This window comes from Macaca nemestrina, chromosome 8 (assembly GCF_043159975.1).
Source record: "Macaca nemestrina isolate mMacNem1 chromosome 8, mMacNem.hap1, whole genome shotgun sequence".
NCBI lineage: Eukaryota > Metazoa > Chordata > Mammalia > Primates > Cercopithecidae > Macaca > Macaca nemestrina.
In genome coordinates, this window is record NC_092132.1 from 1,158,718 (window position 1) to 1,431,709 (window position 272,992).

The 272,992-nt window shown below is 58.1% G+C and overlaps 9 protein-coding genes and 2 long non-coding RNA genes across 46 annotated transcripts; 6 read left to right on the forward strand and 5 right to left on the reverse strand.

Moving 5' to 3' along the window:
* Nucleotides 1–7,032: 7,032 nt before the first annotated feature.
* LOC105488481 (glycosylphosphatidylinositol anchor attachment 1) lies at nt 7,033–10,655 on the reverse strand. The gene is given in 13 exon segments (XM_011752604.3): nt 7,033–7,371; nt 7,510–7,680; nt 7,772–7,962; nt 8,113–8,208; nt 8,376–8,529; nt 8,642–8,838; nt 8,921–9,070; nt 9,072–9,118; nt 9,212–9,313; nt 9,391–9,538; nt 9,744–9,855; nt 9,941–10,120; nt 10,442–10,655. Coding segments are annotated over 13 exon segments (1,866 nt in total). The 5' UTR covers nt 10,516–10,655; the 3' UTR covers nt 7,033–7,127.
* A 415-nt stretch (nt 10,656–11,070) lies between these two features.
* Nucleotides 11,071–15,911, reverse strand: LOC105488480 (exosome component 4). Its single transcript, XM_011752602.3, has 3 exons — nt 15,623–15,911; nt 14,379–14,585; nt 11,071–14,287 (listed from the first exon to the last, which is right to left on the reverse strand). The coding sequence occupies exons 1-3, from the start codon at nt 15,791–15,793 to the stop codon at nt 13,928–13,930; spliced, it is 738 nt and encodes a 245-aa protein (XP_011750904.1). The 5' UTR covers nt 15,794–15,911; the 3' UTR covers nt 11,071–13,927.
* A 13,690-nt stretch (nt 15,912–29,601) lies between these two features.
* On the forward strand, nt 29,602–42,505 carry LOC105488477 (5-oxoprolinase, ATP-hydrolysing). Of its 2 annotated transcripts, none has more exons than XM_011752589.3 (27): nt 29,602–29,871; nt 33,410–33,624; nt 33,696–33,887; nt 34,413–34,512; nt 34,596–34,719; nt 34,800–34,995; nt 35,343–35,508; nt 35,599–35,737; nt 35,814–35,881; nt 36,024–36,289; nt 36,417–36,529; nt 36,620–36,790; nt 36,976–37,113; nt 37,208–37,346; nt 37,472–37,584; nt 37,791–37,942; nt 38,553–38,713; nt 38,895–38,996; nt 39,073–39,247; nt 40,411–40,595; nt 40,675–40,821; nt 40,903–41,037; nt 41,200–41,349; nt 41,471–41,628; nt 41,720–41,880; nt 41,970–42,067; nt 42,299–42,505. In XM_011752589.3, the coding sequence occupies exons 1-27, from the start codon at nt 29,637–29,639 to the stop codon at nt 42,443–42,445; spliced, it is 4,146 nt and encodes a 1,381-aa protein (XP_011750891.2). In that variant the 5' UTR covers nt 29,602–29,636; the 3' UTR covers nt 42,446–42,505. The 2 variants fall into 2 exon arrangements, with proteins under 2 accessions (XP_011750891.2, XP_024650721.2); XM_024794953.2 differs by lacking the exon at nt 29,602–29,871 and adding an exon at nt 32,755–32,865.
* A 58-nt stretch (nt 42,506–42,563) lies between these two features.
* On the reverse strand, nt 42,564–45,259 carry LOC105488478 (sphingomyelin phosphodiesterase 5). Of its 5 annotated transcripts, none has more exons than XM_071067624.1 (4): nt 43,820–45,259; nt 42,946–43,733; nt 42,728–42,863; nt 42,564–42,657 (listed from the first exon to the last, which is right to left on the reverse strand). In XM_071067624.1, exons 1-2 carry the CDS (start codon nt 44,240–44,242, stop codon nt 43,392–43,394), a joined length of 765 nt encoding a protein of 254 aa, XP_070923725.1. In that variant the 5' UTR covers nt 44,243–45,259; the 3' UTR covers nt 42,564–42,657; nt 42,728–42,863; nt 42,946–43,391. The 5 variants fall into 5 exon arrangements, with proteins under 5 accessions (XP_070923725.1, XP_070923727.1, XP_070923726.1 ...); XM_071067626.1 differs by having other exon boundaries at nt 42,634–42,863; nt 42,946–43,421; nt 43,661–43,733; XM_071067625.1 differs by having other exon boundaries at nt 42,634–42,863; nt 42,946–43,421; nt 43,648–43,733.
* Nucleotides 45,260–46,687: 1,428 nt separating this feature from the next.
* Nucleotides 46,688–85,354, reverse strand: LOC105488474 (spermatogenesis and centriole associated 1). 4 transcript variants are annotated; one of them, XM_071067620.1, is made up of 6 exons: nt 84,819–84,944; nt 82,553–82,670; nt 52,459–53,013; nt 51,802–52,341; nt 51,538–51,677; nt 46,688–47,095 (listed from the first exon to the last, which is right to left on the reverse strand). In XM_071067620.1, the coding sequence occupies exons 3-6, from the start codon at nt 52,949–52,951 to the stop codon at nt 46,766–46,768; spliced, it is 1,503 nt and encodes a 500-aa protein (XP_070923721.1). In that variant the 5' UTR covers nt 52,952–53,013; nt 82,553–82,670; nt 84,819–84,944; the 3' UTR covers nt 46,688–46,765. The 4 variants fall into 4 exon arrangements, with proteins under 4 accessions (XP_070923721.1, XP_011750889.2, XP_070923722.1 ...); XM_011752587.3 differs by lacking the exon at nt 82,553–82,670 and having other exon boundaries at nt 84,819–85,346; XM_071067621.1 differs by lacking the exons at nt 46,688–47,095; nt 82,553–82,670 and adding an exon at nt 50,738–50,915 and having other exon boundaries at nt 84,819–85,354.
* On the forward strand, nt 84,878–104,003 carry LOC105488475 (uncharacterized). Its single transcript, XR_011606620.1, has 4 exons — nt 84,878–85,015; nt 89,791–89,957; nt 91,007–91,289; nt 103,414–104,003. It is a non-coding gene; the product is annotated as an uncharacterized lncRNA (long non-coding RNA).
* Nucleotides 104,004–106,903: 2,900 nt separating this feature from the next.
* On the reverse strand, nt 106,904–110,278 carry LOC105488476 (glutamate ionotropic receptor NMDA type subunit associated protein 1). The gene is made up of 7 exons (XM_011752588.3): nt 110,122–110,278; nt 108,699–109,101; nt 108,497–108,609; nt 108,223–108,423; nt 107,936–108,064; nt 107,701–107,844; nt 106,904–107,618 (listed from the first exon to the last, which is right to left on the reverse strand). The coding sequence occupies exons 2-7, from the start codon at nt 109,075–109,077 to the stop codon at nt 107,469–107,471; spliced, it is 1,116 nt and encodes a 371-aa protein (XP_011750890.1). The 5' UTR covers nt 109,078–109,101; nt 110,122–110,278; the 3' UTR covers nt 106,904–107,468.
* Nucleotides 110,279–113,180: 2,902 nt separating this feature from the next.
* On the forward strand, nt 113,181–122,433 carry LOC105488473 (poly(ADP-ribose) polymerase family member 10). Of its 3 annotated transcripts, XM_011752582.3 has the most exons (12): nt 113,181–113,278; nt 114,615–114,692; nt 114,817–114,995; nt 115,075–115,329; nt 115,401–115,637; nt 115,721–116,505; nt 116,615–116,836; nt 116,942–117,038; nt 117,235–117,870; nt 117,971–118,104; nt 121,474–121,648; nt 121,725–122,433. In XM_011752582.3, exons 3-12 carry the CDS (start codon nt 114,824–114,826, stop codon nt 122,069–122,071), a joined length of 3,060 nt encoding a protein of 1,019 aa, XP_011750884.2. In that variant the 5' UTR covers nt 113,181–113,278; nt 114,615–114,692; nt 114,817–114,823; the 3' UTR covers nt 122,072–122,433. The 3 variants fall into 3 exon arrangements, with proteins under 3 accessions (XP_011750884.2, XP_011750886.2, XP_011750888.2); XM_011752584.3 differs by lacking the exon at nt 121,474–121,648 and having other exon boundaries at nt 121,725–121,978; XM_011752586.2 differs by lacking the exons at nt 121,474–121,648; nt 121,725–122,433 and adding an exon at nt 118,590–118,778.
* Nucleotides 122,434–122,701: 268 nt separating this feature from the next.
* On the forward strand, nt 122,702–184,947 carry LOC105488470 (plectin). 26 transcript variants are annotated; one of them, XM_011752555.3, is made up of 35 exons: nt 122,702–122,856; nt 124,176–124,374; nt 161,750–161,811; nt 162,027–162,041; nt 162,203–162,292; nt 162,666–162,701; nt 163,198–163,275; nt 163,367–163,459; nt 164,422–164,588; nt 165,121–165,236; nt 165,317–165,423; nt 165,515–165,634; nt 165,714–165,809; nt 166,002–166,129; nt 166,354–166,447; nt 167,167–167,321; nt 167,407–167,725; nt 167,807–167,884; nt 167,958–168,119; nt 168,284–168,388; nt 168,515–168,610; nt 168,882–169,007; nt 169,834–169,986; nt 170,072–170,226; nt 170,308–170,434; nt 170,541–170,724; nt 170,799–170,956; nt 171,089–171,267; nt 172,092–172,230; nt 172,318–172,674; nt 172,749–172,832; nt 173,000–173,104; nt 173,193–173,291; nt 174,181–177,561; nt 177,670–184,947. In XM_011752555.3, the coding sequence occupies exons 2-35, from the start codon at nt 124,182–124,184 to the stop codon at nt 183,886–183,888; spliced, it is 13,776 nt and encodes a 4,591-aa protein (XP_011750857.2). In that variant the 5' UTR covers nt 122,702–122,856; nt 124,176–124,181; the 3' UTR covers nt 183,889–184,947. The 26 variants fall into 26 exon arrangements, with proteins under 26 accessions (XP_011750857.2, XP_070923718.1, XP_070923719.1 ...); XM_011752564.3 differs by lacking the exons at nt 122,702–122,856; nt 124,176–124,374 and adding an exon at nt 126,070–126,218; XM_011752549.3 differs by lacking the exons at nt 122,702–122,856; nt 124,176–124,374 and adding an exon at nt 149,563–150,262.
* A 43,087-nt stretch (nt 184,948–228,034) lies between these two features.
* Nucleotides 228,035–260,089, forward strand: LOC105488469 (epiplakin 1). The gene is made up of 3 exons (XM_071067627.1): nt 228,035–228,045; nt 233,423–245,698; nt 252,035–260,089. Exons 2-3 carry the CDS (start codon nt 233,468–233,470, stop codon nt 259,703–259,705), a joined length of 19,902 nt encoding a protein of 6,633 aa, XP_070923728.1. The 5' UTR covers nt 228,035–228,045; nt 233,423–233,467; the 3' UTR covers nt 259,706–260,089.
* Nucleotides 260,090–268,611: 8,522 nt separating this feature from the next.
* On the forward strand, nt 268,612–270,278 carry LOC139355629 (uncharacterized). The gene is made up of 2 exons (XR_011606418.1): nt 268,612–268,961; nt 269,895–270,278. It is a non-coding gene; the product is annotated as an uncharacterized lncRNA (long non-coding RNA).
* Nucleotides 270,279–272,992: the final 2,714 nt, after the last annotated feature.

Consider the following 272,992-nt stretch of genomic DNA (forward strand, 5'->3'; position numbering starts at 1 on the left):
TCTCTACTAAAATTAGCCAGGTGTGGTGGCACATGCTTGTAATCCCAGCTACTCCGGAGGCTGAGGCAGGAGAAGCGCTTGAACCCAGGAGGCCAAGCAAGTGGTGAGCAGAGATGGCGCCATTGCACTCCAGCCTGGCGACAAGAACGAAACTGTCTCAAGAAAAAATAAAATAAAATAAAAATTAAAAACTAGTTGTGAGTGAAAATGGAGAAGGACCCCTAAAAAATGTGTCCACCCCTCACCCAATAACAGCAAGAAAAACATAGCAAAAATGATCAGAATCAACTTTTACAGAGCTATGGAAATTAATCAAAGGCTTTCATCATCCCAGGGGGTGTTATTCAATTAAACAGGTGACTATCAGTAAGAACAGTGGCCTTTAAGGGCTGTAGCTTTCCCTGCCTGGTTCAACCCTGTCCTCCAGCTCTGTGGTAATCTTGGAAATAAGAAGCCACATTTCCTAGTTAATGTGGGAGCAAAATGCCCTCATTTGTATAGAACCTCAGTTATTGAACGTGTCTGATGGCTCCCTGGAAGAATCCTATCACATCAACTCAGGGCTTGCCCAGTGCCAGCTGCCTGAGGTGATGGGTAACAGTTGCCACAAACAATAGACTAAACAAAAAGCTAAAAAGGAAGAGCAAGGGAATGAGATGTCCACAGGAGCTTTGAAAAGCCCAAAACATTTTTGGGAATACAAGTCATACACACACGGAGGACTATGGATGTGCTCGGGAGAGGCCTGAAAAGGCCCTAAACTTTCACCTCTGGCTGACCTTGAGGCTCTATACAAAGGGAAGTCTGAGGAAGAGAAATTTAAAAAAAGAAAGAAATACGAACTGGGCCTCAGAGACCTGTGGAACACTATTAAGCGTACCAACATGTGCATAATTTCAGTCCCAGGAGTAGACTAGACAGAGAAAGGAGTAAGAATACTTAAAAAAAAAATAGGCCGGGCGCGGTGGCTCAAGCCTGTAATCCCAGCACTTTGGGAGGCCGAGACGGGCGGATCACGAGGTCAGGAGATCGAGACCATCCTGGCTGACACAATGAAACCCCGTCTCCACTAAAAATACAAAAAAAATTAGCCGGGCGTGGTGGCGGCGCCTGTAGTCCCAGCTACTCGGGAGGCTGAGGCAGGAGAATGGCGGGAACCCGGGAGGCGGAGCTTGCAGTGAGCCGAGATCGCGCCACTGCACTCCAGCCTGGGCGACAGAGCGAGACTCCGCCTCAAAAAAAAAAAAATTAAAAAAAAAAAAAATAATAATGGCCAAGGCTGGGCGCGGTGGCTCATGCCTGTAATCCCAGCACTTCGGGAGGCCGAGGCAGGCAGATCACCTGAGTCTGAGAGTTCAAAACCAGTCTGACCAACATGAAGAAACCTCCACTCCACTAAAAATATAAAATTAGCCAGGCATGGTGGTGCATACCTGTAATCCCAGCTACTTGGGAAGCTGAGGGAGGAGAATTGCTTGAACCTGGGAGGTGGAGGTTGCAGTGAGCCAAGATTGCACCATTGCACTCCAGCCTGGGCAACAAGAGCGAAACTCTGTCTCAAAAAAAGAAAATAAGGCCAAAAACGTGCCAGATTTCATGAAAAACATGAATCTGCACATCTAGTTTTTTTGTTCAACAAACACTAAGTAGAATAAACTAAAGGAGACATATAACAAATTGTTGAAAGACAACGAATCTTGAAAGCATCAAGAGAGAAGTGACTCATCACATAAAAATTATTGGCTGGGCGCAGTGGCTCACTCCTCTAATCTTAGCACTTTGGGAGGCCGAGGCAGGCAGATCACCTGAGGTCTGGAGTTCAAGACCAGACTGGCCAATATGGCAAAACCCCATCTCTACTAAAAACACACAAAAAATTAGCCAGGCATGGTGGCACAAACCTATAATCCCAGCTACTCCAGAGGCTGAGGCAGGAGAATCGCTTGAACCCGGGAGGCAAAGGTTGCAGTGAGCCGAGATTGTGCCATTGCTCTCCAGCCTGGGCGACAAGAGTGAAACTCCTTCTCAGAAAAAAAAATAATAACAAATACAAAAGAAAGAAAGAAAAAGAATTCTCAACAAAATTAACAAAAGATTTCTCCTCTCAAACCATGGAGGCTTGCTGGGTGAAGTGGCTAATGCCAGTAATCCCAAGCACGTTGGGAGGCCAAAGCAGGCGGATCACCTGAGGTCAGGAGTTTGAGAACAGTCTGGCTAAAATGGTGAAACAGTTGGAAGACTTATATCTCCCAATTTCAAAACTTGATTATTGTAGGTTTATAGTAAAGTAAATTTTAGTACTGATAGAAGGATAGGCATATAGATCAATGGAATAGAATTGACAGTCCACAAATAAAGTCTGTGACTATACATCTATGGTCATTTGATTTTTTTAACGAGGGAACTGAGACCAATGGAGAAAGTCTCTCCAACAAACGGTTCTGGGACAATTGGATATTCAAATGCAAACAGGGCCGGGCATGCTGGCTGATGCCTATAATCCCAGCACTTTGGGACACCAAGGCAGGTAGATTGCTTGTGCCCAGACCAGCCTGGGCAAAATGGCAAAACACTGTCTTAAAAAAAAAAAAAAAAAGCCAAGGGTGGTGCACACCTGTGGTCCCAGCTACTCAGGTGGGTGAGGTGGGAGCATCACCTGAGCCTGGGGAGGTCAAAGCTGCAATGAGCTGTGATCATGCCACTGCACTCCAGCCTAGGCAACAGAGTTGAGACCCTATCTCAAAACAAACAAAACGGCCAGGCATGGTGGCTCATGCCTGTAATCCCAGCACTTTGGGAGGTCGAGGCAGCTGGATCACCTGAGGTCAGGGGTTCAAAACCAGTCTGACCAACATGAAGAAACCTCGACTCCACTAAAAATACAAAATTAGCCAGGTGTGGTGGCGCATGCCTGTAATCCCAGCACTTTGGGAGGCCAAAGTGGGCAGATCACCTGAGGTCGAGAGTTCGAAACCAGACTGACCAACATGGAGAAACCCCATCTCTACTAAAAATACAAAATTAGCTGGGCGTGGTGATGCATGCCTGTAATCCCAGTTATTCGGGAGGCTGAGGCAGGAGAATCGCTTGAACCTGGGAGGCAGAGGTTGCAGTAAGCCACGATCGAGCCACTGCACTACAGTCTGGGCAACAAGAGTGAAACTCCGTCTCAAAAAACAAAACAAAACAAACAAAAAGCCAACAATGATTTGCAAAACAAATGCCAATGAATGAAGTTGGCTCCTTTACCTCACATTTATACACCATTTACAAGAACTGAAAAATAATCAAAGATCTAAGTTTAAGACCTAAAACCAGAAAATTCTCAGAATAAAACATAGGCAGGCCAGGCGCGGTGGCTCATGCCTGTAATCCTAGCACTTTGGGAGGCCGAGGTGTGTGGATCACTAAGTAGGAGTTCGAGACCAGCCTGGCCAACATGTGAAACCCTGTCTCTACTAAAAATACAAGAATTAGCTGAGCGTGGTGTCACATGCCTACAATCCCAGCTACTCGGGAGGCTGAAGCAGGAGAATCACTTGAACCTGGCAGGTGGAGGTTGCAGTGAGCCGAGATCACACCACTGCACCCCAGCCTGGACAACAAGAGTAAAACTCTGTCTCAAAAAAAAGAATATACACCAATTGCCAATAATAACGTGAAAAGATGCTTTAGTTTCATTAATCATTAGGTAAATGCAAATCAATATGAAAATGCAATGCCACTTCACACCCACTAGGATGGCTGTAATCTACAAGATGGACACTAGCAGGGGTGGGGGTGGTGGCTCACACCTGTAATCCCAGCACTTTGGGAGTTCAAGACGGGTGGATCACCTGAGGTCGGGAGTTTGAGACCAGCCTGACCAACATGGAGAAACCCCATTTCTACTAAAAATACAAAATTAGCCGGGCATGGTGGTGCATGCCTGGAATCCCAGCTACTCAGGAGGCTGAGACAGGAGAATCGCTTGAACCTGTGAGGCGGAGGTTGTGGTGAGCCGAGATCACGTCATTGCAGTCCAGCCTGGGTGACAAGAACAAAACTCCATCTCAAAAAAAAAAAAAAAAAGATGGACACTAGCAAGTGTTGGTAAGAACGTGGACATTGGAAGAAGCCAAAATATTTGTAAAAATATAAAATGATTAGTGGGGCATGGTGGTACACGCCTGTAATCCCAGCTACTCGGGAGGCTGTAGAAATTTAAAAGTTTCCTCTTCAAAAGTTCCCTTGTTAAAAAATAAATTATAAGTGTTTCTTTTAAAGACTTTCTTCAAGCCACCTTGCTTTGTGCTAATAACTCTTTGTTAAGCCCTATCCTATGTAGCTGTTTGATATAGAGGGATAAAGACATTCTATGTCCTTGTATTTTAACCAAGATACTTGGGTGTTAAACATGCTCCCAGGCACATGGTACATTCTATGTCCTTGTACTTTAACCAAGATGTTTGTGCTGGATGTGCTCACAGGCACGTCCCGGCTTGCGGTCTATGCTCCTTCCTTCCTTATTTGGGAGTATTATTACTTTTCTAAGTCCTTTAGTAAGCAACTTCCTCTTTTCCTCTGTTCTCCATTGCTTTTACTTATTTAAAAAAGTTTTAAGCTGTTAGCCCATCGGGTTCAGTTTAGATTGTGAGGTCTGGCTCCAACCAGCGGAGACAGGACAGAGTAGCAGAGACAAGCTGCCTAAGAGATAAAAATTGCTTCCCTCCTTTATTCAGGTATGTTGTCACCCTTGTTCCATCTGCAAGAAGCACCCTTTCTGCAGAAAGTAAAATTGAGTTGCTGAGAGAACTTTTTGTCCAAATGCTGATCTTTCCTTATGGTACCAGGGAACAAGCATTCTGCTTCTAAACAAACATTTCACATAGAACAGAGGCTAAGCCTGGGGAATCACTTGAACTTGGGAGGTGGAGGTTGCAGTGAGCTGAGATCTCACCATAGCACCCAGCCTGGGCTACAGTGAGACTCTGTCAAAAAAAAAAAAAAAAAAAAATCAGGGAGGGAGAAACATGGAGGCTGAGCCCATGTCATTACTGAAAAATCAGAACAGAAATCCTGCCTTCCTAACAAAGCCGCTCCCATGGTTCCCTTTCAACGCTCGCATAGGCAGGGAGGATTCTGCACAAACCACTCAGAACACAAGCGAGGTATCCTTTAGCTCTTCCCCCCACGTATGTATTTTCATGATTTGTGCTTTAAGTGACTGCCAAAGTCCTGTTAAAAAAACAATTGAGGCTGCCAGGTATGGTGGCTCATGCCTATAATCCCAGTACTTTGGGAGGCCTAGGTGGGTGGATCATCTGAGGTCAGGAGTTTGAGACCAGCCTGGACAACATGGTGAAACCCCATCTCTACTAAAAATACAGTATTAGCCAGGCGTGGTGGTGCGCCTCTGTAATCCCACTACTTGGGAGGCTGAGGCAGGAGAATTGCTAGAACCAGGGAGGTAGACGTTGCAGTGAACCGAGATTGCACCACTGTACTCCAGCCTGGGCTACAGTGCAAGACTCCATCTCAAAAACAACACAATTGAGGTCAAAGCCCAGCTAAAATGCCTGGAGGGTGACTTTGTATCAGATGTCATCTTACAAAGAGAACAGGAGACCACAACAGAGATTTCTTCTTGGAAAATAGGAGACTGACAGATGAATCTCCCTTGCTGATTTAGCAGACGAGGCCCCTGTGATGCCCACCTAGGAGGTGTTCCTAGGGCTACTGAGAGGCGGGTGAAACCAGCCAGGCTTGGGCGGGAACTGCAGGCATCCACCCAACCTCAGAGGTATTCGCTGGAGAAAGTGACTAGAGGCTCCAATCTCTGGGACAGGGGGCTGAAGACAGGCAAGTTAATCATGAGGCTACCAGTCACAGTGTGGTTCCTGATACCCCCCATCCCCACTGAGCCTCAAACAATGCTGGACACAGAGAACATAAGGCCACCCAGCAGGCGTGCGCTTCCTCTACAGAAAGTCTAGAAACTGCCTAGGTGCTCACCCTGGGAGCCCTCTGCCTGTTCCGCAACTGTGGAGCCCCATGAATAGACTAAACCCCAACACCAGGGGCCTCATGTCAAGGGGAACCTCCCGCAGGAAGACATGCCCCAGTGAAGAGGCAGTGGCCTAGAGTGGGGCACAGGGAGGGCACTCTCCTCGGGACCTCCCAGACAACAGGCCATTTGGGGACATTGTACTGAAAGGACCCAGGCCCTCAGTTGATTCTAAGATGCTGTGGCTTCTGCAGCCAGCACGGCTGATTCCCAAGGCCCGTGCATGGTTGTGTGTGACTGTGGCACCTTTGCCTTCCTGTGACCAGAGGGCTCTCTAGTCGCAGCACCAAGGTCTCTGACATGGCCCTGGCATCACCAGAAGGCCACAGGTTTTTCCTTTCTTTCAGAACAGACGGTGGTCTTCCCAGTTCCTTTCAGAGTCCTGGTACGACAGCCTACTTCTCTCCTTGCTGGCCCATCAGTGCCCTCTCCCGTGGGGCTCTTGTCCCCATGCCCCACCTGCTCCACTGTGTTGCCTGCCCGGCCCCTCGTGGGCATCTCACCTGGGCTGACTCAACTCCGAGGAAGCCAGGCCGGGTGCTCCTCCCTGCTCCATCCCAATCCCACACCAAGGCGCTGGCCTTCCCTGGGCCCCTGCCATGCCTCCTCTGCAGGGCTCCAGCTCCAGCCTCTTAGTCCTAGCAGTAAAGATGGTGTCAGGTGGTTTCTGGGTGCCTCAGCTCCTGTCAGGCCCTCAAACCATGGCCATGGTGTATTCTCCTTCCCAGCACCACTCCTGGCACAGTACCACACAGCAATGCACACAGCCCTCCGAGCCTGCATGGCACCCTCCAGGGCTGAGAGTGCACCTGAGGCTCACCTCCCAGGGCTGATGCAGCAGCAGAGCCCTAGCTGGCAGGAATGCTAACCAGTAAGTGGACTACAGCAGCCCTTGCCAGGGAGGAGGTGAGGGAATGCCAAACCCTGCAGGCAGAGGCTTCTCGCCCCCATGCCCTGGGGCCCTACATGGACAGGGGGCCAGGAGCTCAAATAGCTGCTGAAACAGACACTCGTTTATTTCCCCGGAAGGAGGCAGCATGGGGTCCTTGGGGAGTCTCTGTCCAGCTCAGACAGGCAGCTCTCACTTCCAGAAGAGCACATTCCAGAAAAGTAGCCAGCAGGGGTAGAGGCCCAGAGACAGCAGTGGGAAGAGCAGGGCACCGTAGGTGTGGTGCTCCAGCACACCCTGGGCCAGCGCTGCCAGGAAGAGCTGCCAGCCCTCGGCCAGTGACAGTGGCGCCTCCTGAAGCTCCCGCCACAGGAACAGGCTGCCAAGGAGCGTGGCTGCTGGGCTTGTCAGCACCAGCAGGGCAGCATAGAGAGTCCTGGGTGGAGAAGCAACATCAGGGTAGGCTCCATGGTGGGGGCATGGACACCAAGTTGGGGGAAAGGGCTACTGAATGAGGGTACAGTCTGTGATGAGGGCACAGGCGTTGGGGGAAGTGGGGCTGATCCATACATACCGGGGCCCATGAGGCTTGGCAAGCGCAGCGGCGGGCACCATGGTGGTGGCCAGCAGGAAGCCCAGTGAGAAGTTGGTGAGCGCGATGCAGCCCAGCTGCAGTGCTAGGTAGATCAGGGCTACCAGCTTCAGTGCCATCCAGCCCCTGTCTGGGGCCTGTGTGCTTACCACCCTGCAAGACAAAGGGCTCAGAGACAACCCACAGACTGTCTGCATGTCCAGGGGACCTCTAACCCCACCCCCCAGCCAGCCCAGCCTCTCACCGGTGTGTGTTGTGGGGCAGGGCCAGGCCAGCCGCATAAATCGCCAGCAGCGTCAGCACCACAGCCTCAGCCTCTGCCACTGGGAAGTACTGGGTGGCCACGTGTTGGCCCAGCACTGGCAGGACATAGAGGGCCAGTCCCATGGCCTGCGAGATCAGCAGAGGTGCCACGAGCGAGGCCAGCCCCACACCCTGCAGGGTACACAGGCTCTTGGAGATGGGCCCTGGGGCCAGGGGATCCCCAAAGACCACCACCATCCCACCAGCTGAGGCTAAGTTGCAACACTAAACACCAGTCAGACCCTGGAAGCCCACTCCAACAACAGAAGGGGATGCCATCACCTGTGATGGGGGAAGGGGGACACTGGGGCCAGGGGCCCCCCCGGGCTCCTCAAGGCCCACTTCGGCCTCATGCAGCTGCATCCACAGTTCCAGAGCGTAGCCCAATCAAGGACCCCAACAAGAGGTGTAATGGGATCTGCCCAGAGGGGGACCCAGGGCTTACCCCTGTACCCCACCCCCCATCAGAATGGAACACTCTCCCCAGCCTAGAGTTGAGGAGACTGGAGGCTGGTCACAAGTAGATGGCAAGGGGCAGAGGATATCTTGAGACCAAGGACCAGGAGCAAGAAGCCGGCAGCGGGCATGTAGAGGCCGATGGAGACGAAGCGGGAGAGGGCGGGGAGCAAGTAGAGGAAGAAGGACTGGTGTAGGCGCTCCAGGAGGTGGTTGAGCTTGCGGAACATGCCCTCCAAAGCCCTGTCAGGTGTGGGGCAGGTTCATGGCTGGCCACAGCCACCAGGCCATCCCCCACTCCGCCCCAGCTGGACATCATCCTGGGCATGGAAAGGGGGGACCAGAGACTACTTACTTGCCCACTGCCACCAGGTCATACTTGTACTGGCGGAAGCTATTGATGCCCCGCAGGGTTAGGGCCTCCACACGGTAGCGCAGGAAGAGGCCATGGGAGCCGTGGGGGCGGCCGGAGGCCTGCCGCAGAACCATGAGCAGCAGTGTCTGCAGGCCCTGCAGCGGTCCATCCAATGACGTCCAGTCCTGAGGCTGTAGCTTTAGAGGTGCAGGACAGGATGAGACAGGCCCTCCCACAGACCCTGTGCCCTTCAGCCCTCAGGCAGGCAGGCAGCCCCACCTTGCCCTGAAGCGTGCACAACAGGCCCCCTTTCTGGCAGAAGGTCTGGAAGAGATTGAGCAGGTCAAGGTTGGGCAGCTGCCCGTTGAGCCCCTCCACAGCCACATCGAGGCTGGTGACCACATCACTGCTCAGCTCCAGCGCCACGGCCAGCCTGAATGGCCCCAGCTCGGCCCTGCAGGGGTGACGACTGCATGCCTGTAGAAGCAAGTGAATGAACGCTGATGGGGGATCTGGTGAGGGCAGTGAACCTGAGAGGCAGACCAAAGCATGCAGGACAAGAGAACCTACCAGTGACATTGACATCGTGGTAGGCTTCAAGCCAAGCCTCAGTGCCCAGAAGGTCGTGTTCTGTTACCAGGAAGATGATATCTTTGGCCCAGTAAATCTGCCCTGGAGACCAGAAGCAGGATCAGCAAGGTCTGGGGCACTGACCAAACCCCTCCATGGCCAGCAACCCTGAGCCTCACCCCGGAAGTGGGCAGCCAGTGCCAGCAGCAGCCCCACAGCCTGGCTGTTGGTAGAGTCTGAGCCACAGGGCACGGTGAGCACAAGCGACTCCGTGCTGGCAGCACGAGGGGCCCGCAGGATGCCGTATACGTTGGTGCCTGACACCATCTGTATGCAATATGGGGGGGGGGGACCTCAGTGTAACTGTGGTAGGGCGCTGAAGCCCCCCCTTTTCTAGCCCTCCAATGCCCACCAGGGATTTCCCCTCCCACTGAGCTTCCTGGCCCCATGACACCCGCCAACGTGATACCCAGCCCAGACCCCTCCCTCCAAGGTGCTTTCTGGGCCCAGGCACACCCCACTCCCCCAGTACATAGCGCTCGTGGGTCTCATCTGGGAAGGGCAGTTTCCGGGAGAAACTCTGCGTGTAGACCTCCAGCCCTACTGACCGCATCGTCCGTTCAAGCCAGGCCACTGGTAGAGCCCTGCAAACACGATGGGAGCCTATGAGCAGAGCTCCCCGGCCTTAGCCACCACTGCTCGCCCCATACGCCCTGCTCTGCCGCTCACCCCGACTTCTTGCGGTGGGCAGCGAAGTCCCGTGCAAAAGCCCGGGCACGGTCTCCGCCCGCAAACTGCTCCTCCACCATGGTGGAGCCCATGGCGTTCTCCGACATGTAAGTGCGCTGGGTCAGCGGCGGGAAAACCAGCGCCAAGAACCAGGCGATGCCCGCCACGTAGCTCAGCACGCTGTGAGAGAGGACGGAGGGGCACCGGAGCGTCAGCGGGTCCTGAGACGCCGACCCGAGGCCACAGCCTCCGCACCCGGGGTCGATCGCGCGGGTCTGAGACCTAAACCCGGAGTCCTGGCATCGGGACGCCGGACCGGAGGGCTGAGCCTGGGCCTGATACCCTCAGTGCTTCCAGAGGGCAGCAGCGGAAGGGCGCGAGCAGCCGGAGGGGAGCGAGCAGCCGGAGCGGCCCCGGCCCTCGATGGGCACCGCGCAAGGGCCGCCGCCAGCGCGAGTTCCAGGGCTTTCGGGTCCCCGCCTCCCCGGGCCCTGTTCTCACCACAGCGGCGCGTTGAGGCGCAGCACGAGGCGGGCGAGCGCGCGCCGGCGAACGGGGTCCGACAGGAGGCCCATGGCGGGGCAGGGCGGCGCGGCGACGGACCCTCTGCGGTCTCCGGACCCTCTGCCGCCTCCAACTACCGCCGCGGTGCCCGCAGGCTGCTCCTGTCAGACCCGTGGACCGCGCTCGCCCGCACTTCCGGTCCCAGCGGCGCCCGCGACGGCGCGCATGTCCGGAGCACAGGACGCGCCCCCAACACCCCGAACTGCCGGGGCGCGCAAGCCCAGACAGCGGCTGGCTGCAGGGTGGGCGGTGCTGGTGAAGCCGGAAGGACGCGAGCGGGTTGGGGAGTCCGCTAGGCGCTGCCCCCAGGAGAGTCGGACCCGCAGTGCACCGCCCCGGAGGGAGGCAGGTAGCCCTACAGTCGGAGGAGAGCAGAGAAGATGCCCGACAGCAGGCCGAGCTGGTCGGGGCAGCGAGATATCGCCCACTGGAAGGCCCGCAGGAGTCAGAGGTGATGAGCCGGGCAGTATCGCGGGAAACCCACCCCCGATATTCGACGTGGGTCTTTTTCTATTTTCCCTAAGTGGGGCTGGTCTGAGAAATAAAGGGAAAGAGTACAAAAGAGAGAAATTTTAAAGCTGGGTGTCCGGGGGAGACATCACATGTCGGCAGGTTCCGTGATGCCCCCCAGCCATAAAACCAGCAAGTTTTTATTAGCAATTTTCAAAAGGGAGGGAGTGTACGAATAGGGTGTGGGTCACAGAGATCACATGCTTCAAGGGTGACAAAAGATCACAAAGCAGAAGGCCATGGCGAAACTAGAATCACTAATGAATTTCCATGTCCGGCTGTGCACGCATTGCCAGGGTTCAAGAGCAGAGAACCGGTCTGACTAGAATTCTCCAGGCTGGAACTTCCTAATCCTAGCAAGCCTGGGGGCGCTGCAGGAGACTAGGGCACTTCATCCCCATCTACATCTGCATAAGGCAGACACCCCCAGAGCGGCCATTTCAGAGGCCTCCCCTAGGAAAGCATTCTTTTCCCCCAGGGCTGTTAATTATTAATATTCCTTACTGGGGAAAGAATTCAGCGATACTTCTCTTACCCGTTTTCAGTAACAAGAGAAATATGGCTCTGTCCTGCCTGGCCCACAGGCAGCCAGACTTTAAGGTTATCTCCCTTGTTCCCCAAGATCGCTGTTACCCTGTTCTTTTTTCAAGGTGCCCAGATTTCATATTGTTTAAACACGCATTAAACGAACAATCTGTGCAGTTAACGCAATCATCACAGGGTCATGAGCTGATATACATCCTCAGCTTATGAAGATGATGGGATTAAGAGATTAAAGACAGGCATAGGAAATCACAAGAGTATTGATTGGGGAAGGGATAAATGTCCATGAAATCTTTTTTTTTTTTGAGACGGAGTCTCACTCTGTCGCCCAGGCTGGAGTGCAGTGGCGCAATCTCAGCTCACTGCAAGCTCCGCCTCCTGGGTTTACGCCATTCTCCTGCCTCAGCCTCCCGAGTAGCTGGGACTACAGGCACCCGCCACCTCGCCCGGCTAGTTTTTGTATTTTTTTTAAGTAGAGACGGGGTTTCACCGTGTTAGCCAGGATGGTCTCGCTCTCCTGACCTCGTGATCCACCCGTCTTGGTCTCCCAAAGTGCTGGGATTACAGGCTTGAGCCACCGCGCCTGGCCGTCCATGAAATCTTTACAATTTATGTTCTGTCATGGCTTTAGCGGGTACCTCTGTTCGGGGTCCCTGACTTCCCACAACAGGGCAGGTGGGTGGAAAGCCGGCGGCGGTCAGAGAATGGATGCCAAGCGATACTGTCAATGACTCAGGACGTCCCAGTGGAGTCACAGCATGAGCCCAGCACCAAGGTTTTCTGAGTCAGATGACCGCAGAGATGCTGATAGCACTACTGGCCAAAATGGGCTTCACTAGAGCTGGGGTGTGTGCAGTATAAAGTAGGGGAGCATACTGTCCCTGTCCAGGCCAAGAGATCCTTGGAATATTAGGGGAGCAGCAGCCCCAGGGTCCACACTGCAGGAGCTGGTAGTCAGGGCTCCGGCAGGTCTGTGGGCCAGAGGTGAATGAAGGGGTAGTTTGCTCAAGAAGAGGATGCACTTTGGGAAGGTGAGGTGGGAGGATCCTTTGAGACCAGCCTGGACAACAAAATGAGACCCAGTCTCTACACACAAAAAAATTCTTTTTAAATTAGCCAGGTAGGTGGGACATGCCTGTAGTCTTAGTTCAGGAGGCCAAAGTGGGAGGATCACTTGAGCCTAGGAGATTGAGACTGCAGTGAGCTGTGATCACACCACTGCACTCCAGCCTGAGCAGAGCAAGACTATGTCTCAACAAATAAATAGTGGTGGGCAGAGAGAAGGGTCAAAACTGAAGACTCCATGTGAGAACAATTTTTTTTTTTTTTTTTTTTTTGAGACAGAGTCTTGCTGTCATCCAGGCTGGAGTGCAGTGGTGCTATCTTGGCTAACTGTGACCTTCATCTCTGGCTCAAGTGATTCTCCTGCCCCAGCCTCCCTAGTAGCTGGGACTACAAGTACCTGCCACCACACTAATTTTTGTATTAGTAGAGATGGGGTTTCACCATGTTGGCCAGGCTGGTCTCGAACTCCTGACCTCAAGTGATCCATGAGAACAGGTAATTTTTGTACTTTTATTTTTTTTAGATGGAGTCTTGCTCTGTCGCCTAGGCTGCAGTGCAGTGGCACGATCTCGGCTCACTGCAACCTCCGCCTCCCTGGTTCAAGAGATTCTCCTGCCTCAGCCTCCTGAGTAACTCAGATTACAGGCATGTGCCACCACCCCCAGCTAATTTTGTATTTTTCGTAGAGACGGGGTTTCACCATGTTGGCCAGGATGGTCTCAAATTCCTGACCTGAAGCAATCCGCCTGCCTCAGCCTCTCAAAGTTCTGGGATTACAGGTGTGAGCCACCATGCCTGGCTGTTGTATTTTTTAGAGCCCAAGGTAAGCAGCAGGAAAAGCCCAAGGGGCTCCAGGCCATAGTCCAGAGGCCATGGAACATGGCCCCCACATCTCTAGGTTGGGTACTCAGAGCCAGCTGAGTTCTCCCTCAGCCCTTTGCTCAGGGCCCCGGATGTGCCAGAGTAAGGGTAACAGATTCCTCAGTCCAATGACCTGGCTCATCTTGCCAGGCCCTGCCTCCTGCTCAGCTGCCTTGAGTCCTTACTGGGACATGTTGCTTTTTCCACCCAGGACCTCCCCCACAGCAACCCCCTAATCCACTGTTCTCTTCAGGGTTTGAATTAGGCTACACAGAGATAGGCAGTTCATGTGTGGGCGAGGGGCCCTGGTCATCCCCAGGAGCCAGCACCAGACCAGGCTCTGCCAGGCTTCACATGGCTCTGAAGTGCTGTTGGGTGATTAACGTACAGTGAGGGTTGTGTGGGCAGAGGAGGGTTTTATTCTGGACATGGGTGGCTGGGCGGTCAGTCCCCCAGCAAGATAGAGGCCTCACGCACATGCTGCCTGACCACTCTGTCCAAGAGGGTGTGCACATCTCGAGCAGCCTGGGCAGCAGCCTCCAACACCCGCTCCAGGTGGTCCTCGTGCAGCCGGGCATCCATCTCAAGCAGCGCAATCTGTCCTGAGGCTGGCAGCAGGGCCAGGGCCAGCTGGGGGCCACCAGCTGCTTCCTCCACATGGCTGAGGTCCGCCAGGGCTGTGCCGTCCACAAAGCCAGCTGAGCACGCACACACAAAGTCTCTCATGGGTATCCCAGCATCCAGCACTGCCAGTGTGGCTGCATTCACACAAGCTGCATAGGTCCCACCATCTGCCTGTAGCACCTGCAGGGACCCCAGGGTGTGAGTCTATCAGACTCTCTCCCCAACCCCATCACACCCACCCCTCCCTGGACTGACGCTGCAGCCGGCTCACCTGCACATAGATATCAATCTGGGAACGTGGGTGCAGCTGTGTGAGGATGGCTGCCTCGAAAGTCTGGCGGAGCTGCAGGCCCATCTCACAGGACTTCCGGTCCCCATGTGGCCGTCGCTTGCGCTCACCTGTGCTGAAGGTCGCTGAACTATACTGACAGTTCACTAGGGCCCTGTCCGGCAGGGCTCGAGCCCGGGAACCCCGGATCTGGAAGAGGACGGACACATGAGCCAGGCCCACTCCTTCCAGCTCACACGCCACTGTCCTCTGTGGGTCTGCCTCTCCCTCCACTTTCAATGCCTCAGCAAGGGGCAACTACATTACCTCCAAAACAAAGCCCCCTGTTTTGCACTCTCTGTCTTGCATGTGTTGCCCTCTGGCATCTTTTAATTGGCTTCCTTGTGCCCATCCTTGCCCCATTCCCTGCCAACCCAAGTTTACAAACATCAAGGCTGATTCTGTCTCACCTTCACACTCAAATCCTAATTACCTTACAAAGGTTTCACATTACATATGAAATAAAATCCCAAATCATTTCCCTGGTCTACAAAACCCTAATTCCTCACCTCCCCGGGAACTCTCAACCTTATTTAGAGTTATCCCCTCTTTCCCCACCAGCAGTCTTTCTGTTATGCATAAGTGCCTTGCTTGTTTTCACCACCGTGGTCTTCGCCCTCCTGGTTCCCTCCGCCTGGAAAGCAGAGCTCCTACCCTCATGCGCTAAACAAACACTCTTTCAATACCTTCACTGGCCAGGCACAGTTACAGCGCTGGAAACACAGCAATGAAACCAGAGAGTTTTATGTAGTTTCTGTCCTTAGGAAGCTTATGTTCTAGCGAGGAAACAGGGGAAAATGCTTAAGCAAAATAGGCATTTGAGATTGTAGATGCACAAAAGACAAGGGTTTATTGTAGGGAGAGAAGTACCGCGTGGATAAAGCCGTCTGGGAAGGAGTGACGTCGGAGTAGAGCTGAGAGGAGAGGGAGCGAGTGGGGGAGTGCCTGGCACGTTGAAGAGCCGCAAAGAGGAGGGAGAGCGCAGGCACAGAGACCGATGAGAAAGGCAGGACCACCGCGCAGCACACTAAAGACTTGCGTTTACTCCGAGTGAGACGCAGTGCTGAGCATCGGCTGTGTAGACTGAGGCGCGCCGGCCGCACCTCTCAAGTCCCCGAACCTGTGCTCAGCCCGGCTGCCCCGCAGATCCCGCGGTCACGCGATTCCCATCCCGCACGCCCACTCGCCTCGTGCGGGCCGTAGACCACCGCCAGCGCCTTGGTGTTGCCCTGCTCGATGTAGGCCGAGCCGTCAGCCTGCGCGAACACGCCCATCCGAGCCTGGATCTTGCGCAGCTCCCCGGCGCGCCGACCGTCCACCCGGTAGCCCTGGTCCGACAAGAGCTCCAGCCCCGCCATGCTGCCCGGCCGCCAGCTCCGCTCTCTGCCTAGTTCTCTGATTCGCGGGAGAACTACAGCGCCCTGCGGCTCCGACCTCCCCGAATCTACGGGTTCCGGCGGTCCGCTATCACTTCCGGTTCCGGGGAGCTACAGCTCCCCGCGGTCCCGACCTCCCTGGATCTACGGTTTCCGGCGGTCCGCTGTCACTTCCGGTCCCGGGGAACTGCAGTTCCTCGCGGCACCGACCTCCCTGGATCTACGGTTTCTGGCGGTTCGGCTTCACTTCTGTCTCCGGGGAACTGCGGTGGCGCTGTCGGGGAAGCAGCGGTTGAGCCCGCAGCCGTTCCCGGAGCTGTGCCACGGGTGCCAGGAGGTGGGCGCCCGCCGAAGGAGAAATTCCCGTCACGCCCTCGGGACCAGTGGTGCCTACATTCAGCCCTTCCCCTCGCCCCAAGTGTGGAAGTGGAAGGATGAACCCAGTGGGTTGCGACACTGACAGGAGAAGGCATTGAGCGGTCCTAGAAAAGTGACCAGGCTGGTGTCCCAGGATGGTCCACACCTGGCACCTCTCCAGTCCTCTCATGCCCTCCCTTTACACCGAGCTTCCACACTGCAGTCGAGTGGGCCTCCCTTTTCCTTTTGAGGTTGCAGATTTCCTCATCCTTTCCAGAGAGGGGTTGTGTGTCTGTTTATCTCTTGCCACTTAACCTCAGCGGCTTCAAATAGCAATCATTCTATTATTATGTCCTGCAGTCTTGGGTTATCTAGGCTCAGCTAGGTAGTTTGCACGTAGGCTCTCTCCTACAGTTGCTGCCAGATGGTGGCTGGGGCTGGAGCCATCCTAAAGCTTTCTCTTTCACATCTTTGGTGGCTGATGCTGGTGGCTGGCCAGGACCTCATCTGTGGCTGTCAGGCAGCACACCTACCTGTGGCTTCTCCATGCTTCCTTGCAATATGGCAGCTGGGTTCCAAGGGTAGCCTTCCAGGACAATGAGATGGACAACATGTGCATGATATTTTTAGAACCTAGCCTCAGAAGTCACATAGTGTCCCTCCTGCCAGACTTTGTGGGTCAAGGCAGTCAGACACATCTACCCAGGCTTAAGGGATGGGGACAGGGACCCCACCCTTCAGTGGGAGGAGTGTCAATATTAGACTGTAGGAACAGCAGGTGGGCTGGGGAAATGCAGTCTGCTGCAGGGGCCCAAGTTCAGCATCCCCTTAGAGGTGGTTATGCTCTCCTGAAAGACTGAGAGGCATGAGAATGAGTGAGCAAGCCACAGCCCTGCTGCTGCAGCTGGTATGAGGCCATGATAGGCCACTATCCTCTGCCACTGGCCACCACCGATTCCCCACCCTTGGCTCTGCAGCCAGACACTGCGTACTGTGGAGCAGCCCAGGCCCTTCTCCCCTTGCAGTCTGAGCTCTTCCTGTCCCTGTTCTTACTGGGTCATTTTGTTTGTTTGTTTTGTTTTTTTGAGATGGAGTCTCACTCTGTCACCCAGGCTGGAGTGCTGTGGCACAGTATCAGCGCACTGCTCCCTCCACCTCCTGGGTCCAAGTGATTCTTGTATCTCAGCCTCCCAAGTAGCTGGGAAGCTGGGATTACAGGCACCTGCCACTATGCCTGGGGAAGGTTTTTGGTTTTTTTTTTTTTTTTTGGAGACGGAGTCTCACTGTCACCCAGGCTGGAGTGCAGAGGCACGATCTCAGCTCACTGCAACCTCCAGCTCCTGGGTTCAAGCGATTCTCCTACCTCAGCCTCCCAAGTAGCTGGGATTACAGGCATGCGCCACCATGCCCTGCTTTTTTTTTGTAGTTTTAGTAGAGATGGGGTTTCACCATGTTGACCAGGCTGGTCTTGAACTCCTGACCTCAGGTGATCCACCTGCCTCGGCCTCCTGCCACTGCACCTGGCCATTACTGGGTCGTTGTTTCGACTGTCCACTGACAGTCCTTGCCACATGCAGGAAGACTAGACATCCAGGGAGCTCTGTGGACTGCCCACCCTAGTTGTGTAGCAGTGACCATAGCAACTCAGGAAAATGAGGACGATGTTGGTATTCAGCCTAAGTAGCCCAAAGTAGGCCAGTGATAGCTGCTACTTCAAGATCAGCGGAACCTTTGCTGTGTTCCCTGGTGGAAGTATTCACCTTCAGGAACTAGGCCTCCAACCTGGCAGCATTCCAGGTTTAGGATTATGGGGCCACTGCTACCTCACACTTTTGGTTCTCTGATCCTCGTACTCCAGCTTTAGGGTACACACATGGGTCGATTCAAATTTTGGAGGCCTAAAGCTTATACAAATTCAGGGGCCGTGAGGAGTATCCTCAAGATCCCTCCGGAATAATCAATTTGCTAGAAGGACTCACTATAGACTCATGGCTAAGATTATTACACAGAGAAGATAATAAGTCTGAATCAGCAAAGAGAAAAGGTGCATGGGATGAATTCCACAGGAAATCAGGCGTGAGCTGGCCAAGTGCTCTCCTGGTGGACTCCACAGGAAGAAGCTGGAGCTGTGTGTGTGAAATGCTGTCTGCCAGGGAAGCTTCTTAGACACTCAGCACCCTGGGGTTTTATGGAGGGAAGGTTACATACACAGTCTGTGCCAAGCATGTGCCCAAATTCCAGACCCCCAGAAGCAACACAGGCGTTCAGCATGAGCCATGTTTGTACAAACAGTCTAGGCACAGTGAGACACGCTTTCCAGAGAATGGAGGGAACCATCCCAAAACCCAAATTCCCAGACACCAACTCTTCAAGCTTGCCTGTGAAGAAGAGCTTCTCAGGCCTGCCGTTAACTCGTCTACGCAGTCTTCTTTTGAAACATAAGACAAAATTATATATCCAAAACTAAGTGAATAGTGAGAAAAGAAGCCCCAACACAAACATTTTAAAAGTTGACAAATACTACAAACATCACAAAATGCAGAAAACCTACAGGTTTCCCCTACATTTCTTTGATGCATTCTCTGATGCTCTGTTAAGATTACAACACTTTTTTTTTTTTTTTCTTTTTTTTTTTTTTTTGAGACGGAGTCTCGCTCTGTCGCCCAGGCTGGAGTGCAGTGGCGCGATCTCGGCTCACTGCAAGCTCCGCCTCCTGGGTTTACGCCATTCTCCTGCCTCAGCCTCCTGAGTAGCTGGGACTACAGGCGCCCGCCACCGCGCCCGGCTAATTTTTTGTATTTTTAGTAGAGACGGGGTTTCACCGTGGTCTCGATCTCCTGACCTTGTGATCCGCCCGCCTCGGCCTCCCAAAGTGCTGAGATTACAGGCGTGAGCCACCGCGCCCGGCCTTTTTTTTTTTTTTTTGAGACGGAGTCTTGCTCTGTTCCCCAGGCTGGAGTGCAGTGGCACGATCTCGGCTCACTGCAAGCTCCGCCTCCGGGGTTCACACCATTCTCCTGCCTCAGCCTCCCAAGTAGCTGGGACTATAGGCACCCTTCACCACGCCTGGCTAATTTTTTTATTTTTATTTTTAGTAGAGACGGGGTTTCACCGTGTTAGCCAGGGTGGTCTCAGTCTCCTGACCTCATGATCTGCCCGCCTCGGCCTCCCAAAGTGCTGGGATTACAGGCTTGAGCCACCATGCCCGGACGACAACACTTTTTATAATGTAACCTCCTATATGTAGAAAGAAGGTGGCAGATGCGGTGACTCGCGCCTGTAATCCCAACACTTTTGGGAGGCAGAGGCAGGTGGATCCCTTCAGTCTAGGAGTTCAAGATCAGCCTGGACAACATGGCAAAACCCCATCTCTACAAAAAATACAAAAAATTAGCTGGACATGGTGGTGCATACCTGTGGTCCCAGCTACTTGGGAGGCTGAGGTGGGAGGATCACTTCAGCTGGGGAGGTCAAGGCTGCAGTAAGCTGTGGTCCTACCACTGCACTCCAGCCTGGGCAACAGAATGAGATGCTGTCAAAACAAAAAACAAATAAACAAAAACCAAGAAAGAAAATGATTTAGTTTCTCCTCTCACATGTTTGATCAAAATTTAATTTTATTACTTATAGTTAAGTTGCTTTCAGGTAAAAGCTCCTTTGGGTAATATGTACATTTTTAGAATTGTCATTAAATTTGAGGAAATCGCTTATCAAATTTTTTCCACATGTGAGCCATAACATTTCAGGTGTTGGCTGGGTGAGGTAGCTCATGCCTGTAATCCCAACACTCTGGGAAACTGAGGCAGGAGGATCGCTTGAGGCCAGGTGTCCGAGACCAGCCTGGGCAGCATAGTGATACACTATCTCTACAAAAAAAAAAAAAAAAAATTAAAAATTAGCTGGGCATGGTGGCACACGCCTGTAGTTCCAGCTACTTGAGAGACTGAGACGGGAGGTTGGCCTGAGCCAAGGGAGTTCAAAGCTGCTGTGAGCTATGATCGCTCCACTGCACTCCTGCCCGTACCACAGAGTGAGGCTCTGTCTCAAAAAACAAACAAAAAAACCCAGAACCCTCCCCCCAAATAAAAATGAATTTGAGTTTGGGTTTTCTTGCTTGTGACTACTCTTAGATCCTCTTTGAGTTGACACTTGGCCAGTGTCATCAGCTTGTTGTGTTAACATGGAGCCGAGGGAGATGGGTGTTTCTGGAAGCCATTTCTACACCAGAATGAGTAGCGACAGCATAACTGTATCAGGAAGTGACTGTTCCCACCAAGCCCAAGCAAAACGTACCCTCAACTCAGCCTCCCAGGAGCTGGACCCCACACCGCCCCCTTCCAGCTCTGTGCAGCAGGGGAGGGGGTAACTGATGGCAGGTTGCAGGGGGAAGAGACAGTTTTAGCTGGTTGTGGTTAAAATATCTCACTTTTACAAATTTTATGAAATATATGACTTGACTCTGTAAATAGTTTGCTGGGGCCCAAGCTGGGAAGGGGCTGTGGGACTGAGGATCCTGGAACGGATTCCCGAGATTCCTAGTGAACCTGTTTCTCGAGCTCCAACTCCTTAGGGCAGCACAGGCGCATCCCAGCAGAAGTGCCCCGCCCTGGAAGGGGCTGACATCCAGCTGGCAGCGGGGCAGGGCCTTCAGCAGACTGTGCCACTATTCTGTTGGGCCGAGAAGGGTTTGAGAGACCAGTGAGTCCCAGGGATGTGAGCTCATTGCCACACAGTAGGCACTAAGGTGGGTTGTTAGGATTTTTTTTTTTTTGAGATACAGTCTCACTCTGTCGCCCAGGCTAGAGTGCAACGGCGCGATCTGGGATCACTGCAACCTCCGCCTCCTGTGTTCAAGCGATTCTCATGTCTCAGCCTCCTGAGTATCTGGGATTACAGGCGCATGCCACCGTGCCTGGCTAATTTTTGTATTTTTAGTAGAGACAGGATTTCACCATGTGGACCAGGCTGGCCTCAAACTCCTGACCTAGTGATCTGCCTGCCTTGGCCTCCCAAAGTGGTAGGATTACAGGCGTGAGCCACTGCAGTGCGCCGGTCGTTAGTATTTAGCATGGTCCAGTGGGAGGTAAGCTTGGGATAGAGGTGGAGGAGCTACAGGCAGGAAGAGCAAAGTTGGTTCAGAGTAGGTGTCGGTTCTGGGAAGAACAAATCGCTGCTCCTCCAGGGGAGGGGCCTGAGGTCTTTGTTGTTGTTGTTGTTTTTTGAGACCCAGTCTCATTCTGTTGCTCACGCTGGAGTGCAGTGGCGCGATCTCAACTCACTGCAACCTTCACCTCCTGGGTTCAACCAATTCTCCTGCCTCAGCTTCCCAAGTAGCTGGGATTACAGGTGCCCACCACCATGCCTGGCTAATTTTTGTATTTTTTAGTAGAGATGGGGTTTCACCATGCAGGCCAAGCTGGTCTCCTGACCTCAGGTGACCCGCCTGCCTCGGCCTCCCAAAGTGCTGGGATTACAGGCATGACCCACCGCGTCCGGCCCAAATTTATTTTATTTTTTAATTTTTTTGAGACAACATCTCACTCTGTTGCCCAGGCTGGAGTGCAGTGGCTCGATCTTGGCTCTCTGCAGCCTCGACCTCCTGGGCTTAAGAAATCCTCCCACATCAGCCTCCCTGGTAGCTGGGATTACAGGTGCCTGCCGCCACCCCCAGATACTTTTTTTGTGTTTTTTTGCAGAGATGGGATCTCGTTATGTTGCCCAGGCTGGCCCTGAACCTCTAGGCTCAAGTGATCCTCCCGCCTTGGCCTCCTAAAGTGCTGGGATCGCAGGCATGAGCCACTGCACCCAACCAATATGTACAATATGTATGCATCAATAAAAAATATAAAGAATCCCACTATTCTCTTTCTTTGTCTCATCATTTTTGTAGAAAATTGGACACTTTAGGCTGGGTGAGGTGGCTCATGCCTGTAATCCCAACACTTTAGGAGGCTGAGGCGGGAGGTCAGGAGTTCGAGACCAGCCTGGTCAACATGGTGAAATCCTGTCTCTACTGAAAATACAAAAAATTAGCCACGTGTGGTGGCACGCACCTGTAATCCTAGGCGCGTGCCTGTAATCCCAGCTACTTGGGAGGCTGAGGCGGAAGAAGCACTGGAACCCAGGAGGCGGAGGTTGCACAGTGAGCCAAGATCGCGCCACTGCACTCCAGCCTGGGAGACAGAGCGAGACGCCTTCTCAAAAAAAACAAAAAAAAAAAGAAAAGAAAAAAAACTGGATACTTTAGAGCGTATATCACATCAACTCTGGGTTAGGATTGGCCAATGGCCCTTGTGATTTTGCTCCTGGTTTTTCATGTTGTTTAGTGGCTCACCTGGGCCAGTTCCATGTGTCTGTTTCCCCCACAGTGTGTAGCTTCTAATATTTCTGCTCAGCTCCCCGCTCCTCCTTATTTTTAAGAACTTCTGGCTTCCTAGAAATCACGCCTGGGTCAGCCTAGTTTAGCGCTCACCACCAATTGGTCAAAGGTTGTGTTGAACCTCCCCAAGCCAACGAGGCTCCTGTAGGTCCCCCAATTTCTCTGAAAAAAAATTTTTTTTCGAGACGGAATTTTGCTGCTGTTGCCCAGGCTGGAGCGCAATGGCGCGACCTCAGCTTGCTGCACCTTCTGCCTCCCAGGTTCAAAGGATTCTCCTGCCTCAGCCTCCCGAGTAGCTGAGATTGCAGGCATGCGCCATGCCCAGCTAATTTTTTGTATTTTTTTTTTTTTTGAGATGGAGTCTCGCTCTGTTGCCCAGGCTGGAGTGCAGTGGCCGGATCTCAGCTCACTGCAAGCTCCGCCTCCCGGGTTTACGCCATTCTCCTGCCTCAATCTCCCAAGTAGCTGGGACTACAGGCACCGCCACCTCGCCTGGCTAGTTTTCTGTATTTTTTTTTTTTAGTAGAGACGGGGTTTCACCGTCTTAGCCAGGATGGTCTCGATATCCTGACCTCGTGATCTGCCCGTCTCGGCCTCCCAAAGTGCTGGGATTACAGGCTTGAGCCACCGCGCCCGGCCCATGTTTTGTATTTTTAATAGAGAGGTGGTTTCACCATTTTGGTGAGGCTGATCTTGAACTCCTGACCTCAGGTGATCCACCCGCCTCAACCTCCCAAAGTGCTGAGATTACAGGCATGAGCTACACACCCAGTCCCAATTTTTTTTTTTTTTTTGAGGTGGAGTCTCACTCTGTTGCCCAGGCTGGAGTGCAGTAGTGTGATCTTGGCTCACTGCAACCTCCACCTCCTGGGTTCAAGCAATTCTCCTGCCTCAGCCTCCCAAGTAGCTGGGATTACAGGCACCCGCCACCATACATGGCTCAATTTTTCATTTTTAGTACAGACAGGGTTTCTCCATGTTGACCAGGCTGGTCTTGAACTCCTGACCTCAAGTGATCCACCCACTTCAGCCTCCCAAAGTGCTAAGATTATAGGCGTGAGTCACTGCGCCCAACCTTCTCCCAATTTCTTTCTGTGTCCTGACCAAAAAATCAGAGGTCCTTGACCATTTTGTGACTCATCAGCCACAGGTTTTTTCCAGCAGGTTTGAACCCACACTGGGACCTTGAACATTCCCAGGCACTAATAAAGGTATCTGGGTTTACAAGAAAGAAACTGGCCTGGCCCTGAGCCAAATGCTTTAAACCCACACAGAAACTCCATACCCCGGCCCCCTTGCTGCGGGTACACCCGGGCAGAACACCCCTTTTCTCTCGCTGTCTGTTTCAAGGACTGCTGCCGCTCTCTGTCCCTGAGTTCCCCTCATTAATGCTCTGGACTAGTCACCCTGGCGTTTAGTGCTTCTTCCTTTGGAATCCCAGTAGGCTCCATCTTGTGACAGTTCGGGGCACTCCCTTGGGGGAACTCCCATGCTGCTGCGTTTGGGGTGACTCCAGCCTGGGGTTCGGTGGGATGAAGCAGCTCCGTCCTTTGCTGATGGATGTGTATGTGGTTGGAAAGTTTTCCAGCCTGCTCTGCATTCAGCAAGTGTGATGGGCTAAATAACGACCTGAAGATACTCAGGTCCGAATCACTGAAGCCTAAGAATGTACCTCATTTGGCACAAAAGACTTTGCAGATGTGATGAAGTGAAGGAGCCTGAGATGGGGAGGTGATCCTGGGTGACCCAGGTGGGTCCCTATAGGAGGGAAATGGAGGGAGATTTGACTACAGGAGAAGAGAAGGCTGTGGGATCACCTGGATAGAGATCAGAGTGATGCGGCTGCAAGCCAAGGAGTGCCGGCTGACACCAGGAGCTGGAAGAGGCAAGGCACATGCTTTCCTCTGGAACCTCCAGAAGGAACCATTCGTGTAAAAGCCTTGATTTGAGCTCTATAAGACTCATCTTGGACTTTCGGTCTCCAGGACTGTAAGCTAGTAAGTTTCTGTTGTTTTAAATCTGCAAGTTTGTGGTGATTTGTGAGGGCAGCAGTAGACAGCCAGCACGCCCAACCACTCAGCCTGGGTGCAGCCTGGCACCCAGGTGCAGCGGCTTCTGGACACCCAGGGGTGAATGCAGTATCTGCAGGGTCCTTTCTTTGTCGTCTCTGTCCCTGGTTTTCAGCTACACTCCAGGCCGGCCTGCCATTTCATTTGCTGCTGTCAGCTTTTTCCTACTTGCTTTGCACTGAGCTTCCCACAGCCTGCCATGCACCTTAGGCACGAGTTTCCCACACTGTGCTTCCTAAGGAAGGCGGCCCCATGCAGCTACCAGCCCTGCTACCGCCTCTCACTGGGGCAGCATCTGTGGACCTGGGGTAGGGCGTGGTGGCCTCTGCTTCTCCCAGAGTGAGACCCCTGTGCTGCGGCAGGTGTTGGGGGATGGGAGGCCTCGTCTTCTCTGCGTGTCCCTCCCTGTGTGGTGCCTCTGCCTTGCAGCCAGGAGCCGGGAGGAAGGAACCCTTGTTCTCAGCTGCACCTCCTGGAGTAGAGCTTTTATGACAGGGAGCCAGGGATCAGCGGGGAGCAGGCTGAGCTCAAGCCCCACAGAGTCCCCCTGTTCTGACCAAGGCTTAGTAGATCTTCTTGAATAAATGCTTCTTGCTTTGCTGTATGTCCCTTGGTCAGTTTCCAAGGCGAGAGGGCTGCACAGCCCGCTGGGCGTCCTGCCCTGTGTGGGGTCCCAGGTGGAGGCCTGGAGCACACAGAGTGTCTCTTCCCCACCCTCTTCCTGCACAGGCCAGTCAGATTCCAGAGCATGAGAACTGGACTTGCCTCCCAAGGGCCAGGGCAGCGTGTCCATCTAAAGCGGCAGCATGGTGGTGGTGTCAACTGAAGAATGGCGAGGTTCATACATTTGGAAAGGAGAGCTTTATTTCTCATAAAGGGTTGCAGCCTGCAGGGCGGCCATTCTGACCAGCAGGGAAGTATAACCTCCAGTGAGAAGTCAAAAACAGACACTTCATGGGAGGGGCAAGGGGAACAGGAATTTATGCTGAAGGGAGTGGCCAAATATACATATTCAATGAGCTGTAAGAGGAGTCATGAATATTTATGAAAGGGGAGCACACAAACGCACAATTGAGCTTCACACCTCCCCATGGGACTCATGTTCAAAAAATGGTGGCATTATCATGATCTGAGGGTGGGGTTTTCAGGTTTCCAGCATCAAATGGTGCAGCAGAGGACACAAAACCCCTCCCTGTGCTTCCTCCATAGCCACAGAGCCACTCCATGGCCAGTGGTCTCTATCAGGAAGGAATGCAGGCTGGCAGATCGTTTCGGCAGGTTGAACCTCCGCCACCCAGGTTCAAGCGATTCTCCTGCCTCAGCCTCCCAAGTAGCTGGGATCACAGGCATCTGCCACCACACCCGGATAATTTATGTATTTAGTAGAGATGGGGTTTCACCACGTTAGTCAGGCTAGTCTCAAACTCCTGACCTCAGGTGATCCATCCACCTCAGCCTCCCAAAGTGCTGGGATTATGGTGTGCGCCACCGCACCCGGCCAGCACATTTTCTCTCTTTGTTCATCTGGAACTGTCTTTATTTCACTTTCATTTTCAAAAGTGGTTTTCCTAAATACAGGATTCTTGCTCGACCGTGTTTTTCTGACTTTGAGTACGCCGTCCTATTGTCTTCTGGTCTCTGCCGCTGCTTCTGAGGAGTCAGGTGTTAATCTTATTTAGGGTTCTCTTATATGTGATGAATCATTTTTTTATCTTGTTACTTTCAAAACTTTATCTTTGTCTTTGCTTTCCAGTATTTTTACCACGATATGTGAGCTCCCGGAACCTGCCCACATTCCTTGCCATGAGACTCCTCCAGCAGTGGAGACTCTGCCCTGGGTGGAATCTCTTTCATGCTTTGAGTTTTTTCCACTGGAAAGAGACCTGTCCTTTGAAAGGATCACCTGATTCGGTTAGGCTCACCCAAGACCATCTCCTTTATCCCCCAGCAGTGTCAAGCGACATAACCTAATCATGGCAGTAAAGTCCATCTTATTCACAGTCCTGGGGATGATGCAGGGCACGTACAGCAGGAAATCCTGGAAACCTTCTGATAATTCTGCCTATCACGCTCTACCCTCTGGCTTTCAGAGTGTGTGAGTTGAAAGTTGACACTCTGAGCCTCTCATTCTTTTTTTTTTTTTTTTTTTTTTTTGAGACAGAGTCTCACTCTTGTTGCGGAGGCTGGAGTGCAGTGATGCGATCTTGGCTCACCACAACCTCCGCTTCCCAGGTTCAAGCAATTCTTCTGCCTCAGCCTTCCGAGTAACTGGGATTACAGGCATGCACCCCCACGCCCAGCTAATTTTGTATTTTTAATAGAGACAGGGTTTCTCCTTGTTGGTCAGGCTGGTCTCAAACTCCCAACCACAGGTGATCCACCCGCCTCAGCTTCCCAAAGTGCTGGGATTACAGGCATGAGCCACCACGCCCAGCCAAGCCTCTCATTCTTTTGGGGTAGAATCTCTCCAACTATCAGAAATACTCTACTCGGGGCTGGGCTTGGTGGCTCACACTTGTAATCCCAGCACTTTGGGAGGCCGAGGTGGGTGGATCACCTGAGGTCATGAGTTTGAAAACAGCCTGGCCGAAAGGGTGAAACCTTGTCTCTACTAAAAATACAAAAAAATTAGCCAGGCGTGGTGGTACACACCTGTAGTCCTAGCTACTTGGGAGGCTGAGGCAGGAGAATTGCTCGAACCCGGGAGTCGGAGGTTGCGGTGAGCCGAGATGGCGCCACTGCACTCCAGCCTGGGTGACAGAGTGAGACTCTGTCTCAAAAAAAAAAAAAAGAAAAAAAAAGAAAAACTCTACTTTGGCCAGGTGTGGTGACTCACACCTGTAATTCCAGCACTTTGGGAGAACAAGGCAGGAGGATAACTTGAGGCCAGGAGTTTAAGGCCAGCCTGGGCAACATAGTGAGAGCCCGGGCTGGGCACAGTGGCTCATGCCTGTAATCTCAGCACTTTGGAAGGCCGAGGTGGAGGGATCACGAAGTCAGGAGATTGAGACCATCCTGGCTAACACGGTGAAATCCTGTCTCTACTAAAAATACAAAAAAAAAAACTAGCTGGGTTTGATGGCGGGTGCCTGTAGTCCCAGCTACTCCGGAGGCTGAGGCAAGAGAATGGCGTGAACCCGGGAGGCGGAGCTTACGTGAGCTGAGATCGCGCCACTGCCCTCCAGTCCGGGAGACAGAGCAAGAGTACGTGTCAAAACAAACAAACAAACAAACAAACATAGTGAGACCCTGTTTCTACCAAACAAACAAACAAATAAACCTAGCCAGGCATGGTGGTGCATGCATCTGTGGTTCCAGCTACTTAGGAGGCTGAGGTGGGAGGATGACTTGACCCTGGGAGGTCAAGGCTTCAATGAGCTATGGTTGCACCACTGCACTCCAGCCTGAGTGACAGAGTGAGACCCTATCTCAAAAAAAAAAAAAAAAAAAAAAGTAAATAAAATAAAAAAAGAAAAATACTCTACTCCATTTTTTTTCTTAATTATAGGAATTATTTTATTTTATTTTATTTTATTTGAGACAGAGTCTCGTTCTGTTGCACAGGCTGGAGTGCAGTGGCGTGATCTCAGCTTACTGCAACCTCTGCCTCCCGGGTTCAAGCGATTCTCCTGCCTCAGCCTCCCAAGTAGCTGGGATTACAGGTGCCGCCATCACACCTGGCTAATTTTTGTATTTTTTTAGTAGAGACGGGGTTTCACCATGTTGGCCAGGTTGGTCTCGAACTCCTGACCTCAGGTGATCTGCCCGCCTCAGCTTCCCTAAGTGCCAGGATTACAGGTGTGAGCCAACACGCCTGGCCAATAATTACTTAAATTGTCATGATTTCTGTTGGGATTCAGTACAGTTGCCCCCAGTCTCCTGGAGTAGTAGTCTCAGGGGTGCTGCCCCCACTCGCAAAGGTGAGGGGCCCTGCGATGGCTTCACTCAAGGAGCCACAGGGAAGGGAGCATGAGAATCCCAGGAGAGTCTACAAATCAGCAAGTGGAAACTAGACCCATCAAACAAGCAAAAGAGAAAAATGATGTAAACTACGTAATAATCATAAGGTAAGAAAAAGCCAGAAAACCAAAGTAACCGTGCAGAGGTGTCCCTTTAAAGACAGATTGGATAGAAGAAGAAAGTCCTTCATATGATCTAAAATGCAAGCCTACTGTCACCATTGAGGGTGGCTCCCCTGTCCCTGGGGAGGTCTGTCTTTAGGTCCTGGTCCTCAGCCTCTGGTGGGCTACCTGCCCCATCCCCTTCCTTGAGGTTATGGCCCAGATGTGGTGCCTCCTCCAGGGCACCTGCCTGCTTGCTGCGACCTCCATGTGACAATACCAGGGCCCTCTCCCCCCAGAAACAGGCCCAGCCTCCCTTGTGGCAGCTCCAGCACTGCCTGGTGCATCCCTTTGCCTTCAGCCCCCTCCTATGCTCTCCTAGTGTGTTCTCAGCTGGCTCTGCCCCTGTAGCCCTGACCTGCCCTGGTTGCTGCTGTCCAGCTCCTGCTGTTGCTGGGCCCCATCCTGCAGGGCAGCCACACACCCACCTTTCTCGATCCCTTCAGATGCTGTGCCAACCGTGACTGCCCAGATACCATACCCAGTTGCCTTGACCCATGTCCTGGCATGGCCAGGCCTGCAGGCTGTGACTGGTGGCCAGTGGGCAGTCAGATGGGTGAGTGCAGAGGCTTGAATCCCATATCCCTTCTCCCACAACACACTTGGGCTTGGCTGGCCCAAAGAAGCGTCCATCTTCTAGGAGGAGGATTCCTGCAGGGAGCCAGAGACTTGGGACAGTTCTGGGCACCCACTGGTCATTTGGCCCGTAGGGGACCGGAGGTCAGAGGTCAGGCCAACCCTGCCACGGGGGTGATCAGAACTGCTGGGTCCTGACCCTGAAGGCCTGGAATGTGGCTGAAGCCTGGGGGCAGGGGCAGCCGCTGACCTCACAATGGCAGGGTCTATTGTCCTTGGCTGGCCCGCTGGCCCCCGCCAGCTGCCGCCCCTGGCTGCCAGGCATGTCCCTCCTCAGCAGCTATGAGGGCCTGCGGCAGGAGATCCAGCGGCTGGCACAGGAGAACGAAGAGCTGCGGCGGCTGGTGCAGCTCATCCAGGAGAACCAGGAGCTGAAGCTGGTGCTCAGGAACCGTAGCAGCAGCCTGGGCTTCTGCAGCTCCGGGTTCCTGGCTGAGGTGGCTGCCAGTCCCCGGCCGCTCAGGCGGAGAACAATCAAATTCAAGAATGCTGAGAGAGGTGGGCTGTACCGGGGCCCCAAGACTCTGTGGAGCTGGGCAAACCTGCTGGGTGCTGCGGGGCATCTAGAGCAAAGCCATGGGGCTCTTTCAGGACGTGCAGCAGGGAGAAGGTGCCAGGTCTGGGAAAGTGACCTCTGAGCAGAGCCTGAGCGGGCAAGGGAGCTGCAAGGCTAGGGCGTGGCTTTCCAGGCCCGGGGAACAGCCTGTGCCAGGCCCTGAGGTGGGTGCAAGTTGGCTGTGCCTGAAGCTGTCAGAGCCGCCGCAGTGGCAGACTCTTCTCCCAGCCCTCTGTTCTTCGGTGGTGGGGACAGTCACAGCCCTGGGGGAACATGATGGAAGCCTGGCCCGGGGTGCAGGTGTGAGAAGTAGCGGCTCTGTGTTCTGAAGGTGGACGTAACAGGACGTCTGGCAGATTGGGTGTGGGGATGAGAATGGGGCCGGGTGCAGGAGCTGCTGCTGGAGTGGGCCAGTGGTAGGTGGCCTGGGGCCTGGTTTTGGGACGTGTCTGGCCATGCAGTCAGAGGCGCCACTAGAGACTAGGGGCCAGGCCATCCTGCAGGCCTGGAGCTGCCTCTGGTCGCCGTGGAGGGGCTGCATGGCATTGCCAAGGGGAAGCTGGGACCCACCAACATCGAGGGACAGAGATAAAGGCCCAGTGGGGCAGGAGGCAGGTGGGGGTGGGGGTGGGGGCAGGCAGGTGGGGCAGCCAGGGGAGGCCTGAGCCTAGGGTGGGTGGGAGTTGGCCTTCGTTGGTCTGCCCCTGAGATGTGCAGTGGAGTGGGGTCAGGAGAGCCCCAGATGCAGGCAGAGGTGGGAGGTGGACACCTGGAGGTGCACAGCAGTGGGGTTCCCCTGGGGAGCATGGGGACAGGCCCTTAGAGGGTGCATCTGTGAGTGGATAGCACAGGCCCCTAGAGTGAACAGAGGGGCGAGGGGGTGGCTGGGGATGGTGGTGGGCAGTGAGAGAGTCTGGGGTCTGCAGCATAGGCCTGGCGGGCAACCTGCGTGCATACAGGGTGGCAGATGGTGGGGGCGTGGGTGGGTGGGGTGTGGGAATCTCTCCTGATAGATCCTGGGCTGAGAGGCTGTGCTGGGGACAGGTGGAAACCAGAAGGCAGGGCAGTCCCACAGGAGTATGGGCTGGCTGGGGCGAGGCTGTGTGGCTGGTGGGGAGGGTCCTGGGCTGAAGTGGGGTTGCTGACCAGAGCTGCTTCCCAGGGACTGCTCAGAGCAGGCAGGTGGGGCTCCTGCACGTGGGCATGGCATGATCATCTGGGGCCTCAGCTGGGCCTCAGGATGGGGAAGGCACTAGGAGATCTGTGGGCATGGGGTCTGGGGGTGACATCACAGCGGGCACCCGCCACTCAGAGGGCAGTCATCTGGACATGAGCAGCAGCCCATCCACGGGGAGGGGGTCCTGAGTGCCTGATCCTGGGCCCCATCCCTGTCTATGGGGAGCTGGAGTCCACGGCCCTTGGCACAAATGTGAGAGGAAAGGGGTCCCAATCCAGACCCCAAAGAGGGTTCTTGCATTTCTTGAAAGAAAGAATTCAGGGCGAGTGCCTACAGTGAAAGCACGTTTATTAAGAAAGTAGAGGAATAAAGAATGGCTACTCCATGGACAGCAGCCCTGAGGGCTGCTGGTTGCCCTCTTTTCTTTGAGACGGAGTCTCGCTCTGTTGCCAGGCTGGAGTACGGTGGAGTACTGCAAGCTCCACCTCCCAGGTTCAAGCGATTCTCCTGCCTTAGCCTCTTGAGTAGCTGGGATTACAGGCGTGTGCCACCACACCCGGCTAATTTTTGTATTTTTAGTAGAGACGGGTTTCACCATGTTGGCCAGGATGGTGTTGAGCTACTGACCCTGTGATCTGCACACTTCAGCCTCCCAAAGTGCTGGGATTACAGGCACGAGGATGATATGCTAAACGAGGGGTGGATTATTAGTGCCTCCCCTTTCTAGACCATATAGGGTAACTTCCTGCCGTTGCTGTGGCCCTTGTAAACTGTCATGGCGCTGGGGGGAGTGTAGGATGATGGTTTTGGTGGGTTTGGCCAGCTTCTTTACTGCAACCTGTTTTATCAGATACAGGTTTTTTGTTGTTGTTGTTTTTTGTTTTTGAGACGGAGTCTCGCCCCTCGCTCTGTTGCCCAGGCTGGAGTGCAGTTGCACGATCTGTGCTCACTGCAGCCTCTGCCTCCCAGGTTCCAGCGATTCTCCTGCCTCAGCCTCCCAGTAGCTGAGATTACAGGCACATGCCATATGCCCGACTAATTTTTGTATTTTTAGTAGAGACGGGGTTTCAACCATGTTGGCCAGGCTGGGAGATACAGGTTTTTATGACCTGTATCTTGTGCTGACCTCCTATCTCATCCTGTGACTCAGAATGCATTAATCGTCTGGGAATGCAGCCCAGTAGGTTTCCCCCTCATTTTATCCAGCTCCTATTCAAGATGGAGTTGCTCTGGTTCACACGCCTCTGACACAAGGAGGGCTGGAGGGGAGGGAGACCCGGTGAAGAGGGCCAGAGATACCGCACAGGAGGGGCCCGCGGGGCCGGGAGCGGGGCTGGTAGAGAAAGCCGCAGGGCCTCCTTCCCTTTCCTGTCTGTGCTTCAATGCCCCCTCACACGGGGAACGACGTCCGCCAGTGGGAAGCCCTGCTGTGGCCCGGGCTGCCAGCTCCCCTTGCCCGGGACACCTGGAGGTGGGATCCCGGGGCGCCCACGCTCGGCGAGCCCAGGCCCGGCGCTGGAGCCCCGAGGGCCGCAGAGCCAAGGTGCCCTTGAGCCGGCGCGGGAGGCCTGGGAAGGCGCAGGGCGAGGACAGAGGCGCGGGGGGCGGACCGGGCCTGACGCAACCGCGAGTGCCGGGACCAGTGGCGCGGGGGGCGGGCCCCGCAGGCTCCTCCCCGAGGCGAGGCTGGTGCGGGCAGGGCCGCTGGGAGCGCAGCCAGAGCCGACCGCGAGCGACCGAGCCGGAGCCGAGCGCCCAGGTGGGACCTGCGCAGGGCGGCCTCCCCTTCTCAGCCCCTTCCCCGCTGCCTCCCGGGCCGCTACTCACGCGTCCCCGCCTCGGGCCGCCCTGTCGGTGCTCAGGCTCCGTCCAGTCCCCGGGCCCACCTGGCTTGGGCCGAAGGTCGAGCAAAGAGGGAAGTGGGGTCCCCCGGCCAGCTCGCCCCAAACGCCCTCCCCGCACTCCCGTGCCTCTTTCGTGCTGAGGGACCCCCCTCCGAGGGCTCCAGGGTCCAGCGTCGCCCCCACCTCCCGTGCCTGCTCCACTGCCTGGGTTTCAGCCCAATCCAGGGCCCAGAGAAGCGCGATGCGGGGCATGGGGGCATCAGGCCCTTGACCCCCGGCCAGGGTCTCGCTGGGGCCCAGGCTGCCCTCGGAGCTGGGCCTGCTGCTCTGGCTCTGCCCAGAGTCGTGCCCGTGGGTCTCTCCCTCAGGAACCCCCCGCACGCGCAGGGCAGGGCTGGGGAACCTCTAGTCCCACTCGCAGGTGAGCCCGGACTGACCGCCTCTGTCTACTTTTTCCAGGGCTACCAGCTGAAGAGCTCCTGTGGGATCCCAGCCCCACCACCATGGGCAGCCCTGAGGGCCGCTTCCACTTTGCCATCGACCGTGGGGGTACCTTCACAGACGTCTTTGCCCAGTGCCCAGGGGGGCAGGTGCGGGTCTTAAAACTGCTCTCAGAAGACCCTGCCAACTATGCAGATGCACCAACCGAAGGGATCCGCCGCATTCTGGAGCAGGTGGGCCAGGCCGGAGCGGGTGGACAGGGACCCCACGGCCAGAAACACCACACTGACCACGTGGTCCCCAGGAGGCCGGCATGCTCCTGCCCCGGGACCGGCCGCTGGACTCCAGTCATATCGCCAGCATCCGCATGGGCACCACAGTGGCCACCAATGCACTGCTGGAGCGGAAGGGGGAACGGGTGGCGCTGCTGGTGACACGTGGCTTCCGAGACCTGCTGCACATTGGCACCCAAGCCCGCGGGGACCTCTTTGACCTGGTGAGCTCCTTGCTGGCTGGGGACCAGGGTGTGTGGCATCCACCCCCCAGGGATGCCTTGACCCTGTGGGGAGAGCAGTTGTTGGATTAGTGATGGCTCATAGGCACCAGCTGACAAAGAAAGAGGAAGCTCCAGGAATTCTCAGTGGGACCCCAAGTTCCCCTAGCCCTTGGAGTGGGCACAGGATGCCCTGTTCCTGCCTGCCGCCATGCCCGCCCTGGACGCTGGCGTGGGGCCACCCAAGCTAGCCCTGTTCAGGCAGGGGAGGGTGGAACCTCTGCACCTACTGCTGCATTTCCGGAAGAAGCTGCCTCCGTGGGGGTGGAACAGTTGGCTGCACTCAGCTGCCTAGGGGGTGGAGAGCTGCCCCCTGGGTGAGCCTTGCTGGGGCTGCCAGGTATGACTCTCCTGAGCCTGCCAACCTGCCTGTTGGGACATAACCACTCGCCTGTACCACACACCCACGCGGGACCCTGGCATGCACCCCTGGGCCTGGGCCTTTTCTGAGCCTCTGCCTGCCCCCAGACTGTGCCCATGCCCGAGGTGCTGTATGAAGAGGTGCTGGAGGTGGACGAACGCGTGGTGCTGCACCGTGGAGAGGCAGGCACCGGGACGCCTGTCAAGGGTGTGTGTGCTGTCGCTGGTGTGGGAGCTGGGGCCGGAGGGTCCTGCTGGCCTGTGACGGGGCCTCCTGGGCTTTTCTGGCAGGCCGCACGGGGGACCTGCTGGACGTGCAGCAGCCTGTGGACCTGGGGACCCTGCGTGGAAAGCTGGAGGGGCTGCTGTCTCGAGGCATCCGCAGCCTGGCCGTGGTGCTCATGCATTCGTACACGTGAGTGAGGTGGGCTGTGGGCCGCGGGAGCAGGTGCTGGGCCTGGTGGGAGACGAGGTGCCACTGGGTTTTTGTCATAGGTGGGCCCAGCACGAGCAGCAGGTGGGTGCGCTGGCCCGGGAGCTGGGCTTCTCGCACGTGTCACTGTCCTCGGAGGCCATGCCCATGGTGCGCATCGTCCCTCGGGGGCACACGGCCTGTGCCGATGCCTACCTCACACCCGCCATCCAACGCTACGTCCAGGGCTTCCGCCGTGGCTTCCAGGGCCAACTTAAGGTGAGGCCATGAGGCCCCTCCACCACCCACGCCTGGGCCTGGGCCTGGGCCTCGGCCTGCCCAGCCCATCATGGCCCACCTGCTGCCGGCTCACAGCCCCTCGTGGCGCACCTGCTGCCCGCTCATAGCCCCTTGTGGCGCACCTGCTGCCCGCTCACCTCATGGCCCACCTGCTGCCCGCACACAGCCCCTTGTGGCGCACCTGCTGCCCGCTCACAGCCCCTTGTGGCGCACCTGCTGCCCGCTCACAGCCCCTTGTGGCGCACCTGCTGCCCGCTCACAGCCCCTTGTGGCGCACCTGCTGCCCGCTCACAGCCCCTTGTGGCGCACCTGCTGCCCGCTCACAGGACGTGCAGGTGTTGTTCATGCGCTCTGATGGCGGCCTGGCGCCCATGGACGCCTTCGGCGGCTCCCGTGCTGTGCTCTCGGGCCCGGCCGGCGGTGTGGTGGGCTACTCAGCGACCACGTACCAGCAGGAGGGTGGCCAGCCTGTCATCGGCTTTGACATGGGAGGTATGAGGGCTGAGGGCTGGGGTCTCGGGGAGGCCCCGCTGCTGGGCCCCTGGGTCTTTAAGCGACCCACCAGCACCCCACCCCTGTCAGGCACGTCCACGGATGTGAGCCGCTACGCTGGGGAGTTCGAGCATGTCTTTGAGGCCACCACAGCTGGCGTCACCCTTCAGGCCCCGCAGCTGGACATCAACACCGTGGCGGCGGGAGGGGGTTCCCGCCTCTTCTTCAGGTCAGCTCTCCTGCTTCCCAGGCCAGGACCCCAGCCCTGTCTGCCTCCTCACGTCCAACCCCAGCCCTTCCCCTAGGTCTGGCCTCTTTGTGGTTGGGCCCGAGTCAGCAGGAGCCCACCCGGGACCCGCCTGCTACCGCAAAGGTAAGAGTCAGGATCTGCCTGGCCTGGCCTTGCCCTCCGCTTGCTGCCCCAGGCCCAGCCCCTCCCATCAGCCCTATCCCTGCCGCCTGCTCCTGCTCCGCTGCCTCCAGCCCCCAAGCCCCACATCCTGTCCACCTCCCAGGGGGCCCCGTGACAGTGACGGATGCTAATCTGGTCCTGGGTCGCCTGCTGCCTGCCTCCTTCCCTTGCATTTTTGGGCCGGGAGAGGACCAACCACTTTCCCCCGAGGCCTCCCGCAAAGCCCTGGAGGCTGTGGCCACTGAGGTCAACAGCTTCCTGACCAACGGGCCCTGCCCGGCCTCCCCGCTGAGCCTGGAGGAGGTAGCCATGGGGTTTGTGCGCGTGGCCAACGAGGCCATGTGCCGGCCCATCCGTGCACTCACGCAGGTACGCCCACCTCTGCTCTCCCGCCTGTCCTGCCCCCAGCCCTGCTCCCTGCCCCACGCCTCCTGCTCAGGCCGGGGACTGGATGGGGTAGGGTAGGAGAGCCCACTGACCCCTTCTGTCTCCCTAGGCAAGAGGCCATGACCCCTCAGCCCATGTGCTGGCCTGCTTTGGGGGAGCTGGTGGGCAGCATGCATGTGCCATTGCCCGGGCCCTGGGCATGGACACCGTGCACATCCACAGGTGGGCCTAGGTGTGGGTGCACGGAGATGCGTGTGATCTGCACTGGCTTGGGAGGTGGCCCCCCTATTGCCACGCTGCCCATCCCTGCAGGCACAGTGGGTTGCTGTCGGCCCTGGGGCTGGCCCTGGCTGACGTGGTGCACGAGGCACAGGAGCCCTGCTCCCTGCTCTACGCGCCTGAGACCTTCGTGCAGCTGGACCAGAGGCTGAGCCGCCTGGAGGAGCAGTGTGTGGACGCCCTGCAGGCCCAGGGCTTCCCCAGGTGGGCTCCCAGGGTGCCCTGGACAGAGGGCTTACGTTGTCCCCCTTGGTGGGTTTTCTGCCTGATGACTTCCCAGGTGGTCCCGGGGTGCGCGAGAAACAGAACAGGTGTCCTTGCCGGGCGCTGGGTGGGGTGGGGGGCAGGGCAGGGGGTTTGGTGTGAGTGTCCCCAACCACCTGCTGCAGGTCCCAGATCAGCACTGAGAGCTTCCTGCACCTGCGCTACCGGGGCACCGACTGTGCCCTGATGGTGTCTGCCCACCAGCACCCAGCCACAGCCCGCTCGCCCCGTGCGGGGGACTTCGGGGCAGCCTTCGTGGAGCGGTACGTGAGTTTGCCAACTCCGGATCCCTGGCAAAGGGCCTTCCTGTCTGGCCACCTCACGTTGACTACTCCTTGGGCCCCGTGGGGAGTGCAGGTACATGAGGGAGTTTGGCTTTGTCATCCCTGAGCGGCCAGTGGTCGTGGACGATGTGCGAGTGAGGGGCACTGGCCGCAGTGGTCTTCGCCTCGAGGATGCCCCCAAAGCCCAGACCGGGCCTCCCCGGGTGGACAAGGTTGGTGGTCCTGCCCGTACCAGCCTGACAGCACCCATGGGGCACTGGGATGGGGACCAAGCCCTGTGAGAGGCATCGGGGAGGGTGCTGGGCCCGGGTGCTGCACTCACCCACACTCTCTGCAGATGACCCAGTGCTACTTTGAGGGGGGCTACCAGGAGACCCCTGTGTACCTGCTGGGAGAGCTGGGCTATGGGCACAAGCTCCATGGGCCCTGCCTCATCATCGACAGTAACAGGTGGGCTGAGGTCCAACCAGGGTGGAGGATATGGAGGGGTCAACCATGGGGCCCCTGGTGCAGGGTTCTCTGGCCCAAGGCTGCAGGGGCCTGCAGGACTCTATCCTACCATCGTTGGGGTGTCCCCTGGCCTGGGGCTGTGGCATCTCTGGTTGGAGGGGTGTTGTCTGGCTCCATGCAGACCCTCTGTGCCCTCTGCTCCCTAGCACCATCCTGGTGGAGCCAGGTTGCCAGGCAGAGGTGACCGAGACAGGGGACATCCGCATCTCTGTGGGGGCCGAAGTCCCTGGCACAATGGGCACCCAACTGGACCCTATCCAGCTGTCCATCTTCTCACACCGCTTCATGAGCATTGCTGGTGAGTGGCCGTGGCCAGGTTCCCTTTTGCCTGGCTCCCTGTGGGATGAGGCGCCGGCTGTGTCATGGGGTGGCTGGCAGGGCTGTGCCCAAAGGGAGAGGCAGAAGCAGGACCCCCTGGTGACGGGGCGGGCAGTGTGGCTGCAGCACTGGCATGGTGCAGTTGGCCATGAGAACAAGCCTTGGGCAAGGAGGACACCTTCCCCCTCTTACCTGCAGCCATGTGATCCGGGGAGTGAACTTCTAGCTAAGGATGAGATACTGAGGGCAGCACAGGGAACCCATCTGTGCAGGGTCAGGCCAGCGGCTTGCTGGGAGCCCAGGGGTCAAGAGCCTAGGAACCAGGTTCTTGCTGTGCCAGGCAGGGTGGGAGGGTCGAGGAGTGGCACTGGGTTCTTGCTGGGGGCTCCAGGCGGGACTGGGGAGGAAGGTGGTGTCCTTTACATAGGCTAAGACATGTGGCCAAGTGGGCACACGGTCACCTTGGTCTTCCCCAGGAAAAAGCTGCTGGGTTCTGGGTTTGAGCCCCGGTGGTTCCTGTTCCTTCCTTTCCTGGGGCCATGCTGTGGGTGGATGGGGCCAGCAGGCATCTGGTCACTTTGTGCTCCCAGAGCAGATGGGCCGCATCCTGCAGCGCACAGCCATCTCCACCAACATCAAGGAGCGCCTCGACTTCTCCTGTGCTCTCTTTGGGCCCGATGGGGGGCTGGTGTCCAATGCCCCCCACATCCCTGTGCACCTGGGTGCCATGCAGGAGACGGTGCAGTTCCAGGTGCGGTGGACCCTCCCCCGCCTTCCTACCCCTCCCTCACCTCGCCCTCCCACCCCTCCCTCGCCTCACCCTTCCACCCCTCCCTCGCCTCACCCTTCCATCCCCCTCCCTCACCCTCCATCCCACCCCACTCTGGCCCCTGCTCCACTGTGCCCACTCTACACCCATTTCCTGGTTTCAGATCCAGCACCTGGGGGCTGATCTCCACCCTGGCGACGTGCTACTGAGCAACCATCCCAGTGCCGGGGGTAGCCACCTGCCAGACCTGACTGTTATCACACCGGTGAGGGGTGCTGCCCACCTGCCTCTGCTGGGGCAGGGGTGGCCGATGTAGCTGACCGTGGCTTTCCACCCGCTAGGTGTTTTGGCCGGGTCAGACGCGGCCTGTTTTCTATGTGGCCAGCCGAGGGCACCATGCAGACATTGGCGGCATCACACCAGGCTCCATGCCCCCCCACTCCACCACGCTGCAACAGGAGGGTGCCGTCTTTCTGTCCTTCAAACTCGTCCAGGGGGGTGTCTTCCAAGAGGAGGGTGAGTGGGGTGGGGTGGGGTGGGGTGGGCCTTCTGCATTCTGGGACACATGGCCACTGCTGGCAAGCAGGCCTAGCTGGACCGTGGGATGCAGCCCATAGACCCAGGCCTGCCTTGAGGCTGGGAGGAGATAGGTGGTTACCGCAAAGGGCAACTGCAGATCGGATCCCAGGAGCTGAGAGGAATGCAGCCTGGGCCCAGGAAGGCCTCCTGAGGGGTAGTTTTGTGGGTGGAGAGTTAGCCAAGACGTGGAGGGTCAGGGTGCTGGAGGGAGAGAAGCCTGTTTCAAGGTGGGCGGCTGCTTGTGTGTGCAGTCATACTGGGTGGAGTCTGCAGAGAAACAGCAGGGCAGGGGCAGGGGCAGGGCCCAAAGGCCCCTGTAGTGTTTTCTGGGCCTAGGTCTGAGTCACTGGGTGGTGGGTGGCCGTGAAGGGCTTTCAGCTGGTCCTGCACTAATCTCCCACTGTGCCCACGTGCAGAGAGGATGCGGGGCCTGAGAGTGGCCTGGAGGCTGGGGGACAAGAGTGGGGGCAGCTGCAGTTGCCCTGGATGATGCTGAGTCTTGGGCTGAGTGGAGGGTGAGGGTGGGGGGTGGGGGACTGTTTTGGATGTGGAAGGAAGTGGGTATTTGGAGGGATTTGGGAGAGGGGGCCGGGGTCAAGTTTGGGCAGCTGGAGGTGGAGGCCCTGGCACTGAGCAGTGGCAGGAAAGGTGGGATGGAGGCTGCAGCGGTGCCTGTGGTGGGGGTGGGGGTAGGAAGGCAGGGAAAACAAGTCCTGGTCTGAGGCTGCAGGTCTGGGAGCCCAGGGGAAGTGGCATGGCCGGGGTGGAGGGTGGGTGTAATGGAACCACAGGCTGTTCTGGTGTTGAGGACACAAATAGAGTGGCCCATTTCCGGCTGCTGCCTTGATCAGTGTGAGCTGGGGGCAGGGGGTGTGGACCACAGAGGGACATGTGCAGGCACACTGCAGAGGGCCCTGTGGCTGCCTCAGAGAGGACCCTGAGCCAGGCTCAAGGGCAGGAGCTTTCCTGAGGTGGGGAGCAGTCCCAGGCCAGACCTCACTGCTTTCTAGGGGCCAGAGACCTTGTCTGGATTTGGGAAACCTGGGTTGGGGGTGCAGACAGGGTTGGCCAGGGGCTCAGTGATGACACTGTCCATCCAGCGGTGACTGAGGCCCTGCGGGCGCCAGGCAAGGTCCCCAACTGTAGCGGAACCAGAAACCTGCACGACAACCTGTCGGACCTCCGTGCCCAGGTGGCAGCCAACCAGAAGGGCATCCAGCTGGTGGGGGAGCTCATTGGGCAGTACGGCCTGGACGTGGTGCAGGCCTACATGGGCCATATTCAGGTGGGCCTGGGCACAGGAGTGTGGGCAGCAGGGCCATCCTGCAGGTGGCCTGGCTGCCACTGATCTTGCTCCCTGCCAGGCGAACGCTGAGCTGGCCGTGCGCGACATGTTGCGTGCCTTTGGAACCTCCCGGCAGGCCCGGGGCCTGCCCCTGGAGGTGTCCTCGGAAGACCACATGGACGACGGTTCCCCTATCCGCCTTCGCGTTCAGATCAACCTGAGTCAGGTGGGCCGCAGGGATGGCGCTTCTGGGCGGCAGGGGCATGGCGCAGCTGCTGACTGCCTCTCTCTTCCCTCCGGTGCGCAGGGCAGCGCTGTGTTTGACTTCAGCGGCACTGGGCCGGAGGTGTTCGGTAATCTCAACGCACCGCGGGCCATAACCCTGTCCGCCCTCATCTACTGCCTGCGCTGTCTGGTGGGCCGCGACATCCCGCTCAACCAGGTTCGCAGGGGTGTGTGAGCGAGGGCGGGCCCCAGCCCGAGGTCACCCTGAGTGCGCCTCCGGGCCCAGCCACGGACTGACCCCATGGGTGTTGGGGCGCGGAGGTGCTATTTCTCTTGGAGCCCACCCCAAGAGCCCCTGAGAGCCGCCCTCCCCGCACAGGGCTGCCTGGCGCCAGTGCGCGTAGTGATTCCCCAAGGCTCCATCCTGGACCCGTCGCCCGAGGCGGCCGTGGTGGGCGGCAACGTGCTCACGTCGCAGCGCGTGGTGGATGTCATCCTGGGGGCCTTTGGGGCCTGCGCCGCCTCCCAGGTGCGGGGGCGGGGTGAGCGCGGTCGGGGGCGGGCCGGGTGGGCAGGCTGGAGTAGGAGTGGGCGGGCGAGGCGGGGACGCCCCGCCCCAGCCCAGCGCAGCGACCGAGTGCTCTCGCCAGGGCTGCATGAACAACGTGACGCTGGGCAACGCCCACATGGGCTACTACGAGACGGTGGCAGGCGGCGCGGGCGCGGGTCCCAGCTGGCATGGGCGCAGCGGCGTGCACAGCCATATGACCAACACGCGCATCACCGACCCTGAAATCCTGGAGAGCCGGTGAGCTGCGTGCGCGAAGCCTGGGGGCGCAACCGGGTGGGAGCCGGGGCTCGGCCACACTAAGTCTTCGCCCTTGTCCTCGCCCTCACAGGTACCCGGTCATCCTGCGCCGCTTCGAGCTGCGGCGGGGCTCGGGGGGCAGAGGCCGCTTCCGGGGCGGCGACGGTGTCACCCGCGAGCTGGTCTTTCGCGAGGAGGCGCTGCTGTCAGTGCTGACCGAGCGCCGCGCCTTCCGGCCCTACGGGCTCCACGGTGAGCGGGTCCCCAGCCCTCGCGGCCCTCCCTGCCCCCGCCCCCGCCCCCGCCGCGGGTCCCTCTGGACTCCTCGCCTCCCTCCGCAGGGGGCGAGCCCGGTGCCCGCGGCCTAAACCTGCTGATACGCAAAAACGGCCGGACGGTGAATCTGGGCGGCAAGACGTCGGTGACCGTGTACCCTGGGGTAAGGGCCATGGCCTGTCCTGTCCCTCTCCTCTCCCGGCCCCATCCCACAGACGGGGAACAGTTGCAGACATGACCAGAGGCCGAGTTTAATCTGGCCCGCGAAGGAAAGGGGGCGCGTACCAGGCCTCTGTGGTACCTGGGGGTGGGTGATGGATGCTGCCCTGTGGGGAGGGAACTGTGCAGGTGACAGGGAGGGGCCACTGCGCTGAGCCTGTATCCCCCCCAACAGGATGTGTTCTGTCTCCACACGCCCGGCGGCGGTGGCTATGGGGACCCAGAGGACCCCGCCCCACCGCCGGGGTCACCCCCGCAAGCACCGGCCTTTCCCGAGCACGGCAGCGTCTATGAGTACCGCCGTGCCCAGGAGGCCGTGTGAAGGTCCTGCAATAAAGATGCCTTAAGTCACCCGGTTCTGGGGACGCAGCTACGGCGCCTAGTTCGTGCTCCGAGTCGTGTCTGTGCGCGCCGGCTGCACGCCTGTCATCTGTGCCTGCCTTAGGAGGACACCCAGACTCGGAGCTGCAGGTTCACTACCAGGTGGTCCGTGACCCCCCCCAGGGCGGTACTGAACGTCACCTGCTCCACCTCCTAGGGGCGGGAATCAGGTTGAGGGTCGTCCCAGCGCCGCAGGCCCAGCCACCCGGGCCCTGGCACTCACTGGGCTCAGCAGGCCCCCAGGAACTCCGCAGTACGTGATGTAGTCCAGGTGCTGACCCCTCCAGGGCTTAGCTCGGCGGCTTCTGCCGGGAGGGCCGGCCAGGTAGAGGTGGCGCCCTTTCTCCTGCTCCAGGGTCCTGGAAGGGGGCGGTGTCACCAAGGCCAGGGCCCCTTTGCGCGCTTCAGGCGGGCAGTGCCTACCTCCAGGTGGCCACTCACCGCCTCAGCATCTCGGGGGAGGAGGCCACGGAGTGGTGGAGCACGGAGCTGCGCAGTGCGGTCCCTGGGGGATCTGGGGGAGGGAGGCATCAGCCAGAGCCTCGGCCGACAGCGCTCCCCAGGTCCACTCCCCGCTCTGGTGCCCTCCCCCCAAGCACGATACCCAGGGCCCAGGGCCCAGGGCTGCTCTTGGCGCGTGCGCATCCGGCAGGGGTCCTGGAAGCGGCAGAAGAGCTTGTGCTGCTGCTGCAGCGCAGAGAGAGGCTGGAGCGCGGTGGGCGGGGCCGGGCCTCCTGGCTCCGCCCCTGCCTCCCTGCCCTCCCCTCCTGCTGGACCTTTCGAGAAGTTATCGAAGTTTAGGTCGCCCAGGAGCACGCGTAAAGCCACGACCCCTCCACTTTGTTCGCTCTCGGCCTCAAACTTCTCGGCTCAGTCCAGCAGCAGCGTCAGCTGTTTGCTGCCCAAGGGCCCGTCCTCTGTGCGGGGAAGGGGGGTGGGGTCGGCTCGGCTCCAGATTCGGACCCGCATCTTGGACAGTCAGCTCCCGGCTCCCCAGTTCCTGATCTGTGAGCCCGACAGGCACCTCTCAGGAATTCCCATGCCTGGGGCAGTGAACATAGCGCGGGAGGTGGGGGCGGGGTGCAGACGAATGTAGGGATCAGTAGCCGCCACGGAGAGGCGGGACCTGTTCTGAGGACCCACCCGCAGGGCTCACCAGCCAGTGCTTGCAAGTGCGTGCAGTGCAGGAATCCCACGATGTGGCGCCCGTCCAGGCTGCCCAGCTGCGCCTGCAACACCACGGACGGCCCCAGCTTCCCTCGCCTTCTTGGCCGAACCCCGCCCCCTCTGTGCTCTGGGCGGGGTAGGCCAGTACCTGTGTGGACAGTAGTCCCTTGGAGGCCAGCGTGTCCTCGCCACGCGCGTGGGGGAAGCAACGGAAGGTGGCGCACAGCAGCGGGTAGCGCGAGGCCAGCAGCAGCCCGCTGTCCAGTAGCTTGAGGTGCGGCCCGGTCTGTAGGCCAAGTGTGCCCACGTCGTACAGCACCGGGCCCAGGTTGGGCGTCAGGCGATTCACCAAGTGACGAGCTGCGCGCAAATCGAATACCTCCTGCAGACACACAACGTCCAGACCCGCGGGCAGCGAGGCCACCAGCGTCCCACGCGGCGCCCTGGGCCACAGCTGGCTGCAGTCCGTAGCCCTATAGAGCGCGGCGCCTATGGCCTCAGCCGGTCGCTGGCTGTGCGGCAGGTTGCTGAAGCGCGACAGCCTGTCCAGGAGCAGGCACAGATTGGCCATGAGGAAGATGAAGCAGCCCCGGGTTCGGCAGGCGGGCGCCAGAGCGCGGGCGGCGCCCAGCCCAGCGGAGGGGGCAGTAGCAGAAGGGGCGGCGCCAAACCTGCAGCGCCAGCCAGAGTGGCAGGCGGGTCAGCGCCAAGGGCAGGCCGACCACCACCAGCAGCAGCAGCGCCACGAGGCCGCTCGCCGCCCTTCTCAGCCATCCCAGGCTGATCGGGCTCGCCGTTGGTGCACAGCAGCCCAGCAGCTGGTCCAGGGCCCAGTAGGCCGGGGAGAGCAGCTCCTGGGCCAAGCCGTGGAGTGCGTGCAAAGCCGGGTGCGGGAAGGGTGAGGGCCGCAGGGCGTCAGTCGCCCGGGGCCAGTTGGGCGGGGATTGCATGGTACACCTAACTCTTCGGCCGCGGGGCGCCGGGGAGACTCATTGGCTTCCAGAGGACAAGCTGACTTGTCGGTGCATCAGCGCGAGCTGCAGGGGAGTCACAGGGGTGAAGGCCGCGTGGCACAGCGTGTGCGCAAAGCCTGTGAGGTGCTGACCCAGCGAGCCTGGCGGAGGCGCGGGCGTTGGCAGAGGGGCGCTTCAGAAAGAAAACCCGAAAGGGACCTGATCTCAAATCCCCACCCTGGATCCTCCTTGCCCCGCCCTATACACCCGCGAAGGTCACACAGGGAACCTGTGAGGTCCGCCCAACGCAAGCGGGATCGGGATGCAGCCTGCGGCAAGTGGAGGACGACCGTTCTTGAGTGCGGGCTGCGCAGGGCTGGTGAGGAGCAAACAGTGTGCTCTGCCCCCGGCTCCCCTGTACCCACCCCCACGCAGGTCAGCATGGAATAAGTCGCGCACTCCGGCTGCCCAGACGGCAGAATCCACCCCACCCGCTAAGCGTGTCTCTGCGGCCCGGTGGTGTCGGGCGCCTGAGTTCAAAGACCTGACACCTGAGGAGGGATGGACTCCCGCCTAGCGCCCCACAAAGTCCCCCAAAAGGCCAGCCCGCAGTGGTGATGGCCCTGTGGCCCTACCCCATGGAGCTTCCAATCTAAGGAGAGGGACTGTTGGTTCTGCCCTGCGCGTAGCTCTGCTGCTGCACGCGAGCCAGACGGAAGCGTTTCCCCATTCTCCCCATTCGTGGAGCGCTCTGGCATACCCTCAGGAGCTCCCAGGACAGGATGGCTGGTAGCTCCCAGGCTCTGCTCGCCTCCCACCTTTCTAATTGGGCCTGTGAACCAGCACACACTCTCCCGGTCAGCTGGGTGCAAGCGTCTCTTAAATAGCCCTGGGAGTTGGCAGGGAGGTGGAGAGGCTTCTGGCAGAGCTCTTCCCTGCCCTTCCCAGGGACGAAGAGGCTGGGTGTCTGGCTGGATTCCCTGGAAGCCTGGGAGTGGGGAGGGCAGAGGCAGGAAGCTCAGCAGCCCAGGCATCCTCGGAGGGCCTGGCACACCCTGCATACCCGCTCCTTCCCTGGACTCCTTACTGGTTGCTGAAAGATTCCCATTGGAACTCAGACCTTGTGGGTCCACTGTTGCCTCGTGCTATCCTCTCTGTCTGGCAAGCACTGGTGCCCCAGGACCCTCCTCAGTTGGGGTTTTGATCTCCCTCCCATTGCAGCCAGCCTCCTTGCCTTCCTGCCTGCAGACTTGCTCCTGTCTCACCCTGTGGTGTGGGCCCCTCTGCGCTTTCCTACACTGCGCTTCTCCCCTCCCATGTCTTCCTCCCCAGGGACTTCCCATCCTGGCCGGTTCCCTCAGCTTCCTGCACTCTCCACAAGCCCTTCCCAGCACCCCATCTGCCCTTAGTGCACTGTGGGAGGCCCCTGGCCTGCCCCCAAATCCTGCTTGTGCTCCTCAGCTCCTGCAGCAGGTGGCGTCTGCCCTTGCCAGCTCTGAATCCCTCTCAAAGTCTCCAGGACCTGTGGGATGGCCTTGGGTGTCTTGGGAAGGGGCCGCCACTTCGCTGGGCTGCCCCATGCCCAGGTTGGGGTAAGGATGCTTTCTCCTGGCTCTTCTCCCTTGAATGTCCTCTTGTCCTCAAGGCCTGGGAGACTGCCCCCCTCCACCCCTCACCCAGCCCCGGCCTAGTATGGAGGCAGGGATCCCACACCCACATCCTTGTCTCCTCCCACCTCTGCCAGCTCCGTGCCCCTCACCACTGTGGCAGGCACAGAGCCACAGCCCTTCCCTCCCCGCTCCACCCCTTCCTGGTTCCTACCCTTCCCCATCCAGGTCCCAGGAGCTCCCACTGCTCTCAGTGCCATGGGAGGGGAGCCTGGGGGCCTTCAGACCAACCCCTCGCAGACCACTGCTGAGCCTTGGCCTCTCGGGCTCTCGCAGAGGGTCCAGGATGGGCATTGACCTCCAGGGCAGGCAGGGCTGAAGGGGCACGGTGCAGGGGCCTGGTGAGCCACCTCAGAGGAGGCAGCACCACCCAGGAGTGCTGGCACAGGCCCAGCGACCAGCGTCTGTGGGAAGCTTTAATGGCTGTGCAGAAGACTGTGGGGTTGAGTGAGCCTGGACCTCCCAGCTCCAGCGTCACCAGATGAACATGGGCTTGCCGTCGTCATGCGCCAGCTGGTTGAGGCAGGAGAGCAGCAGCAGTGCATCGGTGAGCATGCTAGGGTGCACGGTCTCCACTAGCACGCGCTGCAGGAAGTCCACAGTGTAGGTGCCGCCCTCGGACGCCGCCAGCTCCGGGCGCTCTCGCAGGATGCCATAGGCGTTCACCAGCTGTTCGGTCAGTGCAGGGTGCACCCGCCCGTTGTAGCCCAGACTCTGCAGCCTGTTCATGATGCTCACGTAACGCTGTGTGAGCATCTGGCACAGCTCCTCGTCCAGCTTGTGGTCACTGGGGTTCAGGGAGGCCTGCGGGGAGAGCGGCCATCAGGGACCCTCCTTTGCCACACCTCCACACACAGGCAGGTAAGGGGAAGACCGAGGGGCACGTGAGGCTGCGAGACGGCCAGGATCCGAGGGGTGTGCGGTGGGGAGGTTCTGCGAGGGACCTCAAGGGTTTAGGACAGGGAAGCCCAGTGGGCAGAGCCGGACAGAGAGGTCTTCAAGGCCTGATCCGGGCGGGGCAGGTGGCTCCCAAAGCTCCCCAGTGGGGCCTCATCCACAGGGTGAAAGAGGATGCCCCAACCCTGTCGTCTGCTCCACCCACCACCAGGGATTGCAGTTGGGCTGAGGCCTCCAGGGACTGAGGACAGGGGCTGTGGCTAGGCATCTGGAGGCACACAGGGTCCCCTGACCCAGGGATCTGGAGTCTTTCCCAGGCCTCCTCCTGGCTCCCTGCTCTGCTCCCTCTCAGCGTCTGAAGGCCCCTCTTTCCTTACCCTGGCCTCCATCCTCAACACCCTCTAGCCTGCACACCCCCTAGGGAACTCCCTTTCTTCCCCCAGCACTGAACTGACAACCCCAGCCAAGTGTTGGCCCCAACACTGAGGGGCCTGTCTCCTTCACCTGCCTCCTCCTGGGCCTGGAAACCAGCACATCTGGGTCAGTTTCCACTCACTTCCTCATGCCCTGTGTCCTCCCACCAGCCAGGCAGTGACTGGGTCCCACCCTAAGGCCTGTAATCATGAAGGCAGCCCCTCCCACCCCGCCTGCCACTGCCCCCTGGATGTGTGACCTGGGCAGTTGTGGAAAGCCCAGTGCCCAGCTCAATGCTCTGTTGGCACCATCCTGAAATTCTAAGTTTTGAATTATTTTCATTTTGCACTGGGCCCTGCCAATGTTGCAGCCTGTCTCAGGTGCAGCTGCCCCCGCCTCCAGGCTTGGCCCTGCCCGCTCTCTGCACAGGCCCACAGAGCCATGGGTCTGAAGTGGAGCTGGGTGGGCTAGCCCCTGCCTGAGCTCCTCGTATAGTTTCCACTGCTCCAACACTTGGGGGAGGGCCACCCTCCAGTGTCCCCCAATCTGTCCCTGCACCTCTCTTCCAGTTACGTCCTACTGTGTCCCAGATGCCTGACGTGGTGGTCCCCAACCTGCTGGGAACACTCTTGCCCAGACAAGCTGTTCAGGCACCACCCCTTGGGGAAGGCTCCCAGGCTGGTGGTCGTGTGTGCAGGGTACCAGGCTTGGGGCTGGACTTAGGACTGGGCCCAGTTAATGTGACGCCAACCTCTGCTAAGTGCTCCCAGAGCCTGCGCTCAGCACCCCTGTTGCCTGGGACGTGCCTGGGATGCGCCCGTCTCTCCCCAGCGGGAGGTTCTTGGCCCCTGAGCCTTCTAGGCAAATGAGCAATATGCACAGTTGTGGGAGCAGGAAGACACCATCGAGGTTCAGAACAGGAGTCAGGGCCCGCGGACAGCCATGTTTAACGGCTGCTTCTGCACCACCCTGGGCCTGAGCCTCAGTTTTGCTGCTGGGATGTGAAGGAAATCATGGTGCCACCTGCAGGAGTGTTCTGAGGGTTACAGGCAGCGGCCCCGGTGAGCACTGAGCACCAGGTCACGCGGGGGCCCCCACCCCGGGGAATGGCAGTGCCCTCACATCTCACAGTGCAGCGAGTTGTGTCTTGTTGTTGTTTTGAGACGGAGTCTTGCTCTGTCGCCCAGGGTGGAGTGCAGTGGTTCGATCTCGGCTCGCTGCAACCTCCGCCTCCCGGGTTCAAGGGATTCTTCTGCCTCAGCCTCCTAAGTAGCTGGGATTACAGGCGCATGCCACCACGCCCGGCTAATGTTTTAGTATTTTTAGTAGAGACGGGGTTGCGTGAGTTGGCCAGGGTGGTCTCAAACTCCTGACTTCAGGTGATCTGCCCGCCTCGGCTTCCTACAGTGCTGGGATGACAGGCGTGAGCCACCACACCTGGCTGAGGTGTGTCAGTTGTGTCTTATAAATATCACCCTGTCTTAAAAATATTCCTTCAAGGCCAGGCATGGTGGCTCACACCTGGCCACAGCTCAAGCCTCAGTTTGGGAGGCTGAGGCAAGAAAATTGCTTGAACTTGGGAGACGGAGGTTGCAGTGAGCCAAGGTTGGGCCTCTGCACTCTAGCCTGGGTGACACAGCAAGACTCTGTCTCAAAAAAAAAAAAAAAAAAAAAAAAATTTAAGGCTGGGCTCATGCCTGTAATCCCAGCACTTTGGGAGGCAGAGGCAGGCGGATCACTTGAGGCAGGGAGTTTGAGACCAGCCTGGCCAACACGGCAAAACCCCATCTCTACCAAAAAAATACACAAAAATTAGCCAGGTATGGTGGCGGGTGCCTGTAATCCCAGCTACTTGAGAGGCTGAGGCAGGAGAATTGCTTGAACCCAGGAGGTGGAGGCTGCAGAGAGCTGAGATTGTACCACTGCACTCCAGCCTGGGTGACAGGATCAAGACTCTATCTCAAAAATAAATAAATAAATAAAAATTAAAAAAAAATAAACAAATTAGCCAGGTGTGTTGGTGCACGCCTGTAGTCCCAGTTAGCAGGGCGGCTGAGATGGGAGGGCCACTTGAATGAACCATGGTTATGCCACTGCACTCCAGCCTGGGCGACAGAGTGAGACCCCATCTTAAAAAAAAGTTGCGGCTGGGCGCGGTGGCTCAAGCCTGTAATCCCAGCACTTTGGGAGGCTGAGACGGGCGGATGACGAGGTCAGGAGATCGAGACCATCCTGGCTAACACGGTGAAACCCCGTCTCTACTAAAAAGTACAAAAAAACTAGCCGGGCGTGGTGGCGGGCGCCTGTAGTCCCAGTTACTTGAGAGGCTGAGGCAGGAGAATGGCGTGAACCCGGGAGTTGGAGCTTGCAGTGAGCTGAGATCCGGCCACTGCACTCCAGCCTGGGCGACAGAGCGAGACTCCGTCTCAAAAAAAAAAAAAAAAAAAAAGTTGCAGTAGGGAAAGGCTGTGAAGAAGTCCTCTTGCACGCAGGCCTGTAACAGGATTTATCACAAAAACTTCCTCAAGAGTGCAGGATTCCAAGACACTGCTTGCTCAAGGCCACTCGCTTAACAGTGGCCTTCACCAATGAACAAGGCCACTGCAGTGAGCTTCTGTGACTTCTAAACTTGGTTTCAAGGCAGCTTACATGGACGTCTCTGTCTTTAAAAGCTTCCCTTTTGGGGCCGGGCGCGGTGGCTCACGCCTGTCATCCCCGCACTTCGGGAGGCTGAGGCGGGCGGATCACCTGAGGTCGGGAGTTTGAGACCAGCCTGGCCAACATGGAGAAAACCTGTCTCTACTAAAACTACAAAAAAGTTAGCCGGGCGTGGTGGTGCGTGCCTGTAATCCCAACTACTTGGGAGGCTGAGGCAGGAGAATTGCTTGAACCTGGGAGGCAGAGGTTGTAGTGATCCAAGATCTCACCATTACACTGCAGCCTGGGTGACAAGAGCGAAGCACCATCTCCAACAACAACAACAACAAAACAACAATATATATATATGTATGTTAGCTGGGTGTGGTGGTGTAAACCTGGGGTCACCAGCTACTTGGGAGGCTTGAACCCTTACGAGTTCATGCTTGCAGTGAGCTAGGATCACGCCACTGTTCTTCAGCCTGGGCTGTCTTGAAAGAAGAGGCTGGGGCAGCGGAATCGTTTGAACTGAGAGGCAGAGGTTGCAGTGAGCTGGGTACATACACTATTGTGTACTCTTTTTTTTTTTCAGGTGGAGTCTTGGTTTGTTGCCCAGGCTAGAGTGTAATGGCGCAATCTCAGCTCACCCTGGGCAGGTGACAGAGCGAGAGTCCATCTGAAAACAAAAAACACGAACAAACAAAAACCTCCACACACAAAACTAACCAAAGGATGCTTTAACCAGAGGCAAAGATCAAACCTGGACCCACGGGGCTCACAGTAGCTCCTGCTCAGGCTACACAGAGGCCTGCAATCCACAGATAATCACAGCTGGAGAGAAAAAGCGGCCGGGAGTGCAGCTGGGCTGTTTTCTCAAGAGAAGCCCGAGTGGTAAGTAGCGATGCAGCTGCCCTCCCTGCCCGGCAGGCGCACACCCCCAATCCAGCTTCCCCGTGCCTTCTACAGCCTGCCACACGCGTGGCACAGACGCACACTCGGGCGTGTTGGCAAAGCATCATTCTCCACGTGTGTCCACAGAGGAGGCCATCCTGGTGGCAAAGGGCAAGAGCCGCCCGACCTTGCTGAAACCCCCCACCTCGCCTTCCTCCGAGGAGACCTTGGGCTCCCACTGCCAGACGCCCCAACACCCGCCGGCCGGTGTTGCACTGAGCAGTCAGCTTCCTCTATCCCAGGGACTCCTCAGGTCATGGCACGTTTGGCCTGGCCAGAATGCAGGGTCCCCATAGCCCCTCATGGGCCAGCCTGCCCCCTGTCCCTGCAGGCCCCTGGCCACACACCTGGATGATCTTCTCCGGGATGTTGGAGACAGTGAAGCCGTAGAGCCGCACGCGCTCTGGGAAGATGCTGGACAGGATCCTTCGGTCCAGCTGGAAGGCGATCTCACCCACCAGCCTCTCCCAGGCCAGCTGCTTCGACTCTGGGGACACAGGGTCTCATCAGCCCAGGTGAGAGGGTGAGAGGGACTGGGGTCAGCAGCCCAGGCAGGCGGCAGGGAGAGGGCCTGGGGGCCCGACCCGCATGGAGCCCGCAGTGTCACTGACCTCGGGCGCTCTCGGGGAACTTGCTCGTCTTGCGGTGGGCCAGCTTCCGTTCCACCTCCATCATGCTCTTCCTCGATGGTTCCGTGGCGCGTGGACCCCGAGAGTCATTGACTGAAGCCGGGGAGGATGATGTACGAGGTGGGGAGTGGGGGTTGTGTGGAGGAGAGTGGGGGGCAGGCAGGTTCCGGGTTGGGGAATTGTGCATTCGGGAAGGGGGATGGGGGGCACCCTGGGTGATGTGGGTGGTGCTTGAGGGGGTGTAGCTGGTGGCAACCTGGGGGGTGAGGGCGGGGGCAGAGGCAAAGACAGTGACTGTGGGGGAGGTAGTGGGGGAGCTGGGGACAGATGCAGGGACCACTTGTTCCTGGGTGGCACTGGGCTGAGTCTGTGTGTCTGAAGTGTTGAAGGAGAAGGCCGTCTCAGGAGCAGGTGTGCCCATGGCTCTGACGGGGGTGGAGGTCTGGAGGGGTGTGCCTGCAAACACCGTGCTGAGAGGCTCTGGGTCCTGGGTCGACCGGGGGGGCTCAGTGGAGAGTGGGACTAGTGATGTGGAGGGGACAGAAATGAAAGGAGGGGTATTAGAGTGAGGTGGGAGGGCTCTGCCCCGCCCACTCTGCCCCGCCCACTCTGCCACCCACCACCCAGCACACCCGTTACCTTTGGTGGTGACAGCAGGTACCATGCAAGCTGGGGAGTGGGGCCCAGAGGGGCCTCTGTGGAGGGGCTCAGCCAGCCGCAGCCTTGGGGCCTCTGGCAGGACCTGGTTGCCCATGGGGTTGGCCAGCAGGTTCTGAGAGACCCCTAGTGGGGTGGCAGTGGAGCTGAGGAGGGGGCTGCTCAGAGAGACGGCCACCGTGCCCGTCACGGGGGCTATCAGGGGGCTGCTCTGGGACACGGCCACAGGGCCTGCCAGGGGGCTGCTGGGAGTCAGGGGGCCAGTGGAGGGCAGGCCCAGGGAACTGGCCAGTGTGCCCGTTGGGGGCCCCGCCACGGGGCTGGTCAGGAAGCCGGTGAGGGGGCTGCTCTGTGACAGGGGTGCTGGGCCGGACAGCAGCGTGTTGAGGGTGCCTGTCAGGGGGCTCATGAGTGAGCCCGGCATGGTGCTGGGCTGCAAGCTGGTTAGCATCTCGGCCAGGGGTGTCAAGGCCATGATCCCCACTTCTTCCAGGACTGGTTCATTTGCCACTGCTGGGGACGGGGGCAGGAAGACACCTGGGAACACAGAGAAAGCACTGAGGCTCTAGGGGAGCCCCTCCAGACCAAGGGGAGGGTGGTCGCAGGCTCTCCCTCTGTGGTAGGGCCTGGCCACGGTGCCCATCTGTCCCCGATGAGCTGACTGGTCTGACCTGGCCTCTCCGAGCCTCACTTCTTAGGCAGGCCAGGGTGGTGGCCTCTCTGCCTCTGTGGGGAGTCTGTGCCTGCTTAGAGGAGCCTGGGAGTGGTTCCCCAGGGCCTCATCTCCAGCCCTGATTTTTGTGTCAGTTCTCCCAGGCTCACTTCTCGGACCGCTTGCCCACTGCCCCCAGCCATGGGGACGTCCCACTGCCCTTTCCTCAACCATGCCCACCCCTTGCCCAGCAGAGGGTCTCCAAGCAGCTGGACTCTCAGGTCACCAAGTTGGCCCCTCTGTTTTTTGGTGGAGAGAAGAGGGCCCAGGCCTCCTGACCACTATCTTTGTGATGGGGAATAAGCCCCACCAGGTGGGGGCTCCTCAGGGGGTCAGTGCTGCAATGGGCAGAGCCTCACGTGGCCCAGCACCCATGCATGGTCCCTGCCCTGTGGAGCTTGCTGTGGCCTGAACAGGGATGCAGGTCAGAGCTGGTCACACACCCCGGTCCTAGACATTGCTTTATGCGCTCTTCCTGCCCCCGGAGCCTGCCCTCCTTGGTCCTGGAGGAGTGCTCCTTTTACTGGCCACAGTTTTGGGGAGAAGCCCCCGATCCCCTGGGGGTGCAGCTGCTGGCAGGAGTGGTGGGAGTGCAGAGAAGGTTTTTGTGAGTATGCAATTTCATTGAAAACTTCCACTTTTGTTGTTATAAAAGCAGTACATGCTTATTATAGAGAAAGAATGGAAATACAGAAAAAAAGATGAAAAACCACAGATAGTTCCATCATCCCACGGTTAGTCTCTATTGAGGAGCCGCGTGTTGCCTTGGAGACCTTCTCCACCGTGTGTATATAGATCAGGAGTTGGCAAGCATTCTCTGTGGAGGTCCAGAGGTAAATACTTCCACCTTTCCCAGCTGTATGGTCCCCGTTGCAACCGCTAAAGCCTGCCGTTGCCTTGAGAAGGCAGCCACAGGCAACCCAGAGGTGAATGAGGGAGGATGTATAGCAATAAACCTTTATAGATGAACACTACATTTTGGATTTCATGTGTCACGTAATAGTAGTTTTATTTTAACCATTTAAAAATGTACAGTTCAATCACTTGTGCCCAGGAGTTCCAGACCGGCCTGCTCAACGTGGAGAGACCCTGTCTCTACAAAAAATACAAAAATTAGCCAGGCGTGGTGGCATGAACCTGTAGTCCCAGCTACTTGGGAGGCTGAGGTGGAAGGATCATTTTAGCCCAGGAGGTTGAGGCTGCAGTGAGCCATGATTGCACCATGATCACACCACTGAACTCCAACCTGGGCGGCAGAGTGAGACCCCCATCTCAATATAATCATTTTAAAAAAGTAAAATTCATGTTTTTTTTTTTTGTTTGTTTTTTGTTTTTTTTTTTTTGAGACGGAGTCTGGCTCTGTTGCCCAGGCTGGAGTGCAGTGGCATAGTTTCGGCTCACTGCAACCTCCGCCTCCTGGGTTCAAGCGATTCTCCTGCCCCAGCCTCCCGAGTAGCTACAGGTGCATGCCACCACGCCGAGCTAATTTTTGTGTTTTTAGTAGAGATGGGTTTCACCATGTTGGCCAGGATGATCTCGATCTCTTGACCTCGTGATCTGCCTGCCTCGGCCTCCCAAAGTGCTGGAATTATAGGCATGAGCCACTGCGCCCAGCCGTAAAATTCATTCTTTTTTTTTTTTTTTGAGACGGAGTCTCGCTCTGTCGCCCAGGCTGGAGTGCAGTGGCGTGATCTTGGCTCACTGCAAGCTCTGCCTCCTGGGTTTACGCCATTCTCCTGCCTCAGCCTCCCGAGTAACTGGGACTACAGGCGTCTGCCACCTCGCCCGGCTAATTTTTTTTCTCTTTGTATTTTTTAGTAGAGACAGGGTTTCACTGTGTTAGCCAGGATGGTCTCGATCTCCTGACCTCATGATCTGCCTGTCTCAGCCTCCCAAAGTGCTGGGATTACAGGCTTGTTACCGCGCCCGGCCGTAAAATTCATTCTTAACAGGTTGTGTGCAAAGGTAGTAGTGGCATAGATCACATGCCCTTTTGTACCTTGCCTCTTTTCACGGGACACACACTGCGGCAGCTCCGGCATCGTGATTCTTTGAGAATGACACTATTGTAGCTGCAGAGGCCTCATCTTACGGACATGCTATTTTTTTACTGAGCCTATCCCAATGGTTGGGTGTTTAAATTGATTCCTGTGTTCCCTGATGACAAAAACCCTATTATGTAAGTCTTTATGATTGATTTTTTTTCCTGAAAATAGACATTTTAGAGGCTTCCTCGAAAGAGTGCTAATGTTCCCCAGGAAGTCTCTGGGTGCACTGCCCCTGTCTCTTCTGTCGCTAATCCTCTGTGATGTGTGGTGAGATGTTCTGCCACTTTATTTGCCTTTTGAATTCTAAGTTCTGGGCCGGGTGTGGTGGTTCATGCCTGTAATCCTAGCACTTTGGGAGGCCAAGATGGGCGGATCGCTTGAGCTCAGGAGTTTGAGACCAGCCTGGGCAACATGGTGAAACTCCGTCTCTACAAAAAATCCAAAAATTAGCCGGGTATGGTGGCATATGCCTGTAGTCCCAGCTACTTGGGAGGCTGAGGTGGGAGGATCACCTGATCCCAGGAGGTCAGGGCTGTGGTGAGCCGTGATCGTGCTACTGCACTTCAGTCTGGGTGATGTCATGAGATCCTGTCTCATAAAAACCGAAAAACTTCTAAGTTCCGTTTTCCAAACAAATAAATCAAAATTGCACAATCCAATCAACTGCTCTTTTACTTATGTATTTATTTTTATTTTTAGAGATGGGAATCTAATTCTGTGGCCCAAGCTGGTCTCAAACTCCTCAAGCAATCCTTCTGCCTCAGCTTCCTAAAGCGATGGGATTATAGTTGTCAGTCACCACTCCCAGCCTGGTCTTTTATGATTTCTTGTTTTGACTTTTTAGAAAGTTTTGTTTTAGGACCCAGGAGACAATAAAGCTTATGGGCCAAAGGCAAGCAGTTCATGCAGAGGACAGACTTGAAGGAGAGGGAGCACAGGGTGGGGCAGATGGAGGGATGGGCTGCATGTGTTGAGGTGGAGGATGGAGCTCAGAGTGGGGCTGTCTGTCCTGCTTGGCCTCCATTTCCTTAGGAGAGCCCAGGGTCTGGGCAATGTGGGAAAGGACCACTTTGGGGCAACATGTCCAGGATGGCCGGGGAGAGGCAGTCAGGGGCCACTGTCTCTGCACGGCCAGGGCAGCCTAAGGAGCACCAGTGGTCCCAATGTTTGAAGCAGCCAGGTCAGGCGAGAAGACAGGACAAATGCTTCCTCTTGTCGCCTGCTCTGGGAAGATGACCGCTGTGGAGGGACCGGCTGGTCAGGGCTGAGAGGGAGCACAGCACTGGACAGGCCATGGCCTCGTCCCCAGAGGGAAATGACCCAGTGTTTTTCGACCAAGTTGGATTCCAGGCAGACCATCACATAGCACACAGAAGGTAGCCAAAGGAGCAATCCACAGAAAGTCTAACACCAAAATGTATAAAGCAGAAGCCACGGGACTCCCAGGAGGTGCTGGAGAGGTCGCTTTGTCAAGGTCCAGGACAGAAGGAACAATGGCGCAGGCACAGATGGTGGAATTACAAAGCCAGTCTACTATCTAATGTGCTGCTGCACACTGAGAGGGTGGTGTGGCTGCTGTGAGCTGGATGCTATTGGTACCCTCTGCCCCTCACCCAAATACAGTAAGTGCTACCCGCTTTCTTCGCATGCTGCCTCATCCGGCCAGGAACAGGGACTCCAGGGAAGGCCAAGTACAAATCAGAGACAGAAGCACGTGGACAGGGTTGATAAGGGGAGGGCAGGCGGGCCTGGGGAGGAGAGCCTGTGAGAGCAGGGGGTAGATGCCAGGCCTCAGAAAGACCCATCCTGTTTGTCTGTTAATGGCAAAACCTGGCACAACTGGCCGGGAGCGGTGGCTCACGCCTGTAATCCCAGCACTTTGGGAGGCCGAGGCGGGCGGATCACGAGGTCAGGAGATGGAGACCATCCTGGTTAACATGGTGAAACCCCGCCTCTACTAAAAATACAAAAAATTAGCTGAGAGTGGTGGCGGGTGCCTGTAGTCCCAGCTACTCAGGAGGCTGAGGCAGGAGAATGGCGTGAACCCGGGAGGCGGAGGTTGCAGTGAGCTGAGATTGTGGCATTGCACTCTAGCGTGGTGACAGAGCGAGGCTCCATGTAAAAATAAATAAATAAATAAATAAATAAATAAATAAATAAATAAATAAATAAAAGCTGAGAGTTGCATTCTCCACTCTGAAAAAGAGGTGGGTAAATACTCCCCATGTGTCTGGTGATGTCCTTTAAGGGGTGTATGTGAATATCAAGTTAATTTTTTTCTTTATATTTTCGTGTACTTTCCAAAATCTTCACAATATGAGTGTGTATTTTAAAAAACACACTTTATGAAAAAAAGTGTTTTCTAAAAAAAAAAAAAAAAAAGTACATTTCTGCCTGGTTTTGTCTTGAGACCAGGAGGGGCCACAGCCCTGCTCACACTTAGCAAACAAAGCTAGGCCCTTACGGGCAAGGCTGGTTCCGGGGTGGCCCAGCCTCACATGGAGAGGGATCTGTGCTTCCTTCCCAGGCTGTGCCATGGAGGCCCCTGCATGCCCAGTCCTCTTTGTGGCACCTTTGGCTTCCCTGTCCTCCAGCACTCACTCTACAAAGTGCGCCTCCCCAGGAGACCTCCTGCGTTCCCTGGCCAATGCTGGGCCTTTGTGGTCAACTGGGCAGAGCCCTGTAAATAGGCCAACTGCAGAGGAGGGACGGGGAGAACTCAGATTGATAGAAGTAAAGGTTAGGCCCTGAAAAACAAGGGATTTTCAAATCCAAATGACCTGGCTGCATCCCACCAGCACAAATGCAACCTCAGCTCTTTCAGGTAGAGCAGAGTGCCCATAGGACCACCTCCCCATCAGGATTCCTTGTCCTCTCCTTCCTTTTCAGATGGGATTTGCTTGCCAGTGCTGAATAGTGATGTGGCCGCCTCTCCCAGGGCCCTGTGCCTCTGCTGGTGGTGATACCCAACATATTTCAGCATGGACTGAGAAAATCCAATGTTAGCATAAAACCAAAGCCCAGATGAGGCACTGAAGATGCAAAGTCACTGAGGCCAGTGCATGCCACCCACACCAGTCCACAGGGCCCATCACATCTGCTTTCACTGCCCATGAGTAAGGATGTGTGTGCTGCGTTTGTCTTTCCCTTTGGACTCAAACTAGTCAGACAGGTAGCAACTGAAAATGGAGGATTAGAGAGCTCCACAATTTCAGCCTTCCACCAAAGCTATGGTTAAGCTGGCAAAAATGATCAGAGTAAACTTTTTTGGGGTCTCCAGAATCTAATAAAAATCTTACAATAACTAGGGGAATGCTTAATGAAGAAGCTATTCAATTTTGGGAAGAAAACATTGACATTTTAACTTTTCTTTCTTTTTTTTTTTGTGAGATGGAGTCTCACTCCTGTTGCCCAGGCTGGAGTGCAACAGCACTATCTTGGCTCACTGCAACCTCTGCCTCCTGAGTTCAAGCGATTCTCCAGTGTCAGCCTCCCAAATAGCTGGGATTACAGGTGTGTGCCACCATGCCCAGCTAACTTTCTTGTATTTTTAGTAGAGATGGAGTTTCACCATGTTGGCCAGGCTGATTGCTCTTGTTGATATCAAACAAAATAGACTTTAAATCAAAACTTGTTACAAAAGGCAAAGAAGAACATTACATATTAATAAAAGGTTCAGTACAATAAAATGTAACAATATTAACATTCATGCACTTAATAACGGATCTGCAAAATGTATAAAGGAGAAATTGATAGAATCAAAGTCAGAAATAGACAGTTCTACAATAATATTTGGAGACCCCACTTTCGGTAGTGGATAGAACTAGACAGAAGATCAGTAAGGAAATAGAGAACTCAAACCTTTCTACAAACCAACTAGCCCCAATGGACATATACAAAACATTTCCATCCAACAACAGTAGAATATACATTCTTCTCAAGTGCACATGAAACATTCTCCAGGATGGATCACAAAAAAAGGTCTCAATATGTTTTAAAATATTGAAATCATATAAAGTATCTTCTCTGACCTTAAGAATGAGACTAGAAATCAATAACAGATGGAAATCTGTAAAATTCACAACTGTGGAAATTAAACAACACACTTTATTTTTATTTTTATTTTTTTTGAGACGAAGTTTTGCTCTTGTTGCCCAGGCTGGAGTGCAACGGTGTGCTCTCAGCTCACTGCAACCTCCACCTCCCAGGTTCAAGCGATTCTCCTGCCTCAGCCTCTTGAGTAGCTGGGATTACAGGCATGCACCACCACACCCGGCTAACTTTTTTGTATTTTTAGTAGAGACGGGGTTTCTCTGTGTTGGTTGGGCTGGTCTTGAACTCCCGACCTCAGGTGATCTGCCTGCCTAGGCCACCCAAAGTGCTGGGATTATAGGTGTGAGCCACTGCGCCTGGCCAATACACTCTTAAATAACCAATAGCTCAAATCATAAGATAAGTTAGAAAATACTTTGATACGAGTGAAAATGAAAACACAGCATGGTCAGGTGTGGTGGCTCACACCTGTAATCCTAGCACTGGAGGAGGCCGAGGTGGGTGGATCACTTGAGGTTAGGAGTTTGAGGCCAGCCTGGCCAACATGGTGAAAACCTGTCTCTACCAAAAATACAAACATTGGCCGAGCACACCTGTGGTCCCAGAGACTCGGGAGGCTGAGGCGGGAGGATCACTTGAGTCTGGGAGTGTGTGGTTACAGTGAGCAGTGATTGCACCACTGTACTCCAGCCTGGGTGACAGAGCAAGACTCTGACTCAAAAAAAAAAAAAATCAATTGTATTTGTATACACTTGCAATAAACAATCTAATAATTACATCGAAAAAATAACTGACAAGCATCAAAAAGAATAAATTAGGAATAAACTTAACAAAATAAATATAAAACTTACCCCCTGCAAACTATAAACAGTGTTGAAAGACATTAAAGAATAAATAAATGGGAAAACAACCCATTTTCATAGATTAGAAGACAATTGTAAAGAGAGCAATAATTCCTGAATTGATATGCAGATTTAGTGCCATCCCTCTCAGAATCCAAGCTGACCACTTTGTAGAAATTGACAAGTTTATCCTAAAATTTACATGGAGTTATAAGGGACCCAGAATGGCCAAACTGAGATTGAAAAAGTTGGCCAGGCACGGTGGCTCACGCCTGTAATCCCAGCACTTTGGGAGGCTGAGACAGGTGGATCACGAGGTCAGGAGATTGAGACCATCCTGGCTAACAGGGTGAAACCCTGTCTCTACTAAACATACAAAAAATTAGCCAGGAGTGGCGGCAGGTGCCTGCAGTCCCAGCTACTTGGGAGGCTGAGGCAGGAGAATGGCGTGAACCCAGGAGGCGGAGCTTGCAGTGAGCCAAGATGCGCCACTGCACTCCAGCTTAGGCAACAGTGCAAGACTCCATCTCAAAAAAAATAAATAAATAAAAATAAAAATAAAAAGCTGGAGGATTCCTGTATTTCAAAACTCATTACAAAGCTAAGTAATCTTAGTGGCACTGGCGTAAGGACAGACATATAGATCAATGAGATAGCCTGGGAGTCCAGAAATAAACGGAGTCTCCCTCTGTCACCCAGGCTGGAGTGCAGTGGTGCGATCTCTGCTCACTGCAGCCTCTGCCTCCCAGGTTCAAGTGATTCTCCTGCCTCAGCCTCCCGAGTAGCTGGGATTACAGGCACATACCACCACACTTGTCAGATTTTTGTATTTTTATTAGAGATGGGGTTTCAACATGTTGCCCAGGCTGGTCTCAGAACTCCTGACCTCAAGTGATCTGCCCACCTTGGCCTCCCAAAGTGCTGAGATTACAGGCATGAGCTACTGTGCCTGACCCTGTACCAACTGATTTTTGGCAAGTGTGTAAAGACAATTCAATGGGAGAAAATCATTTAAAAAAAATTTTTTTTAGTTCCGGGGTACATGTGCAGGATGTGCAGGTTTGTTACGTAGGTACGTGTGTGCCACTGTGGTTTGCTGCACCTATCAACACATCACCTAAGTATTAAGCCCAGCATACATTAGCTATTTTTCCTGATGCTCTCCCTCCCCCAACCCCTCCAACAGGCCACAGTGTGTGATGCTCCCCTCCCCGTGTCCACGCGTTCTCATTGTTCAGCTCCCATTTATGAGTGAGAACATGCAGTGTTTGGCTTTCCTCTCCCTGGGTTAGTTTGCTGAGGATAATGGCTTCCAGCTCCATCCATGTCCCTGCAAAGGACATGATCTTGTCCCTTTTTATGGCATAGTATTCCAAGGTATGTATGTACCACATTTTCCTTATCCAGTCTATCATTGGTGGGCATTTGGGTTGATTCCATGTCTTTGCTATTGTGAATAGTGCTGCAATGAATATACACATGCATGCATTCTTCATAATAGAATGATTTATATTCCTTTGGGTATATACCCAGTAATGGGATTGCTGGGCCAAATGGTATTTCTGGTTCTAGGTCTTTGATGAATTGTCACATTCCCTTCCACAATAGTTGAACTAGTTTACATTCCCGCCAACGGTGTAAGTGTTCCTATTTCTCCACAGCCTTGTCAGCATCTGTTGTTTCTTGACTTTTTAAAAATTGCCATTATGACTGGTATGAGATGGTATCTCATTGTGGTTTTGATTTTCATTTCTCTAATAATCAATGATGATGAGCTTTTTTTCATATGTTCATTGGCTGCTTAAATGTCGTCTTTTGAGAAGTGTCTGTTCATGTCCTTTGCCCACTTTTTGATGTTTTTTTTTTTCTTGTAAATTTGTTTAAGTTCCTTGTAGACTCTGGATGTTAGACCTTTGTCAGATGGATAGGTTGCAAAAATTTTTTCCCATTCTATAGGTTGTCTCTGCTCTGACGATAGTTTCTTTTGCTGTGCAGAAACTCTTTAGTTTAATTAGATCTCATTTGTCAATTTTTGCTTTTGCTGCAATTGCTTTTGAAGTTTCTGTCATAAAATCTTTTGCGGCCGGGCGCGGTGGCTCAAGCCTGTAATCCCAGCACTTTGGGAGGCCGAGTCGGGCGGATCACGAGGTCAGGAGATCGAGAACATCCTGGCTAACACGGTGAAACCCCGTCTCTACTAAAAATACAAAAAACTAGCCGGGCGAGGTGGCGGGCGCCTGTAGTCCCAGCTACTCGGGAGGCTGAGGCAGGAGAATGGCGTAAACCCGGGGGGCGGAGCTTGCAGTGAGCTGAGATCCGGCCACTGCACTCCAGCCTGGGCGACAGAGCGAGACTCCGTCTCAAAAAAAAAAAAAAAAAAAAAATCTTTTGCCTGTGCCTATGTCCTGAATGGTATTGCCTAGATTTTCTTCTAGAGTTTTTATAGTTTTGGGTTTTACATTTAAGTATTTAATCCATCTTGAGTTATTTTTTCTATAAGGTTTAAGGCGTCCAGTTTCAATTGAAAAAAAATCTTTTTTTTTTTTTTTTTTTTTTTTTTTTTAATGGAGTCTGGCTCTGTCACCCAGGCTGGAGTGCAGTGGCACCATCTTGGCTCACTGCAAGCTCTGCCTCCCAGGTTCAAGTGATTCTCCTGCCTTAGCCTCCTGAGTAGCTGGGATTGTAGTTGTGCACCACCATGCCCGGTTAATTCACTGCGTTTATATGATTATTTAATTACTTTAGTAGAGATGGGGTTTCACCATGTTGGCCAGGCTGGTCTCGAACTCCTGACCTCAAGTGATCCGCCTGTCTTGGCCTCCCAAATTTCTGGGATTATAGGCATGACCTACTGTGCCTGGCCTGAGAAAATAATCTTTTTAACAAATGGCACTGGGATAACTGGATATCCATGTTACAAAAGAATGATGTCAGACCGCTACTTCACACCATATACAAAAGTTAAATCAGAATGGAGTAAAGGCCTAAATGTAAGAGCTAAAACCATAGACTAATATAGAATAAATTATATTAGAATAGAATAAAACTTGGGGTGAATCTGCATGACCTCAGATTTGGCAGTGGATTCTGAGCTATAACACCTAAAGCACGAATAACAAGAGAAACAATAGATAAATTGGACTTCATCAAAATCAGAAGCTTTTATGTTTCAAAAGACATTAGTAAGAAGGTGAAAAGACAACCTAAACAATTGGCAAAAATATTTACAAGTGATATATTTGAGGAGGGACTATATCCAGTATATATAAAGCATCCTACAAGTCAACAGTAAGAAGACAGCCCGATTAAAAAATGGGCAATGGTCTGCACAGGATGGCTCGTGCCTAAAATCCCAGCACTTTGGGAGGCCAAGGTGGCAGGATCACTTGAGTCCAGGAGTTTAAGACAAACCTGGGCAACATGAGACCTTGTCTCTATTTTTATATAGAAATTAAAAAATAGGCTGGGCGCGGTGGCTTACACCTGTAATCCCAGTGCCTTGGGAGGCCGAGGCAGACAGATCATGGGGTCAGGAGATCGAGACCACCCTGGCTAACATAGTGAAACCCTGTCTCTACTAAAAAAAAAAAAAAAAAAAATTAGCCAACTGTGGTGGTGGGTGCCTGTAGTCTCAGCTATTTGGGAGGTTAAGGCAGGAGAATGGTGTGAACCCAGGAGCCTGAGCTTGAAGTGAGCTGAGATCGCGCCACTGCACTCTCCAGCCTGTGCGACAGAGCGAGACTCCGTCTCAAAAAAAAAAAAAAAAAAAAAAAAAAGAAAAAGAAAAATGAAAAAAGAAATTAAAAAATAAAAATGGGAAGTGGATCTAAATGGATATTTCTCAAAGATATACAAATGGCCAATAAGCACACCTAAAGAAGCTCAACATCATTAGTCATCAGGGAAATACAAATCAAAACTGCATTGTAATATCACTTCACACCCACTAGGATGGTTATAATTTTAAAAAATCAGATAACACGTATTAGCAAGAATTTGGAGAAATTGGGACCCTCATACGTTTCTGGGGGGAATGTGAAATGGTGCAGCGGCTTCGAAAAACAATCTGGCAGTTCCTTAAACGTTGAACATAGAGTTACCATATGACCCAGTAATTCTACTCCTACATATATCTAAGAGAAATGAAAACATGGCTGCACAAAATCTGTACATGAATGTTCATAGCGGCATTATTCATAATAACCAAAAGGAGGAAATAACCCAAATGTCCACCAACTAATGAATGAGTAAACAAAGTGTAGTAGAGCCGTACACTGGAATAGTATTCAGCCATAAAAGCAAAACAAAACAAAAAACCCTAACTGTAACCAGGAGTACTGAGAACCTTGAAAACATTATGCTTAGTGAAAGAAGTCAGTCACAAAATACCACGTACATGATTCCATGCTTATGAAATGTTGAGAATAGGCAAATTCATACAAACAGAAAGTAGATTAGTGGTTGCTTAGAGCTGGAAAGGGGGTGGTGAAAGGGTAGGGGTGTGATAGCTAAAAGGGATGAGGTTTCTTTTTGGGGTGATGAAAGTATTCTAAAATTGATTGTGGTAATGTTTGTACATACCTGTGAATATACTAAAAACCACTGAATTATGCACTTTAAGTGGGTGAATTGTATGGTATATGAACTATATCTCAGTGAAGTTGTCATTTAAAAAAGATTCATTGGGGTTACAGGCATTTATTGTGGCAGAAAAGGCACATTTGTGGTTCAGGGGCCAATCTAGTGCACACCTGGGAGGCATTACAGGCTCTGCAGGCACAGACCATGAGGAGTATGTCCCCTGCTCACACTGGGATGACCTCAGTCTACAACCCATCAGAATCACTGACGAGATCTCAGCAGCTGCCGTGCCCATGTCCCTGGTCAGGAGACAGGATGCCTTTGGGTGCATGACTGCAGGATGCCATGGGCGGAGGGAGAGTCCTCAGCTAACAGACACCCACTATTAGCTTGTGTTAAAGAGATTTCAGTCCCATCGCTTGATATTCCAATGCAAAGAGATTTCAGTCCCATTGCGTGATTTTCCGATGCGATATGCACAAATGATTTCTTTTTTTTTTTTTTTTAAGACGGAGTCTCGCTCTGTCGCCCAGACTGGAGTGCAGTGGCCGGATCTCAGCTCACTGCAAGCTCCGCCTCCCGGGTTTACGCCATTCTCCTGCCTCAGCCTCCCGAGTAGCCGGGACCACAGGCGCCCGCCACTTCGCCCGGCTAGTTTTTTGTATTTTTTAGTAGAGACGGGGTTTCACCGTGTTCGCCAGGATGGTCTCGATCTCCTGACCTCGTGATCCACCCATCTCGGCCTCCCAAAGTGCTGGGATTACAGGCTTGAGCCACCGCGCCCGGCCGGGGAGAGGGTTCTTAGGGGAGATGGTCCTGAGGTGGGAGGATCCTGAAAGGAAAGTGTCCTCAGGGAAGAGATTCCTCAGGAAAGAGGGTCCTGAGGGAAGAGGGTGTTGAAGGGAGAGGGTAGGTCTTGAGGGGATAGGGTCCTGAGGGAAGGAGGGTTTTCAGGGAAGAAGGTCGTCAGGGAAGAGGGTCCTCAAGGAAAAGGGTCCTGAGAGAAAAGGTTCCTGAGAGGAGAGAGTCTTGAGAGGACAGAGTCATAAGGGGGAAGGTCCTGAGGGGACAGGTTCTTCAGGAGAGAGGGTTCTGAGGAAGAGCGTCCTTAGGGAAAGGGTTCTGAGGGAAGAGAGTTTTGAGGGGAGAGGGTCCTGAGGGAAGGGGGTCTTGAGGGGAGAGGATCCTGAGGGGGGTCCTGAGGGGAGTTTTGAGGGGAGAGGGTCCTGAAGGAAGAGGATCCAGAGGGAAAAGGGTCCTGAGGGAGGAGGATCCAGAGGGAAGAGGGTCCTGAAGGAAGAGGGTCCTGAGGGAAGGGGATCCTTTGGGGAGGGGGTCCTGAAAGAAGAGGGATCTGAAAGAAGGCAGTCCTGGGGGAGGAAGGTTATGTGGGAAGAGGGTCTTGAGGGAGACGGTCCTCAGGGGAGCGAGTAGGTCATGAGGGAGAGTGTCTGGAGGGGAGAATGTCCTGAGGATAGAGAGTCCTGAGGGAAGACAGTCCTAAGGGGAGAGGGTCCTAAGGGGACAGGGTCCTGAGGAGAGATGGTCCAGAGGTGGGATGGTCCTATGAAGAGAGGGTCCGGAGGGGAGAGGGTCCTAAGGGTACCGGCTCCTCAGAGAAGAGGGTTCTGAGGGAAGGTGGTCCTGAGGGGAGAGGAGAGGGTTCTGAGGGAAAAGGGTCCTTAGGATAGACAGTCCTGAGGCGAGAGGATCCTCCTGGAGGAAGGTCTTGAGGGAAGAGGGTCTTGAGAGAGGAAGCTTTTTAGGGAACAGGGTCCTCAGGGAAGAGGGTTCTGAGAGAAGAGGTTCCTGAGGGGAGAGAGTCTTGAAGACAGAGGGTCCTGAGGGTGAAGGTCCTAAGGTGGGAGGTTCTACAGGGAAGAGAGTGGGTCGTGAGGGGAGAGGGTCCAGAGGAGAGAGGGTCCTGAGGGAAGAAGGTCCTGAGAGAAGATGGTTCTGAGGGGAGAGGGTCCTCAGGGAAGAGGGTCCTGAGGGGAGAGGGTTCTGAGGGGAGAGGTTCCTCAGGGAAGATAATCCTGTGGGAAGGCTGTCCTGAGGGGAGAGGGTTCTGAGGGGAGAGGGTCCTTAGGGTAGAGGGTTCTGAGGGAAGAGGGTCCTAAGGAAAGGCAGTCATGAAGGGAGAGGGTCCTGAGGGGAGAGAGTCCTCAGGGAAGAAGGTCCTGAGGGAAGAGGATCCTGAGGGGGGAGGGTTTTTAGGGAACAGGATTCTCAGGGAAGAGGATTCTGAGAGAAGAGGTTCCTGAGGGGAGAGGGTCTTGAAGAGACAGGGTCCTGAGGGCGAAGTTCCTGAGGGGAGAGGTTCTACAGAGGAGAGAGTGGGTCGTGAGGGGAGAGGGTCCGGAGGGGAGAGGGTCCTAAGGCAAGAGAGTCCTAAGGGAAGAGGGTCCTGAGGAGAGATGGTCCTGAGGTGGGATGGTCCTGAGGGGAGAAGGTCCTCAGGGAAGACCTTAGGTCCTGAGGAAAGAGGGTCCTGAGAGAAGGGGGTCCTGAGGGAAGAGGGTCTTGCGGGGAGAGGGTCCTGAGGGACAGGAGTCCTGAGGGAAGAGGGTCCTGAGGAGAGAAGATCCTTAGGGGAGAGGGACCTGAGGTGGGAGGGTTCTGAGTGGAGAGGGTCCTCAGGGACGAGGTCCCTCAGGGAAGAGGGTCCTCAGGGATGAGGTCCCTCAGGGAAGAGGGTCCTCAGGGATGAGGTCCCTCAGGGAAGAGGGTCCTGAGGGAAGAGGGTTTTCAGGGAAGAGGGTTCTGAGGGAATAGGGTAGGTGGTGAGGGGAAAGGATCCTGCATAGAGAATGTCCTCAGGGAAGAGGGTCGCGAGGGGAGAGGGTCATGAGAGAGGAGGGTACTGAGGGGATATGGTCCTGAGGAGAGAGGGTCCTCAAGGAAGAAGGTCCTTAGAAAAGTGGGTCCTGAAGGGGGAGGGTTTTCAGAGAAGAGGGTCCTCAGGGAAGAGGGTCCTTAGGGAAAGGGTTCTGTGGGAAGAGGGTCCTGAGGGGAGAGGTTCCTCAGGGAAGATAGTCCTGAGGAGAGAGGGTCCTGAGAGGAGAAGGTCCTTAGGGGAGAGAAACCTGAAGTGGGAGAGTCTTGAGGGGAAAGTCTTCTCAGGGAAGAGTTTCCTTAGGAAAGAGGGTCCTGAGGGAAGAGGATTCTGAGGGGGGAGGGTTTTCAGGGAAGAGGGTCCTGAGAGAAGAGCTTCCTGAGGGGAGAGGATCTTGAGGGGGAAGATCCTAGGGGGTGAGGTTCTTCCAGGCAGAGGGTCCTGAGGGGAGAGGGTTTTGAGGTAAGAGGGTCCTTAGACAAAAGTTCTGAGGGAAGAGAGTTTTGAGGGCAGAGGGTCCTGAGGGCAGAGGGACCTGAGGGAAGGGGGTCCTGAGGGAAGACGGTCCTGAGGGGAGAGGGTCCTGAGGGAAGGCGGTCTTGAGGGGAGAGGGTTCTAAGGGGAGAGAGTCCTGATGGGGAAAGTCCTGAGGAGAGAGGATACCGAAGGAAGAGAGTCCTGAGGGAGAGAATTCTCAGGGTAGAAAGTGGGTCATGAGGGGATAGGGTCCGGAGGTGGGAGGGTCATGAGAGGAGAGGGTCCTCAGGGACAACGTTCCTCAGGGAAGAGGGTGTTGAGGGAAGAGGGCTTTCAGAGGGAGAGGGTCCTGAGGGGAGAGGTTCCTCAGGGAAGATAGTCCTGAGGGAAGGTGGTCCTGAGGAGAGAGGGTCCTTAGGGGAGAGGGACCTGAGGTGGGAGGGTCTTGAGGGGAAAGGCTCCTCAGGGAAGACGTTCCTCAGGAAAGAGGGTCCTGAGGGAAGAGGGTCCTGAGGGGGAAGGGTTTTCAGGGAATAGGTTGGTGAGAGAAGAGCTTCCTGAGGGGAGAGCGTCTTGAGGGGGAAGGTCCTGGGGGCTGAGGTTCTTCTGGGCAGAGGGTCCTGAGGGGAGAGGGTTCTGAGGTAAGAAGGTCCTTAGAAAAAACGTCCTGAGGGAAGAGAGTTTTGAAGGGAGAGGGTCCTGAGGGGAGAGAGACCTAGGGGAAGGGGGTCCTGAGAAAATGCAGTCGTGAATGGAGAGGGTCCGGAGAGGAGAGGGTCCTCAGGGATGAAGATCCTGAGGGCAGAGGGTCCTGAGAGGGGAGGGTTTTTAGGGAACAGGGCCCTCAGGGAAGAGGGTTCTCAGAGAAGAGGTTCCTGAGGAGAGAGGGTCTTGAAGAGAGAGGGTCCTGAGGATAAAGGTCCTGAGGGGAGAGGTTCTACAGAGGAGAGAGTGGGTCATGAGGGGAGAGGGTCTGGAGGGGAGAGTGTCCTGAGGGAAGAGGGTCCTAAGGGAAGAGGGCCCTGAGGGGGAGGGTCCTGAGGAGAGATGGTCCTGAGGTGGGATGGTCCTGAGGGGAGAAGATCCTCAGGGAAGAGGTCCTGAGGGAAGAGGGTAGGTCCTGAGGGGAGAGGGTCGGTCCTGAGGGGAGAGGGTCCTCAGGGGAGAGGGTGGGTCCTGAGGAAAGAGAGTCCTGAGAGAAGGGAGTCCTGAGGGAAGAGGGTACTGCGGGGAGAGGGTCCTGAGGGGAGAGGGTCCTGAGGGAAAGGAGTTCTGAGGGAAGAGGGTCCTGAGGAGAGAGGATCCTTAGGGGACAGGGACCTGAGGTGGGAGGGTCCTGAGGGGAGAGGGTCCTCAGGGACAAGGTCCCTCAGAGAAGAGCGTCCTTAGGGAAGAGGTTTTCAGGGAAGAGGGTCCTGAGGAAATAGGGTAGGTGGTGAGGGGAAAGGATCCTGCATAGAGAGTGTCCTCAGGGAAGAGGTCCTCTCCCCTCAGGACCCTCCCCCTGAGGACCCTCTTCTCTGAAAACCCTCCCCCCTCAGGACCCTCTTTTCTAAGGACCTTCTTCCCTGAGGACTATACCTCTCCCTGAGGGGAGAGGGTCCCGAGGGGAGAGGGTCCTCAGAGAACATAGTCCTGAGGGAAGGCAGTTCTGAGGAGAGAGGGTCCTGAAAGGAGAGGGTCCTTAGGGGAGAGAAACCTGAAGTTGGAGGGTCTTGAGGGGAAAGTCTCCTCAGGGAACAGTTTCCTCAGGAAAGAGGTCCTGAGGGAAGAGGGTCCTGAGGGGGAAGGGTTTTCAGGGAAGAGGGTCCTGAGAGAAGAACTTCCTGAGGGGAGAGGGTCTTGAGGGGGAAGGTCCTGGGGGTGAGGTTCTTCCGGGCAGAGGGTCCTGAGGGGAGAGGGTTCTGAGGTAAGAGGGTCCTTAGACAAAAGTTCTGAGGGAAGAGAGTTTTGAGGGCAGAGGGTCCTGAGGGCAGAGGGACCTGAGGGAAAGGGGTCCTGAGGGAAGACAGTCCTGAGGGGAGAGGATCTGAGGGAAGGCAGTCTTGAGGGGAGAGGGTTCTAAGGGGAGAGAGTCCTCATGGGGAAGGTCCTGAGGAGAGAGGAGACTGAAGGAAAAGAGTCCTGAGGGAGAGAATTCTCAGGGTAGAAAGAGGGTCCGGAGGGGAGAGGGTCATGAGGGGAGAGGGTCCTGCGGAGAGAGGGTCCTCAGGGAAGAGGGACCTGAGGTGGGAGGGTCCTGAGGGGAGAGCGTCCTCAGGGACAAAGTTCCTCAGGGAAGAGGGTCCTGAGGGAAGAGGGTTTTCAGAGGGGAGAGAGTCCTGAGGGGAGAGGTTCCTCAGGGAAGATAGTCCTGAGGGAAGGCGGTCCTGAGAAGAGAGGGTCCTTAGGGGAGAGGGACCTGAGGTGGGAGGGTCTTGAGGGGAAACGCTCCTCAGGAAAGAGGGTCCTGAGGGGGAAGGATTTTCAGGGAATAGGTTAGTGAGAGAAGAGCTTCCTGAGGGGAGAGGGTCTTGAGGGGGAAGGTCCTGGGGGGTGAGGTTCTTCCGGGCAGGGGGTCCTCAGAAGCGAGGGTTCTGAGGTAAGAGGGTCCTTAGAAGAAAAGTTCTGAGGGAAGAGAGTTTTGAGGGGAGAGGGTCCTGAGGAAGAGGGACCTGAGGGAAGGCGGTCTTGAGGGGAGAGGGTTCTAAGTGGAGAGGGTCCTGATGGGGAAGGTCCTGAGGAGAGAGGATACTGAAGGAAGAGTCCTGAGGGAGAGAATCATCAGGGGAGAAAGTGGGTCATGAGGTGAGAGGGTCCAGAGGCGAGAGGGTCCTGAGAGAGGATCCTTAGGGAACAGGGGCCTGAGGTGGGAGGGTCCTGAGAGGAGAGGGTGCTCAGGGATGAAGTTCCTCAGGGAAGAGAGTCCTGAGGGAAGAGGGTTTTCAGGGAAGAGGGTCCTGAGGGAATAGGGTAGGTCGTGAGGGGAAAGAGTTCTGCATAGAGCGTGTCCTTAGGGAAGAGGGCCACGAGGGGAGAGGGTCACAAGAGAGGAGGGTACTGAGGGGATATGGTCCTGAGAGGGTCCTCAGGGAAGAAGGTCCTTAGAAAAGAGGGTCCTGAGCGGGGAGGGTTTTCAGAGAAGAGGGTCCTCAGGGAAGAGGGTCCTTAGGGAAAGGGTTCTGAGGGAAGAGGGTCCTGAGGGGAGAGGGTCCTGAGGGGAGAGGTTTCTCAGGGAAGATAGTCCTGAGGGAAGGCGGTCCTGGGCAGAGAGGGTCCTGAGAGGAGAGGATCCTTAGGGGAGAGAAACCTGAAGTGGGAGGGTCTTGAGGGGAAAGGCTCCCCAGGGAAGAGGTTCCTCAGGAAAGAGGGTCCTGAGGGAAGAAGGTCCTCAGGGTAGAAGGTCCTGAGGGAAGATGATTCTGCGGGGGGAGGGTTTTCAGGGAAAAAGGTCCTGAGAGAAGAGCTTCCTGAGGATAGAGGGTCTTGAGGGGGAAGGTATTGGGGTGAGGTTCTTTGGGGCAGAGGGTCCTGAGGGGAGAGGATTCTGAGGTAAGAGGTCCTAGAAAAAAAGTTCTTAGGGAAGAGAGTTTTGAGGGCAGAGGGCCCTGAGGGAAGAGGGACCTGAGGGAAGGGGGTCCTGAAGGAAGAGGGTTCTGAGGGGAGAGGGTCCTGAGGGACGGTGGTCTTGAGGAGAGAGAGTTCTAAGTGGAGAAGGTCCTGATGGGGAAGGTCTTGAGGGGAGAGGATACTGAAGGGAGAGGGTCCTGAGGGAGAGAATTCTCAGGGGAGAAAGTGGGTTATGAGGGGAGAGGGTCCAGAGGGGAGAGGGTCATGAGGGAAAGGGTTCTGAGGGAAGAGGGTTTTGAGGGGAGTGGGTCCTGACAAAAGAGGGTTCTGAGAGAAGAGGTTCCTGAGGGAAGTGAGTCTTGAGGAGAGAGGGTCCCGAGGGTGAAGGTCTTGAGGGGAGAGGTTCTACCATGGACAGAGGGGGTTGTTGGGGGGAGAGGGTCCAGAGAAGAGAAGGTCCTGAGGGAAGAGGGTCCTGAAGGAAGAGGGTTCTGAGGGGAGAGGGTCCTGAGGGAAGAGGGTCCTTAGGGAAAGGGTTCTGAAGGAAGAGGGTATTGAGGCGAGCAGGTCTTGAGGGAACAGTGTTCTGAGAGAAGAGGGCTCTGAGGGGAGAAGGTCCTGAGGGAAGGTGGTCCTGAGGGGTGAGGGATCTGAGGGGAGGGGGTAGGTCCTGAGAGGAGAGGGTTCAGAGAGGAGAGAATCCTAAGGGGAGAGGGTCCTTAGGGGAGAGGGACCTGAGGTGGGAGGGTCCTGAGGGGAAAGACTCCTCAGGGAAGAGGTTCCTCAGGAAAGAGGGTCCTGAAGGAAGAGGGTCCTCAGGGAACAGGGTCCTGAGGGGAGGGGATCCCGAGGGGAGAGGGTCCTGAGGGAAGAGGATTATGAGGGAAGAAGGTCCTGAGGGAAGAGGGTTCTGAGGGAAGAGAGTTTTGAGGGAAGAGGGTCTGGAGGGAAGAGGGTCCTGAGGGAAGAGAGTTCTGAAGGGAGATGGTTCTGAGGGAAGAGGGTTCTGAGGGGAGAGGGTTCTCAGGGAAGAGGGTCCTGAGGGAAGAGTGTCCTTAGGGAAAGGGTTCTGAGGGAAGATGGTTTTGAGGGGAGCAGGTCCTGAGGAAAGAGGGTCCTGAGAGAAGAGGATTCTGAGGGGAGAGGGTCCTAAGGGAAGGTGGTCCTGAAGGGAGAGGGAGAGGGTAGGTCCTGAGGGGAGAAGGTCCAGAGGGGAGAGGGTCCTTAGGGGAGAGGGTCCTGAGGTGGGAGGGTCCTGAGGGGAAAGACTCTTCAGGGAAGAGGTTCCTCAGGAAAGTGGGTCCTGAAGGAAGAGGGTCCTCATGGAAGAGGGTCCTGAGGGGAGAGGATCCTGAGGGGGGAGGGTTTTCAGGGAAGAGGGTCCTGAGGGAAGAGGGTTATGAGGGAAGAAGGTCCTGAGGGAAGAGGGTCCTGAGGGAAAGGGTTCTGAGGGGAGATGGTCCTGAGGGGAGGGGTTCCTGAGGGGAGAGGGGTCTGAGAGAAGGCAGTCTTGAGGGAAGAGGGTTATGAGGGAAGAGCGTCCTGAGAAAAAAGGGTCTTGATGGAAGGCGGTCCTGCGGGAAGAGGGCTGTGAGGGGAGAGGGTCCTGAAAGGGAAGGTCCTGAGGGGAGAGGATATTGTAGGAAGAGGGGGGTCCTGAGGGGGGAGGGTTTTCAGGGAAGAAGTTCCTGAGGGGAGAGGGTCTTGAGGGAAGTGGGTCCTGAGGGCAAAGGTCCTGAGGGAAGAGGTTCTTCAGGTGAGAGGATCCTGAGAGAAGTGGGTCCTTAGGGAAAGGTTTATGAGGGAAGAGGGTTTTGAGGGGAGAGGATCCTGAGGGATGAGAGTCCTGAGGGAAGAGGGTTCTATGGGAAGAGGTTCCTGAGGGAAGAAGGGAGGGTCTTGAGGGAAGAGGGTCCTTTTGGGAGAGGGTCCTTTGGGGAGAGGGACCTGAGGTGGGAGGGTCCTGAATGGAAAGAGTCCTCAGGGAAGAGGTTCCTCAAGAAAAAGGGTCCTGAGGGAAGAGGGTTCTGAAGGGAGAGGGACCTGAGGAAAGGGGGTCCTGAGGGAAGAGGGTCCTGAGGGGAGAGGGTCCTGAGGGAAGGCAGTCTTGAGGGGAGAGAGTTCTAAGGGGAGAGGGTTCTGATGGAGAATGTCCTGAGGGGAGAGGATACTGAAGGAAGAGGGTCCTGAGGGAGAGAATCCTCAGGGGAGAAAGTGGGTCAAGAGGGGAGAGGGTCCTGAGGGAAGAGTCCTGAGGGAAGGGAGTCCTTTGGGGATGGGATCCTGATGGAAGAGGGTTCTGAGAGAAGAGGTTCCTGAGGGGAATGGGTCTTGAGGAGAGAGGGTCCTGAGGGTGAAGGTCCTGAGGGGAGAGGTTCTACAGGGGAGAGAGGGGGTCGTGGGGGGAGAGGGTCCAGAGAAGAGAAGGTCCTGAGGGAAGGGCGTCCTGAGGGAAGAAGGTCCTGAGGGGAGAGGGTCCTGAGGGAAGGTGGTCTTGAGGGGAGAGAGTTCTGATGGAGAAGGTCCTGAGGGAGAGGATACTGAAGGAAGAGGGTCTTGAGGGAGAGAACCCTCAGGGGAGAAAGTGGGTCATGAGGGGAGAGGATCCGGAGGGGAGAGGGTCATGAGAGGAGAGGGTCTTGAGGGAAGAGTCCTGAGGGAAGGGAGTCCTTTGGGGAGGGGATACTGAAGGAAGAGGGTTCTGAGAGAAGAGGTTCCTTAGGGTAATGGGTCTTGAGGAGAGAGAGTCCTGAGGGTGAAGGTCCTGAGGGGAGAGATTCTACAGGGGAGAGAGGGGGTTGTAGGGGGAGAGGGTCCAAAGAGGAGAAGGTCCTGAGGGAAGAGGGTCCTTGGAAAGGGTCCTGAGAGAAGAGGGTTTTGAGGGGAGAGGGTCCTAAGGGAAGGCGGTCCTGAGGGGAGAGGGTCCAGAAAGGAGAGGGTCCTAAGGGGAGAGGGTCCTTAGGGGAGAGGGACCTGAGGTGGGAGGGTCCTAAGGGGAAAGACTTCAGGGAAGAGGTTCCTCAGGAAAGTGGGTCCTGAAGGAAGAGGGTCCTCATGGAAGAGGGTCCTGAGGGGAGAGGATCTTGAGGGGGAAGAGTTTTCAGGGAAGAGGGTCCTGAGAGAAGAACTTACTGAGGGGAGAGGGTCTTGAAGGGGAAGGTGCTGGGGGGTGAGGTTCTTTGGGGCAAAGAGTCCTGAGGGAAGGAGGTCCTGAGGGAGAAGTGTGAAGGGTAGAGGGTCCTGAGGTGAAATGGTCCTATGGGGAGAGGGTCCTTAGGGGAGAGGGACCAGGGTTGGGAGGGGAAAAGATCCTCAGGGAACAGGTTTCTCAGGAAAGAAGGTTTCCCTCCCTTTCCTGAGGGAAGAGAGTCCTAAGGGAACAGGGTCCTGACAGAGAGAATAGGTTGTGAGGGGAGAGGGTCCTGAGGGGAGAGGGTCCTCAGGAAACAGGGTCCTGAGGGAATGAGGGTCCTGAGGGGATAGGGTACTCAGGGAAGGGTGTCCTGAGGGAAGAGGGTCCTGAAGGAAGAGGGGTGTGAAGGGAGAGGGTCCTGAGGGAAGGGGTTTCTGAGGGAAGAGAGTCCTGAGGGAACACGGTCCTTAGGGAAAGGGTTCTGAGGGAAGAGGGTTTTGAGGGGAGAGGGTCCTGAGGGAAGGTGGTCCTGAGGGGAGAGGGTTCTGAGGGGAGAGGGTAGGTCTTGAGGGTAGAGGGTCTGGAGAGGAGAGGGTCCTAATGGGAGAGGGTCCTTAGGGGAGAGGGACCGGAGGTGGGAGGGTCCTGAGGGGAAAGACTCCTCAGGGAAGAGGCTCCTCAGGAAAGAGGGTCCTGAAGGAAGAGGGTCCTCAGGGAAGAGGATCCTGAGGGGAGAGGATCCTGAGCGGGGAGGGTTTTCAGGAAGAGGGTCCTGAGGGAAGAGGGTCCTGAGGGGAGAGGATCCTGAGGGGGAAGGTACTGGGGGTGAGGTTCTTTGGGGCAGAGAGTCCTGAGGGAAGGGGGTCCTGAGGGAAGAGAAGTGTGAAGGGAGAGGGTCCTGAGGTGAAATGGTCCTGAGGGGAGAGGTTCCTTAGGGGAGAGGGACCAGAGTTGGGAGGGTCCTGAGGGGAAAAGATCCTCAGGGAACAGGTTTCTCAGGAAAGGTTTCCCTCCCTTTCCTGAGGGAAGAGGGTCCTCAGGGAAGAGGGTCCTGATGGAGAGGGTCCTCAGGGAACAGGGTCTTGAGGGAAGAGGGTCCTGATGGGGGAGGATACTCAGGGAACAGGGTCTTGCGGGAAGAGGGTCCTGAGAGAAGAGGGGTGTGAGGGGAGAGGGTCCTGGGGGGTGAAGGTCCTGAGGGGAGAGGATACTGAAGGAAAAGGGTCTTGAGGGAAGGGGTTCCTGAAGGAAGAGGGTCCTGAGGGGAGAGAGTCCTGAGGGAAGAATGTCCTGAGGAAGGCGATCCTGAGAGAAGAGCATTCTGAGGGGAGAGGGTCCTAAGGGGGAAGGTCCTGAGGGGAGAGGGTAGGTCCTGAGGGGAGAGGGTCCTTAGGGGAGATGGACCTGAGGCGGGAGGGTCCTGAGGGGAAATGGTCCTCATGGAAGAGGTTCCTTAGAAAGAGGGTCCTGAGGGAAGAGAGTCCTGAGGGAAGAGGGTTCTGAGGGTAGATGATAGGTCCTGAGGAGAGAAGGTCCTTAAGGGGAGAGAGACCTGAGGTGGGAGGGTCCTGAAGGGAGAGTACACTCAGAGAAGAGGGTCCTGAAGGAAGAGGGTTCTGAGGGAAGAGGGTTCTGAGGGGAGAGGGTCCTGAGGGGAGAGGGTCCTGAGGGGAGGGGGTCCTGGGGCAGAGGGTCCTCAGGAGAAAATACCCTGAGGGAAGAGAGTCCTGAGGGGGGAAGGTTTTCAGGGAAGAAGGTTGTCAGGGGAGAGGATCCTGAGGGAGAAGGTACTGAGGGTAGAGATACTTAAGGGGAGAGGTTCCTAAGGGGAAAGGGTTCTGAGGGAAGAGGGTTTTGATGGGAGAGGGTCCTGAAGGAAAGGGGTCCTATGGGCAGTGGGTCCTGAGGGAAGAGGCTCCTGAGGGAAGGGGTTCCTGAGGGAAGAGGATCTTGAGGGAAGAGGGGTGTGAGGGGAGAGGGTCCTGCGGGGGAAGGTCCTGAGGGGAGAGGGTCCTGATGTGAGGGGTTCCTCAGAGAAGAGAGTCCTGAGGGAAGAGTGTCCTACAGGAAGGTGGTCCTGAGGGAAGAGCATTCTGAGGGGAGAGGGTACTGAGGGGAGAGGGTTATCAGGGAAGAGCGTCCTGAGGGAAGGTAGTCCTCAGGGGAAAGGGTTCTGAGGGGAGAGAGTCCTGAGGGGAAAGGTCCTGAGGGGAGAAGATTCCAAGGGAAGAGAGTACTGAGGCGAGAGGTTCTTCAGCAGAGAGGGTCCTCAGGGAAGAGTGTCCTGAGGGAACAGCGTCCTGAGGGTAGATGATCCTGAGGGAAGTGGGTCCTGAGCGGGGAGGGTCCTGAGAGGGGAAGGCTGTGTCCTGAGTAGGGAGGGACAGATCTTGAGTGGGAACGTGTTTCTTGTGGGGTAGAGTCTTGTGGGGAATTGACGGGTCCTGAGGGGCTGGACGCATCTGTGGAGCTTGCAGGTCCTGAAATCAAGGCAGGTTCTGGTGTGTGGGAAGCTGTGGCATGGGGGCCGGCGTTAGTGCTGGGAGGCCCTCCGGAACTAAGGGAAGGCTGCCCCCTGCCGGAGGAAACCTGCTGCAGCCCCTGGGGGAGGCAGTGGGAGAGCAGGACGAGGTGGCCTTAAGGGGAGAGGGTTCTCAGGTAGGTATATGGGCTCAGGTGAGGGAGGGATGGTGAGGGCTGGGATGGGGAGGATGCTGGTGGCTAGAGCAGGCCCTCAGTCCTCCTTTTTTGACTGCCTGTCCCATGCTGACGGCTGTCCCACCCGTCACCTGACCTCTGTGTGGAGGAGCCAGATCTGACCAGTGGGGGCAGGAGCCGGTTTTCAGTGCAGTTACTGTTTTAGTGTTTTGGGCCCCCATCTTGGCCCTCATTTCTTGTCTCCCCAGCTACTCCAACAGCCATATCTCCCTGCAAGTCCCTGAGCCCTCAGGAGCAGGAGGCCCTGCAGTCTGAATGCTGTCCTGGCTGCATCTCCCACCTGCCCTGTGCACGGAGCCAAGTCTGAAGCTCTTGGTGCCTGTTTTGTCCTGGTGAAGTTAATTCGGCCAGCGGCCAACCTTTTCTGATTTCCTGCCTCTTCAGATTACCCACACTGACCACACAGTTGTACCTTCTGTCTTGGTCAGAGATCGCTCCTGGCCACCTGGTCTCTGAGCCTCTCCAGATCTCTACTCAAAGGCCTCTTTATTTTCTCTCCATCTGATTGCACTCTTGGTTTTGGCTGCCCTCTCAGCCAGAGCAGCTTTTATGTCCCTGAACTCTTGCTGAGCCATCCTCAGCAGTGCCTGGTTGCCTCCCCCATGCCGGCCCTCAGGCTGCCAAATGCTGCTGGAGAAGGCAGGAGATTGATGGCTGCTGCATTTGCAAATCCCAGAGATGGTTGCGCCATTCAGTCAGACCCTCCAAGTTCTCTCAGTTCCTTCCCCCTCCCCTTTTTTTTTTGAGACAGAGTCTCGCTTTGTCGCCCAGGCTGGAGTGCAGTGGCACGATCTCGGCTCACTGCAAGCTCTGCCTCCTGGGTTCATGCCATTCTCCTGCCTCAGCCTCCTGAGTAGCCTGGACCACAGGCACCTGCTACCACGCCCAGCTAATTTTTTTTTTTTTTTTTTGTATTTTTAGTAGAGACGGAGTTTCACTGTGTTAGCCAGGATGGTCTTGAACTCCTGACCTCAGGTGATTCGCTCGGCTCGGCCTCCCAAAGTGTTGGGACTACAGACATGAGCCACCGTGCCCAGCCCCCCATTATTAGTCTATTTCAGACCTTCCCTGCTCCATCCTTGCTCTCAGAGAAGAACATTTGAACAGAGAAAATTGAAGCCATAGGTCTGGAGTTCCTTCAGCTTCCCACCACCTGGCATGCACACTCATGCTCTCCTTCCTCCTTCCCTTCCAGGACAGTGGAAGAGACTCTCTTCCTTCAGTCAAGAGCACCCCCCACCCCATAACGTATCCTTTTTGTCTTGCGTATTTTCCAACAGTCTCTCCTGGCCTCTTCCTTCCACATATAAACAAACTCAGGTCTCTGCCACCTTGAAAAGAAGTTCTGGACCCCATGCCCTCCCAGCTACTGCCCTCTCCCTGTCCACTCCCCTCACCCCAAGGTCAAACTTCTTGAATTAAGTATCTCCATCATCTTTTCTCTCCATTTTCTTGCTGACTTTTCACCTCACCCTGGTCGGTCATTCCACCTATGATGGTTGAAATCACTCTAACCAAGGTCATGAATGCCAGTGTCATGAATTGTCCACTAAATGCTATGGATATTTTTAGTACTTTTATTGCTTGACCTCTTGCTGACACTGTCCTTTACCTTGCTGAAACTGTCCCCTTTGAAGCTGTCTCTTGGCTTTTGTGACATTCTGCTTTTGAAGTTTCCCTTGCCTCTCTGCATGCTCCTTTGCCAGCTCCTCTACCTGTCCTCAGTTAGGATCTGTCCTTCAGCCTCTTACTGTGCACTCTCTTCCCAGATGGCCTCACCCCCTACCTCAGCTTGAATTATCAGTAACTCTTGAATCTTTTCTCTCTAGACCTGACTTCTCCAAACTTCAGGCTCATAGTGCTACTGCTTCTGGCCACTCCACGTGGATGTTGTGTGGACATCTTAAAATCATTTTGTCCCAAATGCAACTCATTTTCTTCCTCCAAAACTGCCTTTCCCAGGCTCACCTCTAACATTTGCAGGGCTGTGGTCAAGAGCATTTATGTCAAGAGCATAAATGAAAGCCCATTTACCAAATGTCAGAGTAGTTAAAAGTTACTACTCAGGCTAACTGTTAAACTACTTTCTGTTTTCTTTTTCTTTCTTTTTTTTTTTTTTTTGAGACAGAGTCTCGCTCTGTCACCCAGGCTGGAGTGCAGTGGCACAATCTCAGCTCACTGCAAGCTCCGCCTCCCGGGTTTACGCCATTCTCCTGCCTCAGCCTCCCGAGTAGCTGGGACTACAGGCGCCCACCACCTCGCCCGGCTAGTTTTTTGTACTTTTTAGTAGAGACGGGGTTTCACCGTATTAGCCAGGATGGTCTCGATCTCCTGACCTCGTGATCTGCCCGTCTCGGCCTCCCAAAGTGCTGGGATTACAGGCTTGAGCCACCGCGCCTGGCTACTTTCTGTTTTCTTAACCTGACAAATAAACCTTTGTAACAACCTGGAAGGTCAGATTTGAATTTGAAATTCTTGTACTCTCTGGAGTTTTGTGCCAGGATGTGGTAGATTGGAGAGAGCTGGTCCCCTGGCCCTGCCCTTCTGCACCCCTTCGCTTCCCATCTGAGCTCTGTCCTGCACTGAGAGGAGCCTGGTGCACATGCTTATAAACACCCACAGCCCACCAGACCAAGCCCTGTTCATACCTCCCAAGCTGTTTCCTCCTGTGTTCCTCCTAAATGGGGTTGGGCCAGGTCTCTGGACCAGGGGGATTTCAGAGGCAGGGCTGTGCACAGAGCATAAGGGAGAAGGGTAGACCCAGAAAGAGGAATTGAAGGCCGAGTTCATGAGGGCAAATCAAGAATAAGAACCCGACTCTATGAAGGAGGCCAGTCACAGGGAATGGCCAAGAAGAACAGGCAGGGTGAGGAAGTGGCCAGAGAAAGATTCTCCAAGGCAACTGTAGAGATCTGCCTTGGCTGGGACAACAGATACATTCTGGATGCTCTCTTTGTCATCCCTCACATCCAAGCAGTTAGGCTTTCCATTTTCTTATTAAATAATGTGAATGGATTTCTCTCTACCTGTAGCTCATGCTGTCATCTCCCACCTGGATGACTGCAACAGCCTCAGTCTAATCCATCTCCCTGTCTCAGTCTACTCTACTCTCCCTCCAATCCATTTTCCCCGTAGCATCTGGGATAACATTTCTGAAGCACAAACATGATTATTCTCTGTTAGAAACCACCAGTTTCGGCTGGGCATGGTGGCTCATCCCTGTAATCCCAGCACTTTGGGAGGCCAAGACGGGCAGGTCACCTGAAGTCAGGAGTTTGAGGCCAGCCTGACCAATATGGAGAAACCTCATCTCTACTAAAAAAATACAAAATTAGCCAGGTGTGGTGGTGCATGCCTGTAGTCCCAGCTACTCGGGAGGCTGAGGCAGGAGAATTGCTTGAACTAGGGAGGTGGAGGTTGCAGTGAGCCGAGATTGCGCCATTACACTCCAGCCTGGGCAACAAGAGTGAAACTCCGAAACTCTGTCTCAAAAAAAAAAAGAAAGAAAAGAAAAGAAAAAAAAAAAAAAGAGACCACCAGTGTCTTCTTAGTGCCTTTAGGAGCAAGTCCAAGCTCCTCAGCATGTCATTTGCCGTCCTTGGTGATCTGACCCCTCTGGCTGCATTGTTCACCTCTCCCTGGCCCCTGTCACACATGAACACACCACACACACACACCATATATACTCACATAATCAGACACATGCCAACATACACTCAAACACCCACATAACACATACATACCACATACACTCTTACATACATTCACACACACAGCAACTCACAAACACACACACAGCCATATGCACACATTCACTCACAAATCACACACTGTCAACGCAGACACACCATATCCTCTCACACACACATGCACTTTTTTTTTAGTCGAAGTCTTGCTCTTATTGCACAGGCTGGAGTGCTGTGGCGCAATTTAGGCTCACTGCAACCTCCACCTCCCAGGTACAAGCGATTCTCCTGCCTCAGCCTCCCAAGTAGCTGGGATTACAGGCACCTGCCACCATGTCCAGCTAATCTTCCTTCCTTCCTTCCTTCCTTCCTTCCTTCCTTCCTTCCTTCCTTCCTTTTTCTTTCTTTCTTTTCTTTTTCTTTCTTTCTTTCTTTCCCTTCCTTCCTTCTTTTCTTTCTTTCTTTTCTGTCTTTCCTTTCTCTCCTTTCTCTCCTTTCTCTCCTTTCCTTCTTTCCTTCTTTCTTTCTTTCTTTCTTTTTTTCTTTTTTGAGACAGAGCCTCAAAAGTCTCCAGCCCAGGCTGGAGTGCAGCGGCATGATCTCTGCTCACTGCAAGCTCTGCCTCCCGGGTTCATGCCATTCTTGCCATTCTCCCGCTTCAGCCTCCCGAGTAGCTAGGACTACAGGCGTCCCCACCACACCCGGCTAATTTTGTTTTTGTATTTTTAGTAGAGACGGGTTTTCACCGTGTAAGCTAGGATGGTCTCGATCTCCTGACCTCGTGAGCCCCCCACCTCAGCCTCCCAAAGTGCCGGAATTACAGGCGTGAGCCACTGCGCCCCGCCCATTTTTTCTTTTTTCTTTTTTTTCTTTTTTTTGAGACAGAGTCTCACTCAATTGCCCAGGCTGGAGTGCAGTGGCACAGTCTTGGCTCACTGCAACCTCTGCCTTGCGAGCTCAAGCCATTCTCCTGCCTCAGCCTCCCGAGTAGATGGGATTACAGGCGTGTGCCAACACACCTGGCTGATTTTTGTATTTTTAGTAGAGATGGGGTTTTACCATGTTGGCCAGGCTGGTCTTGAACTCCTGACCTCAGGTGATCCGCCCATCTTAGCCTCCCAAAGTGCTGGCATTACAGGCGTGAGCCACTGTGCCCAGCCCACATTTTCCTTCTTTTCATTTTTATTTTATATGTTTTATTTTTAAAAAATTTTAAATATTTGGAAATTACATTTAATTTTCTTTTTACAGTACTGCTCCCTGTGCTAGGCGCGGTGGCTCATGTCTGTAATCTCAACACTTTGGGAGGCCGAGGTGGGCAGATTACCTGAGGTCAGAAGTTTGAGACCAGCGTGGCCAACATGGTGAAACTCCATCTCTACTAAAAAAAAAAAAACAGAAAACAAAAAAAGAAAAATTAGCCGGGTGTACTGGCACGTACCTGTAATCTCAGCTACTCAGGAGGCTGAGGCAGGAGAATCGTTTTAACCCAGGAAGCAGAGGTTGCGGTGAGCTGAGATTGTGCCACTGCACTCCAGCCTGATTGACAGAGCAAGACTCTGTCTCAAAAAAAAAAAAAAAAAATTAAATATTTAAAAATTAGATTTAATTTTCTTTTTACAGCACTGCTCCTTGTGAACAAGGCTAACTCCTAGGCAGTATGCCCAGAGTCAGCATCATGCACATTTTCCTATACACATTCATACACACTCATTCACACACCCACACCACACACTCCATACTTACACTACAGAGTATGTGTGGTGCATAAGTGTGTACCACACATACTCTCATACCACATTCACACACATATACCCACATTACACACACACACATGGGTCGGGGCTTTAATTGCACATCTGTTTCTCATTCCTGCAATCCCTGGGGCCAGGCATTTGTATGAGTAACTTCTACTTGTGGCATGCTCCTTTCCCCTTCACAACCAGTTGGCTGGGCTCACCTCCTCCAGGAAGCTTTTCCTCACCCTCAAAACTTGACCTTTGGGGAGGTGGAAGATCTGAAGTGGTCCAAGGATTCCCTTAAGAATGAAAGCTGGGAGGAGAGGGCTTGCTTGGTTAGCCTAGGAGTACGAAACCAGAGTCTAGCTTCTTAAACAGGAAAATTTTATTTCCTTCCTTCCTTCCTTCCTTCCTTCCTTCCTTCCTTCCTTCCTTCCTTCCTTCCTTCTTTCCTTCTTTCCTTCTTCTTCTTTCTTCCTCCTCCTTCTCCTTCTCCTCCTTCTCCTTCTTCTCCTTCTTCTTCTTCTTCCCCTTTTCCCCTTCCTCGTCTTCTTCTTCTTCTCCTCCTTCTCCTCTCCTTCCTTCCTTCCTTCCTTCCTTCCTTCCTTCCTTCCTTCCTTCCTTCTTTCCTTCCTTCCTTCCTTCCTTCCTTCCTTCCTTCCTTCCTTCCTTCCTTCCTTCCTTCCTTCCTCCCTCTTTCTTCTTTCTTTCTTTTGAAATTTCACTCTTTTGGCCCAGGATATAGTGCAATGGCACCACCTCGGCTCACTGCAACCTCTACCTCCCGGTTCAAGGGATTCTCTTGTCTCAGCCTCCCGAGTAGCTGGGACCACAGGTGTGTGCCACCATACCTGGCTAACTTTTTGTATTTTTAGTAGAGATGGTATTTCACTATGTTGGCCAGGCTGGTCTCAAACTCTTGACCTCAGGTGATCCACCCACCTTGGCCTCCCAAAGTGCTGGGATTCCTGGGTGAGCCACTGCACTCAGCCTATTATTAGTTTTTGAGATAGAGTCTCGCCCTGTCAACTAGGCTGGAGTGCAGTGGTGTGATCTTGGCTCACTGCAAACTCCATCTCTCAGGTTCAAGTGATTCTCCTGCCTCAGCCTCCTGAGTAGCTGGGATTATAGGCGTGAACCACCAGGTCCAGAAAATTTTTGTGTTTTTAGTAGAGACGGGGTTTCGCCATGTTGGCCAGGTTGATCTCAAACTCCTGACCTCAGGTGATCTGCTTGCCTCGGCTTCCCAAAGTGCTGGGATTATAGGCGTGAGCCACCGCACCTGGACCCATGTGTATGATTTTTTTTACCCTGTCTGTTGTCTCTGTGTCACTAGAGGTGTAACATTTAAAACGAGGTGTCTGTGTGCTCGTGATCAGCGTGGGGGAACTGGAGACCAGTCCTATGCCACAGTCAGGTTGTATGGCAGGGAACTCAGTGGGTAGGGAGCAGGGAATTAAGACAGGAGGGGAGTGAGCACAAGCCTGAAGGGCTTTACCCTCTGGAAACACCCAAGTTAACCAGCATGTCTAGTTTGGAGTGAGTCAAGTTCCAGTGACTCACTGAGCCTGCAGGATCTGTAGGGGATCTTGACTTCTAGTGGAGTGTTGAAGCTGTGCTGTGGGTAGGCTGGTTGAGGGTGGAGGGACAGGTCCTGGACCCACAGCCTGGGAGCAGCCTCCACTAAGATGAGCCAGGGGTGTGGACAAGATGGCTTGGGAATTCAGAAAGAGGGGCACGGAGGAGAGCTATCGATCTCAGATGCCATGTGAAGGTGAAGGATGCAGCACCCAGGAAGCTGCTTGTGACCGTTCTAGAGCAGTGGTGCCAGGGTTCATTGCCAAGCTGCAGAGGAGCAAGGAGGAGGGCATTCCCTCCACGACCTCCTGAGACCTCAGCACACCGAGTCTGTCCTCTCTGGTGCATACCCGCTTCCCTCCCCACTCTCATGGGACCAAGGCCCCTTACCATTGCTCTGGCGTGAGGGAAGGCCTGCTGTTGCCTCACCAAGCCCAGTCGTGAACCCGCTGATGCCGAGCCCGCCTGCCTGAGTCTTGATCGCTGACTTGAGCTCGTGATTCTCCCGAATGAGCCGCACCAGCTTCTTCAGTTCCTCATTTTCCCGCACCAGCCTCTCTATCTGATGCCGAAGCCCCTCATAATTGGTGAGTAGAGACATGCCCTGGGGCAGTGGGAAGGGTGCGGCCTACGGGAGGGCACTGCACCTGGAGGCTGCCCAGGGCCCCGGGCCTTGCCCGGGCTGAAGGAGGGTGCAGAGTCTGCAAGGCTGGCCCAGCGGGCCCTGGGTATTGTGAGGTCAGAGGCTGTGCCCTCCTCCTTGCCCTCTCTGCTCTAACACACTCAGCTCTCCATGCCACCAGGCCTATGCACAGGCCTTGCCCTGGCCTGGAATGTCCTGACCTTTTCTCTCTGGCCAACTTCACCCTCACGGTGCCTCTTCTGTGAAACTTCCTCTCCCCCACCGCAAGTTAATTGCTGCCCGCTGGGTTTCCCCAGCAGATGTGTCCTGCGTCATAGCACTTCCCCCGGTTCCAGTTCCGTGCTAGTTCCTTAACGCTGTCCACTGGCTTTACAGTAAGGTCAGGGATTGTAACACGTTCCTGGAAACCCCAGTGTCCAGCAGAGGGCTTGGCACAAGGTTTGTAGGTAACCAGTAAATATTTGTTGAACGAAAACCCACCACTCCACCTTCCTGGCCAGAATGCCCCTTCCTTGTGATCTTGAACATGCCTGGGTTTGACCTCTCAGCCTTCTCCTGGGATGCTGTGTCTTGAAGGCCTGGACACTTGCCCATGATTGCTTCTGACCCAGGTGCTCAGAGTCTCTATCTTACTGCTGGTCCAGGAGCTCTCTACAACTTGGAGTTTCCGTTTCTGGTGACTCAGCGTTCTCTATTCAAAATCTCCCATCGGTGCCTTCTCTGTACTTGGATCGCTATTCCTCAGCTCCTTGAATTTTCCTGACTTTAGTCCTTCAAGAAACCAAGACTGTATCCCTCACTTGGCTCTAAGAACTCAGGACTCAGTCCTCATCATGCTACCCTTCTCTTAGAGCTATCTGCAGATAACTCTACGGTCCTGATCTTGAGTACTGAGTGAGGCCGTGTCCTAGTGGCCTCCACTGGCTCTGTGGCTGTTCTACCTCAAACCTCTTTTTAGGGCAGGGAGAGGATAGCAAAGTCCAGGTACAGGCCAGAGGGCAGACTCCTGGTAGAATGTGGGAAAGAGGAAGGGGAAGAAGGTCAGCCAGGGCTGGGATCAGTCTGAGTTGAGCATTCTACCTGGACCTCACAATGGGGGGCCTACCCCTACCCTTCCTCTAATGCTTCAGACTGTAATCCTGGCTCAGTCACTCTGGCCCCAGGGACCAGAGTCCCCAAGAACCAGAGTTGAGGTCTCTTCAGTCATCCCTCTAACTTTATAGAGTGTATCTGTTGGGTTTTCCTTCAACATGTGAAAATTAGCTCATCATGGTCTTATTTCACTGTTGGCCTCTTGGGTTGATGCTGTCTGTGATGGTTACATTTTATGTGTCAATGTTGCTAGGCTATAGTGTCCAGGTGTTTGGTCAAAATGTAGCCTAGACATTGCTGTGAAGCTATCATATATCTAGACATTGCTGTGAAGCTATTATGTTGACTTTAAGTAAAGGAGATTACCTTCAGTCATTTGGGTGGGCCTCATCCATTCAGTTGAATCACTTTTTAAAAATTTATTTTTTTAATTTTGAAATTTGTGTATTTATTTCTTTACTTATTGATTTACTTTTTTTGAGGCAAGGTCTCAGTCTGTTGCCTAGGCTGCAATGCAGTGTCACCATCATAGCTCACTGCAGCCTCGACCTCCTATGATCAAGCGATCCTCCTGCCTCAGCCTCCCAAGTAGCTGAGACTACAGGTGTGTGCGACCACACTCAGCTAATTTTTATTTAAAACATTTTTTTGTAGAGATGGGGTCTTACCACATTGGCCAGGCAGGCCTCAAACTCTTGGGCTTAAGCAATCCTCCTGCCTCAGCCTCCCAAAGTGCTGGAATTACAGGTGTGAGCTACTGTGCCTGGCAGAAGAACTTAAGAGTGAAAAAAACCTGAAGTTTTCTGGAAAAGAAGGAATTCTGCCTGAAGATTGTAGCATAGAAATCCTGCCTGAGTTTCCAGCCTGCCTTACAGATTTTGGACTTGCCAGCCCCCACAATTATGTGACCAAGCCCTTAAAATAAATCTCCTAATATAACAGAACTCTGACTGATGCACCATCTCTATTTCCTTTTGTATATGCCAGTGTTGTCACCGACTGTGGCAGGCATCGTGTTAGGAATTGGGGGTTCAGTGCTAGTCATAGCAGGCATTGTCCCCACCTTATTGACTTTACCAGCTAGTGGGGAGTGGCTATGAATTGAATGATCATGTATAAATGCTGAGTTTACCCTGTGATAAATGCTGCCTGGGAGAGGCACTGGTGCTGGGAGAGGGTACAGCAGGTGGGCCAGATCCAGTCGGGTAGTGTGCTTCACCAAAGAAACCAAAAGTGTGGTGGAGCAGAGAATGAGCAGGGTGGGTGTATGTGCTGGGGAGGGATGGAGGGCCCAGGTCGGGACAGGGCCTGTGGCTATGATCTTGATTGATCTTTAAGGAGGGGCATGTGGGAACAGATTGGAGGGAAGAAGCTACTGAGTGGCACACAGTAAGGAGGCCACTGCAGTCATCCAAACAAGCAGTGAGGGTGGCTGGTTCACAGGTGGTGCTGTGGAGGTGGAGACAGTTGGCAGAGCTGAGAAATGTTTAGTGGTACTGCATGGGCTGGTCTTGGAGTTGGCCTGGATGTGGGGATATAGGCGAGAATGAGGGCAGGATGGCCGTGCAGTTTCTGGCATGAGTGGTGGAGCCTCTGATTATAACAACCCAGTTGGAAGGAAAACCAAGTTTAGAGTGAATATTCGGAGTCAGGTTTGGATGTGCTGCGGAGATCAGGATGTTAAGGAGATGTGCCAGGAGGCAGGGGGTTACTGCTCCAGGTCCCAGAGGAGAACCGACTGTGTGGGCTGGAAAGATACACGTTAGAGGTATCAGCTCCTAGATGGCAACTGGATCCATATGAGCGGATGAGGTTGCCCAGGAATTGGGAACAAATGAGAGAGAATAAGCCTTCGGCCCACAGTGCCTAGCAGAGCCAGGACAAAGCTGCAGAGGACATAGAGCAGAAGTGTCCATAGCGACAGGAAAACTGGAGAAGGCTGAGCTGCAGAGGCCACAGGCAGAGGATATTTCAAGGTTATGTGAAGCAGCAGTGGTGTCTAGTGAGGCTGAGAGGTCAGATGAAACGAAGACTGAAAAAAAAGTGTGCATCAGCTTTAGGGACTTGAAAGTCATTGGTGATGCATCAAGGGCTGTTTGGGGAAGTGGTTTGGCCAAGCCCAGATTCACAAGTCTGAAAAGTGAGTGGGAGGGTAAGGTGGAGACAGTGCACACATAGCCCTTCCCAGTGGTTTGGTTGTACGGAGACGTGCAGGCAGAGCTGCAGGCAGGTTCCTCCTTCACTGTTCTCTTCCTCCTCTTGTAGCCTGGTGCCAGGGAAGACTGTGGCCCACCATGCCTCTGTTGCTTCCAGCCCCTCCTTGGAGTCACAGTGCACAGTAGAGGCCCTCAGAAGACCTCCAGGGTCTCCCAGAATGTTAGGCTGCAGCCTCCTGCTCTTTTCTTTGAATTAACCTCCGCCAGGCTTCCTCTTCTCCCCTTACTCTTATTTCCTCTTCATTCGAATTTTCGTTTTCTTTTTGTTATGTTGTATATACAAAGTGTCCTTTGGTATCCAAGTCTATTGGGTTTGAGTTTCGTATAAAGAGTACCACAGGTTTGGGAGTGAGGTCCATCCAGAAATGTATCCACATCCATTTGGATGATATGTCTGGGGCTGGCGTCTTGGGAGTGAGAGACACTGGGCCCTCTATGATGCTCTCAGTCCTGCCCTTCTGAGCTCTTGGACAGAGTCACTTGGGAACAGACCTAGTTCCTGGCTGCAGGGAGGCTGGGCCCGCAGGAGTGACAGGAACCTCCTGGGGTGCACTCGGGGTTTGCGCTCCTCACGGCCCGCCCGTTAGGGGCTCATTGTGAACAAACTTCCAGTGTTGTCCCACTTGCTTTTGCTGAGTCAGATCTCCTCCTTCCTGTCCTGGGTCACTGGCTTGCACAGTTTGTCCCCATTCAAATTTGCTTCATTTGATTCCGCTCAGCATTTCAGCTTGGCAAGGCCTTCAGGGATCTTTGCTCCTTTCTTGGCTTGAAATTCTCTGCGTGTTTAGCAAGTTTCCTTCTGAAGCCGTCTTTTCAAGGCATAAAGTTGCCAAAGAACGGGGGCCTGTAGCCGGGAGCCCTCTGTTCCATCCACCTGACAGGCCCTAACGTGCTGCCTCCGTGCTGGGTGTGCTGAGAGGCACCTCCTGGGAAGCAGCCATCCGCTACATGTCCGAGCAGCACTGGCCACGTGAACATTTCAATCCTGCCTGCTGTGGCCATTTTGAACCTCCGGGTCTGCCTGTTGCTGACGAGGAGCTGCCGGGAGGAGCTGTCCAGTCCGTGCTCCCACAGATTCAGTTGGCATTTGACTGCCAGTGCCCTCCGGGACGTCGGCAGTGACTCCTCTCCATTGCTCTCCTACACTTCAGATGATGCAAGGGCCATGGCTGACATTATTGAGTGCTTGTTGTATACCAGGCACTGTTGTGACAGGCGTAACAAGCCCCCGAGGCAGGTAGTACCATCCAGCGGGCAGGGCCACTGAGGCATGGCCATGTCAAGTGCCTGGGCTCTCCCATGGGCCCTGGGTCTTTCAACATTTTCCCAGCTGTCAGGGTCAGGGCTTGGTGCAGGCAGCCTAGTCTTGCACTTGCTCTTCTCGCCTCTAGTCTCACCTCTTTTGCTTCAGCCTCTCTCTGCACAGCTGCCAAAAGTGGGGGGTGTGTCTTTCTGCCACCCCACTGGAGCTAGGCTCTGCCCAGAGGACGGACTTAGAGTGATGTCTCAGGAGAGGACAAGGGCCACAGCAAACTCTGCTCTGCATCCCAGAGCCCAAAGCACAGGCCCTGGCACATGGTAGGTACTCAACAAATATATGAATGCATTTTTATTCAACCTTTTTCTTCTTTCTAAAAGAATTGCACCATGAAGCTGGAGAAGCTGCTGTATACCAGCAGTTGAAACAGACAGTATAATAACTGGCTTCTGAGTGTCTGAGGACATGCCCTTGGGTTTCTGAGGAAACCAATATCCCTTTGATGAGTCTGGAGGGCCCTGGGGAGGCAGACAGTCCCCAGGAGAGGAGGGAGAGCTGCTGGTCTACCTGGGGTCCTGCCAGCCAGGAGCTGGGAAGAGCGGCCTCAGAGGAACGTCTCCTGAGGTCTTGGCTAGAAGTAGAGACTTTTGGTAATATGAACTTGGTCGTCAGCCCCAGGGGTCATCCAGGTACCCCTCATGAAAGGCTCAGGGACTAAAGGCCAGGGGCAGAGACCGGGAGGGCTTCGTCAGGCGCTTTGGAGCCTTGCTAACTTCTCTGTATTGTTGGTTCCTTTCTGCTGTTTACACAGCATTATTTGGATGGCAGCAAACAGCGTTTGGTGGGGCAGAGCAGCGGGTGGCATTCAGGCTAGGGGCTGAAGACCAGGAAGGGTGGAATGAAGAGCAGGTGGACACCAAGGCCTGCTGGAGGTGTGTGGTTGGGCTTCCAGGCCCTCAGACTCCGGAAACGACCATGGACTTGGCAGCTTAAACAATAAACGTTGATTTTTCACGGTTCTAGAGGCTGGGAAGTCTAAGGTCAAGGTGCATGCAGACCTGTTGACTGGTGAGGACCCTTTCCTGGTGTGCAGATGTCTGCATTCTCGTGTCCTCACGTGGTGGAGTGGAGAGAGGAAGCAAGCTCTCAGTGATCTTTCTGTGAGGCTACACCCTCATGACCTAATCACCTCCTAATGCCATCATGTTGGGGATTAGGATTTTAACACATGCATTTTGAGGGGGGACACAAACATTTAGTCCATAGCAGACTCCAGAGTCCCAACTTCAGACCTATGTTACCCCCTGACCCCAAACTTTGGTTAATTCCTACTCTTCCTTCAGACCTCAGCTTGTGTGTTGCCCCTCAGGGCCCCCAAAGTCTCCATCAGTCCTCATCAGAACGGTGCCCACCCTTCAGCTGTAGCGTAGAGGAACCAGAAGCACCACTTCCCAGCTTCCTCGCTGTGGGCCTGGGGCAGGCCCCCAACCTCTCTGTGCCTGTTTCTTCATCCATCCAGTGGGGATACCTTCCCTCCTCCTGCTGTCATTGTGAGTGTAAGATGCGGTGATGCGTGGAAGACAGCGAAGGCAACCACTGGCAGAGTAAAGCTCAACACACCGTCCCATCAACCCATAGATCTTGAAAACCTGGTAGGTGCCAGGCATATCGTGGGTCCCACAGGACACAGCGGGGAACAGCCAGACATGTGGCAGCCGTTGCTCTCTTTCTGGCTCTGTTTATATTGCCAGGAAATGCCCAGGGCAGCCAGGCTGGAAGTTGATTGGGGCACTGAGGAGCACTGGGGTTAGGGGGCCCTAGGATCTGACAGGCCGGAATAAGGGTCCCCACTCTTCAGTTGGTGTTGAGCACCATCTCTTACCAGTGCGGGGAGCACAGCAAAGGCTCTGGAGCTGGCATTCCAGAGGACAGTGGGCACTTGGAAGATGGTCAGTGTGGTGGCCTGTGCTCTGTGCGGAAGGTGGAGGAGGGGACGGGGGCAAGAGCGGAGGGGGCTGTCTGATACGGAGTGGTCGAGAGGCCTCCTTGACAAGGTGCTGCTTGGGAGCAGACCTGAAAGAAAGCAGGGAATGAGAAGCGGCAAAGCCTTCCAGGCGGAGGGGACAGCCAGTGCAGAGGCCCTGGGGTGGGTGGCAGGCTTGGTGTGTATTTGAAGACCGTCAAGGAGGCCAATGAGATGGAGGGGAATGAGCCACTGTGGGGAGGGGATGGCCGGGCCAGAGAAGCATGGGATGGGGTCTGTAGGCTGAGATGAGCGTCTTGGATTTTATATTCAGTGACATGGAAAGGCTATGAGGGTTTCTAGGGAGTAGGAGGAGCTACCCTCTTTCAAAGAACTGTCCTAATTTTTTTTTTTTTTTTTTTTTTTTTTGAGACGGAGTCTCGCTCTGCCGCCCAGGCTGGAGTGCAGTGGCCGGATCTCAGCTCACTGCAAGCTCCGCCTCCCGGGTTCACGCCATTCTCCTGCCTCAGCCTCCCGAGTAGCTGGGACTACAGGCGCCCGCCACCTCACCCGGCTAGTTTTTTGTATTTTTTAGTAGAGACGGGGTTTCACCGTGTTAGCCAGGATGGTCTCGATCTCCTGACCTTGTGATCTGCCCGTCTCGGCCTCCCAAAGTGCTGGGATTACAGGCGTGAGCCACCGCGCCCGGCCGAACTGTCCTAATTTTTAACAACCAGTTCATACGATTATGACTGACAAGTCCTGGGGCTGCAGGGTAGTAGCCTCTGTTAGGTGGCTCCAGTCGACTACCAGCACTTCTGTAGGTGCTCAGTAAATCTCTGTGGAGCAAACACAAGTGGCCTGCCTGGGCCTGCCTGCTTCCCTTGCTCTGAGGCCTCAGGGTAAAGTCCAGGCCTCCTTGCTTGCTCCTCTCACTTCCTGTATCTCCATCCACCTTCAGCAGCTCACCTCGGATTTGTGGATGCTGTTCCCTCTCTTGGTAGCTTTTTTTTTTAGACTGAGTCTTGCTCTGTCACCCAGGCTGCAGTGCAGTGGTGTGATCTCGGCTCGCTGCAACCTCTGCCTCCAGGCTCAAGTGATTCTCGTGCCTCAGCCTCCTGGGTAGCTGGGATTACAGGCGCCTGCCACCATGCCTGGCTAATGTTTGTATTCTTAGAAGAGACGGGGTTTCGCCGTGCTTGCCAGGCTGGTCTCGAACTCCTGACCTCAAGTGATCTGCCCACCTCGGCCTCCCAAAGTTCTGGGATTACAGGCATGAGCCCCTGTGCCCAGCGTCTTGGTAGCTTTTCAACCATGCCCATTCCATTCACCCCAGGAGCTGGCCCTGCTCCCAGTCTGTGCCTCGCTCCTGCTCTGGGACACTGGGTCTGACTTGGTGCCTCTGTCCCACCCTTGCTGGACCCCACAGCTGAGCGCCGACCTGTGAGGCACCATCTCTCAGATTAGTCTGTTCCTGAGTGGAGAGTGAGTTGGTCCTCTCCCCAGCCCTCAGCTCAACTGAGTCCACATAGACTCTAAAAAAGGAATTTTCATCAGCAATCTCTGTGAACACAGGGAAGGTGACAGAGGGGCTTGTTTAGGCCCCAGCCTGGGGACTGGTGTTTAAATCCAGCCCAGTCTTCCACTGGCTGCGTGGAGTTGGCAGTGTGAGGTGCCGGCAGGTGGGGCTACTTCACTTGTGGCATGGGGGCAATGGCACCTATGCTCAGTTTGTCCTGAGCGTCAGAGGACATCTGGTAGGCGCTGAGGCCAGTGAATGCCTGGTCATGATTTAATTTTTGTAAAACTAAAACTGTCCCCATTAAACAATAATTCCTGCTTTCCCCTCCCCGCAGTCCTGGCCCCCACCATTCTACTTTCTGTCTCTTAAGACTTAAGGGGGGACCCTATGCAGATTTTTTCCTTTTTTTTTCGGAGACAGGGCCTCGACCTCCTGGGCTCAAGTGATCCTGCCGCATCAGCCTCCTGAGGACTGCAGGCAAGCACTATCATACCCAGCTAATATTTTATTTTTATTTTTTGTGGAGACAGGGTTTCATTTTATTGCCCGGGCTGATCTTGAACTCCTGGCCTCAAGCGATCCTCCTGCCTTGGCTTCCCAAAGTGCTGGGATTACAAGCATGAACCACCACGCCGGCCTTTGTGGTGGTTGTTGTTGCCCAAGCTGGAGTGCAGTGGTGCAATCCCGGCTCACTGCAGCCTCGGCCTCCCAGGCACACGTGATCTTCCTGCCTCAGCCTCCTGAGTAGCTGGGACTATGGGCATGTGTCACCACACCCAACTAATTCAAAAAAAAATTTTTTTTTTTTTTTTTGTAGAGATGGGGCCTTACTATGTTGCCCAGGCTGGTTTTGAACTCCTGGGCTCAAGCTATCCTCCTGTCTTGGCCTCCCAAAGTGCTGACATTATAGGTGTGAGCCACTGTGCCGGCCCCATGCAGATTTCTGTTGCTCTTTTTTTATGTATAGTTGCCTCCTTTCCAGAACTCTGTCGTGGAACTATGTTCAGCTTCTTCAGCTTCCCCAACCTTTGATTTTTTTCTCAGGGAGATGCCACTGCTTTGCCTGGGACTGTTTTCTGTCACATGGCCTGAAATGTGCCTCTAGGCAGAAAGCCAGGATGATCACAGTGCTCCTATCTCAGGGTCACAGTCCTGTGCTGCCTGTTGCAGCACAGGACAGTTTTACAAGATGTTTGCATAATTTCTGAAAATCATTGTTTCATAACTTTTTTTTTGAGACAGAGTTTCGCTCTGTTACCCAGGCTGGAGTGCAGCGGCGCAATCTCAATCTTGGCTCACTGCAACCTCCTCCTCCCAGGTTCAAGCAATTCTGATGCCTCAGCCTCGAAAGTAGCTGGGATTACAGGCATGCACCACCATGCCCGGTTAATTTTTGTATTTTTGGTAGAGACAAGGTTTCACCTTCTTGGCCAGGCTAATCTCAAACTCCTGACCTCAAGCGATCCACCCGCCTTGGCCTTTCAAAGTGCTAGAATTACAGGCATGAGCCACCGTGCCCAGCTGTTTCATAACATTTTTTAGTTGTTTGTAGTAGAGTATGCCTGTAAATCCTAGTTCTCTCTTAGTCCTTTGTGGCTGGAAGTCTCCATATTTATTTAAAAAATTGATTGTCCTGCATTGGTTTGTAGGAATTCTTTCTTTTTTTTTTTTTTTGAGATGGAGTCTCGCTCTGTCGCCCAGGCTAGAGTGCAGTGGCCGGATCTCAGCTCACTGCAAGCTCCGCCTCCCAGGCTTAGGCCATTCTCCTGCCTCAGCCTCCCGAGTAGCTGGGACTACAGGTGCCCGCCACCTCACCCGGCTAGTTTTTTGTATTTTTTTTAGTAGAGACGGGGTTTCACCGTGTTAGCCAGGATGGTCTCGATCTCCTGACCTCGTGATCCGCCCGTCTCGGCCTCCCAAAGTGCTGGGCTTACAGGCTTGAGCCACCACGCCCGGCCAGGAATTCTTTTTACATTTTGATGGAAATCCATTGTCTGTTGCATGTATTATGAATATCTCTCCCAGTTTTTAACTTGTTTTCTCAATTTAATTAATTTATTTTTGAGATGGGCTCTAGCTATATTCCCTAGGCAGGTCTCAAACTCCTGGACTCAAGTGATCCTCCTACCTTGGCCTCCCTTATTTTTATTTTTCAATTTTATCTTTTGATGAACAGAAGTTCTTAATTTGAATAATGTTGAATGTTTTTGTAATTAGTGCTCTTGTGTGTCTCAAGACAGAAGTCGTAAAGTTTTGCTTTTGAGATTTATATTCTTCATCCAACAATGGTGGATTTTTATTTTGAAATAGTTACCCAGTTTCATCTTTAAAATGGGTGTGGTTCTATTGTTAGCTTTTCTGTTACATTCCTTTTTTTTTTTCTTTTGGTCTATTCTTGCATTAATACCACACTGTTTTGTTATTTTTTATAATATGTCCTGATATCAGGGCTAGCCCTCATCTAGAATCTTCTTCAGAAGAAGTGTCCTGAGTATTTGTGTATTCCTGTTCTTTTACTTTCCTGTGTCAATTTTAGAATCAGCTTATTGGGATCTTTTTCTGTTTTGGAGATCTTTTTCTTTTTTGGAGATCTTTTTCTCCAAAAAAAGATCTGGGATCTTTTTCTTTTTTGGAGATAGGGTCTCACTATGTTACCCAGGCTTTTCTCAAACTCCTGGGCTGAAGCAATCCTTCTACCTCAGCTTGCTGAGTAGCTGATACTGCAAGCATATACCACTGTGCCTGGCCTATTGTGATTTTTATTGGACTTACGTTGAATAAAGATCAACTGGTATGAGATTTGCTTTTAAAATTAAGATGCCTCTATTTAAAACTTTTTATTATGGAAAATTTCAAACCTATTGAAAAGTAGAGAAAATAGCCTGAAGGACTCACATGTATTCATCACCCAGCTTGTACAATTATCAGCATTTTGTCAATCTTGCTTCATTTATCTCCCTCTTGCCTTTTTTTCCCTAGAGTATTTTAAAGCAAATCCAAGACACTTTATTGTTTTATGAGTATTTCAGTATGTATCTCCAAGAGTAAGAACTTTGATATTTAACATAACAACGACATTATTATCCCTAACAAAATCAACACTGAGAATCGACACACACACTTGTGTATATATATTTAGAGATGGGATCTTGCTATGTTTTCCAGGCTGGTCTCCAACTCCTAGGCTCAAGCAATCCTCCTGACAAAGTGTTGGAATTATAGGCACGAGCCACTGTGCCCAGACTTTTCTTTTCTTCTCTTCTCTTCTCAAGATGAAGTTTTATTCTTGTTGCCAAGGCTGGTGTACAATGGTATGACCTCAGCTCACTGCTACCTCTACCTCCTGGGTTGAAGCGATTCTCCCACCTTAGCCTCCCGAGTAGCTGTGATTACAGGTGTGCGCCACCACATCTGGCTAGTTTTGTATTTTTAGTAGAGGCGGGGTTTCACCATGTTGGCCAGGCTGGTCTTGAACTCCCGACCTCAAGTGATCCGCCTCCCTCAGCCTCCCAAAGTGTTGGGATTACAGGCGTGAGCCACCACGCCCAGCCTGTATTTTGAATTAAATTTATATTTTAAAAACTAAGGTTCGGCCAGGCCCTGTGGCTCATGCCTGTAATCCCAGGTACTTGAGAGGCTGAGGGTCTCTGAGGTAGGAGCGTCGCTGGATTCCAAAGGTCCAAGCTGCATGAGCCATGACCATACCTCTGCACTCCAGCCTGGGCAATAGAGTGAGACTATCTAAAAAATAAAAACTAGAAATTAAGGTTCTGTGAATGGTAAATTGTCATACTTTTTAAAATTTAAAAAACCTATGGGTGGTAGATTCTTTTAGACTTTGATTATCTTAAAATGCTTTTATTTCATTCTTCTTAAATAGTAGTTTGCTGAGTAGTTTCAATAGAGTTCTGGATTGAAAATTATTCTCTGCCCCCAGCCCAACCCCTCTGCATTTTGAAGATATTATTCCATGGCCTCTCAGCATTTATTGTTTTTGTTTTGTTTTGTTTTGTTTTAGACAGGGTCTCCCTCTGTCACTTAGGCTGGTGTGCAGTGGTGCAATCACTGCTCACCCCAGCCTCGACCTCCCAGGCTCAAGCAATCCTCCCACCTCGGCCTCCTGAGTAACTGGGACCACAGGCTTGTGCCACCACTCCCGGATAATTTTTTTTTTTTTTTTTTGGTAGAGATCAGGGTCTCACCATGTTGCCCAGGCTGGTCTTGAACTCCTGAGCTCAAGCAATCCCTAAGCCTCAGCCTCCCAAAGTGCTGGGATTACCAGCATGATCCACCGTGCTCAGCCCAGCATTTATTGTTGTTAATGAGTCTGTCAGTCTAATCGACCTTCCTTTGTAACTTGCCATTTCTTTCTGGGATTTTCCCTCTTTCCCCCACATACATAATGAGGTTATTGTTCTTTTGCAAAGTTTTTATTGGCACATATATAGAAAAGTGCACAAATCACAAATGTCGGTCTATGAATTTTCCATATTCTTGCTTTAGAGGATTACCTACACGAGTCATTTCTCCACTCCACAGCTGAAAGATTTTTGGGTTGTTTCCAGTTTTTGCCTGTTACAAATAGAGCAGCTATGAACGTTTGTTTTGTTGTGTTTTGTTTTTGTTGTTGTTATTGTTTTTCAGATGGAGTTTCGCTCTTGTTGCCCAGGCTGGAGTGCAATGGCACGATCTTGGCTCACTGCAACCTCTGCATCCCGGGTTCAGGTGATTCTCCTACCTCAGCCTCCCGAGTAGCTGGGATTACAGGCGTGCACCATCACGCCTGGCTGATTTTTTTTGTATTTTTAGTAGAGATGGGGTTTCTCCATGTTGGTAAGGCTGGTCTCAAACTCCTGACCTCAGGTGACCTGCCTGCCTCGGCCTCCCAAAGTGCTGAGATTACGGGCGTGAACCACCACATCTGGCCTAGCTATGAACATTTTTACACAGATCTTTTGTTAACACCTGTTTGCATTTTGGTGGGGGATACACACCTCAAAGTGAAATTGCTGGGTCATAAACTATGTATATATTCAGCTTTAATTGATATTGCCAAAGAATTTTCCCTAATCAATTTACATTTCACCAGCAGCATATAAGAGATCTTGACTGGGTGTGTTCGACTCACTGCAACCTATGCCTCTCGGGTTCAAGCGACTCTCCTGCTTCAGCCTCCCGAGTATCTGGGACTACAGGTGCAAGCCACCACACCCAGCTATTTTTTGTATTTTTAGTAGAAATGGGGTTTCACCATGTTGGTCTCACTGGTCTTGAACTCCTGACCTCAAGTGATCCGCCCACCTCTGCCTCCCAAAGTGCTGGGATTATAGGGTGAGCCACTGCACCTGGCTGGGCTAACTTATCTTTTTGATTTTTAAAAGAATTTATTTTTTGTAGAGATGAGGTCTCACCGCATTGCACAGGCTGGTCTCGAACTCCTGGGCTCAAGCGATCCTGTCTTGGCCTGGTATTACAATCACCTGGGATTATAGGTGTGAGCCACCATGCCTGGCTGATTGGCTAATGTTTTGCTTGGAATTTTTACATATATGTTTATGGAGATATTGGCTTGTAAATTTCCTTCCTTTTAATGAGCTTGTCAGAATTTGGTATCCGTGTATCAGTGTTACACTAGGTGTATTAGTTTATTGTTTTTTTTTTTTTTGAGCTGGAGTCTAGCTCTGTCGCCCAGGCTGGAGTGCAGTGGCGCGATCTTAGCTCACTGCAAGCTCCGCCTCCCGGGTTCTAGGTGTATTAGTTTATTAGCATTGGTAAAGTCCATAAACAGAATAGCTTAAACAGCAATATTTGTTCTTCACAGTTCTGGAGGCTAGAAGTCTAAGATCAAGGTGTCTGTAGGGCCTTGCTCCCTCAGAAGGTGCTAGGGAAGGATCTCTTCCAGTCCTCTCTCCTTGCTTCTGGTAGTTCCTTGCCTTGTGGCAACACACCCCAGTCTCCACACGGCATTTTCCCTGCGTGTGCGTCTGTGGTCAGATTTCCCCATTTTATAAGGGCATCGGTTATGTTGGATTAGGGAGCCACCCTATTGCAGTCGACTTCATCTTAACCAATTACATCTGCAACAACCTTATTTCCAAATGAGGTCACATTCGGAGGTACTGGGGTTTAGGACTTCAGCATATTAATTTGGTGGGGGCACCATTTACCTCACAATGCTGGGCTCGTAAAATGAGTTGGCGAGTTTTATGAGATGAGCATCACCTTCTTTTTATGTAAGTCTTGGTAGGTTATGGGTTGATGTCTTACCGTTTTAGAACCATTTCAAGCGTTATGTATTCGACATTACTTCTTCCCCATTCTTTCTACTCCTTCTCAGACTCTAATTACGGGTATTTGTGACCCTCCTCCCCACATTCTCTCATACTGTGTTCTCTATCCATTCTCTTTCTTCTCTTCGTGAGTTTTAGGATATTTTCTATCAACCTGTCTTCCAGTTCACCAATAGTTCACTTCTGACTTGTCTAATTTGCTTAAACCTATCTCTTGAACTTTTGGTTTCAGTTAACTGTGTTTTTCTATCAAAGAAGCTCAATTTAAGCCGGTGCAGTGACTCACACCCATAATCCCAGCACTTTGGGAGACCTCATCTCTATCCAAAATAAAAATTTTAAAAAAGAAGCTCAATTTGAGTTGGGATGTGGTAATCCCATCACTTCAGGAGGTCGAGGCAAGAGGATTGCTTGAGGCCAGGACTTTGAGACCAACAATGGGCAACAGAGTGAGACCCCCGTCTCCACAAAAAATAAAAATAAAAAATTAGGCTGAGCATGGTGGCTCACACCTGTAATCCCAACACTTTGGGAGGCTGAGGTGGGTGGACCACTTGAGCTCAGCAGTTCAACACCAGCCTGGACAACATGGTGAAACCCCATCTTTACAAAAAATACAAAAAATTAGCCAGGGGTGGTGGTGCAAGCCTGTGGTTCCAGGTACTTGGGAAGCTGAGGTGGGAGGATCCACTTGTGCCTGGGAAGCAGAGGTTGCAGTGAGCCGAGATTGTGCCACTGCACTCCAGCCTGGGCGAAAGACTGAGACCCCATCTCAAAAAGAAAAAAAAAATTAGCCAGGTGTGGTAGTGATCGCCTGTGGTCCTAGCTACTTGGGAGGTTGAGGCGGAAGGATCTTGAGTCCAAGCTGTTGAGGCTGCAGTGAGAAACAAAAGAGAAGAGAAGAGACAGGAAAGGAAAGAGGGAGGGAGGGAGGGAAGGAGGGAAGAAAGGAAGGAAGGAAAGAAGGAAGGAAGGAAGGAAGGAAAAGACAGAAAATAATTAAAGAAAAGCTCGATTTGATTCTTTTTTTTTTTTTTTAAACAGGGTCTCACTCTGTCACCCAGGCTAGAGTACAGAGGTGTGATCATGACTGACTGCAGCCTCAAACTCCCTAGCTCAGGTGATCCTCCCGCCTTAGTCTCCCGAGTAGCTGGGACTACAGGCACAAACGACCATGCCTGGCAAATTTTTGTATTTTTTTTTTTGAGACGGAGTCTCGCTCTGTCGCCCAGGCTGGGGTGCAGTGGCCGGATCTCAGCTCACTGCAAGCTCCGCCTCCTGGGTTTACGCCATTCTCCTGCCTCAGCCTCCCGAGTAGCTGGGACTACAGGCGCCTGCCACCTCGCCCAGCTAGTTTTTTGTATTTTTTAGTAGAGACGGGGTTTCACCGTGTTAGCCAGGATGGTCTCGATCTCCTGACCTCGTGATCCACCCGTCTCGGATCACTTTGGGAAAGTGCTGGGATTACAGGCTTGAGCCACCGCACCCAGCCTTGATTCTTTTTATAAAATCCAATTGTCTAGGGAAATTCTCCACATTTTCTTTCACTTTTCTCCATTTCCATGTGTATTTTTCTTATCCACCATATTTATTTAAAGTCCTTATTTGCTATCTTTAATTTTTGAGTCGCCTCTAGGTCTGTTTCTGTTGTCTTATTTTTCCTATTGGTTTTCAGTCATAGGGTCCTTTTTTTTTTGAAAGGCCTAGTAATTTTTAACTGAATGACAGGTGTTATCTATAAAAAAATTGCAGAGGTCGTGGATAATACATTTTTCCAGAAAGCATTTGCCTTGTCTGACTACCTTCGACCATTAGAGGCACAGCTGAGCGGAGTCTGGGTTGTGGTTTTGCTGAAGCTCTGTCTGGTTCACATCTGCCCCTGGGCCAAGCCCTCTAGGTTTCTACCTGAGAGCCTGGGGTCTCGCCAGTGATCCTTCGCTGGGTGGGTCCTGAATGAGAATCCCTGTCTCCTGAGTGCAACAGCTGTGAATCACACAGCTGCAACTCTTTCCTCACAGTCGAGGGCTCTCTCTTTACATCTGCTTATTACATTCCTGCTCAGCTACGTATATTTAAGTGTTTTAGAATATTTTGTCTTGGCTGGGCGTAGTGGCTCATGTCTGTAATCCCAGCACTTTGGGAGGCCAAGTTGGAGGATCGCTTGAACCCAGGAGTTTGAGAGCAGCCTGGGCAATATAGTGAGACCCTGTTTCTACAAAAATAAAAATAAAATTAGCCAGGCATGCTGGTGGGCACATATAGTCCCAGCTACTTGGGGGACTGAGGTAGGAAGATTGCTTGAGTCTGGGAGGTTGAGGTGCAGTGGCCCATGATCTGTGTCCCAGTCTGGGTGACAGAGTAAGACCCTGTCTCAAAAAAACGAAAAAAAAAAAAAATTTTGTGTAGCAAATTTTATGTGTTAAGAGTGGGAGTTGGAAAGACACATGCACACGTATGTTTATTGCGGCACTATTCACAATAGCAAAGACTTGGAATCAACCCAAATGTCCATCAGTGACAGACTGGATTAAGAAAATGTGGCACATATACACCATGGAATACTATGCAGCCATAAAAAAGGATGAGTTTGTGTCCTTTGTAGGGACATGGATGCAGATGGAAACCATCATTCGTAGCAAACTATCACAAGAACAGAAAACCAAACACCGCATGTTCTCACTCATAGGTGGAAACTGAACAATGAGATCACTTGGACTCGGGAAGGGGAACATCACACACCGGGGCCTATCATGGGGAGGGGGGAGGGGGGAGGGATTGCATTGGGAGTTATACCTGATGTAAATGACGAGTTGATGGGTGCTGATGAGTTGATGGGTGCAGCACAGCAACATGGCACAAGTATACATATGTAACAAACCTGCACGTTATCCACATGTACCCTAGAACTTAAAGTATAATAATAATTAAAAAAAAAAAAAATTCATGCAAAAAAAAAAAAAAAAAAAGAGTGGGAGTTGGTTGCTTCAGTTACTGCTGGGAAAAAAAAGAGTGGGAGTTGGGATCTCAGGTCCCAACTCTTGGGACTCAGTTCAGTCCACCATCTTGGCTGGAAGTTCTCCGAAGAGAACTTCAGAGAAGTGAAGGAGTTTAAACGGGGCAATGGCATAATTTGATTGTTCATGAAAAAGATCCCTTTGTGGTGCTGAGGACAGATTAAGGGCTGCTATAGAGGTGATCATGGCCTTGCCTTCAGAGAAGGGCATAAAGTTGAGAGGTGATCAGAAGATAGAACCAGCAATGGCCAAGGGTCATGATAGCAGTTGGGGTAGAGAGGAAGATTTTGAGCTTGGTACTCGAGTCCTCCCAGGAAGCTGTGGATACCAGTGAAAAGCTGGCCAGAGTGGGAGGCAGGAGTTGCACGAGAGCCTCGGGTTTGGAAATTGCAGTGACAGGGCCGGAGATGTGGATGACAGAGTGAAGCGGGTCCAGAGGGCGGAGGGCCCGCAGAGAGAAGAGGCACTCTCCACCAGTGAAGAGATGGGAGTTGAGAAGTTGGGGGTGGTATTTGCATTTTGGGCATTCTGAAAAGTCTCCAGTGTGTCCTACGAGCCTTAGACAAAGCAGACATTTGGGAGACATTTGTAGAGTGTCTTGGTGCCAGCATGAGCCAAGCCATCCTGCTTCCTGGTAAGCAGCATCTGGGCCCTGGCGGAGGAGGGGCCACCTTGAGAGCCTACAGGGCTGGGACCAAGTCCCCCAGGAGTCCCTCCCCTCCCCGCTCCCACTGCCCCTAAGTCCGGGTCTCCCTGCCTGCACCATCACCATAGTCCTCACTGATCTTCCTGCGTCTACTTAAACCATTTCAAGGATGATCACTGCCTACAAAATACAGTTCAGACTTTTGAGCTTTTTACTTACAGCCTCGACTGGCCTCCTCAGCCCCTGCGACTCTCCTATGAGTCCTCTCCTTCTTCTACCTGCTTCCCCAAATGTGCCTCCTGCATTCCCTGGGCTTTAATGCTGCTCTCTGCACTCCTCAGATGCTGACGCTGCGCCAAGGTCCAGCAGAGAACGGCGTCCTCTGTGCCTGGTGAGGGCAGTGAGCATTCGTGCTGTGAAAAGGTCATTCCTTCCTTTCATGTTCGACGCCTGTGGTGTGCCAGGCCCTGGACTAGGTGCTAGGCTGGATGTTAAAACTCACAGGGCACAGTCCCTGTTCTGAAGGTGCTTCCAATCCGGAGGTGCCAAACAGTGGCCCCGGTTAGCCAGAGGCAGTGGAATGGGGTTCCCGTGCCGTTTTCACCTGAGCTGGGGTCCACAGCTGGCTCCGACTGTCTGTCAGGGTTTCAGCTGGCACCGTTGACTGACGGCGTTGCTTTGCAGGGTGGGGAATGGGGTGGAGACTTGAACATTTTGTTCCATAGATGTCTGTGTTGTTTAATCTTGAAATCAAGTGTGGGTTTAATATTTGCTTATGTACATAACTGTTTTTTGATTGAAAAATAAATTCTTTTATCTAGGTCTCTTTTTGACTTTCATATAGTCAGTGACCTGTGTCAGCGCTCCTTGTGAACCCCCCGGGACAGGCCCATGCTTGAACAAGCCTGTGGCTGCTCATCGTGGGGGAGCGTCCACACCCTGGGGCGTCGTGTTAAGAGGGTGCTGGAAAGGACTTCTTACAGGATTCGGCTTGAGTAATCTGGGGGAGGGTTTAGGGAAGCAGGAGTTTGCTCTGGATTGGTGCTGTCAGGAAGCAGGCATCATTCTGCAATTGGGAGTCTCAATGCATCGTATTTGGAAGGAGGACAGACTAGAACCAGGCCAGAGCTGTCAGCCGTGAAGAGGCAGCAGCCACTCAGACTGTCCCGGACAGGGCACTGCTTGCCCTTTTTACAGCTTGGACAGTGCCCATGTTTTGTCTGTGTTCAGACGTGATGACAGAGGGGTCCTGCTTTTGTATTGATTCATGATGGTGACAGAGTAGTCTGCAGTTGCTGTTCTATGAAATTTTAACCAGGAGACACTGAGGGCTCTATCTGTGAGTGCCAGGCCGCTCCTAGCAACACCGAGGCCTCTATCTGTGAACGCCAGGCCGCTCCTAGCAACACTGAGGCCTAGAAGATAGGACCAGATCAGCTCCCAGGTGTCAGCGACTGGTCTTCTTTCTACCTGAAGAATCAGTGTGGTGGCCTCACAGTTACTACAGGTGCGTTCAGCCTCATGACTCCATGTGAACACCCCCTGCCGATTCATCTGCCCGGACACATCACCAGGTACTTGGACTCCTCATTTCACTCCATGGCTGGGACACAGCAGATAGCAGACCTCTCAGTTGCCAGACACATCCCAATGGCCTTCGGCTGCGCCCAGCCTGGCTTAATTGGTGCCTCCCGATGCTTCTGGAGGCATCTGTGTTCCCAGCTCCTCTCTGGCATGTCTCAGCATCTTGTGGCCCACTTCACCTGTTCACAGCCCCCATGGCTTCCCCTGTACAGTCACCTGTTCACAGCCCCCATGGCTTCCCCTGTACAGTCACCTGTTCACAGCCCCCATGGCTTCCCCTGTACAGTCACCTGTTCACAGCCCCCATGGCTTCCCCTGTACAGTCACCTGTTCACAGCCCCCATGGCTTCCCCTGTACAGTCACCTGTTCACAGCCCCCATGGCTTCCCCTGTACAGTCACCTGTTCACAGCCCCCATGGCTTCCCCTGTACAGTCTCTTGCCAGACTCTTCCTAAACACAAACCCAGCTGTGGCCCCTGCCCGAGTGCCCTACACCTGCAGGATAGGCCCAAGCCCTCCTGTGTTCAGCCCTGCCCTTCTCTCTGGTGGTGGGGGTCTTTGCTGTAGATCCTCCGGCCCCCTGGCCCTGCCCCATTCCCCAGGGACCCTCACTAAAGCCTCTCCCTCTCAGCCCGGAGTTTGTGTCTGTCTCGAACTCCTCAAGAAAACACTGTCCTGCCACATTTCACTTGGCAGTTATTCCTGAGACCACCCCCTGCCCCTGCACTGACGTTCTTGTTAGCCACATAAACACTTTACTCTACTCTTTCGTATAAAATCTTGAGGGGTCTGGGATATAGAACTAGGCGGGTTCTTTCTCCTCCTCAGCATGCTGGAGCACAGGCGGGCACCTAGAGGAGGAACTGTACCTGCTCAGGAAACGGCTGGAAGGGGAAGTGGGGGAAGGGGGAGCCGTGTGGCCCACTTGCTGTTCAGCATGTGATTAGCCGCTGCAGAGGGCAATGTGGACTCCAGGAAGTGGCCGCGTGGCTGGGAAGGCAGCGTGTCCCCCCACGCTGTAGGGGGCTGCAGCAGGGAGCACACTGACTCAGGTTGTGCAGGGTCAGGGCCCTGGGCTGAGAGGCAAGGGGACAGCAGGAGGGCAGCTGGAGCCACCAGTGGACAGATGGCAGGGGCCGTGTACCAGGCTAAGGAGCGTGGACTTCATCCTGAGGGCACCACTGAGGGTTTTAGGAAGTGGGTAGTGCAATGGACGAGATAGATGTTTCAGAAACACACCGCTAGGGTCCTGGTGGAGGGTGGGGCAGGCAAGGCGGCCAGGTGAGGCAGGGGAAGTTGGGAGGGTGAGGGAAGCGGGGCAGCCCTGCTCTGGCTTGGAGATAATGCAGGAGGAGGTTTCAGGAAGGATGAGCCAAGCCCTGGGCAGCCCACAGCTGTGGTGGCCACGGATATCAGGGTGGCGCCGGCTTCGTACATGGAGGTGCTAAGGGGACTGACTGGGTGGTGGGGAGGGGCCTTGAGAGATCCTCAGGCCTCGCTGCATGGAGAGCCTCAAGGCTGCAGTGGGAATGTCCAAGTCCAAAGTTGCCTCTTGGCCTGGAGCCGCGGGGTGTGAGAGCTCAGCACGGCTCACACGCAGCCAGGTCCCACGCAGTGGAGGGATCCCCTGCAGAAGTAGCAGGCATCACAGGGCAGGAAACGCAGTACAGGCTGGGGCTGAGGGCTCCAAAAGACCGGGCCTGGGCAAGCCAACGGGCCCAAATGGCTGAGCCCTCAGTCTCTGTCCAGCTTTTGGACGGGACCTCCGGCCTGCGTTTCTCATGGGGAGGCTGGAGAGAGGCAGGGACCTCTGTGTGAGGCAGGCCTGGGCAGAATATCAGGGTGCCCACACAGATGGACTGCACAGAGCCGGGGAGGCCCAGGGAGCACCCGAGGAGCATGGCAGGCTGCCCTGGGGCAGGCCAGTGACCTGTGCCGCTGGCCCAGGCGACAGAAGAGTGAGAGGGCTACACCGTGCCATCTCCAGGGAGCACCTGGTAGACACAGCCAGCCCACTTACCATCAGGGTACCCCAGCACAGGCTGAGCTCACTCTGAGCACCCCAGGGCCTCTGTCCATCAGTCAGGAACTCAACACACACCTTACGTAGTTGCGTGTGGGCAGAGGCTTGGCACTGTGTTAACCTCCACCTTCATTTCTGGTCCTGTGTCCCCATCAGCAGGGAAGGCCTGGAGCCCCTCCCGACTTCATGTTGAAAGTGGCAGGGAGAAGAGTGACCAAGGGAAGGCAGAGAGCAAATCCCATTTATTGGAATTTCACTGACAGCAGATTGAGAGGAAGGCTGCCCCCTCCCCTGAAACATGCCGTCCTCTCTGCCCTCAGGGCTCAGCACAGGGATAAGACCCCACTCCGCATGTCCCCAGAGGGCAGCACTCCAGGGTGGGGGGGAGGGGTGCTCTACGCCAGGCTGGGGAGCTGGGACAGGAGGGAAGACGTGCACCCTCACCTCTTGGCTCAATCCCTCTCCCCGGGACCTGGTGCTGCCCCCAGTCCCTGGGGTGGGCTGGCAGACAGGGCTCATGCAACAATGAGTAGACAGGAGGTGGCACAGAAACGTGGCCTTGTTGCCCCTTGGCGGGGCGGGAGGACTAAAGGGGCCATGCTGTGGCCACAGGGGGTCCAAACGGAAGTATCTGCAGTGTACATATGGGAGGGTTGGAGAGGGGCGTCCTCTGCCCCAGGCTGTGCCTGGGGACAAGAGAGAGGGGAAGGACAGCTGGCACTGCCGTGCCAGGGGCAGGGTCCAGGCCAGCCATGCCACCTGAGCGGGCACAGAGAGCTGGAGCTGGGCTACTCCTTGGCGCGGCCAATGATGGTGAGGATGTACAGGAAGATGTTGATGATGTCTGTGTACAGGTTCAGCGCGGCAAACACGTACTCTTCCGGGCTCAGGGACAGCTGCTTGTTCCCCAACAGCAGCTGGGTGTCCACTGCCAGGAACTGGAGGTGACAGCACAGTGGTGTTGAGGGACAAGCCTGCCCGCCCAGCGTCCAGCCCCGGCCAAGGCCGCCCCTCACTCACGCAGGTGAAGAGCAGAGCGCCCAGCGAGGCGTACACGATCTCCAGGATGCGGTTCCGGATGAAGATGCAGAGGATGGCGAAGATGAAGAGCACCACCATGCTCACCAGGAGCACACCCATGCACGAGGTGAAGTCGTAGCGGGTCTGCAGGCGGGGGAGGAACGGGCCATGGGGCTGGGCCTGGGAAAGCTGCTCGGCCCCTGCGGCCACAGCCCAGCCATGGGAGGCCCCTCACCTGCATGGAGAAGATGACGACCGTGAAGCAGACGGCTGTGGTGATGCCCACGGCCATGATGACTGCCTCGGTGTTGTAGAAGCTGGCGATCATCCCCACCATGTACGACAGGCTGGCGGTCAGGACCGACTGTGGGTGGGAGACACACGCTGGCCTTGGGTGTGTGCCACCCCCGCCCGCCCCTGCCTCATGAGCACAAGGAGAACCAGGGTGACCAGGCCCGGAAGAGTGGGCGTGTGGGACTGCATGGCCAGACCCGGGCCCAGAAGCTCAGGTTTGGGGGTTACCAGTGCAACAAGGTTCCAGGGGTGCTTTCGCCGGAAGTCCCCACAACAGCTGAGGACGATGAGGGAGATGAAGAAGACAGCATAGGAGACATAGTAGGTCCAGACGTTCTCCCGGACAAAGCCCTTCACCTCCCCAACAAAAGTGAACACAGACACCGTGGACAGGGTCACCGACAGCTGCAGGGTCAGCACCAGGAACACCTGGGAAAGGAGCCGCTCAGAGTCATCCGCTGGGCGCCACACCCCCCACCTCCTCCGAGATGCCCCCACCCACCTTGCGGATGAAGGCCTGTCGGATGCTCTTGTCATCCCAGTCGGTGGCAGGGAAGTCCTGGTTGTCATAGTAGGATGGGGGACCCTCCTCCTGGTAGTTTCCATGCTGGGGTGCTGAGGAGCAGACAGGCTGGGTCAGCGCCACTCACGAGCACCTCCCCCTGCCCTCCCCGCCACCCCACCCCTCCCTTCCTGAGACTCACAGTCAGGGTCTTGTCCTGGGAAGGCCTGTGGCTGTCCATAGGGGTTGGGGGGAAAGGGGCTCTGGGGATATGGCCCCTGGGGGTAGCCCCCTTGGGGGTAGGGGCCCTGTGGGTAGCCCTCTTGTGGGTAGGGGCCCTGTGGGTAGGCCCCTTGGGGGTAGGGGCCCTGTGGGTAGCCCCCTTGGGGGTAGGGGCTGGGGCCATGGGGGTACCCTGGCTGACCGTAGGGTGAGGGCTGGAAAGGGGGCTGCGGGTAAGGGGCCCCAGGGTAGGGAGGCTGAGCATAGGGGGGCATGGGTGGCTGGGGCCCCCCCGGATATCCAGGGTTGGGGGGAGGATAGTTGTCCCCAGACACCAAAAAACTCTTTTCATGGGACATGGCCTCGGGTTCGGCGGTCCGCCCCTAGAGCAGGCAAACAAAAAACAGTGGAACAGTTGGCTTGCGCGACAGTGTCAGGACCCAGCCCTGCGCAACTCCACCTGCTTCTCGGAACCCAGGGGGAAGAAAGGGAAGACCGTGACCTTTGCCACGGGCTGTGCGGAGCCCCAGAGCCTGGGCCTGGAGAAGCGCGTGGGAACCTGACCGGACCGGCGCCGTGGGGCCTTCCCAGGACTCTAGGCCGCCTTTAGGGTGGGGGAGGGGCCGGGCGAGGGGACAACCACCAGCCTCGGGATTTGGGGCTTGGTTGTTTATCACAAGCAACCGGAGGCCTGCACCGCTGCCGGCGTCTCCCGGGTGGGAGCTCAGCGCGTGGGGGCTGGGGTCTGGTCGGGGACGTGTGGGGTGTGCCCGGACCCTCCCCTCCGCATCCCGCCCCTTAAGCAGCTTTAAGGGGCCGGAGCCGGCGGCTATTTCTATCCTAGGAAATCCCCGGGCCATCTGTGACCAACAAGGGCCCGAGCCCCCCCACCCCCCCGAAGCCAACAACAGGGCCCAACGGCCCCGGGCTCCGGGTGGGGGGATCAGGCCTCGATCGGCTGCCGGTGCCTGCCAGTGGGATACGCCGGGAACAGCGGGGTGCGGGGGTGTGTGGGGGATGGAAGCGACCACGGAGCGTGCGGGGAACAAAGCGGGCGTGGGGCGAGGCGGGTAGGGGCTGCGGCCGTGGCACTGACACCGAGGGCGGATGGGCCCTCCGCGGGCCGGGGGCGCACAGGGTCATGGGTCCAGCAGTCGCCGCAGCGCGCCGCCCCCTCCCTCCGGCTCCAGGCCGCCGCGGCTCCCCGCCCCCACCACCGCCGCCACCTCTGGCCGGGAGCAGCCGCGTGCCCCGGCGGGGCCAACTGACCGACCCGAGGCGGCCACGCTCGGATGCGCAGGACCCGCGTGGGGGTGGGGGCGGGGGCGGGGGCGGGGGCGGGGGCGGCCGGCCGCACGGCGCAGCGGGTCGGACGCGCTCCTGGGCTCTGGCCGGGGACTCACCGGTGGCGGGGCGCCGCAGGCCGGTGAGCACGGTGTCCGCTGCGCGGCCGCGCGGTGATGGCCGGTGCGCCCGCACCCGCACCCGCACCCGCTCCCGCTCGGCGGCCGCTCGGCTGGGCCTGCGCCTGCGGCTGGGAAGACGCAGCGGGGCCTTGTGACGGGGCGGGGTAGGGGGCGGGGCCGGGCGAGCTCGGGGATGGGCGGGGCGGGGCAGGGCGGGCGGGGCTTCCGCGGACCCCACCCACTGCGCCCCCGTGCTTGTTCCTTTTGGCTCTGGCTGGAGGCCCGCGCCCCTCACTGCCTGCCGAGGGCTGGGGTCGGGCGGTGGGCGCTGAAGACCCCTGGAGGCAGAAGTGTGGTCTGGCCAATTTGGCTGGCCGTTCGGTAGTTAAGAAATTTATTCCTAAATGCGGGATTTGCTGAAGCTGCCCGGGACTGACCATCCGTTCTCTGCCTTAAAACACAACGTTCACTTCTTTTCATCCAGGTCTATCCCAAATCAAGAAGCCTAATCGTTTAGTTCCCAAATTGAGGCCTCATGGTTTAATTGCCCCGTTTTCTCTATCAGCCCAAACTCGGCCAGGCCTGCTACTAGAGACCTTTTTTTTTTTTTTTTAAATTCTTGTGGATACATAGGTGTATGTTTATGGGCCACAAGGGACGTTTTGATATAGGCATGCATAATAACCACATCAAGGTAAATGGGGTATCCATCAGCTCAAGCATTTGTCCTTCGTGTTACAAACAATCCGGTTATACTCTTGGAGTTGTTTTAAAATGTACAATTAAATTATTTTTGATTACAGTCACCCTGTTGTACTAGCAAATACGATGTCTTATTTTCCCACTAGAGACCCTGAAGGCTCACTTGTCTGCCTGACGTCCTCACAAGCTGCGAGGGGCTGAGGCTTGAGGATACAGCAGGACTGGAGGCCAGGCCGCCTCCCTGCTTGGCTCCCAAGTCCTTTTGGGGGAACAGTGACTGGCACAGGCAGGGTGCATCCTGCTGCCAGCCTTCCCACCCAGGGCCCGGACCCCACCTGCCCTTCTGCCCTTGGAGGGCTGGCCGCTCCCAGACCGCTCTGAGTCCTGCACCTATGGTGCACTGGTGCAATGTTTAGCAACCAGACCTAGTGAGGGGAAGCCTGGGGTGCATTTTTTTGCACGTGCCCATGGTGTTATTACTCCACCAGGGCTGGTTTCAAGTTACCCCCAGCTGAGCAACCAGTCCACAGGAATTCCTGAAACTGTACCAGTCTGCTTGTGGTGTGAGTGGTGCCTGTGCCCTCTGCAGCCAGGGTCGGCATAATGGGTAACCTGTGATGAGTTCCATTAGAGGAAACGTGGGAAAAGCAGGGATGGATTTACCTTTGTAGAAGCAGAAGCTCACAAAATTTGAGAGACCTTTAAGAAAAATAAAATGCCGGCCGGGCGCGGGGGCTCACGTCTGTGATCCCAGCACAGTGGGAGGCTGAGGCGGGCGGATCACAAGGTCAGGAGATCCAGATCATCCTGGCTAACCCGGTGAACCCCTGTCTCTACTAAAAATACAAAAAAAAAAAAAAAAAAAATAGCTGGGTGTGGTGGTGTGCACCTGTAATCCCAGCTACTGAGAAGGCTGAGGCAGAAGAATTGCTTGAACCTGGGTGGCAGAGGTTACAGTGAGCTGAGATCGTGCTACTGCACTCCAGCCTGCGTGACAGAGTGTGACTCTGTCTCAAAAAATAAATAAATGAATAAATAAATAAATAAATAATAGCCGGGTATGGTAGCGCACGCCGGTAATCCCAACACTTTGGGAGGCTGAGGCAGGTGGATCATCTGAGGTCAGGAATTCGAGACCAGTCTGCCCAATAGGGTGAAACCCTGTCTCTACTAAAAATACAAAAATTAGCTGGGCATGGTGTTGTGTGCCTGTAATCCTGGCTACTTGGGAGGCTGAGGCAGGAGAATCCCTTGAACCAGGGAGGCAGAGTTTCAATGAGCTGAGATCACACCATTGCACTCCAGCCTGGACACAGAGGGAGATCCCGTCTCAAAGAAAATAAACACTTTTTTTTAAAATTTTGAGACGGAGTCTTGCTCTGTCATCTAGGCTGGAGTACAGTGGCTTGATCTCGGCTCACTGCAAACTCCGCCTCCCGGGTTCATGCCATTCTCCTGCCTCAGCCTCCCAAGTAGCTGGGACTGCAGGTGTCCACCACCACGCCCGGGTAATTTTTTGTATTTTTAGTAGAGACAGGGTTTCACCGCGTTAGCCAGAATGGTCTTGATATCCTGACCTCGTGATCCGCCTGCCTCGGCCTCCCAAAGTGCTAGGATTACAGGCGTGATCCACTACGCCTGGCCAAAAATAAATAAATTTTAAAAAATTAAATAAATAAAGTAAAATGCTGAGTACAAAGTTGAGTAAAGGGCTTCAGGAGGGGTCGTGTAGGCAGAGTCCCTAAGTGTCTTTAGATTTATGTTAAATCTGCCTTAAAAACAGAGTAAGGGGCTGGGCACAGTGGCTTGTGCCTGTAATCCTAGCACTTTGGGAGGCCAAGGTGGGTGGACCACCTGAGGTCAGGAGTTCGAGAGCAGCCTGGTTAACATGGTGAAACCCCAAATTAGCCGGGCATGGTGGCACACATTTGTTTTCCCAGCTACTCAGGAGGCTGAGGCAGGAGAATCACTTGAACCCAGTGGGTGGAGGTTGCTGTGAGCCGAGATCACGCCACTTAACTCCAGCCTGGGTGAAAGGGTGAAACTCCGTCTCGGGAAAAAAAAAAGAAAGGCAGAGTAAGGGAGATCATGCCAGAGGGGTGGCCATGGGGGTTTGTGGGGAAGGCCAAGTAGAGGAAAGGGCCAGTCCCAGGCCACTGAGGCAGGAGTGGCCTGTAGCTCTGCAGGAAGAGCTGAGAACCTGGAGCCCTCTGAGCATCAGGGTGTGCAGGGGGCATGGGGCCAGAGAAGGGACTGAGGTCTGGTCAGGTGCAGCTGGGCAGGTCCTCAAAAGGACTTTGGAGTTTTTGTTTTGTTTTGTTTTGTTTTAGACAGAGTCTCACTCTATCACCTAGGTTGGAGTGCAATGTCATGATCTCAGCTCACTGCAACCTCTGCCTCCCAGGTTCAAGCGATTCTCCTGACTCAGCCTCCCAAGTAGCTGAGATTACAGGTACCTGCAACCATGCCTGGCTAATGTTTTCATTTTTAGTAGAGACAGGGTTTTACTTTGTTGGCCAGGCTGATCTCAAACTCCTGACCTCGTGATCCAGCCGCTTCAGCCTCCCAAAGTGCTGGGATTACAGGCGTGAGCCACTGCGCCCAGCCCCCAGCACTTTGGTTTTTACTGTTGCTGATGCTCGGAGCTATGTAGCAGCTGCTGGTGTCACTTTACAAGGCCCACCCTGACCCCTCTGTTGAGGACCCACCATGGGAGTGGCAGGCAGACAGAGACTAGTTAAGAGGTGAGCTTAGCTACCTAGCGAGAGATTCTGGAGGCTGGGACCAGGGTCGGGGCAGCAGAGGTGCGGCATGTGCAGGGCTGGGAGCGAAGGCTGGCCAGGGTCCTCAGCTCCCTGGAGGGAGGAGCAGCAGGGGTGGGGCTGGGTTTTGGTGGGCTGAGGGGTGAGTGGGAAGTAGGAGACGGAGAGCAGTAGTAGCCACAGCTCTTTGAAAGGCTGGAAACAAATGGAGCTTGGGTGATGTCGGGGATTTGTGGCGAGTGGGATTGTGGATTCTGAAGGCACTTCCCAGGTTTGAGGCCTGGTGCTGCTGTGGGCCTGTCTGCACCTCTGTTTCCCTTTCTGTGGTGAGGATTAGTGGCAGCAAAGAATGCAGTGAGGCCATCACCCTGTCACCTTCTGGGGTTATTTGTGACGATGCCAATGATGGTGTGAGATGGGGAGGTGCAGGCAGGACAGAAAGCTGCAGGAATGGGCGGGCAGGACCCAAGGCGGGAGGAAGGCTGTGCTGCAATGCACGCTCTTGGAGACCAAGGGTGGGGAGCTGCCTATGCTCAGCAGCTGGCAGGTGTGAGGGACCAGGAGCAGGGTTGAGAAGGTTGCTGGAGGCATTGAAGGCCAGCCTTGGCCAGGGGCGGACCTGAAGACCCAGCACTTGTCATGCAGAGGGTGTCATGGACACAGAGGCTTGGAGATCCTGAGTGAGGGGCAGTGACTCAGGCCCCTGGGTGGGTTTAGTGGGGAAGGTGATTGGCCATTTTCGGACCATGGAGGCCAGGGGAGTGGAGGGCCACCAGAGGACACTCCTGTCTACCCTGCCAGCCAGGGGCTGGAGTGGGCCAGATGGGGCCAGTGGACTGGACTGGGCTGGCTGGAGTGTCCTGAGGGGTCCAGCCTGGCCAACACCTCCTGGTCATCTGGGGGTTGAGGCTGCAGCAGGAGAGGAAGCTTCTGAGCCCCAGTAACCAGGCCTCAGCGCCCGGGGCCCAGCTGCTCCCTCCCTCCTTCCGTCTTTCAGTTTCACTTTTGTTTTCCTGCTCCCTGCAGAGTTAGGCTTGCTGAGGGGCAGGCGCAGGAGTCCTGGCTGAGCTCATGACCTGAGGCTGCCGAGCGGCAGCAGGGAGTGTAAGTACCGTGTGTGGGGCCACCCATAACGGGTGAGTATTGAGGGCACCCCTCGGAGGGGCCTGGGGAGGGGTAGGAGGGGTGGAGTGGGCTGTTTCCCTACCCACCCGATGCCCCATCCCAGGGTTGCAATGGCGGAGGCAGAGGCAGGGGTGGCAGTGGAGGTCCGTGGACTGCCTCCTGCCGTGCCCGACGAGCTGCTCACACTCTACTTTGAAAACCGCCGACGCTCTGGAGGGGGGCCTGTGTTGAGCTGGCAGAGACTGGGCTGCGGGGGCATCCTCACCTTCAGAGAGCCTGCAGGTGAGAGGACTGGCTGAAGGGGCAGCCTGGGTGCCTTGACGTTCTGATGCCTGACGTCCTGCCCTGCCACTGCCCACAGACGCCGAGAGGGTCTTGGCCCAGGCAGATCACGAACTACATGGTGCCCAGCTGAGCCTGCGGCCAGCTCCACCACGAGCCCCTGCACGCCTGCTGCTCCAAGGACTGCCCCCTGGCACCGCACCCCAGCGTCTGGAGCAGCATGTCCAGGCCCTGCTGCGTGCCTCGGGGCTCCCAGTACAGCCCTGCTGTGCCTTGGCCAGCCCCCGGCCGGACCGGGCTCTGGTCCAGTTGCCCAAGCCCCTTTCTGAGGCAGGTGAGAGGCGGGTTGGGGTTGAGGGGCTGGCTAGGGGAGGTTCCCTGAGCTGACCTGCACATTCCCCACAGATGTCCGTGTCCTGGAGGAGCAGGCCCAGAATCTGGGCCTGGAGGGGTCCTCGGTGTCCCTGGCCCGGGTGCCCCAGGCCCGAGCAGTGCGTGTGGTGGGGGTCGGCGCCTCTGTGGACCTGCTGCTGCTGGAGCTGTACCTGGAGAATGAGCGCCGCAGTGGTGGGGGGCCCCTGGAGGACCTGCGATGCCTGCCGGGGCCCCTGGGCACTGTTGCCTCCTTCCAACAGTGGCAAGGTGAGGGGGGCTGGGCAGACCCAGCGGACCCTCCCTCTCCTACAGAAATCTGACAGGTTTTCTGTCCTTTCCCTTCCTCCAAGTGGCGGAACGAGTGTTGCAGCAGGAGCACCAGCTGCAGGGCTCAGAGCTGAGCCTTGTCCCCCACTACGACGTCCTGGAGCCTGAGGAGCTGGCTGAGAACACCAGTGGAGGGGACCACCCATCCACCCTGGGGCCTAGGGCTACCAAGCATGCTATCCTGAGGACTGGAGGGCTGGTGACGGCTCTGCAGGGTGCAGGGACTGTGACAATGGGCTCTGACGAGGAACCAGGGCAGTTAGGGTCCTCTCTGAGGACTGGTCCCATGGTGCAAGGTACAGGGACTATGACGACGGGCTCTGGCGAGGAATCAGGGCAGTCAGAGGCCTCTCTGAGGACTGGTCCCATGGGGTCTCTGGGACAGGCAGAGCCAGTCGGCTCAATGCCCATGGGGTCTCTCGAACATGAGGGGCTGGTAAGCCTGAGGCCTGTGGGGTTGCAGGAACAGGAGGGGCCCATGAGCGTGGGGCCTGTGGGGTCTACAGGCCCAGTGGAGATCTCTAAGGGGTTGCTAGGGCAGGAGGGCCTGGTGGAAATTGCCATGGACTCACCAGGGCAAGAAGGGCTGGTGGGTCCCATGGAGATCGCCATGGGGTGTCTGGAGAAGGCCGGGCCTGTGAGCCCAGGACACGTGAAGCTGGCGGGGCAGGAAGGCCTGGCGGAGATGGTGCTGCTGATGGAGCCAGGGGCGATGCGCTTCCTGCAGATCTATCATGAGGACCTTCTTGCGGGCCTGGGAGACGTCGCTCTCTTCCCACTTGAAGGACCGGATGTGACTGGCTTTCGGGTGAGTGGCCCCTCAGGACTCCTCACCTTCGGCCCCCTCCTCCTACTGACTCAGAATACCTCTTCTGTGCTCTAAACCTGCAAACTCCACCTCTGCCATGGCCCTGCAGCTCTGTGGAGGCCAGACTTCCTGCCAGGCGGCCGAGGAGTTTCTGCGGAGCCTGCTGGGCAGCATTAGCTGCCATGTGTTGCGCCTGGAGCACCCGGGCAGCGCCAGGTTTCTCCTGGGCCCAGAAGGGCAGCGCCTTCTCCAGGGGCTGGAGGCTCAGTTCCAGTGTGTCTTTGGGACAGAGCGCCTGGCCACAGCCACCTTGGACACAGGCCTTGAAGAGGTAGAGATGGAGTCCCACCCCTGCCCTCCGCTTTCTCACGCCTCTGCCCCAGACCTCCTCTGCCCTTGCCCAGAGGCTAGTGGTCCTGACGTCCTCTCCCTACAGGTGGACCCTACCGAGGCCCTCCCAGTGCTCCCTGGTGATGCCCACACCCTGTGGCCCCCAGACAGTACAAGTAGTGACCAGGAGGACGTGAGCCTAGGTAGGACTTCCTGGGAGCCCTCAGCACATCCTGTGGCCCTCACTTGACCCCACCCCCTGCCCTGCTCTGTCCTCCCATCTGTCTACTGACCCATCTTAGGCCCACCGTGTACCCCAAAAACTTGCTTCCCATCTTTCACCCATTCCAACTCCTCCTGGGCCCAGCCCCTGACCCAGTGGCCTCTCCCTGCCTCCAGAGGAGGTCCGAGAACTGCTGGCCACCCTGGAGGGCCTAGACCTAGACGGGGAGGACTGGCTGCCTCTGGAGCTGGAGGAGGAAGGGCCTCAGGAGCAGCCAGAGGAGGAGGCGACCCCAGGGCATGAGGAGGAGGAGCCTGTGATCCTGGCACCCAGGCGGCTGGAGGAGGAGGCCGCTCTGCAGCTGGCCCTCCACCGGTCGCTGGAGCCTCAGGGTCAGGCGGCTGAGCAGGAGGAGTCTGCTGCCCTGCGCCAAGCCCTAGCCCTCTCCCTGCTGGAGCAGCCCCCGTTGGAGGCAGAAGAGCCTCCAGATGCGGGGACTGATGGGAAGGCCCAGCTGGTGGTGCACTCGGCCTTTGAGCAGGATGTGGAGGAGCTGGACCGGGCACTCAGGGCTGCCTTGGAGGTCCACCTCCGGGAGGAGACAGTGGGGCCCTGGCGCCGCACACTGCCTGCAGAGCTGCGTGCCCGCCTGGAGCGGCGCCACGGTGTGAATGTTGCCCTGCGCGGTGACTGCACCATCATCCGTGGCTTCGGGGCCCATCCTGCCCGTGCTGCCCGCCACTTGGTGGCACTTCTGGCTGGCCCCTGGGATCAGAGTTTGGCCTTTCCCTTGGCAGCTTCAGGCCCTACCTGTGAGTCTACATCCTGGACTGAGGGATGGTGGGGTGGGCTGGTTAGCAGGGGCTAGTGCCCCAGGCATGGCTCTGACCTCCCCTTTTCCCCACGCATCAGTGGCGGAGCAGACGCTGAAGGGGCCCTGGAACAAGCTGGAGCATCTGGCAGAGAGCACCGGGGAATTCCGAGAGGTGGTGCAGGCCTTCTACGACACCCTGGACGCTGCCCACAGCAGCATCCGCATCGTTCGCGTGAGTCCATGCCCTGTCTCTCTGGCCCCATGGCGTCCTGGGCTCTTGCACCATCAGCACCTTGCCAAGTCTGTGGCCTGTCCCTCTTGCCTACATCAAGGTCAGCTGACCAGGAGCTGACAGGCTCCCAGCCCTGTTCTCTGCCCAGAGGGCGTTCCCAAAGTGGGGAGGGACAGCCCTGTTCTCTGCCCAGAGGGCGTTCCCAAAGTGGGGAGGGACAGCCCTGTTCTCTGCCCAGAGGGCGTTCCCAAAGTGGGGAGGGAAACAGGAGGGAACAGAGTGGGGGTCTTGGGATCTGATAGGCCTGAATGAGGGTCCCCACTCTGCCGCTCATGACTGGGTCACCAGGGACTATGGGACCACTGCCAGGCCTCAGTTTCCTTATTTGGAGCATGGGCGGTGACGCCCTCTTGTGGCTATTGTGAGGATTATTCGTTTCACAAATGCATCCCTTGTGCTGTTCGGGTGCTCTTCTGCCTCCACAGAAAGGCCCAGGCTCGCTGTGGTCACTGTGCTGATAACACTTCGTGGGGCACTCTCAACTCTTGATGCTCAAAGTTGTGCGTGGGGCCAGCAGCATCACCCTCCACCAGGAGCTGGTCAGAAATGCAGAAAGAACCTCTGGTTGTCCTCAGACCTGACCACCACCATCACCACCAACACCACCAACACCAACATCATCACAACATCGCCATGACCCTCACTACCATCACCATAATCACCATCACCATGACCCTCACCACTCACTGTCATCACCACCACCATCACCATCACCATCACCATCACCACCACCATAGCCACCATCGTCACCATCACCACCATTAGCATCACCACTATCACTGTCAGCTTCACCAACACACCTTCACCACTCACCACCACCAGCATCACCACCACCCAGACGCACTGAGCTCATATCCTGGTGGTTTTGTTAATTATATGTACTTGGTTCTTCCGGTGAGCACCTTTATGACTTTAACTGGTACACTTGAATATTTTTTTTCACTTGACAGCTTTAGAGATTGTTTCTTGCCTTCCTGCAAGAAGGTAAGATGGAGGAGAATGGGCCTCGCTTCTCTCTCTTTTGCCTCCTTCCTCACCTTCCATCTCAATTTGGTCAGTTACATTATTTTTATTATGTAGTAAAGGTTTCTGTAACTATCACAAAGCCTCCATGCTTGGACCATAGGTTGGTAGACGTACTATAATAATGAAAAAATATTTACCATTGAGCCATAGAAAGAGAAATGAAATCCTGGTTATTAAAACTGTGTTCTGTGAAAAAGGTATTCTAGAATTCAAGGCTAATGGCCGTTGTTTTTTTGACTTTATTTTTTCTGGGTCATGCTTGACCACTGGGTTACTCAGTCCCCACTTGTCACATTTTGGCACAGATTCTTTTGTTTAGTGGGAGTATCTCCTTGAGTGGATGGCAAACATATTTGACTTTTAAATTTATGTATATGTGAACATATATATAAACATATACATTTATATAAACATACACATTTATATATATATATGATTTTCTTTAAGACAGTGTCTTTCTCTGTTGCCCAGGCTAGTGTGCAGTGGTACAATCTCGGCTAACTGCAACCTCCGCCTCCTGGGTTCAAGTGATTCTGCCTCAGCCTTCCAGGCAGCTGGGATTATAGGCACACACCACCACACCCAGCTACTTTTTGTATTTTTAGTAGAGATGGGTTTTGCTTTTTTGTTTTTTTTTTTTTTTTTGAGATGGAGTCTCACTCTGTCGCCCAGGCTGGAGTACAGTGGCACGATCTCAGCTCACTGCAAGTTCTGCCTCCCGGGTTCATGCCATTCTCCTGCCTCAGCCTCCTGAGTAGCTGGGACTACAGGGGCCCGCCACTACACCTGGCTTATTTTTTGTATTTTTAGTAGAGACGGGGTTTCACTGTGTTAGCCAGGATGATCTGGATCTCGTGACCTCGTGATCTGCCCACCTTGGCATTCCAAAGTGCTGGGATTACAGGCGTGAGCCACTGCACCCGGCCGAGATGGGGTTTTGCCATGTTGGTCAGGCTGGTCTCGAACTCCTGACCTCAAGTGATCCACCTGCCTTGGCCTCCCAAAGTGCTGCGATTACAGGCATGAGCCACTGCGCCTGGCCGACTTTTAAATTTACGTTGCCCTTTACAATTGGAGGTATTTTGCAACTGTAATTTGATGTTGGTATAAACTTCCATGTTCTCGTGTGTCCTAATATGCCCTTATTTGTCCTCATTCTTCATTAATAGTTTGGCGGAATATAGTGCTCAGGTTCAAAATATGTTTTGCCTCAGATATTTGAAGACATTGCTGCTTTTTTTCCTTCTTAAAAAATATTTTTCTTGGAAAGTTAAAAAATATCCCCCCATGGTTTCTTAGCATCTGGTGTCTGCAGTGAGAGACCCAATGTGAGAAGGCGAGATTTCTTCCCATTTGCATATTGAGCTCGGGGTGTGTGTGTGTGTGAACTTGCAGGGTTTTCTTTCACTCTGAGGGTTGAGGTTTCCTGGCAGGTGGGTGCCCCTGGCAGGGGTGTGTCTTTCCTCACTGTCCTTCTTGGCATTTCACAGATCTTGTGTATCTGAAGATGTTCCTTTAGCTCAGGGAAGCCATCTTCCCTGTGTGCACTGGAGCTCCGGCCAGTGGAGCTCATGCCCCTTCACCTGCTCCCTCGGAGTTCCTTTCTCTTCCATTAGCTCCGCACCCTGCGTCAGTTCCTGAACTCCATCTAGAACACTAGCTGGGGCTTTAGTTTGAACCACTTCCTCATTTGGCTCACCCCGCTGGAGTGAGCTCAGCGTCCCTTTCTGAACGTAGGAGCACTCTGGTTTTCAGACTAGTTCCTTTTCATGGCAGCTAGTCTTGTTTAATGGACATAGTGTTCTTTTGCAACCCTGTGAAAAAAACTATTTAGAATTTCTTTAAAAGTGTTTCCCAGGGCTGACTGTCGGGTTGGTCACCTGAGGCCTTCTCTCCCATCTGGGTCTTTCAGCACTGAGAGGTCTGTGGGCAGCTCCCGGTGCTGGAGTCAGGTCCTGCAGGCAGCATAGGGCCGTGGCTCAGCTCTTCTCTGCAGAGGCCTCGGTGTGAGTGGGTGGGGTTTGCCCACCTGTAGACCTCCACGGGAGGGGGGAGGGGGGCATCAGACTCCCCTGGAGGGGTCAGTCTCCCCAGAGGCCCTCTGAAGTCACTTGTCTCATGGAGGTGCTACTGTCTGCTGCTGGACAGAGCATGATGGAGGCTACAAGGGCTCCCTCAAACCCTCCAACAGAGGGCTCCTGGTTGCCGGGCTCAGTTCTGCCCTGGGTGGGCCCCAGGGCGGAGGAAGGGTGTTTAATCCTGGCCTGGGCCATCCCCCCGCAGGTAGAGCGGGTGTCGCACCCGCTGCTGCAGCAGCAGTATGAGCTGTACCGGGAGCGCCTGCTGCAGCGATGCGAGCGGCGCCCGGTGGAGCAGGTGCTGTACCATGGCACGACAGCGCCGGCAGTGCCTGACATCTGCGCCCACGGCTTCAACCGCAGCTTCTGCGGCCGCAACGGTGAGGCCTGAGCCCGGCAGGCGCGGGGGCTTTGCGCACCCTGACCACCCTGACCTTGCCCTGTCCCGCCCTGCAGCCACGGTCTACGGGAAGGGCGTGTATTTCGCCAAGCGCGCCTCCCTGTCGGTGCAGGACCGCTACTCGCCCCCCAACGCCGATGGCCACAAGGCGGTGTTCGTGGCACGAGTGCTGACCGGCGACTACGGGCAGGGCCGCCGCGGTCTGCGGGCGCCCCCTCTGCGGGGCCCAGGCCACGTGCTCCTGCGCTACGACAGCGCGGTGGACTGCATCTGCCAGCCCAGCATCTTCGTCATCTTCCACGACACCCAGGCGCTGCCCACCCACCTCATCACCTGCGAGCACATGCCCCAGGCTTCCCCCGACGACCCCTCTGGGCTCCGGGGCCACTCCCCAGACACTTAACCGAAGGGGCCACCTTCTGGCCTCCTGCTTCCCAGGCTCCTGGCTCCGCACAGCCTGATGCCCCCCCGCCCCCAACTGTGGCCGCCTGAGCTGCGGAATCCAGAAGGCGGTGTGGAGTTGGGGGTCAGCAGCGGCCGAGGGGGGCTGGGCTGGGTCCCCGCCTGGGCCGACCCCACCACCAGGGGTCAGCAGAGCCCGGGAGGCGACGCCGCCCGCCCGCCGCGCCCAGACCTCGCCTGAATCGGCTCTGTTGTTTGAATAAACGTGAACGTGAACCCAAGCGGAAGGGCCCCGGGAACTCCGACTGCGACCTCTGTTTGGGGACTGGGGACCTCCGCGGCCCAGGGGCGGGGTCTGCAGCTCCCGAGGAGGCGTCGGGGTGCGGGGCGGGGCCCGGAGCGCACCGGGGCCAGCGCACTGCGTTCCTGTGTCGCGCACGCTGGCGCAGACAGCGTCTCCTTGCCGACCGGCCCGCCCCGTGCAGCCGGGACTCAGGTGTGCGCCGCGCCCTGGCCGAGTCTCCCCGCTGCCCTGGCCGAGTCGTCCCGCGCGGGCACCGGCCCCGCCGCTCCCGTGATCTCGCGCAGACACGGGCGCGCCGCGCAGACACGGGCGCCCGATCTCGCGGGCAGCGTTCGCTCGCGCTCCTCCGGGCCCGCGCGGTGCAGCTCTGGGTGGGGGCCGGGGCGGGGCTCGGGGTTCGCCCCGCCTGCGCCGCCTCCGCCGTTCTCCCGGCCCCAGCAGTCTGGCTGCGGCGGCAGAGCTGAAGCGAGCGGAGCCACCAGGCACGTAAGACCACGGCCAGGATGGAGAGGCGCGCCGCGTGCGGGCGTTGCGGGGTGGGGGTCGGGGGGGGGTCTCCGGCCGCAGGCCACACGGAACTGGGGGCTGCGTCGCGCCCCCTCCTGCCCTCGATCGAGAGGACAGGATCTCCCTGCGCGCTCGAGACTGCGGAACTGGACGGGCGGTGCCCGGGGTGTGGGCAGGAAAGGCTGCTGGGGAGGCGCGGCTGACCGCAGGGCTCTGGGCCGGGGACTGCAACCAGGGCGGCCCGTGGAGGAGCCAGTGGGGGCGGGGCGCGGCGGGCCCCTGCTCGGTGTCCGCTGTCTCCTCCCTAGCCCTTGGCCTGAGGGCGGAGGCACAGAGCCCACATTGTGCCCCCACACCAGCCCACCCTCGCCGAGACAGAGTCCCATTCACCTCTCGCACGCCAGTGCTCTTGGGGACGGGGGCTGGGAAGTGTGCGCGCGTGGGTATGCGTGCGCCCTGGTTGCGTCCGCCGTGCAGGTGTACGCGCCCCCACGGTGGGCTGCTGGAGCGGCCGCCTGGGCTCCCTCCCGGCCTCGCCGCAGCAGAGCTCCGGCGGCCCACGCCGCTGCGGCTGTAGCTATTTATAGGCCTTCGCTGCGGAGATGGAGGTGGGACTGCGGGCTGAGGTGGGGTGGCGTGATGGGGAGTCCTAGAGGTCAAGACAGCTTGGAGGCGGACTGCTGGTGTCCAGGGAAGGGCTTGGGTGTCCTTCCCTGATGACCTGGGGAGTGGTGGGGGCAGTGGTCAGCGTTCCTTGATGGCCTCGCCTGCCTACGATTAGAGGGTTAGAGGCGGGTCCAGTTGGGGATGGAGGCAGTGGAGGCCCGCATCTGAGTGAAGGTAGTCGCCTTTCGCCTTCCACTGGACAGGGTGGAAGGTGGTCTGTCCTGTGCCGGTTGAGCCCCTGGGTGACAGAGTAGGAGGTTGTGGGTGACTAAGAGAGGAGAGTGGCACTCAATGTGCGGGAGTGGGGGTGGCCAGGGTGGTCAGTGTCCTGGTGATAGACTGGAGGGTGAGGCCAGTGGCTGGGGGGGGGTCACTGCGTGGGTGTCTGAGGAATGGGCGGGAGGGGGCGAGGCAGTCATGGATGGAGAGAGGGTAAGTGCCTGGGGCCAGAGCGTGGGGGTCAGTATGTGGGTACAGCAGGGTGCAGGAGGGGTGTGGGTGCCAGTGTCCAGGCGAGAGGGTGAGTGGGGCGGGGTCAGTGTCTAGATTAAGAAGGTGGTGGGTGGGTCGGCGTGCAGAGTCCACTCCTGAACAGGCAGAGGTGTGACCCCTCCTGCTTCCCCTCCAGGAGGCCATGTCGGGTGAGGACGCTGAGGTCCGGGCAGTCCCCGAAGATGTCTCCAATGGAAGCAGTGGCTCGCCCAGCCCCGGGGACACACTGCCCTGGAACCTTGGGAAAACGCAGCGGAGCCGGCGCAGCGGGGGTGGCGCTGGGAGCAACGGGAGTGTGCTGGACCCTGCGGAGCGGGCGGTCATTCGCATCGCAGGTAACTGCGCAGGGCCTTGCCTGTGCACCGCCTTAGCACACGCAGGTTGACTGAGTTCCCGCTGCGTGCTAGGCGCTGGAGCTGGGACTGGATGGGGGAGGCCCGGGGGGATCTGCGGGTCAGGGAGGGCCTCGCGCATCCCAGGTGAGTGCAGGCGGCGCAGCGCCACCTGCTGGGCCGGCCCAGGCGGTTCATGAGACCTGGGGTTGGGCTTCTTGCTGCGGCGTCCATCATTGACTTTAAAACGGTCCAGTGCCCAGATGCAACAAGGATAATATTTTGGGCTCCTGGGGCAGAGCTGCCCACAAGGCCCTCGGTCTTGGCTGCCACCATGGGGGCCAGGTGGGCATGTACAGGAGCAGTGTATAGGGAGGGGACGCCTGGTTGTCTGGAGCCCCAGCCTCTTCCTGAGCTAGGATCCGGCCTTGCTTTCCAGTAGCTCCCCATCCAGGGAGGGGACACCTGGTTGTCTGGAGCCCCAGCCTCCAGGATGGGAAGCACCTGCGAGAGGCCTGGGGAAGGGGTAGGGCAGGAGGGAAGTGGGTGACCTAGAGCTGGAGGCCATGGGCAGGGTGTGCTAGGAGAGGGAGGAGCCGTAGCTCTCTAGGCTTCAGCTGGAGAGTCCTGACCTGTTCCAGCCGGAGGGAAGGGAGGCCCCTGCGGGAGGCCAGGAGAGGGCTGCAAGGCCAGGTGCTGAGCCCTAGGGGGATGTTGCAGGCGACAGGAATCGGGGCTGGTGGGAGCAGGAAAGAGGGAAGGAGAGGGTCACCGCTCTGGACCCAGCCCCAGCCCTAGGGTCTGGTTCGACCTGCATGACCTTCAGGGCCTTTCACAGCACACGCGGACTTTAAAGAAAGAAGTCACTTTCTTCCCACTTGAAAGGGAATCACTTGTGTCGTTCCCACGCCTGGGCTTTCCTCGGCATCACCTTTACAGTTGTGGAGGAGTGTGGGGGGTCCTGAGGCCCTGGCTGACTGTGGTGGCCTTTGGTACTCACTGCAAAGGCTGTGCCCGCAGCAAGCACCTTCCGTGCGCCGGGGCTCTGCGTCCTCTGACGGTTTCCTTAGGACCTCTGACGGATTCCTGGAAGCGGGACTTGCAGTTACAGGACATGTGGCATTAAGCTTGGAGAAAACACGGCCAGGGGCATCCCAGACACGGTGGCCGACATTGGTGAAGGCGGGGAGAGCTGGAGCTTTGCCAATCTGATGGGTGGAAAGAGCTGTTTTAATTATCACCGAGCATTTTTTCCTTCTGTGAATGGGCTATTCCAGTCCTTGTATGTGGACTTAATTTTTCTTGTGTGTGGTGTTTTAAGGGTTCTTTATACCGACTCAGTCGTCTCCAGTGTTGCAATGGGAAAGTTCTCAGCTGCACACGCGAAGCGAGGTGGGGGGCGGGCAGGGGCGCATCTCGGAGGCAGTAAGGTCGCCGGCCCGGCGGGGAACAGACAGGTCGGGGCCGCCTCTGGGCAGGGGCCACCCGAGGACTCCGGGTGTCGGCGGCCGCGACCCGGGCGGGAACGGGAAGGGGTGTGCGTGCGGGACTCGGAACTCGCGGAACCGGCCCGCCGGGAGGCGCCCAGACGCGGCTCCCTCTGTCCGGCCGCGGCGGCCCCGGCCCCGCCCCGCCCGTGGGGCATCCTGGGTGCGGGGGCGGGGCGGGGGCGGCCTCTTTAAGCGGCGCGCGCGGCCGCGGGGACAGAGTGGCCGCCGGGTGCTGGAGGCTCCGCTGCGCCCCGCGCCCCGCGCCCGCCGGCATGGCCGCTCTGCTGACGCCTGGCCCGCAGCCCGACGAGCAGGACTTCATCCAGGCCTACGAGGAGGTGCGCGAGAAGTACAAAGGTACGACCCCCCGCCCCGCTGCCGGGCCGGCCGCTCCTGACAGCCCAGCCGCCCAGCACCTTGTTGTCCACGGTGGCGGTCCGATCGCCGGCCCGAGCGTGGCCACTCCGCCGGCCTCGTCCGCCTGGATCGCCCCCCACGGCCGCCAGTGCCTAGGGAAGGGACGGGCGCGCTCCGCTGAGCCCCCGCGGCCATGCCCTTAATAGGGCATCGCGCGGCCCGGGTGGGTGGGGTGGGTCTCGGGCGGGTGGGGGCGCTCAGGGCTTGTCGGGGTCGGCTGTCTGGGCCAGGATCCGGTGTCTGTGGCCAGCAGACACATGGGTCGAGGCTGAACCATCCCCTGCCCCTCCTTTGGGACACCTCTGCATGGGACAGGGGAGGCCGTGCCGCCTGGCAATGGGTCACATAGTTGCCGGCTCTCCTCACCTCCCTAAACTGGTGAGGGCCTGGGCTGCCACCCTTCCTTGGCAGGGCACCCCCTACACACCCCTTCTCTGTTCCCTAGGGGACAGCTGTGGGCTAGGGGTCATGGTGGCCCCTCCTTCCTCACTAGGGGAGCATCAGAGTGGCCTGCCCACCTGTTTGGTGCCTCCTGTTTGGTGCCTCGGCAGACCCCCTTGCCCTAGTCCACGCTCACAGGGAGCCCCTGGACCTGCCCAGGCCTTGGCACCCGCCTGCCATTCTTGCAACCCAGCTGCCTGGCTCGGCCTGGGTCGCCCAGCTCCAGGCGGTTGTGGACACAGCATTGGCTCTCCGCCTGCAGAGGCTTAGGGGCAAGGGACTGAGCTGCTGGGGAAGGTCGTGGTGGGGGCCCCAGGCGGAACCGATCAGAGCAGGCTCCAGCTCCACGTGGCTGGTTTTGCTGGCTCTGCCCCCAAGGGCAGCTCAGGGAAAAAGGTTCTGCTGGGGCCCCGTGGTGCCGCTCTCCACCACAGCCTTGCCCAGCTGGGTAGGTTTCATGGTGCCCTGAACTCATCTCCTTCAGGCGTCCTCCATGGACGGCTCTGGGGCAGGGTGGATGTGCTGCTGTGGTTCTCTTTGACAGTGCTGTGCCCAGCCCCTTTGCCTGTGTGACTAGTTCATCTGAGCGAGGGGAGACACTCCTGCACCCCTGGGGAGGCCTTGAGGGGGCGGTCTGTTGCTCATGCTGTGTATGGCCAGCCCTGCCTTGGAGGGAGCACCCAGAAGGTGCTGGGGTGTAGGGCAGGGAAGCAGCCGCCCACCTGGCTCCAGCCCTCCTGGCAAGCCCCAAGACAGCTGTTTCTGAGCTGACCTGTTCAAAGTGCGGGACCTGTGCAGAATGGTTTCCTCCTGGAGTTCTTGGTCTGGTCGGGTTGCTGGGCTGCCTAGGGTGCCCTAGCCTGTTCGGGGCATTGTGCTGAGGCTTTCCTGGCCCCAGGGATGTCTTTTCTTTACCTCCTGGGGTGGGGGCTACTTCTGATTCATCCAGGGGTGAGCCAGACAGATGGCTGGAGGTTGCTGAAATCCCATCTCAGGGCCCTCCCTCCCAAGCTCAGCTCCTCTGAAGGCCAGGATTGGTGTTGGACACACTTGCAGTCTTGGCCCATTGTCTGCCTTCTGGGCTTGGTTGTGGAGGCTGGTGAGGGGCAGGGGGTGCTGGGGTGCCTGCCTGAAGTGGAGTCGTCATGTGATCGTGCAGCTGCCCGCATGTGTGTGGCACTGGCCTGAGAGTGGCTAAACAGCAAGGCAGGTGCCGAGGCTCCTTGAGCCCACCAGGCACCCCAAGTCCCCTTAGCTCCTGGCTTGCGACAAGGGGACGGGAGGGGCTGGGCTGGTACTTGTGTCTGGGAGCCACGGGCCAAGGCTTAGGAGGGCGTGCAGGAGTTCAGAGGTGGCCCGTGTGCCCTACACCTCTCCAGGCCTGACCTCTATGAGCCCGTTGGACCTGCTAGAGGGCAGGAGCCTTGGCCCTTCCCGTCCCTGGGGTGGAGGGACTGCGAGAGGGCACGGCCCCCTTTGCCACCCAACCCGTGACAGCGAGGCAGACCCAAGTCCCTCCATGGTAAGCAGCTGCGGGCCCGTTCTGGGCCCAGCTCAGCATTTGGTGGTTCTGAGGAGGCAGGGAGGCCAGGCCTGCACCCAGGGACCCCTGCCCAGCTGATCCCTGCACTGAGGAGGTACCCTGGCTTAGGCCTCCCGGCCTCCTCCCCTCTGTGGCATTGCCCCGGTTCCACCTCACTCTGCCCTCTCACAGAGACAGCTCCCTGTCTGACCCTCACTCTGGTGACCTTCACCCCCACCCCACAACATCTCAGACCCTCCCCTGGACACGTCATTCCCTGGCTGTCCCCTGGAAATCCCCGGTCTTCCCTGTACAGTCAGTCGGCCACTGCTCCGCCCAGAACAACTTCCTGTCTGCCTGAGCCCCTCAACCACCCCCCCTTCTCCCTGTCCCCCATCCAGGGCAGATTCCTCTGGGGCTGAGGCTACTGCAGCCTGTGGTGGGAGAGCTCTGGGCGCCCTGTGGGAGAGGCCTCCATGCTGAGGGCTGTGGGCTGGTGACTTAGACAGTCAGCCCAGCTGCCAGTAAGTGTCCAGTCGCCCGGCCCCCCAAGCCTGGCCTGTGACAGCTCATAGAGGCTGGGCTGTCCTGCCATCCCATGGGAGCCTGGAGAGAGACCTGGGGTGGGTGAGGCAGGGCGGGGACAGTTCTAAGGGAGAGTCGTGGTGATGCAGGTGAGTGGAGGTGAGGCGGTCAGTGAAGAAAGAAGGAGGGTCAGGGCATGAATGCAGGCCGGGGAGTGGGGCTTAGGGCTGCTGTGAGGTGGTCCTGGAGGGGCAGCAGGGGTGAGAAGGAGGCTGGGGTGAGTACTGTTGGTGAGTGCATGGGGTTGGTGTGGGGCAGGGGCCAGGGGTGGGAGGCCTGCATTGGTCTGGGGGAAAAATGGGCCTGGAGAGGGGCTGGGTGTGTTCAGTGCCCACAGAGCATGTGCCCAGCCTGTGGCCTGCACTCTCTTCAGGACCCCTCGCCAGCCCCGGGCCTGCCCAGTGCCATTGTGCCTGGCCCCCTCATGTGTCCCCACTCTCCCCTGTCCTGGACTCTGAGCTTGGTTATCTGTGTCCCTGGCACTGGCCCCAGGCCCTCAGCCAGCACTGCAGGGTGTTTGCACGGGTGAGTGGGTGATGGCGTAGGGCGTCGTCTGCAGTGGTTGGTGCTCAGCTGGCAGAGGGCAGGCTGGAGGTTATTTGGGGCTCACTGGAGAGGAATTTTTGTCGGTGTTTACTGTCAAAAGTAAAACGCTCCAAAAAAAAAAAAAAAAGAAGAAGAAGAAAATCAAACAGGGTGGAAGTATACGAAGAAAAATGATGAGACCCAGGCTCCCGGCTGGGGCGACGGCTGCGCGGGAGAGGGCGGGAGAGAACACGCGGATTTGGCCGCCCCTCCACAGGGAGCTCAGACTGAGATTTCCTCTGGAGCCAATGGCTTTTCATGTCAGTACCGATTAGGTTGACCTTATGCTGATTATTAGTATTTTTTAATAGCTTTATTGAGAGGTCATTCACATGCCATAACATTCACCCATTCGAAGTGTCCAATTCAGTGGTTTTAGTAGATTGGGAGTTGGGTAGCTGTCAATTCCAGGACATTTTGTCACCTAGCCCCTGGCAACACTGCTCTCCTTTCAGTGGTTATGGATTGGCCCGTACTGGCCTGTACTGGCCCTGGGTCTGACCTCTTCGACTTGCCGGGACACTCTCAGGGCTGCTCACGTCACTGCGCCATCAGCACCTCACCCGCCCCGCGCTGGAGTCAGTTCTGTGGCGTGGAAGTGCCCACTTTTACTTACGCGTTTATCAGTTGATGGATAGTGGGCTGGCTGTTATGAGTAAGGCTGCCATGGACGTTTGCATACACGTTTTTGGGTGGTCGTATGTTTTTTATTTCTGTTGGGTAGATACCTAGGAGTGGAATTGCTCAGCTGTGTGGTAATTCTATATTTAACCATTTGAAGAACTGCCAGATGGCTTCCTAAAGTGGGCGCCCCATTCCTCATTCCCACTAACAGCCAGGTGCGAGGTTTCCAATTTCCTCACATCCTCACCAACACTTGTTATTATCTGACTCTTTGATTGCAGACATCTAATCCTAGTGGGTGTCGAGTGGAATCTCATTGTGGTTTGATTTGCATTTCCTGATGGCTAATGACGTTGAGCACTTTGATGTGATTGTTGGTCATTTTTTATATCTTTTGAGAAATGTGTATTTAAATCCTTTGTCCATTTTAGAATTTGCCTTTTGGTATTATTGAGTTGTAAGTGTTCTTTATATATTCTAGATCCCAGTCCCTTATCAGAAATATGATTTGCAAACATTTTCTGTTTCTATGGTTTGCCTTTTTATTTGCTTGCTGGTGTCTTTTTTTTTTTTTTTTTTTTTTTTGAGACAGAGTTTTGCTCTGTCACCCAGGCTGGAGTAGGTTCAAGTGACTCTTGTGCCTCAGGCTCCCGAGTAGCTGGGACTACAGGCGTCTGCCACCATACCTGGCTAATTTTTGTATTTTTAGTAGAGATGGAGTTTCGCCATATTGGCCAGGCTGGTCTCAAACTCCTGGCCTCAGCCTCCACAATGCTGGGATTACAGTGTGAGCCACCTCACCTGGCTGATTGTGTCCTTTGAAGCACGTCTGTTTTAATTATTATGACTCCAGTATCTATTTTTTTCCTTGGTTGCTTGTGCTTTTGGTGTCATATTTAGGAAGCCATTGTCTAACCCAAGTCATGAAACTTTACACCAATGTTTTCTTTTTTTTTTTTTTTTTTTTGAGATGAAGTTTTGCTCTGTCACCCAGGCTGGACTGCAGTGGCACGATCTCAGGTCATTGCAACCTCCGCCTCCTGGGTTCAAGCAATTCTCCTGCCTCTGCCTCTCGAGTAGCTGGGATTACAGGTGTGTGCCACCACACCCGGCTAATTTTTGTATTTTTAGTAGGGATAGGGTTTCCCCATGTTGGCCAGGCTGGTCTTGAACTCCTGACCTCAAGTGAGCCACCTGCCTCAGCCTCAGTGCTGGGATTCCAGGTATGAGCCACCGTGCCTGGCCTGAATTCTTTGATTATTAATTAAGCTGAGCACATCTCCTAGACTTGTTGACCATTTGCACCTTTTCTTTTGTGAATTGCCTATTCAAAAGCATTGTTGGCCAGGCCGGTCTTAAACTCCTATGTTCACATGGAAATGGAATGCAGCCCTGTTTCTGGCTTTTATGACTTGCCATCAGGCTGTCAGGGCTGCTCACGTGAGCATAGGAGTTTGAGACCAGTCTGGGCAACATAGTGAGACCCCGTCTCTAAAAAAAAAAAGAAAGCCTCCTAGGTTCAAGGGATCCTTCTGCCTTGGCCTCCCAAAGTACTGGGATTACAGGGCGAGCTGCTGCCCGGCTACTACACCTTTTTACATCAGGGACCTTAGCATCTGTGGATTTTGGTGTCCATGGGGAGTCTAGAACCCATCCCTCGCTGATTCTGAGAGACGATTGTATTCGCTTAAACTTGGAAGTTGCTTGTGATCAGCACTATCTCATGGAACAGAACTTTTCAGCTCCTTGAAAGTTCCCGCTGTGTCCCCAGTAGCTGGTCACACTGTGGATGGGTCTCACACCATGCATCTATTTTTGTTTAATTCTGTCTGTGGTTTCTTTAGCCGTATCAATTTTTAACATTCACCAGTCTCTTCTGATTTCTGGATTTTATGCTATGCTTAAAATGGCTTTCTTTTGTAAAAACATCTGCCAAGAACTGCCTCCAGCACTGGTGCATTTTTTTAAACATCTCTGTCGTTAATCTTTGTGGAATTTGCTTGGGGCTGAGGCCGAGATGTTCAAGGAGACTCGATGTCATGCTTGGTGTCACGCTCATAGGGTCTGGCTGTGGGCTTGTGGGTTAACAGGGACGATTGTAAACATCTCCCCTTCTGCCAATCCAGCTTCCTGACACAGGGGCTGTGCATTGCTGCACTTCTGTACCCCCAAGCCGAGCCGAGCCCTGTCCTGTGGCAGCTGTGGCTTGAAACAAGCATTGGGTGGGAGAGATAGGTGGACTTGGAGCTGGCTGGACCCCTGCAAGATCCTGGTCTGGTGCCTCCCAAGGAGCGGCTGAGGAGACCCGGGTGGTGGCTGTGGAGGTGGAGAGCAGCCTGGGGTGGAGAGGATGTGCCTGCGGCAGAGAGGGCGGAAGAGCCGGCGCTTAGCCTTGGGTGCATAAAATCAGAGATGCCTGTGAGATAGGAATGCCTGTGCAGACACTGAGGTGCAGGAAATGCCGGGCTGAGGTGGGGAGGCCGGGCTGGGAGGCCATCACTAGGGCAGGCCTCAGGCCAGAGCTCTGAGCCTGGGGTCCTCCAGAGCTTAGGGGCCTATGAGAACAGGCAGTCGGGAAGCAGAGCCGTGGGCAGCCGTGCAGCAGAGCCATGGGGGCCTGCTGGCTCTGCGAAGCGGGGAGGAGCGTGAGGAAGCAGGGCCACGTCGGGAGCAGGGTGAGGCCTGGATGGTGCTGGGACCAGGTGATGAGGGGTGTTGGGGACCTCAGCGGGACTGCTTGGGGTGTCTTCGGATTGGAGGTGCTGGGGGCATGTGGGAAGTGCTCAGGAGGCCATGCTGGTGCCAGGCTATGGTGGGTCCAACAGGGTGGCAGGGAGGGAGAACCCTCTCCAGGACAGAGTGGTGACATGGAGGCCAGGCCACAGCAGGGCACAGCCTCAGCTGGACACTGGCCCGAGTTCCCTGGGGAAGAAGTTCCCTGGGCCTTGGCCTGAGGGACCTGCATGGCCATAGGGGGCATGGGCATCTCCTGGCCCAGGGTGAGTACTGAGTGGTTGCTCACATTTACCCAGCCACACATCGTCATTGGCCAGTCGAGACTGCTGCTTGCCACTGAGGGCCCTGGAGATTTTCCCTGGGTTGTGCTGTTGGGAAGGTGTGGGCAGTGGTGCCCTGTGGCCTCAGTTTCCCCAGTGAAGCCCAAGAGGAGCTGGCAGCAGAAGGGCCAGGGGCCAGGTACCTCAAGAAGGGACTGGAGGAGGCTGGGAAGGGTGATGCTGGTGGGGCCAGGTGCCCAGATCTCCCACCATTGGGTCATGGTTGATGCCCACAGACCCACAGTGGGTAGGGAGACGCAGGGCTGGGAGAGCGGGGACTGTGAGTCATGAGGTCAGGAACCCAAAATGGGGCATGGGCCGGGTCATCTGTAGGGGCAGTGGCCTGGCATGATGGCAGACCAGGCGGAAGGGGAGTTGGGAACACGCATTCAGATGGTGGAAGCAGGGAGCCAGCTGGGAAGACAGGATCCTGTAGGACTTGGGACATCAGCCTGCAGGGCCTGCTCTCCTTCCTCCCTCTCTTCCTCTGCTCTTTGGAGGTTTGGGTCCTGGTTAGCTGCAGAAGAGTCCTCCCAGCCGGTGGGCAGCTCTTGGCAGGACTGTTGCTGCCGCTTCCCGGAGGCAGAGGGGACCCAAGACCAGGAATGGGATGCGGATCACTTTGTGTCCCTGTGTGACTCCCGGGGTGGGGGCAGACCCAGGGCCAGGGCTGCAGGAAAGGAAGGCCCCAGGATGGCAGCAGGGTGGCTGGTCTGAGTCTGGGTGCTCTTGGGCAGGCTGGTGTGTCAGGCGGGCTAGGGCCAAGCGGGACAGTGAGGGTACGGAAGGCCATCCACAGGGACACACCAGGGCAGATGGGGGGTGGGGGTGGGTGGGGGAGTGGGTTGGGTCAGGGCTGAAAGTGCGGGTCTGCAGGTGCAGCAGAAAGTGGTATCTGCAGTCAGGGTCTCTGGATGTGGCTTTTATGATTTTTATTCTGCTCTGTTTTTCAAATGAATGTGTCTTTTGACCTTTTGAAAGTGCATCTCTTTCTCTTCTTTCTTTCTAATTGAGTGGCTACCTGGGAAGCTAACAGAGCAGGCACAGGATAGGCCTAAGAGACACAGCTGGATGCCACTGTCGTGACGGCCACAAGAATGCATGGTCGTTTACAGAATACAAATACCCCCAAAGAAGGTGCCCTGTTTTAGGTTCCTGTGGCTGCTGTCAAACGTGCCCACAAACTGGGTGGCCTAAAGCAACAGAAATGTATTCTCTTACAGTTCTGGAGGCCACACGTCCAAAATCAAGATGTTGGCAGGGCCACGCTCCCTCGGAGGCTCCAGGGTGGACTCTGTTCCTGGCCTCTCCAGCTCCTGGTGGCCATTGGTGCCTGGGCTCGTGGCCGCATCACTCCAGTGTCGGCCTCCATCCTCACGTGGCCCTCTCCCTGTGGCTTCTCTTCCATCTCTTATAAGACACTTGGCTTTGGCTTTAGGCCCCCCCACTGGGTAATCTAGGACGATCTCATCTCAAGATCCTTGTCTTAATTCCACCTGCAAAGACCCTTTTTCCAAATAAGATACCATTTATGGGTTCCAGGGAATTGTTCATAGACATATCTTTTGGGGACCTCCATTCAACCCGCTACAGTCTATCCTCTGGCCCCTCAAAATTTATATCTGCCCCACTTCCAAAATAAATGTTTCTTATCCCAACATGCCCCAAAGTCTCAACCTATTGTAGCATCAACTCTAAGTCTAAAATTCCATCAGCCCAGCCAGGCGCAGTGGCTCACGCCTGTAATCCCAGCCCTTTGGGAGGCCTGTGGGTGGATCACTTGAGATCAGGAGACCAGCCTGGCCAACATGGTGAAGCCTTGTCTCTACTAAAAATGCAAAAATCAGCCAGGCGTGGTGGTGCACACCTATAATCCCAGCTACTCAGGTGTATAAGGCACGAGACTGGCTTGAACCCAAGAGGCAGAGGTTGCAGTGAGCCAAGACTGCACCAATGCACTCCAGCCTGGGTGACAGAGCAAGACTCAATCTCAAAAAATAAACAAATAAATAAAAATTAACCAGGTGTGGTGGTGCATGGCTGTAGTCCCAGCTGCTCAGGAGGTAGAGGTAGGAGGATGCTTAACCCTGGAGGCTGAACCCAGGTGACAGAATGAGACCCTATCTTAAAAAAAAAAAAAACAAAAAAAAAAACAAGAAGAACAACATTTAATCAGCTCAGAAGTCTCAAATATGATCACTGAAGTTGTGTCTAAATCAGGTGTTGGTGAGGCTCTGGGTAGGATCCAGATGGGGGCAAAATTTTTCTCCATCTTTTTACTTATAAAACTAGAAAGCAAGTTTTATGCCTCCAAACTGCAATGTTGGACTACGCATAGACTAGGCATCGCCATTCCCAAAGGGAGAAATATAAAGGCATAAAGGGGTTGCCAGTCCCAAGCAAGTCTGAAATCCAGCAGGGCGAATTCCATGGGGTTTCAAGGCCTGGGAATGCCCCTCTGTGGCTCAGTGCCCCCCGCCCCCCACACCTGCAGCTCTGCCAGCCTCTGCCTCTAGGCCTAAGGCTCTGACCTTGGAGTCGTTCTTCCTTTTTCTCGAAGGACAGCACATGTTTGCAGCTGCCTGGGTCTGTCATCCTGCTTCTTGCCTGTAGACTCAGAAGCCCAATACCTTCCTTCATTTCATCCTGTCTCTGTCCCCTTCAATCCAAGCAGGCAGTATTTCTGCTGGTACAACATTCTCATAAACCTTCTGGGTCTCCCCAGTATGTCACAGGGAGTCAGGCCATTAGAGAGAAGGGTTCACTTGGATCCTCCCTGGATCATCTCGTCTCTGTTCCTGGCTTCTGTTGAGATGAGTGAATGGACCCATGAATCACACACCTCATCTCTGCAGAGATGGCTTTCTCTGCAGGACACACTTTCCTAACAGGGAACCTCCCAACATTAGCATCTCTTGCAATCTAAATAGGCTGCAGATATCCCAAATCACCCATGCTGGTTCCTTTTTGCTTAACAGTTCCTTCCTCAATTTATCTCTTTCTTTTTTAAAATTTTTTAATTTTTTATTTTATTTTTATTTTTATTTTTATTTTTATTTTTTATTTTTATTTATTTATTTTTTTTTGAGACGGAGTCTAGCTCTGTCGCCCAGGCTGGAGTGCAGTGGCCAGATCTCAGCTCACTGCAAGCTCCGCCTCCCAGGTTTACGCCATTCTCCTGGCTCAGCCTCCCGAGTAGCTGGGACTACAGGCGCCTGCCACCTCGCCCGGCTAGTTTTTTGTATTTTTTAGTAGAGACAGGGTTTCACCGTGTTAACCAGGATGGTCTCGATCTGCTGACCTTGTGATCCGCCCGTCTCGGCCTCCCAAAGTGCTAGGATTACAGGCTTGAGCCACCATGCCCGGCCTAATTTTTTATTTTTTGAGAGGAGTCTCGCTCTGTCGCCCAGGCTGGAGTGCAGTGGCGTGATCTCCGCTCACTGAAAGCTCCGCCCCCCGGGTTCACGCCATTCTCCTGCCTCAGCCTCCTGTGTAGCTGGGAATACAGGGGCTGCCACCACGCCCAGCTAGTTTTTTTTTTTGTATTTTTAGTAGAGACGGGGTTTCACCGTGTTAGCCAGGATGGTCTCGATCTCCTGACCTCGTGATCTGCCCGTCTCGGCCTCCCAAAGTGCTGGGATTACAGGCGTGAGCCACTGCTCCTGGCCCAATTTATCTCTTTCTTCCTGTACTTTACCATAAGCAGCAAGAAGAAGCCAAGCCACACCTTCTACACTTTGCTTGGAAATCTTTTCAGCTAAATATCCAAGTTCATTGCTTACGAGTTCTGTTGAGCCGACAGTGAACACAATTCGGCAAAGTCTCGCTTCAGTGTAAGAAGCACCTTTCCTCCACTTTCCTCGTTGCCTTCTAAGGCCTCACCACAAGCACCTTTAATGCCCGTATTTCTACCAACAGTCTGGTCAGACAGGCTAGGCTTTTTCTACTGTGTGCCTCAAGATGTCCCGGCTTCTGTTTATTACCCAATTCCAAAGCCACAACCACATTTTCAGATATTTGTCACTGTAGCACCCTGCTCCTGCTCACTGTCTGTTGATTTCCTGTGATTCCCACGGGGAAGAACCACAAGCAAAGCACTCTGAAACAATAGAAATTTATCTTTTGACTGTTCCGGAGGCCAAAATCAAAAACCCAGTGTCAGCAGGTCGGCGCTTTCTCCGAAGGCACCGGGAAGAGCCTAGGAAGGGCTGCCTGCCTCTTCCAACTCCACTGCCTCTTGACCTGTGGCTGGGTCATGCCAGTCCCTGCCTCTGTGTCTCTCCTCATCTAAGGACACTTGTTTTTGGATCTAGGGCCCAGGTAATCCAAGATGATCTCATCTCAAGATCCTTTATTTAATTATACCTGCAGAGACCCTGTTTCCAAATAAGGCCACATTTATGAGCTCCAGGGACATGGACATAGATTTTTTGTGGCCACCATGGAACCCACCCAGCCATCCTTCAGTAGTTGGTTAATGTAGAACTTACATGTTTTTGTTCCATAGTCATTGTTTTAAAAAGTGTGCACAGTGGGCTGGGCGTGGTGGCACGTGCCTGTAATCCCAGCACTTTGGGAGCCTGAGGTGGGAGGATCTTTTGAGCGCAGAATGTCAACACTGCAGTGAGCCTGGGCTACAGAGCAAGACCCTGTCTCAAAAAAAGTAAAAAAAATAAAAAAGCACGCACAGTGTATTTTAGTATGTGTTAATTTACCTGTAATTTCATGATTTAATGTTATGAAGTATTTTAGACATATGTAACTTCTTTTACTTAGTGATACAGCTTGGGCGTCTCTCTGTGACTTTAATTTACAATACAGCATTCCCCTGTATGGCAACCATATCATATTTAACCAATCGATCCTTTATCATAGGACATTGAGCTTAATTTTGGATTTTTGTATTAGAAATGGCTACAGTGAACAGTGTTGTAGCTGGGTCATCGTGCATCTCTATGGCTGTTGTTAAAAATGGAATTTCTGGCCAGGTGCAGTGGGTCACACCTGTAATCCCAGCACTTTGGGAGGCCAAGTTGGGCAGATTACGAGGTCAGGAGTATGAGACCAGCCTGACCAACATGGTGAAACCGCGTCTCTCCTAAAAATACAAAAATTAGCAGGGTGTGGTGGCGAGCGCCTGTAATCCTTGCTACGCAGGAGGCTGAGACAGGAGAATCACTTGAACCTGGGAGGTGGAGGTTGCGGCGAGCTGAGCGCCATTGCACTCCAGCCTGGGTGACAGGGCAAGACTCCGTCTCAAAAAAAAAAAAAGGAGGCCGGGCGCCGTGGCTCACGCCTGTAATCCCAGCACTTTGGGAGGCCGAGGCGGGCAGATCACAAGGTCAGGAGATCGAGACCATCCTGCTCGACACAGTGAAACCCCGTCTCTGCTAAAAATACAAAAAATTAGCCGGGCATGGTGGCGGGCGCCTGTAGTCTCATCTACTCGGGAGGCTGAGACAGAATGGCGTGAACCCGGGAGACGGAGCTTGCAGTGAGCCGAGATCGCGCCACTGCACTCCAGCCTGGGCAATGAGCAAGACTCCATCTCAAAAAAAAACAAAAAAAAAAGGAATTTCTGGGTTAAGGGCTTTTCAAAATTTAAGCTTTAATTTACACCAAGATACCATTTTTTACCTTTCGTATTGGCAAAAATCGCAAATCTGGATCTAGGTTCTGTTGGTGAAGCTGTGGGAACCAGGCCAGAGAAAGCGTCTGTCAGAGCCGCAAATGCAGTGTGTGTCCGAACAGAAGACGGGCACTGGCCTGCGTGTGCTCGGAGGCTGGGCCCGCACATGCCACTCTGCATGGCCAGACGTGGGCACGGTCCCCGTGCAGAGCAGGAGGCCTCCAGCGTGGGGTGGGTGGGAAAGCAGGGGCAGAATGGTGCCCAGAAGATTTCACCGTTTGTGTTAAAAAAGAGAAAACCAAGAATCACATGGTATTTGCTTGATTTTCTGTAAAGAAATTCTGGAGAAACAAACAGGAAACCGCTAACAGTGATTTTCACACAGTGTGTGTGTGTGGTGGGGGGAGACAGAGAGAAGGGGGGGAGCGAGCCGCTAACAGTGATTTTCACAGTGTGTGTGGGGGGGGTGGGGGAGACAGAGAGAAGGGGGGAGCGAGACTTGCCTCTCTCTGCCCTCAGTGTTTGAGTCACGTGAATATTTTCTTTCCAACACGATTTTTATTTTATTTTTTTAAAGTTTAGTGAAGGGAAGAATGTAAACTGTTATAAGTTCTTTTTTTTTTCTTGAGACAGAGTCTTGCTCTATCACCCAGGCTGGAGTGCAGTGTTGCAATCTTGGATCACCTTACCTCTGCCTCCTGGGTTCAAGCGATTCTCCTGCCTCAGCCTCCTGAGTAGCTGGGATTACAGGCGCCCGCCACCACACCTGGCTAATTTTTGTATTTTTAGTAGAGATGGGGTTTCGCCATGTTGGCCAGACTGGTCTCGAACTTCTGACCTCAGGTGATCTGCCCGCCTCAGCCTCCCAAAGTGCTGAATTACAGGCATGAGCCATTGGGCCCAGCCTAAGTTTGTATTTTATTTATTATTATTATTATTATTATTATTTGAGACAGAGTTTCGCTCTTGTTGCCCAGCAGGCTGGAGTACAATGGCGCAATCTCGTCTCACTGCAACCTCCACTCTCCGAGTTTAGGCGATTCTACTGCCTCAGCCTCCCAAGTAGCTGGGATTACAGGCATGCAACACCACGCACTGCTAATTTTGTATTTTTAGTAGAGACAGGGTTTCTCCATGTTGGTCAGGCTGGTCTCGAACTCCCAGCTTCAGGTGATCTGCCCGCCTCGGCCTCCCAAAGTGCTGGGATTATAGGCATGAGCCACAGCACCTGGCCAGTTCTTTTTTTTTTTTTTTTTTTTTTTTTTTTGAGACGGAGTCTCGCTCTGTCGCCAGGGCTGGAGCGCAGTGGCCGGATCTCAGCTCACTGCAAGCTCCGCCTCCCGGGTTTACGCCATTCTCCTGCCTCAGCCTCCTGTGTAGCTGGGACTACAGGCGCCCGCCACCTCGCCCGGCTAGTTTTTTGTATTTTTTTAGTAGAGACGGGGTTTCACCGTGTTCGCCAGGATGGTCTCGATCTGCTGACCTCGTGATCCGCCCGTCTCGGCCTCCCAAAGTGCTGGGATTACAGGCTTGAGCCACCGCGCCCGGCCCCTTTTTTATTTTTTTTGAGATGGAGTCTTATTCTGTCGCCCAGGCTGGAGTGTAGTGGCACAATCTCAGCTCAATGCAACCTCCACTTCTCCTGTCTCAGCCTCCTGAGTAGCTGGGACTACAGGCGTGAGCCACCACCCCTGGCTAATTTTTGTATTTTTAGTAGGTATGGGTTTTTGCCGTGTTTGCCAATCTGGTCTCAAACTCCTGGGCTCAAGTAATCTGCCTGCGTCAGCCTCCCACAGTGCTGGGATTACAGGCATGAGCCACTGCACGAGGTTTCAGACACAATTTTTAAACAATTTCTAAGTTGCTGGCTGGGTATTGCAGTCCTTTCTCTAAGGGTCATCCCCCCAGCAGTGCCCAAGTGGGCAGACTCCTCCCGCCTGCCCAGCACCCAGTGTTGGAGCTTCAGACAAGCCACGTGGCCTCGCTGTCTGATGGGGACTTGTGTAATGAGTCTCCTGGCAGAGCCAGTGGGAGGGTGAGCAGAACTGCGGCCGAATCAGGTTAGCGCAGCGTCTGCCATCTGGGACCTCTGCATCCCGGACCCCGAGCCTGGTCCTGGAGCCATCCTGGAGCCGGGGCGTTCCCTGCATCAGCTCTGACTGATCATCAGTTGTCTTATTCCAGAGTGTTTTGTGCTGATGAAGAGTTTTTTTCCTGCTGTATTTTCCTAACTTGTTATTGCTGGCCTAAAGAAATCGCTCGGGTCTTTTAACTGCGTTTGAAGCCAGCCTCTCAATGAACTCTCTCTGAGCTCCAGTAAATGGTGAGTTGAGTTGTTTCAGGTGCCAAGAGGAGCAGTGCTGACTTGGGTAAATGCTGTCCCATGTCCTGGCACTGGACCAAGAGCTGCGCCTGCACCGTTGGCATTCACCCTCACATGCCCTCCCCTCAGCAGCCTCGCCTGGCTCTGGGAGGGTGCCCCGCTGTGCTACGAGGGGCATTTATTCTCATGTTAACAATGCAGAGAGCATCATCCCTTGTTATAAATGCTGGTTTTTATCAAATGAGCTGTCAGAATTTTTGAGTCAATATACAGGTTTTCTCCTTTAATCTACTAGTGAAGTCAACGATATTAGCAGAGTTCTGGGAAAGTGCAGCCCATCCTTGAACTCCAGGAATTCATTTCTTCTCTTGCTCCACGTCTCCTGTGGTAACACCCTCGTATCCAGTGCTGGGTGAGGCAGCCGCCCCAGGGGCACACAGGCGTCTCAGTGTTGGGGGGCTGAGAGGGAGGGAAGGGGAGCCACCAAGGATCAGGCGAGAAGCCTCTCAGCAGAGGCCTGGCAAGGTCCACCCTGCTGCAGCGGAGCAGGTGCCCGTGTGAGGATGGCCTCGGGAGGGCAGCGGCAGGGCTGTGGTGGGACCTGCTTGTGCTTGGAGAGCGCTGGCTGCTGTGTGCCCAGTGCGTGGAGGTGAGGACAACAGGGGAGGCTACCACTTTCTTTGAGATGAAAAGGTGGTGGCCAGGCCAGGGTGTGGTGGCGACAGTGGGCACAGGACAGGTTTGAGAGACATTTGGGTAGGACAGGCCCCCTAATGGATGGGTCATGTGGGTGGGACCCAGGACCTTCCCCCCAAATTGGTCTCCAGCAGACCCGTGGTATTGAGATACTCCTGTACTGGGCTGCAGGGGAGGGAGGAGAAGGATGTGGCTTGGAGAGGTAACCTCTGTGCCTCCTGGGTCCCTCACTGGGACTCCCAGGAGCCCTGGTGGGCATCCAGTCCCGCAGTGGTGGCCCTGGACCCCAGAAATCCTGCAGGCTGACTGAGCTGGCACTGAGCCCCATCCTGCACGGGGTGGCCTCCAGACGTGGAGGGCTCTCCTCCCACCTCAGCCCCACAGCATGTGCAGGGGCAGGAGCCTGGGGCAGGTGAGGTGGCTCCTGCAGGTCTGCCTCAGGCTCAGGCGGGGAGCAGAGCACGGGTCTGTGCGTCCGGAGGGCTCGGTGTGTGCGGGATGTATCTATGGCAGGATTTCACTGGGCCTGGTCTCCCTGCGGCTATTGTAGGGGACCCCAGAGGGAAGTGTCTGCCTGTCGCAGGTCACCTCTGCATGGGATCACCAGGTCACAGCCCACTGGCCTGCTCCACCACCACCAGAGAGCCCCAGCAGGGCAGGCTGCCATGGGGCTAGGGACTGGGTGGGTGGGTGGGTGTGAAGATGGGGCGGGGAGCAAAGTGGAGGGCGGGCAGGGTGGTGGTGGGCAGGGCCTCAGGAGAGGGCCCATCCCCTGCGCAGGTATGGTGTGGGAGACAGGGTTGGAGCCCCTTCTTTGGCCTGGGCCTGTGGCCAGGGCAGCCAGGGTCTCAGGGGACTGGTGAAGAGGGGGTTGCTCTGTGCCCAGACAGAGGGGTTGGGAAGAAGGGAGGGCTTATCTGTGGTGTCTGGGCTCAACTTTGCTTCTGGGGTCCCCAGTGGTGTGGGGATTTTGCAGAGAGCTTCGAGAGAATTTGGCTTTGCCCAGGGTGTGAGACTTGGCCAGGAGGCCTGATGGCACCCCAGCTGGGCATGGGGGCATGGGGGCCGTGCTGGGTTGACCAGCAGAGCAGAAGGTAGAGGTAAGGGTTTTCCGGCGGCACTGGTGCTGGTGAGTCCGACTCCAGCCTGGAGGCCCCTCCAGTTCACTGGCCTGGACACACAGACCTACGTGCTTTTCCGGCAAGACTCCTTTGTGATCCATGAATTGGTGGCGGGGCCAGAGCCATGAGGTCTCCTGGGCAGTGGCCGGGGCTTTGCTTCCCACGCTCCAGAGCTGTGTCATCGGGGCGCCCAGCTTCCTCTATCCCGGCTCCCTTTCCTCCCTGCTGCCTAAATCTCTTGCTCTCAGGCCCTTCGCTGCCAGCCTGGGACCTGCCTGTCCTGTTGAAATCCCTGGCTGTAGCCCTGTCTCCAGGCGCCCCCCTCCTGGCTACAGCCACCTCCACATTCATGGGGGTTGCCTGGACTTGTTTTCTCTACATCAAGGCCTTGGTGCATGTGGCCCCTCTTCCTGTGCTGGCTGCCTGCGGCCTGTCTCCACATAGCTGTCCCTCCCTCTGGGAAGCCTGTGCCGGGAAGGAACCACAGAACTGACTAACGTGCTGCTGGCTGAGCCTTTCCCAGGGTCATCGTGGCTGCCCCCACTTCCGAGGCTGCACCACGTAGCCACCGTTCCAGCCTGCCTGGGCTGGGCAGTCTCAGGCCCCTTCCCAGAACCTTGCAGCTGCTGCAGCTTGTCTATAAGCCTCTGGCTGCAGGTGACCACAGGTGACTATGGTGGCCACTCATAGGTGGGCAGCTTGACTTCAGGGGGCAAGTTAAAGGCAGAGTCGGTGTGTGAAAACCTGTGTGTTCCTTCTCTGAACAGCTGTGTGCCCTCACCTTCTCATTAGCTTAAAACCATGATCCTATTTTTTTGTTTGTTTTTGAGTCGATCTTGCTGTCTCCCAGACAGGAACGCAGTGGTGCAATCATGGCTCACTGCAGCCTTGGGTGGGCTGGTTCAAGCTATCCTTCTGTCTGAGCGTCCCAAAGAGCTGGGACCACAGGCACAGGCCACCATGTCAGGCTAGTTTTTTAGTTTTTTGCAGAGACAGTGTCTTGCTATGTTGCCCAGACTGGTCCTGAATTCCTGGGATCAAGTGATCCTCCCGTCTCAGCCTCTGAAAGTGCTGGGCCACCACACCTAGCCAATCTTACACCATTCAATTGTATGCATTTTAATCTTTAAAAAAAAAAAGTCTTCCGGGCTGGGCATAGTGGCTCATGCCTGTAATCCTAGCACTTTGGGAGCTCAAGATAGGTGGATCACCTGAGGTCGGGAGTTCGAGATCAGCCTGACCAACATGGCGAGACCCTGTCTCAACTGAAAATACAAAAATTAGCCCGGCGTGGTGGCGCACATCTGTAGTCCCAGCTACAGAGGCTGAGATAGGAGAATCACTTGAACCCAGGAGGCGGAGGTTGCAGCGAGCCAAGATCACGCCATTGCACTCCAGCCTGGGTGACAGAGCAAGACTCCGCCTCAATTTAAAAAAAAAAAAAAAAAGCCGGGCGCAGTGGCTCACGCCTGTAATCCCAGCACTTTGGGAGGCTGAGACGGGCGGATCACGAGGTCAGGAGATCAAGACCATCCTGGCAAACATGGTGAAACCCCGTCTCTACTAAAAATACAAAAAAATTAGTCGGGCGTGGTGGCGGGCGCCTGTAGTCCCAGCTTCTCAGGAGGCTGAGGCAGGAGAATGGCATGAACCCGGGAGGTGATGGAGCTTGCAGTGAGCGGAGATCGCGCCACTGTACTCCAGCCTGGGCGACAGAGCAAGACTCCGTCTCAAAAAAAAAAAAAAAATCTGCCTAGGCTGAGGAAAATTTTTATGCATTAAATTGAAAAAATTGATCTGGCCGGGCAGTGTGGCTCACACTTGTAATCCCAGCACTGGGAGGTGGGAAGATTGCTTGAGCCCAGGAGTTTGAGACCAGCCTGGGCAACAGAGAGACAAACTGTATAAAAAATCAAAAGATGAACTGGGAGTGGTGGTGCACGCCTGTAGTCCCAACTACTCAGAAAGCCGAGGTGGGAGCATTGCTTGAGCCCAGGAGGTCCAGGCTGCTGTGAGCCGTGATTGAGCCACTGCACTCCAGCCTGGGTGACAGAGTGAGACCTTGTCTCAAACAAAACAAAACAAAACAAAACAAAACAGCATTTTTTTTTTAACGTATGAACTTTTTAGGTCTGTTTATAAATATCTGTCACTTTCAGCTGAGGTTTAATAAGGAAGTACGATTCAGTTGCAGGCCAAATTTAGGTTCATCCAGATATAGCTTAGTAAAACCTAACTGGGAATTTAGCAGTGGCGCGATCTTGGCTCATGGCAACCTCAGCCTCCTGGGTTCGACCAGTTCTTGTGCCTCAGCCTCCCTAGTAGCTGGGACTACAGGCGTGCGACACCATGCCTGGCTGCTTTTTTGTGTGTATTTTTAGTAGAGATGGGGTTTTGCTATGTTGGCCAGACTGGTCTCAAACTCCTGACCTTAAGCAATCCACCTGCCTCGGTCTCCCAAAGTGCTGGGATTTTCCAGGTATGAGCCCCCGTGCCCGGCCTGGAATTCTGTGTTAATTCTTCACTTCACCATTTCCCCTAAGTTTGGAACTGGTGTTTCCTGAGACTCCCCACGCCCCACCTGGCTGAGTCCCAGGGAGGGCAGGGATGGGTGGGGGACGAGAGACCCCAGAACTGCTGGGTCTGCAGTGCGGCTGGGGCTTCTGGCCTGTTAGCTTGTACCCCTGGGAGCTGCCAGCCTCGCTCCCGGGTCATGGTCACATCCTCCACGCCAGCCCCAACCTGGCGCACAGTGGGTCTGTTTGCAGGACGGGAGGGACTTGTGGGTGAAGGCAGAGGAAAGGCCTGGCTGGAGACAGGCAGGCTGGTCACTTCTATCTTGTGGAGGCCATCCTACCCCACACTACCAGCATGGACTAGGGTGGAGCACAGTCCTGGGGCCAGTGTTGAAGGGGTGCCCTGGTGTGGGCAGGGCCCAGGCATTCCTCCGTGCCTCCCTGCAGCGCAGTGAGGCAGAGCTGACCTCACCCTGCCAGTGCAACCTGCTCCCCTAGGCCTGGGTAGTGACACACAGCTACTCCTGCTGGCTGAGGAGGCTGACCCGATTAACCATAGGGGTGGCTGGATCTGAGCAGCTGTGGAGGGTCCCTGGTGGTCGTGGCAGGGTGGGTGTGGGATGGAGCCACAGTGTCATCCTCACAGGAGTGGAGATGCTGGTGAGTGGGCAGACTTGGGGGGTGGGGGGCGCAGCCAGGAGGACCTGTGGGGCATCCTGAGGCTGGCTGGGAGAGGCAGAGGCCAGGGTGCAGGTCGGACCTGTCATCTTGGGAGCCAGTGTAGGAGGTGCCTGACCCAGGGCTGCACAGAGGTGAGACGGCCCGGGGAAGGGGCACACTGCTGGGGCTGAGGAGGTGGGAGGTGGCCGCCCAGGGTCTGGGGGCTTGATCTCAGCAGCCTGCCAGCCCAGGCCCTGGAGTTGGGCTGGCTGAGGAGGTCACTGGGAGATCTGGATGGGTGGGTATCTCCTGCAGGGCATGGGTGGCGGCTTCGAGGCCCTCCCACCTGTGTCCCACAGGCAGTTCTAAGCATGGCTCGTTGCAGTGGACGCGGGGGGCTGTGGGATGGGCCGGGGCCGTCTGAGCGCTCCTGGATCCGGCCTGGTGACCTGGCAGTCTGGCTGGGGTTAGCAGGGTCTTGTGCCCCAGAACTGCGGGCTGGGAGGGAGGGGTGCGCGGTGCGGCCGGCCGGGAGCATGCGCCCAGGGCGGCCCTGTCCGGCGCATTGATCAGCTGAAGCCCCGCCCCTGGCCGGCAGGCCCTGCCCCAGACCTCCGGGCTCCTCCCCCGGCTGCGGCGCTGGCCTGGGCAGTGCGGTGCGGGGCTGGACTCTGCTTGGCGGTGGCACAGCCGCCCTCAGCCCCGGCGCAGACATGGACCCCTCGCGAGCCATTCAGCACGAGATCAGCTCCCTCAAAGGTGCGGTCCCGGGGCCAGGCCCGAGCCGGGGGGCGCGGACCACACAGTGACCTCTGGCTGGTGCAGCCCACGCAGGGTGGCGGGCAGGGTCTGCCATCCCTGGGGCGACACTGTGGGTCGCTGAGCCGGAGCCGCAGGAGACCCCAGACCCTGTCCCTCCGGGCTCCACCTGATTCGGGGTCCTACTGGGCTGGCTCCCGCGGCTCCGCAGCCCTGCAGGAGCGTCGGGGGCGGGGTGGCTGCTGCAGCGGCGGCGGCGGCGGGGCGGGGACAGGGAGCCGGTGGGAGCTCAGCCTTCACAGCAGGGTCAGCCTCTTCCACCCCGCCCGAGTTTGCCGCCCACAACCTGGCGTCCAAGGGGCAGGGCAGGGCTGTGGGGACCACTGTGAAGAGGCGCCGGGCCGGCTGGCCCTGAGCAAGTCCACACTGCAGCTCTTTGTCTTGGGGTGGGGTGGGGGGGCTGGGGGCTGCCCAGGAGCCCTGACTGGTTGCTCTGGAAACCTGAAGGGGCCTGGAGTGGGGGGAGAGGGGCCGCCCAGTCGCACACCCTGGCCCTCCCCGTGCTGAATCAGCTACCGCTTCGGTTCCCACAGGGTGGGGGCGGGGGGCAGTAGCTTCCGCCCGGGGGTCGGGGGGACGCCTGGACCCTGGCGCAGGGGGGTGTGTGCTTCGGGGGGTGTGTGCTGCAGGAGGTGTGTGCTGCAAGGCGGGGTGGGGGTGGCGCATGCCGCAGGGGGGGCGTGTGCGGAGCTGGCAGGGTGGGCCGGGAACATTCTGCTCCGGGCTCCTCCCTGCGGCTTCCCTTCCCGCCTGCAGGCCCCTAGCTGGTGGGAGGGAGGGGATTCCCACCGAGCCCCGCCCCCTCTCTCTGCTGGAGGAAGCTACCGCCCTCTCCTGCCCCGAGCTGGCTTGGGGGAGGCGGGCTGGTCGGGTGGCGGCTCAGTGGGGGTCAGTCCCGGCTCCCCTGCAGGCCTGTGTAGGAGAGAACCTAGGTCCACGTGCTTTTAAGGAGCCTTGGGGTCATTTTGGGACAGTGTGGGTATCGTGCGTTAATTTGGTGGGGCTCTTGGAGATTTGGTGGGGATTAGGTTAGGGAATCATGCCAGGAAGATGCGGTGGGCCTGCCGGGAGTGCAGGAGGTCAGTGTGTGGGGGGCGCTGAGGGACTGGCCAAAAGGGTAGGGACTGCTTTGGGCACTGGGCTGGGCAGGCTTGGACCCAGCTGGTGGTGTTCCCAAAGCCACAGCCCTGGTGGGTGGAGGGTCCGCAGGTGCTGGTGGTCCGAGGGGCGTGGCCTCTGCGGTCCCTACATCCTCCTTGAGCCTCACCTTCTGAGGCTGGCCTTTTCCTGCCTGGGGCTGGCTTCAGAGAGAGGGAGAGCCATGCCGCAACGAGCTGGCCCTGCCGGAGGGCTGTGGGAACAGCGGCTGTGCCTTCAGAGTTTCCCCGCCACCACGTCTCTGTGCACGCAGGCGTGCGCGTGCGTGTGTGTGCGCGTGTGTGTCTGTGTTTGGAGCCTGCACCTGGCGCCATGGAGACGGCCCCATAAACCCGCCCCCACAAGCTGCTTGTTGGCCGCCTGCCGGTTGCTGGCCAGCGCCTCCCACCTCGGGATCCCCCCTCTCCCTCCCTCCCCCCCACTGCCCTATTTATAATCAGTTCCCGGGTTTGCTGTGCTTGGTGGGAAGGGGTGTGTCCGCTCAGGGCGAGCAGCGGTCCGGTGGGGGTTCATGGAGTACAGCGTGGGACGGTGGGAGTGTTGGGTGTGGTGCCCATGCCTGGACCCTCAGTGCCCGCGGCAGCAGGGGGTGGGGGCATGATGGGTGTGGCTGGGCCAGGCCTGCAGGGCCTCACAGGGCAGTTTCCTCTTCCCTTCCCTTGGGCCCTGGCCGTCTTCTGGCCTGGCATTCTTCCACCCTGCAGCCATCCATCTGGCCCACAGACGGGCACTTGGGCTGCCCAGGGTGGGCATCTGTGGGCCGTAGGGACTCGGTGACTTTCTCTGTGGCAGCATCTGGGAGTCTCTGGCCTCCAACAGCTGGGTTGGAGGCGGGGGTGAATAGAGGCCCCTCTGAGCCCCATAGCTGGTGCTCTGCTCACAGGGCTGTGGGCTTGGAGAGGCCACCCCTAATCTGGCCTGGAGTGGGAAGTGTTAACTTGGGTGGCCACCGCCTCCAAGCCTGGTGTGTGGAGGTGGGGGCTCTGTCCGTTTGCCTGCCTGATGGACAGCAGCAGCGGCTCCTGCAGCCCGCCCGTCCTTGTGCTGTGGCAGCTGCCCCCAGCCGCTCCCCTCAGACTTCCTCCCTCAAGACCCCAGCTTCTTCCCCAGGCCCTAGTCCTCTCCGCTCAAGCCTCACGTCCCTCCAGGCCTGGCAGCCCAGCACCCCCCTTCAGATCCTTGTGAAGCCGGGACACCAGACCCACATCCCTGCCGAGGACCCCTCCTGCCCTCAGCCCCCCTGCCTGCCCTGCCACCCTCTTCTTTAGACTGTTGGTCTGTATCCGCCCCCACTCGCCCCAGCACAGTCTTAGGGACCTTGAAGGATGTGTTTAGAAACTGATGTCATTTCTGACGTTGGAGCCGCGGGGCCTGGTGGGGGGAAAGGGGCAGCTGTGGGGATGGCCGCTGCCTCTTGAGGTGCCCCCTACTCTACAAGGGCCCCGTCGGCTGTGGGTGGGAGGGGCCGCCCGTGCTGCTGAGTCAGAGGGGGCCGGCCCGGCATCCTGGAGGAGGGCGGGCAGCCGGCAGTGCCGCCGGGATTGCGAGCCGCACAGCCGGGAGCCCGCGCCCTCACGCTCAGCACCCCAGCCTGCCTGCCTGCCTGCCCTGCCGCTGCCCGCTGTCACACCCTGTAGCGCGAGAGCCTCTCTCGGTGCCCTGGGCCTTCTCGTGGTGCCCTGCCTGCTGCCTTCGCCCCTGCGCTGCCTGCCCGGCTCCAGCAGCCATGGTGGCCGGCATGCTCATGCCACGGGACCAGCTGCGGGCCATCTATGAGGTGCTCTTCCGCGAGGGCGTGATGGTGGCCAAGAAGGACCGGCGGCCCCGCAGCTGGCACCCCCATGTGCCCGGCGTCACCAACCTGCAGGTCATGCGTGCCATGGCATCCCTGCGGGCACGGGGCCTGGTCCGTGAGACCTTTGCTTGGTGCCACTTTTACTGGTACCTCACCAATGAAGGCATTGCCCACCTCCGCCAGTACCTGCACCTGCCACCGGAGATCGTGCCCGCCTCTCTGCAGCGCGTGCGCCGCCCTGTCGCCATGGTGATGCCCGCACGCCGCACCCCCCACGTGCAGGCTGTGCAGGGTCCCCTGGGCTCCCCACCCAAGCGGGGGCCACTGCCGGTGGAGGAGCAGCGGGTCTACCGTCGGAAGGAGCTTGAGGAGGTGTCACCTGAGACCCCTGTGGTGCCTGCTACCACCCAGGGGACCCTGGCCAGGCCAGGCCCGGAGCCTGCCCCAGCCACAGGTCAGCTGCACCCTGACCCCAATCATGAGGGGTGGAAAGTGGGGGTCTGGTTTGTCGGGTCTTGGGCCTGGGCCTGGGCTGGAGTGGTTGCAGTGGTCGGCCGGCTTGTGGAGCATTGCTCACACCAGCAGGTGGCCCCCCCGCCCGAGGGGGGGGTGTGCTTGCTGATGGACCCACATGGCCCCTCCTCCTCGGCTGGCTGGGGACCTTGGGGTGTGTAGGCCAAGGAGGAGCCTGTGGCTGATGCCAGTGCCTCCCCAGGCACACCCTGGGGCGCCCCCTCCCCTCTCTCCAACACTGCCCTTGCCTTCACCCCCTACGCCGCCTCTGCTGTCCCAGTGACCTGTCTGCCCCGAGGCTCCTTGGCACCGAGGTGGGGGTGTGCGAGGAGGTGCTGGCGCTGGTTGGGTGTGGCCCTCCTCCAGCACGTGGCCCGGCTGCCTCCCCTGCCACAGTGGTTGATGGGTCAGGCTTGGTGTTGCACAGAGTGCCCAGTGTGACCAGTAACTGAGTGCTTGGCCAGCTTGGGCTTGGTGGTGGCTGGGGATGGCTCTGGGTGGGATGGGGAGAAGCGCAGGGTCCAGGCAGGAGGCTCCTCTGGCACAGCAGAGGCCGCGGGGCTGGGGTGTGGTGTGTGCTGGCCCAGCCTGGGGCCTAGATAGGCCCTTCCTGGTATGAACCAGGTCCCACAGGACAGGACGGGTCCTGTCGTCCCAGAGGCTTCCAGAGACCCTTTGCTCTGCCCCTTCTCTGTGGCCTCCCTCTGTCCACAAGCACCTGTACCAGCAGGACCCAGGTGGGCAGATGTGTCCCCTGCAGCCCAAGGCTCACACACGCAGTGGAACACTCTGCCCTCCATGGTGGCTCAGGATGGCCCGATCCCCCAGCTTGAGGCCAGCCTGGCCCCACCTCCCTCTTTGGGCCTGGCACCTGGGGAGCAGCTTGCTGTCTCAGGCTGAAGAAGGGGGCCTAGAGTGGGGCTCTCAGGGTGGCCAGGAGTTTGCCACGGGTGTCGGGGAGGGGGCCCAGGGGAGGCCCAAGTTTGGGGCACAGCTCCCTGTATGGGGGGCTGGGCGGAGCCCTGGTGCTGGCTGGCCTGGGGTGAGTTGGACTTGTTAGGGGCTTGCCTTGGGCCCATCTGGGAGGATCAGTGAGGCTGTGGGGTGGAGGCTGGGCTCCCCTCCTGGCTGTCTCTGAGGCCTCGGACAGGTTGTGCGGCCTCTCTAGCTCCTCGCTAAATGGACGACATGTCTCCGACAGGAGGCATGAGACAAAAGACCCAGCCCATGTGGCCTTCCTGCTGGCCTCTCCCACCCGGCACCCCTGCCCACCTACTCCCTGGTCATTTGGCAGCCCAGCCTCCTCATGCTCAACTCCTGGGTGTGGTGACTGGGAGCCCCTCCCCTCTTTTTTCTCCTTCCTTGTCCGTGGCTGGGCTGGGCCTGCAGGGCAGGCAGCTGGCGGCAGGGCCAAGGAGGAGGGGTGCTGGGTGTGGCTGCAGCAGGCAGAGTGGAGGGCACCCCTCCCCGATGGAGGTGACTCAGTCCCCCTGAAGCCACAGCCGCCAGCGGCAGCTCAGAGTTTCCAACAGGAAGCGAGCCACAGCTCCGGATGAGTCAGGGCCAGCAGGCTCAGACCCCTCTCTCCCCTGGACCTCACGGGCTGAGCTTGGGGATGGGAAGGAGGAGGCTCGGATGTGGAGTGTGGCAGAGGGCCAGGGCTGGGCCTCAGGCAGTGGCAGCGGTCATGATGGCCCTGCATACAGCCCGTGGCAGTTCTGATGATACTTGAGACCATGGACTTCTCGGGGTTTTTTTAAGTGATCAAGCAGTGAGCTACCCTGCCCTTCCCCACCGCACAGCCGCTCTGTGGGTCGGCAGAAGGGCAAGGTCAGAGCTCGTGGGCCAACTGTGCAGGTCCACGATGGCCCTGTTGGATGGGCTGCCCCTCTCCATCCAGCCCTGGCTAGGGAGCGCCAGCTATACCCCTGAGGTGAGGCCCCTGCCCTCCCTGTGCCCTGGTGGTCTGCTTATCCCTGGGTGTGGCCCCTTGGGGCCTGCTGGCAGCACATCTGTGTGGGAAGCCATCTGCCCACCTGCTTGCATAGCCATGCACAGGCCAGGGCCAGACCCAGACGGAGCCCCTGCCCCAGGGGGCTCCAGATGTGTGGGGTGAACTGGGTGAGGAGAGAGTGATGGGGAGGTGGCTTCAGAAGCAATCAGGGAGGGCTCTGAGGAGGTGCCTGCCCTGCCAGGAGCAGCCTGGAGAGAGGGACAGAGGGAGGCCGGAAGGCCGGAGGGACTCATGGGAAGGCCCTGGGCCTGTGGCAGAGAGTTTCAGTTGCTTGGTGTGGTGGGAAGCTGTAGGAGTGTGTTTTTATATGTGAGTTTCATGTACGTTTCATTTTTATTTTATTTATTGTTTCGAGATGGAGTCCCACTCTGTTGCCCAGGCTGGAGCGCAGTAGCGCAATCTTGGCTCACTGCAACCTCTGCCTCCCGGGTTGAAGCGATTCTCATGTCTCAGCCTCCTGAGTAGCTGGGATTACAGGCGTGAGCCACCACGCCCGGCTAAGTTTTGTTTTATTTTTTTTAGTAGAGACGGGTTTTCGCCATGTTGGCCAGGCTAGTCTCGAACTCCTGACCTCAGGTGATCCGCCCGCCTCAGCCTCCCAAAGTGCTGAGATTACAGCTACCACCCAGTCCTAATTTACCTTGCAAATAGCGATGCTTTGCCTGGCTCAAAATTCTGAAGGAACCGAGGATTGTGTGGAGGAGATGCCAGCTGAGCGCTGTCCATGCACCAGCAACGGGCAGGGGCCAGGCAGCCACCACCATGGCGAGCACTGTCCACACACAGCACCTAGAGCTGCTTCTCACAGCAAAGGGCAGGGGCCGGGTAGCCGCCACCACTTCCGCTGTACACGGAGGACACGCCTGTGCCTTCAGCCTCCCTCCTGGACCCTCTGTGGCCCTGCGTCAAGGAGGGCGCCTGGAAGTGGCCTGGCTGCCTTGCCCTTCTTCACGGCCACAGGGTGCCCGGGTGGAGGTGGACTGTGGCCCGGCCAGCTCTCCACAGGGCTCACTGGCTTTGCCGAGTCGCCTGTTTACAGGATTTCTGTAGATCGCCCGCAGGCTTCTAAGGGGAGTTATGGTGGGCTTTGATTTGCACTTCACTGGTCAGCGAGCATCTGGGTGGAGAGGTATGGAGAGGGGAGGCAGGTGTCACCATCACCCCTGGACACGATGCCTGGGGCTGTGCTGGTTGGGGAGGACTCAGGTGGAGGAAGAGACCACCTTTGGGGCTGAGGAACGTGAGTCTCAAGGAGTGGGATGGGGTGGGCAGTTTGGGGCTCTGCTCCCGCCTGGCTCATGAAATACCACTGGGCACATGGATGCCTGGAATGTGGGTAGGAGGGTGGGAGGGCAGGGCTGGGCTGGTGGGGCCTGCAGCGGGGAGGGGAGGCTATAGGGTGGGGTCTGCTGGGCGGGGCAGGAACAGCAGGGAATACCCATGGGCTGGGGCCAGAGGGCTCTCCGGGATCGCAGGCAGGCCAGTCCCCGCACCCCCAGGCAGGTCTGCCGGGCTGGTCTGACCCGTCAGTCTGCCGGGCTTCAGCTCCGCTCACTGACTAAGGGGTGGCTGCGAGGAGGAGCTGCTGCTACCAGGGCATGAGTGGGCCCTCCCTCTGCCTCCCACCCCTTCCCTCCTTCCTGCCTCGCCTTCCTCCCTGCCGGCTCTCGGAGCAGCCTGGCCTGTGCGGCAGCCATGGACAGGTACAGCATGGAGGAGCTGATTCAGCTGGGCCAAGGTAGGGCAGGCAGAGCTGGGGGCTGTGGGAGGCAGAGGATGGGGAGCCAGGGACCAAGGCCTCCGGCTATGCAGGGCCACAAGGGGGCCGGGGCCGCCCCTGGCAGACCTGTCTCCCTGTTGCCCACAGTTCTGTGCCGCCAGACGCCAGAATCTGGGATGCAGGGATAGGCACGGCCCCCGCTTGGAGCTGCCCCAGGGGTGTGTGTGATGTGTGTCCCGGAAGCACAGGCCCGGCCGGGCCTCTGTGGAGTGGTAGAAGAACTGCCCGCTGCCAGCCTGGGGCACTCCTGCCTCCAGGAGCTGGTTCTCACCCAGGCTGTTGAGTCAGGCTCCTCTGGGGCTTCCCCAGCCTGTGACGGGGAGTGGGCTGAAACGTCCAGCCTGTCAGCCCCTGCCTACTGCTGGCCAGATGCCGGCCTGGGCTCAGCTGGGAGTTGGGCCGTCTCTGGCATGCCTTTGGGGCAGCGGGTATCCCTGACCCTCAGGGCTGTCGGGGCCCGCCCAACCCCTGGCCACCCAGAGCGGGCCACTGCAGGCATTTCCATCTGCCACACGTTTTTGAGGTGTGGGGCTGGAGAGCAGGAGGCTGGGGTGGGCCCGGCCCTCTTGTCCCTGGGCTTCCCAGCATGGACCGGGGTGTCCTGCCTAGTGGCCCGGGGCCAGGCTGGTTCACTGTGTCTTGCTGTGGGCTGAAGTGACTACGGTGGAGGCCACCTGGGCTCAGATGGCAGCGTGCAGGACGGCGGGCGGCGCCTCAGGCTCCTGGTCTGTATGACGCATTCCTGGTATAGGACTTCACAGGTTTTGCTGAGGGTTCCATGTGGTGCCAGGAACGACGCTGTGGGATGGGGTAGACCATCAGCGTGCATTCTGCTGGGCCTGAGGGGTGTGTCCAGCAGACGGGGGTTCCAGGGAGAGGAGCGGGACTGTGCATGCCCCACATCCTGTCTCCCCGGCTGCACTGGGATCTGATCTGCATAGGATATACTATGGGCCTGCCTGTGGCCAGGCCCCCTGACCCAGGCCTTCCACAGAGCAGGGCTTTGGGGCTCCTGGGTGGAGCCAGGCCAGTCTTCTGCTGTGGCCCAGGAGAGGCGTCTCCATCCCAGATTCCTGGGACCCCAGGAGAGGCTGTGCTGTGGGGCAGGCGCTGGCCTGGGTGGCCTGAGCCCTGATTTCGGGCTGCCTGGGTATCTGGCCCGTGCGTGACCTTGGGGCGGCTGTCCTGGCCACCGGTGGGGCCAGGTGCTGCGTTGAGTGACCTGCGCAGGGCCCTCTGGGAGAATGGGCAGCCTCTTCTCTTGGCCCTTGTGGCCTTTCCAAGAGTACCCCCTGGGTGGGCAGGGCAGGTGGGTGGGGACTGCACCTCCTCCTGCAGGGACGTGAGCCGGCGCCCCCCTGCGCCTTGCTGTATTATATTAGAACCCCCTGTGGGAGCTGGGGGACCGAGGTGTCGGGTGGCATCTCCCAGCCAGACCCGACTGCAGCGGGGCCTGGGTGCCCTCGCGCTGCACGTCATGTTCTAAGTCTGGGTGGTGACGGTCCTCGCGCGCCCTCCTCAGATATTTATATCCCCTGGGTCCCTGCCCACCGCTCCCCTCCCCCACAAGCTGCTGCTGACAGCGGCACGGCCGTGCCCTCCTCCCACCCGACGCTGCCGCTGGTGGCTTGTGCCTCCTCCGAGGGGCCTGTGACCTCCCACACCCCTGGCCCGCTCCGTCTGCCCTGTGGGCTCCTGCCACCGTCCCCGATGAAGATCGTGCCCGGTAGGTGGGCAGCCCTTGAAAGCCTTGTGAAATCCTGGCCCCTTGCTGGGGACAGGAGCCAGAGGGCTGGGGCTGAGGCTGGAGGCCAGGGGCTCTGTCCCTTGCCCTGCACGCAGCCTGCCTCATGCGCCCTCACCTAAACCCCCTCACCCCCAATCTGCAGTCTCACTCTGGGGGCGTTGGGGCTGGTGAGGGGGGCGAAGGTGAGGGAGTGCGGTGGGATCAGCTGCAGGCTTGGGTTGGGGGCTCTGGCATCCCTCCATGCCGGCCGGCTCTCCCCAGGGGGCAGCCTTGGAGGCGGCGTGGGCTGCTCAGGCCCCTCTTCTGGTGGGGACAGCAGGGGGAGGCTGGGAGGGAGGGAGGGTGTGTGCCGAGGCCGCGGGCAGTGCTGGGGGGCTGCAGCTTGGCCATGCGTGCGGCTGGCCCCTCCTCCCAGCGGGTGTGGCCACGGGGACGCAGGGGTTAAGGCCAGCTAACCTTGAGCGTCAGTAGCTCTGCGCAGGGACAGCTGAGCCGGCCGGGTGGGGAGCGAGGGTGGGGAGGTGCCGAGGGCTGGACCGGCGCAGGGAGGAGGAGAGAAGGCGGGCGGGAGCTGTCTCGGGGCTGCCGCCGCGTATGGGGCGGTCCTGCAGGCAGGGCAGGCTCCGTCCGGGCGCTCCCCCTCGCTCACCCTGCATGCCGGGAGGGGGCCTGTCTAGCCTGGAGCAGCCGGTTCCCAGTGCAGGAAGGGCAGCCCTGGAGGTTCTGTGTGGTGGCCATGGAGCCCTCAGGCAGCCTGTTTCCCTCCCTGGTGGTTGTGGGCCATGTTGTCACCCTGGCCGCTGTGTGGCACTGGCGCAGGGGACGTCGGTGGGCACAGGACGAGCAAGGTAAGCCCGGCTGGTGGCTGCCAGGGACTCGGGGCGGGGCAGAGGGGCCGCCTGCCTCCCGCCCCTTCATTCCCTGTGCCCTCCTCTTCCTGTTTCCAAGCTGCATGTCAGTGAAAGCAGTGTTGCCCCCCGCCCCACCCTGCAGTGTAGACCCTGACCCTGCTGCAGTCCCAGGGCGGGGCAGGCTCTGCGGCGGCCCTCAGCCTGCAGCCTGTACTGGGAAGGAGGGTGGAAGGGGAGGCTGGCAGGGCAGGAGCCTGTGGCAGCTGCCGTGGCAGGGACAAGTGGGGCAGGTGCCTGTCCGGCCATCACTGAGGTAGAGGTGGCTCCCTGCCCACAGAGCAGGGGGTGGAGCCGCACACAGGTGAGGCAGGTGCCCTCATGCCCTCAGGCCCCACAGGGGGTGGGGGCAGCCAGGCTGTGCCCTGCCCTCCCTGCTCAAAGTCACCAGCTCCTGGGCTGTGGTCCCAGGTAGCAGCTGTGCCCAGCACAGGATGGGGTGGGGCTGGAGTGAATGGAGCCTGGGGCGGGGCCCTGGGGATTGGGCAGCTTCAAGCATGGGCTTCTGGCCAGAGGGACTGCCTATCGGGGACCTGGCCGGCTGGACCTCTCCTGCAGTGAGGGCGCTGCCTGGCTCAGCTCCTCTGCTGGATCCCCAAACTTGAGATGACTCAAGATGGGGCTTCTAGGCGTGGACTGGGGACGCTCGGAGCTGCCAGGGACTCAGCTGCCAGGATGGGACTTGGGCTGAGGGCTTCTTCCCCATCCATGTTTTTGGCCGGGAACCAGACACTGTCCCTCCCTCCCCATCTCGGCCCACGATTGTCCCCCTCGGCCACGGTCCTGGCTCACAGGATGCCTCTACTCCCCAGATGTGGTTCAGCCCCTCGGTTCTGCCCCTAGCGTTGTCTGCCCACCACCTGGCCCCCTGCCCTGCCTTCCTCCCTGGGCCCCACAGTGCCATCCTGCTGGGAGGCCCCTCCCATGCCGCGGCAGTCCCGGGGCAGCCTCCCAGCCCGACCCGTGGGTTGGGGCGCGGCTTCCTGGCTGCGCTGGGCGGGGCTGTGCGCCAGGGCAGGTTCTTTGGGTCTGGGCCTCGCCCCCGCAGTGGGCGGATTGTGGGGGGAGGTGGAAGAGGTGGAGAGCCAAGCCGGCGCCCTCGCAGCGTGGGCTGGAAGCAGAGGCGCAGCCGCGGTCCAGCTCCCCGCACTGTCCGGGGGTCGAACCGGGGCTCAGGCCGCGACCGGCATGTCGGGGGCGGGGGGCGCCTTTGCCTCGCCGAGGGAGGTCTTGCTGGAGCGGCCGTGCTGGCTGGACGGGGGCTGCGAGCGGGCCCGCAGGGGCTACCTCTACCGGCAGCTGTGCTGCGTAGGTGGGTGCGGTGGCGTGGCCGGTGGCACCGAAGGGGCCACTGTCGCCCTCACCTAGTGGGGCTTGGTCTCTGCTGGGAACCGCCGCCCGGCCTGGGATGGGGGTGGTGCCCTGGCCAGGTGCAGCCTTGCCCCCTGAGCTCCGGAAACACCTGGGGAGGAAGGCGGGGTGATGTTCCCCTACCCCCATTTGTTTGTCTCTAGAGAAGGGGCTGGAGGGGGCGGGGCTGGCGTACTCCCAGCTGCTTCACGTCAGCCTGGGCTTTGGCCCGGGTTTCCAGGACACGGGGGAGGGAGGAGGTGCTGAAGGCGGGGCTCCGGGCCTTCTGTGGACTTGCTGCAGTCCTGGGCCAGTGGGATTCCCCTCCCAGTCTTGGGGTTTCCGTCCTAGGACTGTCTCCACTAGCTGCGGGACCTCAGCCATAGCATCCACACCTATAAAACGGGGGGCGATACTCCTCAGAGGGCCATGGCAGTGCCTGTCGTGAGGGACCCTGGGCTGGCGGCCGAGGGTCAGCTGCCCTGGACAGCACAGGTGCCAGGCAGGTGTGCAGAGGCACCTGAGCTGGGGGTGTTCTGGGTACATCCCAGGTGGGAGAGCCAGCTGAGCCGCAGCTGTAGAGGGTGGGTGTGGCTTGGCTGGGTAGGGCAGTGGGGAGGGGGTGCGGTTGGTTTTAGGGTCAGAATAGGAGGAATGGGGCATCCATGGTAGGGATCAAAGGGGCAGGCTGGGCTGGGAGGGAGGGGAGGTGATGAGGAGGGAAGAGCTCAGAGCAAAGAGGTGCCCAGAGGCAGGAAGTGGGGAAGGGGAACTCGAGCCAGGCTTGGGAGGTGGAGGCCCCTGACTGAGCCCCCAGCACACCCAGCCCCAGCCCTGCCCTGCCCCAGCCCTTCTCCCCACCCTGCCCCTTCCCTTCCCTGAGCCCCTGCCCCATTCCTGTCCCTGGCCCGGCCCAGGGCGGCATCTTTGGAGGCCTGTTAGTGGCAGGGAGAAGGCTGGAACAGGGGCCTGACTAGGGTGGGGCCCACGTGAGTCCTGGACCTTGGCCCCAGCTCCCGGTTTCCAGCTGTCCTGGACTCCCTGTGCCCACCTCCCTGGCTGTTCCGGGATCTCACGCTGTGCCCCTCAGCAGAGTGGCAGCCGCGTTCCCGCAGGCAGGAGCCACCTGGTCACGGCCAGGACCCCAGAGCCCCACGCCCAGCAGGCGCGGTGCTTGGCCTCAGGAGAGCTGCTGGGCCCCGGGCTTCTGAAGAGGCAAACAGTGTTTCCAGAGGCTTTGCACCCGGGGACGGGTGGCAGAGGTGTGAGGTGCGGGGTGCCCTCGGGCACACGACCGGAGGCACTGACCAGTACGGGGTCAGGTTTTGGTTTGGGGGCTTCTGTGACTCCTGAGGTCCTGGAGGCTGCTGGGCCAGACAGGCAGAGCAAGAGGGTCACCCCGAATCTCACGCCAGGCTCAGAGTCGACGCGTGGAGACCAAGGGGTGTCTTTGTGGGGCGGGGTGTAAGACGTGGCAGAGCCCTGGGGACTGACTGTGCCCCTTGGCGTGGGGTGGGGGCTTCCTCACCTCTGAGGGGTTCTGGCACCCCCTCACGGCCTCACGGGCAGTAGGAATGGGGTGGGGTGAGCTCTTCCCAGAACCAAGGGCTGAGTGCAGCTCCCAGCTGGACCGAGTCTGCCTGATGTACGGCTGGAACATTCTTGTGGTTGGGGCAGCGCATTCTTTCCTATGGTGGTCGGGTGGGCTGGCCAGGCCCAGAAGCTGGCCAGAGGCAGCTCCGCCCCAGACCCCAGGGAGCCAGAGACCTCAACCAGCGCAGGCCCTTTGCCCTTTGCCCTTTATAGCAGGAGGCTGCTTCCCTTGGGCCCCACCCAGCTGCAAACAGCACCCCCCACCCTGGGGTCGCCCAGGTCCTGCCTCAGGTGTGGCTTCCCATCCATGAGTCACAGGCCTGGGCCCCCTCCCCATCCCTGACTCACTGGCAGGGCCCCTCCTGGGGCTTCCCGATGCTCCATCCCCCCACGAGGCCCAGCCTCCGTGAGTCAGCCCTCAGCTACGAGCCTCCGGCCTAAGGTGTTCTCCTGGGCCAGGGTGGGCTCTGCAGGTGGGTGCTGCTCCAGGATGTGCCAGATGGGCAGCTTGGGAGGGGCTAGGCCTGCCGTGGGACCCCACTGGCCCCGGAGCAGTAGCCTGGCCTGGGGCAGGGCAGGCACCATGGGGTAGGGTGTGCTCCCCACTTCATGCAGGTCTGTGAGGAAGTGTGACTGGGGGGCTGCAAGAGCTGATGGGCAGCAGGCCCCCTCCCCTAGCCACGTGTCAGCGGCTTCCCGAGTCCTCCCCGGCAGGGTGGGTGGGCAGAGGCTGAAGTAGGGCCTGGCCCGGGCCTGGAGGGAGCTCCAAAGAGAGGCGTGGCCTCAGCCCCTCCCACTGGGGGAGCCCTTCAGTCTGTTGGGGGGGTCCTTCTGGGTGGCCGTGGGGATGGCCTGTGTTCCTTTGTGGTCCTGGCAGCATCTGGTGTGCAGTGAAGTGCCAGCTCCCCCTGTGTCCCCAGGTCCCCCTAGGGGACTGCATTGGGCAGGATGGGTGAGGAAACCCCGGTTTCCTGTTTCTGGCTGGCCGAGGGCGTGTCTGTGGGGGAGGGGGCTCCTTGCTCCTTCCCGCCGGGACACTCCCCTCCCTGGCGGCCTGGGCGGGGTGGGGCCTCGGGGGCGGGCCTGCCTCGCCGGGGAGTACAGCAGGCAGGGAGTGGCCACATCGACTGGGGCTCTGAGCTGAGCCTGTGCTCCTGTGCCGAGTGAGCGTCTCGTGGGGCCGCCAGCCTTCAGCTGCCTGTGTGCCACGCGGGGCTGCCCGGAGCACTGTGCTGAGGCTGAGCATCTGGGCGACGAAGGTGTGGGGGCAGCATGTCTCAGCACCAGCTCCGCGTGCCGGAGCCCCAGGGCCTGGGCCGAAAGAGAACCAGCTCGGAGGACAACCTGTACCTGGCTGTGCTCAGGGCCTCTGAGGGCAAGAAAGGTAGCAGGGCTCCCCTTGGGCACCTCCGCCAGGCAGGGCGGGCCCCTGTGGGAGGAAGGCCCACATCCTGTGGCAGGAAGCCTTGGCACCGGGTGGGGGGCTAGTCTCGGAGATGGGGGTCGGGGGACAGCCATCCCCACCCAACACAGAGTGGGCCAACAGGAGCCCGCAAGGCCGATGGGGGCCTCTGAGCATCAGGTGTCAGGCCTGGACGGGCGAGGAACTCTGCACTCTGGGGAAGGTTTGCTGCTCTGTCAGCACCACAACAGCTTCCCTTCCAACACCCCAGCGGGCCCTGGCCCTGGCTCTGCCACACCCCTGCTTGGGTCTCAGTCTGTAGGGGGCGGCGGGTGTGCAGGACGGGACATGTGTGCCCTGGGCTCAGGGTGCGGTCCAGGACCCTCCCATTTCCTCGGGGGAAGAGTCGGGTGGGGTGGTGCACCTGGCGGCGCCTGGGCCCCTGGCACCTGGGTCTCTGCTGTCCTGGCTGGGCTGTGGGTGAGGGCGCCTGGGTCTCTGTGTGATCTGAGGGAGGCTTTGGGGCTCCCCAGGCGGGACCTGGCCAGCCAGGCTGCCGTGTCTGTATGGTGGTCACCGGAGGGCCCCCGGGGCTTCTCCCAGGCCCCAGGTAAACTGGTCTTGTCTCCCCCAGATGAGCGGGATCGTGTGCAGAAGAAAACCTTCACCAAGTGGGTCAACAAGCACCTCATCAAGGTTGGTGGTGCATGCTCGTGCGTGTCACAGGGGCCGAGGCTGCCGGAGCCACCGAGGGAGGGTGGCCCCCGCCGCCTACGGCTGTCCCCATGCTGCCTGTGCACTCACCTTTCATCTCTGAAACCTGTTATTTTCTGTCCTTTTTCTTCCCTACGCCTGCTCCTGTCTCTCTCTTCCTCCTCTTCCTTCTGGTTTTTCCTGGTCTCTCCTTGCAGCACTGGAGGGCAGAGGTAGGTGCCTCCGCGGGGCAGGGGTGTGTTCTGTGGGCTCCTGGGGGACTCAGCCCCCGCCTCCTTCCCTCTGGTACTGGCACCCACTCGGTGGATCAGCCTCCCAGGGACTGTTGGTGGCTCTGGGGGACTGGCCACCTCAGCTGCTGCTGTCCCCACAGGCCCAGAGGCACATCAGTGACTTGTATGAAGACCTCCGAGATGGCCACAACCTCATTTCCCTGCTAGAGGTCCTCTCGGGGGACAGCCTGGTACGTGTGCCCCTGCCCCTTCCGGGCCCTGCCTGCCCCCACCTGGAGACCTCTGCCTGCCTTCCCTCCTTGGGGCCTCTTCGGCCGCCCACTCTACTGAGAATCCAGCTTAGCCCTTCTTGCCGTCTCCCTGGGGGCAGCCTGGCCTCATCCCTGGCAGTGCCTCCCGCCCAGGCTGCTGGGCATCACAGCCGAGGGCCTGGCCTGGGAGTGGCCGCAACCCTCGGACCTCGGCTGCTCTGGGCCTTGCTGCCCTCCACATCGGGGCCCTGACACAGTAACCTCACGCTCTGCTCTGCTTTGGTTTCTCTGCTGCTTGGACTCTGAACCTTGACTTCTGCCCTTTACCCTTTGCCCTGCTCTGGCTGGGCAGCCGAGGGAGCGGGACGTAAGCAGGAGCTCACGCCTGGTGAGTGGCTGTGCCTGCTGGCCGCAGCGGCACGGGAGCTCCCCAAGACCATGGAGCCCAGCTTTCTGGGGCTGGCGGCCCATCGGCCGACCCCTGCCTGGCTCTTGGGCGGGCAGGTGGTTGGGTGTCAAGCTGCCTGTCCACCGTGCTGTCCAGAGCTGGCCTGGGACCCACCAGCAGCTGCTGTGGCTGCCGCCGCCGGGCAGGAGGACCCCCCTTAGTGCCACTGCCCTCCACATGAGGCTTCCTGGCTGTGTCTCCTCCCACCCCTTCCTTCCTTCCCTCAGTCTGGATCGCTGGACTTCCCGAGCCCTGGTGGGCCTGGCCCGGCCCCTGGGCCGGTGGCCTCCCTTTCCCTGCGGGGGAGGGTGAACCTGGGATGAGAGGGGCTGCTGCCCCCGGGGAAGACCCTTGGCTCGGTCGCTGCGGTGCTTAGGGGGTGTTGAGGGTGGGGCCTGGGAGCTGCACTGTGGGTGCTGACTGATCCCCCCCACAGCCCCGGGAGAAGGGGAGAATGCGTTTCCACAAGCTGCAGAACGTCCAGATTGCCCTGGACTACCTCCGGCACCGCCAGGTAAGGCTGCCCACCCGGCCCTGGGCCCAGCCAACCCCTCACCAAGCCAGCCCTGCCCTGTGGGCCGTGACCGAGAGCCCCTCGCTCACAGGTGAAGCTGGTGAACATCAGGAACGATGACATTGCCGACGGCAACCCCAAGCTGACCCTTGGCCTCATCTGGACAATCATTCTGCACTTCCAGGTAGAACGGCTGCCCCCAGGACCCCCACCCCCTGCAGGAGTTTGCGGAGTAGCCTGGGCTCCTTGGCTGGCGGGCTGATCCGCTTTCTGGCTGGGTGTGGCCCGGGAGGTGGCTGGCACCATAGGTATGGTGGTGCCTGGGTGCCTTCCTGCCAGCCACAGCCCTGGACTGGATCTGTGGCCTGAGGGTACAGGCCTCTCTCTGAGGCCACCTATCCGTGCCCTCTGGCCCCGGCTGGGCAGGGCCTGGAGCCTCCCTATGGAGGAATGCGGGCCCTGGTGCCTGCCCTGGGCAAGCTTCTGCAGCAGCGCAGGCTGAGTCACCCGCTGCTTGTCCTGGCTGCACAGGAAACCACAAATCTGAGAGCTGAGCAGGCAGAGCCTGGTGCTGGCACGGCAGCTGAGTCACACAGGCTGGCAGGACGACAGGCAGCTAGGGGTGGGTGGGCAGAACCTGGCCTGAGCGTGCCACTGAGTGCAAAGCCAGGCTGCCAGAGGCCCCACCTGCCAGCCCGAAACCAGGGATGGAGCTTGAGCCCCAGCCTTTTCCAGGCCTGGGGGTTCTGGGCCAGGTTTAGGGGTATACTTATGGGCTCCTTTTATGCCCGCTGTCCTTCCACTCTGCTCCATCCCAGCCCCTGGAGGTGCAGGGTGCAGCCCAGCCTCCCCAGTTAGGGGAGTGGGCACCTGCTGTGTGGTGGCAGTGAGGGTTGGGGGTTCTGAGCTGTGTGGTGGTAGATGCCACCGGCTGGAGTGGCTGGACTTGTGGCCCCGAGGCATGGCCAGTCCCAGCAGCTTCCAAACAGGGAAAGGCCCCGGGGCCCAGTGCTGCCCTGGCTAGCTTGGTGGCCCCACACACTCCCCTGGGTGCCGAGCTGCCCCTGCCCCTGTGCATGTGGCTGTGGGCACAGGGCAAGCCTGACAGCTGTGGCTGAGCTGTGGCCTCCTATCCGCTGTGGGCAGATCTCAGACATCCAGGTGAGCGGGCAGTCGGAGGATATGACGGCCAAGGAGAAGCTGCTGCTGTGGTCACAGCGCATGGTGGAAGGGTACCAGGGCCTGCGATGTGACAACTTCACCTCCAGCTGGAGAGACGGCCGCCTCTTCAACGCCATCATCCACCGTCACAAGTACTTGGCCCCGGGGGCAGGGGGCTGGGGGCTGGGGGCACCCCCACAGTGCCTCCGCTAGGCAACTTCAGACACGTCGGGGCAGGGAGGAGGGCAGGAGGAACAGGGATGAGTGCCAGCTGGCCACCTCAGGGTGGGGGAGTTCAGGGCCCGGCCCTACCCTGGTGCCCTTCAGAAGCACCACCGCTTCCTCGAGGCTGGAGGGCCTGCAGGCTGCTGGTTCTCACAGCCAGGAGCATGTGCCCGCTGTGGACGCCTCCGGAGGGGCCTGGTGGGCAGGGTGGCTGCAGGGAGCCTCAGCTGCCTGGCACTCTCCGCTCTGCACAGTCCTCTGTGCTGTGCCCTGGGCTCCTGGGCATGGGGGTGGCAGGGCGCTTTCAGCTCTGCCCGTGTGGCAACGCACCTTTCAGGGTGAGTGTGGGGCGGGGTCCACGGTTGCTGGGATGTGTGAGGAGCAAGCCTGTGTGCCCGCCTGTGTGGTGTGGCCACTGGTCTTGTCCCACCCACCTGACCAGCCACCTGCTTGTCCCAGGCCCATGCTCATCGACATGAACAAGGTGTACCGGCAGACCAACCTGGAGAACCTGGACCAGGCTTTCTCTGTGGCGGAGCGGGACCTGGGAGTGACACGGCTCCTGGACCCTGAGGGTATGTCTGCGTGGCCCTCCTCCCTGCCCCTTCCCCTGCTGCCTGCCCCAGAGCCCCCGCTGAGCTGCCCTTCCCTGCAGATGTGGACGTCCCTCAGCCCGACGAGAAGTCCATCATCACCTACGTCTCGTCGCTGTATGACGCCATGCCCCGTGTGCCAGACGTGCAGGATGGGGTGAGGGCCAACGTGAGTGGGGGGCCTGGAGGGCAGGGGGCTTGGGCCTGGATGCACCGATGGCCCCTGACAGCCATCTGTGCCTGCCTGTGCCTGCCCGCAGGAGCTGCAGCTGCGCTGGCAGGAGTACCGGGAGCTGGTGCTGCTGCTGCTGCAGTGGATACGACACCACACCGCTGCCTTTGAGGAACGCAGGTTCCCCTCCAGCTTCGAGGAGATTGAGGTGGGCCTGCCGTGTGGGGTGGGGTCCTGGGCCTGCCCTGAGGGCTGGGCATGGCTGCCGACACCCTCATCCCCGGCAGATCCTGTGGTCTCAGTTCTTGAAGTTTAAGGAGATGGAGCTTCCAGCCAAGGAGGCCGACAAGAACCGGTCCAAGGGCATCTACCAATCCCTGGAGGTGAGTGGGACCACCGGAGGGGTGGGTGGTGTCCTGGACCACCAGTGGTGTCCTAGAGGCTCTTCCAGAGCCCGACCTGGCCCTGCCTTTGGGACCAGGGCTCTCCCGGGTCTGGTGGGCTGGGGTCTGAGGGCCCAGCGGCCCATCCCCTGCCCCCAGCATATAGGGCCTGAGCTTGGCCCCTGTCCACAGGGAGCGGTGCAAGCAGGCCAGCTCAAGGTGCCCCCTGGCTACCACCCGCTGGACGTGGAGAAAGAGTGGGGCAAGCTGCACGTGGCCATCCTGGAGCGGGAGAAGCAGCTCCGCAGCGAGTTTGAGAGGTGGGTGGGGCCCTGTGGTGGCAGGGGAACCACCCGAGGGTGAGTCACTGCCTGGGGAGGAAACCCCCGCCCGCCCGCCCCCAGCGGGGGAACCCGAGCTCCCACTGGCCTTAGGACAGTGGGCCACAGGCAGGGAGGCCAGAGCAGGAGGCGAGCTACAGTCCTGTGCCCAGGGCTGTGCCGGACCCGGCCAACGCAGCCCCTTCCCCGCGCTTCTGCCGCAGGCTGGAGTGTCTTCAGCGCATCGTGACCAAGCTGCAGATGGAGGCGGGGCTGTGTGAGGAGCAGCTGAACCAGGCCGACACCCTGCTGCAGTCGGTGAGGGGTGTGGGGCTGGCAGCACGGGAGGGAGGCCAGAGGAGCCTGCCCCGCCCTGCAGCCGGAAAGCCGGGGGGGGGGCTGTCTGCCTGGGCTCCTGGGGCAGGGGCAGGGGCGGGGCATGCGGTGGGGAGTCCAGCCCTGAGCTCCTCCCTCTGCAGCCAACTCTCACAATGCAGCCAACTCTCACAGTGCAGCCAACTCTCACAGTGCAGCCAACTCTCACAGCCTGCTTTGGGCAGAGTTGGTTTCTGGTCACCGGCAGAACCCAGGGGTGGCTGCCTTGCCCCCATCAGGCCCCCTCCCCTACAGCGGTTTACGTTAGGGGCGGGGTGAGAGGAGGGGTGAGGGGAGGGGTGAGGGGAGGGGGTGAGGGGAGGGCCCAACCCACGCTGCTTGCCCAGGAGGACAGGGCCACACAGCATTACAGGAGGAGTTACGTGGGGTGGGTAATGGAGGATGAGGCCCAGGACCCCACGGACATGGTCATGGGGGTATCGGTTCTTGGACTGGGCAGAATTACTCTGGACTTGGTCCCAATCCCCCAGAAGGCCGGCAGGAAGATGTGTGAGGTGGGCAGGGAGGGAAGGGGAAGGATGGGGACGGGGGCAGGGCCCACTGAGGCTGAGGAAGTGGGTGAGGGTGGCCGTCTTGGCCGGGGCCCCAGTGAGGTCAGAGGGGGATCAGCTGTGCTCCGAGTCACGACAACGACCTTGCAGGATGTCCGGCTGCTGGCCGCAGGCAAAGTGCCGCAGCGGGCAGGGGAGGTGGAACGGGACCTGGACAAAGCGGATAGCATGATCCGGCTGCTATTCAATGACGTGCAGACCCTCAAGGATGGACGGCACCCGCAGGGCGAGCAGATGTACCGCAGGTGGGCCCCGCCCTGCCCTCCCTGATGCCCAGGTCCACACAGCCCCAGGCCTGCCAACACCTACCTGAGTCCTCTGCTGCCCCAGGGTATACCGTCTGCACGAGCGCCTGGTAGCCATCCGCACCGAGTACAACCTCCGGCTGAAGGCAGGCGTGGCGGCCCCTGCAACCCAGGTGACCCAGGTGACTCTGCAGAGTGTGCAGAGGCGCCCTGAGCTGGAGGACTCCACTCTGCGCTACCTGCAGGACCTGCTGGCGTGGGTAGAGGAGAACCAGCACCGTGTGGATGGCGCTGAGTGGGGTGTGGACCTGCCCAGCGTGGAGGCGCAGCTGGGCAGCCACCGAGGCCTGCACCAGTCCATCGAAGAATTCCGGGCCAAGATTGAGCGGGCACGGAGTGATGAGGTGGGTGGCACTGAGCGATGGGCAGCGGAGGGGGTGGGCCGGGCCCAGCCACTGCAGGCCTCACCATCTCATCTGTTGCAGGGCCAGCTCTCCCCTGCCACCCGGGGTGCCTACCGTGACTGCCTGGGTCGGCTGGACCTGCAGTACGCCAAGCTGCTGGTGAGTAGGGGCAGGGCCAGCTGGGGGAGGTGGGTAGTCCACGGCCTGCTGACACGCATCCTCCTGCCCACAGAATTCCTCCAAGGCCCGCCTTAGGTCCCTGGAGAGCTTACACAGCTTTGTGGCAGCCGCCACTAAGGAGCTAATGTGGCTAAATGAAAAGGAGGAGGAGGAGGTGGGCTTCGACTGGAGCGACCGCAACACCAACATGACCGCCAAGAAGGAGAGCTACTCGGTGAGGGGTGGCCCAGTGCCCCTGAACCCCACAGTCCCCTCCCCGCTGTGCCCTGGCTGTCCCCTGTAGTCAGAGACCAGTGGGGGCCCTGGGTCGAGTTTGCTGGGAGCTTGGCAAAGCTGGATGTGGCCGGCCAGCCCTGAGACCCTTTGCCCTGGTGCCAGGCCCTGATGCGGGAGCTGGAGCTGAAGGAGAAGAAGATCAAGGAGCTCCAGAGTGCTGGGGACCGGCTGCTGCGGGAGGACCACCCGGCCCGGCCCACGGTGGAGGTGGGGCTGAGGGAGCCACCCAGGGCTCCCTGGGCAGGGGCGGGGCTGCAGAGGGGGCCATGCTGGGCCCCCAGGTGGGGCAGGGCAGGGCAGGGCAGGGACTGACAAGGACCTGCTGCCCTGTAGTCCTTCCAGGCGGCCCTGCAGACGCAGTGGAGCTGGATGTTGCAGCTGTGCTGCTGCATCGAGGCACACCTGAAGGAGAACGCTGCCTACTTTCAGGTGAGAACTGGAGCTCCCCTCCCCACTGTGGCTCAGTGGCGCCTTGGAGGAGCCCCTGGACCCCCTCAGCAGCTCCAATCAGGAACCCTCCTGTCTGTTGCCAGCTGCTACCTGCAGCCTGACCGGGGCCTTAGACAGGGATGCTCCCCAGGCCTCCTGGGGGCTTTGCCACTCCGTCCTCAGTGCCCCCGTCTTGGGCCTGCCCTGGGAGAGCTGTGGGCTAGGGCTCTGGTCCCAGGTAGCCTGGCGTGACCCCCTCCCACTGCCCCAGTTCTTCTCAGACGTGCGGGAGGCCGAGGGGCAGTTGCAGAAGCTGCAGGAGGCGCTGCGTAGGAAGTACAGCTGTGATCGCTCCGCCACCGTCACCCGGCTGGAGGACCTGCTGCAGGATGCCCAGGTGAGGGAAGGGGTGTGCAGGGGCGTGTTGGGAGAGGCTGGCCTGGAGTCTGGGCTGCATGGATACCCTGGAGACTGGGGCGGGGGGAGCAACTGGAGGGGCCAGCAGGGGTTGGGAGGCGCCATGGGGGGTGTAGAGGTCAGCTGACGGGGGAATGAGGCAGGGTGTGGGGAGCCAAGAGGCAGCCGGTCTGAGCCGGGCCACCCCCATCTCCACAGCCACAGAGCTAGTAGAAGCCTGAAGTCAGCAGCTATTGCCAGCCCTTGTACTGTAGAAGGGGCACCAGCTGTTTGGCCTGAGATCTGGAGTGGGCAGAGTGGAGCTGGGCTTCGTGCTCTGGGGGCAGGAGTGGGATCACCCAGGAGGGTGGGGGCACAGTGGGGAGTGACAGGGAAAAGGGATTGGAGGCTGGAATGGCCTCTGAGATCGGCAGGGCTGGGCCTGGGGAGAGCCAGCAGCTCCCAGGTACATCCTACAGCCTGGCCTCCGCAGAGGGGTGGGATGGGAGGAGGCAGTGACCTTCTGCAGCCCGCAGGGGAGGGGCAAGGGGCGAGGGCATTGTAGGGGTCAGAGCGTAGCTGCGGACATGGTGGGTGAGCTGGGGTGAGAGGAGGGTGCCCTATCTGGGTTGGGAAGGAGCGAGGGCGCATGGGTCTGCTTTGGGGCCAACCCCCAGGGCCCGTCCCAGCTACACATCCTGCTTTCAAGTGCCGCCAGCCCGGGAGCATCAGGAGGGCCCCACAGGCCTGGTCCAGGGTCTGGGGGTGCCTGGGGCAGGCCTGTGGGTCTCCATGGCCGTTGTCTAGATGCTGCCCCTCCCCCACAGGACGAAAAGGAACAGCTGAACGAGTACAAGGGGCACCTCTCGGGCCTGGCCAAGCGGGCCAAGGCCATCGTGCAGCTGAAGCCCCGCCACCCAGCCCACCCCGTGCGGAGCCGCCTGCCCCTGCTGGCCGTGTGCGACTATAAGCAGGTGGAGGTGAGGGCAGGCCCAGGCTCCACCAGGGGGCGTGACCAGGCAGGGCACGGTGTGGCCGTGTCCTCACCAACTCTACCCATTCCAGGTAACCGTGCACAAGGGTGACGAGTGCCAGCTGGTGGGCCCTGCGCAGCCGTCCCACTGGAAGGTGCTCAGCAGCTCCGGCAGCGAGGCCGCCGTGCCCTCCGTGTGCTTCCTGGTGCCCCCGCCCAACCAGGAGGCCCAGGAGGCTGTCACCAGGTGGATGGCAGGGGCTCAGCAGGTGGGGGGTGGACGGCGGGTGGGACGCTGGTGATGCTGACTGTAGGCCTGACCTGCCAGGCTGGAGGCCCAGCACCAGGCCCTGGTCACGCTGTGGCACCAGTTGCACGTGGACATGAAGAGCCTTCTGGCCTGGCAGAGCCTTCGCCGTGACGTGCAGCTCATCCGCTCCTGGTCCCTGGCCACGGTACACCTGCCCCCCAGCCAGGGGCTCTCTGGGTGGGAGGAGGGGAGGGGCATTCTGCAGGGCACAACCGCCTCGCCCGGCACTTAGCCCCACATGCTTCCCCCAGTTCCGCACCCTGAAGCCAGAGGAGCAGCGCCAAGCCCTGCACAGCCTGGAGCTGCACTACCAGGCCTTCCTGCGGGACAGCCAGGACGCAGGCGGCTTTGGGCCCGAGGACCGGCTGATGGCCGAGCGCGAGTACGGCTCCTGCAGCCACCACTACCAGCAGCTACTGCAGAGCCTGGAGCAGGGTAGGGCATGGCAGGGCTGGGGTGGTTGGGCTGGTGCGAGGTGGGCAGTGGAGTGACCCGGATGTGTTCCCCAGGTGCACAGGAAGAGTCTCGCTGCCAGCGCTGCATCTCTGAGCTCAAAGACATCCGGCTGCAGCTGGAGGCCTGTGAGACGCGCACCGTGCACCGCCTGCGGCTGCCGCTGGACAAAGAGCCGGCCCGGGAGTGTGCGCAGCGCATCGCTGAGCAGCAGGCAGGGGTTGTCCCCACCCTGTCCAGTCCCATCCCTCTCCCCAGCCCTCTCCCCACCCTCCCTCCTTCGGCCCTCAAGGGGCGCTGTGTGCTGCGCCCGGTGGTAAGTGCATTCCCACTCCTGTCTTTGCAGAAGGCGCAGGCGGAGGTGGAGGGACTGGGTAAAGGGGTCGCCCGGCTCTCCGCCGAGGCCGAGAAGGTCCTGGCCCTGCCAGAGCCATCACCTGCGGCCCCCACACTGCGCTCGGAGCTGGAGCTGACGCTGGGCAAGCTGGAGCAGGTCCGCAGCCTGTCTGCCATCTACCTGGAGAAGTGAGTGCACCTGGCCACAGGCGAGGCGCTCGGGTGGGCTGGGAGGTGCTGGCCAGGAGGTGGGAGGCCCAGGCTGGGGGTGGCGGCCGCAGAGGTGGTGAGAAGAGTTCAGGGCTGCGTGCTCTTCTACAGTGGTGGCCGGGGGACTTCCTGGTGATGAGATTTGGGTGTGGGGAAGAGAGAGTGGAGCTGGGTGGTGGCTGCTGAGTGAGGTGGGGAGGCTGTGGATCTACTTTCAGTAGCGTAGTTAAGGAATTCTGCACCCTGCCTCTTGTCTGTCCTGTTCCTGGCCTGGACTTAACGGCCTCTGGCATTTATTTCCGATGGGTTATGTCATAGTCTTTTCCTGTGTTGCAAACCACATGTCCAGCCCCTATCTACTCTTCCCAAAACCAATACAGTGATAGGGCCGCCACTGTCTGTCACAGGGTGCCATTTCCACCCTAGTGTCCCCTTTACCCGGTCTTGGGCTGCAAGGGCTGAGAACTATGCTTTCAGGCCCTGTGGGCACCAGGACACCGCTGTCATCCAGCCAGTGGGCTCTTCCTGTCTCAGGGCCTTGGGGTCTGCCGTTCCTGGCTGGCACACCCCCTCTTCCCTCTTCAGGCTGGGGCCTGAGTGTCCTTGTGTTGCAGAGGCTCCCAGTTTCCTTCTCCCCAAGTCTGTTCTCCCTGAAGCAAGCCTGTGACCACAGGGTCAGCCAACCCCCAGGGTTGGGTCTGGGCTTGGCAGGCAGCACCTTGGGTCGCTGTGGCTCGGGTTCCATCCCCTTGGGCTGTTGCTCGAGCCCCATGTCCTGGCCCTGAGCCGTGCTTTCCCACCAGGCTCAAGACCATCAGCCTGGTGATCCACAGCACGCAGGGAGCCGAGGAGGTGCTCAGGGCCCACGAGGAGCAGCTCAAAGAGGCCCAGGCCGTGCCGGCCACCCTCCCGGAGCTCGAGGCCACCAAGGCCTCTCTGAAGGTACTGTTTCCGGGCTTGGACCTCACAGTGGGGTGGGGGTACAGCGGGCCCAGCTGAAACTGCACACGCCCCTCCTGTCCCCAACAGAAGCTGCGGTCCCAGGCTGAGGCACAGCAGCCCGTGTTCGACGCCCTGCGGGATGAGCTGCGGGGGGCGCAGGAGGTGGGGGAGAGACTGCAGCAGCGGCACGGGGAGCGGGACGTGGAGGTGGAGCGCTGGCGGGAGCGGGTCGCCCAGCTGCTTGAGCGCTGGCAGGCTGTGTTGGTCCAGACCGATGTGCGGCAGCGTGAGCTCGAGCAACTGGGCCGCCAGCTGCGTTACTACCGCGAGAGCGCAGACCCCCTGGGCGCCTGGCTGCAGGATGCCAGGCAGCGGCAGGAGCAGATTCAGGCCGTGCCTCTGGCCAACAGCCAGGCTGTGCGGGAGCAGCTGCGGCAGGAGAAGGTGGGCCTGGGTCAGTGGGGACGGGGCGGCTGGGCGTGCCCTGCGGCCGCTGCTCTAACTGCACCGTCCCCCAGGCCCTTCTGGAGGAGATCGAGCGCCATGGCGAGAAGGTCGAGGAGTGCCAGAGGTTTGCGAAACAGTACATCAACGCCATCAAGGTAAGGCCCCGCCGCCTGCGCCAGGCCCCAAGTCCGGGACTGTTGCCGGGGCAGCGGGCTTTCCCTGAGCCTGGGCCATGCCAGGGAAAGCCTGTGTGAGGGTTTGGGGGCTGGGCAGGGGTCACCAGAGGGCAGAGCTGGTGGCTGACCACAGTGCATTCCCACAGGACTATGAACTCCAGCTGGTCACATACAAGGCGCAGCTTGAGCCGGTGGCCTCCCCGGCCAAGAAGCCGAAGGTCCAGTCCGGATCGGAGAGTGTCATCCAGGAGGTAGGGCGGGGCTGAGCCTAGCCGGACGAAGAGCTGGCGGGCCTCGAGTTGTGGCTCTTGCAGGGCTAACCCTGGCTGTATCCCACAGTATGTGGACCTGCGTACGCGCTACAGTGAGCTGACCACACTCACGAGCCAGTACATCAAGTTCATCAGCGAGACTCTGCGTCGCATGGAGGAGGAGGAGGTACAGCCCAGTGGGCAGAGGCTGGGCGGAGGGGTCTATCTCACCACCTGTTGCGGCCCACGCACAGCCAGAGGAGCTGCCTGAGGCCACTTCTCGTGGCCCTCCCCACTCTCCCCGCTGGCGCTGCCAGCACCCTCTGCCCCCAGCTCAGCCTGCCCCACCTGTGGCCTGCCCCCTGGCCTGGCGCGGCTACACTGCTCCCCCACAGTGGCTGGCGCCGCCTCTCCTCCCTCGTGAGCGTCCCCTCTGCAGTCCTCTCTGCAGCCTCCTGTGTGCTCTACCTTGGCGTTCTGCGTTGGCCTCTCCGCTCAACCCTTTGCTGCCAGAAGTCGGGGGTGTTGGGTTGTGGGGCTAGGGAGGGGTCTTCCAAGGCACCCACCTGTCGGCTTCTCCTTTCTGCGTGGCCCTGAATCCTCTTCCGAGCTGGCTCGGGTCTGCCCTGCTGTCTCCACGCTGGCCGCCTCGCCTCACCCCACCCCACCCAGGCTTCCCACCCTGGTTGGGGAGAGGGGTCCAGTGGTGGGAGCCAGGCCCCTGGTGTCCAGCAGAGCTCAGGCAGGGCTGCGTGCTGGGCGTGGCTCGCAGGTTCCGAGCTCGTGCTTTGCTCTCTCTCTCCCCGTCCGTCTCCGTCGCCTGTCTGCGGGAAGAGGGGAGGACGCCTGGGCCTCCTTCCCCAGGCTGGTGAGCACAGTGGGGCCGGCTGCGATCGCTGCCCGAGTGCCCTGGGCGGGTGCACGCTGTCTCCTCCGCCGGGCTGGGGCCTCTGTCTTCCCCGACCCCTGCTCCGCGCTGTCTTAGTGAACTGTGCTGGTGCGTGCCCTGTGAGCGCTGGTGCCTGCCCGTGTTCACACTCTCTCTGCTTCTCTTCTTCTCTCTGCTGTGGCCGCAGAGGCTGGCTGAGCAGCAGCGGGCAGAGGAGCGCGAGCGGCTGGCCGAGGTGGAGGCTGCGCTGGAGAAGCAGCGGCAGCTGGCCGAGGCGCACGCCCAGGCAAAGGCACAGGCGGAGCGGGAGGCGAAGGAGCTGCAGCAGCGCATGCAGGAGGAGGTGGTGCGGCGGGAGGAGGCGGCAGTGGATGCGCAGCAGCAGAAGCGCAGCATCCAGGAGGAGCTGCAGCAGCTGCGGCAGAGCTCGGAGGCAGAGATCCAGGCCAAGGCCCGGCAGGCAGAGGCAGCGGAGCGCAGCCGGCTGCGCATTGAGGAGGAGATCCGCGTGGTGCGCCTGCAGCTGGAGGCCACTGAGCGCCAGCGTGGTGGGGCCGAGGGGGAGCTGCAGGCCCTGCGTGCACGGGCGGAGGAGGCGGAGGCACAAAAGCGGCAGGCACAGGAGGAGGCCGAGCGCTTGCGGAGGCAGGTGCAGGACGAGAGCCAGCGTAAGCGGCAAGCGGAGGCGGAGCTGGCCCTGCGCGTGAAGGCCGAGGCCGAGGCAGCGCGCGAGAAGCAGCGGGCCCTGCAGGCCCTGGAGGAACTGCGGCTGCAGGCGGAGGAGGCGGAGCGGCGGCTGCGGCAGGCCGAGGTGGAGCGGGCACGGCAGGTACAGGTGGCCCTGGAGACGGCTCAGCGCAGCGCAGAGGTGGAGCTGCAGAGCAAACGTGCCTCCTTCGCGGAGAAGACGGCACAGCTGGAGCGCTCCCTGCAGGAGGAACACGTGGCGGTGGCGCAGCTGCGGGAGGAGGCTGAGCGGCGGGCACAGCAGCAGGCCGAGGCCGAGCGCGCGCGTGAGGAGGCGGAGCGGGAGCTGGAGCGCTGGCAGCTCAAGGCCAATGAGGCGCTACGGCTACGGCTGCAGGCGGAGGAGGTGGCGCAGCAGAAGAGCCTGGCACAGGCTGAGGCCGAGAAGCAGAAGGAGGAGGCGGAGCGCGAGGCACGGCGGCGCGGCAAGGCGGAGGAGCAGGCCGTGCGGCAGCGGGAGCTGGCTGAACAAGAGCTGGAGAAGCAGCGGCAGCTGGCGGAAGGCACCGCGCAGCAGCGCCTGGCCGCGGAGCAGGAGTTGATCCGGCTGCGGGCCGAGACGGAGCAGGGGGAGCAGCAGCGGCAGCTGCTGGAGGAGGAGCTGGCCCGGCTACAGCGTGAGGCGGCGGCGGCCACGCAGAAACGCCAGGAGCTGGAAGCCGAGCTGGCCAAGGTGCGGGCCGAAATGGAGGTGCTGCTGGCCAGCAAGGCGAGGGCCGAGGAGGAGTCACGTTCCACCAGCGAGAAGTCCAAGCAGAGGTTGGAGGCCGAGGCCGGCCGGTTCCGCGAGCTGGCCGAGGAGGCCGCCCGCCTGCGTGCCCTGGCGGAAGAGGCCAAGCGGCAGCGGCAGCTGGCCGAGGAAGACGCAGCACGGCAGCGGGCCGAGGCGGAGCGGGTCCTTGCGGAGAAGTTGGCCGCCATCAGCGAGGCCACGCGGCTCAAGACGGAGGCAGAGATCGCGCTCAAGGAGAAGGAGGCAGAGAATGAGCGCCTGCGGCGGCTGGCGGAGGACGAGGCCTTCCAGCGGCGGCGGCTGGAGGAGCAGGCGGCGCAACACAAGGCTGATATTGAGGAGCGCCTGGCCCAGCTGCGCAAGGCGTCGGACAGCGAGCTGGAGCGGCAGAAGGGGCTGGTGGAGGACACGCTGCGGCAGCGGCGGCAGGTGGAGGAGGAGATCCTGGCGCTGAAGGCGAGCTTCGAGAAGGCGGCCGCTGGCAAGGCGGAGCTGGAGCTGGAGCTGGGGCGTATCCGCAGCAATGCGGAGGACACACTGCGCAGCAAGGAGCAGGCCGAGCTGGAGGCTGCCAGGCAGCGGCAGCTGGCGGCAGAGGAGGAGCAGCGGCGCCGTGAGGCTGAGGAGCGCGTGCAGAAGAGCCTGGCGGCCGAGGAAGAGGCTGCACGGCAGCGGAAGGCGGCGTTGGAGGAAGTTGAGCGACTGAAAGCCAAGGTGGAGGAGGCGCGGCGGCTGCGGGAGCGAGCAGAGCAGGAGTCGGCGCGGCAGCTGCAGCTGGCCCAGGAGGCTGCCCAGAAGCGGCTGCAGGCAGAAGAGAAGGCGCACGCCTTCGCGGTGCAGCAGAAGGAGCAGGAGCTGCAGCAGACGCTGCAGCAGGAGCAGAGCGTGCTGGACCGGCTACGCAGCGAGGCAGAGGCTGCCCGGCGGGCGGCTGAGGAGGCGGAGGAGGCCCGGGTGCAGGCGGAGCGTGAGGCGGCACAGTCCCGGCGGCAGGTGGAAGAGGCCGAGCGGCTGAAGCAGTCGGCAGAGGAGCAGGCACAGGCCCGGGCTCAGGCGCAGGCGGCTGCAGAGAAGCTGCGCAAGGAAGCCGAACAAGAGGCAGCACGACGGGCACAGGCGGAGCAGGCGGCCCTGCGGCAGAAGCAGGCAGCTGATGCAGAGATGGAGAAGCATAAGAAGTTCGCAGAACAGACGCTGCGGCAGAAGGCGCAGGTGGAGCAGGAGTTGACCACACTGCGGCTGCAGCTGGAGGAGACCGACCACCAGAAGAACCTGCTGGACGAGGAGCTGCAGCGGCTGAAGGCGGAGGCAACAGAGGCCGCACGCCAGCGTAGCCAGGTGGAGGAGGAACTCTTCTCAGTGCGCGTGCAGATGGAGGAGCTGAGCAAGCTCAAGGCACGCATCGAGGCTGAGAACCGTGCACTCATCTTGCGCGACAAGGACAATACGCAGCGCTTCCTGCAGGAGGAGGCTGAGAAGATGAAGCAGGTGGCGGAGGAGGCCGCGCGGCTGAGCGTGGCAGCTCAGGAGGCTGCGCGACTGCGGCAGCTGGCAGAGGAGGACCTGGCACAGCAGCGAGCCTTGGCAGAGAAGATGCTCAAGGAGAAGATGCAGGCAGTGCAGGAGGCTACGCGGCTCAAGGCTGAGGCAGAGCTGCTGCAGCAGCAAAAGGAGCTTGCACAGGAGCAGGCTCGGCGGCTGCAGGAGGACAAGGAGCAGATGGCGCAGCAGCTGGCGGAGGAGACGCAGGGCTTCCAGCGGACACTGGAGGCCGAGCGGCAGCGGCAGCTGGAGATGAGTGCTGAGGCTGAGCGCCTCAAGCTGCGTATGGCTGAGATGAGCCGCGCCCAGGCCCGCGCTGAGGAGGATGCCCAGCGCTTCCGGAAGCAGGCAGAGGAGATCGGTGAGAAGCTGCACCGCACAGAGCTTGCTACGCAGGAGAAGGTGACGCTGGTGCAGACACTGGAGATCCAGCGACAGCAGAGTGACCACGATGCTGAGCGCCTGCGGGAGGCCATTGCTGAGCTGGAGCGTGAGAAGGAGAAGCTCCAACAGGAGGCCAAACTGCTGCAGCTCAAGTCTGAGGAGGTACCGCCCCCTCTCCATGCGACAGGCGGGTGGGCCTGGGGATCTGCTTCGGTGGGTGGTGGGTGCTCCCGGGCTGGCGGTCCCTGATCACACCCTCTTCTTCTGCAGATGCAGACGGTGCAGCAGGAACAACTGCTGCAGGAGACGCAGGCCCTGCAGCAGAGCTTCCTCTCTGAGAAGGACAGCCTGCTACAGAGGGAGCGCTTCATCGAGCAGGAGAAGGCCAAGCTGGAGCAGCTCTTCCAGGACGAGGTGGCCAAGGCACAGCAGCTGCGTGAGGAGCAGCAGCGGCAGCAGCAACAGATGGAGCAGGAACGGCAGCGGCTGGTGGCCAGCATGGAGGAGGCCCGGCGGCGGCAGCATGAGGCCGAGGAGGGCGTGCGGCGCAAGCAGGAGGAGCTGCAGCAGCTGGAGCGGCAGCGGCGGCAGCAGGAGGAGCTGCTGGCTGAGGAGAACCAGAGGCTGCGTGAGCAGCTGCAGCGCCTGGAGGAGGAGCACCGGGCCGCACTTGCGCACTCAGAGGAGGTCACTGCCTCTCAGGTGGCCGCCACAAAGACCCTGCCCAACGGCCGGGATGCACTTGATGGCCCCGCGACAGAGGCAGAGCCGGAGCACAGCTTCGATGGCCTGCGGCAGAAGGTGCCAGCCCAGAGGCTGCAGGAGGCCGGCATCCTGAGTGCGGAGGAGCTACAGCGGCTGGCACAGGGCCACACCACAGTGGACGAGCTTGCGCGGCGGGAAGATGTACGCCACTACCTGCAGGGCCACAGCAGTATCGCAGGGCTGTTGCTGAAGCCCACCAATGAGAAGCTGAGTGTTTACACCGCCCTGCAGAGGCAGCTGCTGAGCCCTGGCACGGCCCTCATCCTGCTGGAGGCTCAGGCGGCCTCAGGCTTCCTGCTGGACCCGGTGCGGAACCGACGGCTGACTGTCAATGAGGCTGTGAAGGAGGGCGTGGTGGGCCCTGAGCTGCACCACAAGCTGCTGTCGGCCGAGCGCGCCGTCACTGGCTACAAGGACCCCTACACCGGGCAGCAGATCTCCCTCTTCCAAGCCATGCAGAAGGGCCTCATCGTCCGGGAGCACGGCATCCGCCTGCTGGAGGCCCAGATCGCCACGGGCGGCGTCATCGACCCCGTGCACAGCCACCGCGTGCCCGTGGACGTGGCCTACCGGCGCGGCTACTTCGACGAGGAGATGAACCGCGTCCTGGCGGACCCCAGCGACGACACCAAGGGCTTCTTCGACCCCAACACGCACGAGAACCTCACGTACCTGCAGCTGCTGGAGCGCTGCGTGGAGGACCCCGAGACGGGCCTGCGCCTTCTGCCGCTCACGGATAAGGCGGCCAAGGGCAGGGAGCTGGTCTACACCGACTCCGAGGCCCGGGACGTCTTTGAGAAGGCCACTGTGTCCGCGCCGTTCGGCAAGTTCCAGGGCAAGACGGTGACCATCTGGGAAATCATCAACTCGGAATACTTCACAGCGGAGCAGCGGCGGGACCTGCTGCGGCAGTTCCGCACGGGCCGGATCACGGTGGAGAAGATCATCAAGATCATCATCACGGTGGTGGAGGAGCAGGAGCAGAAGGGCCAGCTCTGCTTCGAGGGCCTGCGCAGCCTGGTGCCAGCCGCCGAGCTGCTGGAGAGCAGGGTCATCGACCGCGAGCTCTACCACCAGCTGCAACAAGGTGAGCGCTCTGTGCGAGAGGTGGCCGAGGTGGACGCTGTGCGGCGGGCCCTCCGGGGTGCCAACGTCATCGCAGGCGTGTGGCTGGAGGAGGCAGGGCAGAAGCTGAGCGTCTACGACGCCCTGAAGAAAGACCTGCTGCCGTCCGACGTGGCTGTGGCCCTGTTGGAAGCCCAGGCTGGCACCGGGCACATCATCGACCCCTCCACCAGCGCCCGGCTGACCGTGGACGAGGCAGTGCGCGCCGGCCTGGTGGGCCCCGAGTTTCATGAGAAGCTGCTGTCAGCCGAGAAGGCTGTGACGGGATACAGGGACCCCTACACGGGGCAGAGTGTCTCGCTGTTCCAGGCCCTGAAGAAGGGCCTCATTCCCCGGGAGCAGGGCCTGCGCCTGTTGGACGCCCAGTTGTCCACGGGCGGTGTCGTGGACCCCAGCAAGAGCCACCGCGTGCCCCTGGATGTTGCCTGCGCCCGAGGCTTCCTGGACGAGGAGACCAGCAGGGCCCTGTCAGCACCAAGGGCTGACGCCAAGGCCTACTGTGACCCCAGCACAGGGGAGCCGGTCACCTACAGCGAGCTCCAGCAGCGGTGCCGGCCCGACCAGCTGACTGGGCTGAGCCTGCTGCCGCTCTCAGAGAAGGCTGCTCGGGCCCGGCAGGAGGAGCTCTACTCAGAGCTGCAGGCCCGTGAGACCTTCGAGAAGACCCCGGTTGACGTCCCCGTGGGCGGCTTCAAGGGCAGGACGGTGACAGTGTGGGAGCTCATCAGCTCTGAGTACTTCACCGCAGAGCAGCGGCAGGAGCTGCTGCGTCAATTCCGCACCGGCAAGGTCACCGTGGAGAAGGTCATCAAGATCCTCATCACCATCGTGGAGGAGGTGGAGACCCTGCGGCAGGAGAGGCTGTCCTTCAGCGGCCTCCGTGCCCCTGTGCCAGCCAGCGAGCTCCTGGCTTCCAGGGTCCTCAGCAGAGCCCAGTTTGAGCAGCTCAAGGACGGCAAGACGACGGTCAAGGACCTTTCGGAGCTGGACTCCGTGCGGACGCTGCTGCAGGGCAGTGGCTGCCTCGCCGGCATCTACCTGGAGGACACCAAGGAGAAGGTGTCCATCTACGAGGCCATGCGCCGGGGCCTGCTGAGACCCAGCACCGCTGCGCTCCTGCTGGAGGCGCAGGCGGCCACTGGCTTCCTGGTGGACCCCGTGCGGAACCAGCGCCTGTATGTCCACGAGGCCGTGAAGGCAGGCGTGGTGGGCCCCGAGCTTCATGAGCAGCTGCTGTCGGCCGAGAAGGCTGTCACCGGCTACAGAGACCCCTACTCAGGCAGTACCATCTCCCTCTTCCAGGCCATGCAGAAGGGCCTGGTCCTCCGGCAGCATGGCATCCGCCTGCTGGAGGCCCAGATCGCCACGGGTGGCATCATCGACCCCGTGCACAGCCACCGCGTGCCCGTGGACGTGGCCTACCAGCGTGGCTACTTCAACGAGGAGATGAACCGCGTCTTGGCGGACCCCAGCGACGACACCAAGGGCTTCTTCGACCCCAACACGCACGAGAACCTCACATATAGGCAGCTGCTGGAGCGCTGCGTGGAGGACCCTGAGACGGGCCTGCGCCTCCTGCCATTGAAAGGGGCGGAGAAGGCTGAGGTGGTGGAGACCACACAGGTGTACACTGAGGAGGAGACACGAAGGGCATTTGAAGAGACGCAGATTGACATTCCTGGCGGCGGCAGCCACGGCGGCTCCACCATGTCCCTGTGGGAGGTGATGCAGTCGGACCTGATCCCCGAGGAGCAGCGGGCCCAGCTGATGGCTGACTTTCAGGCCGGCCGGGTGACCAAGGAACGCATGATCATCATCATCATTGAGATCATTGAGAAGACGGAGATCATCCGCCAGCAGGGTCTGGCCTCCTACGACTACGTGCGTCGCCGCCTCACGGCTGAGGACCTCTACGAGGCTCGGATCATCTCCCTCGAGACCTACAACCTGCTCCGGGAGGGCACCAGGAGCCTCCGTGAGGCCCTCGAGGCGGAGTCCGCCTGGCGCTACCTCTATGGCACAGGCTGCGTGGCCGGCGTCTACTTGCCCGGCTCCAGGCAGACACTGAGCATCTACCAGGCCCTCAAGAAAGGGCTGCTGAGTGCCGAGGTGGCCCGCCTGCTGCTGGAGGCACAGGCAGCCACGGGCTTCCTGCTGGATCCAGTGAAGGGGCAGCGGCTGACTGTGGATGAGGCTGTGCGGAAGGGCCTGGTGGGGCCCGAGCTGCACGACCGCCTGCTCTCGGCTGAGCGGGCGGTCACCGGCTACCGCGACCCCTACACTGAGCAGACCATCTCGCTCTTCCAGGCCATGAAGAAGGAGCTGATCCCTACTGAGGAGGCCCTGCGGCTGCTGGATGCCCAGCTGGCCACCGGCGGCATCGTGGACCCCCGCCTGGGCTTCCACCTTCCACTGGAGGTGGCTTACCAGCGCGGCTACCTCAACAAGGACACGCACGACCAGCTCTCCGAGCCCAGCGAGGTGCGCAGCTACGTGGACCCGTCCACCGACGAGCGCCTCAGCTACACGCAGCTGCTCAGACGGTGTCGCCGTGACGATGGCACTGGCCAGCTGCTCCTGCCGCTGTCGGACGCTCGCAAGCTGACCTTCCGTGGCCTGCGGAAGCAGATCACCGTGGAGGAGCTGGTGCGCTCGCAGGTCATGGACGAGGCCACGGCGCTGCAGCTGCGGGAGGGCCTGACCTCCATCGAGGAGGTCACCAAGAACTTACAGAAGTTCCTGGAAGGCACCAGCTGCATCGCCGGCGTCTTCGTGGACGCCACCAAGGAACGGCTCTCGGTGTACCAGGCCATGAAGAAGGGCATCATCCGCCCCGGCACGGCCTTTGAGCTTCTAGAGGCACAGGCGGCCACCGGGTACGTCATCGACCCCATCAAGGGACTGAAGCTGACGGTGGAGGAGGCTGTGCGTATGGGCATCGTGGGCCCCGAGTTCAAGGACAAGCTGCTGTCGGCCGAGCGAGCCGTCACCGGGTACAAGGACCCCTACTCTGGGAAGCTCATCTCCCTCTTCCAGGCCATGAAGAAGGGCCTGATCCTGAAGGACCACGGCATCCGCCTGCTGGAGGCCCAGATCGCCACGGGTGGCATCATCGACCCCGAGGAGAGCCACCGGCTGCCCGTGGAGGTGGCCTACAAGCGTGGCCTCTTCGACGAGGAGATGAACGAGATCCTGACCGACCCCTCGGACGACACCAAGGGCTTCTTTGACCCCAACACGGAGGAGAATCTCACCTACCTGCAGCTGATGGAGCGTTGTATCACCGACCCCCAGACGGGCCTGTGCCTCCTGCCGCTGAAGGAGAAGAAGCGGGAGCGGAAGACGTCCTCCAAGTCCTCCGTGCGCAAGCGCCGAGTGGTCATCGTGGACCCCGAGACGGGCAAGGAGATGTCCGTGTACGAGGCCTACCGCAAGGGCCTCATTGACCACCAGACGTACCTGGAGCTGTCCGAGCAGGAGTGCGAGTGGGAGGAGATCACCATCTCCTCCTCGGACGGCGTAGTTAAGTCCATGATCATCGACCGCCGCTCCGGCCGCCAATACGACATTGACGACGCCATCGCCAAGAACCTCATCGACCGCTCGGCACTGGACCAGTACCGCGCCGGCACGCTCTCCATCACCGAGTTCGCCGACATGCTCTCGGGCAATGCCAGCGGCTTCCGGTCCCGTTCCTCCTCCGTGGGATCCTCCTCCTCCTACCCCATCAGCCCCGCCGTCTCCAGGACCCAGCTGGCCTCCTGGTCAGACCCCACTGAGGAGACGGGCCCCGTGGCTGGCATCCTGGACACGGAGACGCTGGAGAAGGTGTCCATCACCGAGGCCATGCACCGCAACCTGGTGGATAACATCACAGGGCAGCGACTGCTGGAGGCACAGGCCTGCACCGGGGGCATCATCGACCCCAGCACCGGTGAGCGCTTCCCTGTCACCGACGCTGTCAACAAGGGCCTGGTGGACAAGATCATGGTGGACCGCATCAATCTGGCCCAGAAGGCCTTCTGCGGCTTTGAGGACCCACGCACCAAGACCAAGATGTCGGCCGCCCAGGCCCTGAAGAAGGGCTGGCTCTACTACGAGGCCGGCCAGCGCTTCCTGGAGGTGCAGTACCTGACCGGTGGCCTGATTGAGCCCGACACGCCGGGCCGCGTGCCCTTGGACGAGGCCCTGCAGCGCGGCACGGTGGATGCCCGCACTGCTCAGAAGCTGCGTGACGTGGGCGCCTACTCCAAGTACCTCACCTGCCCTAAGACCAAGCTCAAGATCTCCTACAAGGACGCGCTGGACCGCAGCATGGTGGAGGAGGGCACAGGGCTGCGGCTGCTGGAGGCTGCCGCGCAGTCCAGCAAGGGCTACTACAGCCCCTACAGCGTCAGCGGCTCCGGCTCCACCGCCGGCTCCCGCACCGGCTCCCGCACCGGCTCCCGGGCCGGCTCCCGCCGTGGCAGCTTTGACGCCACTGGCTCTGGCTTCTCCATGACCTTCTCTTCGTCCTCCTACTCCTCCTCGGGCTACGGCCGCCGCTACGCCTCAGGGTCCTTGGCCTCCGTGGGGGGCCCTGAGTCCGCCGTGGCCTGAGCCTGCCTGCGCCCACCCCGCTCTGCATGCGGCCCAGCCCGGCTCCCACCGAGGCACTGGGGTCGTTTTCAACGCTTAAAGGTGTCTTCCTCCCAAGTGGTGCCTAAAGTTTAACCAAAAAGACCAGACTAATATATTAATATATATCTGCTGTCCAGACAGCCTGTATCTTGGGGGACAGGGCTGGCCCAGCCCTGCTGGCCGTCTCACCCCCTCGGGTCTCCCCACTCCCCTCTACCTGCCACTCATACAGCCAGGTGCCTTGGAGGGTCCCACGCTGGGCCCCAGCCCACCCTCCTGTCCCCAGGGTTGCCCGTCTGCCTGTCCTAGCTGCACAGGGCAGGTGGGCTCAGCCCCGTCAGTAGAGGGCCCTCAGCCTCTCAGGGCTGGAGCCCTGGGCTGGCGTTTCTGCCCTGGTGTTTCTAGCACTGGCCTGCACAGTAGGCCTTGCTGGGGATGGGGAGCCCCATCGGCCTCTCTCCCAGTCTACCCAGAGAAGCCCCTTCCCCATGGGAAGATGAGGCCCTCGGGCCCAGCCCCCACAGTGCTGTCTGATCTGTGCTTTCCAGCTCACCCCCCACACTCACTCCTGAGACCTCTGGCCTCCGGCATCAGCCTCCAGCCTCTGTTCCCCTAGTAAGTGCCTTCCATGTCGGCCTCTAACCCCAGGCCCTGAGGACCCAGACCCGGTGGGGAGATGTACGTTCCAGCTGGCATGGCTGGGAGCTGCAGACCTGCCCTGGTGGGTCCAGGGGCCCCTTCAGCTTGTGGACCCCACCCTGGGGTGCTGCCTGCCCGTCTCTCTCCCAGGGAGCCCCAGCCCTCTTTGGGCCCAGGGACGCCGGCCAGGCTCTGTGCTGACCGTCCTGTTCCACCCAGCCCTGGCCTCAGCAGCGACCGCCCCTGCCTCCACCTTCCGAGCTTTGCATGTTCTACTAACCCTGGGCGGGTGGCAGGTGGAGGTGTCAGGCTGCTGGCGCCTCTGCAAGGGCAGAACACTAACCTGACCGTGGGCGGGGCCTTGCGGCATCCGCCCCCAATAAAAGCAATTCCAACCTTCCTGTGCCTCCTGCTTTGTGTTTTTGTCTTGGGGTCAGGTGTGTGTCAGGGACAGGGTAGACATTGCAGCCCCGGGCTCCAGGTTCTGAGCTCAGCCACTATGGCTGGCCAGAGACAGACGTCTATGTGCCACAGAGACCAAGTGCCAGCAGGAGGGCGGCTGAGAGACCCTGGGCAGAGGGGGCAGTGTAGGGCAGGGTGGTGGCCACACTGAGGCTGGGCCTGCTGGGGCCTGCTGCTGGGCAGGTGCTGACCAGCCCCCCAGCCCCACCCCTGCACTATAAGGGGCTGTTTCTCATCTGAGGTGGGGTCTAGCATGCTCCCATATCAGTCACTGGCTGTGGCCGCCTGGCCTCTGGGGAGGGTGCTACATGGCCCCGGGTCAGTTGGTTCCTGCTGGCCGGGCAGCCCTCCAGAGGAGAGGCCACAGGCAGTGGGCCTAGTGTGAGGGCCTCCACGACAGTTTGCCGTGTCTCTCGGCCCGATGCCCATCACGCTCCGGGGATTCCACCTGGATGGGCTTCTCCAGGCTTCCGATTGTTGGCAGTTTCTGGGAAGACTTAGGGGAGGAGGGAAGTGGGGCCAACCCCAGCATGCAGCAGCCGCTGGCCCAGGCTCAGCCGATCGTACTCCTGGTTTTGTTTGTTTGTTTGTTTGTTTTTTCCAGGCAGTCTTGTTCTGTCACCCGGGCTAGAGTGCAGTGTTGTGATCTTGGCTCACCGCAGCCGCCGCCTCCTGTGTTCAAATGATTCTACTGCCTCAGCCTCCCAAGTAGCTGGGACTACAGGTGTGCGCCCAGCTAATTTTTGTATTTATAGTAGAGACGGGGTTTCACCATGTGGGCCAGGCTGGTCTCAAACTCCTGGCCTCAAGTGATTCTCCCTGCCTGGGCCTCCTAAAGTGCTGGGATTACAGGCGTGAGCCACCATGCCCAGCCTTCACCCCTCTTCTGCTGGTGGGACCCAGGCCCTCACCCTGGGGTCCGAGTCCTGGTCTTCTCGCTCTTGCAGGGCTCTATCCTCCCCGCCCCGGCCCAGTGGTGGGTGCTCTGCCTGCTGGTCCGCTGGAACAGGAGCGGCCCCAGCCAGGTGACCCACAGCCATCGAGTGGGGCAGCGCCTCACTCAGTCCCAGGTAGCTGGGTTTTAGGACCTCTGAGCTCTCACAGCTTAGAGTTACAGGGAAAGGAAGCACACGTTGTCAGTGGGTCACTGGGAGCTGGTGAGTGGGCGGCCACTCCTGCCTCTAACTTGGTCCCCAGACCCATGCGGTCCTCTGTGGGGCCATTGAGGACAGGGCCACCACAGTCCCAGAGGGTTGGTGTCAGGACAGTGGCAGCAGCTCTTTCCAAGAAGCTCACCGAGGCTGCAGGCTCTGCGGCGCCTGTGCTCACCCTGCACCCCTTTGCCGGAAGCAGTCGGGCCCTGGGGGCCGTTACACAGGAGCCGGTCTCCCAGGGCAGACAGGGGCACCGTGGGCTGGAAAGGCGGGTCCGTGCCTGGAATACCAGCTGTTGTCTTTCCAAGGGGAAGGGGCCTCCAGGGCTGAGTTTACCTCCAAGTGACCGGTTGGTCTCTGGCTGGTTTTGTGTCCAGGGTCCCTGGTGGTCTTTATTGCCAGAGGATAGGGTGTGCTGCTGCCGAGAGGAGCTGGGCTTGTCGTGGGGTGCTCGGCTCCGTCTGCTCCTCCATTGCTCCAGGCGGGAGCCGTGTGGGCGCACCGACGCTGCTTCGCCGGCCACGTCATTGGCTTGTGGGTGGCTTGGTGCCTGCTCTGCAGCCGGGGCCCCTGGTGAACACCCACAAGTCCCCACACCGGTGTCCACCCGGCAGTTCCATTCCCCAGTCTGTCTTCCAGCCTTGCCCTTCTCAGGCCCTGACCGGCCAGCCGAGCCCTTCCCCAGCCCTGTCCACGTATGTCCTTACCGTGAGCTGCTCTTCTCTCCTCATGAGAGGCCAGGGATCGCCCCCACTCCTGACTCCAGGGCCAGCCCGAGTGGAGTGGTCTGACCACCACGAACCCAACCGCCATGAAGCAGGCCTGGCTTGACCCCTACCCAGTCACAGGGACTCCCAAGGCTGTGGCCTGACCAGCAGGCAAGCTGGAAGCTGGGCCACCTGCCCGTGCAGCCCTCTGGCTCTCATGGCCGGTGCCCGGCTGTGCACTGCTCCTTACCCTGGATCCTCACTGTGCCGCTGACCTTAGCCTGGGTGGGTCCTGTGGCACTGGCTTCTGGTGGGAGCTGTGGCTACACCATCCCCAGAAACTTCTCTGAACAGTCTGCAGTTCTCTGTTGCAGTCGGGACCTCCTTGCTTCAAAACTTAGGGCCTGTGCTGCAGCTCTTTTGAGCCTTGCTGGAGACCCCTTGACGCATCCTTCCCCACCTGCGGCAGGTACTCGCCGTGCCAGAGCTCTGGTAGCTCACGGGACCTGAGTGGCAGGACTTCGTTCCACAGCCTCACCAACTGCGCTACCCTTCCTTTTCCTGGGCCCCACTCAAAACAAGAAGCCTCTGTGCCAACCGATGGAGATCCGTATCTGGTATCGTGCCATGTCTGGCATTGTGCCGTGTCTGGCATCATGCCGTGTGTGGTATCGTGCTGGGTCTGGCATCGTGCCGTGTCTGGCATCATTGTGCCGTGTCTGGTATCGTGCCGTGTGTGGTATCGTGCCGTGTGTGGCATCATCGTGCTGTGTCCAGAACCCAGAGGCCTGCCATCTGCCAGCTTTTTCCTGGTGGTAGGAAATGCAAGGCTCAAAGCTCATTCTTGACCTTGAACAGGACGTCCTAACATGCCCAGATCTCTGGACTCCTAAAACCTTCATGACATGACCAGTCCCTGAATCTTGGCTCAGCCTCTCTCCTGCCCTGGAGTGCCCATGTCCTAACAGGATGTTCAGAACGCCCGCCACTTCCCGCTTTCCAGGCCTGGTGGGTGCGATGCTGTCAGTAACCGGACTTGTGTTTGTGCTTTGGTCAGTTGTCTGTGTGTCTGCAGGTCTGTGCGCCGCTGTCCACCCCGTGTGAGTGGGAACTGCCCTGACCTCTTCCTGGAGCCCTTTGCCCAGACAGGAGCCACAGAACACCTTGTGAGGCTGTAAGTCTGCTCCAGGGAAGACCAGAGACAGCAAGCGGCTGGAGTCGGCGCTGCCGGGGGATGCTGTGGCTCAGCCGCCATCCACCACAGTCCACCCAGCTCTTGTAGGGACCTGACCAGCAAACTAAGTGGGAAGATGGTGACCATCACCCCTGTACCCTTTAGTTATCGGAGCTGTTGCTATCACTGCTGTTTTGACCAGGGTGTCGTATCGTTTTATTTCCTTGGCTGGAGCTAGGGGTAGTTTCTAAGGCTTCCATTTGTTCTTTCCTACTACGGTGATTTTTACTCCATGGGCCAAACAGCCCACGTGAGGATTTGCCCACTGTTGAGCATGCCAGTTCCAACTGCACATTCCTGGGCTGGGAAATGATGGGCTGAGGCCTGGGCCAGGACTCCATGTCCTTCCTGACCCCATGTTCCCTACCTGGATGAGAGCCTCTGAGGGTGCTTTGTGCCCCAGGTGTCAGCGGCCACTCAGACCCTGATCTGGGCGTCTTCCTCTCCCCAGGGCACAGTTGTCCAGGTAAGCATCTTTGGGTCCCTGGGTGAGGGGCTGGGGGGGTCACTGCTGTCCACACTTGGAGGCGTGAGGCCTTTCACAAGGGGCCCTGGCCCCTCTTTCCATTTATGGGTTCTGGCTCTGAGAACTGGCTGATATAAGGAAACAAAGCAAGCAGTTGTGTTTTCCATCAGAGCAGTGGGCCTGGACTCGCTCACTCGTTTTAAAATTCATGGGTGCTGTGTGCTAAGCCAGTGGTCCTCTGAGTGTGCCTCGGGACCACCTGGGAGCTTGTGAGGGGCAGAGCCCTGGCTCAGACCAACTGAGTCAGAAATCCTGGGCCTGGGGCTCAGCCAGCTGTGCTTTAAGGAGCCCTCCAGGGGCTGCCGTGTGCCTGAGTGTGAGAACCAGTGTACTGAGCAGCCCCTCACAGGCTGCCCATCTGCGTCTCCTGTCAGGACGCGGCGCTTCATGAGCCAGCTTCACGGGCCCCTGTGGTCAGGGTCTTCTGGCCGCTGCCCCCAGCTTCCCTCCCGCTGCCAGCATGTCTCAACAGGTGGGAGCTCCAGCGGTTGCACTACCATGGATGCCAGGCTGACAGCATCACCAGGCAGTCAGTGGTGTTCTGAGCAACTGTGGCATCTGTGCCCCCCGTCCCAGGCAGGCTCCCCAAGGCGGTGCCTCAGCTGCACATGGTTTCTGGAGAACTCTCAGGAAAGGGGTGCAACAAGTGGGGAGGGCAAGGAGCTGGCAAAGGGGGCTGGAGCCATAGCCCTGCCCCACGGACATCTGAGAGGCAGGGGCACAGCTCAAAGGCTCTCGCTCCTGCCCAGACATAGGTCTGCGCTGCCTGTGGGGTGGCACGTGGTCCTCAGGCATCTCTTGTCAGCCAAGGGCAGCGTTCCGGAGGAGGGCACAGGTGAGCGTCTGCAGCAGCTGGGGGGGGCACACGGACCCCCAGGGGGATCTTGGAGGATCGGCCACGGCAGCTGCCTTCACGGTGACCGCTCCTCAGCAGCCGTGCGGACAGACCAAGAGATCCCGAAAACTCCTCTGCGTAAATCCAGGTAAAACTTAAAAAGCTTCTCAGGTGCATTCCTGACGTTACCAAAAAGACAAGGAAGCCCCCAGGGCTGAAAGATAAAGGGGGGCATCAGTGCAGCAGCTGAGCTGACACTTCCCGAGGAATTTGCTGATCCTGGAAACCCGAAGCCTAGGGTTTTAAAGGTCCTCAGGAACAGGAGGCAGGGATGCAGGCCGTACAGGCAGAGGCCTCTGTGGCATCCGGATCCTCAAAGGGCTGCAACCAGCAAGAACGTGGGTTCTCCAATGATCCAGCCACAGAAGGGAAACGCTGGATCCTGCCTGGGCTCTGGCAGTAAAGCGTTTCCACCAAGCTTTACAAATTCAGGCCATCCCCCTGTAGGGTCTGAAGAATCCCGTGTGGAGGGATTACATCACCATGGCCCCAGGTTAGTTGTTGCCTGGTACCTGGCATGAGCCAACATAATCTTATCTGGAGGTCTTGCCCCCAACCAAGGCTTCCCAGGCTTCAGATAAAAGCCCTTGGGCTTTCCAGTATGATACAGTCAAAAGTTATAAGATGCATGGAAACAAGCGTCATGAACAAGGGCAGAACCGGAACCTGAAGGACGTAGGATACTGGAATTATTCAATAAAGAATACATAGTATGTATGTTTAAAATGTTTATGACACAACAAATTTATCATGTGAAAAGCAAAATTCTAGCTAAAAAGAGCGAGAAGATTTTAAAGACATTTGATAGAATTTCTAATAATACTAATAATATTTAAAACTCAATGGGCTAGTTAAACAGCAGACTAGTCGTAGTTGAAGAATTGCTGAATTAAAGGGTAGAGCTAAAGAAATTACTCCGAATTTATCCCAGAGATGGGAAATATGAGAGAGGTTAGGAGGCAGAACAGAAAATATCTAGCCTCAGTCTAACTGGAGTTCTGTAAGAAGATCCTGGAATAAGGTGAGCACGTTTTGAAGAAATAGCAGCTGATAATTGTTTTCCAAATAGATTAAAAACATGAACCATTTATCCAACAGGCACGGTAAAACCCAGGTATGGCAAATAAAGCGTCCACATCAAAACACATTGTAGTTAAATTGCAGAAAACCAAAAACCAAAAAAGAAAAAAAGTTTGAAAGCAGCTAGAGAGAAAAGACAGATTCCCTACCCTTCCCTAAAGGATAACGGACACAACTCATTAGCAAAAGGGGAAGCCTCTTAATGTGTGTTCCGTGAACTAGGAGCGAGGGCCTCACCCTTGAACTTCTGAAATGAAGGCTCTCGAGACCCAGCGCAGACCCACCGTGGAGACAGAAGTGACTCCATGTTAGGTTCTAATCTACGGTGCAGACTTCTGATGAGCCGCAGTCCCGGGAATGCCCCCTGATTCCTGCCGTATCTACTGTCCTTAGTGTAAGAACATGCACTTGGCCGGGCGCGGTGGCTCACGCCTGTAATCCCAGCACTTTGGGAGGCTGAGGCGGGCGGATCACAAGGTCAGGAGATCGAGACCACGGTGAAACCCCGTCTCTACTAAAAATACAAAAAATTAGCCGGGCGCGGTTGTGGGCGCCTGTAGTCCCAGCTACTCGGGAGGCTGAGGCAGGAGAATGGCGTGAACCCAGGAGGCGGAGCTTGCAGTGAGCCGAGATCGCGCCACTGCACTCCAGCCTGGGCTGGGCGACAGAGCGAGACTCCGTCTCAAAAAAAAAAAAAAAAAAAAAAAAACATGCACTCGCTATGAATCCTGCCTGTCCGTCAAAGCAGCCTTGGTGTTATAACACAGATTACGGGCAATGATGCATTCTTGCCTGTGTATAGCACGCAGACCCATTCCCTACGAAGCTGAGCCCTGGGTCTGGGGAGCGATGGTGCAGAGCTGCACCTGTTCCACCCATGGCCACATACTCCTGGCGGCAGGTTCCCCGGCACAGCGCCCTCTCTTGACAAACTGAATCTGTCGGTCTCATTCTTTGGTTTCTCAGCTCCGTCCTCACGTGGGGATCGCTTTGCATAAGTGACCCTTTCATGGAAAACGCGCTGATAGAACCTGCATTTTTTATTTTTATTTTTAGATGAATCTCCCTCTGTTATCCAGGCTGGAGTGCTGTGGCACGATCTCAGCTCACTGCAACCTCCCCGTCCCGGGTTCAAGCAATTCTTGTGCTTCAGCCTGCCGAGTAGCTGGGATTATAGGTGCACGCCACCAGGTCCGACTAATTTTTGTATTTTTGGTAGAGATGACCATGTTGGCCATGCTGGTCTCGAACTCCTGACCTCAGGTGAACTGCCTCGGCCTCCCAAAGTGCTGGGATTACAGGCCTGAGCCACCATATCCGTCCAGAACCTGCATTTTTTTTTTTTAAGAGATGGGATCTTCCTCTGTCATCCAGGCTAGAGTACAGTGGGCCATCATGGCTTACTGCAAACTCAATGTCCCATTTAAGGAAAAACAATAACAATTCTGTAAAAATGCTTCCAAAAAATTGAAGAAGAGAGAATATCCTCAACCGGATAAAGGGCATATATGAAAACTCTACAGGTAACAACATATTTAACGATGAAAAACCAAATGCTTTTCCTTAAGATCAGGAAAAAGGGCAACATTGTATTGAAGCTTCTAGCCAGTGGCAAAAAAAAAAAAAAAAAAAAAAAAAAAGGACAGATAAATAATGAACAAACAAATGGCATCCATATTGAAAAGGAAGAAGTAAAACTGTCCTTATTTGCCATTGACATGATTACCCATGTAGAAAATCTGATAGAATCCACAGAAAAGCAACTAGAACTGTTGAGTTTAGCAAGACTATGGGAAACAAGATCAAGATATAAAAATCAGCTGTACTTTTATATTCTAATAATGGACAATTATAAAGTGAAATTTAAAACATCACTTAAAATCAGATCAAAAATATGAAATATGAATAATTCTGATCAGATGTGCAAGACCTGAACACTGAACATGACCGAACATTGATGAGAGAAATTAAACCCCTAAATCCATGTGGAGAGAGACCTTGTCCATGCCCTGGGAGACTCGATTGCTGAGATACAGCCTCGAACTGGAACTGCAGGTCAGTGCAACCCAATCTGAATTCCAGTAGGGTTTTTTGTGTGGAAATTGACAAGCTGATTCTAAAATTAATATGGAAATGCAAAGGACCAAGAGCAGCTAAAACAACCTTGAAAAAGAAAAGTGAATTGAGGGAACATCCACCATCTGACTTGAAGGCCTATTGCAAGTCTATTGTAATCAAGACAGTGAGGTATTGATATTAACACAGAAACATAGATCAACGGAGTCCAGAAATAGACCCGTGCGTCTATTGTCATTTGATTTTCAGTAAAGGTACAGAAGCACTTCAGTGAAGCAATAATGATCTTTTCAATATCTAGATGCAAAAAATGAATCTCACGCCATGTACAAAAATTCTCCCAAAATGGATCACAACTGGAATCTAAAATGATAAACCATCTAAAGGAAAACATAAGAGAAAAATCTTTGTCATTTTTGAGTTATATTTCTGAAATATAACACTAAAATCATGATCTATAGAAGAAACAGATCAATAAATTGGACTGCATCAAAATTAGGAACTTATGCCCTTTAAAATACACTGTTAGGACAATAAAAAGACAAGCCACAGACTGGGAATAATACTTGTAAATCACGTAACTGATAAAGGACTTGTATCCAGAATATACAAAGAACCCCCAGCACTCAATAAACAGAAATAATCCAATTTAGAAGTAGACAAAAGGTTTCAACGGACATTTCACCAGTGAAGATCTATGGTGGTGAGCAGCACATAAAAAGATGCACAAGAACATTAGTCATTAGGAAGATATAAATTAAAACTACAGTGAGACACCATCGTGCACCCACTAGAATGCCTAAAAATGTTAAAAGACTAAACATATCGAATGTTGATGAGGAGGTAGAGCAGCTAGAGCCCTCGCCCTGAGCTGATGGAAATACCAGTGGTTCAACCACTTTGGAAAAGAGTTTGGCACATCCAGGCCGGGTGCAGTGGCTCACGCCTATAATCCCAGCACTTTGGGGCTCTGAGGTGGGCAGATCACCTGAGGTCAGGAATTCAAGACCAACCAGGCCAACATGGGGAAACCCCATCTCTACTAAAAATACATAATTAGCTGGGCGTGGTGGTGTGTGCCTGTAGTCCCAGCTACTCGGGAGGTTGAGGCAGGAGAATCGCTTGAACCAAGGAGGCAGAGGTTGCAGTGAGCTGAGATTGTGCCATTGCGCTCCAGCCTGGGCGACAAAACTGAAACTCAGTCTCAAAAAACAAACAAACAAACAATAACAACAACAAAAACTTTTACTGCCTTTGTATTTTTCAGGAAGAGGGTAGAGATTTAGATTGAATCTGGACTTTGTCAAATATCCATGTTGAAAATGTAAGAGCAACTATTCAAAGAATGGAGACTCAGTGTGTCTGTCAGTGGAGTCCCAACAGGAAACAGGGTGACTAAGGAATGCTAACAAAGAAAGCATTCACCACAGCGTGGGCAGGGGGGTGAGAGCGGGAAAGGGGGTGGCCCTGCAGGTCGCTGGACCTGCCGGCACTTGCTATCTCAGGCAGATCCTGGTTGAGGGCTGCTGCTTCCCGTTAGGGTAGAACAGGTTTCTCCGTTTCCAAGGGGTGTGTGTGTGTGTGTGTGTGTGTGTGTGTGTGTGTGTGTGTGTGTGTTTTGAGACGGAATTTCATTTCTGCTTCCCAGGTTCAAGCAGTTCTCCTGCCTCAGCCTCCCAAAGTGCTGGGATTACAGGTGTGAGCCAGCACGCCTGGCCTCCAAGGTATTTTATCTGCTGTGTATTCACCTGGTTCTGAGAAGTCCCAATGAAACAACTTAATATTACACCTGTTTTAGCTAGTCCTCACTTTGGTCCAGTGTCCAAACCCCGCCTCCAGAGTTGAGTCCTGCCTCCTACCTCAGGAGGAAGGCTGCCCCGACTGCTGGGCCCTGGGGGAGGCCATTCCTTTCTTTTTCTTTTTTCTTTTTTTTTTTTTTTTTGAGACGGAGTCTCACTCTGTCGCACAGGCTGGAGTGCAGTGGCACCATCTCGGCTCACTGCAAGCTCCGCCACTAGGGTTCACACCATTCTCCCCGGGAGAGGCCATTCTTCAGTGCTGGGAATGCATTGAGCAGGGTTGCACACCACAGACAGGAGTGGAGCCCTCCCACCCCAACACACACACAAGGCCACCCAGCAGTCTTGTGTCCTGGGCAGAGGGCAGACGTGGGGAGGGGCAGCCCCCAGGCAGGAGATGGTGGAATTGTGATGAGATCGCACTGAATTTGCAGGTCAGCTTGGGGTGTGATGCGGAGATGACTTTCCATTCATTCATGTCCTCTTCATTTCTTTCTGCAATGTTTTCTAGTCTTAAGTACACAAGTCTTGCCTTTCTTTGGCTATGTTTATTCCTGAGTATTTTATTATTTGCAGTGCTATTGTGTATGGAGTTGTTTGCTTAGTTTCGTGTTTGGATTGCCTACTGCTAGCATGAAATACAACTGATGTTTGTATATTGCGGAGACAGCCCACCGAGCATTGCACCTGTCCTCCAGGGCCTCTAGGGACAGCCCAGCTTGGTGGCCGGGCCTGGGGGACAGACCAGCTTGCCCTCCCTACTGGATCATATGCAGGCAAGACCCGGGTCTCTGGGCCCCGAGCTCTCGTCCCCGGCCTGTTTGCCCACCATGTCCCAGGGACAACACTGTCCACAGGCTCCTCCTCCCTGGACTTGGCATGAAAGGGCTTTCTTGGATCTGGGCCTCAGCTGATTCCAGCCGACCAACCCACAGCTCCCTGGCAGCCGCCACCCTGAACTGGAGTCTCACCGTAACCCCGGGCTGTGGGCCCTGTGGGTGAGAAGAGAATGCTCAGGTTGCTGCAGCTGCTGACCTGGAGACGGAGCCTCTCTCCCGGAGGCATTCATCCCACACTCTAAGGAAAGGGAATGGGCCACTTGAGCCAGGAGTTCGAGGCGAGGCAGGACACCCAGAAGGGATGGGTGGCTGTGAGCCGTGGGAAGTGGCTTCCTGCTCTGCCCCTCTCGGAACAGGAGGCTTTGCCATCCTAGAAGCGCGTTCAGAAGATGGGACGGCTTGAGCTTCCTCAACTCACCCGCTTAAATCCCTGAGTTAAAAAAAAAAAATTAACTGATCATCCTTAGGGGATTCCGGCAACAAGTTTACATTCTTTAAATTGATAAATAAAAGAAAAGAATCAAGCGCTTATTCTGTCTTTCCTATGCAAATGGGCCTCTGAGTAACCAAACAGCACGAGAGGGCAGTTCATTGTCGCCGAAGTTTTCCAACCAATGACCAAAGAAGGCATAGCTGAAGGAATCCACCTTCCGTGCCAGACAGCACATGTCAGCCTCCGAGGGGATGCAGGCCTCAGCCCCGCAGACCTGCTGGAAACCTGGGCAGCTCCACCATGTCCCATCCCAGCACATTTCAGAGCCTTCTGGGGGCAGAGTCTGATCCCCCACCCTGGAGCCCCGCGCGTGTTTGCCGAGGGACTGGAGCCCCGCGCGTGTTTGCTTCAGCCCCCGGGAAGCCACACCCCTGGGGACCACAGCTAAGGGACGGAAAGCCAAGTGGGGCTAGAGCTGGGAAACGCTGAGGCCCTTCCCTCCCACTCTAAAGGGCGGCTGCCTGAGTTCCCCGTCTCCCCTTTCCTCCCCCTGCTCAGGAGTGGGGCTTCTCTTGGGCCTGGTCTGAGGATGCTGGACTGTGGGCGGGTGGAGACATGGGCCTGCCCTTGGCTTTGGGGCCTGGAGTCCTGACTAGGTCCCACTCTACCCACACCCCCTCCAGGTCTGCCAGGAAGATGAGGCACCACCTGCCATCTCTGAGGACGGAGGCTGGATGGAGTCCGTTCACCAAGACCGGGCTGAGCAGTGCATGCTGGGCCACACCCCATTCGATTATCTGCTGTCTTACAGCACAATGGGCTCAGAGGCTAGGCCAGCACGAGCAGAGTGGCTTTGTGGCTCCCTGGGTGGTTGCAGGAGGGTGGCCGCAGGAGGGTGGTCGCAGGAGGGTGGCCGAAGGAGGGTGGTCGCAGGAGGGTGGCCGCAGGAGGGTGGTCGCAGGAGGGTGGCCGCAGGAGGGTGGTCGCAGGAGGGTGGCCGCAGGAGGGTGGCCGCAGGAGGGTGGCCGCAGGAGGGTGGTCGCAGGAGGGTGGCCGCAGGAGGGTGGCCGCAGGAGGGTGGTTGCAGGAGGGTGGCCGCAGGAGGGTGGCCGCAGGAGGCTGGCCGCAGGAGGGTGGCCGCAGGAGAGTGGCCGCAGGAGGGTGGTCGCAGGAGGGTGGCCGCAGGAGGGTGGCCGCAGGAGGGTGGCAGCAGGAGGGTGGTCGCAGGAGGGTGGCCGCAGGAGGGTGGCCGCAGGAGGGTGGTTGCAGGAGGGTGGCCGCAGGAGGGTGGCCGCAGGAGGGTGGTTGCAGGAGGGTGGTTGCAGGAGGGTGGCCGCAGGAGGGTGGCCGCAGGAGGCTGGCCGCAGGAGGCTGGCCGCAGGAGGGTGGCTGCAGGAGGGTGGCCGCAGGAGGGTGGTTGCAGGAGGGTGGCTGCAGGAGGGTGGCCGCAGGAGGGTGGCTGCAGGAGTGTGGTTGCAGAAGGCCACCCCTCAGGGGCTTTGCCAGGACACGGGTGGCCTTCACATGGACAGCGGTTTTGTGCTTTCCACCAGCACAAGGTCCACGGCAGCTACTGCCGTGGCCTCCCCAGCAGATGGCAGCAAAGTGCCTCCCAGCCCCAGCGTCTCGTCCTGGCCACCTGTCTCACTCCTGTTTTCTGACTAGAGTGGGGACAGCAGGCTGTGTCCTTTCTGGGAGTTGCCACATCACCCCCTGGAGGGGAAACTAGCCCAGTAGGCAGGACGGGGGGTGGGGGGGTGCTAGTGTCATCTCAACAACCTGTGCCCCAACACAAGACAGTGGCCCCCAAACTCCTCCTCCCCAGAGATTTCTCATCCCCAGGGCAGAAGTTGCAGGCAGAAGGCTTTGGAAACATTAAACGTGAATTATTCCAACTGGTGAAAAAAAGCAAAACAAAACAACTAGATCCTGGTTACTTTATAATATATAATACTCAAATAATTATAAATTTCTTCTCCTTCTCCTTCTCCTTCTCTTTCTTCTTCTTCTTTTGTCGTTGTTGTTGTTGAGACAGTATCACTCTGTCACCCAGGCTGGAGTTCAGTGGCACAATCTCGGCTCACTGCAACCTCCGCCTTCCAGGTTCATGCCATTCTCCTGCCTCAGCCTCCTGAGTAGCTGGGACTACAGGCACCTGCCACCACGCCCGGCTAATTTTTTTTTTTTTTTTTTTTTTTGTATTTTTAGTAGAGACAGGGTTTCACCATGTTGGCCAGGATGGTCTCCATCTCCTGACCTCATGATCCGCCTGCCTTGGCCTCCCAAAGTGTTGGGATTACAGGTGTAAGCCACCGTGTCCGGCCAGGCTTATAAATTTCATTTTTATTTCAGCCTCTCTGAACACGGAAGGATCAGTTGAGGAGTGAGGATGGCGGTGATTACCCACAGCCTTAGTGTGACCTGCACATCTGCAGCACAGAGCAATGAAAGTCAACAGAAAATGTGAAAAAGAGGGCAGTCCATGCCATGAATACATGTGGTTTGAAAAAAGCATCCGAGGGTGCCGCTGGCGCTCACACACATGCCCTCCACTTAGTCTCCACTTAATACCAAGAACCTTCCGTTGAGAATCTATTTTATTATTATTATTATTATTATTATTATTATTATTATTATTGAGATGGAGCCTTACTTCATCACCCAGGCTGGAGTGCAGTGGTGCGATCTCAGCTCACTGCAACCTCTGCCTCCTGGGTTCAAGCCATTCTCCTGCCTCAGCCTCCCCAGTAGCTAGGATTACAGGTGTCCGCCACCACATCTAGCTAATTTTTGTATTTTAGTAGAGATGGGGTTTCACCATGTTGGCCAGGCTGGTCTCAAACTCCTGACCTCAAGTGATCCACCCACCTCGGCCTCCCAAAGTGCTCGGATTACAGGTGTGAGCCACAGTGCCCGGCCTAGAGAAAAATGGTCAGGTGTGGTGGCTCATGCCTTTATCCAAGCACTTTGGGAGGTCAAGGTGGGAGGATCACTTGAGCCCAGGAGTTTGAGACGAGCCTGGGCAACATAGTGAGACCCCCACCTCTACAGAAACTACAAAAAGTAGCCAGGTGTGGTGGCGCACTCCTATGGTCCCAGCTATTTGGGAGGCTGAGATGGGAGGATTGCTTGAGCTCCAGAGGTTGAAGCTCCCAGACTCATGGCAGTGAGCTGTGATCACACCACTGTATTCCAGCCTGGGCAACAGAGGGAGATCCTGTCTCAAAAAATAGAAAAAAATTTTTAAAAATGAGAAAAATTACAATGTTACTAAAAACCAGGCAAACGTGTACGCCAGTAACACACACTACGCATGAGTGAAGGTAACATTTGATGCAGATGGCTTCCTGAACACCAAGCCGTCGGCAAATCTCTCTGCGGGAGCACAGCCTCCCTCGCCCCCGCCCCACCCTGGCTGTGCGCACACCTCTTTGTTGATTCTCAAACTTTGCAAAACGGCCTCATGCTATTACAGCCGTCTGCGCATTGTTTCTGAAATGTGACTCAAGACTTCTCGTACATTGTTAAAATTCTCTGACTGATTTTTGGGGGCATAAATACAACATGTTCCTGTGAAATATTGCTAAAAAGTGTAATGAGAGATACATAAGTTCTTTGAGGTTTCGGTATTAAAAGCCCGGAGGTGGTCACTGGCAGGTACGTGACTCTTGTGGGTGTCCTGTGGGCTCTGCCTATACCAGGCTCAGCTTCTGGTGAGGCAGTATCTAGGATTCCAAAGACCATTCAAACAACCGCACGCATGGGATAAGGCAAATAGCATTCATTTGCCAGAAATAATAGCAAAATTTAATTACATGCTGCCAAATCATGTACATGGAAAACAATCATTTATACTAAATATTACGATTTGTTATTTAGAGGATAAATTATCCAACCCAATAAATAAGATTATGGCACAGAGAATAATGGTGATGATTTGGAATGAGGGGAGTGGTGCTCCCTAGCAATGCTCCCCAACTCTGCTTCATCCTCGGGTGTGTGGGAGGAGCTGGACTGCCTGGGCCCATCATGGCCATGAGGGGGACCATGGCAGGGAGTCATGAGGTGGTGCCATGTGAACAATATTGGCCAATGAGGAATGCGAGGAGGTATTTACGTGGCACCTTACACCAGAGCATTTACTCACTATTGCACGACCCTCCAGAGCCTCTGTGTCTCATCTGGGAGGACCCGCAATGCTCTAGGCAGCAGTCATTCCATCAGCCTGGGTCCTGAAGCAAAGACGGAAGAGAGAACGAGAACCTCGGCCAACCCCTGCCATGCAATGTGAGTGAGAACAAGCTGTGGCTTTAAGCCGGAGACACTGGGGTTGCCTGTGAACATGGCATAAGCAAGCCTATTGCAGTGGATGGACTTTGAGACCAGGAGGGGGGTGCTGCTACAGCAAACCCCATAGGACACTGACTAGTGGCCTGACAGCAAAGCACTTACCAGAAGGACAGAGACCAGCATTATGCAAAACATGTGACAAAACTGTCTCCAAGATAACTGGGAAGCAGGTTTTGTATCAGTGAACTTGTGTCCAAGAGAAGGGGTGAAAATAGAGCTCATGAAATACGTGGGTCACTGTGGCCACACCTGCAGGGCGTTGACAAGGGAAGCTGTGTTCGACTGCCACAAGCAGAACACCACCAAATCCCGGAGGGGAGGAGAGAATCGAATTTCTAAAGTTGTCGCATTATGTTGTTTTATTATTTTTACGATTGGTTTTTTTGAGACAGAGCCTCGCTCTGTTGCTCAGGCTGCAGTGCAATGGCAAGATCTCGGCTCACTGTTGCCTCGACCTCCCCAGGCTCAGGTTATCCACCCATCTCAGCCTCCTGAGTAGCTGGGACTACAGGTGTGCACCACCATGCCTGGCGAATTTTTTGTATTTTTTTGTAGAGATGGGGTCTTGCTATGTTGCCCAAGCTGGTCTTGAACTTCTGGGCTCAAGCGATCTTCCTGCCTTGACCTCCCAAAGTGCTGGGATTATAGGTGTGAGCCACTGCACCCAGGCCTATATCCTATTATATATATAAAGTATATGCATATATATATTTTTTTACATTATATATATATATTTTTTTTTCTCTCTCTCTCTCTCTCTATATATATATATATATATTTTTTTTTTAGACAAAGTCTTGCTCTGTCACCCAGGCTAGAGTGCAATGGCGCGATCTCAGCTCACTTCAACCTCTCCCTCCCAGGTTCAAGCGATTCTCCTGCCTCAGCCTCCAGAACAGCTGGAAATTCAGGTGCCGCTGCCACACTTGGATAATTTTTATATTTTTAATAGAGATGGGGTTTCACCATAGTGGTCATCCTGACCTCAAGTGATCTGCCCACCTTGGCCTATGAAAGTGCTGGGATTACAGGCATGAGCCACCGCGCCCGGCCTCTGTGTTGTTTTAAATGTCTACTTTTCAGCAAAAAGTTGTAAGACATGCAAAGAAGCAAGAAAGTATATGCTCATACACTGAAGACAATTTAATCAACAGAAACAGCCCCTGAGGAAGCCCAGGCATTGGACTTACTAAATGAAGACTTAAAATTAGCTATGATTGAATCTATATTTGAAGAGCTAAGGGAAACAATTTTTTTTTTTTTTTTTTTTTTTTTTTTTGAGACGGAGTCTCGCTCTGTCACCCAGGCTGGAGTACAGTGGCCGGATCTCGGCTCACTGCAAGCTCCGCCTCCCGGGTTTACGCCATTCTCCTGCCTCAGCCTCCCGAGTAGCTGGGACTACAGGCGCCTGCCACCTCGCCCGGCTAGTTTTTTGTATTTTTTAGTAGAGACGGGGTTTCACCGTGTTAGCCAGGATGGTCTCGATCTCCTGACCTCGTGATCCGCCCGTCTCGGCCTCCCAAAGTGCTGGGATTACAGGCTTGAGCCACTGCGCCCGGCCAGGGAAACAATATTTGAAGAGCTAAAGTAGCCGGGCGCGGTGGCTCATGCCTGTAATCCCAGCACTTTGGGAGGCCGAGACGGGTGGATGAACTGAGGTCAGGAGTTCGTGACCAGCCTGACCAATATGGAGAAACCCCATCTCTATTAAAAATACAAAATTAGCTGGGCGTGGTGGCTCATGCCTGTAATCCTACGTGGGAGGCTGAGGCAGGAGAATTGCTTGAACCTGGGAGGTAGAGGTTGAGGTGAGCCAGGATTGTGCCATTGCACTCACTCCAGCCTGGGCAACGAGAGCAAAACTCAGCTGGAAAAAAACAAAAAAAAACCCAAATACCAAAAACTAAAGTATAAAAGAAATCTCTCACCAGATAGAGGATATGCACAAAGAGATCAAAATTATAAAAAGATGGCAGTGCACAGTGACTCATGCCTGTAATCCCAGCATTTTGGGAGACTGAGACGGGCAGATCACCTGAGGTCAGGAGTTCGAGACCAGCCTGACCAACATGGTGAAACCCCATCTTTACCAAAAATTAGCTGGATGTGGTGGTACACGCCTGTAGTCCCAGCTATTTGGGAGGCTGAGGCAGGAGAATCTTTTGAACTCAGGAGGTAGGGGATTTAGTGAGTTGAGATCGAGCCACTGCACTCCAGCCTGGGTGGCAGAGTGAGACTCTGTCTCAAAAAACAAACAAACAAACAAACAAACAAAAACCCTCAAATCCGTATAAAGAAGCACAGAGCACCAGCATAAACTTATTTTTTGCTTGTAACTTCCTTTTTCCAGCTGATTTAAAGGTAACTGCATAAAGTAATAATTACAAATCTATGTTGATGAGAACACAATGTACAAAGAGGTAATCTGTGACAAGAATAGCATAAAGGAGGTGAAAAGGGAGTGGCCTGGGAGCAACATTTTTGGGTACTATTTAAGCATGGTTTTCAGTAATTCAAATTAGATTGTTATCAGGTAATTGGTCAATAGTAATCTCTACAACAACCGCTAAGAAAATAACTGGTAAAAAAAAAAAAAAAAAAAAGAAAAGAAAAGAAAAAAGGAGAGAGTTAGAGTGGACAGTAAGAACAGACGAAATAGACTTTAAGACAAAGTTGTTAATAGAGGAAAGGAAGAACATTTTATAATAATAAAAGGGTCAATCTATAAAAAGGATATTATATTTACATACGACTACATCTCAAAAAATAAATAAATAAAATAAAAATAAAAAATAAAATTTCAATGGATTGAAATCATACAAAGTATGTTCTCTGACCACAGTGGAATGAAATTAGAAATCAATAAACAGAAGAAAATTTGAAAAATTCACAAATTTGTGAAAATTAAGCAACATACTCCTAAATAACCCATGGATCAAAGAGGAAATTCTAAGGGAAATTAGAAGCACTTTGAAATGAATTTTTTAAAAAACTGTATCAAAATTTATGGGATACAGTGGAAGCAGTGCTCAGAAGGAAATGTATAGCTGTAAGTGCCTGCATTGAAAAGAAAAAAACATCTTGAGAGGCTGAGGTGGGAGGATTGACTGAGGCCAGGAGTTCAAGACCAGCCTGGGCAACATAGCAAGACCCCCATCTCTAAAAAAATTTTTTTAAATTAGCCAGGCATGGTGGCACATGCCTGTAATCCCTGCTACTCAGGAGGCCAAGTGGGAGGATCTCTTGAGCCCAGGAGTTTGAGGCTACAGTGAGCTATGATTGTGCCACCGAACTCCAGCCTGGGCGACAGAGTAAGACCCTGTCTCAAGAAGGAAGAAAGAAGAAAGAGGAAAGAAGAAAGAAGGAAGAAGGAAGAAAGAAGAAGAAGAACCATTTTAAGTCAATAGCTAACTTCTCTTCTTAAGCAACTAGAAAAGAAAACCAAATTAAATCCAAAGCAAGCAGAAAGAAATAACAGGTTAGAGCAGACATAAATGAAATAGAGAACAGAAAAACAGTGGCAAAAAACAATGACACTAAAAGTTGATTCTATGAATAGATAAAATTGGCTTTCAGTGCCGATAGCGCTCATACAAATGTGGTAAATGTTCCTAAAACCCGCCGGGCTCTCTGTAAGAAGTGTGGCAAGCACCAACCCCGCAAAGTGACGCGGTACAAGAAAGGCAAGGACTCCTGGTACGCCCAGGGTAAGCAGGTCATGACAGGAAGCAGAGTGGCTATGGTGGGCAGACTAAGCCGATTTTCCGGAAAAAGGCTGAAACTACCAAGAAGATTGTGCTAAGGCTTGAGTGCTCGAGCCCAACTGCAGATCTAAGAGAATGCTGGCTACTAAAAGATGCAAACATTTTTAAACTGGGAAGAGACAAGAAGGGAAAGGGCCAAGTGATACAGTTCTAAGTGTCATCTTTTGTTTTATTATGAAGACAATAAAATCTTGAGTTTATGTTCAAAAACGAAACAACAACCACAAAAAAGATAAAATTGCCGGGCGCGGTGGCTCAAGCCTGTAATCCCAGCACTTTGGGAGGCCGAGGCGGGCGGATCACAAGGTCAGGAGATCGAGACCACAGTGAAACCCCGTCTCTACTAAAAATACAAAAAATTAGCCGGGCGCGGTGGCGGGCGCCTGTAGTCCTAGCTACTCAGGAGGCTGAGGCAGGAGAATGGCGTGAACCCAGGAGGCGGAGCTTGCAGTGAGCCGAGATCGCGCCACTGCACTCCAGCCTGGGCAACAGCGTGAGACTCCGTCTCAAAAAAAAAAAAAAAAAAAAAAGATAAAATTGAAAACCCTTTAGCCAGACTGACCAAGAGAACAAAGAATGCAAAGTAGGTTCAATATATGAAATTTAGGCAATGTAATACATCCTATTAAATTAGTAAAAAGAGGAAAAAACCCACATGATCATCTCAATAGATGAAGTGTTTGACACAAGTGTTTGACACAATCCAACATCCATTCATAATAAAAATGGTCAACAAACTAGGGATCAAAGGGAATTTGCTCAACCTGATAAAGGGCATGTAAAACACTTCCCAATGCTAGCATCATACTTAGTTTTAAAAGCTGAAAGCTTCCTTTAAGAATAAGACAAGGGGCCGGGCGCGGTGGCTCACGCCTGTAATCCCAGCACTTTGGGAGGCCAAGGCGGGCGGATCACGAGGTCAGGAGATCGAGACCATCCTGGCTAACACGGTGAAACCCTGTCTCTACTAAAAATACAAAAAATTAGCCGGGTGTGGTGGTGTGCGCCTGTAGTCCCAGCTACTTGGAGGCTGAGGCAGGAGAATGGCATGAACCCGGGAGGCGGAGCTTGCAGTGAGCCGAGATCTGGCCACTGCACTCCAGCCTGGGCGACAGAGCCAGACTCCGTCTCAAAAAAAAAAAAAAAAAAAAAGAAGAATAAGACAAGGATGTCAGCTCTCACCACTTCTATTCAACATAATACTGGAGGTTCTAACCAGGGAATTAGGCAAGAAATAAATAAATAAATAAAAGGCATCAGATCGAAAAGGAAGAAGTGAAACTAACTCAATATGAAGATACCATGATCTTGTATGTTGAAAACTCTAGAGAGTGCACCAAAAACCTCATAGAGCTAATAAGTGAGTTCAAATGAATATATAAAAACCAGTTGTATTTCATATTAGCAATGAACAATCTGAAAATGAAATTAAGCAAACAATTCCACATACAACAGCACTAAAAATACTAAAATACCTGGGAATAAATATAAAAGAAGATCAAGACTTGTATACTCACCTGTAAGCATGTTTGGAAGAAATTAAGAGGACATGAATGAAAAGTCATCTCATGCCCATGGGTGTTCTTATTCGGACGGCATCGCTCCCTGGGCTGATCTGCAGATCCAGTGCGATCCCCAACAAAACCCCACTGCCTTCACGCAAAAAACGGACAAGCTGCAAAATGGTCAGTTCCTAAAATTCATATAGAATTGCAAGAGACCCAGAAAAGCTGAAACAATCCTGAAGAACAACAAAATTGAAGGACTTAACACTTCCCAACTTCAATTACTTCATAGTAATTAAAATCGACTACGGTCAAGGTAGTGCAGTACTGGGGTAAGGATAGATAATGGAAAAGAATTCAGAATCCAGAAATAAAACCACACATCTACGATCAATTGATTTTGGACAAAGAGGTCAAGAGCATTTAACAGGGAAAGAATAATCTTTTAAACAAATCAGCCAGCGCGGTGGCTCACGCCTGTCATCCCAGCACTTTGGGAGGCCAAGGCAGGTGATCAGCCGGCGAAGTGGCTTATGCTTGTGATCCCAGCACTTTGGGAGGCCGAGGCGGGTGGATCACCTGAGGCTGGGAGTTCAAGACCAGCCTGGCCAACATGGTGAAACCCCATCTCTACTAAAAATACAAAAATTAGCTGGGCGTGGTGGTGCACACCTGTAATCCCAGTTACTCAGGAGGCTGAGGCAGAATTGCTTGAACCCAGGAGGTGGAGGTTGCCATGAGCCGAAATTGTGCCACTGCACAGAGTAAGGTCCTGTCTCAAAATAATAATAATAATAATAATAATAATAATAATAATAATAAAATAAACAAATGGTGCTGGACAAATGGATTCTACATGCAAAGAATGAAGCTGGACACCTTCCTCGTATACCACATACAAAACTTAACTCAAAATGGATCAAATACCTAAAGATAAGAGCTAAAACTAGTAAACTCTTAGAAGGAAACAGATGTAATCTTTTTTTTTTTTTTTTTTTTTTTTGTGATGGAGTCTCACTCTATGGCCCTGGCTGGAGTGCAGTGGCACAATCTCGGCTCACTGCAACCTCTGCCTCCCAGGTTCAAGTGATTCTCATGCCTCAGCCTCCAGAGTAGCTGGGATTACAGGCACCTGCCACCACACCCAGTTAATTGTTTTTTTTTTGAGACTGAGTTTTGCTCTTGTTGCCCAGGCTGGAGAGCAATGGTGTGATCTCGGCTCACTGCAACCTCTGCCTCCTGGGTCCAAGTGATTCTCCTGCCTCAGCCTCCCAAGTAGCTGGGATTACAGGCGCCCACCACCACATCCAGCAATTTTTTTTGTATTTTTAGTAGAGACGGGGTTTCACAATGTTGGCCAGGCTGGTTTTGAACTCCAGACCTCAGGTGATCCACCTGCCCCAGCCTCCCAAAGTGTTGGAATTATAAGTGTGAGACAGCTCACCTGGCCAACCCAGCTAACGTTTTGTATTTTTAGTAGAGACAAGGTTTCACCATGTTGGCCAGGCTGGTCTCGAACTCCTGACCCCATGATTTGCCCGCCTCAACCTCCGAAACTTCTGAGATTACAGGCGTGAGCCACTGAGCCCGGCCCTAAATTTTTGTTCTTTTGAATTACGCAGTCTTTTTTTTTTTTTTTTTTTTTTTGAGACGGAGTCTCGCTCTGTCACCCAGGCTGGAGTGCAGTGGCCGGATCTCAGCTCACTGCAAGCTCCTCCTCTCGGGTTCACACCATTCTCCTGCCTCAGCCTCCTGAGTAGCTGGGACTACAGGCGCCCGCCACCTCGCCCGGCTAGTTTTTTTTGTATTTTTTAGTAGAGACGGGGTTTCACCGTATTAGCCAGGATGGTCTCGATCTCCTGACCTCATGATCCGCCCGTCTCGGCCTCCCAAAGTGCTGGGATTACAGGCTTGAGCCACCGCGCCCGGCCAGAATTACGCAGTCTTATTAGACATGACACCAAAAGCACAGGCAACCATAGGAAAAAAGCCCAGATAAATTAGACTTCATTAAAATTTAAAACTTTTGTGTTTCAAAGGACATCATTTCAAAAACAAAAAGAGGGTCAGGGGCGTGGCTCACGCCTGTAATCCCAGCACTTTGGGAGGGCAAGGCTGGCAGATTGTTTGAGCTCAGAAGTTCATGACCAGCCTGGGCAGCATGGCAAAACCCCATCTCTACTAAAAATTAAAAAATTAGCCAGGTGTGGTGGTGCACACCTGTGCTCCCAGCTATTTGGGAGGCTGAAGCAGGAGAATCGCTTGAACCCAGGAGGCGGAGGTTGCAGTGAGCCGAGATCACGCCACTGTACTCCAGCCTGGGCAACAGAGCAAGACCCTGTCTCAAAAAAAAAAAAAAGAAAAAAGAAAAAAGAAAAAAAAAAAGAAAGAAAATAAAAAAGAAAAACAACCACATTATGGGAGAAAATATTTGGAAATTATCTTTCTGATAAGAAACTTATATCTAGAATCTATAAAGAACATCACAACTGAACAATAAGAAGACAAAAGCCCAATTTTATTTTATTTTTAATTTTTTTTTGAGGGAGGGTCTCAAAGTACAGCGGTGCGATCATGGCCCACTGCAGCCTCCACCTCCCTGGGCTCAGGTGATCCTACCACCTCAGCTTCCTGAGTAGCTGGGACTACAGGCGTGCACCACGATGTCCAGCTTTTTTTTTTTTTTTTGTATTTTTAGTAGAGACAGGGCTTCACCATGTTGGGCAGTCTGGTCTCAAACTCCTGACCTCAAGTGATCCACCTGCCTCGGCCTCCCAAAGTGCTGGGATTACAGGCGTGAGCCACTGCGCCCAACCTCATAATTGATTTTTTAAAATGGACAGTAACAAGTGTTGGTGAAGAGGTGGAGAAACTGAAATCCTCATGCACTGCTGGACGGGACATAAAATGGTGCAGCCACTTTGGAAAACAACGATAGTTCCTCAAAAAGTTAAACACAAATCACCATGTGACCCCAGAGCTCCATTCCTAGGTGTACACCCAAAAGAATGGAAGACATTTGTGCACACAGAAACTCAAACATTGATGTTCACGGGAGCACGGTTCATCATAGCTAAAATGTGAAAACCCAAATGTCCATCAGCTGTGAGTGGATAAAGAGAATGTAGACTTCCCCACCATAGAATATTACTCAGCCATGAACAGGAATGAAATTCTGACACATACTATGGCTTGGATGACCGTTGAACACAGGATGCTAGACTAAAGAAGCCAGACACAAAAGACTGCATATTGTATGATTCTCTTAATATGAAATGCCCAGAGAAGGCAAATTCCCCAGGACAGAAAGCAGATTAGCTTTCCAGGGGGTGGAGAGTTCCTGTTAAAAGGTGTGGGTTTGTTTTGGGATTACGTAGTGGTAATGGTTGCACAACCTTCGAATTGTACTAAAAACCACTGTGAATTGTACACTTCATAGGGGTGACTTTTATTGTACGTGAAGTATATGTTGAGAGAGACAGAGAGAGGTTTAGACAAGAACAGCCTGCGTTGCGTTGTAAGCAGGAATGAAAGAGAAGGGAGCCAGTCATATTGTCAAGGACTTACAAAGCTGGAAGAGACAACTGCTTCTCAACCCTAGGCTGAAATGCTTTGAGTGATAAAGCCTAATAGATCTCAGCCTTAAATCAAGGGATTAAGTCAAGAGTAGGCCGGCACACCCATCAGAGGCTAAAATCCCTGATGAATTGGGCAGGCACCTTGTAAATCCTTTTAAGTAACAAAATGGCTCTAGGAAAAGAAACTAAAGGTCCCTGAAGGGACTGAGGTGCTTATGATTAAGTCAAGAAAAAGAGGCCTGAGTGTACAGAGCAAAGCAGCCATCAAACCTTTAGTCTCTAGCAAAGATCTGCGGGCGTGGGCACTGCCACGCGCAGCCGCAGGATCAGATGAGGAAGACAATTCCTTCTGTTACTTCTTTCTTTTCTTTTTTTTTCTTTTTTTTTTTTTTTGAGACGGAGACTTGCTCTGTCGCCTGGGCTGGAGTGCGGTGGCCGGATCTCAGCTCACTGCAAGCTCTGCCTCCCGGGTTCACGCCATTCTCCTGCTTCAGCCTCCCGAGTAGCTGGGACTACAGGCGCCCGCCACCTCGCCCGGCTAGTTTTTTTTTTTTTTTTTGTATGTTTTAGTAGAGATGGGGTTTCACCGTGCTAGCCAGGATGGTCTCGATCTCCTGACCTTGTGACCTGCCCGTCTCGGCCTCCCAAAGTGCTGGGATTACAGGCTTGAGCCACCGCGCCCGGCCTCTGTTACTTCTTTCAAGCTTTTATAGTGGAAAGTTCAAACCCATGCTAAAGTAAACACAATAGGATAAAGAGTTCCCAAGCGCCCCCCACCAGCTTCAGCAATGACGGCCCATCGTCCGTGTATGTCTATCGAAAACAAGGGAGCTTTTACAAAATAATAATCACAACGTCATCATTGGGCCTCAATATCATCAAATAATAAGGGCCTTTACATTTTTAAGACCCGCTAAAGTTCACAAACCATTTGTGGGTCAATGAAACATGAAGCAAGCTCTGCCAGTCACTGAGCCCAGAACCCACCTAGAGTCCCAGCACTCACTGCCCTGGGATTGCCCCCACGCCAGCCCTGCCCTCTGCAACCCTGAGCATAGGTTCTAGGGGCTGGGATAGGCATGTAGACCCCAGAGAGGGACTCAGGGCCAGCAGGGTCCCCTCTCTACCTCGGGCTTCTGACTCAGGATTCCGAGGAATTCCAAGTGTCTCTCAAAACTACTGATACGGCCGGGCGCGGTGGCTCAAGCCTGTAATCCCAGCACTTTGGGAGGCCGAGACGGGCGGATCATGAGGTCAGGAGATCGAGACCATCCTGGCTGACACGGTGAAACCCCGTCTCTACTAAAAAATACAAAAAACTAGCCGGGCGAGGTGGCGGGCGCCTGTAGTCCCAGATACTCGGGAGGCTGAGGCAGGAGAATGGCGTGAACCCGGGATGTGGAGCTTGCAGTGAGCCGAGATCTGGCCACTGCACTCCAGCCTGGGTGGCAGAGCTAGACTCCGTCTCAAAAAAAAAAAAAAAAAAAAAAACAAAAAACAAAAAACTACTGATACTCACCAGCTGAAGAGCAGGAGAGAGTGCCGTCTCTAGGAAATCCAGAGACCCGGGGCAGTGGCCTGGAAACTCATGGTGCCTGCCTGCCTTTCTCTCTGCTTTTTCCGCAGAGACCTGGACTGTCTCCTCCATCCCACATCCTGGGACGGTATCTTCCACCTCGAATCCTAGGGTAGGGTTACGAGGTCCCTGGTTCAGCAAAGCTAAGAGCACTGATGAAGGTGGCTATCCTGAACAACACATTTCCAATGAAGACAAAACAACTTTCCCTGGAAGAAGAGGCCATCTAAGACTTTCGTAGCGGGAGAGAAGCCAACGATTGGCTTCACAGTTTCAAAGGGCGGGAGGATCACTTGAGCCCAGGAGTTTGAAACCAGCCTGGGCAACATGGCGAGACCCTGCCTCTACAGAAAAACACAAAAATTAGCCATATGTGGTAGCGTGTACCTGTAGTCTCAGCTACTCGAGTGGCTGAGGCGGGAGAATCGCTTGAGCCCAGGAGGTCGAGGCTGCAGTGAACTGTGATTGCCACTGCACTCCAGTCTGGGAGACAAGAGTGAGACTCTGTCTCTTAAAAAACAAAAAAGAAAGAACCAGGCATGGTGACTCACACCTGTAATCCCAGCACTTTGGGAGGCTGAGGTGGGCAGATCACGAGGTCAGGAGTTCAAGACCAGCCTGGCCAGGATGGTGAAACTCCATCTCTACTAAAAATACAAAAATGAGCCAGGCATGGTGGTGGGCGCCTGTGATCTCAGTTACTTGGGAGGCTGAGGCAGGAGAATGGCGTGAACCCGGGAGGCGGAGCTTGCAGTGAGCCGAGATTGAGCCACTGCACTCCAGCCTGGGCGACAGAGTGAGACTCCGTCTCAAGAAAATAAGGAAGAAGTTAGGCCAGGGGCGCTGGCTTGCACCTGTAATCCCAGCACTTTGGGAGGCCGAGGGGGGCGGATCACGAGGTCAGGAGATCAAGACCATCCTGGCCAACATGGTGAAACCCCCTCTCTATTAAAAATACAAAAATTAGCTGGGCGAGGTGGTGGGTGCCTGTAGTCCCAGCTACTCGGGAGGCTGAGGCAGGAGAATGGCGGGAACCCGGGAGGCAGAGTTTGCAGTGAGCCGAGATTGCGCCACTGCACTCCAGCCTGGGCAGCAGAGCGAGACTCCGTCTCAAAAAGAAATAAATACATAAAAATAAAAATAAAATAAGAAAGAAGTGATATGCTGATGCAGTTGTCACCTCGTCAGATTCTTTCTGTTACAGGTTATTTAAATTACTGTGTTTTGGTCAGAGGACTGTCTGTGTGATATTGACCATTTGGGCTGTTCCAAAACGTCTCTGATGAAGGAGCAGAAGTGTTCCACAGGGCCAAAAAGAAAAAAAAAGCAAAACAAAAAAGATGGGTCAGCCGTGAGACCTCTGTGTTTGTGTCTCTCTGGCCCCTGGTGTCTGTGAGGTCCGTTCTGCAAGTCGGTGCCTGCTGTCCCTGTGGTAGATAGGCGTCCTCCCCTCCTGGGCATGCATCTCTGATTCTTTTTTTTTTTTTTTTTTTTTTTTTTGAGACAGAGTTTCACTCTTGTTGCCCAAGCTGGAGTGCAATGGCGTGATCTCGGCTCACTGCAACCTCTGCCTCCCGGGTTCAAGCGATTCTCCTGCCTCAGCCTCCCAAGTAGCTGGGATTACAGGTGCGTACCACCACGCCCAGCTAATTTTGTATTTTTAGTAGAGATGGGGTTTCTCCATGTTGGTCAGGCTGGTCTCAAACTCCCAACCTCAGGTGATCCGCTCACCTTGGCCTCCCAAAGTGCTGAGATTACAGGCACGAGTCACCGCACCCGGCCACACGACTGTGATTCTAGTTGGTCAGAGGTTGGTGCCTCCTGCCCTGGACCCACATGTCTTTTTGTTCTAAGATTGTCCCTTAGAGCCCGCCAGTTGCCAGGTCTCATTTGCTCTTTTTCCAGGGGGTCCAAGGGTCTCCTCCTGGGTGAGCTTGGCTGGGTCTGGCATCTCCTGCTGTATTTGGAGAGATTTCCTCATCTTATTCTGCAGCCTCTACACACTAGGCTTTCACTTATTCCTTTGCCCTGGATGCATCGTGTTTCCTTTGCCGGCCTGGTGAGTGGAGCCTGCACGTCTGCTCTGACCTTGGCTGCCCTGGGGCTCAGACAAGCTTGTCCTGCTCTTCTCAGCCTCATCCACACCGCGTGCTCCCCAGGGCCCCCTCGCCGGCACTTGGCCCGGAGCACTGTGTGTGGAGCTGCACTTTCCCCTCTGCCCTCCTCAGCCCCATGGTTGTGACCCCACGCACCCATTGGTTTCTTTACTCATTTTCTCCTTCCTGACCCCTCCACACGTTCACTCCATGGGGGGCCTGGAGGCCTGAGACGGTTGTTCTCACGATGTCCTCTTGCTTGAGAGATACCCGGATGGCCAGGGACAAAGACCTAAGTTCAGAGATTAAGCTCTAAGGCTGGAGATGAAGGTCTAAGGCTGGGGACGGAGGTCTAAGGTGGGGACGGAGGTCTAGGGTGGGCATGGAGGTCTAAGGTGGGGACAGAAGTCTAAGGTCAAGGACGGAGGTCTAAGGTCAGGGATGGAGGTCTAAAGTTGGGGACGGAGGTGTAAGATGGGGAGGGAGGTCTAAAGCCGGGGACAGAGGTCTAACATGGCGACAGAGTTCTAAGGTGGGGACTGAGATCTAAGGTGGGGAAGGAGGTCTAAGGTCGGGGACAGAGGTCTGAGGTGGGAAAGGAGCTCTAAGCTCAGGGACGGAGGTCTAAAGTCGGGGACAGAGGTCTAAGGTGGCGATGGAGGTGTAAGGTCGGGGACAAAGGTCTAAGGTGGGGAAGGAGGTCTAAGGTGGGGATAGAGGTCTAAGTTTGGGAATGGAGGTCTAAGGTGGGGATGGAGGTCTAAGGTGGGGACGGAGGTCTAAGGTGGGGATGGAGGTCTAAAGTCGGGGTCGGAGGTCTAAGGTGGGGATGGAGGTGTAAGGTGGGGGACGAAGGTCTAAGGTGGGGAAGGAGGTCTAAGGTGGGGATAGAGGTCTAAGTTTGGGAATGGAGGTCTAAGGTGGGGACGGAGGTCTAAGGTCAGGGACGGAGGTCTAAGGTCAGGGTCGGAGGTCTAAGGTGGGGATGGAGGTCTAAGCTCGGGGACGGAGGTCTAAGCTCGGGGACGGAGGTCTAAGGTGGGGATGGAGGTCTAAGGTCGGGGACGGAGGTCTAAGGTCAGAGATGGAGGTCTAAGGTTGGGGATGGAGGTCTAAGGTGGGGATGGAGGTCTAAGGTGGGGATGGAGGTCTAAGGTCAGAGATGGAGGTCTAAGGTCAGAGATGGAGGTCTAAGGTCAGGGATGGAAGTCTAAGATTAGGGACAGAGGTCTAAAGTCAGGGATGGAGGTCTAAGGTCAGAGATGGAGGTCTAAGGTCAGGGATGGAGGTCTAAGGTCGGGGATGGAGGTCTAAGGTGGGGATGGAGGTCTAAGGTCGGGGACGGAGGTCTAAGGTCGGGGATGGAGGTCTAAGGCTAGAGATGGAGGTCTAAGGTGGGGACGGAGGTCTAAGGTCGGGGATGGAGGTCTAAGGTCAGGGACGGAGGTCTAAGGTCGGGGACGAAGGTCTAAGGTGGGGATGGAGGTCTAAGGTCAGAGATGGAGGTCTAAGGTCGGGGACGGAGGTCTAAGGTGGGGATGGAGGTCAAGGTCAGAGATGGAGGTCTAAGGTGGGGATGGAAGTCTAAGGTCGGGGACGGAGGTCTAAGGTGGGGATGGAGGTCAAGGTCAGAGATGGAGGTCTAAGGTGGGGATGGAAGTCTAAGGTCGGGGACGGAGGTCTAAGGTGGGGATGGAGGTCAAGGTCAGAGATGGAGGTCTAAGGTGGGGATGGAAGTCTAAGGTCGGGGACGGAGGTCTAAGGTGGGGATGGAGGTCAAGGTCAGAGATGGAGGTCTAAGGTCGGAGATGGAGGTCTAAGGTCGGGGACGGAGGTCTAAGGTCGGGGACGGAGGTCTAAGGTGGAGACGGAGGTCTAAGGTCGGGGACGGAGGTCTAAGGTGGGGACGGAGGTCTAAGGTGGGGACGGAGGTCTAAGGTGGGGATGGAGGTCTAAGGTCGGGGATGGAGGTCTAAGGTCGGGGACGGAGGTTTAAGGTGGGGATGGAGGTCTAAGTTGGGGATGGAGGTCTAAGGTCGGGGACGGAGCTCTAAGGTGGGGATGGAGGTCTAAGGTCGGGGATGGAGGTCTTAGGTCGGGGATGGAGGTCTAAGGTCAGAGATGGAGGTCTAAGGTCGGGGATGGAAGTCTAAGGTCAGGGACAGAGGTCTAAAGTCAGGGATGGAGGTCTAAGGCCCACCATTCTTTCTTTCAGAACAAGGCACTGCTGTCCTCGCCTAGCCAGGGCTGCTGCTGAGAAATCTGACGCCCTCGTGATGCCCCTTTTAGGAGGCTTCTCTTTCTATCCCAACGTTTTTTCAGTTTTCCTCTTGCCTCTGACGCATCTGGGTCACGGGGTGGGGCTTTCAGGTGTGGCCTCCCTGACCCCTCATCCTTTCTGTGCGAGATCTTCCCCTTCACCCCAACTCTGGGGAACCTGAGTCCACAGCTCCTGGGCTCTCTCACCTCCATTCTTCAAAGCATTTGGATTTTCTTGTATATTTTTGGTCTCCTTTTCCTTCACAGCCACCAGCAGCAAGGCCCCGGCCTGGCCCCCAGTATGCCGTACACCCCGCCTGCGTCCCTGCCCTGGCAGGTTTGGAACTTTTCCTAAACAAATTCTTACCCTTGCTTCTGGCCTGGTCACGCCCCTTGTTCACGGGAAAGTCCACTGGCTCATTGATTGGCTGCCTTCACAGCCTGGCCTCAGGCCCACCTGCTGCCCAGCTGTGTTTGTGCCTGATGTGGCCCACGCCTCCACTGCACGTTCATGGCTGCCCCCCTGTCTAGCAGGCTACAGGGTCTGTCCTGGGGGCCAGGGCGCCATGGATCCCCCCATATGCATTTGAGGGAGGCGGGTTTCCCAGGTTGCTTTCCTGCAGCCCCGGGGCTTAGAGGACAGTGGCTGGAGGAGGGGCCTGGCGATGTTAACCTGTCACAACCGGTCACCTAGCCAGGGTTTTCCTCAAAGCCACCATTGACGGCAGCAGTGGCCTGTGCTGAAGGGGTGGATGACGGTCTGCAGGCCAGGCCAGGGAGCAGCAAGAGCAGAGCCCACTGCCCACCAGCTCCCCCACCGGGGCCTCACTGGGTGGTTTCTAGAGTCCACACCCCTTCTTGCTTGGGGAGCTTCTCCAGGGCTGATTTTGAGAGTCGGCCAGCAGGTGTGGCCTCTTGGGCAGGAAGAGTTTGCTAACATCTGCCGCCCCTCCCCGGCCGGTGTGCAGTGGAGGGAGGAAGGTAGTTCGGGGCTGTGGAGGCAGCAGTCCTGGGGGCCCAGCTGGCTCCACAGCCGGGGGTCGGCAGAGCCTGCATCAGGGGCTGCGAGGAGGGGCGTGGGGACTCAAGTGCTTCTGGGGTGACAAGGAACGAGGGAGTGAAAGGCGGGTGCCAGGACATCAGGAGGGGGCCGGCGGCACAGCCCACCTGAACACGGGGGACGTGGGGGACGCCGCCCGCCAGAGATGAGGGAGCCTTCGGAGGCAGCGGGGCATGAGACTGTGCTGGGCTCATGAGCTGTGGGCCCCAAATCAGCTGCAGTGGACAGCAGCCCCAGGGCTTCGCCTGCTTGGCCTGAGAGCCAAGGACGGGCCCGAGTCAGCCAGGATCAGGCACAGAGTCGGCCGCAGACCGGGGAGGCTGGGTCTCTCCCAGTTGGTTTGGGGCCCACGGCTCACGAGCCCCGCACAGCATTTGAAAGCAGGCATCCAGTACTGAGGAAGGACATCGGGCCAGCAGCCGTGCTTAGGCAGGTGGCCAGAGACGCAGGAGGACTGGACAGGTGTGCAGGGTGTTGGAGAGGCCCAGGAATGCACCTGCTGGAGTAGACACAGGTGTGAGGGGCCCGCCAGGGCTGCGGGAGGCAGGGTCTTCCTGGAGGCCACCGGCCCCCTTCCCACAGGAAGTTCCAGGCCTGGAAACGTACTCTCTGGCCGTGACTCCCGGAGCCCACCATCCGCTCACTCCTCCTGGGATCACGGCGGTGTCTGAGCCAGCCCTGGCCTGGCTGTGGACTGAATGCTCGAGCCACAGCCTCCAGGTCCTGAGCCCACACCCACGCAGTTAGCCCCGGCGCTACGCCTGTGCTTTCTTGCTTGGCACCACCCAGCCCGCCCCTCATGCAACCGAGGATCTGTGCTCAGGTTCACTTGAAAACAGAGCAGCTGCCCTGGTGTGGCGGTGGCCTCAGTGTCCTCTGCTCAGACTGGGCTCTCGGCCCTTGGGGGTATCTGGTTGCAGGAGGGGACGCAGGGTCCCCAGGAGGGCACCAGCAGGGATGGCAAGTGTGGCCCCTCCCATTTCCACCCTTTGACCCCAGGCCCATGCGTTCTACTTACTGGGGAGGAGACGCCGAGGACGCACTGCTTATGGGTTCAGGGCCTAAGCCCCGCCATGGAGCGCAGCGTCCAGCTCACAGCCCGTGGTCACCCGGCTGCCCCTGAGTGTGACTCTGCAGGGCGGCTCCACCACCTGAGGGCCGCAGCTCGGGCGCTGCCATGCGGATCACCACGGCAACCGTGGGTCCCATGACACGGGCCTGTCGTGCTGCCTTTGCCAAAAGCGGCCCCGCAGGTTCAGCTGTGTTATGTGGCATCCCGCACACGCACATCTCCCAGAGCCTGGGAGGGCATTCCTTCCCTTACCTGCTGAGAGAGAGGAACAGACGCAGTGTGTGTTTTCCTGGGATGGATAACAGCATGTGTTTACAGCTTGTCACGGGGCAGTGGCACCCTCGCACCCTCGCATGGGGCCCAAGGGCACCCGTCACCTGGCAGGCCATGGAGCATCATGGTGACCCACTGTGCCGGGTGTCATGGCACTGGGACCTGGTGACACTCTGGATGCCTGTTTAGACACCTCCCATTCCAGGGATGGAGATGGAGCCAGAAAGAAAATGGCACAAAGAACAGCCAAGGCAAAGCCATGTGGAGACCAAGGCCAGCGTGGTCGTGAGAGACGGCTGGGACACACAGGCCTGCCACACACCAAGCAGCAGGACCTCCAGCCTTCAGTGTGCCGGAGCTGCTTCCTGTCACATTTACTCGGACGCGGCTCAGCCAAACGGAACCATCAGGAACTCAGGGTGTCCTCCAGCGTTGCCCTCAGCCCTCTGAAGCCATACAAGGCCTCCTAGATTCCACAGCCACAGTCACACACCTAGCACCACCTCGGACCACAAACACAGGGGGGTGAGGAGTGACTGTGCTGTTTTCACAGCCAACGTCCATTTTTATTTGAGCCTAGACTCTTGGGCTCAGCCAGCGGATTCCCTCTCCTCGGGGGTTTGTCTCCGGCTGTGGCTGCTGCAGCATGCAGAGGGCTGGAATGAATCCAGTCCCTGCCCTCCGCCTCTCCCTCCCCAGCGTCTGCTGAGACGCACTCACCCCCTCCCAGGCCCTGCCCCGATAAATCTTTCAGCAGACGCTGCCCCAGATTCTGGCAGTAACATTTCTGGGGAGCCACTCCCTCCTCACCCTCAGGCCACGGCCCAGCTGGGCTGACCCTGCCCCCAGTTCCAGGCCCCAAGATGGCTCAGGTGGACCTGTCTCCTGAGGCTGCTTCAAGCAAGCACCACAAAGTGGGGCTCAAACAGAGACGTGTTATGTGGAAGTTCTGGAGGCCAGAGCCTGTGAAGAGAGTGTCGGCAGGGCCTGCTCCTCTGAAACTCTGCGCCGACCTCTCGCTGCTCCTTCAGTTCTGGCCATTTGCTACCAACCTGTGGCAGTCCTGGGCCTGCGGTGACAGCTCTTCAGCCTCTGCCTCTGTCACCGCGCACGCCCTCGCACGTCCTCACAGGGCGGCGTTTTCTTGTAAGGACACCAGTCCATTAGGATTGGGACCCACCCTAGTGACCTCATCTTTGCTTGATGACGTTGGCAACTACTCGACTTCCGAGTAAGGCTGTGTTCACAGGCACCGGGATTCGGACTTCAGCCTGTCTTTCTGGGGGACACAGTTCAGCTCAGAACAGCAGGCAATCCCATGAGAACTAACGTGCTTTTTCTAGAATTTCGGGAGAGAAGTTCATGGGCTTCCTCTGTCCTGTTGGCTTCGTGCTGGCCTGGCCCTGGGGGTCCTGGCACTCAGGGCTCCCCAGGCTGGAGGCCTCAGCCTGACGCTATGCAACCCCCTGCTCCAGCACCCCACCCCCACCCTGTCAGTGCTACCAGCTGAGCGGCCTTTTTATTTTCTGTGTTTAAAGACAGTTTGAGTTGGGTTTCTGGGGACCGGCGGGAGTCTGGGCACCCCCGATTGCTCCGACGGGCCACAGAGCCTTGGACTGGCCATGCAGCCACTTCTCCAGCTCTGGGAGGGGCCCAGGAGCTCTGCCCAACTGGGATGGGGGTACAAGCCCCTCAGGCCCAAGTCCCCCAACTCTCTGGGCTTTTTTATCACAGAGACACCTGAGCTGGTCAGTGTGGAAACAATTATTCCTGCCATAATTTTTTTCCTAGTGAATCTTTAGATCTTGCAAAGAAAACCCACTTCTTATCTCAACTTACACCGCCACCTACACGGCCACCTACACCTCCACCTATACCGCCACCTACACCTCCACCTACACCGCCACCTACACCTCCACCTACACCGCCACCTACACGGCCACCTACACCGCCACCTACACCTCCACCTACACCGCCACCTACACCGCCACCTACACCTCCACCTCCACCTCCACCCCTGCCAGCCGAGGTCTCTGCTGGAGTCGGCTCTCCCTGGGACCCCTCCTTGTGTCAGTCCCTTCCTCCCAGGGGCTCGGAGGCCCCTGAGAGGAGAAGTACCTCAGTGAGTGCCTGCTGTGCCCATCAGCCCCTCGTCCTGGGCCACAGGGGAAGCAGGAGTCCCAGTCCCAGGCCCCCCACCCCGGCCCACTCCAGCCCCTAAGCCTCCTGCCTCGGCAGGTCCCCCAGACCCTGGTGCGCTCCAGGCCTCATGAGCACATCAGTGTGCCTGCGGTCCATGGCTGCTGTTGGACACACACAGCGTGTCCACCGGGAGGTCCCCCGGGTGCCGGCCGGGGCTAGGACTGGTCTGGGCTGCGTCTTCAGCGTTGGCCCTGCCTGTGTTCCCCTCCCCACTCGGGCTCACCTGCGCCCGCCCTCAGGCCGTGCACACAGGGTCCTCCTGGGCCTGCTTCCCTGCCCCATGCAGGGGCTGAGATGCCCTGAAGGCAGAAAGCCTTGGGTGCGGGTGGGGCTAGACCTCTGTCCCCAGCCTGGGTCGGCAGGAAGCCAGGGGAGGTCTTGGGAGAGGATGTCAGCTTGAATGGGCAAGGAGAGGACAGGGAGAAGGGAGGTCACGGCAGAGAGGCGGCCTGCGTGACGGTCCCATGGCAGCGTCCAGGCCTGTGTGAAGGTCCCACGGCAGCACCCAGGATGAACCCCAAGCTACGGGGCCATGGGCCCCAGCAAGGCAGCTGCTTCCGTGTGCAGGCGCAGGTGTGGAGGGCGGGGCCCCTGCTGTGATGGGGAAGCCTCACTGTGGAAAGGGACCCTGTGGTCGGCTGAGCTGCCAGGAGCTGGGTGTGCCCGCAACTCGAAGAGTGGCCATCAGAGCCCCTGGGGAAGGCGGGGTGGCCGCTGTGCTTCGGGGTCCTGCCTGGTGAGCGTTGCTGTGCCAGGAAGGAGTAGCTGGAGGCTGCCCTGGGCCTTAGCCCTGTGACTGGCCCTGTGGAGGTTCTAACAGAGACCCCACACACCCTGCCTGGGCGGGGAGGCGACCTAGGGCGTCAGGAGCCAGGGCGCCTGCCCCTCCTCCCCAGGGGAGAAGAGGAGGGGTCATCAGGCCTGCCTGGCACAGGCCCTGGTACAGACATGCCGGCCTCCCTGGCAGCTGTGCTGGGATGCCCACCATGGCTTCTGCAGGGCTCACATGCTTGGCACCTCTGGGCCTGGAGGTGGGGGCATGAGTGGGCAGGGTGGGCCATGCAAGGGTGCAGGCTAGAGCAGCCCCTCCCGGGAGAGGCGTCCACCACCCATCCACCCACAGCGTGTCTGCGGCCCGCCCGGCCTGCCTACTCACCCCACCCAGCATTTTCTGATGGAAAGTTCCCCAGGCAACAACAGCACAAACTGTGAAAAAGACGTGCCTGGGCAGGGGTGGGCCTGGGCCCACAGGGACTCCCCGTGTCTGTCCAGGCTGCCCCGAGGCTGGGCCCCTGCTCTCCGCCCCCTCTCTCACCCAGGCAACGGTGCTCCTGGTGGGCCTGGGGCCCAGCACAGTGGTGGGCACAGATGTGCCTTGGCCGGTGTGCCCAACACAACATCCACTTCTCAGTAGAGGCCAGTGTTGGATGAAGGACTCAGTGGGTGGGGGGAGGGCCTGCACTGGCACCTGCTGAAGCAGCTGACCACCCTGCACCTGCAGGGACCAGGGGCACCCACTCCTGCACTGTGGAGTCACCTCCCCCCATCGTCAGGCCTGGGAGAGGGGGGCTGCAGGCTGAGGAAGGGCAGGTTCATTCCAGGCCTGGGTGGGAAAGGTGTGGCCACAGGGTGGAGGTTCCTGGAAGCGAGACCGGCCAGTCTGGGGTGGTGGGAAGTCTTGGGTGGGGGCTGCTGGGGCCCCAGGGGTGGGGCAGCTGGGGAGTGGAGGGGCCATCGAGGGTGTAGGTGAGGAAACAGGAATCTTTGGGGGCTGCAGAGGAGGAGGCAGGAGAACCCACCTGTAGTTCCTCAGTCCCCAGTCCACAGGAATGTGAGCAGCACCCCCATTTACCCACCCCCAGATCCTCCCAGGGCAGGCCTGGCACCCACTGCCAGCAATCCCACCCTCTGGTCGCCTGCCCAGTGTCGGGGCTCAGTCCAGTGGGCCGGACGGGCCTCGGGGGCAGTGAGCTCCTCCAACCCTGGCCAGTTCACCTCCCCCGCAGTGCCGGAAACTCAGGCGGAGGGTGAGAAGCCCCTTCCCAGTCTCTCCTACTTGCATGGTTGGGGCCGGGTCCTGGTTTCCCTGGAAACAAGAGGCAGTAGGAGGCAGGGTCAAGAGGAGATGGCTGAGGCTGTGGCTCGACCGGCTGCACTGGCCGCACCAACAGCTGGACGGGCGGGCCAAGCTATGGCCGGGAGGGAAGGCTGGGGGCAGGGACGTCAGCAAAGGTGGAGCTAAACCCTGGCCTCTGGGCTCCCTCTGGCCCCCAGGCCTGCTGCAGCAGTGGCCGCAGACAGTAAATCTGAGTATGTGACCTTAGCCCCAGCCTTGAGCACAGGGCTGAGGGGGCTGGACGGGCCAGGTGGCCTTCCAGATCGGTTTCAGGTCCCCTTGTCCCACAGTGCTCACCACGGGAAACCTGGCCTCATGGTCAGGCTGCCTGGGGCTGAGGAGGAGACACACGGGGGCTAGGCCCCAAGTCTGGGGGGTCCCTGCTGCCAGCAGTGTTCTGGGAGCTCCTGGGCCTGGTGGAACCCCCGTGCCATTGAGGTGACAAACACTGGTGATGGAGATGGTGGTGACAGAGCCTGTGGAACTGGAGCCGGGAGAGTGAGGAGAGCAGCTGGCTCTGGTGAGGCAGGAGCAGCCAGGGTCGGGGAGCAGGACAGCTCCTGGGGCTGTCATTCCTCCTGCAGGCATCCCCAGGGTCCCTGGATGCCCTTCGCAGCTGGCTGGATGGTGTAGAGGAGCTCAGGCCTTTCAGGGTCTCTGGTCCCTCATGCTGTGGCAGCTGCAGGAACAGGAGGTGCAGGGAACAGGGGGCAGGGCTGGGTAGTGACACCTTTGGGACACCTCTGAATCTCCTCTGAATCTCAGCTCAAGCCACTGATACCTAATGATGCCGCTGGGTGTCAGGTCACAGCCAACCCTCCCTGTGGGGTGGACAGATGGCAGGCTCTGGTAGAAGATGTGGCTCTTGTCCCCATGGTCAGTGACCCCTGTGAAGGGCAGTGGTGGGAGGGCAGGACAGCGACCACCAGCCCCCTGCGCTCAGCCCACCCCCATGCCCCAGCAGCTGCTCCTGTGCCTGCTGGGCGTGAGGGCGCCACAGGTGGGGTAGAGGCTGCAGGAAGCCAGGAGCCCCTCGGAGCTGCGTGCACAGCAGGGCTGCCTGGTGCCGCAGGCAGAGGCCTGGTGAGGCTGTAGGGGGCATGAGTGGTGAGGGCACCAGTGCGGGGAGCGAGCTGCTGGCTGCCCAGTCTTGGTCCCCAGGTCGGGGCTCCTGGAGCAGCTTTTCCTGGCAGCCCAGAGCTTCGAAGTGGCCCACAACGCTCTCCTGGCCGCGTGGTGGCAGGGCGGCTGGAGCCCGAGGGCCAGGAGGGGCCGTTCTGTGCCTGCAGGTAAGACCCAGGCCCAGGGAGATGCGGCAGGCCGGCACAGGGCTCCACGGCATATGGCCCCAGCACACATGTGCCCCTAGCCCATGTGTCTGCAGCATGTGTGTGACGGGGCTGCGGCACGGACCAAGGACTTGAAGTTCTTGGAGACGGGCCAGAGGCTGGTGGAGCTGCTCACAAGTAAGGGCCCCTCAGCCTTGTCCCTCAGCCTGGCTGGCGGCCCCCCAAGGAGTCCTGAGTGCTCCCAGAGAAGCCCCTCCCCAGCCCCTCGTTCGCCATGCCTTGGGGCGCCATCCTGGTGCTGAGGTCTGGGATGTTGCCCCGGGGCACACGTCCCAGGCCCCCAGTCCAAGGCCCCCTTCCAATGCCCGTGTCCTGGCCCCCGGCCCCCCGGCCCCCCGGCCCCTGGTCCCTTCCCCGGGTGTGGCAGGGGGTGAAACTCAGCTGGTGGAGCCGCCGCTGCAGCAGCTCCGGGACTGCGTGAGGCTGACCAAGGATGGTGCTGCCTGTGCCCGGGGGAGCCGCGGTGTGCCCCGAGGATAGGGTCTGCTGAGCACTCATCCCCAGCAGTCCTGGAGGCCCAGCTCACACTGGCGGAAGCATCAAGGACTCAAGAACCAGGAGCAGGTGTTTGCGCCCACCTGGCCCACCCCAGAGGAAGGGTTTCCACCCTGCCCGTATCCTTTGGGGCAGCTGGAGCTCACAGCTCCAAGGAGCAAGGATGGCTGGGAGTGCCGAGGGCTTTCAGTCCGCAGGCCAGGCTGCCCAGGACAATGCTGGCTCTCCCCCAGCTGAGGGCCCAGGTGGCCAATATGGTATGGGAGGCAGAAGCCCCTGGCCAGGCAGCGGCACACCCAGTGGTGGCCCCGAAACAGCACTTCCTGCCAGGCACCTAGAGATTGCCAGTGGTCAGGCTCTGGAGGGGACTGGGGCCAGGTGGAGAGGGTGCCAGGCCCCAGGCTGGTGCTCAGGTGGCGCTGTCTCTCCCCAGTGGTGTTTTAGGCCGAGGAGGAATCCCCGGGGGAACCCTGGTCAGGGCCTCCGCAGCAGGACACGGCGCTGGAGGCCACCTAGGGGCCAGACCAGCAAGCCTGGTGGGGCCTGGTGGGGTCTGGTGGGGCTGGAGGAGGGGCTTTGGCCAGAGGGCCACTGGGCCCCAGCCTTGCAGGTGCCTTGGAGGATTGAAAGAGGGAGGAGGTCACCCCGGAGTCCCTCAGGAGGAGAGGTGACCATGGGCAGGCTGGACAACTTGGGGGCTCTGGGCTGGAGCTGCTGGGAGGAGCCTAGCCAGAGGACACCCACTCTTTAGGGAGAAGAGGGTATGGCAGGGGAGAAGAAAGGCAGGGACAGGCGGGGTTCAGCAGTGATTTCTGGTGCCGATTTCATGGCTCAGCTCCCATCCTTCTAACGACTGCAAGCCCCCATGCATGGCTGTGCTGCTGTCCCACGGGGTCAGAGCTGGAGGTACAGGTGGCCCTGGCTGCCCCCACAGGCGGGCCTAGTCAGCCCAAGGACAGTACCTCTCAGAACGGCACTGCCCAGCCTCTAAACTGTGTTGGGGTGGGGCAGAGCGGGCCCAGGTACCTGGGTGTGCCTTCTACCTCTCCAATCAAGTAGAATTCCCAAATAAGAACATGGTATTGCTACGTATGACTCCCATTTATGTGGCAACTGGAAATAATATACATTTGAAGGAAGATAGGAAAAAGATTTCACTCTGAGATACAGGTTGGGGCCTCCTTTCTTGTGTTTAACGAAACCTCAAGGCCCAAAGTGGGTTCTGCCCTGGCTCAGCCTTCCTCCCCTTCCTCCTCCCCCTTTTCCTCCCCTCCTTCTCCCCTTCCCCTTCCTCTTCCCCCTCCTCCTCCTTCCTGTCTCTTCTATAAAATGGGAGAAGCTGGGCTTGCATGAGGCAGCCTCAGAATTTGCCTCCCACCTGGACCCTGCGGCCCCCTCTGCCCTTGTTCTCCCTGGCTTATTTCCCTGGCTTAGGGACTGTTTGAGTTTCCTGGAGCTGCCCTAACCAACCACCACCAAGGGGGTAGCTCCAACAACAGAAATGTATCGACCCTAAGCTCTCCAGGCCAAAGTCTAAAACGGAAATGTGGGCAGGGCTGTTTCCCTCAGTGGCTGTGAGGTAAGGCCCGGCTCTGGGCCCCTCCTCAGCATCTTCTTCCTGTATCTTCACATCATCTTCCCTCTCTGTGGGTCTTTGTCTGTGTCCAATGCCCCTTTTTGAAAGCATACCAGGCACATGGGATGAGGCCTGCCTACTCCAGCATGACCTTGTCCCAACTAACTGCATCTGCAACGACCCTGCTTCCAAAGAAGGTCACATTCCCAGAGGATTTGGAGTCCGGACTTCGACGCAGGAATTTGGGGGATGGAGTTCAAGCCACAGTTGGGAGGAACCCTCTGGCTCTTCCTCTCCTGGCCCTGACTGAGCAGCATGGGGACCCTGGCAGGCAGAGGCTGTGCTCCTCGTGTCGGCCGGCTTCCAAGGCCTGGGTAGGAGAAACTGGGCCAGCCCATGTCATCACCCTGACTGACCAGGGATGGGGGATCAGTGAGAGGCACAGCGAGAAGGGTGGAGAAGAGAATTTAGGATATGGTGGGGGGTTCTGAGGGGGACAGAGGCAGCAGGGCTCCGACCCCCACCTCAGCCCTTCCCCCACCCCAGGAGGCAGGTGCGTCACCAGGCTCCTCTGACAGCAGGTGTCCCCCGAGAGCTGTTGGGACAGCAGCCCATGTCTTTGCTGTGAGGGCACCCAGCCTGAGAGGAAGGCCCACCCCAAGGCTGCCCACCCCCAGTACCTGGGCCTGTGGTTGGAGCTGCAGGCTGCTATGTCCAGAACCTTGGTGGAGAGGTCAGCCTGCTGCTCAGCTCTGTCCCACCCACTCCTGCCCGGCCCTCCATCCTGCCCGCATCTGCCCTGTCTCCTCTCTGGGCCATGTGCCCTGGAGGGGACACAGGAGGGGACACCCTGCTCCCCATTGCTTTATGGAGCAGTGGCGGGCACTCCCCTTTGGGCTGTGCCATGCCAGGCTCCATGGGACCAGTGGGGATCCTGGCCAGAGGTTCCAACCCGCACAGTGACTCCACGGACCAGCCCAGGGGCAGCATCGGCACTGGTCTTGAGGCTCTGGGACCTCCCTCCTTGGACCGGGTCCTCTGAGAGCCTCCCTGACCACCAGGTGAAAGCTGGGTGCCAGCGCCAGGTGGAGGTGAGAGCTGTGGGCAGTACTGGGCATGGGAGCGCTCTCGCTCACCTCCTGACGCCCTTCCTTGCTATGTATGTGGTATAGGCCCAGGCCTGGGGGCTGGAGGAGTGGCCCGTGGCTCCGGGGACTGCTGGGCTGAAGCACTGGGCTGGCGTCCCTGGGGAGGTAGCGGCTCCCAGAAACCCTGACCAGAAGTGGCCCAGGGACCCGGGGAGTAGGGCAGGCACCCAAGTTTGCCCCCGGAGGTGTCCCCAGAGGTCACTGGGCTGGGGACCACTGGGCTGGTCACTGGGTGGCTGGGGGCCACCACAGGGCAGGGGAGCTGGAGTCACAGGAAGACAAAGCTGAGGGAGAGGAGTCAGGGGACAGATGCCAATGGGTGCAGCAGAGCAGGGCCAGCTCCGTGCCACTTGCCTACACCAGAGGGGTGAGGGGCAGACAGGCATGTGGCCCGTCCCTGGGCACTTGAGAAGGCTTGGCCTGGCCAGCCTCACACCCTCTTCTTGCAGCGAGGGGCTGGCATACACCCAGGTTTTGTGGCCTGGCAGAGGTGCTGCCTGTAACGGCTCAGCCGCAGGAAGAAGCGGCTCGGGGGTGTGCTCCGGGCCACAGGCCACAGCCAGCACCACCACGCCTCCCAGCAAGACCACACAGTGTCCACGCATCCGGTGAGCAGGGCTGTTGGTCTGCCGGTGCCTTGGGGAAATGCGGGTTATACCAGCGCTCCTCCGGGGTCAGGGCCCAGCAGCCAGCAGCAGCCACACCGCGCAACCAGCGTGGCAGGTATGGACAGGGTCCAGGCAGCCTGGGCGAGCAGGTGTGAGTGTGGGCCTGGTGGGTGGGTGACAGCAGAGCCAGGGCAGTGGTCCCAAGCACCCTCACCCCTGAAGGCCTGACCTGTCCCTGCTGCACCTGCCGGGGCCTGCAAGTACCCTCATGGTGTGCGTTGGAGGTGGCTGGGCGGCTCTGGATGATGTTCTGGTCAAGAATGACTCGGGCAGAGGTGAAGGCTGGGGTTTGGAGGAAGGGGACACTTGTGGGGGGTGGGGAGCACCTGAGCCCTCAGGACCTCCAGGACTAGGGGACAGAGGAGGAGGGGCCTTGGGGACAGTGGAGGAGGGGCCTTGGGCCCTGTCCTTCCCCGGCCCTGCCCACCTGGGATCTCGGGGCAGCAACGGGGAGGGCCCTCCAGAAGATCCATGGAAGGTTCCCGCGCCAGGCTGAGGCTGCCCCCAGGCCAGCCCCCGAGGCTGTGAGCCTCCATGCCCAGCATCTCTGGCAGGCCCCAGCCTTGGAATGTGGGTGCCAGGATGGGCTTCAGAGAGGGGACCAGGTACTCCCAGGGTGACAGGGAACATTCTCTGAGCTTGGGTGGAGGGGCCAGACCAGGGGGTGAGGCCTGGCACTGTCCACAGGGAGGGCACCCCAGCTCTTACAACGTCATGGGAGCAGAGGGGCCCGCCAAGGAGAGCCTTGAAGAACCCTGGACCCAGCAGACACAGGGGGCGAAGCAGTGCCCCCAGGAGGCTGAGCAGACAAGGCAGGGTCGAGACAGGGACACCAGCCCGCACGGCACTCAAGTGGCTTGTGGGGATGGAAACTGCTGCTCTGGTGGGTCCGCATTTCACTCCAAACTCCTTTCCCCAAAAAAAAACTGTTCTGAGGGCACAGGACGCCCCCGCGCCCGCCCTGCGTTCCTTCGCGGTGACTACCTGCTGGAACGAGGGGAGGGTCCCGGCTGCCCGGCCGCCGCCTCTTGCCCGGGGTGCAAGCGCCAGGCCCGGGTCGCGCGGGGTTTCCGGCACCTGCCTGCCCCGCCCCGCGTCGGGGTCCCCACCTGGGCGCCGCCCTGGACGGGGCGGGGCCTACGTGGCTTGAAATGCGGGCGGAGCGGGCGCGCGGAGACACTGCGGACCGGGCTGCGAGCGGGCAGGTGCGGCGGGCGCGGCGGGCGCGGGCCGGGCAGGGCAGGGCGGCGGCCGCCGAGGGAAACCGGATCCCGGCTGGAGCCGCACGCCGAGGCCAGGGTGGGGGCGCGGCGGCCGCCCGGGGCTTGGGCTCTGGCCGGGCAGGTTTCCCGCCCTGGGCAATTTGAGCTCCGAGTCCGAAGTGGCGCCCGGGACTCAGGGCGTGGAGAGGAGGCGCCGGCCCCGATCCCTCATAGGAGAGGCGGCCGCGGGCGGGGGTCTTGGGCGGGGGTCTCGCAGGCCCAGCGGTTTCCCCGGCAGCAAGGACCGCCCGGGGCACACTCTGCAGGATGGGAACGCCCAGGCCAGGAGGCAACTAGGCCGACAAATTGAGAGAGGTGACTCCTGGCAACCTCGCCGGGAGGGAGGCGTCACTGACCCGGGGAAGCTGACTGCTGTTGGGTGAGCGGTTCCCGGGGTGGCCACTCCGAGTCGGGTAAGCAGTCACAGGGTCACCTGGAGACCCGTGGGAGGCAGAGGCAGGAAGGCCTTGTCCATCACTTGGGCCGGGGCTCTGCTTCCCTGCCCCTCCGCCCCCACTGCGCTGTGCCAAGCTTGTTATTGGGGCCACTGATGTCTGATCGTGGTGCAGGGTGCAGGGTGCAGGTGGGCGGGGTCTCTCCACCAGGGCACACAATCCGGCAGAAGCTAAGGCTGCTGCCCCATGTGTGGGCCCAGGCAGCTGCCAGGGTCTGTCCTGACCTGGCTCAGGCAGGCGGCTGCAGCCTCCCGACCCTTGTCCCAGGCTGCGGTGGGGGCCTGCTGGGCAGTCTGGTGACAGTGACCTCGCCCAAGAGATGCAGAGCCACCTTCCTCAGGAATGGCCCTCCACCACTTGGGGCCTGGGGCCACCTGAGGTGGGGAATCCACAGGAGGGGCCCTTTGTGCCTCAGACTCCGGGGAATCTGCTCGGCTTCCTCCCGAACCCATCACCCTAACCCTGACCCTGTGCTCACCTGGGCGGCAGCCACCTCCTCCAGATGTCCCCACACTCGAAGCTGCACCCCTGCCCTCCCTCGATCCAAACCCTCTGTCCAGCTGCCCTCCCGAGGCCTCACATGGAGTCAAGTACACCCACTCGCGGGCCTTCCTCCTGTCAAGTCAGGGAGGGGACCGGGCCCAGGAAGGGTCAGGGCCGGGAGGGGACAGGGCCCAGGGAAGGTGCAGGGCCGGGAGGGGCTCATACCAGGCCCAAGGTCAGGAAGAGACAGTGAGTGGTGCAGCCAGCCACAGGCTGCATCTCACACATGGTGCGGGGTGGGCATGCACTGGCAGGCACTCACACACGCAGGGCATGCCTGCCCCCAACTCCCTGCTCCCAAGCGCCCTGTCTCCCAGCCTTCCTCCCTGAATCTCCTCTTTGTTTGGGAAACTTGAGCCACTCGCCTGAGCTTATGGCCTGTCTGGGCTGGCTGCCTGTGCCCAGGTCAGGGGCCCGCCCAAGGCGCTGTCCCCACCCCTGCTGGCCCTGCCCCGCCCTGGCCTGCACTACCCCTCCCCCTTGCTGGGAAGTCAGGTGCTCATTTCCCCATTGCCATCCCCGGCCAGATGTCAGGGGCCAGGGCAGGGCCCTGACCCCCCAGAAGCGCCTCATCTGGTGTAGATGCCATAGTGAGTGGCTCCCCTGGGCTCACAGACCCCGCGGGGTCCTGGAATGAGGCATGCTGGAGAGGGCCCAGCCCTAGGGGAGGCAAATGCCAGTACAGGTGGGCAAAAAGCACCCAGGCTGGGTTCCCGGAAGCAGAGTCTGTCTGAGGCAGGGTCACCGGGCGAGGTCTCAGGATGGCCTCAGGAAGGGAAGGGAGGAGGAAGCAGGGTGGACAAAGGAGAAGCTGGCCTGTCCTGCCGTCTCATGTGCCCCCCAGAAGCAGATCTGGACAATCCCTGTGGCCACCCTAGTCAGGCTGTGCCCTTGAGCCTGGCTCTTCCTGGGGAAGTGCAGAAAGAAGTTTTGCAGTGTGGACCTGGCTTCTGGGGCCACCTCCCTGTCCTCCAGACCAGATACCCTCAACCCAGGTGCACCTGCTGGCTCAGGGCTTGTCAGGTGTGACCAGGTCCTCTTCCCTGAGGGTCCCCTCTAGGGCTGCGGATGATGTTCTATTTACTATGAGAACCAGACAGGGCAGACCAGGTCCCTGCACCCTGCCTGCCCCTGTGGCACCGCCTCCTGGTGCTCAGACCTGTCCCCTGCCAGATGGGAGCCTCGACCTGGCTGCTTCCTCCTGGAACACGATGGGCTGGAGTGGTCTGGGAGCAGCATAGCCTTTCGCTTGGTGACACTAGCTGTGTGCCCTGGCAGAAGTGTTCCTCCTCCAGGGACCAGGACATCTAAGCTTACCCACCCCAGAGCTGTGGGGTCGAGTAGTCCAAGCTCCATCATGGATCAGTGGGGGATGGTGGATGGGCCACTGTGGCTGCCAGGCCTTGGTTCCTGGACCCCTGTGGCCCACCTCCTGGGAAACACGCACATGGGAAGCCATGTTTTTGAGTGGTATAGCCGACTTCCTGGGGAACGGTGCCCTAGCCTGCAAGGTGTCATTGGGGAGCTGGCACTCCGGCTGTGCCTTCAGGAAGTTGTTCCTACATCCTGTCAGGCCAGCAGCTTTTGGCTGGGGCAGATTGTGATGTGACCAGCGGGTCCATGGCTAGTTGCACCATGAAGACAGGCGCCCGGGGATCCCTGTGGCGCACTGGCCAGCTGACCAGACGTCTGCAGCCTCTTGCGAGCTTTCTCCAATTCTGGTCGTTGAGCAGCGGCCCCACTCCATGGTCCTCTGCATCCTCCACGTCTTCTCAGCCACCTGACACTGCGTCCTGAGCATGGCCCCTCAGGACAGCTGAGCTGCAGTGCCGCTTCCTGGAGCCCTGGCTCTGCGCTCGGCCAGTGGGGTGATGGAGAGCCCTCCGGGTCCGGCTCCGTGTCTGAGGCTCTGAGCAGCCCGTCAGCAGCAGGATGCCCGGAAGAGGCCCAGGACCAGTATCTACAGAAGGGAAGGGAGGGGGCCAGGGTTTTACCAAGGTGGGTAGGGGGGCTGCAGTCTTAACAGGTGGCCCTGAAGGGCATCTCCAAGCCTCGACAGCCCTCAGAGTTGCCCCTGGAGCATGCCCTTCGTGAGACCAGATGTGGGGAGAGGGGATGGGGAGGACCCAGTGCCTTCTAGGGTTAGGCTCTGCATGTTCACAGAGCACGAGCAGCATGGAGTACCTGTGAGGCCTCCAGGAGGCAGCTGGGCACATGGTTTTGGGACCCAGGACAGGCTGAGCTCCTGCTGCAGATGTGGGAAGCTGAGGATAGGTGGGAGGAGGTCTCAGCGTTAATGGGGGACGAAGATGGAGCGGAACCGTCACCGGAGAGGGGAGCCCCTATAGCCCGCGTCGTAGAGGTGGGTGGCGGCCAGTTCCAAAGTGCATTTGTTGAGTTTGGCAGCCGGGGATGGCGGCTGCCTCAAGAGCGGTGGAGTGGGAGTGGGGGTCAAACGTGGGGTCCAGCCCTTCTCCTGAAACCCTTGTGTAGAGGTAGGGAAGAATTGTCATGGACAGGCTGCTGAGCAGAGGGAGGTTCCAGCCGGAATGAGGGGGAGAACCAAGAGAGGGACTGGGGCCCGTAGTGCTAAGAAAACGGGGAGCAGACCCTGCTCTCGGGTGGGTGGGCACAGGGGTGCAGAAGACTGGCCAGGGGCCTAAAGAGCAGGAAATTACTCTCACAGCTCTGGAGGCCAGAAGCCGGAAGGCGAGGAGTGGGCAGGGCCGCACTCCCTCCAGAGCTGAGGGGTGGATCCTTCCTGTCTCTTCCAGCTTCTGGGGCCCCAGGCGTCCTGGGAATTCTTTGGCTTGTAGATCCAATTTCTGCCTCTGTCATCACAAGGCTGTCCTCTCCCTGTGTGTCTGTCTTCTTATAAGGACACTAGTTACGTTGGCTAAGAGCCAATCCTAGCCTGGTATGACCTCACCTTAACCGGGTGACACCTGCAAGGATCCTATTTCCAAATAAGGTCACGTTCACAGGGACTGTAGATTAGGATTTAGACATACCTTTTTTTTTTTTTTTTTTGCGGTGGCCGGATCTCAGCTCACTGCAAGCTCCGCCTCCCGGGTTTATGCCATTCTCCTGCCTCAGCCTCCCTAGTAGCTGGGACTACAGGCGCCCGCCACCTCACCCAGCTAGTTTTTGTATTTTTTTTTTAGTAGAGACGGGGTTTCACCGTGTTAGCCAGGATGGTCTCGATCTCCTGACCTCGTGATCCGCCCGTCTTGGCCTCCCAAAGTGCTGGGATTACAGGCTTGAGCCACTGTGCCCGGCCTAGTCATACCTTTTTAAGGAACATAATTCAACCTGGTGCAGAAGGGGACAGGCCTGGGTGGAGGCAGTTGACGTGCAGGACTGGGGAGATGGAGGTGAGGCACCTGCTGCCCTGCTCAGAGCCGGTCGTACAGCTGTGCGTGGAAGGGGTCAGCACAGGGCATGTTGGGGCTGCAGCCGGAGGACCAGGGCCCATGGGGGAGAGAGAGAGCCTTGCCTGGCCTGCACACGGCTCCTGGCAGGACTGCCACACGTCTGCTGAGCCAGCGGTCCCCGGGGCAGGGTGTGGGCTCAGAGGGGCAGTAGCCCAGAGGCCGTGGTGCTCGCGGATGTGAGATCCAGGACAGGCAGAGGAGGATGCAGGGACAGGCTGAGGCAGGAGACCAGAGCTTCAGACGGCTGGGGTCTTGCTGGAGCCTGGTGGATGGCTGTGGAGGGAGGGCGGGGCCTCAGGAGCCGGAGGAGGCAGCAGAGGCTTCTCTGGAGTGACAGGTGCAGGTGGGGTGGGAGGTTTCAAGAGGTCACTGGAGCTGGGGTGGGGCAGGGCATGGGGCACAGCCTTTGGAGAACAAAAGAGAGGCACCCAGAGGCAGAGAGATGCTGGTGCCCAGGCCGAGGGGCGGGCCCTGTGGGTGGAGCCACAGCCCCCTTGGAGCAGGGCTGGGCCCCTCAGGCAGGGTCGGGGAGGGGACCAGGGTGCCCAGGAAGGACTCGAGGACACAGGGCCCTGGGCTGGCGGGAGGGCGTTGGCCTGGGGTGGAGGTTGAAGGACAGCCTGTGGGAGGGACAGCCCTGGAGTCCCTAGAGGCCTCCCGGCTCCACCTGGGCCCCTGTGCTCACACGGTCCCTCTGAGCTTGCACTTCCCTTGGCACTCCCGCCGCGGAGTGCTCCCCGGGCAGACTCAGCTCCTCGGGGACTCTGGCTGCGCGTCTGCGGGCAGAGCCCAGCCCGGGACAGCATGGGATTGGCCCTGTGACCACATCTTCCCCTGTGCCCACCAGGCCATGGGGGGTCCCTGATTGAGCCTTTCTGTCCCCTGCAGGACAGAGGTGGACCTCCGCAGGCTCTGCATAACCAGCTGTGTGTGATGAGTGGCCACACCTTGCCTCCTCTTCCCGTCCCGGGCACCAACAGCACGGAGCAGGCCAGCGTCCCCAAAGCCGTGGCAGCCACGTTGGGAGCCAGCACGCTCCCCAGGCCCCAGGCCAGGAGCATAGCTGGGGTGTATGTGGAGGCCTCAGGCCAGGCCCAGAGTGTCTACACTGCCATGGAGCAGGGCCTTCTGCCTCCTGGGCTTGGGCTGGCTCTGCTAGAGGCCCAGGCGGCCACCGGGGGTCTGGTGGATCCCACCCAGGGCCAGCTGCTCTCTGTGTCCAAGGCCCTGCAGCAGGGCCTGGTGGGGCTGGAGCTGAAGGAGAAGCTGCTGATGGCTGAGCGTGCCGCTACGGGCTACCCTGACCCCTACGGGGGTGAGAAGCTGGCCCTCTTTCAGGCCATCGGGAAGGAGGTTGTGGACACGGCCCTGGGGCAGAGCTGGCTGGAGGCCCAGCTGGCCACTGGGGGCCTGGTGGATCCTGCCCGGGGCGTGCTTGTGGCCCCTGAGCCAGCCTGCCACCAGGGCCTCCTGGACCGGGAGACATGGCACAAGCTGTCAGAGCTTGAGCCTGGCACAGGCGTCCTGCGCTTCCTCGACCCCAACACGCTGGAGCGGCTGACGTACCACCAGCTGCTGGAAAGGTGTGTGCGGGCCGCCGGCTCGGGGCTAGCCCTGCTGCCCCTCAAGATCACCTTCCGCTCTGAGGGCGGGGCAGTGAGTGCAGCCGAGCTGCTGGAGGTGGGCATCCTGGACGAGGAGGCTGTGCAGGGTCTGCAGGAGGGCAGGCTGGCCACAGCGGACGTGAGTGCACGTGCCGAGGTGCGGTGCTACCTGGAGGGTACCGGCAGCGTGGCTGGGGTTGTCCTGCTGCCCGAAGGCCAAAAGAAGAGCTTCTTCCAGGCTGCTACTGAGCACCTCCTCCCAATGGGCACTGCACTGCCACTCCTAGAGGCCCAGGCTGCCACCCACACCCTAGTGGACCCCACCACAGGCCAGCGGCTGTGGGTAGACGAGGCAGTCAGGGCGGGCCTGGTCAGCCCAGAGCTCCACGAGCAGCTCCTGGTGGCCGAGCAGGCCGTGACAGGGTACCACGACCCCTTCAGTGGCTCCCAAATCCCCCTCTTCCAGGCCATGAAGAAGGGGCTAGTGGACAGGCCACTGGCACTTCGGCTCCTGGATGCCCAGTTGGCCACAGGCGGGCTGGTCTGTCCAGCACGCAGGCTCCGGCTGCCCCTGGAGGCCGCCCTGCGCTGCGGCTGCCTGGATGAAGACACTCAGCGACAGCTCTCGCAGGCTGGCGGCTTCTCAGACCCTGGCACGCACGGTGGCCTGCGCTATGAACAGCTGCTGGCCTGCTGTGTCACTGACCCAGAGACTGGGCTCGCCTTCCTGCCACTCTCAGGGGGACCCCGGGAAGGGGAGCCCCAGGGACCCCCATTCATCAAGTACAGCACTCGGCAGGCCCTGAACGCAGCCACGACCACCGTCTCCGTGGGGAAGTTCCGGGGCCGGCCCGTGTCCCTCTGGGAGCTGCTCTTCTCTGAGGCCATCCCGGCAGAGCAGAGGGCAATGCTGGCCCAGCAGCACCAGGAAGGGGCCCTCTCCGTGGAGAAGATGGCCGCTGAGCTGAGCGCCACCCTCCAGCAGGCTGCAGCCACTGCCAGGGTCACCTTTTCTGGGCTGAGGGACACCGTGACACCAGGAGAGCTGCTGAAAGCCGAGATCATTGACCAGGACCTGTACGAGCGGCTGGAACATGGACAGGCCACAGCCCAGGATGTGGGCAGCCTGGCCTCGGTGCAGAGGTACCTGCAGGGTACAGGCTGCATTGCTGGCCTGCTGCTCCCCGGCTCCCAGGAACGCCTGAGCATCTATGAGGCCCGATGCAAGGGGCTCCTCCGGCCCGGCACTGCCCTCATCCTTCTGGAGGCACAAGCTGCCACCGGCTTCATCATCGACCCGAAAGCAAACAAAGGGCACTCCGTTGAGGAGGCACTGAGGGCTGGTGTCATTGGGCCCGATGTGTTCTCGAAGCTGCTGTCGGCTGAGCGCGCCGTCACCGGCTACACCGACCCCTGCACCGGGCAGCAGATCTCTCTCTTCCAGGCCATGCAGAAAGGCCTCATCGTCCGGGAGCACGGCATCCGCCTGCTGGAGGCCCAGATCGCCACAGGCGGCATCATCGACCCCGTGCACAGCCACCGCGTGCCCGTGGACGTGGCCTACCGGTGTGGCTACTTCGATCAGATGCTGAACTTGATCCTATTGGACCCTTCTGATGACACCAAGGGCTTCTTCGACCCCAACACACATGAGAACCTCACGTACCTGCAGCTTCTGGAGCGCTGCGTGCGTGACCCCGAGACGGGCCTGTACCTCCTGCCACTGAGCGACGTGCAGTCTCCGCTGGTGGATGGTGCCACCCGGCAGGCCTTCCAGAACCTGCTGCTCTCCGTGAAGTACGGGCGGTTTCGGGGGCAGAGGGTCTCTGCGTGGGAGCTGGTCAACTCTGAGTACTTCAGCGAGGGCCGCAGGAGGCAGCTGCTGCGTGGCTACCGGCGGCGTGAGGTCACACTGGGGCAGGTGGCACAGCTGCTGGAGGCGGAGACACAGAGACAGGTGGACGTCATGCTGCCCGCGCTGCGGGGCCGGGTCACCATCCACCAGCTCCTGGAGGCCCGTATCATTGACCAGCACCTGTTGGACCAAGTGCTGGCCAGGACAGTCAGCCCCGAGGCACTCCTACTCATGGACGGCGTCCGCAGGTACCTGTGCGGCCTGGGAGCTGTGGGCGGCGTGCGGCTGCTGCCCTCCGGCCAGCGGCTTAGCCTCTATCAGGCCATGAGGCGGAAGCTGCTGGGGCCCAGTGTGGCCCTGGCCCTGCTGGAGGCTCAGGCAGCCACCGGAGCCATCGTGGACCCTCACAGCCTGGAGAGCCTCTCGGTGGACGAGGCCGTGCGCAGGGGTGTGGTGGGGCCGGAGCTGTATGGCAGGCTGAAGCGGGCTGAGGGTGCCATCACTGGCTTCAGAGACCCATTCTCTGGGAAGCAGGTGTCTCTGTTCCAGGCCATGAAGAAAGGTCTCATCTCTTGGGAGCAAGCTGTCCGCCTCCTGGAGGCTCAGGTGGCCACAGGAGGGGTCATTGACCCCACTGGCCACCACCACCTCCCCATGCCAGTGGCCATTCAGCGTGGCTGTGTTGACCAGGAGATGGAGACAGCCTTGTCCAGCTCCTCCGAGACCTTCCCCACACCAGACGGCCAGGGACGCACCAGCTATGCCCGGCTCCTGGAGCAGTGCCCCAGGGATGAGGCTTCTGGCCTTCACCTCCTGCCCCTGCCAGAAAGTGCTCCTGCCCTCCCCACCCAGGAGCAAGTCCAGAAGAGCCTGCAGGCCGTGCCGGGGGCTGAGGACGGCACATCCCTCTGGGACCTGCTCAGCTCCTGCCACTTCACTGAGGAGCAACGGAGGGGCCTGCTGGAGGACGTGCAGGAGGGGAGGACCACTGTGCCACAGCTGCTAGCCTCTGTGCAGAGGTGGCTACAGGAGACTAAGCTCCTGGCCCAAGCCCATGTCATGGTGCCCGGCCCGCGGGGTGAGATCCCCGCCGTCTGGCTGCTGGATGCTGGCATCATCACCCAGGAGACCCTTGAGGCCCTGGCTCAGGGCACGCAGTCACCGGCCCAGGTCGCTGAGCAGCCGGCAGTGAAGGCCTGCCTGTGGGGCACAGGCTGCGTGGCTGGTGTGCTGCTGCAGCCCTCTGGGGCCAAGGTCAGTATCGCCCAGGCCATGAGGGACGGCCTCCTGCCCACAGGCCTGGGCCAGAGGCTGCTGGAAGCCCAGGTGGCATCTGGCTTCCTTGTCGATCCCCTGAACAACCAGAGACTGTCGGTGGAGGACGCGGTTAAGGTCGGCCTGGTGGGCAGGGAGCTGAGTGAGCAGCTTGGGCAGGCCGAGAGGGCGGTGGCCGGGTACCCAGATCCCTACTCTGGGGGCTCCCTCTCTCTGTGGCAGGCCATGGAGAAGGGACTCGTGCCACAGAACGAGGGCTTGCCCCTCCTGCAGGTGCAGCTGGCCACAGGGGGTGTGGTGGACCCTGTCCACGGGGTGCACCTGCCCCAGGCAGCAGCCTGCAGACTCGGCCTTCTGGACACACAGATGAGCCAGGTGCTAACAGCAGTTGACAAGGACAACAAGTTCTTCTTTGACCCCAGTGCGCGGGACCAGGTGACCTACCAGCAGCTCAGGGAGCGCTGCGTGTGCGACTCCGAGACTGGCTTGTTGCTGCTGCCACTGCCCTCAGACACAGCACTTGAGGTGGACGACCACACTGCGGTGGCTCTTAGGGCCATGAAGGTGCCCGTCAGCACAGGGAGGTTTAAGGGGTGTAGTGTGTCGCTCTGGGACCTGCTGCTCTCCGAGTACGTCTGCGCTGACAAGCGGCGGGAGCTGGTGGCACTCTGTCGGTCTGGGAGGGCTGCAGCCCTGCGGCAGGTGGTCAGCGTGGTCACTGCCCTGGTCGAGGATGCAGAGAGGCAGCCCCTGCAGGCCACCTTCAGAGGGCTCCGGAAGCAGGTGTCAGCCAGGGACCTGTTCAGGGCACAGCTGATCAGCAGGAAGACGCTGGATGAGCTGAGCCAGGGGACGATGACGGTGAAGGAGGTGGCGGAGATGGACGGCGTGAGGCAGTTCCTGGAGGGAGGCAATTTCATTGCCGGGGTCCTTGTCCAGGGCACCCAGGAGAGGATGAGCATCCCAGAAGCCCTGAGGAGGCACATCCTGCGGCCTGGCACAGCTCTGGTACTGCTGGAGGCACAGGCAGCTACTGGCTTCATCATCGACCCCGTGGAGAACCGGAAGCTGACCGTGGAGGAGGCGTTCAAAGCAGGGATGTTTGGCAAAGAAACCTACGTGAAGCTGCTGTCGGCCGAGCGTGCCATCACCGGCTACACCGACCCCTACACCGGGCAGCAGATCTCCCTCTTCCAGGCCATGCAGAAGGGCCTCATCGTCCGGGAGCACGGCATCCGCCTGCTGGAGGCCCAGATCGCCACGGGCGGCATCATTGACCCCGTGCACAGCCACCGCGTGCCCGTGGACGTGGCCTACCGGTGTGGCTACTTTGATGAGGAGCTGAACCGCATCCTGGCGGACCCCAGCGACGACACCAAGGGCTTCTTTGACCCCAACACACACGAGAACCTCACGTACCTGCAGCTTCTGGAGCGCTGCACGGAGGACCCCGAGACGGGCCTGTACCTGCTACAAATCATAAAGAAAGGAGAAACCTACATGCATATCAGTGAGGCCATGAGACACGAGTTGCAATCTAGAACTGCAAAAATGCGCGTGGGGAGGTTTGCTGACCAGGTGGTCTCTTTCTGGGACCTGCTGTCCTCTCCATACTTCACAGAGGACAGGAAGCGGGAGCTCATCCAGGAGTATGGAACCCAGAGTGGGGGCCTGGAGAAATTGCTGGAAATCATCACCAAGACAATTGAAGAAACAGAGACGCAAAACCAAGGCATCAAGGTGGCGGCCATCAGAGGGGAGGTGACAGCTGCAGAGCTGTTCAACTCCGGGGTCATCGATCAGAAGACCCTGCATACACTTCGTGTGGGGAGGACTGGGGGACAAGCACTCAGCACACTGGAGTGTGTAAATCCTTACCTGGAAGGCAGCGGCTACATTGCAGGGGTGATGGTGCCCTCCACCAGGGAGGTCATGAGCCTTCATGAGGCCAGCAGGAAGGAGCTCATCCCTGTAGGATTTGCGACTTGGCTGCTGGAGGCACAGGCCGCGACTGGGTTCCTCCTGGACCCCTGCACCCACCAGAGGCTCTCCGTGGATGAGGCTGTGGATGTGGGCCTGGTGAGCGAGGAGCTACGGGAGAGGCTCCTAAAGGCCGAAAGGGCTGCCACGGGCTTCAGGGATCCAGCCACGGGAGACACAATCCCACTGTTCCAGGCCATGCAGAAGCAGCTCATTGAGAAGGCAGAGGCACTGAGGTTGCTGGAGGTGCAGGTGGCCACGGGGGGTGTCATCGACCCACTGCACCACCACCGGCTCCCACTGGAAACCGCCTACAGACGTGGCTGTCTGAAAGAGGACATCTATGCGCTCATTTCTAACCAGAAGCACATGAGGAAACGGTTTGTGGACCCGAACACGCAGGAGAAGGTCTCCTACCGAGAGCTGCAGGAGAGGTGCCACCCGCAAGAGGACACTGGCTGGGTGCTCTTCCCAGTGAACAAGGATGCACGGGACTCTGAATACATAGACGACGAGACGAGAAGGGCCCTGGAGGCAGAGCAAGTGGAAATAACAGTGGGAAGGTTCAGAGGTAAGAAGCCAACACTGTGGGCACTGCTGAATTCAGAATACGTGACGGAGGAGAAGAAGCTCCAGCTGGTGAGGATGTACAGAATGGACACGAGCCGGGCACTGCAGAAGGTAGCACACCAGATCTCAGACATGATTGAGAAGCAGGAAAACAGCAACAAACAACTGTGGTTCCAAGGAATTAGAAGACAGATCACAGCCTCTGAACTCCTCAGCTCAGCCATAATCACGGAGGAAATGCTCCGGGATCTGGAAACAGGGCGGAGCACAACACAACAGCTCAGGGAGGACGAACGCATCAAGCGCTACCTGGAGGGCACCAGCTGCATCGCGGGCGTCCTGGTGCCCGCCAAGGACGAGCCCGGCCGCCAGGAGAAGATGAGCATCTACCAGGCCATGTGGAAGGGCGTGCTGCGGCCCGGCACGGCCCTGGTGCTGCTGGAGGCGCAGGCGGCCACCGGCTTCGTCATCGACCCCGTGCGCAACCTGAGGCTGTCCGTGGAGGAGGCCGTGGCCGCGGGCGTGGTGGGCGGCGAGATCCAGGAGAAGCTGCTGTCGGCCGAGCGCGCCGTCACCGGCTACACAGACCCCTACACCGGGCAGCAGATCTCCCTCTTCCAGGCCATGCAGAAGGACCTCATCGTCCGGGAGCACGGCATCCGCCTGCTGGAGGCCCAGATCGCCACGGGCGGCGTCATCGACCCCGTGCACAGCCACCGCGTGCCCGTGGACGTGGCCTACCGGCGCGGCTACTTCGACGAGGAGATGAACCGCGTCCTGGCGGACCCCAACGACGACACCAAGGGCTTCTTCGACCCCAACACGCACGAGAACCTCACGTACGTGCAGCTGCTGCGCCGCTGCGTGCGCGACCCGGACACCGGGCTCTACATGCTGCAGCTGGCAGGCCGGGGCTCCGCCGTGCACCAGCTGAGCGAGGAGCTGCGCTGTGCCCTGCGGGACGCCCGCGTGACGCCAGGCTCGGGCGCCCTCCAGGGCCAGAGCGTCTCCGTCTGGGAGCTCCTCTTCTACCGCGAGGTGTCCGAGGACCGGCGCCAGGACCTGCTGAGCAGATACCGGGCGGGCACGCTGAGCGTGGAGGAGCTGGGCGCCACCCTCACCTCGCTGCTGGCCCAGGCCCAGGCCGAGGCCGAGGCCGGGAGCCCGCGCCCAGACCCCCGGGAGGCCCTGCGTGCGGCCACCATGGAGGTCAAGGTGGGCCGCCTCCGGGGGCGCGCGGTGCCCGTGTGGGACGTGCTGGCGTCCGGCTACGTGAGCGGGGCCGCCCGGGAGGAGCTGCTGGCCGAGTTTGGCTCAGGGACTCTGGCCTTGCCCGCACTGACCCGCCGGCTGACCGCCATCATCGAGGAGGCCGAGGAGGCCCCCGGGACCCGGCCGCAGCTCCAGGACGCCTCGCGCGGCCCGCGGGAGCCAGGGCCACCCGGGCAAGGGGACGGCGACTCGGGGCGCTCCCCGGGCCAGGGCGAGGGCCAGGGCGAGGCCGAGGAGGCCGCTGCCGCCGCCCGCCGCCAAGAGCAGACCCTGCGTGGTGCCACCATGGAGGTGCAGCGCGGGCAGTTCCAGGGGCGGCCGGTCTCCGTGTGGGACGTCCTCTTCTCCTCGTACCTGAGCGAGGCCCGCCGAGACGAGCTCCTGGCCCAGCACGCGGCCGGCGTCCTGGGCCTGCCCGACCTCGTCGCCGTCCTCACCCGGGTCATCGAGGAGACCGAGGAGCGGCTCAGCAAGGTGTCCTTCCGAGGCCTGAGGCGCCAGGTGTCCGCCTCCGAGCTGCACACGTCTGGGATCCTGGGCCCCGAGACCCTGCGGGACCTGGCCCAGGGCACTAAGACGCTGCAGGAGGTGACGGAGATGGACTCGGTCAAGCGCTACCTGGAGGGCACCAGCTGCATCGCGGGCGTCCTGGTGCCCGCCAAGGACGAGCCCGGCCGCCAGGAGAAGATGAGCATCTACCAGGCCATGTGGAAGGGCGTGCTGCGGCCCGGCACGGCCCTGGTGCTGCTGGAGGCGCAGGCGGCCACCGGCTTCGTCATCGACCCCGTGCGCAACCTGAGGCTGTCCGTGGAGGAGGCCGTGGCCGCGGGCGTGGTGGGCGGCGAGATCCAGGAGAAGCTGCTGTCGGCCGAGCGCGCCGTCACCGGCTACACCGACCCCTACAGCGGGCAGCAGATCTCCCTCTTCCAGGCCATGCAGAAGGACCTCATCGTCCGGGAGCACGGCATCCGCCTGCTGGAGGCCCAGATCGCCACGGGCGGCGTCATCGACCCCGTGCACAGCCACCGCGTGCCCGTGGACGTGGCCTACCGGCGCGGCTACTTCGACGAGGAGATGAACCGCGTCCTGGCGGACCCCAGCGACGACACCAAGGGCTTCTTCGACCCCAACACTCACGAGAACCTCACGTACGTGCAGCTGCTGCGCCGCTGCGTGCGCGACCCGGACACCGGGCTCTACATGCTGCAGCTGGCAGGCCGGGGCTCCGCCGTGCACCAGCTGAGCGAGGAGCTGCGCTGTGCCCTGCGGGACGCCCGCGTGACGCCAGGCTCGGGCGCCCTCCAGGGCCAGAGCGTCTCCGTCTGGGAGCTCCTCTTCTACCGCGAGGTGTCCGAGGACCGGCGCCAGGACCTGCTGAGCAGATACCGGGCGGGCACGCTGAGCGTGGAGGAGCTGGGCGCCACCCTCACCTCGCTGCTGGCCCAGGCCCAGGCCGAGGCCGAGGCCGGGAGCCCGCGCCCAGACCCCCGGGAGGCCCTGCGTGCGGCCACCATGGAGGTCAAGGTGGGCCGCCTCCGGGGGCGCGCGGTGCCCGTGTGGGACGTGCTGGCGTCCGGCTACGTGAGCGGGGCCGCCCGGGAGGAGCTGCTGGCCGAGTTTGGCTCAGGGACTCTGGCCTTGCCCGCACTGACCCGCCGGCTGACCGCCATCATCGAGGAGGCCGAGGAGGCCCCCGGGACCCGGCCGCAGCTCCAGGACGCCTCGCGCGGCCCGCGGGAGCCAGGGCCACCCGGGCAAGGGGACGGCGACTCGGGGCGCTCCCCGGGCCAGGGCGAGGGCCAGGGCGAGGCCGAGGAGGCCGCTGCCGCCGCCCGCCGCCAAGAGCAGACCCTGCGTGGTGCCACCATGGAGGTGCAGCGCGGGCAGTTCCAGGGGCGGCCGGTCTCCGTGTGGGACGTCCTCTTCTCCTCGTACCTGAGCGAGGCCCGCCGAGACGAGCTCCTGGCCCAGCACGCGGCCGGCGTCCTGGGCCTGCCCGACCTCGTCGCCGTCCTCACCCGGGTCATCGAGGAGACCGAGGAGCGGCTCAGCAAGGTGTCCTTCCGAGGCCTGAGGCGCCAGGTGTCCGCCTCCGAGCTGCACACGTCTGGGATCCTGGGCCCCGAGACCCTGCGGGACCTGGCCCAGGGCACTAAGACGCTGCAGGAGGTGACGGAGATGGACTCGGTCAAGCGCTACCTGGAGGGCACCAGCTGCATCGCGGGCGTCCTGGTGCCCGCCAAGGACGAGCCCGGCCGCCAGGAGAAGATGAGCATCTACCAGGCCATGTGGAAGGGCGTGCTGCGGCCCGGCACGGCCCTGGTGCTGCTGGAGGCGCAGGCGGCCACCGGCTTCGTCATCGACCCCGTGCGCAACCTGAGGCTGTCCGTGGAGGAGGCCGTGGCCGCGGGCGTGGTGGGCGGCGAGATCCAGGAGAAGCTGCTGTCGGCCGAGCGCGCCGTCACCGGCTACACCGACCCCTACAGCGGGCAGCAGATCTCCCTCTTCCAGGCCATGCAGAAGGACCTCATCGTCCGGGAGCACGGCATCCGCCTGCTGGAGGCCCAGATCGCCACGGGCGGCGTCATCGACCCCGTGCACAGCCACCGCGTGCCCGTGGACGTGGCCTACCGGCGCGGCTACTTCGACGAGGAGATGAACCGCGTCCTGGCGGACCCCAGCGACGACACCAAGGGCTTCTTCGACCCCAACACGCACGAGAACCTCACGTACGTGCAGCTGCTGCGCCGCTGCGTGCGCGACCCGGACACCGGGCTCTACATGCTGCAGCTGGCAGGCCGGGGCTCCGCCGTGCACCAGCTGAGCGAGGAGCTGCGCTGTGCCCTGCGGGACGCCCGCGTGACGCCAGGCTCGGGCGCCCTCCAGGGCCAGAGCGTCTCCGTCTGGGAGCTCCTCTTCTACCGCGAGGTGTCCGAGGACCGGCGCCAGGACCTGCTGAGCAGATACCGGGCGGGCACGCTGAGCGTGGAGGAGCTGGGCGCCACCCTCACCTCGCTGCTGGCCCAGGCCCAGGCCGAGGCCGAGGCCGGGAGCCCGCGCCCAGACCCCCGGGAGGCCCTGCGTGCGGCCACCATGGAGGTCAAGGTGGGCCGCCTCCGGGGGCGCGCGGTGCCCGTGTGGGACGTGCTGGCGTCCGGCTACGTGAGCGGGGCCGCCCGGGAGGAGCTGCTGGCCGAGTTTGGCTCAGGGACTCTGGCCTTGCCCGCACTGACCCGCCGGCTGACCGCCATCATCGAGGAGGCCGAGGAGGCCCCCGGGACCCGGCCGCAGCTCCAGGACGCCTCGCGCGGCCCGCGGGAGCCAGGGCCACCCGGGCAAGGGGACGGCGACTCGGGGCGCTCCCCGGGCCAGGGCGAGGGCCAGGGCGAGGCCGAGGAGGCCGCTGCCGCCGCCCGCCGCCAAGAGCAGACCCTGCGTGGTGCCACCATGGAGGTGCAGCGCGGGCAGTTCCAGGGGCGGCCGGTCTCCGTGTGGGACGTCCTCTTCTCCTCGTACCTGAGCGAGGCCCGCCGAGACGAGCTCCTGGCCCAGCACGCGGCCGGCGTCCTGGGCCTGCCCGACCTCGTCGCCGTCCTCACCCGGGTCATCGAGGAGACCGAGGAGCGGCTCAGCAAGGTGTCCTTCCGAGGCCTGAGGCGCCAGGTGTCCGCCTCCGAGCTGCACACGTCTGGGATCCTGGGCCCCGAGACCCTGCGGGACCTGGCCCAGGGCACTAAGACGCTGCAGGAGGTGACGGAGATGGACTCGGTCAAGCGCTACCTGGAGGGCACCAGCTGCATCGCGGGCGTCCTGGTGCCCGCCAAGGACGAGCCCGGCCGCCAGGAGAAGATGAGCATCTACCAGGCCATGTGGAAGGGCGTGCTGCGGCCCGGCACGGCCCTGGTGCTGCTGGAGGCGCAGGCGGCCACCGGCTTCGTCATCGACCCCGTGCGCAACCTGAGGCTGTCCGTGGAGGAGGCCGTGGCCGCGGGCGTGGTGGGCGGCGAGATCCAGGAGAAGCTGCTGTCGGCCGAGCGCGCCGTCACCGGCTACACCGACCCCTACAGCGGGCAGCAGATCTCCCTCTTCCAGGCCATGCAGAAGGACCTCATCGTCCGGGAGCACGGCATCCGCCTGCTGGAGGCCCAGATCGCCACGGGTGGCGTCATCGACCCCGTGCACAGCCACCGCGTGCCCGTGGACGTGGCCTACCGGCGCGGCTACTTCGACGAGGAGATGAACCGCGTCCTGGCGGACCCCAGCGACGACACCAAGGGCTTCTTCGACCCCAACACGCACGAGAACCTCACGTACGTGCAGCTGCTGCGCCGCTGCGTGCGCGACCCGGACACCGGGCTCTACATGCTGCAGCTGGCAGGCCGGGGCTCCGCCGTGCACCAGCTGAGCGAGGAGCTGCGCTGTGCCCTGCGGGACGCCCGCGTGACGCCAGGCTCGGGCGCCCTCCAGGGCCAGAGCGTCTCCGTCTGGGAGCTCCTCTTCTACCGCGAGGTGTCCGAGGACCGGCGCCAGGACCTGCTGAGCAGATACCGGGCGGGCACGCTGAGCGTGGAGGAGCTGGGCGCCACCCTCACCTCGCTGCTGGCCCAGGCCCAGGCCGAGGCCGAGGCCGGGAGCCCGCGCCCAGACCCCCGGGAGGCCCTGCGTGCGGCCACCATGGAGGTCAAGGTGGGCCGCCTCCGGGGGCGCGCGGTGCCCGTGTGGGACGTGCTGGCGTCCGGCTACGTGAGCGGGGCCGCCCGGGAGGAGCTGCTGGCCGAGTTTGGCTCAGGGACTCTGGCCTTGCCCGCACTGACCCGCCGGCTGACCGCCATCATCGAGGAGGCCGAGGAGGCCCCCGGGACCCGGCCGCAGCTCCAGGACGCCTCGCGCGGCCCGCGGGAGCCAGGGCCACCCGGGCAAGGGGACGGCGACTCGGGGCGCTCCCCGGGCCAGGGCGAGGGCCAGGGCGAGGCCGAGGAGGCCGCTGCCGCCGCCCGCCGCCAAGAGCAGACCCTGCGTGGTGCCACCATGGAGGTGCAGCACGGGCAGTTCCAGGGGCGGCCGGTCTCCGTGTGGGACGTCCTCTTCTCCTCGTACCTGAGCGAGGCCCGCCGAGACGAGCTCCTGGCCCAGCACGCGGCCGGCGTCCTGGGCCTGCCCGACCTCGTCGCCGTCCTCACCCGGGTCATCGAGGAGACCGAGGAGCGGCTCAGCAAGGTGTCCTTCCGAGGCCTGAGGCGCCAGGTGTCCGCCTCCGAGCTGCACACGTCTGGGATCCTGGGCCCCGAGACCCTGCGGGACCTGGCCCAGGGCACTAAGACGCTGCAGGAGGTGACGGAGATGGACTCGGTCAAGCGCTACCTGGAGGGCACCAGCTGCATCGCGGGCGTCCTGGTGCCCGCCAAGGACGAGCCCGGCCGCCAGGAGAAGATGAGCATCTACCAGGCCATGTGGAAGGGCGTGCTGCGGCCCGGCACGGCCCTGGTGCTGCTGGAGGCGCAGGCGGCCACCGGCTTCGTCATCGACCCCGTGCGCAACCTGAGGCTGTCCGTGGAGGAGGCCGTGGCCGCGGGCGTGGTGGGCGGCGAGATCCAGGAGAAGCTGCTGTCGGCCGAGCGCGCCGTCACCGGCTACACCGACCCCTACAGCGGGCAGCAGATCTCCCTCTTCCAGGCCATGCAGAAGGACCTCATCGTCCGGGAGCACGGCATCCGCCTGCTGGAGGCCCAGATCGCCACGGGCGGCGTCATCGACCCCGTGCACAGCCACCGCGTGCCCGTGGACGTGGCCTACCGGCGCGGCTACTTCGACGAGGAGATGAACCGCGTCCTGGCGGACCCCAGCGACGACACCAAGGGCTTCTTCGACCCCAACACGCACGAGAACCTCACGTACGTGCAGCTGCTGCGCCGCTGCGTGCGCGACCCGGACACCGGGCTCTACATGCTGCAGCTGGCAGGCCGGGGCTCCGCCGTGCACCAGCTGAGCGAGGAGCTGCGCTGTGCCCTGCGGGACGCCCGCGTGACGCCAGGCTCGGGCGCCCTCCAGGGCCAGAGCGTCTCCGTCTGGGAGCTCCTCTTCTACCGCGAGGTGTCCGAGGACCGGCGCCAGGACCTGCTGAGCAGATACCGGGCGGGCACGCTGAGCGTGGAGGAGCTGGGCGCCACCCTCACCTCGCTGCTGGCCCAGGCCCAGGCCGAGGCCGAGGCCGGGAGCCCGCGCCCAGACCCCCGGGAGGCCCTGCGTGCGGCCACCATGGAGGTCAAGGTGGGCCGCCTCCGGGGGCGCGCGGTGCCCGTGTGGGACGTGCTGGCGTCCGGCTACGTGAGCGGGGCCGCCCGGGAGGAGCTGCTGGCCGAGTTTGGCTCAGGGACTCTGGCCTTGCCCGCACTGACCCGCCGGCTGACCGCCATCATCGAGGAGGCCGAGGAGGCCCCCGGGACCCGGCCGCAGCTCCAGGACGCCTCGCGCGGCCCGCGGGAGCCAGGGCCACCCGGGCAAGGGGACGGCGACTCGGGGCGCTCCCCGGGCCAGGGCGAGGGCCAGGGCGAGGCCGAGGAGGCCGCTGCCGCCGCCCGCCGCCAAGAGCAGACCCTGCGTGGTGCCACCATGGAGGTGCAGCGCGGGCAGTTCCAGGGGCGGCCGGTCTCCGTGTGGGACGTCCTCTTCTCCTCGTACCTGAGCGAGGCCCGCCGAGACGAGCTCCTGGCCCAGCACGCGGCCGGCGTCCTGGGCCTGCCCGACCTCGTCGCCGTCCTCACCCGGGTCATCGAGGAGACCGAGGAGCGGCTCAGCAAGGTGTCCTTCCGAGGCCTGAGGCGCCAGGTGTCCGCCTCCGAGCTGCACACGTCTGGGATCCTGGGCCCCGAGACCCTGCGGGACCTGGCCCAGGGCACTAAGACGCTGCAGGAGGTGACGGAGATGGACTCGGTCAAGCGCTACCTGGAGGGCACCAGCTGCATCGCGGGCGTCCTGGTGCCCGCCAAGGACGAGCCCGGCCGCCAGGAGAAGATGAGCATCTACCAGGCCATGTGGAAGGGCGTGCTGCGGCCCGGCACGGCCCTGGTGCTGCTGGAGGCGCAGGCGGCCACCGGCTTCGTCATCGACCCCGTGCGCAACCTGAGGCTGTCCGTGGAGGAGGCCGTGGCCGCGGGCGTGGTGGGCGGCGAGATCCAGGAGAAGCTGCTGTCGGCCGAGCGCGCCGTCACCGGCTACACCGACCCCTACAGCGGGCAGCAGATCTCCCTCTTCCAGGCCATGCAGAAGGACCTCATCGTCCGGGAGCACGGCATCCGCCTGCTGGAGGCCCAGATCGCCACGGGCGGCGTCATCGACCCCGTGCACAGCCACCGCGTGCCCGTGGACGTGGCCTACCGGCGCGGCTACTTCGACGAGGAGATGAACCGCGTCCTGGCGGACCCCAGCGACGACACCAAGGGCTTCTTCGACCCCAACACGCACGAGAACCTCACGTACGTGCAGCTGCTGCGCCGCTGCGTGCGCGACCCGGACACCGGGCTCTACATGCTGCAGCTGGCAGGCCGGGGCTCCGCCGTGCACCAGCTGAGCGAGGAGCTGCGCTGTGCCCTGCAGGACGCCCGCGTGACGCCAGGCTTGGGCGCCCTCCAGGGCCAGAGCGTCTCCGTCTGGGAGCTCCTCTTCTACCGCGAGGTGTCCGAGGACCGGCGCCAGGACCTGCTGAGCAGATACCGGGCGGGCACGCTGAGCGTGGAGGAGCTGGGCGCCACCCTCACCTCGCTGCTGGCCCAGGCCCAGGCCGAGGCCGAGGCCGGGAGCCCGCGCCCAGACCCCCGGGAGGCCCTGCGTGCGGCCACCATGGAGGTCAAGGTGGGCCGCCTCCGGGGGCGCGCGGTGCCCGTGTGGGACGTGCTGGCGTCCGGCTACGTGAGCGGGGCCGCCCGGGAGGAGCTGCTGGCCGAGTTTGGCTCAGGGACTCTGGCCTTGCCCGCACTGACCCGCCGGCTGACCGCCATCATCGAGGAGGCCGAGGAGGCCCCCGGGACCCGGCCGCAGCTCCAGGACGCCTCGCGCGGCCCGCGGGAGCCAGGGCCACCCGGGCAAGGGGACGGCGACTCGGGGCGCTCCCCGGGCCAGGGCGAGGGCCAGGGCGAGGCCGAGGAGGCCGCTGCCGCCGCCCGCCGCCAAGAGCAGACCCTGCGTGGTGCCACCATGGAGGTGCAGCACGGGCAGTTCCAGGGGCGGCCGGTCTCCGTGTGGGACGTCCTCTTCTCCTCGTACCTGAGCGAGGCCCGCCGAGACGAGCTCCTGGCCCAGCACGCGGCCGGCGTCCTGGGCCTGCCCGACCTCGTCGCCGTCCTCACCCGGGTCATCGAGGAGACCGAGGAGCGGCTCAGCAAGGTGTCCTTCCGAGGCCTGAGGCGCCAGGTGTCCGCCTCCGAGCTGCACACGTCTGGGATCCTGGGCCCCGAGACCCTGCGGGACCTGGCCCAGGGCACTAAGACGCTGCAGGAGGTGACGGAGATGGACTCGGTCAAGCGCTACCTGGAGGGCACCAGCTGCATCGCGGGCGTCCTGGTGCCCGCCAAGGACGAGCCCGGCCGCCAGGAGAAGATGAGCATCTACCAGGCCATGTGGAAGGGCGTGCTGCGGCCCGGCACGGCCCTGGTGCTGCTGGAGGCGCAGGCGGCCACCGGCTTCGTCATCGACCCCGTGCGCAACCTGAGGCTGTCCGTGGAGGAGGCCGTGGCCGCGGGCGTGGTGGGCGGCGAGATCCAGGAGAAGCTGCTGTCGGCCGAGCGCGCCGTCACCGGCTACACCGACCCCTACAGCGGGCAGCAGATCTCCCTCTTCCAGGCCATGCAGAAGGACCTCATCGTCCGGGAGCACGGCATCCGCCTGCTGGAGGCCCAGATCGCCACGGGTGGCGTCATCGACCCCGTGCACAGCCACCGCGTGCCCGTGGACGTGGCCTACCGGCGCGGCTACTTCGACGAGGAGATGAACCGCGTCCTGGCGGACCCCAGCGACGACACCAAGGGCTTCTTCGACCCCAACACGCACGAGAACCTCACGTACGTGCAGCTGCTGCGCCGCTGCGTGCGCGACCCGGACACCGGGCTCTACATGCTGCAGCTGGCAGGCCGGGGCTCCGCCGTGCACCAGCTGAGCGAGGAGCTGCGCTGTGCCCTGCGGGACGCCCGCGTGACGCCAGGCTCGGGCGCCCTCCAGGGCCAGAGCGTCTCCGTCTGGGAGCTCCTCTTCTACCGCGAGGTGTCCGAGGACCGGCGCCAGGACCTGCTGAGCAGATACCGGGCGGGCACGCTGAGCGTGGAGGAGCTGGGCGCCACCCTCACCTCGCTGCTGGCCCAGGCCCAGGCCGAGGCCGAGGCCGGGAGCCCGCGCCCAGACCCCCGGGAGGCCCTGCGTGCGGCCACCATGGAGGTCAAGGTGGGCCGCCTCCGGGGGCGCGCGGTGCCCGTGTGGGACGTGCTGGCGTCCGGCTACGTGAGCGGGGCCGCCCGGGAGGAGCTGCTGGCCGAGTTTGGCTCAGGGACTCTGGCCTTGCCCGCACTGACCCGCCGGCTGACCGCCATCATCGAGGAGGCCGAGGAGGCCCCCGGGACCCGGCCGCAGCTCCAGGACGCCTCGCGCGGCCCGCGGGAGCCAGGGCCACCCGGGCAAGGGGACGGCGACTCGGGGCGCTCCCCGGGCCAGGGCGAGGGCCAGGGCGAGGCCGAGGAGGCCGCTGCCGCCGCCCGCCGCCAAGAGCAGACCCTGCGTGGTGCCACCATGGAGGTGCAGCGCGGGCAGTTCCAGGGGCGGCCGGTCTCCGTGTGGGACGTCCTCTTCTCCTCGTACCTGAGCGAGGCCCGCCGAGACGAGCTCCTGGCCCAGCACGCGGCCGGCGTCCTGGGCCTGCCCGACCTCGTCGCCGTCCTCACCCGGGTCATCGAGGAGACCGAGGAGCGGCTCAGCAAGGTGTCCTTCCGAGGCCTGAGGCGCCAGGTGTCCGCCTCCGAGCTGCACACGTCTGGGATCCTGGGCCCCGAGACCCTGCGGGACCTGGCCCAGGGCACTAAGACGCTGCAGGAGGTGACGGAGATGGACTCGGTCAAGCGCTACCTGGAGGGCACCAGCTGCATCGCGGGCGTCCTGGTGCCCGCCAAGGACGAGCCCGGCCGCCAGGAGAAGATGAGCATCTACCGGGCCATGTGGAAGGGCGTGCTGCGGCCCGGCACGGCCCTGGTGCTGCTGGAGGCGCAGGCGGCCACCGGCTTCGTCATCGACCCCGTGCGCAACCTGAGGCTGTCCGTGGAGGAGGCCGTGGCCGCGGGCGTGGTGGGCGGCGAGATCCAGGAGAAGCTGCTGTCGGCCGAGCGCGCCGTCACCGGCTACACCGACCCCTACAGCGGGCAGCAGATCTCCCTCTTCCAGGCCATGCAGAAGGACCTCATCGTCCGGGAGCACGGCATCCGCCTGCTGGAGGCCCAGATCGCCACGGGCGGCGTCATCGACCCCGTGCACAGCCACCGCGTGCCCGTGGACGTGGCCTACCGGCGCGGCTACTTCGACGAGGAGATGAACCGCGTCCTGGCGGACCCCAGCGACGACACCAAGGGCTTCTTCGACCCCAACACGCACGAGAACCTCACGTACGTGCAGCTGCTGCGCCGCTGCGTGCGCGACCCGGACACCGGGCTCTACATGCTGCAGCTGGCAGGCCGGGGCTCCGCCGTGCACCAGCTGAGCGAGGAGCTGCGCTGTGCCCTGCAGGACGCCCGCGTGACGCCAGGCTTGGGCGCCCTCCAGGGCCAGAGCGTCTCCGTCTGGGAGCTCCTCTTCTACCGCGAGGTGTCCGAGGACCGGCGCCAGGACCTGCTGAGCAGATACCGGGCGGGCACGCTGAGCGTGGAGGAGCTGGGCGCCACCCTCACCTCGCTGCTGGCCCAGGCCCAGGCCGAGGCCGAGGCCGGGAGCCCGCGCCCAGACCCCCGGGAGGCCCTGCGTGCGGCCACCATGGAGGTCAAGGTGGGCCGCCTCCGGGGGCGCGCGGTGCCCGTGTGGGACGTGCTGGCGTCCGGCTACGTGAGCGGGGCCGCCCGGGAGGAGCTGCTGGCCGAGTTTGGCTCAGGGACTCTGGCCTTGCCCGCACTGACCCGCCGGCTGACCGCCATCATCGAGGAGGCCGAGGAGGCCCCCGGGACCCGGCCGCAGCTCCAGGACGCCTCGCGCGGCCCGCGGGAGCCAGGGCCACCCGGGCAAGGGGACGGCGACTCGGGGCGCTCCCCGGGCCAGGGCGAGGGCCAGGGCGAGGCCGAGGAGGCCGCTGCCGCCGCCCGCCGCCAAGAGCAGACCCTGCGTGGTGCCACCATGGAGGTGCAGCACGGGCAGTTCCAGGGGCGGCCGGTCTCCGTGTGGGACGTCCTCTTCTCCTCGTACCTGAGCGAGGCCCGCCGAGACGAGCTCCTGGCCCAGCACGCGGCCGGCGTCCTGGGCCTGCCCGACCTCGTCGCCGTCCTCACCCGGGTCATCGAGGAGACCGAGGAGCGGCTCAGCAAGGTGTCCTTCCGAGGCCTGAGGCGCCAGGTGTCCGCCTCCGAGCTGCACACGTCTGGGATCCTGGGCCCCGAGACCCTGCGGGACCTGGCCCAGGGCACTAAGACGCTGCAGGAGGTGACGGAGATGGACTCGGTCAAGCGCTACCTGGAGGGCACCAGCTGCATCGCGGGCGTCCTGGTGCCCGCCAAGGATGAGCCCGGCCGCCAGGAGAAGATGAGCATCTACCAGGCCATGTGGAAGGGCGTGCTGCGGCCCGGCACGGCCCTGGTGCTGCTGGAGGCGCAGGCGGCCACCGGCTTCGTCATCGACCCCGTGCGCAACCTGAGGCTGTCCGTGGAGGAGGCCGTGGCCGCGGGCGTGGTGGGCGGCGAGATCCAGGAGAAGCTGCTGTCGGCCGAGCGCGCCGTCACCGGCTACACCGACCCCTACAGCGGGCAGCAGATCTCCCTCTTCCAGGCCATGCAGAAGGACCTCATCGTCCGGGAGCACGGCATCCGCCTGCTGGAGGCCCAGATCGCCACGGGTGGCGTCATCGACCCCGTGCACAGCCACCGCGTGCCCGTGGACGTGGCCTACCGGCGCGGCTACTTCGACGAGGAGATGAACCGCGTCCTGGCGGACCCCAGCGACGACACCAAGGGCTTCTTCGACCCCAACACGCACGAGAACCTCACGTACGTGCAGCTGCTGCGCCGCTGCGTGCGCGACCCGGACACCGGGCTCTACATGCTGCAGCTGGCAGGCCGGGGCTCCGCCGTGCACCAGCTGAGCGAGGAGCTGCGCTGTGCCCTGCGGGACGCCCGCGTGACGCCAGGCTCGGGCGCCCTCCAGGGCCAGAGCGTCTCCGTCTGGGAGCTCCTCTTCTACCGCGAGGTGTCCGAGGACCGGCGCCAGGACCTGCTGAGCAGATACCGGGCGGGCACGCTGAGCGTGGAGGAGCTGGGCGCCACCCTCACCTCGCTGCTGGCCCAGGCCCAGGCCGAGGCCGAGGCCGGGAGCCCGCGCCCAGACCCCCGGGAGGCCCTGCGTGCGGCCACCATGGAGGTCAAGGTGGGCCGCCTCCGGGGGCGCGCGGTGCCCGTGTGGGACGTGCTGGCGTCCGGCTACGTGAGCGGGGCCGCCCGGGAGGAGCTGCTGGCCGAGTTTGGCTCAGGGACTCTGGCCTTGCCCGCACTGACCCGCCGGCTGACCGCCATCATCGAGGAGGCCGAGGAGGCCCCCGGGACCCGGCCGCAGCTCCAGGACGCCTCGCGCGGCCCGCGGGAGCCAGGGCCACCCGGGCAAGGGGACGGCGACTCGGGGCGCTCCCCGGGCCAGGGCGAGGGCCAGGGCGAGGCCGAGGAGGCCGCTGCCGCCGCCCGCCGCCAAGAGCAGACCCTGCGTGGTGCCACCATGGAGGTGCAGCGCGGGCAGTTCCAGGGGCGGCCGGTCTCCGTGTGGGACGTCCTCTTCTCCTCGTACCTGAGCGAGGCCCGCCGAGACGAGCTCCTGGCCCAGCACGCGGCCGGCGTCCTGGGCCTGCCCGACCTCGTCGCCGTCCTCACCCGGGTCATCGAGGAGACCGAGGAGCGGCTCAGCAAGGTGTCCTTCCGAGGCCTGAGGCGCCAGGTGTCCGCCTCCGAGCTGCACACGTCTGGGATCCTGGGCCCCGAGACCCTGCGGGACCTGGCCCAGGGCACTAAGACGCTGCAGGAGGTGACGGAGATGGACTCGGTCAAGCGCTACCTGGAGGGCACCAGCTGCATCGCGGGCGTCCTGGTGCCCGCCAAGGACGAGCCCGGCCGCCAGGAGAAGATGAGCATCTACCAGGCCATGTGGAAGGGCGTGCTGCGGCCCGGCACGGCCCTGGTGCTGCTGGAGGCGCAGGCGGCCACCGGCTTCGTCATCGACCCCGTGCGCAACCTGAGGCTGTCCGTGGAGGAGGCCGTGGCCGCGGGCGTGGTGGGCGGCGAGATCCAGGAGAAGCTGCTGTCGGCCGAGCGCGCCGTCACCGGCTACACCGACCCCTACAGCGGGCAGCAGATCTCCCTCTTCCAGGCCATGCAGAAGGACCTCATCGTCCGGGAGCACGGCATCCGCCTGCTGGAGGCCCAGATCGCCACGGGCGGCGTCATCGACCCCGTGCACAGCCACCGCGTGCCCGTGGACGTGGCCTACCGGCGCGGCTACTTCGACGAGGAGATGAACCGCGTCCTGGCGGACCCCAGCGACGACACCAAGGGCTTCTTCGACCCCAACACGCACGAGAACCTCACGTACGTGCAGCTGCTGCGCCGCTGCGTGCGCGACCCGGACACCGGGCTCTACATGCTGCAGCTGGCAGGCCGGGGCTCCGCCGTGCACCAGCTGAGCGAGGAGCTGCGCTGTGCCCTGCGGGACGCCCGCGTGACGCCAGGCTCGGGCGCCCTCCAGGGCCAGAGCGTCTCCGTCTGGGAGCTCCTCTTCTACCGCGAGGTGTCCGAGGACCGGCGCCAGGACCTGCTGAGCAGATACCGGGCGGGCACGCTGAGCGTGGAGGAGCTGGGCGCCACCCTCACCTCGCTGCTGGCCCAGGCCCAGGCCGAGGCCGAGGCCGGGAGCCCGCGCCCAGACCCCCGGGAGGCCCTGCGTGCGGCCACCATGGAGGTCAAGGTGGGCCGCCTCCGGGGGCGCGCGGTGCCCGTGTGGGACGTGCTGGCGTCCGGCTACGTGAGCGGGGCCGCCCGGGAGGAGCTGCTGGCCGAGTTTGGCTCAGGGACTCTGGCCTTGCCCGCACTGACCCGCCGGCTGACCGCCATCATCGAGGAGGCCGAGGAGGCCCCCGGGACCCGGCCGCAGCTCCAGGACGCCTCGCGCGGCCCGCGGGAGCCAGGGCCACCCGGGCAAGGGGACGGCGACTCGGGGCGCTCCCCGGGCCAGGGCGAGGGCCAGGGCGAGGCCGAGGAGGCCGCTGCCGCCGCCCGCCGCCAAGAGCAGACCCTGCGTGGTGCCACCATGGAGGTGCAGCGCGGGCAGTTCCAGGGGCGGCCGGTCTCCGTGTGGGACGTCCTCTTCTCCTCGTACCTGAGCGAGGCCCGCCGAGACGAGCTCCTGGCCCAGCACGCGGCCGGCGTCCTGGGCCTGCCCGACCTCGTCGCCGTCCTCACCCGGGTCATCGAGGAGACCGAGGAGCGGCTCAGCAAGGTGTCCTTCCGAGGCCTGAGGCGCCAGGTGTCCGCCTCCGAGCTGCACACGTCTGGGATCCTGGGCCCCGAGACCCTGCGGGACCTGGCCCAGGGCACTAAGACGCTGCAGGAGGTGACGGAGATGGACTCGGTCAAGCGCTACCTGGAGGGCACCAGCTGCATCGCGGGCGTCCTGGTGCCCGCCAAGGACGAGCCCGGCCGCCAGGAGAAGATGAGCATCTACCAGGCCATGTGGAAGGGCGTGCTGCGGCCCGGCACGGCCCTGGTGCTGCTGGAGGCGCAGGCGGCCACCGGCTTCGTCATCGACCCCGTGCGCAACCTGAGGCTGTCCGTGGAGGAGGCCGTGGCCGCGGGCGTGGTGGGCGGCGAGATCCAGGAGAAGCTGCTGTCGGCCGAGCGCGCCGTCACCGGCTACACCGACCCCTACAGCGGGCAGCAGATCTCCCTCTTCCAGGCCATGCAGAAGGACCTCATCGTCCGGGAGCACGGCATCCGCCTGCTGGAGGCCCAGATCGCCACGGGCGGCGTCATCGACCCCGTGCACAGCCACCGCGTGCCCGTGGACGTGGCCTACCGGCGCGGCTACTTCGACGAGGAGATGAACCGCGTCCTGGCGGACCCCAGCGACGACACCAAGGGCTTCTTCGACCCCAACACGCACGAGAACCTCACGTACGTGCAGCTGCTGCGCCGCTGCGTGCGCGACCCGGACACCGGGCTCTACATGCTGCAGCTGGCAGGCCGGGGCTCCGCCGTGCACCAGCTGAGCGAGGAGCTGCGCTGTGCCCTGCAGGACGCCCGCGTGACGCCAGGCTTGGGCGCCCTCCAGGGCCAGAGCGTCTCCGTCTGGGAGCTCCTCTTCTACCGCGAGGTGTCCGAGGACCGGCGCCAGGACCTGCTGAGCAGATACCGGGCGGGCACGCTGAGCGTGGAGGAGCTGGGCGCCACCCTCACCTCGCTGCTGGCCCAGGCCCAGGCCGAGGCCGAGGCCGGGAGCCCGCGCCCAGACCCCCGGGAGGCCCTGCGTGCGGCCACCATGGAGGTCAAGGTGGGCCGCCTCCGGGGGCGCGCGGTGCCCGTGTGGGACGTGCTGGCGTCCGGCTACGTGAGCGGGGCCGCCCGGGAGGAGCTGCTGGCCGAGTTTGGCTCAGGGACTCTGGCCTTGCCCGCACTGACCCGCCGGCTGACCGCCATCATCGAGGAGGCCGAGGAGGCCCCCGGGACCCGGCCGCAGCTCCAGGACGCCTCGCGCGGCCCGCGGGAGCCAGGGCCACCCGGGCAAGGGGACGGCGACTCGGGGCGCTCCCCGGGCCAGGGCGAGGGCCAGGGCGAGGCCGAGGAGGCCGCTGCCGCCGCCCGCCGCCAAGAGCAGACCCTGCGTGGTGCCACCATGGAGGTGCAGCACGGGCAGTTCCAGGGGCGGCCGGTCTCCGTGTGGGACGTCCTCTTCTCCTCGTACCTGAGCGAGGCCCGCCGAGACGAGCTCCTGGCCCAGCACGCGGCCGGCGTCCTGGGCCTGCCCGACCTCGTCGCCGTCCTCACCCGGGTCATCGAGGAGACCGAGGAGCGGCTCAGCAAGGTGTCCTTCCGAGGCCTGAGGCGCCAGGTGTCCGCCTCCGAGCTGCACACGTCTGGGATCCTGGGCCCCGAGACCCTGCGGGACCTGGCCCAGGGCACTAAGACGCTGCAGGAGGTGACGGAGATGGACTCGGTCAAGCGCTACCTGGAGGGCACCAGCTGCATCGCGGGCGTCCTGGTGCCCGCCAAGGACGAGCCCGGCCGCCAGGAGAAGATGAGCATCTACCAGGCCATGTGGAAGGGCGTGCTGCGGCCCGGCACGGCCCTGGTGCTGCTGGAGGCGCAGGCGGCCACCGGCTTCGTCATCGACCCCGTGCGCAACCTGAGGCTGTCCGTGGAGGAGGCCGTGGCCGCGGGCGTGGTGGGCGGCGAGATCCAGGAGAAGCTGCTGTCGGCCGAGCGCGCCGTCACCGGCTACACCGACCCCTACAGCGGGCAGCAGATCTCCCTCTTCCAGGCCATGCAGAAGGACCTCATCGTCCGGGAGCACGGCATCCGCCTGCTGGAGGCCCAGATCGCCACGGGCGGCGTCATCGACCCCGTGCACAGCCACCGCGTGCCCGTGGACGTGGCCTACCGGCGCGGCTACTTCGACGAGGAGATGAACCGCGTCCTGGCGGACCCCAGCGACGACACCAAGGGCTTCTTCGACCCCAACACGCACGAGAACCTCACGTACGTGCAGCTGCTGCGCCGCTGCGTGCGCGACCCGGACACCGGGCTCTACATGCTGCAGCTGGCAGGCCGGGGCTCCGCCGTGCACCAGCTGAGCGAGGAGCTGCGCTGTGCCCTGCGGGACGCCCGCGTGACGCCAGGCTCGGGCGCCCTCCAGGGCCAGAGCGTCTCCGTCTGGGAGCTCCTCTTCTACCGCGAGGTGTCCGAGGACCGGCGCCAGGACCTGCTGAGCAGATACCGGGCGGGCACGCTGAGCGTGGAGGAGCTGGGCGCCACCCTCACCTCGCTGCTGGCCCAGGCCCAGGCCGAGGCCGAGGCCGGGAGCCCGCGCCCAGACCCCCGGGAGGCCCTGCGTGCGGCCACCATGGAGGTCAAGGTGGGCCGCCTCCGGGGGCGCGCGGTGCCCGTGTGGGACGTGCTGGCGTCCGGCTACGTGAGCGGGGCCGCCCGGGAGGAGCTGCTGGCCGAGTTTGGCTCAGGGACTCTGGCCTTGCCCGCACTGACCCGCCGGCTGACCGCCATCATCGAGGAGGCCGAGGAGGCCCCCGGGACCCGGCCGCAGCTCCAGGACGCCTCGCGCGGCCCGCGGGAGCCAGGGCCACCCGGGCAAGGGGACGGCGACTCGGGGCGCTCCCCGGGCCAGGGCGAGGGCCAGGGCGAGGCCGAGGAGGCCGCTGCCGCCGCCCGCCGCCAAGAGCAGACCCTGCGTGGTGCCACCATGGAGGTGCAGCGCGGGCAGTTCCAGGGGCGGCCGGTCTCCGTGTGGGACGTCCTCTTCTCCTCGTACCTGAGCGAGGCCCGCCGAGACGAGCTCCTGGCCCAGCACGCGGCCGGCGTCCTGGGCCTGCCCGACCTCGTCGCCGTCCTCACCCGGGTCATCGAGGAGACCGAGGAGCGGCTCAGCAAGGTGTCCTTCCGAGGCCTGAGGCGCCAGGTGTCCGCCTCCGAGCTGCACACGTCTGGGATCCTGGGCCCCGAGACCCTGCGGGACCTGGCCCAGGGCACTAAGACGCTGCAGGAGGTGACGGAGATGGACTCGGTCAAGCGCTACCTGGAGGGCACCAGCTGCATCGCGGGCGTCCTGGTGCCCGCCAAGGACGAGCCCGGCCGCCAGGAGAAGATGAGCATCTACCAGGCCATGTGGAAGGGCGTGCTGCGGCCCGGCACGGCCCTGGTGCTGCTGGAGGCGCAGGCGGCCACCGGCTTCGTCATCGACCCCGTGCGCAACCTGAGGCTGTCCGTGGAGGAGGCCGTGGCCGCGGGCGTGGTGGGCGGCGAGATCCAGGAGAAGCTGCTGTCGGCCGAGCGCGCCGTCACCGGCTACACCGACCCCTACAGCGGGCAGCAGATCTCCCTCTTCCAGGCCATGCAGAAGGACCTCATCGTCCGGGAGCACGGCATCCGCCTGCTGGAGGCCCAGATCGCCACGGGCGGCGTCATCGACCCCGTGCACAGCCACCGCGTGCCCGTGGACGTGGCCTACCGGCGCGGCTACTTCGACGAGGAGATGAACCGCGTCCTGGCGGACCCCAGCGACGACACCAAGGGCTTCTTCGACCCCAACACGCACGAGAACCTCACGTACATGCAGCTGCTGCAGAGGGCCACTCTGGACCCGGAGACGGGGCTCCTGTTTCTTTCTCTCTCTCTGCAGTGACTCGGCTTCCTGTGTAATTTTCTGCAACTCTGGAGAAGCTGTGGCGTAATTTTGTGTCTGTTTTTTTTTTCTCATTCTTTGATTTTGTTGTTTTACCCATTCGTTATCTGTGGAAAATGTTTTAAGTTGTCATGTGACAGTAACTTTTTCTTTGTCCATCAAGGTGTTTCTGGACATCATAATTTTTTTGGTGTGTTTTCTGGGTCCTCTAAGTGTCATATGGTTTTCCTTTTCACTCCTTTTTGATTTTCAGAACATTTTCCTGTCCATTTTGGATTCCCTGCCGGCATTTTACAGAAGGTCACTCTTTAGACTCATTCCATCATGCCATCGGGTGCTGTTTTGTTGCAATGTAATTCTTATTACATGCAGATATTTCCTTTATGATGTGCTCTTCATGTTCATTGTCAAACTCATTTTCCATCCGACGATGTCTACTATTTAGTGCTCTGGCTTAATTTCGGTCCTCCTCCCCGGCCTATCCACCTGCTGCTGTGCCGGCCCAAAGCATGGGCGTTATTCTGCTGGCTGCTCCACCTTAGAGGTCTGACCTCACCAGCACTGACTGAACGAATCTGTTTTGGAGAAGGACCTTTGGTAGTAATTTATTAGGAAAAATTCTGAACACATAAGACACGAATGAAACTCGTGTTTGATTTCAGGTTTTTGAAGGTTCAATCACCAATTTTCATACCCTTAATATAGAGATAGTAGATTAAACAAGGGAAGTAAGCCGTCCAAAACCCAGGGTTCCTGGAGCCATATCTCAGAATCGCATTCCCATGGGTTGCAGTTAAGTCTTGCTCAAAGATTCCTGGGAAAACCAAGAAGTTTCGTTGTTCATACAAGTGTGGCCATTCTAGCAGGTGACCAAGAACAAGCGCTTGCTAGTCCCCCTCATTCACTCCACACATGGGTTGCCTCTGGCGTCTGGGCCGCTTGCTCTCTAATGGTAGCAAAACACAGCAAGAATCCATGGGTTCTGCCTGGTGGCTGTGTGTGGCTGGCCTCCTGGGGGCCTGCAGGCTGGGCGTGGACGCCGTGGAGGACACTCCCTGTGCCGGACTGGCTGGAGCGAGGGCAGATAGAGCAGACGGGGCTTGGACATTCGGGATGAAGAGCCAGTGGCCTCAGGGTAGAAATGACCCGTGGGTAACTCATCAAAATGCGCCTCCCAAGCTCTAGAGTAAATCCCTGCCAGGGTCTGTGTGGCCTTTGCAGGAGCATCTGGCCCATCTGGAGGTGGGCTTGAGGGGACAGGCGGCCACAAGGAAATAGAAACGGTAGCCGGGCACGGTGGCTCACGCCTGTAATCCCAGCTCTCAGGGAGGCAGAGGCGGGAGGATAGCTTGAGCCCAGGAGTTCGAGACCTGCCTGGGTAATATAGCGAGACCCCGTTTTCCACAAAAAAAAAAAGACAGAAATGGTAGTGAGGTTCACATGTGCTAACATTCACAGATGGCAAAGTAGTCACTCTGCATGATCCACTTAGTCGCTCTCATCCAGGTTTTACAGCTGTCTGAGTAAGACCACGTACAACCGACGATGCAGGCTAGGATGGACGATGCAGTCAGGGCACTAGCCTTGAAAAGGGGGACAGGGAGAACCTTGAAAAACAAGGCATCAGCAGGGTGCTTTCAACCACATTCTTTCTATTGTTCTTGAGCAAGTCCTGCGTGTGTGCCCGATGCCTGTGTTGCAGAAGTTCTCACTGTGAACTTTACAGCAATGCTGAAGCAGGAATTAGCATGCCTGATTAGTGGTGATGGGACCCACGTTTTTCTATCCTTTTACCTTCACCTTCTCTGTCATTATATTTGAAGTGAGCCTCTTTAGGCAGCATATTAATGGGTGAGGTTATCTTTATCCAATTTCACAATCTCTGTGTTTAAATTGGCATATTTACACCATTACATTTTATGTAATTATGTGTTTGGACTCATTCTTTGTTTTCTTTCCCTCCTCTTTTTTTTGTTCATTTCCCCTCCCTTAGCTGCCTTCTTTTGGATATTGGAATACTTTTTAGTATTCCATTTAAATTTATGGGCTTTGGGCTATTCTTTTCTAATTTTTTATTGGTCACCCTGGAGATTACAGTATACTTACGAGTTTTGACACTCTTCTTCGCATCTCTGCTCTGCCACTTCACGGAGGTGTGGTCTCTTTCTCCATTTCCTCCCCCATTCTATCTCTGTCATGTTGTCACATCTACATGCACTGAAAATCTTACCAGGTAATGGGGCAATTTTACTTTCTACAGTATAGATTTTTTTGTTTTTCTTTTTGGAGACAGTCTTGCTCTGCCGCCCAGGCTGGAGTGCAGTGGTGCAATCTTGGCTCACTGCAACCTCCGCCTCCCTCCCAGGTTCAAGTGATTTTTGTGCCTCAGCTTGCCAAGCAGCTGGGACTACAGGTGTGCACCACCATGCCCGGCTAATTTTTTGTATTTTGATCTCTACTTAACAGTATTTCATCATGTTTCCCAGGCTGGTCTTAAACTCCTGAGCTCAGGCAATCTGCCCACCTTGACCACCCAAAGTGCTGGGATTATAGTCCACACCCGGCCTCGACAGTAATAGATATATTTAATGACTTAAAAAGTGAAAACAGCATATTATGCTTGTCTAAATATATACAATTTCCATTGCTCTTTCTGCATTCCTGAAATTCCAGGTTCCCTCTGGTATCATTCCCTTCAGGCTAAATACCTTTCTTTAGCATTTTCTTTTAAAGTTGGCCAGTGAAGCACTTTGGGAGGCCAAGGCGGGCAGATCACTTGAGGTCAGGAGTTCAAGACCAGCATGGCCAACAAGGTAAAACCGTCTCTACTAAAAATACAAAAATTAGCTGGGCGTGCTGTTACCTGTAATCACTTGGGAGGCTGAGGTGGGAGATCACTCAAACCCAAGAGGCGGAGGTTGCAGTGAGCCGAGATCGCACCACTGCACTGCAGCCTGAGCAACAGAGTGAATCTCCATCTCAAAAAAAGTAAATATAGTCTGCTGGTGAGGAATTTTACACATATAAATACATAAAATATTTTATTTGAGTTTATCCTATCTGGAGTTGACCAAACTTTTTGACTTTTATAAGTTTATATCTTTCACTAAATTGGAGAACTTTTCTGCCATTATTTCTTCAAAATAAATGTTTTATGTACTAATATCTTTCCGTTCTCCTTCTGGAGCTTCAAATACAAAAATTAAAGATGTTTTGATATTGTTCCACAGCTCTCTGAAGCGTTGTTCATTTTTTAAAAAACTTGTTTCTCCTGTTTTCCAGATTAGATAATTTCTATTGATCTCTTTGCAAGTTTACTGACTCCTTCCTCTGTAATCCCCCTTTTGCTGTTGAGACACTCAGTGAGCGTTTTTTTTCTTTTTTCTTTTATTTGAGACGGAGTCTCTCTCCGTTGCCCAGGCTGGAGTGCAGTGGGGCGTGATCTCAGCTCACTGCAGAGTCCACCTCCTGGGTTCAAGTGATTCTCATGCCTCAGCCTCCCGAGTAGCTGACACTACAGGTGTGCACCACCACACCTGGCTAATTTTTGTATTTTTAGTAGAGACAGGGTTTCTCCATGTTGCCCAGGCTGGTCTCAAACGCCTAGACTCAAGCGATCTGCCCACCTCGGCCTCCCAAAGTGCTGGGATTACAGGCATGAGCCACTGCACCTGGCCAACTTTTTTACTTCAGATGATTTTTCACTTCAGGTAATATGTTTTTCACTTCTGCCATTTCCACGTGCTGAGAACGTCTGTCTTTTCACTCATTCCTGGGGTGTCCACTCTCGCCTCGGGGAACATCAGGCTGGAATTGCTGCTGTAAAATCTTTTTCTGGTCCCTCCAGCATCTGAGTCCTGGGGTCCTGCCAGCAACTGTCTTTTTCCCTGAGACTGGATCCAATTTCCAGTCCTTGGCATGTTGGGTAATTTGGGGTTGTATCTTGGATATTTTAAATAATCAGATGCGAGACTCTGAGCCCTGTGAGAACGCACTTGAGAACGTTGGTATTTTCACTTTGGCAGGCACTTGCCCCGGCTGGGTCCAGGCCACAAGCCGCGTCCCAGCCTCTGTCTGCAGTGGATCCGCGCCGGCTCCATTCTCAAGGCTTTTGCTGTGCAGCGTGTTCCCCACACATGCTGCCCAGCTCAGGCGAGCACCGAGCTTGTGATGTTTCACGCTCAGCGTGGAGGCCCCTCCTCCAGGTCTCTGCTCCGTGGGGGCCCCACACACTCAGGCTCCTAGGAGTCCTCCATTTAGAAAGCCAGGGTTTCTCTCAGAGTCTTAGTTCCTTGTGCTGTCATCCATTTCAGATGACTTGGGCCCTGCTCAGGGCAGCACAGCAAGAGAAAAGGCAGAGAAGATAAGAGAGGGACCCTGCACACACACGCTCTGGACCACAGAGCCCTGTGCCCAGTTCCTCTGTCAATACAGGTGGAATCTCGTGCAGGATCTCAGGGGCCCAAGATGCCACCAAAGATCAGGCCGGGACAGGATTAGGAGAGAGAGGAGAGGGAAGTGGGGGTTTCTCCTGTGCACTCTGTTTGCAGAGGGGAAGGTGGGTTGGCGTTGGGGTTGTCGGTCTCTGCACCCACGGCACAGTTGTGAGACACCCCCATCCTCAAAACCGCACATACAGCTGGGGAGAAAAAAAGAAACAAAAAAACAAAACAGTAAACCTCCGCGCCAGTTGTTGGTAAGTTCTGAGTTTCCTCCCCAGCCAGCTGCCACTGTTAGCGTTCCACAGTCCTCCAGGAGTCGCTTTTTATATTCTGTCCAAAGGGAGAGAGGAGCTGTAGTGGCTGTGCTCCACCTCTGCCAGCCCAGAAGTGTCTAGAAGTGCTCTTCTGATTTTACAGGTGAAGAACCAGAGTCCTGGGGGTGTAACGAGCCCAGGTTCTCAAGTCAAGGGCAGGAACTCACGAGCGCCCAACTCCAAACTGTCCTCACCCCACAGGCTTGTGGTGGTCACTGCCACCCTGTGCACCCTGGATAGAAACACTGCTGGAGGAGAAGGCTTTCTCAGAGGCCTGGGGAAGGGGATGGCCAGGCCACCTACACTCACGGCCCTGTTCCACTGGCTGCACTGGAGCGGCAGATGGATGGACAGCAGCCGGCTGGAGGCTGGGAGGCAGCCTGGGGACGGGAGGCTGGGGTGCTGAGCAGCATGCACCATGGGGCAGCAGGACACAGGGCCCTCCCAGCCGGACTCGCATGTGGCACTCTGTGGGGCAGGTGGTGACGGGAGGCAGACACGCTCCAGGGGCATCCCTCAGCCGCCATGCTCCAGGTACTTGCACCTCACGTTTAGAACCAGGGTAGATTTGGAGACTCCTGGGATCTTTTGACAAAATTTATCTCCAATCTCTAGGTACAAAGGATGCTCCTATAAAGGGCCAGATGGCAAGCCCTGGGACTGAACCCCTGCCCTCGGTGCCGCCACTGCTCTTTCATAACTATGGGCTCTTCCGAAAGTGACTTCATGGCTCAGTGCCTCAGTTTCCCTTTTTGTAAAATCGTCATCATGGCCGGGCGCGGTGGCTCAGGCCTGTAATCCCAGCACTTTGGGAGGCCGAGGTGGGCGGATCACCACGTCAGGAGTTCGAGACCAACCTGACCAACATGGTGAAACCCTGTCTCTACTAAAAATACAAAAGCTAGCTGGGTGTGGTGGGCACCTGTAATCTTAGCTATTCAGGAGGCTGAGGCAGGAGAATTGCTTGAACCCGGGAGGCGGAGCTTGCAGTGAGCTGAGATCGCGCCACTGCACTCTAGCCTGGGCGACAGAGCAAGACTCCGTCTCAAAAAAAAAATAATAATAATCGTAAAAACATTTAACTCACATGGCAGTTGTGAGTACAAATAAAATTCAAACCCTGGAAGTGTTCGAAAAACATCCACAAGAATGACAGAAAGGAGTAGCACGCTGTTGCCGCTTTTGTTATTTTTAACATTCGTGTGGCTTTTTTCTTCCTATCTGAAAAAGATATTTTCTCCCCAGTCAACCCAAGTCATCCTTCTAGTGGCAAGAAAATTAGGTTTGTCAAGCCTGTAATCCCAGCACTTTGGGAGGCCGAGACAGGCGGATCACGAGGTCAGGAGATCGAGACCATCCTGGCTAACACGGTGAAACCCCGTCTCTACTAAAAAAATACAAAAAATTAGCTGGGCGCGGTGGTGGGCACCTGTACGCCCAGCTACTTGGGAGGCTGAGGCAGGAGAATGGCGTAAACCCGGGAGGCGGAGCCTGCAGTGAGCTGAGATCTAGCCACTGCACTCCAGCCTGGGCAACAGAGCAAGACTCCGTCTCAAAAAATAAAAATAAAAATAAATAAAAAATAAAAAAAAGAAAAAGAAAATTAGGTTTGTTATGGAAAGAATCCAAAAAGAAAAAAAAACTAGTTAATATTCAGATTCAGATTTTTCTTTTTCTTTCTTTCTTTTTTTTTTTCTTTTTTGAGACAGGGTCTTACTCTGTCACGCAGGCTGGAGTGCAGGGGTGCAACAGCTCACTGCAGCCTCGAACTCCTGGGCTCAAGCGATCCTCCCGCTTTAGCCTCCCAAGTAGCTGTGACTACAGGTGTGTGCCACCATGCCCAGCTGATTTTTTTTTAAGGACTAGAAAGTCAAAGACAAATGCCCAGCAGATTTTGTAGAGATGGGGTTTTGCCATGTTGCCTAGGCTGGTCTTGAACTCCTGAGCTCAAGCAATCCACCTGCCTTGGCCTCCCAAAGTGCTGGAATTACAGACATGAGCCGCCACGCCTGGCCTATATTCTGATTTATATTCAAAGTAGACTTTGCAGCAAGACAATAGGCTTGGAAGACAAGCTCGTGATGCAGTTCGTGATGGGCTTTGCAAAGGGGCTGGTGGTGAGGTTCGAGATGGCGTTTGTGATAGGATTGGTGATGGGGTTCATGATGGGGTTAGTGATGCGGTTGGTGATGGCACAATGGGGTTGGTGATGGGGTTCACAGTGGAGTTCGTGATGAGGCTGGCCATGGGGTTGGTGATGGGGTTCGCGACGAGGGTGGTGATGGGTTACCCTGGAGACAGTGAGAAGGCAAGGCAGAGACTGAGGAGGTCAGATGCCTGCCTTGTCTTCCCTTGAGCTCCCTCCAGTGCGGTGGTTCACACCTGCAATCCCAGCACCTTGGGAGGCCAAGGTGGGTAGATCACTTGAGCTCAGGAGACCAGCCTGACCAACATGGTGGAACCCTGTTTCTACTAAAAAAAAAAAAAAATTAGCCAGGCGTAGTGGCAGGCTCCTGTAATCCCAGCTACTCAAGAGACTGAGACAGGAGAATCACTTGAATGCAGGAGGCAGAGGTTGCAGTGAGCCTAGATCACACCACTGCACTCCAGCCTGGGCAACAAGAGCAAAACTCCATCTTAAAAAAAAAAAAAAAAAAAAAAAAAAGACATCCTGACAGGTGGGCAAACACCAAGGGCAGGGCACTCCAGTGCTGACAGGAGGGGCTCCTGTGGTGAGACCTTCATGCTTCCCAGGCAATACAGAGGCTGAGTTGAGCTTACATCTATGCTGTGGGGCCCACAGTGAGGACAAGTGGTCTCACAGCAGACATGTGGGCAACAACTTGGAGTCAGAATGTACACTAAGCTGTGCCCAGCCCAGGGCACTGACGGGGACTCACATCTGCCCCACCTTCAACCACAGTGGCCTGTGGACACAGCTCTACAATCCAGACAGAGAGGGATGGGACATCAGACCAACCAGGATCCACCAAAGGTGAGAAACTCAAGAGACCCTCCTACTTTACAGAAGCTCCTGAGGGGTCAACCAGTCCTCACACAGACTTCTGCCTACGACGGTGGTCTGAAGATCTTAAAGCCTTGAGTTTGGGATAAGGCAGCTCCAGACAAGCAACACCCAGACCTTGTCACAAGTGGACAAAAGTCTCCGGAAGAGGATGCATCATGTGGTGCCTTCAGCTTATTCCTCCTATAAATACTTCTCAAATGGTCTGCACACAACCGAAGAAACCAGAGCACAGCCGGAATGAAGACGCCATGAGTGAGAACCCACAGAAACAACAGAACACATCCACAAAGACCGTAGAATAGCCCTGGTCAACTGTAAACAGCAATAACTAAAGTTAAGAATTTGGCCAGGCTCACGTGGCTCACGCCTGTAATCCCAGCACGTTGGGAGGCTGAGGCGGGTGGATCATGAGGTCAGGAGATCGAGACCATCCTGGCGAACACGGTGAAACCCCGTCTCTACTAAAAAATACAAAAAACTAGCCGGGCGAGGTGGCGGGCGCCTATAGTCCCAGCTACTCGGGAGGCTGAGGCAGGAGAATGGCATGAACCCGGGAGGCGGAGCTTGCAGTGAGCTGAGATCCGGCCACTGCACTCCAGCCTGGGTGACAGAGCGAGACTCCGTCTCAAAAAAAAAAAAAAAAAAAAAAAAAAGAATTCAATGGGCTGATTTTGATTTAACCAGCATGTCAGACAAATCACTGAGGGAGGAGGTGAAATGGAAACAGAGTAGAAGGAATTTTGGAGAACATAGCAAACGGAGATAAAAGCTGGGAAGAGCGGGAGAGAAGCTAAGGTGCAAACAGAACAGTAAGATGGTCCAACAGACATCCAATGGAGTCCTTGAAGGTCAGAAGATAGAGAATGGGGCAGAGGAAACATAGGAAAGGATAAAGATTTTCAAATTTTCCAGATCAAAGACATTAATGTCCAAATTAATGTCCCCAATCCCCCTCTCTCTCTATATATATATATTTTTTTTTTGTTTGTTTGTTTGTTTGTTTGTTTGTTTTGAGATGGAGTCTCACTCTGTCACCCAGGCTGGAGTACAGTGGCGCAATCTTGGCTCACTGCAAGCTCCGCCTTCCAGATTCACGCCATTCTCCTGCCTCAGCCCCCCCAGTAGCTGGGACTACAGGCGCCCGCCACCACGCCCGGCTAGTTTTTTGTATTTTTAGTAGGGATGGGGTTTCACTGTGTTAGCCAGGATGGTCTCGATCACCTGACCTTGTGATCTGCCCGCCTCGGCCTCCCAAAGTGCTGGGATTACAGGCCTGAGCCACCACACCTGGCCAGCAAGTTTTTTAAGTAACTAGAGATGTCCAAAGGTTAACAAGTCCAAACTTGAGCTCTCCTGCACGACAGCCAATAAGTCAAGACAAGGAGTTAAAGCCAAGAAGGCAACAAATTCATTTTGGAGAGCAGCAAGCCCAGCAGATGTGAATGAGCATCCTCGGGAGCCATCTCACGTGGGTATGAGGTTCAGCCCCTTTTCATGTTCAGGGCAGGGGAAAGAGGAGGGCATGTGATCTAGGGGTGATGGATGACAACTGGGTACCAGTGAGGCTCCGAGGAGGTTGGGAACTTCCTCTTCCTTTTCAGGTCACAATGCTCCTGTAAATCTTCAACAAAACATAGCTGTTTACATGCTCTCCCTTCAATCCTCGAATTAGTTTAAAAAACCACATGAAAACTACTGTCCTTGCATTTTATCTCAGTGCTCTACAATTATCCTAACCTATGTGCAAGAGTGGGTAAAGACCCCTTAAACAAAAAAGGAGTGAGTGATGTGGGTTGTTTTGTGGTCTCACTGTTACGCAAATAGTCCTTTAAGGCAATTTGGTGCATGTGCTAATCCCGCCAGTGAGAGCCGTTGACACCGAGAAGAGCTCACCATAGGTGTCAATTATCTTCAACTTGGACTTTGCCTTATCTGTATGCTGAATAGATGCCTCTGTTCCTCAGGATTGAGTTATTACCAGATATATTGCTATCCTCCTGAAATATTTTTGGAAATAATTATTCCTAATCAGTGCTTCACATACACACATGTGCGCACAGCTTCCAAGCTGGTTGTTGGCCACCACAGGCCTTCGTGGCTGCTCTCTGGAGACGGCTGTTTCTGGCCATGTGTACACTTCACAGCCTTGCTCGGAGTGAGCTGGGAAGCCAGCAAGCCACTGTCTCCACCGCCCAATCTGGGAGGCACCAGCCCAGTGCCTCTGCACCTCTGCTGTGTTCTCGCCCCGGAAGCAAGTCACCCAGTCCAGTCCACACTCCTGGCATGGGACCGCACATGATGTGGGAGACCAGGAGGCAGGGTGACCAGGACAGACAGTGGGAGGGCTCCTCTGGTGCTCCTCTGACCCCCCAGAGTTGGGACCCCCTGGCTTTCTCCCACCCTAGGATTCCTGGCATCCAGGACAGCAGTCCTGAGCCCCGCAAGCCAAGGGATCGTCCACCTGCCGATGGGAAAGAAATCTGCAGGAATTCTGAGAACAGCTCACCTGCATGCCTCACAGGAGGGAGAGGCTTAGGAAGACTCTAAGGCGACAGACATGGAGCCCCAGTAGATGTGCAAGGCGGAAGTGGAGGAGGCAGTGAGCAGCGAACCTGCAGTTGGCACCACAAGGCATTGCACAGGGGCCAGGCAGCGGCTCACGCCTGCACTCCCAGCTGCTCAGGAGCTGAGGCAGGAGGATCCCTGGAGCCCAGCAGTTCAAGACGAGCCTGGGCAATATAGCAAGACTGGCTCTATAAAAAGTTAAAAAAAAATAGCTGGGCTCTGTGGCATGTGCCTATAGTCCCAGTTATTCAGGAGGCTGAGGTGGGAGGATCCCTTGAGCCCAGGAATTTGAGGCTGCAGTGAGCTGTGATTGCACCACTGCACTCCAGGGTAACAGAGTGAGAATCCATCTCTAAAAAAATAAATTTTAAGAAGCCAATTCACAGATTAGGCTAAGAGGGCGGGTGAATGGCTCAGTGGCCAAGAGCAGCCCTAGAGAACTTCCGATAAATCCAAATGGCCTGGCAGGATCAAGGGGTGGAGAAGCTCATAGGCAGAGCAGAAGGGAGGGTGGGCACCCACCCTGGGGCATAGCCAGATTGAGGCCAGGGAGGGCATGCTGTAGCAGCCACTGCCTCTGTGCGCGGGCGGGCAGCAGTCCGACCCACTCTGTGGAGTCGGAATAAGTGCTGGGAAGCATCCCTGCACGCGAACACGTAGCGGTTGTCACGTCACTCTTCTTACCATGCGGGTTGTGCCCGGTGCATGTGCTATTCCCCTCGGGCTGCCAGAGCAGCACCAGAGATGCAGGAGTGGCTTAAAACAGCACAAACAGATTCGCTCACTGTGCTGGAGGCTGGAAGTGCAAAATTGAGGTATCAGCATGGCTGATCGCTTCTGGGGCTGGGGTGGGAGAATCCATCCCAGGTCTCTCTCCTCACCACTCATGGCCCTGGCAGTCCCAGGCACGCCTTGGCCTGTGGGCACATCCCTCCAATAGTGGCCTCCATGTTCACTTGACGGTCTACCTTATTTCTCTGCACCCCAAGTATCCTTCTTTCTCTGATAAGGACATTTAGGGCCCACTCCAACATCTCAAAATCCTAAACTTATTTACATTTGCAAAAATCTTTTTTATTCTTTTTTTTTTTTTTTTGAGAAGGAGTCTCACTTTGTCTCCCAGGCTGGAGTGCAGTGGCGCGATCTCGGCTCACTGCAAGCTCCGCCTCCCAGGTTCATGCCATTCTCCTGCCTCAGCCTCCCAGTAGCTGGGACTACAGGTGCCCACCACCATGCCCAGCTAATTTTTTGTACTTTTAGTAGAGACGGGGTTTCACCGTGTTAGCCAGGATGGTCTCAATCTCCTGACCTCGTGATCCGCCCACCTCGGTCTCCCAAAGTGCTGGGATTATAGGCGTGAGCCATTTTTTTTTTTTTCAAATAAGGCTGTGCTCCTAGGTACTGGGGATCAGGATGTAGACTTTTGGGGGATTCTATATGACCTACCACAGAACATGTGTGTCTGGTTATGGGGGTGGAGAAAGGGGAGGAAATTCATTGAGATTCTTCTGCTCAAGCCTTACCTCTTCAGGGGCTTCTCTGGACCACACCCCCCAAAACGCACCCCTGCCCACCCAGAGATCCATTCAACAAGTGTTTGCTGAGGGCCTGCTGCGTGCCAGGTACTGTCCTCGCACCAGAGAAAGAGCAGGGACAAAGAGAAGACACTCCTGCCCTGTGGGAGCTCGAATAGCAACAGGGACACAGACAGTGAAGAAGAGAGATGAGAAAAACCCAGATGCAAGTCAGGTGGGGTGAATGCCCCAGGAAAAGTCAAGTCAAGCAGGGGAAAGGGGATGGGGACTGTGATGTCAGGATTCGTGGCCAGGGCAGGCCTCTCAGGAAGTGACCTCAGAGGATGTTTGGGAAGGGCATTCCGGGCAAAGGTATAACCAGGGCAGAGACCCTGAGGGGAAGTGCCTGTCATGTCCAACGGCACAGGGCCATGTACTTGCGGTGGGCTCAGCTGAAGAGGGCAGGGGACATGAGGTAGGGTAATGGGACCAATTACTGGGCCTTCCTGTTTAGGCCCTCGTGCCAAGTGAGAAGGGACCACTGGGGGCTCCCCAAAACCACCCTCAGGTTCAATGGTTCACTGTAAGGACTCACAGAACTCAGAAAGGGTACCATTTATTACAGCAATGGATGCGTTAAAATCAGCAGTGGCAAGGACTCACGGAACAGAACCCAAGAGAGACCAGCACAGGTCTGCAGGTGTCCGCACCCACTGCAGGCATGCGGACAGTGCTCAACCTCCCAGCACGGATGAGCACAGCATGCCACCAGCCAGGGAAGCCCTCTGTACCGCGGTGTCCAGGGTTTTTATTGGGTTGGTCACACAGGTATGGCTGACCTCCCAAGTCGCAGACTTTGGCCTCCAGCCCCTGCAGAGGTCAGGCTGATGCCACATGGCCCAAAGTCCCCCCGTAGACCACGTTGTTAGCACAGACTAGGGGTGTCCAATCTTTGGACCTTCCTGGCACACATTGGAAGAATTGTCCTGGGCAACACACTTAAATAAAATACACTTAACACTAACAACAGCTGATGAGCTTTAAAAAAAAATCTCAACAAGAAAGTTTACAAATTTGTGTTGGGGCCGGGCGCGGTGGCTCAAGCCTGTAATCCCAGCACTTTGGGAGGCCGAGACGGGTGGATCACGAGGTCAGGAGATCGAGACCATCCTGGCTAACACGGTGAAACCCCATCTCTACTAAAAAAATACAAAAAACTAGCCAGGCGAGGTGGCGGGCGCCTGTAGTCCCAGCTACTCAGGAGGCTGAGGCAGGAGAATGGCGTAAACCCGGGAGGTGGAGCTTGCAGTGAGCTGATATCCGGCCACTGCACCCCAGCCTGGGCGACAGAGCAAGACTCCGTCTCAAAAAAAAAAAAAAAAAAAAAAATTGTGTTGGGCCGAATGCACCCTCTGGGCTGCGGA

Coding starts and splice junctions, on each gene's coding strand:
- LOC105488480 (XM_011752602.3), bottom strand. CDS start 15,793: ATGGCGGGGCTGGAGCTCTTGTCGGACCAGGGCTACCGGGTGGACGGT. Junction 14,586..15,622: donor TGGTCTACGGCCCGCACGAG/GCGAGTGGGCGT, acceptor GTCCTCTTCCAG/ATCCGGGGTTCCCGGGCTCG. Junction 14,288..14,378: donor AGATTGATATCTATGTGCAG/GTGAGCCGGCTG, acceptor GGGTCCCTGCAG/GTGCTACAGGCAGATGGTGG.
- LOC105488477 (XM_011752589.3), top strand. CDS start 29,637: ATGTCCCTCCTCAGCAGCTATGAGGGCCTGCGGCAGGAGATCCAGCGG. Junction 34,513..34,595: donor CACCGGGACGCCTGTCAAGG/GTGTGTGTGCTG, acceptor CTTTTCTGGCAG/GCCGCACGGGGGACCTGCTG. Junction 40,596..40,674: donor CCTACATGGGCCATATTCAG/GTGGGCCTGGGC, acceptor GCTCCCTGCCAG/GCGAACGCTGAGCTGGCCGT.
- LOC105488478 (XM_071067624.1), bottom strand. CDS start 44,242: ATGGCCAATCTGTGCCTGCTCCTGGACAGGCTGTCGCGCTTCAGCAAC. Junction 43,734..43,819: donor AGGGACTACTGTCCACACAG/GTACTGGCCTAC, acceptor GTGGTGTTGCAG/GCGCAGCTGGGCAGCCTGGA.
- LOC105488474 (XM_011752587.3), bottom strand. CDS start 85,029: ATGTCTCTACTCACCAATTATGAGGGGCTTCGGCATCAGATAGAGAGG. Junction 52,342..52,458: donor ACCTGCTGTCACCACCAAAG/GTAACGGGTGTG, acceptor CCACATCACTAG/TCCCACTCTCCACTGAGCCC. Junction 51,678..51,801: donor GTTCCCCGAGAGCGCCCGAG/GTCAGTGACACT, acceptor CTGTGTCCCCAG/AGTCGAAGCAGCTGGCCTGG.
- LOC105488476 (XM_011752588.3), bottom strand. CDS start 109,077: ATGTCCCATGAAAAGAGTTTTTTGGTGTCTGGGGACAACTATCCTCCC. Junction 108,610..108,698: donor CCCAGGACAAGACCCTGACT/GTGAGTCTCAGG, acceptor TCTGCTCCTCAG/CACCCCAGCATGGAAACTAC. Junction 107,845..107,935: donor TCGTCATCTTCTCCATGCAG/GTGAGGGGCCTC, acceptor CCCCGCCTGCAG/ACCCGCTACGACTTCACCTC.
- LOC105488473 (XM_011752582.3), top strand. CDS start 114,824: ATGGCGGAGGCAGAGGCAGGGGTGGCAGTGGAGGTCCGTGGACTGCCT. Junction 115,330..115,400: donor CAAGCCCCTTTCTGAGGCAG/GTGAGAGGCGGG, acceptor CATTCCCCACAG/ATGTCCGTGTCCTGGAGGAG. Junction 115,638..115,720: donor CTCCTTCCAACAGTGGCAAG/GTGAGGGGGGCT, acceptor CCTTCCTCCAAG/TGGCGGAACGAGTGTTGCAG.
- LOC105488470 (XM_011752549.3), top strand. CDS start 149,740: ATGGTGGCCGGCATGCTCATGCCACGGGACCAGCTGCGGGCCATCTAT. Junction 165,635..165,713: donor CCAGCTTCGAGGAGATTGAG/GTGGGCCTGCCG, acceptor CATCCCCGGCAG/ATCCTGTGGTCTCAGTTCTT. Junction 170,435..170,540: donor GCTCCTGGTCCCTGGCCACG/GTACACCTGCCC, acceptor TGCTTCCCCCAG/TTCCGCACCCTGAAGCCAGA.
- LOC105488469 (XM_071067627.1), top strand. CDS start 233,468: ATGAGTGGCCACACCTTGCCTCCTCTTCCCGTCCCGGGCACCAACAGC. Junction 245,699..252,034: donor TCACCTCGCTGCTGGCCCAG/GCCCAGGCCGAG, acceptor GCCCAGGCCGAG/GCCGAGGCCGGGAGCCCGCG.